The sequence below is a fragment of the Crassostrea angulata genome, chromosome 1, assembly GCF_025612915.1.
Source record: "Crassostrea angulata isolate pt1a10 chromosome 1, ASM2561291v2, whole genome shotgun sequence".
NCBI lineage: Eukaryota > Metazoa > Mollusca > Bivalvia > Ostreida > Ostreidae > Magallana > Magallana angulata.
Genome location: NC_069111.1, coordinates 9,733,365 through 9,996,608, shown reverse-complemented (window position 1 = coordinate 9,996,608; position 263,244 = coordinate 9,733,365). Strand labels below are relative to the sequence as shown.

Here is a 263,244-nt window from a genome sequence, read left to right as displayed (position 1 = left end):
GGTCTGAAATTCAGACATTTTGTTAACTTATTGTTCCTCGCTGACAGGTTTGAATACTTCATGATAGTTGATACGTAAGACTAATAACTCAACTTTTTTTTCTCTTATCAACTAGTTCCAACATATCTACGACTGCACTTATGCATCGTACTCATGGTGCCTCAAGGATCCTGGTTATGTAATGAACTTTTAGTAACTAACACACAAATCATCATCGGACTCACCACTCTCCGCATAGAGATCAAGGCTCAAACTCTCGTCTGAACTATCTTCCTCGATATTATTCCTAATAAAAAGTTGATATATATCCATAATTCTCTTTTACACCTATTTAGTTTCATTTTTCAAACCGAAATTAATAATAATGAAATAACTTACTCTGTCCGAAATTCTTCTAATTTCTTATTGACTGCATGGTGCTGAGTATACTTATTCGGCTCTGGCCATTAAATCAGTTCATTTAGAGTTAAACACTTCTACACTTCACTTTCTACCATACGATCTTCGATATGGTGTAATAGGTTATCGATATTCATGTTGAATAAAATCAAATCCAAAGAGGTGCTCCTGTTTCAACTTATATCCGAGACGTATTTACATCACACTAGCTTTGTATTTATTTACACAACCGATTTTAAGGTTTACATAATACGACTGTTATATATATATATTAGCAAAGTTTAAAAGGTTTCAGACTTTTAATTGTTATATCATTATTAGCAAAGTTTTAAAGGTCATAGGGCTACTCATCGGGTCTTTTAAAGGTCATAGGGCTACTCATCGGGTCTATTTTTAGCTTGCTCATCATCTCATCATTTTAGGGTAGAACAGTTTGCTATACTATATACTACTACTGCTGAAACATTATATAGGCATTATATATACATTCGGTAAACTCGTATTTCCGATTCTAGTGACGAAGCAATACTCATATGACAATGATAAAAAATTGATTTTCTTTTCAAAATGTGAAAGTTAATTAAATGTTAACATCCGTCTTGGTGCTAGGCTGACTCCAAACCCACAAAGGCAACTCTCTTGGAAGGGCGTGTACGTCTACGGGTACGTGTAGAGCTGCTAGTGTGTTTACACGTACATGTACCAATTTCTTATGTTTTGTTGTTTTTTTTAATTTGTTTTTAATAATTTTATTTGAAATTGCATATAAATTGCTCGAGGCAATACCTCCACAGAGGCCCTCTTTGTATACCTTACCTGGGGTACCAGGGCTCCCTGGACCGGTAACTATGTAGCAAAAATATGAAGATACCTTATACATTTATATTTTTACTAAATAAAGGCTTATGTTAAATAAACTGTCCTAGTAAATGAACGTATAAAACAATTCGATTTAACATTTTCAACCTGTTCAGTTTATTCTCACTGTTTATATGAAATAATTCTGTGAATTTGATGAAACCAAATGCACAGTCGACCTCAACTTATCGACTTCTTTATATAAAACAACTTTTGATAGGCACAAAATCTGTATTTACATCCGTATATATTTATGATTCTACACGTTTTGTACACCTTTGTAGAATTACGCGGTATGTAGAAATTATGACGCAATACATATAAAATTAGGGGATTCCCCTAGTTACACGTACTCGTACACATATAATACATTAATATGCTTAATCTCTCTATTTTCTCTCGATTATCAAAATACATGTCAAGTTGAATGAATAATCTACTTTGTAGATTTGACAAGTAATTGTTGTTTTGTTTTATATTTCAGTGTTGGAAACTATAAATTCGAGAAGCGATGACATATTCAGCGACAAGGCAATCGGGTATTTGCATGGTATCGAAAGTAAAAAGATACAAACTGAAACTTTGTTCATTTAAAAAGAAAAAAGCCACCTTCTTTCTTCCTTTGTTTGCCTATGTAAATGAGTGATTAAGACTATAAGATATAGAGAATGGAAGAATTACACCAGATATTCTTATAAATCAACCCAAAATAGGGATCAGCCAACAGTTGATATCACGGGCCGTAACAGATAATAACAAATCAGTCAGCAGTTAATATCAAGGGCCGTAACGGATGATAACAAATTAGTCAGTAGTTAATATCAAGGGCCGTAACGCATGATAACAAATCAGTCAGCAGTTAATATCAAGGGCTGTAACGGATGATAACAAATCAGTCAGCAGTTAATATCAAGGGCCGTAACGGATGATATCAAATCAGTCAGCAGTTAATATCAAGGGCCGTAACGGATGATAACAAATCAGTCAGCAGTTAATATCACGGGCCGTAACGCATGATAACAAATCAGCTCACAGTTAATATCAAAGGCTGTAACGGATGATAACAAATCAGTTCACAGTTAATATCAAGGGCCGTAACGGATGATAACAAATCAGTCAGCAGTTAATATCAAGGGCCGTAACGGATGATAACAAATCAGTCAGCAGTTAATATCAAGGGCCGTAACGGATGATAACAAATCAGTCAGCAGTTAATATCAAGGGCCGTAACGGATGATAACAAATCAGTCAGCAGTTAATATCAAGGGCCGTAACGGATGATAACGAATCAGCCCGCAGTTGATATCACGGGCCGTAACGGATGTGTCTGTAGAGCATTGGGGTGTCACTACAAACAATAATGGACACAACAAAAACGATTATCCCGATCCCAAGGACGGAACCAATTCCTTTCGCTGATTTTCTTTCGTCCTTTGCGCATGTCTTCTTCCTCACTGTAGCAGAAAGTGCCTTTTCGCTAATTTTCAATTTTTTTTCTATTTCGTCGATTCTGCGTTGAAGAACTTGAGGGTCTGTGATAAAGTTCTGATACTTTAACCGGTCACACGGACACTTACAACCTTCAACCAGAAAAAAATCAAACATGACATAAACAAAATGTATGCTGAATGCAATTAGGCAATAAACCCAAAAGCCTCATTATGAATTTGATAATGCTATTTTGAAATATCATTTTTGTGAAAGGATAAAAACTAAGCAAGCTAACAGCTAGAGCTTAAGTGCTTTAAAAAGGTCTTTTAATAAGTCGTCTTTACGACTAATGGACCGACGGTGAAAAATCTTTAAGTTCAAAGGGATTATGAATCCCATCCAATTAAAAAAAAAAAAACGAATTTTTTGCGCGTTGACATCTATGAGATGTTTTCCTATTTGCTACAAAGTGTCCCTAAATTCTTTGCAATGGTTTATTGAGGATTTTGCTTACAATTTTAAAAATATTCAATTTGGGTAAATTACAAAGATGATAAATCGAAACAGAATGTTCTGTAAGTAAAGACATTTACATATTTGTTTCTTATAAAATACAATTGGAGTTTATCTGCTTAAACAAACCCGGACCGACTTTTAAAAATGCAATTCTTTGCTTGTGAGAGAGGACAATGGACACAACCTAGTTGAGTTAGCGAAATACGAAAAAATATTTAGTTTGTTATATTCTCTTACGTTTACAGACCGGCAGATCTCCTGTCCAATCACCACTCTCGTTACAAACTCTCGTTAAATTCCCTTTCACGATACGATGATGTTTCCTGCATGTGTAAGAGACATTATAGGTCTGAAATATGTAGTCCGAAAAATAATTTGGGAATGAAGCTGGTTGTCGAATCGTGGTTCTGTTCTCATGTATAGGTTCTTGGCAGGTAACTTTTAAATAAAAACACAAATACTAGTAAATTCTAAAAATTAATCGATTTGTAGCCTTTAGAGTAACAATCGTAAATGAAAAAAATTTATTTTGAAAGGATGACAGTTCATACAGTGATCTCCCGAAAAAAAGAGTTAAAAACATACATGTTGTTTGATGAAAGGGAAATGTATGGTTCTGTTACATGTATTGTATAATGAGGAAATGTATAAGTTTGAAATCCATGTATACATTACTAACTTAAAACGTAAATTATACGCCAATCTCTCATATGGGTTAAATCCTATTGAATTCTGAAAAGTATTGTTTCATCTAAAAATGACTTCTATATATAATTGAAATCCATGTATAAATAACTAACTTTAAACGTAAAATCTACGCCAATCTCTCATATGGGTTAAATCCTATGAAATTCTGAAAAAATATTTCATTTAGAAATAACTTCTATATATAATTGAATTCTTATGGTCTTAATCTGACATCTTTTCAAATGCCGACCCATGTTACTAAATAGCTAAAAAGTACATGTACACCGAACACTGTTGAGCCACCTTAACATCAGTGGAAGGTACCCGTAATCTTACCATTGCACACTGGGGCTTCCCCAATCCATCGCCCCTCTTGTTGACATTGCAGAGTGAGGTTTCCGTTGGTCAGCACATATCGCTCCGAACAGTTTAATTTTCGAGACTTAAAGAATGCAGTGAAATTATTGTTGACTTCAAAATAATATGATATATTTAAATCCGTCATCAGTTGAGAGATAGGGATTGTGTTGTTGTAGGCTTCATTTATACATCGGTCTGAAATGAGGATAAGTACAGTTACATATCATATTTTTATATGTCATCTTTACTTTTAGGACCAGAGGGAGTCGATCGAGAAAGTAATGGTTAATAGTATATTTAACGTCATTTCATGTTCGGTTAAAGCATTTTGAGAAATTAAATGCATTTCAAATTGCATACTTATGTACGTAGATTTTACCCATCCAAATTAGGTTAACTGCCTTCGGTATATTCATGTCAAAAAAGATGTCGAAGTACATGATTACCTATCGGGCAGTTTACGGCGATTGACGGTCGTTCTAACCAATGAAATGCGTGAAATGGAGACACCCATGAGTGCGGTTGAAAATGAATTAAAAAGTATTTCGTCTAAAGATGTCGAATAATTTCCATATAAAAGTATGCATGAGATAATGAATGACACCCTTTTTCGCCTTATATATCTGTGTAATAGAGATATTTGTACACTGACATTTTTGATGTACATGTACATGTTATCATGTGACACATGTACTAACTAATGCAAGGCATGTCAAAATATATAACTTTGTGTCACCTGAGTACCGGTAATAATTGCTGAATGACTTCCAAAAGGGTGTATTAAAACACAAGATATATTTACTTGCTAGCATTAGATATGGACGGAATACATACTAACGTTACCTAAGTAGTTAACAATGTCCAGATATGCCAACAATTTTCGAAATTATATTTCATACACTTATATTTTGTACCACGAAATAAAAATTTGCTTCAAACCTACCGTTTTTTATTCCTTTTTGGTGGGAGTAAATCGAAATAGATATTCTTAAAATTTTCATGGACAAAAACACTTATATAACTATAAATGTATATGCTCATATGCTGCTATTTATTAAGTATGTCTATTTGCACTAATATACTCTGAAATATATTCTAACTTATATTTTTTGCATTATTTGTTATGTAACACCATGCACAAGTAACGCTTAATAACCCATTTCGGTAAAATTTGCAACACTACAATGTCTTAAAGGAACTGATGAAATATTATTTAGACAAAATTTAAGAATTATATTAACGACCATATTTTGTTAAAGATACATCAAAAGGATCAAAATGAATTTTGGATTAATGATAATAAAAAATATTTCCATGTACGTAGGTACAATTTTGATATAAATAATAGATGATGTTCTCATAGTTTACCCTTGACCTTTTGATATAACCTTGAATTCAATATACATAATACCAAACTTTAGCAGTTAACAATAGTTTCATATTCTTTATGGTAAACTGGTAAATTGCCCAAAGATCAAATGAATTTTTACATAGAGTGAGCATTTCGTCGTACTTAGATGTATTGTAACAACGTATTTATTTGTAGAATATACGTCAAATAAAATCCCCACTTACCAGTGCAATAAAAGCGAACTGAACTGTCTTTCAAGTTCTGACTTGTTGGAATGGTGCATTGTTGTTTTCCATCACACGCCTCTAAAATACTCACTAATTCTGACTCAGTCTGACTGGTCAGGTTCATGATAGAGAGGTAGTACTTGTAACAGTGTAGGGTGACGGTCCCAGTTGAATACGCAATTCTGCTATCCCACAGAACTATAAAGATCATAACAAAAAAGAGAGAAAAAATATATGATTATCATATTGTTTTAATGATTTAATGTATGAGCAATTCGGTTGTATGAATAGTACTTAAAAATACGAACTTGTCTGAATTTTTTAAAAAAAATCATAAATACCCAAGTCTTGATCATCCATCGTGTTGTTTCCATTTCGGCACTTGCAAGCAGGAGCTTCGTCATAAGTTACATGTATACACCCTGAAAATTATTTAAAAACTCGTATAATGGAAATATCGTTAAAAATTTTAAATATATAATATACTAGTATAGAAAATTGGAGAAATGAAAAAAAAACTAATCGTTATATCAATATCATTTGCTAAAAAAAATAAAATTAAAGATGTTGTCAAATAAATCAGGTAATCTCTTTATTTGAACTGGATTTCAGAGATAGATAGATAGATAGATAGATAGATAGATAGATAGATAGATAGATAGATAGATAGATAGATAGATATATATATATATATATATATATATATATATATATATATATATATATATATATATATATATATATAAATCGAATGTTTGAACTAAAACTACTTAAACGCCAGCGGCCACTTAATAATATAACAATTCACAATCGGAACAAAAGTACTAAAAATATTTAAGGGAGCTAGGGTTTGTTATCCTTGTGTATAACACTTTCTAATGATTATTTAGTAATCCGAGTCACTTGGTACAATTTAATTGATATCAAGTTCCAAAGGCGTCTAATTAATCATAACAAATCCAATTGTTCAGTTTACATAGTCTATATGCGATGCAAATATTTCGAAAGTAAAGAAAGAAATATCACTATAAATTAGGTTAAGAGGTTCATATTGATTGATGATTTTGCATATCTTCGTTACATAAATGTATCAGATAACTTGATTGATTTCAAAAGTAACGGTAGTTAAATTGACTACCGTAAACTTCCGCCTCACAGAGTTCCACATAATTGCCATGGTCAGCATTGTTGATACCAGTCCTGTTTACTAAGATGTAAACTTGGAGTCCATGGTGACCCCCAGGGAAAACGATCGTGTTTTGGTAGCTTGGTTTGACGTGTTCGTCATGATACACAGGATTAAGGGCGTTCAGCTCCTCTGGTGAGACCGTCCCATTAGTGATGAAGACGTAATATTTCTCATGGCGAAAGTCTAACCGAATAAACAGTGTTAATAATTGTTTTGTATCAACGATTAGAAAGGACTTTGTGTGGAGAATTCGAATTATGAATACTGTATACCTTCAGAAATTTGAGCAAATAAAAAATATATGATTCAGGTTTAACAAGATCAATTGTCTGATCGATATCATAATATAGATATGACATATCACTTATGATCTAATTCCACAAAAAGTACATATTCAAGCAAAGAATAGGTATTTCCTATCATTTTTTGAACAGGAAATGTCAAGTGCATGCTTGCTACAAAGCCATTTTTAATACAATATGCAAAATAATATGAACAAAAATAAAGGCAAAATAGATAGTAGCAACGATGCGCTCAATATTTCCTACTGATTAATATGAAAAACTGTTTTTGAGTTATGCGGGTATTGGCCAATTAACGTGACGTCATAGAGGCACGGGGAATGAACCATGCTGCGAAACTTTTAGATTTCCATATGTAGTGTATTAAAACTACCACCAAATTATCGGTATTGTGTATTTTTGAATTTGGAAAACAGGGGCATTGATTGAATATATACTCTCAAAGATTGGTATACATACATGAAAACAAGTAGGGAGACCCCTGCCCCTTAACCCATCCCCGAGATATCGCCGAAGGTAATTTGTTTTCTAAAACTTGCAAATCTATGAAAACTTACATTTCTCTCGGAAGATTAAGTTGATTTTGAAAATCGTTGAGAGGGACTTGAAGGTAACATGCCACCAGGCGTTTTGATAACTGTTAATCTCAGTAGTCCCAGCGCAATCTTCACGATAATTTGAATATAATACATTCAAGGCTTTGTCTGCGGTAAGCGTACTTTCATATACCGATGATATGCCAGTGTTGTAACGATGGAGCATGCCAAGATTACACATTTGACCTAGTTTTGAAAAAAAGATGCAATTGATTGACGTTGATGCTTACTCCTGATGTTTCCCAATAAGTGTACATATATTCTAATGTTAAGATGAAATTTTAAGCATAAATGGAAAATAATTGTTCTTTGCAAAATTTCCTGATTGGAAATTAAAGGTTAATGTAGTGATTTTTAGTTGTGTGAAAAACACTTTTGATTTAAGTATTCTTTTCTTCCATAATGCAAAACTTCAAATGGGATTAAAAATGCTCAAATTTTCAGAAAAGTTTGTTTTGGGTTACTAAGAAACATCTTGTAGCCCAATTTTCCGATAAGCATAACCAAATAAAAAAACAACACTGTTTAAAGTAAACAAACTACTCTTTTAGGGAATGCTATAGTTTGTTTGCAACAATTTTGCCTCACTTTGGTTGACCCCTCTGTCAACAAAAAAAACAGTAAATGAAGATTTTTTTTTATTTTAATGATATTATGATAATTTCAACATTCACAAAAACTATATATGTGGGAAGTTAAAATATGCTGTTTGTCGTTATTGGGAAAAAACGATATATCTGTATCTCAAACGACCGTGTAGTGCGCGGCCAGCGCTCTAGGTTCCGTTCGTCATCGAAAGCAAGATTTTTGTCTTGCCTAGATGGCCGAGTGGTTAGCGCGGTGGCCGCTCACTGCTATGAGAATGGGTTCCAGAGGTCGTGAGTTCAAGCCTACAAGTATACTCGATTCCTCGAAACATATTTGCAGAAATAAGCTCGTTTGTTTCACATGTAATTCCAAAAACTTCAAAAATTTAACTTCGTCTTTAACTTTGGCCAATGTAACACATTCCACAGTCATTGGCAATTTATGTAGAACTAATAGACATGATGATGACCTGATTCTTTATTCTCTCTGAGTCAAACAAATTCGTACGCAAGGGCAATAGATTATATGCATTGTCCCCCCAAAAAAACCCACTACAAACAATGCCAAACATCTTGAAATACCAATGCATAGATGTCCATCGATTTTTATGATACAAAGGAAAGATTTTCAATACTCATAACTATTTCTCCATTTTGTCAAAAATGTATGAGTATATTATAACATAATCAAGACAGAAACTATGGGCGACGGTAAGGGTAAAAAAAGACGTTAATTCAAAACGTACAACTCATTTTAAAAAAATATACTAAAATACAAAACAGACCAGTTCATAACACAACCAACTGAATCTTTCGAAAAATTAAAAGACCACAATGCAAAGCAAATGATACTTACAAATTAATTTTCTTCACAATAAAATTGTAAGTAAATCATATTTGCAATAATAAGTAATTATATTTAAGTGTCTTTTCTGTCTCTTTTTTTACTGTTTCACAATTGATTTGATTTCAACTAATTTTAGTCATAATTCATTTTAATGATCTTTAAAAGATATGCATCATATTTAATACCGATATGTTTAAAGGTAGTTGTCCATATTATTTCAATTTCTTGACATTTTTTGTAATTGGAATTTTTTTTTCACATATCTTATAACTTGGGTTTTCCATTGATTAATGTTGAGTCCTGAAATATATATAAAACCATTTTAATTCGAACATTCAGGTCTGAAGAGATTTTTCTGATCCACCGATGATCATCGCACTATCGTTAGCAAGTTTAGACATTTAAAATTCAATTTTTTTCCTATTTGAATTTCCTTGATGCTTTTTTTGGTTTTCAATTTTTCTGATAATATTTTGGCACATAAAAGAAAAATGTATGGGACGATGGGGTCAACATCAACGTTCTAATTTGAAAAATAAAATGGATAGAAACCGGCCTGGGTCGCACATGAATTAATCGTATTAAAAAGGTTTAATCCATTTACAGAATTTAAAATTTTAAAAAATGAGTCTTTTGTTTAAATTTCTAGAAAAGAGAGTCAAACGTTTGTTCAAAGTTTATCTTATTCAGTATTCCTGGTAAATCTTTTAATTCAGTAAAGACCATTATATCATAAACCAGGCGCGAATATCTCCTATTTATCCCCCTTGTATAAATCCTGTTTGATCTGCGCCTATTACCTCAGGTAAAATATGTGAAGTACATCCTGACCATTTTTTATGTATTACATTAAAGCAAAGAGATGGGTCTCCAGTTTCTGAGATAAGATTTACTGTTACTTTTTGTGTATACATGATTGTTAATATATACTAATTGACATATACTATCCCGTAAAATAAAAGCAATAAAAATTGATATATAATACCGTAACATAAAATATTATTCTAAATATTTGTATTACTTTTCTAATACGTTTGAAATTAAGAAATACTTACAGTTTAATTTTCTACCAAAGAAAATCAATAAAATACTAGTATACTCGATTCCTCGAAACATTTTTGCAGAGATAATCCTTTTTTTATGGTTTCACATGTAATTCCAAACACCTTCAAAATTTAACTTCGTATTCAATTAGGCCAATGTAACACATTCCATAATCCTTGGTATTTTGTGTAGAACTAATGGAAGCGATGATGGCTTGATTCTGTATCATCTCTGCTGTCCAACAATTCCATACCTTTGGGCATCAAATTATATGTATTGACCAAAAATAAAACCAAAACAATGCCAAACAGCCTGAAAGACCAAATTATACACGTCTATTGAATTACAAGATCTAAACGAGAGATTTTCATTATGTGTATTTATTTCTCCTTTTTCATGAACAACACATGAATAGATTGTAATATGATAAAGACAGAAACGATGTGACAAATTACTGAAGCATTGGATAAGGTTCACTGCTGAAGAATTATAGATTAGGTTAACTAGTATCTCTGATTTCAGTGACGAAGCGATATTTATATGACAATGATAAAAATTTTAAAAAATGAACCAGTTTGAGGGCTGAGTTGTAGAAGGTTTGCATCAGTCTTTGCCAAAGACTGAATTACAAATCTACAAAAGTGACTAATATGATCAGGACAGAAACGATGTGACAAATTACCGAAGCATTGGATATGGTTCACCGCTGAAGCATTTTAGATTAGGTTAACTAGTATCTCTGATTTCAGTGACGATGCGATATTTATATGACGATGAAAAATTTAATTTCCTTTTTAACATGAACCAGTTTAAGGTGTGGGTTATAGGAGCTTTACATCAGTCCTAGCCATAGTTTGATACACAAATCTACAAAGTGACTCTCTTGGAAAAGTTGCAATGCACAAATCTCTCGACCATCTGGGAAAATGTTGTGTTGATATTCTGTTTAGTAAGTTGGACAAGCAAATATTTCTTCCAATTCTCTATTTTTACTTTTCGATTTTAGAAACTGTGTAAATTCCAGAACCGATGACCTATTTAGAGACAAGGCAGCCGGCATTCAAATAGAATTAACAGAAAAATTAATAAATTCACTTAAACAATTCACCTTGAGATATACATGTACAAGGAAACAGAAGCATGTCAAAAGTTCAATTCAAAAAGTCAATAAACATTAAATTTCTTATTTCATCTTGTTTCCTATAAGGTAATAAAAGTCGCTAATAAAGTCTTTCTTTAGACCATGGATGAATTACTCCAAATGTACCCTTTTACAAACAAATATAACAAATCAGCCTGCAGTCGATGTCAAGGGCCGTAACGGGTGTGCCTATAGAGTATTGGGATGTCACTACAAACAATTATGGACACAACAAAAACGATTATCCCGATCCCAAGGACGGAACCAATTCCTTTTGCTGATTTCCTTTCGTCCTTTGCACATGTCTTCTTCCTCACTGTAGCAGAGAGAGCTTTTTCGTTAATTTTCAATTCTTTTTCCATTTCTTTGATTCTGTTTTGAAGTACTTGAGGGTCTGTGATAAAGTTCTGAGACTTTAACCGCTCACATGGACATTCACAACCTGATACAAAAACAAAAACAAAAAAAACGTGACATCAAATAAGATGTTGACCGTAGTAGAATAAAGTTTGAAGATCAACCCAGTTTAATCCTCGCAATACCAGTTATTTAAGTTTGAGCTTATGAAAAAAAATACTTTCATTTATTAACAATAATTTTGAAATTGTTTTCTCTTACGTTTACAGACAGGTTTATCTTCTGTCCAATCACCACTCTTATTACAAACTCTCGTTAAATTCCCTTCCACGATACGATGATTTTTCCTGCATGTGTAAGTTACACTATAATCAACAAAATAATTGGGGGAGGGATGTGTATGTCGATTCGTCGTACTGTTATCGTGCATAGGATCCTGGCATGTAACTGTAAAAAAGTTTTAGTTTATGTTAGGAAAAACTGTGGTGCCATTTACATTAGAGCAAGAAATCGGATAATCATTTCAATTAATATATATTAATTGTCTTTTTTATATATACGTGATCCATCAAATGATGAATGATACAGAAAATGATGATTTTCCTTTTTGGGGGAAAGTGACACAACTTAAACTCGAATGATGTTTTTCTTTGAAGAAAAAAAGTTTTTATGAAAAAAAAATTTTATACTTGTTTTTTTGATTGAGAGATAAATATATATCCCTTTTAGGATAGTGTTACAATGTATCTTGTTTATAATGTAAAAAGTAAACTGTATGCTATCGCGCGATGATAATTTTAAACATAAATTTGGATTATTTCCCTCCCAGAAATTCTACTGATCGCAATTTTTAAAAACCGTTTTGGTCATAGATAAGCATTGGTCTATTCTATTGATTTGAGCTGTGTTGATCACCTTGAGAACTTTTGGAGAGTTATCTTACTATTGCACACTGGGGCTTCCCCAATCCACCGGCCCTCTCGTTGACACTGCAGAGTGAGGTTTCCGTTGGTCAGTACATGTCGCTCTGAACAGTTTAATTCTCGAGACTTAAGGAATGCAGTGAAATCAATGCAGGCCTCAGTAGGCCGATGATATCGTATACCTGAATCTGTCATGAGTTGAGAGACAAAAATCGTGTTGTTGTATGCTTCATTTACACATCGGTCTGAAATAAAAGATTAATTGGGTTAGTATGAATAAGTTCTTCACTTTGCTACGTCAGCAAGTATATGTGTTGAAACCATAGTAAAATACACGTTCTTGATTTTTGGCATTTGTATTTACCAGTGCAATAAAAGTTGATAGTGTTGTATTTCAATTTCTGACTTGTTGAAAAGGTACATTGTTGTTTTCCGTCACACGCCTCTAAAATACTCTCTAATTCTGACTCAGTCTGACTGGTCAGGTTCATGATAGAGAGGTAGTACTTGTAACAGTGTAGGGTGACGGTCCCATTTCCAAATGCAATTCTGCTGTCCCACAGAACTATAACAATGGTACCAAAAGAAAGCTAAATAAGAAAGTCTTTCATGAATCTGCATTCAAAAATATGAAAATGAAAAACTAGTGAATTTATCTGTGAGTTTTTTGTATGTTTATCAATACCCAGTTCCTGGTTATCAATCGTGGCATCTGAACAGTTACAACCCGGGACATTCTCATTTGTAACACAGCCTAAAATTCATATGAAAACCTTATTAGCAATTCACTCAAAAACACGTAAGCTATTAAAAGATGCTGACAAATGAAATGTCCATTGATAATTGATATATTTTACGGATTGAGTTTTTTAAAACACCAATTCTCTAAGAAACCAAAATTTAATTATTAAGCGTATTTTCTTCACATTCGATAGTTTCATACACTAGTATGATAGGTTAAACATCAATACACAATATACAATTGCTACATGTATGTGGCGTCTTACTAATGCTAAAATAGTTAGATGTCAATTTAAAGCATATTTAAGAAAAAGCTGATTTCAGGATGGCTTGAAATATTAATATAAATGCTAAACAACAAAGAAATAATCTAAAACCTTAGAAATTATAAGAATTTAGTAATGTCTACATTACTAAATTCTTACTTGACAGATTTAAATATTTTTAGATTTTTTGCAATAACATACCGTGATATAACGGTACGTGACATGATACGTTAAAGAAATGGCGTGTTCTTAAAAATTAAGCATTTTTATTATAATTAAGTTTAAAAGAAAAAATATCTGCTGCTTTGGTAAATCAAAGGTAAATATGCATTCCCAATCAAGGATTTACTCCGCTACTCACAAACCCTTGACCAAATAGGTGGAGTTTTACTGGGTTAGAAACTGGTTGGTCTCATCAAAGTTGGCATGATCAAATAAGAAGTGTTGTTTTAAGAATGAATAATGTTAAGGTGTGTTCCTGTTTTGCTAAAGTTTGAAAATAAGGTACAGAACAATAGATGTTCATTCATTCTATTTTTATTTCCTCCCTTAGGGGATTGCATAAAGAATAACATTTTAACACAAAATATAAATACAGCCCATGAGTGACAAAGTTAATAGAAGTTATAGTAAAAAAAAGAGAGAAAGAATATAATTAAATATGTACATTGCAATTGCTGACGAGAACAACTATGTATAAAGGAAATAACCATCCAAAAATCGTGATACATCAAATTTTCTCATGACATACGAGGGTTGTTCGAAAATGATTGAGACATTTATTCTTATTACTTTCGGGAAAAAGATAAACCAATGAGATTTTACCAAAATATACACCAGGTAAGAGTTTATCAATGTGAAATCGTTCTACATCATGACATCATTAAATCATCCCTGGTAAGCTGACAAACTTGCTTTCGTCCAGTGACCCGGAGCAGCTGAAAAACTTATCACAACGTCTTTTTAACTTTTCTGATGGCCTCTTAATTTAAACAGTGTACAAACGTACGGAATAAGAAATATTCATTTTTCATTTTTTTTTAAATATCAAGATACCAACATTTACTTAAAGAATCTCCATTCCTAATTTTTTTAGATAATCGAGTTATTTCTACCCGAAAGTCAAATTCCCGTTAAAAATTTTTACAGTCATCTTGTACATAGTTTACACATGTAAATCTAAATATTTTCAAAATTACTTTTTTCAATTATTTATTGTTGCTTTTTTCAATGTTAATGCCAATGTTCACCAAAATGTTCACCAGAGTTGGTCACTTACAAAAGGAAATGTTTGTGTTGTTTAAATAATTTCCGAACAGCCCTCGTAAAAGGGTTACATCAGAAAAAATATTAATATATCATTTTTTTCTCTGCGTTTTGTTGTTTTGGGGCTACACGTAGGTATTAAAATAGAATCTGATCATGAATTATGATAAAGTCTATAGAAATAAAGTTCATCATCTCACCTGGACAAAGTCCAGTTTCGCACAATTTTTTCTATACTTAATTTTCAAATGTGTGCAAAACTGGAACAAACCATGAAACCGATGTTAATTGTGCATTGATCAATGTTGAGCCGTAGTATAGTTTGCGAGTAGCGAATCAGAAACCCTTGACTTGGGAAAATGAGGTAAAAAAAATTCTCAGTAGTTTTCTTTTGGCACAAAAAGACACACAGCGGGAACATATTTGTGTACTTAACACTTTTTCAAATTGTTGATGTTGTTGATTAAAGTTAGAGCAGTTTTGAAAAAAATGCCAAAGTAACGGTTCTGGGAAAAGTTATCAAACAATAATGGCAATCTTAAAACAACCAAGATTTTCTCAATATATGATAATTTTTAAAATTTTGTACCCAAAGCAACGGATGTCAATTTTTATACGTGTATATAAAGCTGTATTTTAATTGTAGAAGGCATTTTAAGGAGTATGAAATATTATATATCAATCCAACTGGGCTAAACATCATATAAAATTGAGAATGTTCAGCGGTCATCACAACGATGATCATCTACAAATAATTATTTTCAAACCAAGTTTTGATAACTTATGAAAATTTAAAATCGAATTTAACTTTTTAAAGCGGCATGGTCACGATTCTGGTCAATTTTTTTTCCCGATTTTTATGTTTACAGTGCTTCAGTAAGACATCTTTAAAAGGCAACCAACATTTGAGTGTCATTCGCTAAGTTGTAAGCAAGTTACAGAGCTCACAATTTTTCGCTATGTAAACAAAGCTTTTGTTTATATTTTGAACGTTGGAGTGAAAACTCCAGTTTTAGACCTAAACTGAATGTAGTAAACGTTAGAATCTGTTTATCTATGCTTAAAACGAATAAAAATATGGAAAAATCAGCTGAAAAAGAACTTTAGCCGGTAAATTGAACTGATGTAAACAAAAACAGGGCACGAGCCTTGTTTACATGACAAAAAAATGTGAGCCCTCTATCGTGATTTAAACTGTACTAATAACTCTCAAATTTCATATGGTCATTGGAAAGACATTCCAAAAGCATTGTAAATAATAAAAACAGAAAAATAGAATTTGACCAAAGCGTGACCATGCCCCTTTAATAAATCACTTTAGCATATTATATCGCCACTGTCATATTTTTGAAATGAAACTAACAAAATGTCAATGTAACAATCCACCTTGAATTATTCTTAAGAACAGTAATTTATAGCATTATAGATTAATATTAAAGTCTGTCCCAATATATCTTTGCTGCACATTTGGACGATTTTTTTTATAAAAATACACATACATGTGAAAGAAGTGCAAATGAAATTGATGAAAGGGAAAATTCCCAAGATAACTTCATTCACACATTATCATTTTTCCCTCGTTAAAATTCACAGGAACGAAAATAGATTTCCTATGGAGGTTTATAATGGGGAATATTGACATCTTTTCTCCATTCAGAAGTACTCGAGACACCTTCTTCGATGTTATCATCCGGGTGTCTACATCTCCTTGGCAATGAAAAAGTCCCGTAGAATTTTTATTTTTAGCCGTGTATTAATACCCGACAAGCTTGAGGAGGCGTTTCAAAAGGAAAATCTTTGGATCTTTTTTATACTATTGAATTATCACAAGTGAAATCACGTGCTACCGAAGTGACGTCATTCTTTTTCGCTGTTCATGGTGAGAGCAGACAGCAGATCGAGAGGAAGGTAATATTATATTTTACATTATACGCCATTGGAGGCTTGAGTGAAATTTATGGTCTCAAGATTGTTGGATATCTTTAGAGAATATTTGAGTTAATGTGACTGTTGGATGTCGCAGATTTGAACTGGATTGTATTTGGAATATGGCAGGGGCCATTAAATGATATATGAGACATGCCGTGGAACGGCGTTTTGTGTGAAATTGGAATATCTAAGCTGAGTTTTCATTTTAATGCATTTTATATATGATTAAAGAAGAATGTGGATATTGACTACAATGTAGGAAGCGTGAAATTTTATTTTATGCCTGTATATTATCTACTTCGTTTATCCGTATTTATCCGGACGGGAAAGTTCGGGTCGAGCATGAATGCTTACGTCATGATTGTTTATATTTTAGATGGTTCAGCCGGTAGTTTAAAAGAAGAGACACAGTCTGAAGGGGCTTACGTTGCTACCTGTAATCAGGAAGGTTAAGGATGGGCAGTTAGAAAATGTTAAGGAGTTGGCGAGATTCAGTGTCGGGAAGCGCACAGAGGCGCTGCAGTTGAGGGATATCGCCAAGGCAGTGATGGAGATAACGGGAGAACCAATGGATGAGTTGTTGGAGTTAGCAGGTAAACTGTGTACTTGAATAGATTAACATGGGCGATATTTAGTCTTGATCACTTAATCTGGTTTAATTATCGTGATGTAATAGTGGTGTTATCACTATTATGTGTTTATATTGTTACGTGCAAGGTCTGTCTTGTAGGGAAAGATATTCGAGATTATGACGCAGCAAAGTTACTGTTGCACTATTGTGTACTAGCAGCGAATGAAAGGGGACAGCCCAAAGGGCAGGTGTTGCAGGATGATGAAGCGGGTCCGAGTACATCTGGTGCACCTGCAGAGAGACAGAATCAGACTGAAGACAATACTGTGGAGGTACTGTGTCTATTATATTGTATGTGTGTGTGTGTGTGTGTGTGTGGAAAAAAAATTGAGCAAATCCTAAAATTGAGCAAATCCTATTTATATTAGAATGAGGCCACCCCAGTGAAAAGGAGAAAGACGATTGATGACATGGAAAGGAGACTGCTGATGCTCGAGAAGTTGGAGAAGGAGGATGTTTCGAAGGTGAAGGAGAGGGTTAAAGCTTTAGCTGCTCAGCAGGACCCTAGTGAACCTCTGATATCAATAACTCTTGATGAATTAGCTCGCTTAAGTAGAAAGTTGGGGGATAAAGATAGGGAAGTATATGAAGAATTGTATAGGCAGTGTGGTCGTCTGCAAGGGAAAGTGAATATCGCGAATTTATGTCTTACAGTTCTAGGGGGGCAGGGAGCTGATCTGGTGTCAAAAGCAGATAATAAATGTATTAAAGAAGGACAAAACTTGGGGTCTAAATGTGAGGGTGTGAAGATGAGGGGTGAGATGGAACAAGATCAAGGTTCTAAAGGTTCAAATTCTCCATTAGCTGGATTGTACCCTATGTATTCAACGCCTCTTCTAGGTGCCCCTGGTTTTCAGCCTTATCCATTTCATCCATTTTCAAACTTGTACTTATTCAAGGCCGCGGGGTTACAGACCAATGGGAGGTATGGGAAGAAGGAATGCTAGTAGGTTAGCTTGTCATTTTTGTGATTCGACACAACATCTAGTTAAAGATTGTGAGTTGATGAAGGCTGCTAGGAGAAAGTGAATTGAAAATACATATGTATGGAAATTTGTGCATTTAATTGTAAGAATACAATTTTGTAACAGGATTTTGTTCATTTAAGGTTCATTTATGAACTTAATTTTGCTTTGATTGATTTATGCAGCTGGAAGAATTGTAAATGGCTGTAGTGGAAAATACACATATATTTTTTGATGAAGATGGTTATTTTAGTTAAAGTGACACATTAAATGTTTTGATGGAACTGGATTGTTTGTTATATATCATACATGCATAAGAATTCCTGATCTTGCAACCCGAGGACCCTGATGCCTTAGTGGACCAAGTCCACGTGGGTTGTTAAGTGAAGGAGTTCCACTATGATTGTCACCATATGACCTTTAAATGAATTATGATTTTAATTTGTAGGAGGATAATGGAGCGTCAGTGTTGATTAATGATAATCAGGTTACTGCTGAGTTTGACAAGATGGTAGAATTTAATCCCATGGCAATAGTTCCTCGTCAGAAGGGAGAATGGGTGACAATCAGTGGTGGGACTCCTTCACTTGCAACCCACCAAGTTAGTGCAGAATCTGTAATTGAAGGTTCTGATTTTGATATGAACCAGTTGCTGGTATATAGTCCAGATTCATTTATTGCAGGACAGTTGGGTAGAAATGTTTTGGCCTGGGAATATGTGTTAGAGAGGAGTGGAGTGAATGAAGATATGATATTGAGGGTGAGAAAGTGGCTTACAGAGGGAGTGGATGTGACAGAGTTTTTTACTCGTTTTAAAGGGAATTTTCGTGGAAAGTCATTTGATTCTGAGTTGCCCCCAAGTGCTGTATTCCCTAACTCTGCTTTATGTAAAAAGTATCATGCTTTTATTTGTGATGTTTTGTATGAAAAGATCAGGTCAGGTGCTATAAGAGTGCTTGGTAAAGTCGGTGAGTGTGAGATGCCCCATATTGTGATGCCATTGACAATTGAACCAAGTAAACCAAGACTATGTCATGATGACAGATTTTTGAACCTCTGGGTGAAGGATCTTCCCTTTCAGCTGGAGACTTTGAGAGATGTTCATAGGCTTGTAGGGTGTAATGCATTTCTGATAACGACAGATGAAAAATCTGGATACGATCATGTTAGGTTGTCCAATAAGTCTCAGGGATACTTTGGGCTTATTTTTGGTGGTTATGTTATGGTGTATACGGTAATTCCTTTTGGGGTCAAGGCATCGCCTTTTATATACCAGGCCATTGGGATGGTTGTTACGTCATACCTTCGGAGTCGGTCTATAAGTACTGTACAATATATTGATGATAGGTTGGCTATTGCGAATGTCTCTGGTGCTGTGGACCCATATGTAGAAGGTTGTAAGGTCGCATACATATTAGTAGAAGTGTTGACAAGGTTGGGTTATACTTTGGCCTTGGGGAAATGCCCGTTTGTTCCATTGACATGTGTCAAGTTTCTGGGTTTTTTGGTTGATTCCAAAAAACAAGCTTATATTTTGCCAGAGTGCAAGAAGTTGAAATTTGCTGATTTGAGAGAAAGTATTCTTGGTTCAAAAGAACTTACTGTGAAAACTCTTCAGCGATTTGCTGGTAAATGTGTATCAATGGGCCTTGCAGTTCCTGGTTGTAGGCTGTTTTGTAGGGAGGTTAACTTGGCAATTTCTAGAGCTATAAAAAATAGTAAGCATGTGTGTTTGACTGATGAGCTGAGGGAGGAATTAGAACATTGGCGTTTTCTAGATTCTTGGGAAGGTTGTTTTCAGTGGAGAAGTGAGTGTCATCAGCAGGTTATGTTGTCTTCAGATGCATCCTTGTACAAGTACGGGGCAGTGGTAGAGCAGGGTAGGAATAGGTATTAGATTAGTGATTTTTGGGAAGAGAATGATCAAAGACTTATTCATTTAAAGGAGGCAGATGCTGTTTATAAGGTGTTATTGGCTCTTTGAGAGAACATAGCTAATTCTAGAGTACATGTGCTAACAGATAACATGGCTGTACTTAGTGTCTGGCAGAACCAGGGGGGAAAGGACAGGGCATTGAACTGTATTTCAAAATGTATTTTTTCTTTGACTTTGAAGTTGAATTTTGAGTTCAATTTCCAGTTTGTTCCTTCGAAGTTAAATGAGGCTGATGCACCTTTGAGACAGATTAGTTATGCTGACTCAATGTTGGATGGGAAGACTTGGGGTATAGTGGAAAAAGTATTTGGTCCCCACACTGTTGATTTAATGGCAGGTGATTCTAATTCAATGAAGGCCAAGGGGGGTGGGGTATTGCGTCATTTTACACCATGTCCAATGCCATTTACTGCAGGGGTTGATGTGTTCGCACAAAATATTCGAAAGGAGTTGAACCCCTATGTATTTCCTCCATTTGGTATGGTTTTTCCAGTTTTATCATTTTTGAAGGAACAAGAAATTCCTGTCTGTACATACATTCTTCCATATAGACAACCAGTGCCTGTATGGCAGCCTCTCGTTGAGGAGTGTAAGATATCTAGTGTGGTGTTCGGCTGGCAGGGGGAAAAGGGGGTTATTCGGGTCCCTACAAAGAAGGGATATGTTCTTGATAATAAGGGGCTGAAATGGGCATTGATCGCTTACAGGTTGACATTTTCAGAGAATAAACCTGTTTAATCTTTTTCAGGTAGGGAGTGTCGATGTTCAAGTCTTGGATGAGAGGTTAAAGAAGTTAGATGCAAGGAGGTCTTCTTCACTGGATTCAAAGAGGCAGGATTGTTTGAAAAGGGAAATTACTGAATTTCTTGTGAGGATGTCTGGTCGAGAATTGACAAGTTGTACACCTGATGACATTAGGCGATTTTTGGTATGGAAGGATCAGTGCGGTAAAAGTCAAGTTCATAAGATAGACTGTCGTTTTTTAGGAAACAAGGGATTATTTGACTGTAATTGTCCAGTACGTCTTGCTTCTGGTACTGTCTCATTAATGATGAATAGATTAGTGAACATTTTTCATGAAATTGGATGTGAAAGATCGTGGAACATGGCTCTTGGATTAGGGAATCCGGCTGCATCAAGTCAAGTGAAAGATTATTTGAAAATTATACATGAGGAGCAAGCGAGAGCCCATTTGGTACCAAAACAGGCTAAACCCATCATTTTGACCAAGGTTAAGGCTATTGTTGGCTATATAGGGGGGCGATTAAGCATGAGTTCTGTGTCAGTTAGGGAGAGGTATGTCTTATTGAGAGACCAGGCTTGGTTCAAATTGCAGTTTTTTGCTGGAGATAGGGCAGGAGATCTTGCAAATTTGGTGGCTCAAGAAGTTAAGTGGCTTAGAGATTATTCAGGTTTTGTGTTTAATCACACTTTTGGAAAGACTCTTCGAGGAGGTAAAAGGAGGAGTAATATGTTTGTTGTAAAGAGGTGTGATGATAAGGTTATTTGTCCTGTAGTAGGGTTACAAGATTTTGTTTCAGGATGTAAAGACTTGGGAGTTGATCTGTCTTGTGGCTATCTCTTTCGAGTTGTTACAGAGGATGCACGGGTTTTAGATCAGCCTGTTTCCTATTCAGTTGTATATGATAGGTTGCGTGTGTATTTGCGGAAACTTGGTGCTGATGAAGGTGAGACTCCACACAGTTTCCGGGCAGGTTGTGCTGTTGCGTTGGCTATGTCAGGCTCAGTGAGTGAGGTGGGTCAGATAATGAGACATGTTGGTTGGTTTGGGGAAGGGAGTGCTGAGTATTATAGTAGACTTCCAGCCTTGGTGGAATCAGATTTTGTAGCTGGAAGATTGGCAACAAGTGTGAAAGATGCGGGAATGATGGAAGAGAAGTATCGAGAGTGCATGCAGTATGATAGTCTTGATTCGGCCTTTTTAGAGAGTGAGTTGATGAGATAGAGAGCTAAGTGTACATTATGTACATTTACATGTCTGAATATGATTTATGATTTTAATGATTAAAGTTTTGATAACATATAAAGGGTTTGATGTGTTTTATATGCTAATTGAATGTGTTCAATGTTTATATATTCTATGGTGAGTGTTGGGAAGAGGCACTAGATATTGAGATTAAAATTGAGATTTGGATACCTAGATAGAGACTTTTACACCCAATACTTTATAAAGGAACTGAGGTTGAAATGTGATTCCACATGTGATATGGGAATATCACAAGTGAAATCACGTGCTACCGAAGTGACGTCATTCCTTTTCGCTGTTTGATGGGTGGATGTGTATACAGTAGGAGATGGAAGAACAATGCGGTAGGGTTGGGTTGTGAGATTTCCGACCCACCCACCCTTGGGGTTACATTCTCAACTTTGGTTTCTCGATACGAGACTTTTACACCCAATACTTTAAAAACTGTAAACTTTATGAACTGAGGTTGAAATGTGATTCCACATGTGATATGGGAAGAACATCGTCTGAACCAAGAGGTATTTATAAATATCGAATAATGTAAGAAAATATGCGGCAAACATATCTTGGGACAGACAATAACAAAAAAACAAAGATTTTTCAGAATAAACTATCGGGGACATGTTATTTCAGTTCTATGTCTTTTTTTTCTATCGGCAAAGTTAATCATTATATGCATCAAACTGTAGAGTTGTAGTACTATGAGAAAATCCGGGTCTAACATCCAGAAAGTATTCTAGATCTACAGCTCTGCAGCTGTATCTAATTATGTGTTAGAAAAATTGCTTATAAATGTGTAAATAGAAACTGATTTTTTTGAAAACTGATTGCAATCCAAAACCATACCGAATATTTCCACTTCACAAGGTTCAATAACAATATCATTAGAATTGTTGACGAAGAGGTAAATCTGGCGTCCGTAGTAGCCCCCAGGAAAAATTATCGTGTTTTGGAAGCTAGGAGTGGCTTCATTGTCATGATACACAGGATCTAGGCTGCTCAGCTGATTGGGTTCAACCGTATGATTGGTGATGAAGACGTAATATCCCTTATGTCGATGGACTGGCCAACCAAAAATAATAAGAATCGGTTTTCATGAAAGAAAAAAAGAAGATATCAAAATAATGTTATTTTTATAGATTGTGTGATGATTAAAGTCAACTGGATCCATAATTTCAGTGCATAGGAATAGTCTTATGATATATTTATATAAAATATTATACCGATTTTCTGCGTTTTGACTTTTTTAATGAGATACAATTGTCATGTATGTTGCAAGCATAGGTCCAAATCAAACTTAGATGAATGATATTGTAAACAAATGTATATTTCACATTTGAATAGGTCTAAAGTTAGAGTTACCCAACAAAATACGAATGTACTTATCTAAAAAAAAATTCCTAGCTAATACATTTTACAGTGGGACACAAACATGTATAATTCGAGAAGTATATATTTTTTAAAAATATATGGTTTGTCACGTAAAGCAAACCTTTGGACACTTACATAATTCTCTGAAGATTAGGTTGATTTTGAAAATTTTGGAAACAGACTGAAAAGTGACCCGCCACCAGGCATTAGGACGAAACCCAGTAACATTAGACCCAGAACAGTCAGTGGGGTGGTGGGAATACTTTCCATTCAAGGCTTTGTCTGCGGTAAGTTTTGCAAAACTGTAAGTTTCATCATAATGATATACCGATGATAATTTGGTTTCTTCTTTGTATTCCATGCCAAGATTACATATTTGACCTATGGATTAAAAAATATGCAAAATGTCAGCATATACTGTAGTAATCCTCCACCGCCGATTGGGGCAAAGCCTCATTTGCATTTTGATGTAATGCTGCGAGTTAAGCAAGAGCAATTTAGGATTTTAGAACGACGTACGCTTCCCATTAGCACTTACGGTGGTTGTTGAACATGCACAACAATCACTACGGTTTCCTTGGAAGATCCGAATACGCACGCTGCAATTGCGCTTCATTCAAGGAACCCGTAGAATACCCGTACAATTTGACTTGCACGAATGACGTAAGGGGATCTCACGTTTCCCTTTCGTTAGACGTACGTTGACCTTGAAGAGAGTTAAGGTCAAGATCTAGTAAATGATTCCAAAGTATCTTTTTCGTGCCATAACCATTATGACGCCATGCTTGATTTTTAATCTATTCCCTGTACTTAACGGCTTTAAAGGATTTATGTAGGAAATGAAACAGTTTCTTGACATCCTTTATTAATTTATAGGAAAAGTAATCCCGATACCTATATTCAATTAACCATTATTTTAAAAGGGGATCAAGAGCTTGTTTTGGAGAGATTGTAAGCAGTTAAGATATATTTCATTAGTCAAAATTTGACAAAATTGTGGTTACTTATTCCCTTCACATTTTATAGATATTGACACGTAAAAACATGATTTTTCATTGTGTTTACCAAAACATCTAAGCTCAGGTACACCCTATCAACAAAGCTATTGTTATGAAGCATAATTTAAAAAAATTATATCCTTGAAAGCATCTTTTGCCTATTAGATTTTGACCTTTGCGTAAATGTTAAAAAGACGCACCGGTCTGTCTTTGAATCATTTATGAAGTTGTCTAGTTTTATGATTTCTTTGGACAAAAAATCATTTATTCATTGGATTGTTAGATAAGGGTGATGTTTTGTGAAATATTAGTTTCATTTCTCACATTCTGTCCGAGACTAGATTAAAGTATATTGAAGCGTGAAATGACTTTTCCATGTTTCCATGTTCCATGGTTCACAGTGTTTTAAGTCGGAGCTGTTTTTTATCTTCAACATCTAGGATCAGGCGCCAATCCACTAATTTTTCCCCGTAGGGTTGGGGAGTTTTGTAAAATGAAATAACCTACAAATATATACTGTTCATCGAATTGAGTAAATTAAATATTTATATTTTTTTTTAGATTGTACCATATGTCTCATGTAGTATCTGAATATATTTCATTCATTTTTTCTTCAGACTTTGCTATTTAAAAAGATCTTTATCATTCATAACGCAGTTAATAGAATTTTAATTCTTAAAAATCACACTTTTTATTAATTCTGTGGAATAATTTGATATGGTGCGCGTTGCTTTTGCTTGTTTAAAGCGAAAGACAAATTATGAACGTGACAAAAAGTCATGAAACCTAATGTTAACTACATAAGAAGTATAGGTCAAATCGTTCACTCTTTTAAAATAAAAAAGAAACTTTGCCATTGATTAATGTGTAAAAGAAAACATCGTAGATCAGCTAGGTCAGACGCCAACGTGATTTATTACCCTTTTTTAGAATTTCAGAATTATACTTGTATATAATGGCCAGATATTATAATTAACACGTTCATCATATCAGATGTTGATGACAAATAAAAAAAACCCACCTTGAGTTGTATCCATTGTCTTAAAGGACTTTTAAAAGCAAACGCCATTAATGTATTTTGATGTTTTTATTGTCTTCTTTAATAATAAACATGATTCATCGTAGGCGTTGTTTCTTTTACTTTCAACTAGATTTTGACCCGTGCGTGCACGGTTTGACATAGCATATGATATCGGACATTTACGTAATAGATACATCGACACAACGTATATTGTTGGCATTTGCATAACCAAGCTTTAAGCCTGCAATAATGGTATTAATTTCACTACACTCTGCTGAGTTGGAATAATGTAACTGTGTCTGGGGAAAGACCTTCACCACAGTTAAAATGCCACCCATATACCCGTAATGTAGCAGAAAATTGCAGAATCGCCCCAAAACGATTTTGGAGAAAATTAATAAAGTTGCATTAAAAATAACAGTCAAACTGTTCATAACAAACCATTTTGAAGCTATAAATACCTTTCTTCGAAAAGTTTAATTCTTATATTTGATATCAACATTTCTTCAATAACGTTTTTTACACATCATGTTGACATATTTCTCTTAACTGTGCAAAAATTCATCGAATTAAATGCTTTCTGTAGGTTTAAGTAGCTATGTAATATCAGTGTATACTTAGTTTATTCTTTTGAAAACATGACAACCACAAAGATTTGTCATATTTAAAGAAATGAAACTTATACTTTATGTTTTCAATCCTGTATTGAAAAATTATCATTACAATAAGTAAAAAAAAATGGGTAAAAGAAATTCATTTGGCCATTTCATGAAATTATTTCAAAAAGAAAAGTTAATAGATTAATAAAATCAAATAAATAATTCACTGAGCCGGTTGATTTTTAAAATTATTTTCATAAACGGTAGAGCAATCTAAAGGTGTTGTTGTTTTGGGTTTTTTTTTATAAATAAATAATAATGTTTATGATTGAAAAAATCTATAATTGGACTATTGTATTGTTATTAAAGCATTTGTGTTCATTCTAAAATAGACTAAAGGTTAGCTGTAATTAACTGTACATACGCTTAACTAATTCTTACTGTCAGATATACTAAGTACTTTACCAAGTCAAAGTTCTCTCCCTCCCGTTACCTGTACACAATTCCCACCTAGCCAAAAGCAGTCACCTGTGTAAATTTCAGAATTTTGGCTAAGTGGGAAGACGCCAATCGACATACATCAACGAAATAAATGATGGATAAGAAGAATGTCTTCATAAACATGTACAATGCTTCTAAAATATAAAAGTTCAATTCGTAATCATGTATCAAAATTAATCATCGAGTAGATTCAATTATCATAAAAAAATATTAGAAAATATATACTCACATTTAAGTTTCCTAAACACGAGAAACGTAAATAAAAAAGTGATATACTGTAATCCTCGTAACATATTGGTAATTGATGAATCGTTGTTAATATCTAGTTTCCAAAATTTTCGATAACTTCAGGATTTTTTTCCCTTTTTTGTTGTTGTTACTTTGGAAACACAGTATGCAACATTTTTTTACGTTCTTTGGCAATTGTATCAAACAAACTACAAGACCAACTCGCTGATAAAATATCAAAAACCTTTCTGGTGCCGATCATCAAATTAATGACACGAGCAATAAATTTTAACCGTTGTCCAAAACGGTCATTGATTTTTTTTTTGTGATGCCTATAAGAGAATTTTATGTGAATAATTATATATTATAATCCATTCCTGAAAAAGATACCCACACAATGTACAGTATGAATTATATACTGCAACGTGATCAGCATGATTTATCAAACTATGGTGATAGGTTCCACTCGTAGTCTTATCTTTCATTCCAGTGACAAAGATGTATTTATCATCATTGACAAACTGCATGATAAATAATTCAATATCGATGATGCCGATATAAGTCCAGCTTTCAAATGAAACATTGAAATGGTTGAGATGCGCTTGAAAGGAAGAAAACAATATGATATCACACATGGGAGAGTTTTTTTTTCTACTTTGCCCAATTTGTTTATAAGCACATTTTGTCAAAAACTGGTACACACGGTATTTGATTTTCATTCAAGTAGACAATTAACGTCATAAAATGCATATGACGAGGGCAAACTCAGAATCTATTTCAATCATGTACGGTGCAAACCTCATGAAAGTTGACAAAGGTAGGATAGGATACGAAACAAGATAAAAATATAAAATTTAAGTTCTATCTTATCCTATACTGCATCCTGTAGCCAATAAAATTCAAGTATAAGTTTCAAAGTAATTTTGCAAAACAAAAATTAACGTAAAAATGCAACTGCAATGTCAATTTAATTAGTTTTACAGGTTTTACAAGACATTTAAGGGGGATGTGCGGCCATCTTGTACATTTGAGGATAAGAATGTAAACATTTCTGAACTGGCTTGTTTCTGCGAGATTAAAAAGGCATTGTCCTGTTCTCGTATGCATACTTTCAAACAAAATGACATGTATGACTTTGTATTTATTGCAATTATATCTTTTGGAAACAGTTTTGGCCAGTTTTGAACAGAAACAAGCCAGTTCAAGAAATGTTTACATTCTTATCCTCAAATGTACAAGATAAATGCACACCCCCATTAATAATGATTTTTAATGTTTTATATTAACAAAACTGCAGAACTATATGCAGAACTGTTTATTCTTTAACTGATTATAGTTTTACCTCCAGCTAGCATTAAAATGATATTTTGATTGACGAATGAAAAGAACTTCATTGATTGTGATGACAGAAAAATCAGCACTGTTACATGAAAGTAAGGAGTAGTTTTAACTCTCTTTTCCATTAACTTCACGATAATAAAAGAGGCATTCTTCCTCACCATTACTATATACTTTGTTCATCTGTCTAAATACACAGGAACAAAGGAGAATATTTTTAAATGATTAATGCATTTTTACCATGAAATCACTAGAGCCCCGTCCTAACAAAAGAACCCCTGTTCCAGGGTCCATGAAATTCAGCATTTTTGAAGAGGCATTCTTTCTCATCATTACTATATACTTAGTTCATGGGCTCGATACCCAGGAGCAGAGGAGAGTGCAGTAAATGTGAAATAATTTAACAGATTTTGTCTTCAGATTTCAAATAATGTCCATATAAAAATATACATCTGATATTGAATGGTGCTCTTATTTTCCCCAGTTTTCTGGATAATAGTAATCATTTTACATTGACATTTATACCGTACATGTCATCATCTTTGTGTCAACTGAAAACTGGTGATAATTGTTTAAAACTTCCAAAAGGGTGTAATGAACGACAGGATTCTGATATGGAATGGAAAATATACTAACGGTATTTTAAAAGTAGTTCACAATGTTCAGATATACCAACAGTTTCTTAGAATTCATTTTTTTTCCACCTCTATTTTGTAGTTTCCATGGAATGCAGGCCTACCATTTTTAACTGCTTTTTTTCTTTTAGAAAAGAGTAAATAGGAGTAAATTATTTGGAAAAAGAATTTTTATTAAATGGACAAGAATATTTTTCAAGATACTGTGCAACAGTAATTCAAGAAGCGGTGTAAATCAGATGTAGATACTTAAGAATTTAAAAAAACTTAGAGAAAATTTGAAATCCCAAAATTTCTCCAAAATGTATAGCCTCAAAACTTACGACTTTTATAGACTTTATACAACTATCTCCCACGATAGATTAGTGTCCAGACTTTTTTAACATCATTGATAGTTGCTTTTTTAATAAAAATGGATCACGTAAATTAACTTACTAGTTTTACAAAACTATCTTGTTAAAAACCTATCCGATTATGCACACAATTACTCTGAAATGGGTATTAAAAAGATAACTGAGTTCTGATAGACCACATTTATGTAGGTTATGGAAATCAGGTCTTACAACAATCTGATGGGATTCCCATATGTATCAATTGCATCTCATTGTTAGCAGACATATTTTTAATTCATATGAAGCAGAATTTATTCTGAAAATTGTACGTGAAAACACTCGTTGTGGCGATCAACTCACCATGCAGGTATATCGACGACGTATTCTCAATTAACACATCTTATTTTCATACTTACAATATAATACACGTCTTTTTTCAAGATATAAACGAGAGATTTTCATTATTTATATTTAGTTCTCCTTTTTATAAAAAAAAATACATGAATAGATTGTAAAATGATCAGGACAGAAACGATGTGAAAAATTACTGAAGCATTGGTTACGGTTCACTGCTGAAGCATTTTAGATTAGGTTAACTAGCTAGTATCTCTGATTTCAGTGACAAAGCGATATTTTATGTCGATGAAAAATTGAATTTCCTTTAAAACATGAACCAGTTTAAGGTTTGGGTTGTTAGAACTTTACATCAGTCCTGGCCTTAAATTGGTACACAAATCTACAAAAGTGACTCTCTTCGAAAATCTGCAATGCACAAATCTCTTGACCATCTGGGCAAATGTTGTGTTGATATTCTCTTTAGTAAGTTGGACAATCAAATATTTCTTCCAATTCTCTATTTTTACCTTTCGATTTTAGAAACTGTGTAAATTCCAGAACCGATGACATATTTAAAGACAAGGCAGTCGGCATTCGAATAGAATTAACAGAAAAATTATTAAATGCACTTAAACAATTCACCTTGAGATATACAGGTAAACAGAACGCATGTCAATAGTTCAATTCAAAAAGTCAATAAACATTGAATTTTCTTATTTCCTCTTGTTTCCTATAAGGTAATAAAAGTCGCTAATAAAGTCTTTCTTTAGACCATGGATAAATTACTCCAAATGTACCTTTGAACAAACAAATATAACACATCAGCCCGCAGCTGATATCACGGGCCGTAACGGATGTGTCTATAGAGTATTGGGATGTCACTACAAACAATTATGGACACAACAAAAACGATTATCCCGATCCCAAGGACGGATCCAATTCCTTTTGCTGATTTCCTTTCGTCCTTTGCGCATGTCTTCTTCCTCACTGAGGCTGAAAGAGCCTTTTCGTTAATTGTCAATTCTTTTTCCATTTCTTTGATTCTGTTTTGAAGTACTTGAGGGTCTGTGATAAAATTCTGAGACTTTAACCGCTCACATGGACATTCACAACCTGGTACAAAAACAAAAACAAACAAAAAACGTGACATCAAATAAGATGTTGACCATAGTAGAATAAAGTTTGAAGACCAACCCAGTTTAATCCGTGCAATACCAGTTATTCATGTTTAAGCTTATGGGGAAAAAATACTTTCATTTATGTAAAAATAATTTTAAAAATGTTTTCTCTTACGTTTACAGACGGGTTTATCTTCTGTCCAATCACCACTCTTATTACAAACTCTCGTTAAATTCCCTTCCACGATACGATGATTTTTCCTGCATGTGTAAGTTACACTATAATCAACAAAATAATTGGAGAAGGGATGTGTATGTCGAATCGTCGTAATGTTATCATGTATAGGTTCCTGGCATGTAACTGAAAAAAAGTTTTAATTCATGTTATTAAAAACGGTGGTGCCATTTACATTTAAGCAAGAAATCGGATAATCTTTTCAATTAATATATATTAATTGTCTTTTTTGTATATACGTGATCCATCAAATGATGAATGATTCAGAAAATGTTGATTCTCCTTTTGGGGGAAGTGACACAACTTAAACTCGAATGATGTTTTTCCTCGAAGAAAAAAAGTTTTTATGAAAAAAGTTTTTTATACTTGTTTTTCCATTGAGAGATAAATATATATCCCTTTTAGGATAGTGTTACAATGTTTCTTGTTTATAACGTAAAAAGTAAACTGTATGCTATCGCGCGATGATAATTTTAAACATAGATTTGGATTATTTCCCTACCAGAAATTCTACTGATCGAAATTTTTAAAAACCGTTTTGGTCATAGATAAGCATTGGTCTATTCTATTGATTTGAGCTGTGTTCATCACCTTGAAATCATTTGAAGAGTTATCTTACCATTGCACACTGGGGCTTCCCCAATCCACTGGCCCTCTCTTTGGCACTGCAGAGTGAGGTTTCCGTTGGTCAGTACATATCGCTCTGAACAGTTTAATTCTCGAGACTTAAGGAACGCAGTGAAATCAATGCAGGCCTCAGTAGGCCTATGATATCGTATACCTGAATCTGTCATGAGTTGAGAGACAAAAATTGTGTTGTTGTAGGCTTCATTTACACATCGGTCTGAAATAAAAGATTAATTCGGTTAGTATGAATATGTTCTTCAATTTGCTTAGTCAGCAAGTGTAAGTGTTGAAACCATAGATTTTTGGCATATGTATTTACCGGTGCAATAAAAGTTGATTGTGTTGTATTTCAAGTTCTGACTTGTTGGAATGGTACAGTGTTGTTTTCCGTCACACGCCTCTAAAATACTCTCTAATTCTGACTCAGTCTGACTGGTCAGGTTCATGATAGAGAGGTAGTACTTGTAACAGTGTAGGGTGACGGTCCCATTTCCAAATGCAATTCTGCTGTCCCACAGAACTATAAGAATAGTACCAAAAGAAAGCAAAGTAAAACGTCTTTCATAAATCTGCATTCAAAAATATGAAAATGAAAAACTTCTAGTGAATTTATCTGCGAGTTCTTTATATGTTTACAAATACCCAGTTCCTGATTATCAATCGTGGCATCTGAACAGTTACAACCCGGGACATTCTCATTTGTAACACAGCCTAAAATTCATATGAAAACCTTATTAGCAATTCACTCAAAAACACGAAAGCTATTAAAAGATGAAATGTCTATTGATAATTGGTATATTTTACGGATTGAGTTTCTTAAAACACCAATTCTCTAAGAAACCAAATTGAACTATTAAGTGTAATTTCTTCACATTCGATGGTTTCATAAACTAGTACGATAGATTAAACTTCAATACACAATATACAATTGCTACATGTATGTGCCGTCTTACTAAGGCTAAAATGGTTAGATGTCAATTTAAAGTATATTTAGGAAAAAGCAGATTTCAGGATGGCTAGAAATCTAAAGGCTAAACAACAAAGAAATATTCTAAAACCTTAGACATTATAAGAATTTAGTAATGTCTACATTACTAAATTTTTACTAGACAGATTTTAATATGTTTAGATTTTTTGCAATAACATACCGTGATATAACGGTACGTGACATGATAAGTTAAAGAACTGGCGTGTCCGTAAAAATTAAGCATTTTTATCATAATTAAGTTTAAAAGAAAAAAATATCTGTTGCTTTCGTAAATTTAAATCCAAGGTAAATATGCATTCCCAATCGAAGATTTACTCCGCTACTCACACACCCTTGACCGAATAGGTCTGGTTGGTCTCATCAAAGTTGGCATGATCATATAAGAAGTGTTTTTTTAAGAATGAAAAATGTTAGGGTGTGTTCCTGTTTTGCTCAAGTTTGATAATTGGGTACAGAAAAATAGATGTTCATTCATTCTATCTTTATTTCCTCCCTTAGGGGATTGCATGAAGAATAACATTTTTACACAAATTTGATACAGCACATGAGAGACAAAGTTAATTGAAGTTATAGTGAAAAAAAATATATTTAAACATGTACATTGCAAATGCTGGCGAGAACATATTTTATATACAGCAAAGTTGCAGAAATCTAAAAATTGTTAAAAAAAAAATACATGCATGAAAGAAATAACCATCCAAAAATCGTGATGCATCAAATTTTCTCATGACATACGAGGGTTGTTCGAAAATTATTGAGACAAATATTCTGATTATTTTGGGGAAAAAGATAACCAATGAGATTTTACCAAAATATACACCAGGTAAGAGTTTATCAATGTGAAATCGTTCTACATCATGACATTATTAAATCATCCCTGGTAAGCTGACAAACTTGCTTTCGTCCAGTGACCCGGAGCAGCTGAAAAACTTATCGCAACATCTTTTTAACGCTTCTTAATTTAAACAGCGTACAAACGTATGGAATAGGAAATATTTATTTTTCATTTTTTTTTAAATATTAAGATACCAACATTTACATAAACAATCTCCATTTCCAATTTTTGAGAAAATCGAGTTATTTTTACCCGAAAGTCTAATTCCCGTTAAAGATTTCTTACAGTCATTCTGTACATAGTTTACATATGTTGACATCAGTTAGTGTTTAAAATGTATTTGATGTTTAGTCCATTTGTTGTTATTATATAAAACAAAAACAGATAAACTGAAGGAACAGATACCCCGTTCATCGATTAGTTTTTTTGTTGAACAAATGCGTTGTCTGAAAAAAAAGTCTTCTTCCGAGAAACAGGTATTTTCGCTGAGCCTCGTTGACGCAAACAATTCAATTTACCATTGTGGTCAAAGTTCTATGGATTCGTTAATATATTGTTACTATTTCCGTATTTCAACCCGAACACTAGCGAAACTTGATCAAAAGTTAGTCACAATAAATGGCAAAACGAATGTATATTATTTGATTTTCTTTTATCATTAACCGTAGGTCTACCGACATTTAGAAAGTAAATGTTCAAGTTTCTTTAATCTCCGAGTTTATGCATGCGCCGTGTACTCCGAACGCCAACTTGTTTATGTACCTTCGTAAATAAAAAAAAATTTTAAAAATTAATTACATTATTTTCATTTATTTGTTGTTTTTTCTTCAATACTCATACCAATTTTTACCAAAATTCGTAACTTTGAAAAGAAAATGTTCGTGTTGTCTAAATAATTTCCGAACAACCTTCGTAAAATGGTTACATCAGAAAAAATATTTAACATATCATTTTTTTTTCCTTGCGTTTTGTAGCTTAGGAGCTAGGATTCAAAGTAAAATCTTAGCTTGAATAATGATACAGACTATAGCAACCAAGATAATATCTCACCTGGACAAAATCCCATATCACACACATTTTTTTCTATTATACTAGATTTTCAAATGTGTGCAAAACAGGAACAAACAATGAAACCGATGTTGTTTAAGTACTGATCAATGTTAAGCCGTTATAAATTTGAGAATTTGTGAGTAGCGTAGCGGATCAGAATCCCTTGACTTGGGAGGATGAGGTAAAAAAAAATTTTGATTGTTTTCTTTGGGCACAAAAGTAGACATAACAGGGACATATTAGTGTCGCTTAACAATTCTTCAGATTGTTGATTATAAACATTTAGGCAGTTTTGAAAGAATTGAATAAGGAAAGTACTAAGAAAAGTTAACAAACATTAATGTCAATATCAAAATAATCAAGATTTTTTCAAATATATGATAACTTTGAAAACTGTGTCCCTATAGCAAGATATATATGTCAATTTTTATACTGGTATATGTAACCGTATTTTGATATGTACAATGTAGAAGACATTTAAATGGGTATGAAATAATATATATTAATCTACTTGGGCTTAAGATCATAAATTGAGAATGTTCAGCGGTCATCACAACGATGATAATCTACAAATAATGATTTGCGAACGAAGTTTTGATACTCTATGAAAATGTAACTTGTGATAACTTAATTTTTTTTATATATAATTATGCCTATTCTATCGCCAATGTCATATTTCAGAAATGAAACTAACGAAATATTTATTGAACAATCCACATAAATTATTCACAAGTACAGTAAAATCTTATAAATGAAAATAATGCATATCTTTAAATGTGCTGCTGAGTTGTCCGTCTTTTTTTAATTAAAAAAATTGTGTGAGTTGGAATTATCGGGAACATAGCCTTTCAATTCTACGTTTATTTTATTTCTATCCATCGGAATTCGACAATTAATTTTAACCATTACATGCAATCAAGCTGCAGAGTTGTAGCACTATGAAAAAAAATCGGGGTCTGACAATCAGAATGTTTTCAAAGATCTACAGTTCTGCACTTGTATCTAAATCTGTGTTAGGAATTGCAAAAAAAAAAAAAGAATGAATAGAGTCTGTTTTTTTATTAAGACTAATTGCAGTCGAAAACCATACCGAAAATTTCCACCTCACATGGTTCCATAAAAGAGGGTTTAGTATGGTTGACGAAGAGGTAAAGCTGGCGTCCGTAGTAGCCTCCGGGAAAAACTATCGTGTTTTGGAAGCTAGAATTTGCTTCATTGTCATGATACACAGGATCTAGTCCGCTCAACTGATCGTATTTCACCGTGTGATTGGTGATGAAGACGTAATATCCCACATGTCGATAGTCTGACAATCCAAGATAATGAAGAATCAATTTTTATGGAAGAAAGAAAGAAGATATCAAAATAAATTGATTTAAATCAACTCCTACTGTGATTTCACCACATTGAAATGAAATAACATAACAGCGAATATCACCATACAGTTGTTAAAAAATGACTTCCAGTCACCATGCACGTATGAAATGTTTTCTCTATTATACCTGAACAACGGTTATACATGCATTGGCGAATTTTGGGGGTTGCAGGGGGGGGGGGGTGGGGTGTCGGTGGTTGGAAACCCCCTCCCCCCACAGACTTTCTCTGGGACATATAAATTTAAAACTTAAAATGCTTATTAAAGGCAATTTTCCCCATCGATAATCTAAATATAATATTTCTCAAAAATAGATACATAGATATTGCTTATAAAAAAAAAATTTATGTAAAATGTTCTCTTTGGTTTTTTCATACCTGCTATGAGGGTGCATGACGGCATTAAAACATTTCATTTTCTTTTTTCATGCTCGCATGAAAAATAAAAAAGCATTTTATCGTTTAAATGTTTCCAAGAATCGGAAATTCGATTACAAGAATACATGTGCCGGGAAAAGGATTTATAACTTTTCAAAATTGTCCTGATTATGATCCTGCATCTGCAGTAGTGCCAGATCGTGAGGCGTACCCATTTAAGACTACATCAAGTTTCCGGGGACGGTAATTGCTTGCAAATTGTATTACACATGTACTATCTATGTACTGTTAGTGGTAGGTGGAATAAGTTTTTGTTTCTTCCTATTAAGCACAAACGAGCGCTTCATTGCTAGAGACTTGTTATATATGCCTAGAAATTATGCATACCGGTACCAAAAGGCTCATTAACAGGTAAATAATGGTTGACAGGACCTGCTTTATTTGTATACTTGCACTCTGATGTTGAAATTATATTAACGAGAAAAATGTTGGTCGAATTTTACCCACGAAAAATGTTCAAAAGGTCGTTGGGGATTTTTTTTTACAAATAAAAGATTATAAGCTGGTATGGGACACATCCATTATGATGTACATGTACTTTGTATCAAAATAAACAATAAAATCAAGTATTATAATTTTATAAATGTTTTCTTTTCCCAAAATTGTTACTGTAGCGTGATTTTGTAAGTTCGAATCCCGCTTTTTACCTTTCCAAAATAATTTTTTTTGTCAAATATTGTAAAATTTGAAAAATTTAAATCAGTGATAGTGTTTTGTTTAAAGTGTACTGATATCCACATTAATATCGACAGGTGTCCCATACCACCTTAACAAGCACTGGAGTTAACGGGCATTGATATTCATCGATTGGTCGTCCCCCCCCCCCTTTTTAGCTCACCGAGACGAAGTCAGGGGGAGCTTATGCTATACTCCCGGCGTCAGTGTCCGGACCTGGTTAAAGTTTTCGTTGCAGGTCCTGTATTTAAGTTATTACTTGTCCTTTCTTCACCAAACTTGCATGGATGATGCATCTGGACCTACTTATGGACTTGAAAGACTTGGATGCTGAATCTGAATCCTGAATTTCAGATGCTGGAGGAGGTTATGGATTTTGGAGCAGGTTAAAGTTTTTGGGGCAGGTGCCCTTTGATAGCAATATCTAAGTTACTACTAGTCCTAACTTCACAAAACTTGCAAGGACGGTGGGTCTTATGATATTGAAGCACCAGACAGGCTTGAATGCTGAAGCTGAGCCATAGGTTTCGGGTGCTGGAGGAGGATTAGGTTTTTAGAGCTGGTAAAAGTTTTAGATGCATGTGCCCTCTGATGATTATATCTTAGTAACTAGACACGATCTCGTTGCGAGCAACGAGTGGGTCTTCCGTTTGATTATAAATTAATGATAGGGTTGAATTAAAATGTTGACTTTTGGTACAAGTTACTATATTAACTTCCTTTAAAACTAATTTGTGGACCTACACTGCAAAATTAAGATTTCTGGAAAAGGTCATTTTTAAACTACAATATCTCTGCAATGCGTTGTCCGATTTTAAAACGGTTTGTAGTTTTGTATTCAGTACAGAAATGTTAAAGCTTTAAAATTCCAAAAATCGAAATTTTGGAATCACTTCCTGTGACGTCTGGAAGTGACAGACGGTCTGCTTATATTCAAATTTGATAAGTTTAAAACATATTCTAATGGAAAAAATTGTAAGTTTTTTTATTTGGAAAATTTTTAGAACACAATTTTCAAAAAATGCTGTTTGAGTAGATCGGAAGTGAGGGACAATCGTGGTTTTACCTATTCGGCCCTAGGAATTCAAAAATCTATCATTCCTGAAATTTTCAATTTTCTATCTTTAATCATTTTTTAGAAAAAGGGAAGACAAAATCGCTTTTTTACAAAAAGAAAAACGAATATAATCGCCAATCGGAAGTGACGTCATCAACAAAAATGTACGTGATAAAAGACCTTGATATTTTGTATTATTTGTGAAAATCCGTTTAGCATATTCGAGATATTTGAGTTTTAAAACAAAAACAACACGATCTTCCTTGGAAAACGGAAGACCCTAATTACTGGTCCTAACTTCACCAAACTTGCATGGATGGTGCGTCTTATGATACTGATGCACCAGACAGGCATGAATGTTGAATCTGAGCCATAGGTTTCGGATGCTGGAGGAGGTTAAGGTTTTTAGAGCTGGTTGAATTTTAAGAAGCAGGTGCCCTCTGATGATTATATCTTAGTAGCTACGTATACTGGTCCTAACTTCACCAAACTTGCATGGATGATGCGTCTTATGATACTGATACACCAGACAGGCATGGATACTCAATCTGAGCCTTAGGTTTCGGATGCTGGAGGAGGTTAAGGTTTTAAGAGCTGGTTACAGTTTTTGAAACAGGTGCCATCATTATCATTTATAGATAATAGCTTGTATAGTTGATTTGACTATAATGTAAATGGTTTGTAGAGGAAGCTTCAGATGCAGAGTCTGATCTCCATTATCAAGGACGCTTTAAAAAATCTCCTACATCACTCAAACCTGCTTGATAGATGTGTTTGTTGTTAAATAATATAACATGATTCCTATGATATAGTATTGTATGATATGATACACTATTGTTTAATATGATACAATATTATATCAAAAGTTATATTGTAAAAAGAAATATGACACGATATCAATTTTTTTTATATTTTATGATATGATTTTGATTCATGTTATTATTATGTATAGTATTGTTTATTATGATACAATGTTGCATAATATGATATTGTATCATTAAAATATTATTTTATCCCATGACACTGTTACAAATGATTCATATGATACGTATATTATATAATATCGTACATACAATATTGTATAATATGATATTGTATAATATATTGTATACTATGATATATTATTATATCACATTATATTGTATTATTTGATATTGTAATATATAATTTTGTATCATAAGATACAATATGTATACTATGATATTGTATTACATATGTATATACTATTTAACCTTATCACATTATATTGTATCATATGATATGATACAATGTTGTATCAATATATATTGTATTATATGGTACTATACCATACTGTGTATCAAATATGATACAGTATCAAAGAATACAATATCATACTATATTTTACAATATTGTGATGTATTATGTGATATGATATTGTATCATATAATACTATATTGTACCATATGTTATGTATTATGTGATCAAATACAATAATGTAAAATACAATACTATGTCATATCATGACGTGTTACAGCATCATATCTCATCATTATTTATTACGGTTTTTTATTGTATTATATAATGTTTATTGTAAGTATGATATGATGCAATATTGTATTTAATATTATTGTATTGATAAACATTGTATCTTATATTACCGTATGAAATGAACATATGACTATCATACAATATTTAAAAGATGATGTACGATATTGTGTCAAAACAGTATCAATGAATATCCAAGTATAGGACCAAATCCAAATTATTGTTATTATTGTATATACATACAGCTGTACGCATCACAATTAAATAGGTAAAAATTAAAGTTACCCAACATAATACTATTGTAAAAAATAATCTTTGCTAATTTAATTTACAGTAGGACACGTACATGTATAATTCTACAAGCATATTTTGGATACTTACACATTTCTCGGAAGATAAAGTTGATTTTGAAAATTTTGGAAACAGACTTAAAAGTGACTTGCCACCAGGCATAAGGACGAGATGTATCATTAGCAGATCCAGCACAGTCAGTATGGTGGATGGAATAGTTTCCATTCAAGGCTTTGTCTGCGGTAAGTTCTGCATAAGCGTAGTGATATACCGATGATAAATTCGTTTCATTCCTGTTATCCATGCCAAGATTACATATTTGACCTGTGGTTACAAAAAAGCAAAATATTATCATTTACTGTAAGAATCCTCCACCGCCGATTGGCGTAAAGCCTCATTTACAACAGATGCTCGCCAAGCGAAGATAATTTTTCCCGTGGGGCTTTATTTTTAAAAGTTCCCAAAGAGTAAATTACATGTCTGGGCAATATTTCTGATGGGAAAGTTTAACCCGGATATTTTTTTTTAAGAGAAAAAACTATGCGTCGGGAAAGTATTTGCTACTACATCAGTATTTGTTTTATTAATAGTAAGTGATTCCAGAGTATCTTTTTCGACGTCATACTTGATTGTTTAATATTTTTCCCGTACTTTGCAGCTTTAAGAAATTATTTAAGAAATAAACAACAATTAAAAAGTTCACCGGGATATGAACTTGGTTCACTTGGTCAAAACTCCGGCTACTTATTTCCTTCACATTTCATAGAAATTGACACATAAAAACATGATTTTTAATTGTGTTTACCAAAAACTTAGACCCCGGTACACTCTATGAAAAGAAGTTTCATCCCTGTAGCCATCTTTTACTTACTAGATTTTTACCTTAACCCAAATATTAAAAAGACAAACTGATCTGTCTGTGAATCATTTATGAAGTTGTCTAGTTTTATGATTTTTTGTGACAAGAATTCAATTTATCGGAATAGTTAATAGATAAGAGCGAATTTTTGTGATATATTGATTTCATTTCTCACATTCTGTCCTATGCTAGCTTATAGAATATTAAAGCGTGAAACGGTTTTTCTATTCGGTGCACAATGTATGAAGGCGGAGCTGTTTCCATCTTTAATCTCTAGGATCAGGCACGAATCCACCTATATTTTTTTTCAGCGTTGTTGGGGTATATTGTGAAATGAAACAAGATACAAACATACCGTTCATCGAATTGACCAAATTTAATGCACATGTATATATTTTTGGAGATGATATCGAATGTCTCATAATGTGTATGATAACATTTCATTCATTTTAACACAAGACTTTACTATTTAAACAAGAGGCCCATGGGGCCACATCGACCACCTGAGCAACTATAGGCGTTCAAAAGATATTGTGCCATATGGCCCTCGGTAGAATAACAAAAAAATAAATATTGTAAAGTATTCGGTATTGGTAAGGGTAAACTGTTATATAACTTCTAATTCCCTGTATTTTCGTTCTGCCCCCCTCCCCACTTAATAAAGCGATCAAATATATGAGAGCATATAGGTACATTTTAATCCTCAACTACTTACTAGTTATTGTATTTTTTTAAACATAATAGTTATTGTATTTTATCAAAAAAATCCTACATGTATATATGTGAAGAAGAAAATTGCACCTAAATGCGCTCAATTTCTCAAATTAAAAATATTCAACAATTTAATTTGTCTTCTCCATTATAATTAAATGACTATTGTTTACCTCGCATAAACTCGTGACTTTTATAACATAACTCACACTTGATTGATGAATACACTGGAATAAAAAATGTTGTAACGTGACGTTAAAGAGCTATAAAAATCAATGTTACCGTATTGACAGGCACATCACTCTAATTTACTATGGCCCACCCATTATTTTCATTTTTATTCAAAAATAACAATTGCCTACAAACCAGGATAATTTTCCGCTGTAATATTTTCTTAGGAATAGCGATAATTCTTTTATTCCCACAACAGAAATGTGTCAGAACTATCGAAACTGTTTTAACGATGTCGTTTTTATTTACTCACATTTCACATTATTCATTGTTTAAAGAGGGGGCCCCAGAGAGTAGTTATATACAGCATATCATTCTTTAACTGTTTTGTGTACAAGTATTTAACATGCTCTAATTCAAATAGAATTTCTAATGATCAAACAAAATTTCAGGGTCAATCGTAGAATTATAAGCAAGATGAGCTCAAAATTTTGCTAGGTTTGAGTCATATTTTGTTCACATGAGTTTATTACATTCAGCTTAAGATTTTGAACTTGGTATTTCCTATTCGGCATTTAAAATGGAAAAAAATGAATGGCCTCAAATCTGTGTACAAACATAGAATTGTGATCAAATCTCTGTATCTTGCTTATAATTCGAAGCTTAACACTCAAATATGCTAAGTAAATAGAAATTGTAAACAATTAAACACAAGAAACATGCACTATAACAAATAAAGAACACAGTTTATTTTTCAAAATGAATCATATACATGTATATACCTACATATTTCCGTCAGCGATATTAAACTCTATTTAAACTGAATAAACTCGAGAAAATGCCGAGCATCTCAACAAAACATATTGCATTATTCTACCATTACGCAAAAGATGATACCGAATTACCGATAGCCTGAATGAATTGCATTTTAGTTCATTCTTAATACATCAGATGACAGTAAACTGTTTGATTTACCGAAGTCTCTGTTTGATTTGATACGTAAAAATCAGGAAATACAAGCGAGAGTTCCCAGGCTAACGCAAAGCATAAATGAAAACGAAACGAAAATCACAACAAGCTAACACCACCGTCATATGTGAAAACTGTCAACGCATTGAAATATTGAGCCTCAATTTAATTCACAAAATCGGCACCAATGTATTTTACATGTTTCAAAGATTCCCTTCGTACACGAACTGTTGCACAACAAACAAATTCATCAATGTCAGATCGACCCGTTTATCATATTAGTGTCATGGCTGCTTTAAACAAAGAACCTCGTTTTCGAATTATGGAATACGAGTCTTTGTAAAATGGGTAAGCAAACCCGGGCCGGGGCAAAATAAAAGCCGGGGCAGATCGGCAATCGTCAATCCCAATTACGCTTTATTTTGCAGCAATATTTACAGCGAATACAAATATACTGTTCAGTAAATATCTTGAAATTTTAATGAGATTGGCAGATTAATAACTGTCAATCTTTTGTTTTGCCCTGGCCCGGTCATGCCTTCCCATTTTACCAAGACTCATGGATGCAACACGCCTTTTCTTTCTTATTTTTTTCTTAATAACTCAAATTTGAAACAGAATTAGCCCCTAATTTTTGCAATTTATATTTTCCTTCTCATAAAGATAATTTATGCTAAACTACGTTGAAGTTGACTCAGTAGTTCTTGAGAAGAAGGTTTTTTTCTTTAAAACACGAAAACAAAAAGCTAAATTTTTTAAATGTAATAGGCGAATTTTCAAAAAATCGTTTTAAATGTCTTGGAATAATGTCTTGGAATATTACTAAGGAAAATCCGACATTTTAAACGACTTGATCTTACTGTGATTGTTGTTGATGACTGAAGACGTTGAGAGAACAAACAATCAAGTAGTTCGATTTATCGTCTTATCTGATGAAGGCCTACCAAACCTAAGAAGCAGTCATTTATTGTAAACTTTTGCCACATTGGCTTTCAAAATCAAGACCCTGGGAATACTAGTAATTAAAACTTTCATTGCATCATATCAGATGTTGATAACGAATTGAAAAACAACTTGAATTGTAATCATATAAAGCTTTTAAAAAAACAAACGCCATATTTCTATGTTGAGATCGTCTTCTTTGAAAATAAAGACGACTCGTTGCAGGCGTTGTTTCTTTTACTTCTAAATTTTAAGGGGGATGTGGCGCTCTCTATCCGTCAATAACAGATTTTCACCGTAATTTTTCTTTTTTTACACATAAGTTGTATAAACCTTAGTCTAACGGGGGGGGGGGGGGGGGTATTCACATTCATCGACATATATGAAAGAGATATATTATGGATAAAAAACATGTATAATTAGATGTTTTTATAAAATAGAAGTAAAGTTCGTAATCATTTATCAGAGTCAATTAACAAGTTAATTCAATTATTATCAAAAAACATATTTGAAGCGATGAATACTCACAGTTTAATTCCCTAAGCATGAGATTCGTAAATAGAGAAATAAAATGCTGTATTCCCCGTAACATATTGGTAAGATGGATCTTTGTTAATATCTAGTTTCCAAAATTTTCATTTTTTTGGTGTTTTTTTTTTTCTCATTTTGGAAACCCGGTGTACAACAGTTTTCACGTATGATCTTTGGCAATTTGTATAAAACAAGTCCCAAGAACAACTCGCTAATAAAGTATCAAGATCCTCTCTGGAGCCGATCATCAATTAAATGACGCGAGCAATGAATTTAAAGCATTGTCCAAAAGGTACATATGATGCCATATAGGATAAATTATTAATACCCGCACGTTCATTGATTTTTTATGATGCCTGCAAGAGAATTTCATATGATTAATATTTATTCTGTAATCCTGTATTCAAAAAAAAAAAATACCCACACAATGTATAAATTATAGACTGCAACATGACCAAGATGAATTATCGAAGTATGATGATAGGTTCCATTCGTAGTTTTATCTTCCATTCCAGTGACAAAGCTGCATTTATTATCTTTGACAAAATACATGATAAATAATTCAATATAGATGATACCGATATAAGTCAAGCTTTAAAATGAAACATTGAAATAGTTTAAGACATTTAATAATGATTATGAATGTATGATATAAAAAAAAAAAGTGCATAACATTGATGAGTGCTAGTCGGTGCTCTGTGGGTGTGATGAGAAAACGTACCCAGAAGAAAATCTATCCTAGACTTAGGGTACGTTTTCTTCAATAGAAAACGTAACCAGGTACCTTAAAGAAATATACCTAGAATGTTAAATAGATTTTAAAAAATATTATAATACATAAAGATAAAAGAATATGTGAATTTTATAAATGATATTGTATAGATCCCCTAAGGTAATGCTAATATGAATATTTATAGGGACTTTGACATAATTTAAGCTCAAAATTTTAAAACAAGGCACATGTACACCAATTTTGAGTCGAATATTTCATATTTGCTTACACTGTTGTTAAATTGGTAAATTTGTTTATACTCTCTGAGAATAATAATAATTATGAACAAAAAGAAATAATTTACCATGTATGTTATAAGTAGTTTTCTTGAAGTCATAGTTATTTCATTACTCATCACTACATTGTATTTAAGTTTTTTAATTATACCGCAAACTATTCGATCTTTATTTTGGCGTGTTCCCGTTTTGCACAAATTTGATGATGGGGTATATACTATTGCAATTAAGTAATTATCTCACCAAGTCAAATTCACGTTTCGCACACTTTTTTCGGTACCAAAGGTGTACAAAGCGGGAATAAACCTTTATTTTAAACACTTTTGTGTATACCGATTAATTGCCAATTAATTGCCAACTGGTTTAACTCCTCAGTTGATGCTTGTGCATGTGTACACATAATCACATGCATTGTCAAATTAATTAATGTACGTGATTAAGTATACAAAACAATAGCAAAATATGATACATATGATTATTTTATAAATCTAATTTATTGCATCATAGAATAGTTGTTAAAACTATTTCAATTTCTATTTATGAATTATTTAGTCCTGAGTACGTTTACTGATTGGTACATTTTCTGCTGGGAACATTTTCTCCAGCGGTCGCTACATTTTTGTCAATTCGTACTTAAGAATGGAGATACTGTGAAAATTCGATGTCACACTTTGATTTCTTCCCATTTAAAATAGAATTTTTTATTTAAATCTACAAAATGTTGAAACCTCAATTCTTAAACGATCAATTTGGTATATGAATCGATAAACATTTGAACAAGAAATTGACATTGTTTGTGTGTACTTTTAACCTTTCATAAAAGTGAACAGATCTAGATCATATTAATCATGTTTATAAATGCTTGCTATCTATAAATGCATGTTAATTCATATTCTAAAAATAACCGTAGATGGTTTCACTACAAATGCGATAATTTGAATGATTTAAATATTTTTATGAGAAACCATTGATGTTCAAGCTGTTGCAATTGTTTATTAATGAAAATATTAAAGATATGTGTAACCTCGGCAAATACATTTACTATAGTATGAAATTAAGAAATGATATCTGTAATTAACTTTAGATGTTGTTCTTTTGATTCTTATCCCCTTTACTTCTGTCATTTTTCATATTTATATATGTACTAGGGTCTCCTGTGAAATACCCACTTCTGTACTTTACTATGTTTAATTTGTATAATCTGATGAGCTGCAAAGCTTAAAGGAATAAAGAATGAATGAATGTTTCTTAAGAAATTATAATTTAAAGATTGTGTTAACATTTTTGCTGAAAAAATCGGTCGATTATCTAATCGGATAATTTCACTCGGTAATTATGTGATAAGGAAAAAATTTTGAAAAAAAATATGAGTTTAAAAAATAGTTCAATAAACACATCGAAGTTATTTATTTGTTTTAAATACATTAATCTTTTTAAAACAAATATCTAATCGTTTAATTGTTTTAACGATATTGTGTGCAATCAGCCTACGATTTTAAAGTTTTTTCGTGGCACATGTAATTTTATGTTATCCCGTTCTATAGATTTTCGGTTTTTTGCTTAATTAGTTGTTTTGAGTATAGCATTAGTTTATAAGACCATCTGTCTCTCAAATTTCGTTTTATTTAACTTTTGTTCCTATAATTGGATAGTATTGCATAGGAGAGGATATGACAGAATTTATTTGCAGGATATGATGCAGGATATAATATAGGATAGGATAGGACTGTTTTGTAACTTTCACGATAGTAGCACTTTACATCGATCTTTGATATTGGTTGTGATTAAGCTAAATAGCTATATAAGCAGCATTCTAAGTCTACTGCACGAAATACCGCCTGACACATTCTTCATCAACTCAGCCTTTGGTCCATGAAACAATCAGACATGTACGACATTATTTTTTTTACGATTAACTGGCGCTTGAAATGTGTAAAATAACCACGTAGAATAAATAGTTAATTTTGATCATACCTTATACTTTATATCAAACTCTCAATGGATATATTTAAAAACATAAGTTTAAAATAAATTCACTTGAAATAATTTAATTAAGGTAGTGTGAAGATTTAAGTGTCAAATTTTAAATACACAAAAAAGATATATGCATAAAAAAGAGATAAAATTATAAATGATATTCTATTAATTGATTTGTTACCGATGTTTTTTTTTCTTACTATAATTACCCCTCCCTACCAGATTGCTGCTGTCCGTAGTTACTGCCCTTTTAGATTTAGCCCGTTATTTAATTCGTATGCACACACCGTTGCAGTTATGAGACCGTTGCAGTTATGAGACCACATCTTTCAAAAAATAATGATTCAATGCTTATATTTACATTTTTAAACATTTATTTCCTTCCCGCAAATATGATTTGTTTTTAAAAAGCTCTGACTTATTCAACGAGTAATGCGAAATTAACGGAAAAGCCATCGGAACCGCCGAATTATGCTGACAAAAATAGTGCACAGCGTTTTAAATTCTAATAACACAATTTTATTTTTCTCTCTGTGATTTACTGAATTTCCTTTTGGTATACTAAGAAATTAATCAATAGAATTCATTTAACCGTCAAAATATATTTACATCAATGCAATATTAATCAGGTCGTGATCCGGTTTGAAGTCGAGAGGAGAGTCAGTTCATTCTGAAGGAATACTGAATGTATTCATACGCACCAGATTTGGTGATTGGGTCTTCTGTGTTATCCGTAAATATTACTCAAATCAACCAATGTAATTTAATAGAGGGAAAGAAAGTAAATGTAAATATTTACAGAGGGCGTTGTAACAAAACATAGCGGCTATGGTGAAATGTGAGTTCCTGTCAAACTGTATAGTAGCCTAGTAGTAGGCCTAGGATATTAAAGGTATAGAATCAATGATTTTATACATAATGTATGCTGTGTCATTCTTTTAAAGAGAGTTTAGCCTTTCGGGGAATCTAAAAACCAGTACTCTTCACATATGCCAAATGATACAGTATCATTTTGAAGCGCAAATGCATGAAATAGATAATCTACACTTTGATTATCATTTTGTTACAAAACGATTTTCGCAGCAAGTAAATATTCATAGGTTTAGTAACCTATCCAGTCGCCGTTGAAAATACTTTCAAAATTTGACATTAGTGCGAAGAAACAAACATTCAAAATCATCAAGACACTTGACCTTACTAATGTTATTAATGTTATATCCTTATACATGTATATAGCTTTCTCTTTATTACATGTAGTTGTAATTCTTGCTGCGTAGAGCTGTGAAATATAATTTATGTTAATGTGATAACTTGCATGGAACCACTACAACATTTGCGGATCCAGAAAATTTTCTGCCATCGGGTCAGAGGGATATCTATGTATGTATATCTATGGTGAGAGAGGATGGGTAGATAGAATAATGAAAATTTTTATTTATTTGCAATGAAATCACTACAACGTTTAACACACGTTTGAAAAATTGCTGTTAATGGTTCCCATGATTGTAACAAATCCGAAGTATTCCAATTGCGATTTCTGGCAAATGAGGTGGCAAAAATTAGCTAAAAATAGTAGGCTATATTTTCAAGACCGCTTGGTATGACCCATTTAATTGATATTTGGTGAACATAACAATATACCCATATTCAAAAAGGTTTGCAGTGCATACTCATGCGTCTTTCCCCTGCAGATTATTTTTAACAGATTTATGTTCTTATTCACCAGTTCACACGAACTTAAATTATTTATAAATTAAAAACTCAAACTCATATGTAGGATCTGCTTCGCATGCATCTGTGCAACAGACTTCATTTTAATTCAAATTTTTACAACAACAAGTATATTCATTATATCTTCTGGTTCATAATAAACATTCTACAATATAAAAAATAAAACATTAGATACATGTACACAGTAAACGTAAAGGGAAGGGAAGGGGGCTGTTGCACGTAAAGCAGCGAAATCTCGAATGACTTTAATTTCCTAATACCTGGACACAGGTAAACTACCTGTTCCGCACGAGTACACTTAATCCCGGATACTTGTCAATAAACCAATCGAAATCGTTATACTATAAATAACACCGGAAACAATAACAACACGTGTTTCCCTTACCGTTTATTAATATATTAAACGAAGCAGATCTGCTTCTTGTCTGCTACATTACATTGCAAGTCTATACCTAAGGGATGGATTCTTACTGTGGCCTGTACATATATTGGTCACGGTAAGATTATTCTTTCTAGGTGGGAGTTGGGGGTGGGGGGCGGCTGGTTTTTAGAAATCCTCCTTATGTAAATTTGGGTAGGTTGAATTTTCAAGGGGGTATCTACATCCCAATATATCCAACTAATACCCCCTTCAGATATGTGCAATTTTTTAAAAATATGGTTTAAAAAATTATTTTCATAACAAGATTAGTCACAGCTATTAATAGGATAATTTTTCTTTAATGTATGTACTTTACATTTTATACAGATTGTAGAGTACATATGCATACCTCTTATCACCACATTTACTCGAAGTCACGGTACACTAGAATTTTCAAACTCTGTTATAACAAACATATTAACTTTTTACTTAGAAGCTTATGTGTCTGGTTAAATATTATTATTTTTTATGTAGCCTAATATGTTTTTGGTGCGAACACAGGATAGAATTACAAATACCTAAGTACAATTGCATCATTAAGATAAATTAAAAAATTAGGGTGGTTTAACAATTGGATTCCGAAATGTAATTTTAAAAAAAATAAACAAAAAATAAAATGCACTTTTTATGTAATTTCTAAAAAAAAATATTTATATTTTTACCCACAGCTAGCATTACAATGATATTTTGATTGACGAATGAAAAGAGTTAAGTTGATTGTGATGACAGGAATTTTAGCAGCGTTACATGAAAGTAAGGATTAGTTTTAGTTTTCTTTTCTATGAACTTCACGATAATGGAAGATACATTCTTCCTCATCATTACTATGTACTTAGTTCATCTGGCTAAATACACAAGAGCAAAGGAGAATATTTACAAATAATTAATGCATTTTTACCATGTAATCACTAGAGCCCCGTCTTAACAAAAGAACCCCTGACCCAAGGGCCATGAAATTCAGCATTTTGGATGAGGCATTGTTCCTCATCATTACTATATACTTAGTTCACGGGCTAGATACCCAAAAGTAGGGAGAGAGCAGTACATACGAAATAATTTAACAGATTTCGTCTTAAGATGTCGAATAATGTCCATATAAAAATATGCATCTGATATTAAATGGTACTCTTGTTTTCCCCAGTTTTCTCTGTAATAGTAATAATTTTAAATTGACATTTTTACTGTACATGTCATTATGTCACAGATATACTTCCTGATTCTATAGATATCAAATTGAATATCTTTGTGTCAACTGATAACTGGTGATAATTGTTTAATTACTTCCAAAAGGGTGTAATGAAAGACAGGATTTTTATACGAATGGAAAATATACTAACGGTATTTTAAAAGTAGTTCACAATGTTCAGATATACCAACAATTTCTTAAAATTCATTTTTTCACCTGTTTTGTAATTTCCATGAAATGAAACTTTACTGCAGACCTACCATTTTTAACTTTTTTTTTCTTTTAGAGTAGAGTAAATTAATAGGAGTAAATTATTTGAAATAAGCATTTTTATTAAATGGACAAAAATATTTTTCAAGATACTGTGCAACAGTAATTCAAGAAGCGGTGTAAATCAGATGTGGATACTTAAGAATTAAAAGAAACTTAGAGAAAATTTGAAATCCCAAAATTTTACCAAAATCTATAGCCTTAAAACTGACGACTTTTCTACACTTTATACAACCATCTACCACGATAGATTAGTGTCCAGACTTTTGTTTCACATCATTGATAGCTGCTTTTTCAATAAAAAAAAAAAAGGTTTACGTAAATTACTTACTTTGTCATCGGTTAAAAACCAATTGGATTGTGCAAACAATCACTCTGAAGTTGGTGTTAAAAAGATGTTTGCGTTTCTGATAGACAACATCTATGTAGGTTATTGAAATCAGGTCTTCCAACAATCTGATGGAATTCCCATAGGTATTTATTGTTAGCAGACATATTTTTCAATTCATATGAAGCAGAATTTATTCTGAAACTTGGATGTGAAAACACTCGTTGTGGCCATCAACTCACCATACCGGTATATCGACGACGTACTATCAATTAACAATTCTTATTTTCATACTTACAATACAATACAATACAATACACGTCTATCAATTTTCAAGACATAAACGAGAAATTGTCGTTATGTGTATTTATTTCTCCTTTTTATAAAAAAAAATGTACATAGATTGCAATATGATCAGGACAGAAACGATGCGACAAACATTCGAAGCATTGGAAAAGGCTCACTGCTGATGCATTATAGATTAGGTTAACTCGTGTTTCCGATTCGAGTGTCCGAGCGAAATTAATATGACGATGAAAAATTAAATTTCCTTTTAAACATGAACCAGTTTAAGGTTTGGGTTACAGGAGCTTTACATCGGTCATGGCATTAGATAGATCTACAAATCTACAAAAGTGACTCTCTTGGAAAATCTGGGCAAATGTTGTGTTGATATTCTCTTTAGTAGGTTGGACAAGCAAATATTTCTCCCAGTTTTCTTCTTTTTTTACATTGCGATATTAGAAACTGTGTAACTTTCAGAACCGATGACTTATTTAGAGACAAGGCCATCGGGCATTTGAATGGTATTAACGGAAAATAAAAATAAATGCATTTAAACAATTCACTTTGAGATATACAAAAACAGAACGCATGTCTATTGTTCATTTGAAAAGGTCAATAAACATTAAATTTCTTATTTTTTTCTGGTTTCCTCAAAAGTAATTAAAATCACCGATCAAGTCTTTCTGTAGACCATGGATAAATAATTCAAAACATATTAACAAACAAAAATAACAAATCAGCCCGCAGTTGATATCATAGGCCGTAACGGATGAAATCAGCCCGCAATAGATATCAAGGGCCGTAACGGATTATAGCAAATCAGCCTGCAGTCGATATCAAGGGCCGTAACGGATGTGTCTATAGAGCATTGGGATGTCACTACAAACAATAATGGACACAACAAAAACGATTATCCCGATCCCGAGAACGGAACCAATTCCTTTCGCTGATTTTCTTTCGTCTTTTGCGCATGTCTTCTTCCTCACTGTAGCAGAAAGTGCTTTTTTGTTTATTTCCAATTCTTTTTCTATTTCTTTTATTCTGTTATGTAGTTCTTGAGGGTCCGTAATGAAATTCTGAGACTTTAACCGCTCACATGGGCACTTACAACCTGGAACAAAAAACAAAAAGAAACGGAAAACGTGACATCAAATAATGTGTGGACCGTAGTGGAATGAAGTTTCAAGATCAACCCAGTTTGATCCGTGCAATACCAGTTACTGATGTTTAAACTTAAGAAAAACATTACCTTCATTCATAAAAAATGATTTTGAATTTTTTTCTCTTACGTTTACAGACAGGTTTATCTTCTGTCCAATCACCTCTCTTGTTACAAACTCTCGTTAAATTCCCTTTCACGATACGATGATTTTTCCTGCATGTGTAAGTTACACTATAATCAACAAAATAATTGGGGGAGGGATGTGTATGTCGAATCGTCGTACTGTTATCGTGTATAGGTTCCTGGCATGTAACTGGAAAAAAATATTAGTTTATGTTAGTAAAAGCGGTGGTGCCATTCACATTTAAGCAAGAAATCTGATAATCATTCTGATTAATATTTATTTTCTTTTTTTACGTAAGTGATCTAACAGAATTAATGATGAATGATAAAGTAAATGAGGACTTTCCTTTCGGGGAATTAAAATGACACAACTTAAAATACTTATGCTGTTTTTCCTCGGAAATAAAAAAGTATTTTTTATGAAAAAGGGTTTTTAAAATTTTTTGATTGAGAGATACATTTTTTTCTCTTTAAGAATTAGTTTCTTCATGATACGACGTTTAGGATCGTATTATCTTGTTTTGAACGTAAAAAGTAAAATGTATGCTATCGCAAGATAATAGTTCTTAACATAGATATGGAATTTTTCCCTCTCAGAAATTCTACAAATCGCAATCTTTAAAAACCGTTTTGGTCATAAATAAACAGTGGTCAATTTAATTGATTTGAGATAAATATCTTGAGCTGTATTGAGCAATATTTGGAGAGTTTTCTTACTATTGCACACTGGGGCTTCCCCAATCCACTGCCCCTCTCGTTGACACTGCAGAGTGAGGTTTCCTTTGGTCAGTACATGTCGGTCCGAACAGTTTAATTCTCGAGACTTGAACAACGCACTAAACTCTGTCATGACATCGGTATGATACCTTAAACCTGAATCAGTCATCAGTTGAGAGACAGGGATTGTGTTGTTGTAGGCTTCATTTACACAACGGTCTGAAATAAAATGTTAAAGATTAGGTTACTGTAAATATGTTACATGTATTCACTTTGCTCTGTCACCAAGTGTAAGTGTTGAAACCATTCAAGGAAAGGAAAATACACTTTCTTGAATATTTCTTGAGAAGCATAATTATATCTTTATTTCAGAATCTGTTTTTAATTATGTTATTTCTTTTATTTAAGTTATATGTTATTTGTGTTTACCGGTGCAATAAAAGCTGATTGAGCTGTCTTTTAAGTTCTGACTTGTTGGAATGGTACATTGTTGTTTTCCGTCACACGCCTCTAAAATACTCTCTAATTCTGACTCAGTCTGACTGATCAGGTTCATGATAGAGAGGTAGTCCTTGTAACATTGTAGGGTGACGTTCCCATTTCCAAATGCAATTCTGCTGTCCCACAGAACTATAAGAATGGTATCAAAAGAAATCGAGAAAATATATGATTGACTTGGTGTTTTTGTGTTTTTATGTTGGAGCAATTCGGTTGTATGAATAGTATTTAAAAATAGGACCTTGTCTGAATTTTTTACAAAATTTATAAATACCCAAGTTCTGATCATCCATCGTGGTGTTTCCATTTCGGCACTTACAACCAGGAGCTTCTTCATAAGTTACATGTATACACCCTGAAAATTATTTTAAAACTTATACAAAGTGCAAACATAATCAGATATTTTAAGGTCAGACGACACGTTCCTCGAGCATCTTTTTTGTATCTCCTCGTAATAGACAATTCCAATAAAAAATATTTATAACCTTTTTAAAAATGATTTAGATTTTTTATTTTTTGCATTTGTAAACCTATACTCTGTCCCGAGTTTTTGCTTCCACCACTTTTTGCTTGATATTTCAATAAAAGTAAATACCTTTGTGCTCAAACTACGTTCATCCACTAATATGAAAAATGTCCAGATTATCTGTTTTGAAACACCCCCTCTACCGCTTCAGATTTCAATACACATCCAAAAATTGAAAGTCTACCGAGATTTTGCATTGCATCAGCCATTATGAAGCCCGGATGATAACGTTAAAAAATTGCGCGATGTATTCCGGGTGTATTCGGAATGGAGAAATGATGTAAACATTTCCCATTATAAATCTCCGTAAGAAAATTGTTTTCGTTCCTGTGAAATATTATGAGTGAAAAGGGATAATTGTTCAATGAAGATATCTTGGATATACTCAGTATTCCCTTTCATCGATTTCAATTGTATTTCTTTCACAGGTATGTGTATTTTTATTAAAAATCATCAAAAATTGATGGAAGCAATAACTTGGGACAGACTATAGATGGCCGCGTGGTAAGAGTGGTGGCCGCATGGGACTTCGGGTTTGCTAATGGCAAGGTGAGCACGTTTATTTTGGCTGATCAAATACAACCGAGCGTGTTTACTGTTAGAAGTGAACCACCGAACTGTGTCTTCTATAGACAAACTTTATGTTTAAACCTGTGTTTATTTTACTTGTACTGTATATATAGAAGTGAATTATTACAAAATGTAAATAAGTTTCAATCAGGGATGGCAGCCACGTCCAGTGGTCACCATCTTGGCGGATCGCAGAATTTGTTTGTGAACAGAACATGTTGTAAAGAAAACACTTCATTTGTGAATGTGAAAGATAATTCCTCAGTGAAGCCTGAAGAAATTATCAAATTTGTCCATGATAACTGTGGTGTTGGTAGTTTGCTCGCATGTGTCCCAAAATCGGGCAATTTTTATGAAATAACATTAGAAGGGAGAGCCCCCTTACAATACCTCTTAGAGGGGAGAAAAATAGGTCAACAAACATTCGAATGTCATGAGGTGGTACCTAGTTCGATCGTCGTTAGTTTCATGCACCTGCCTGCTTATATCGAAGATGCAGAAATTGAAATGTCTTTACGATCTATGGGGGTTGAACTTTTGTCCCCAATCAATTGGAGATTCTATCATGGTACAACAATTGCAGAGGGTACTCGATACGCAAAAATCAAACTACCTGAAAACATGACATCACTGTCATATACGATGAAATTCCAGAAAGATTATTACAGATGTATTCATAATGGCCAGTTAAAAGTGTGTTCTTTGTGTTACGCAAGTGATCATCTTTTTAGAGTGTGTCCAAAATTCATCTGTTATAAATGTAAGGGCCAGGGTCACTATGCAAGAACATGCAAGTCTGTAGGATATGATGATTGCAGTGAATGGGAACACAATTGTTCGTGTCGCATTAGTCACCCCTGCGAATGTTATTGTTATTTAAATTTTGGACCACGTGGTATTATTTGACCCTTTCAGTTTCGCAGTTAAAATCGTGCCTCGTGTTTGTAGTCTTTTTCATAGAATCTAGGTACTTGTAGTCAAATATCAAACCTAGCTAGAGGTTTATTGATTTTAAACTTTATCTTCATTAATTGGTGGATAAAATGTGTTCTAGAAATAAATTTGACAATAGAAGAAAATAGTTTTTTTTTCTGCTGTTGCAACAACTAACATGATTAGAAGAGACACCCCTAAGAGTTTATTTTCGATCCGCGCCTGACCTAATAGCATCAATAGTGAAACAGACTATTCAATTTTATGCAGAATGTTTCATGAAAATGGCCCGATATACTAAGTTTTTATGCAAAACAGACACTTATTATATTTTTAAAAAACATGATATTTCACACAACAAGCATCAAGCATGGCGTTGATTTTATTAAGCAACCCAGTGTTTATATTTTAACCACTCTTCACGTGGTTGAAAACGAACGATAACTCTGTTCTGAATATCATCGTTTAATTTAAATAAACGCTAGGTAGTGAAATGAAACATACATCTTAGACGATTTTCATGTTTTAACATAAATCAAAGCAGGATATGATATGAAAAAAGACCAGTCCTTACGTATTTTGAGAATATTATCCGAACATTTATACTTCCGCTCGAAATTTCACAGGAACTGAACAATTCTCGGTGAAGTCTCGTGAACTTTCATTCGAGCACCTCTGGATTTATTATATACTTAGCAACGATAAAGAAAACATTCCGAACACATTCGCAGGGGTGTTAGTGAACAGGGTGAAAACGAATCGGGTAACGATGAAAATAATGAATGGGAAGAGAACTCTGAAGAGGTGAAAATAGAGAACGATGACGAAGTACACAAGGACGAAGAGGCAATTGAAGGGGAAACGGAAACACCAGTACAGGTAGATGTTTTAGGAACACAGGCCCCAGTGAAATTAGATCAGGAGAAAACGGAAGAAAAAGAAAACCAAACTCAAAATGAAATTCCGACCGAAGAAAAAGTAACGGAAAATAAAAATTCAGAAATCATTGATAGTGAAATGCGTACAAGTGACAGAGATAAGTAAAGTTCGGAATCAGAACCTGATACAGAAGTGATGATAACCGGAAAAAAGAAGAGAAAGAAAACGAAAGATAAAAGCAAAACCAAGTCGAAAAAGAACAAATAAAATGGAGCGAATGATTACATTTTTCATTTTAGCAATGGTTTTCATAACCTTGTGGAACTGTAACGGTTTGGTGAACATTGATAAAATGAAAATGGTGTTTAGTTTATTTGACGAAAGAAAATATGATATTGTAGCATTGCAAGAAACTCATTGGAAAGATGATTTTATTGATAATTATAAACATTTGTGGAATGGTGTTATTTATCATAATAGTGTAAGTGTGTCATCCAAAGGATAAGCATTTTTAATTAGAAATGATATTAAATCAAATATTGAAATTGTAAATGGATTTGATGGTAGATTTTTGCATGTCAAATACACGGAAAATGACAACAAGTATGATATTATACATGTATATGCGCCTAATGATGTTAGAGAAAGGGAAATGTTTTTAAAAAATATTACAAATGTTATGCCACGTTCTACAGAGTTAATCATTATGGGAGACTTTAATAATACTCTTGCTGAGATAGATAGATGTGGTAAAACAGTACATAAGTATGACCAGAGTTACAAAGCATTGACAGATATGATGACTGAGCATGATGTGGTTGATATATGGAGACAAAGAATGAAAGAAAAAAGGGTTTTCTAGGAAATTTATTAGAGAAGGGATGCTTGTACAAAGTAGAATTGATTTTATTTTGATTGCAAAAATTCTTTGTGTTTATGTGAGAAACATATTTTATGTGGAAACAACAATGAGTAATCACTCTATGATTGTAATGAATTTTAACACAGAAGTCTGTGAAAGAAGTCCAGGTGTTTGGATCCATAACAATTTGTTATTGTACAATGAAATGTATGTTAACAAAGTACAAGAACTTATTGAAAAAGAAAAGAAATGTATATTATTTGAACAATCAATTTTAGTTTGGTGGGATAATTTGAAGTATAAAATTAAAAAACTGTCACAAATATATAGTAAAAATAGAGCTTAAGAAAGAAATAAGGAATATTACAGAATTCAAAACAATTTGCAAAGATTATCACAAAGTATTGCTGATGGTAATTGTATAGACATTAAAAAATATGAAAAACTTAAAACTGATCTCTGTGAATATGAAAATGAAAAATGTACAGGTGCCATACTAAGGTCTAAGGCCCAGTGGGCGAATGAATCAGATTTATTGAATTATTATTGAATTATTATTCAATTATTATTATTATTATTATAATATTATTATTATTATTGAATTATTATTAATTTAGAGAAAAGCAGACAAGAGTCAAACACAGTAAAGGAATTGTTAGATAAAAACGGTGAAGTTAAGAAAAACATTGATTCTATTTTAGATATGCAATACAATTTTTATTCCAATTTGTATTCATGTGTAACTATAGAATGTGAAAGTAAAAATCACTTGTTGTCATTAGTCGATAAAAAACTTAATGAAAGTGATGTTGAAATGTGTGATAAAAATATTGATGTTAAAGAAATAGAGCAAGCTTTAAAAGAAATGGCCAGCAATAAAAGCCCTGGTCCTGATGGATTGACTGTTGAATTTTATAAAAAGTTTTTGCCACAGTTGAAAAATGTATTGTACAAACTTTTTTTAGAAATAGAAGAAAAAGAAACATTGTCAAAAAACTGGAGACCTATTAGTCTCTTGAATGTTGATTACAAAATCATCGCAAAAATTATGTCAAATAGACTGAAGAATGTTTTACCAAACATAATTTCTGATAGTCAGACATGTTGCATTATTGGGAAATATATTGCAGACACGTTAGAAAGTATAAGAGATATAATAGAGATGACTGAAATAGATGAAATGGAAGGTTATATTGAAAAAATTGTTCAAGAAAAAGCTTTTGATAGAGTTAGTCATGAGTATATGTTACAGGTGTTGAAAGTATTTGGTTTTGGAGATTATTTCAGAAAATGGGTAAAAATATTCTATACAGGTATTTATAGCAGTGTTAAAAGTAATGGTCATCTTACAAAATATTTTCCAATCAAAAACTCGATAAGGCAAGGTTGCCCAATATCTGCTTTATTGTATGTATTATGCACAGAACCTTTAAGTTGTGCAATTAAATGTAATGGTTATATTAAAGGTATAGATATTCCTTTGTCTGATAAAACTGCATTGGTTTTTCAACATACAGATGATACGACATTATCGGTTTGTGATAAAAGGTCAATTTTTGAGATATTTAAGATTTTTGAATTGTATGGACGAGCCTCTGGTGCCAAAATAATTGTTCAAAAGTCTGAAATTATGTGTATAGGTTCAGGAAGATTATTGGAAGATGAAAGAAAATTAATTAATGTCACTGAAACAAATGTTACGAAAATCTTTGGAGTTTATTTTGGTAGAAACAAAGAAGAGTGTGCAAATTTAGATTGGAGAAACAAAGTACAAAATATAAAACCAATTCTTAATCTGTGTAGACAAAGACAGTTGACAATACATGGGCGAGCTAGTGTTATAAATACATTGTTTATGTCCAAATTATGGTATTCCATGTCTGTGATTTCTATCCCATTTTGGGCTAGAGATACAATTCAAAAAGAATGTATTGATTTTTTATGGAATTATGGTACACATTTAGTGTCATATAAAGCAATTGTTGGCGAACACAAAAATGGTGGTATCGACTTAAGTTTTTATCCAAGTATTTGTGTCCTACAAAAGAACTAATATGGAAACACACTTTTAGCTATTTTTTATCAACAATTTGTGATTTGAAAGGTGGTGTTGAAGTATTTCTTCTACAGTTGAACAAAAAGGATTAGGTTGAGATGTTTAGTGCCTGGTATGCTGTGAAAGATAATGTTGATTACAATGAAAATAGAAACGATGTGTTTAATTACTGTTTGTTTTTTAATCTTAAAATTGTTAATCAGAACAAAACATTAGTGTGGGTATATTTTATAAAAGCAGGTATTACACATATCAGAGACATTTCATGTGAAATAATACCAGGATTTTTGCCTGTGTCTTGTATAGTAGAACTGATACATGAATATGATTCAGAAATTAAGGTAAAACACATCAAAGATGATTATGCAACATTATTATCAGTTAAACCAGAAGAGTGGAAAAATATTGTTCAAAATTTTGTTCATGTGAGAGAAGCATTGCTTCCAAATTTTTCGATTTGTGTAGAAAATAACTAATATGTGTTTTCTTCATGTACAGTAAATATTTTTTACAAAATGTTAATACAAAAGCTGGTTAACCCTCCAATATCAAACGAATACTGGAAAGGAAAACTGCAAATAGATAATGCGTCTATACTTGATAACAGATGGATAATATTTCGAGGAGTTGGTAAACCTCCAGATGTTGTAGATCTTGATTTTAAGATTTTTCATAATGGTATTTTTACATGTGAAAAACTGTTCAAGATCGGTAAAACAGATTCAAACAAATGTCCATTATGTAAAACAGAATGCGAAGATTTATTTCATATGTTTGTAAAATGTGACGAAGTGCAGGAATTTAAGAAAGATTTTATAATATATCATTTGGAATCGCTATTGAAGGACTGTGAGAATAGTGTATACAATGTTTTAGATATTGATGAAATTTTGATGACGGCATTTCCTAATGTCATGAAAAATGTTAATACATTTTTTGTGATTTTTTTCATATCAATATGTAGATTTACTATTTATAGAAGAAAATATTGTTGCAAAATAATCAAAAAATGGATTTGAAAAGGTTTTGCAAATATTTACTCAGACATTATATTTATTACAACTATCATTACATGTGTATAGTACAAGACAACAGAAAAATGTTTTCAAAAAAGTTTTTGAAGAAAAAATCCACTTTTAAAGGAAACAGAAGGTGTACTATTGTTTATTTTTTTTTAATATTTTATTATAAAGTATTGACATGTAGACTGTGATTGTGATAATTGAAAGTTGATCAATAAGAAGAAAAAAAAAAGAGCGGTGGCCGCACACTGCTAGAACTGTAGGTTCCATGGGTCGTGAGTTCAAACACCATCTCCGGCTGTATATATCAATGTATTAATTTTTATATCAGCAATTCAAGTGTATTTTCAAAAAGATTATATAGGAAATTGCATACTCTAGTATTTTTGCAGAAATTCCTGGTCAGGTATCCTAATTTTTTGCAAGAGAGCTTCTCAAAATAGTAGTAAATCAATAACAAATTCCTGGAAAAAGTTATATAAAATTGAGGAACGTGTCGTCTGACCTTAATACATATTCTAGTATGAAAATTAGAGAAATGATAAAAAAAACCCAGTTATTATATCCATATCATTTGCTTAAAAAACTTTAGTGGAAGATGTCAAATAAAGCAAGTTATCTCTCTATTTAGGGCTTTTCGACTTTCGGTCGAAAAGACCTATTGTTTTCGTTCTGTTTTATTATTATTATTCTTCTCGACAAAGTTTCGTCATGGATTTTCTGAAAACGGAACAAAAAAATAAAAATTTAGTGTTAGATTCTTTTAGCAATTGTTAAGTTCTCCCGTATGTCCCTTTTTGGACTTCCGGCCTATATACTTCCGGTTTATACATGCAAAAAACAAAATATTAAAAGGACCTTTGTACAATGAAGCTCATTGAAGTGGTAAAATTTTACGTTTTAATGGAATGTTCTAAACTTTGTATCGAATGTCAATTGTTACATAAGTCACGCCCATTTCTTTTGAAACGAGAAAAATAGTATTCGTCACAATGTAAACACAAATAAATTTGTTACTAAAAATATTCTTGACTCTTTATTTTGAACAATATCACTGTTTCTGAACATATATGTGGAAAGAAAAAAGTGTGTTTATGTGTGTTTTTGTGTATAATGCACGTGTGTGAAATTCCTGCTTGTGCTGTTTAGAAGAGTGGCGGTTCCGAAAGCATTTTGACGAATACTGTTTTCCTCGTTTCAAACGAAATGGGTGTGTCTTATGTAACAATTGACGTTCGATACAAAGTTTAGAACATTTCATTCGAACGAAAAATTTTACAACTTCAATGCGCTTCATTGTATCTATTTTATTTTTTGATTATAAACAAAGAAATTTGGATTTAGATACTTCATACTATGATATACAAAATTGTGAGCGACAACTTTTTTGTATCTCTTGCTGTTTTTTGAGATATTAGACTTCAAACTATGAAAAAAGGGGCGATGAAAAAACTAAAAATTGAAATAACCACCAAATTTTTTAAATGAGGAAAGGAAAAGGTTAAAACTGTCATAATAATCATATATTTAAAGTTTCGTTTGAAACCATTGAGAACTTCCGGTTTTATAAGTTGATAAAAAATCATCTATGGTTGTTTTAATGTTAAACTGAATTCACGCGTGCCACTTTTTCTCAAACAGTTTTCAAGTAAATATTTCCATATTTAATATTTATATTGAGGGACCTAATTTGCAGACTGGAAAATGTTTTGAGATTTTGAAAGATAAGGGATCTAGAGGGGTCAAAGCTCAAAACAACCCTTTAGCTGTATCTTTTTTATTTTTCATCCGATTTTTAAAATCTTTTCGGTTTTGAGTAAAGAGTACAATTTAAAAATTATGGTCCGTATGGCCATTTTTTTGACTTCTTATAGGAGTATTAAGGGTGTGAATATTGCAACTTTTTAAAAGTTGAAAAAAGTTATTTAGAAAGAGTTATCTCGCTTTGCTCAATGAACGTAGAACATTAATACTCGAGGCATACCACGTTTTGGAATACTTACTTTTTATGATTTTTTGGAAATATTCTTTTAGAAATTAAAAATATATTTACTTTTAAAGTGCTGAAGTTATCTTTTTTTGACATTGCATTATTTATAAGGTTATATTTCTAATAGGCAACTGATTATACCAGGGCGGTGAAGAATTTTTAAATAAAAAATAGATACGATTTTACCTGACATTTACAATCAAAAAAGGGAAAGGGGAAGTCGAAAAGCCCTTACTTTTTGTTGAAGACAAAAAAAGTTCTAGTTGAAATTGGTTTCAGATATACTTTTTTAAAGTTTTTTAAAATCGATAAGACATCAGAATGTTAAAATTTAGACTACTCAAACGCCAGCGGCCACTTAACAGTTCATAATCGGAACGAAAGTACTGGAAATACATACATTGCTTAAGGGAGTTAGAGTTTGTTTTACTTATGCATCACACTTTCCAAGTCAGTAGTTACAAATTAATTGATATCACGCACTTAAGGTGTCTGATTAACCATAAAAAATTCAAATGCATATTAAATGTTCCAAATAACTCGACAGTATGACCAACTTTGTCAAAATTTAGTTTTATATATTACCGTAAACTTCCGCCTCACAGAGTTCCACATAATTGCCATGGTCCTCATCGGTGACAGTCCTGTTTACTAAGATGTAAACTTGGAGTCCTTGATGACCACCAGGGAAAACGATCGTGTTTTGGTAGCTTGGTTTGACGTGTCCGTCATGATACACAGGATTAAGGGTGTTCAGCTCCTCTGGTGACACCGTCTCATTGGTGATGAAGACGTAATATTTTTCATGGCGAGAGTCTAACCGAATTAAAAGTATTTAGAATTGGTTTGAATTAAAGTTAAGAAATTTCATGAACATTGATTTATTTAAATGAAATGAATAGATATTTGCCACGAAAGATGACGAAAATAATAATAAGTGAGGATACCCATGCCCCCAAGATAATAGATAATAGCATTTATATTTATGAAAACTTACATTCCTCTCTGAAGATTAAGTTGATTTTAAATATCATCGAAAGAGATTTGAAGGTAACCTGCCACCAGGCAGTTTGACTCCAGGCCACCGGCTGAGTCCCTGCGCATTGAGGAATGTAATCTGAATATTGTCCATTAAAGGCGTTTTCTGCGATAAGTCGAACGTCACCAGTACCAACATATATCGATGATATGCTGGTGTTGTTTAGATGAGACTTACCCAGATTACACAGCTGTTCACCTAAAGTTGATGAAAAAAAAAACTAGTCATTGACGTTGAAGTCTTTTACTCTTACTAGTGATGTTTCTCTATATGTACACATATAGTCTAATGTTAAGATGATTTTTTTTAAGTATTAATGGAAAAAGGTTGTTCTTTAAAAAAATTACCTAAACAGAAATTAATTACTATGGAGGGTAATCGTGTTCAAAAATCCGGACCTGTAAACTTGTAAATCCGAATATGCAGTCGTGTTGGTGTGTGAGCCTGAGTATGCATGAGTGAAATATTAATCGTATAACCTATAAAACTCGGGGATAAGCACTTCAGAGTTGATCCCGCAGGCCTTCAATCTAATTTTTCCTACAGATGCTTAATTGCAGCTGTAAAATGCTGTTTGTTATTTACCCGTAACCTGCCACTATAATACAGACTTTCCATCTGTAGTCTCTGAATTGTATCTCCGTTTTCTATAATAGCCTGGCTGACAGGTTACAAATCGACAAATGTAAAGTCTACAAGTTTGTCAAATTTTGACAAGACCGTACTAGTATATGGAAACAGTCACGTCAACGATAGAAAAGGCTAGCTGCAGGTAAAGGCATTCCGTAATCGTCGGAATTGGTACGGAATGAATAAAGAAAATATATTAGGTAGGCCCATAATCATATTATCTCTGGATAATAACATTTCTTAAGAAGTATGATTTTTAGGAAAAATAAATTACATGTATTAGCTCGGTGTACATTTTAGCCAGAGAATGTATAAAAGATGCGAGTGAAGAATACTATGGAATCCGGATAGGGCCATGCAGTTCACTATCGCATCATTGCACCATCGACGTTTCAGTCGATAGTGCGATGGTGCGATAGTGCAATTGCGATGATGCGATGGTGCGATGACGATGATGCGATGGTGCGATAGCGCGATGACGATGATGCGATGGCACGACAATGCGATGACGATGGTGCGATGGCACGATAAAGCGATAGCGCAATGACAGGATGATACGATAGCGATGACACTATGATGCGATAGCGTTGATGTGATGCTCTATCGCGTCATCCCTAGTTCTTTATTGCGTCATCGTCATCGTGTCATCGCACCATCGCGCCATCGACTTTATGCGCATGCGCCATTGAAAGGAGAAAACGCGACAGGCAGTGAATATATGACGGATTTTATATGAGAGGTTGATAAACTTGACTCTCTAATAATAATTAGGTATAACAAATTAGCTTTACCCTTTTGCTTACGATATAAATATTTAAATCATAGGTAAATAAACAAAGAAAACAATGCAATTAATGAAAACCACATGATCAAGGCATGGATTGAAACGGAGGGATGATATTTCTCATTCAAATCAATTATGTGACGGTCAGACCGGTTCAAATACCGGCGCCAGATAGCTCAGTTGGTAGCGCACCTGACTAGAGATTCAGGGGCCCGGGTTCGAAACCCGGCCTGGTTCGTCATTATGTCTCCCATCCCGTTACATTTGGTGCTGTGACCTGCCCCTGGAACTGACAGGTTAACTCCTGCCAGGGGAAGAACCTGGGATGATCTTCGAGGGGAAAGATCATTTAAGGAGGGATAAATGTAGTAGTTGGGGCTATATGGACCGTGGATATCGGCCTGGATAGCTCAGTGGTAGAGCTCCTGACTAGAGTTGCAGGGGTCCCGGGTTCGATTCCCGGTCCAGCCATATGTTTTCAATTTATATTCCTCCTTTCCTGTTACAATTAACAAACACATTTGCTTTATATATAGAGCAAAATAAGATTAAATTTCAGTATGCTAGTGAGCTGATAGATTTGGTAAATTGATAAAGAGTGTGTCTTTATTATTTTTAACCAGTCCTTTTTGGTATGACTATCAAGGGAAAAGTGCGTTCTCTATATTCATTGTAATTGTAAGAGTTACCTCCCTTTAAATATTTAATGACTTGTGAACATAATATGAATTATAAAATTGCAAAAGTATTATACTTTTATTTAGATTTAGATGGGAATTATGTACAAGTTAATTACTTAATAGTTATTTTTCTGATGATATATTTGCAGGGTTTATATTTATACACCAACAAATACAAACATCTGCATGTTACTTCGTCCGTATTGAATTTATTTCATCTTAAGTCCTACCCATTAATAATATTTACTAGCATCTCTTCGTCATCAAACGCCATGCTGTGCAATGGCTGCTGGGAATGTAATCCTTTTTATGGAAAGTCGATAGAGCGATGCTACGATAATACGATGACGATGACGCGATAAAGAACTAATAATAACGCGATAGAGCATCGCATCATCGCTATCGCACCATCGTGTCATCGCTATCGCACCATCGCGTTATCGCTATTGTATCATCGCATCATCGCGCTATCGCTTTATCGTGCCATCGCACCATCGTCATCGCATTGTCGCGCCATCGCGTCATCGTCATTGCGCTATCGCACCATCGCATCATCGTCATCGCACTATCGCACCATCGTCATCGCACTTTCGCACCATCTCACTATCGACTCAAACGTCGATGGTGCGATGATGCGATAGTAAACTACGTGGCCCTATCCGGATTCCATAGAATTCTATTGGTTTCAGATACCGGTATCCTTCTAGAACTGGAAAAAATTACATATAATCACACACACACACACACACACACACACACACACACAATATGTCCAAATCAAATCACTGTTCGATTATGGATTAGTATTCAGTGCACGTTTCACTATTCACCGGTCAGCAGAGGATGCTCTCTCCTCCTAGGCACCTGATCCCACCTCTATCTTTTTAGAGCTCCGTGTTGCTCTGCTTTGAATTTGTATTTCGTTTTATGGGTTTTTGAGATGGTTGACGGTTTGTTATTGGCATTTTTTATCGTACTATTTAAGGGGATGGCTTAAACCTTGTATCCCATATTTAGCTCCTCATGTAACATTTAGCTATTTTCACCAGGAAAGCTAAGCATGTGAGTAATCGTGTATTCCCCAATTCATTTTGAGGGTCGACTGGACTCTCCCGGGACCACATTTTCGCCAAATATGAAGGCCCATATATGGGGTACTGGGTTTAGCCAGCATGTTGAAAGATATTCCCATTATAACTGTATTATGCGAAATTTCCTATTTTCATCAGCTTAGCTCTGCCTGTTTATGGTCGTGTAAACCCAATTCCTTTTGAGGGTCGACATGGCTCTCCCGGAGCCCCATTCGTACAAAATATGAAAGCCCAAATATGTGATACAGAATGTTCGCCAGTCCCTTGAATAATATTCCCATTGCTGCAACAGCATGTTAAGATGTATTTCTCACCTTTTCGTCAGGCTAGCTAATTATGTCAAGTGTCAAGTCAATTTAGCAAGTGACAATTTTTAATATATCACTGTTAATTTCAATTAAAAAAGTAAGTTTATGTGGATTCTAAATAAACGTTTACTAGCATGCTAACGGTAATCTGAATAGTGAACTGATCACAGATTCGAAAAGTGAATAATGGAAAGCGAGTATAGTACTCCGATATCTGAATGGAATGTGAGAATTGGTTTGCATGAAAGATTAAATATTTCAAGAACATTTTAAAACTAAAACGGAAAAATAATGATTACATATTGGCTATGAAAAACATATGTACAATAATCAATGAGGTAAGGATGCACCCCCCACCCCAACCCCGAAATATCGGTAATACCGGTACTTCCGTTGATCGAAATTTGTTTCGAATTTTGTTAAGATCTCGTAGAAAGTTCAGAAAACACTTGTGAGTTTCAGTTAAAGTAAAAAAAAACAGATTCGGCGTTAAAGTTAACTGTTAATTAATTTACAGGTCTTATGGATTGGTAGACAATATTTTGTCAATGAATTTAGTTTGATGTATTAGTAATAATCTCTTAAAAATGTGTTACATTGCATATGTATTAGTGGTGATACATATATTAAAGGTATATGAGGCGAATTTGGAGTAAAAAAATTTCACATATCTTGAGTTTGAGTCTTATTGGACATTTCACCAACCATAGGTCCATAAAACATGTTATCTTTCAAACTTTTCTGCACGCCTGATGGATATTAATGTGATCCGCCATTTATAACACCACTGTATGGGCGGCGGAAAGGGTCAAAAAGACGTTTATGCAAAACAAACAGCTAATTTTGACAAATATTTTAAAAATATGAAACAGACTAGCTAAAAACAAAATCAACAACCTATATTGTTAAATTAACAAACACCGATGCAAAAAAAAAGTCAAACAAAGCAAAACCAACAGTCATGCACTAAAAAAACCCAGATTGCGTGCAAAGAGGTATCAGGAAAAATCGTACTCCTGAGAAAATGTAACCCCCCCCCCCCAAAAAAAAAACAAAAAAAAAAAAACGGCATCACAAATTAGAGTGCATTTTCCAGTCGATTTGGGCTAGCTAAGCCTGTTAATGGCCGTGTAAACCCAATTCCTTTAAAGGGTCGACTGGGCTCCATCCCCACCAAATATGAAGGCCCAAATATGTGATAGAGGGTGTTAGCCAGCCCCTTGAAAGATCGATATCCTAAATGCACAGAATATGATGATTGTCATACCTTTGCGCCAGGCTAGCTAATCATGCCAATGTTCAGGTCAGGTCAGAAAGTAATAATTTTTACTATGTTACTTGTTCTTTCGATTAAAAAAGGAAGTTTATATGGAATTTTGAATATAAGTTTATTAGCATGTTTACGGTAATTTGAATGGCGAACCGACCACGGAATTCTATTCGCTATTCGAATAGTAAATAGCGAAAAGCAAATAGAACTTCATCTGAATGTCCTTATCATAGGATTATTTGACACACATTCGTCTATTCAGGCAAACTCATTAAAGATTATATTCACGAGAAGGGAGGGGGTTTAAGCTTATTAAGAGAGCAGCGAGAGCCTTACTGGAATGGAATCCTGTGATATCAAAGATATCTCAGCAAACTAGAAAACAACCATCGTCCAAGTATACGCTCCGACAAACAACGCATGTGAGGATGAGAAGGAAGATTTCTATTCCTCCTTACAGGCAGTTGTTCACATTTTTTTGTTATTTTTTTAAGTCGTTTTATCAAGAATTTACTAGGGGAGGGTTTATAATCTGAAGGTGTAACTACATGTATTTACTTAAATTTTAATTAGTATAAAATGCAACTATACTTCGAGTTCTATGTGTTGCAGTCTATATCCTTGATATTGTATTTATTCATCCATTGTCCATTTTCAATAGCTACGGTAAAAGTATAAAACAGTCATTGCGTCATTATAAGAAAGATTCTAAATTCGTGTGTACTAATATACTATATAACTTTGACCATTCGTTGTTTATTAAATGATTGTAAATTTGATTTAATTGGTCAATCAATGTGATTGTACATTTGTTTTTTAACACTTTTTGTTCAATCCTTAAGTTTGATTTAATTAAACATTTGGAATTCCACACTGGTCAAGACTTGTCTAGAATTTTTGTGAAATGAGAAACGAAACCTGTCCTTATGGTGATGAAAATTTCTAATTATTTTATTTACATATCATACCTTGAATGTTCTTAAGTACGATGTTGGGGCGTGGGGATTTCACCCAGCAAATTTGAAAGAGTTCGTACAAGGTTTTGCATGATATTTTTGAAAGTAAACAATTGTGGTATATGCACATCAATAGTTATTGTATGTTAATTAAGAGTCTCGCCATGACTGTGGTAATTTACGTACAGACATCAAACTAGTAGATCACAAAGTGAAATTGGTTTTAACAGAAAGAATTGAACTGTCATTCAGGTGGAAATTATACCTGAAGGGACTAGAAATACCGTAGAACGTCACCATTGGCTAGCGAAGATAATTTTCCCTATTGGTCTTAGTTTAATTAACTTTCCTGAGCGCAAAGTACATGCACGGTCATGCAATGCTTCCGATGGGAAAGTATAACCCAGGCCCTTTTTGTCATAAGAAAAAAGACTATGCATCGGGAAAGTCTTTGCTACGACATCAATATTTGTTCTGCATGAAGTCGAATTACCGTAATTAATTGTTCAAATGACAAACCGATCTGAATCATTTATGAAGTCTAGTTTTATGATTTTCTTGATGACGAACAAGCCTTTATTTATCGGAATTGTTAATAAATTTTTGTGATGTATTGATTTCATTTTTCCAATTCTGTCTGAGGCTAGCTTATAGGATATTAAAGGGGCATGGTCACATTTTGGTCAAATTTTATTTTTATGTTTTTATCATTTACAATGCTTTATGAATGCATTTCTAATGATCAAATGAAATTTGGGTGCCCGTCCATGAGTTTTAAGCAAGATACAGGGCTCATATTGTTCATCATGTAAACAAGGCTCGTGCCCTATTTTTGTTTACATATGTTCAATATACCAGTAAAATTCTTTTTCAAGATGATTTGTCTATATTCTTATCCATTTTAAGCATAAATAAACAGTTCATAACGATTAACACATTCATTTTAGGTCTAAAACTGGAATTTTCACTTCAACATTCAAAATGTAAACAAAAGCTATGCTTACATAGCGAGGAATTGTAAGCTCTGTAACTCGCTTATATCTGAACAAATGACACTCAAATTTTGGTTGCCTATTAAAAGTGCCTTACTGAAGCATTATAAACATTAAAATCGAAAAAAATAATTTTTGACCAAAATCACGACCATGCCCCTTTAAAGCGTTAAACGACATTTCCATTCGGTACACAATGTTTAGAGGCGGAGCTGTTTCCATCTTCAATCTCTAGAATCAGGCGCGAATCCACCTTATTTTTCGCGTTGTTTTGGGAAATATTGTGAAATAAGAGACAAATATACCGTTCATCTAATTTACCAAATTTGATATACTGTATATATAATTGGAGATGTTATCGTATTGTCGTAATGTGTCGGAAAATATTTTATTCAATTTGAATTTGAATTTGAAAAAAAAACCTTCATTACCCAGTTAATTGAATTTGAATTTTAAAAACTCATAGTTTTTTAAATCGTTATGGAATAATTTCAAATGGTACGCAAAACATTTGCATATCTAAAGTCAATGAATTATGGTTGTGACAATAAGTCAAAAAACCTAATGTTAACTACAGCACAGTTCAAATTGTTCTCACTTAAAAAATAAGAAAAAACGTCACCATTGATTACTGTGTAAAAGAAAACATTGTGGATCAGCTAGTTCAGAAGCCAACATATAATTGTCATAAATATCTTTCCCTATTTCAGAATTTCAGAATTGTATTTTTAATGGCCAGATATTATTGTAATTATTTTTTTAAAACATTCCACATTTTGTATCTCAACGGTTGCCCTTAAAACTGTTTTGTAATCACTAGAAATTGTTTATAATCACTAGAAATGAATAAAAAATGAACAAAAAGAGTTTTCCGTCTGGACATAATCCGTATCCTTTGGAACATCTAGAAAAGAATCGTTTTCAATGTCTTCGAATATCACTACGTGTATTTTTAAAAAAAAAAATCCGACATTTTCAACGACACGATCTTACCGTTATTACAGGTGTTAAAAATGACTAAAGAAGTTGAGGGAACAAACAAGTCATAATTTTTTTTACACATAAGTTGTATAAATCTTAGTCTAACGGGGGAAAAGAGCAATATTCACATTCATCGACACGTATCTATCAACGATATATATTGTGGATAAAAAAGTGTGTATTTTTATAATAACTTGATGCTTATAAAAAATAAAAATAAAATTCGTAATCATGGATCAGAATAAATTAACAAGTAAATTCAATTATCATCAAAAAATATTACTAAAACGATGAATACTTACAGTTTAATTCCCTAAACACGAGAATCGTAAATAGAGTATTAATCTGCTGTAATCCGCGTAACATGTTGGTATTAGATGAATCTTTTTTATATCTAGTTTCCAAAATTTTCAAGATTTTGTTTGTTGTTTTTTTTTTTTCATTTTTGAAACCCGGTATGCAACATTTTTCACGTGTGTATAAAATCCAATATCCAATCCAAATAAAGACCAACTTGATTTAAAGTACATGTATCAAGATCCTATTGGTGCCAATCCTCAAATTAATGACGCGAGCAATAAATTTTAAGCATTGTCCAAAAGGTAGACAGAATAATTATACGTGTTCCATACAGAATTAATTATTGATACCCGCACGTTGATTGATTTTATTAACGATGTCGACAGGAGAATTTCATATGATTAATATGTATTCTCCAATCATGAAAAAAAAATATACCCCATGATGTATAAATTATAGACTTCGACGTGATCAAAATGAATCTATGTGGTGAATACTAGTATGGTGATATGTTTCCATTCTGGTCGTATTCTCCATCCAGTGACAAAGCTAAAAAACAAAAAAAAACAAACAAACAAAACAAACAAACAAAACCAAAAACAAACAAAAAAACAAATGTAATTTCACGCATGATAGCTTTATTTCGCTGCTTCGCCAAATGTGTTTACAAGCACATTTGGTCAAAATCTGGTACACATATGGGATTCCATTCCGGTATAGTAGACAACTGTCATAAAATGCCGTGGGTTGGTTGAGCATGTTAACGTTGAGTCAGGTTTTATATTTCATAGTCATGTACCAAGATCTTTGATCTTGGGTGTGATGGAATGCTCAATAGCTTTATAAGCAGCATTTTGTGTCAACTAAAAATACTGCCTGGCACATTCTTCATTCTTTAACATCTCAGACCCTTGGCCCATGAAACAATCATACATCTTTTTTTTTTACCAGCTATAACTTTCTTTTGAATTGTGTCTTTATACAAAATAAACATTTTATATACGTTTATTAGTTGAGAAATTGTGATTTTAAGATTTTTTTTGGTTGATAAGGTAAATTACTAAAATTGCGCTTGCATGTGTACAGTTTGACGCTCCATCATTTCCCCGGTATAGTGTATTTTAAATTATGCATAAAACCAGTGAAAAGGGTATGATTAGCTCATTCAAATACGAATTTATTGACAGAGCATGAAGAGAAATGTATTAGCATTTAAAAGGTGTTATTTTTGTTAAAAATTTAGTTTTGTAAGCATATATCTATCTATCTATCTATCTATCTATCTATCTATCTATCTATCTATCTATCTATCTATCTATCTATCTATCTATCTATACATGTACACACACACCATTATTATGCCAATATTTTTCAGAAAAAAAAATCAATTTTGATTTTATATCATCCCTGGGCCAAACCACGAGGTAAACATTTTTTTTTCACCCTTTGGTGACTTTTTGGGAGTTGATTTTAATCAACTCTCCTATGCAGTCACTCTGGCAAACCGAAAGTGAAACAGTGTTTGGACCTAAGCACAAATCATCACCGCTGACAAGTCTTAGTTCTTGAATATAATAGAAAAATTCGATGTAATTAATGTATGCTGAAGCATTGTTTTTTCAAGGAAACTTATCTATAAACACTTTGAAAATAGTAGGATTTTATATAATATGAACAATTTAGATATTTATGGAGTCTCATGTATTCCTACGCCAGAGTTTAATATAGTCTCGTTCAACCAAAAGCTCGGCTGTCTCCGTAAATGCTTGTCGGAGATTAACGGAGACAGCTGAGTGTCTGGTTGAACGAGACTGGAGTTCAATATCAATAGTGCTTGGATTCAAACAATTTTTAGAATTGTTTCGATTACTAATACATAGTTTGAAATCTGTCTTTAAACATTACACAACAGGATTCATATGGGGTTTCTCTAAATTCTTGTCTGAAAAGTATAATGAAAATTAAAGTGCGTAATTTAAATACAGACTAGAAACTAATTGCCACGCAAGATAAGTTGATTTTAATATAAATGATAATCGATAAAATCAACTCCCGTCAGTACTTCAGTACTTTGATTACAAAAGTTTTCATACAGTTGAAAGAAAAAGATGTCCCGCCTCGGTCAGAAATATAAAAAAATTGTGGAAAAAGGGGGAAAAAACCCCGCTTTTTTAGCAAATTAATTCCTATATATACTGATCCAATAGTAAAGAGTATTAACTTTCGAGACAAGACCTAGGAAATCGGGTTACTGAATAAATAATTTTTGGTCTTAAAATAATTGATATACTAAAACTATATGCAAGAAATTTCATCAAAATATCTAAGGAAAAAATTATTAGACTCAGACTCGTTAACCGACTCTTGGAATTTGTAAAATAATCACGCAGTATAACTAGTTAATATTGTTCATAACTTACATTTTGATATCAAACTCTCAATGAATAGAAATGTTTTTTTAAAATAACTTTGATATAAATTTGTCAGTATAAGATTAAGATATACGACGTCGTGTTAAATTAGAAATGCACTAAAAAATTAATACTTGTATAAAAACAGAGACATAAATAACATGTCTCTGATAAAAATAAAAGAGATAAAGTCATAAACGATTTTCAATTAATTGATTTGTTCTTGTTGTCGATAATGTTTTGTTTGGGTTTTTTTACACTAACCCCCCCCCCCCCCCCCCCCCCCCCCCCGGTTTGCTGATGTCCGTAGTTACTGCCCTTGTAGATTTATTTACAGAGGGCGTTGTAACAAAACATGGCGGCTATGGTGAAGTGTGAGTTCCTGTCAAAGTGTGTAGTAGCCCTAGTAGTAGGCTTAGGATATTAAAGGTATACAGAATCAATGGTTTTTTACATCAGTATCTTGTGTCACTCTTGTACAGAGAGTTTAGCCTTTCAGGGGTGCTAAAAGACAAGTGCTTTCACGATTACGAAGTGGTACTGTATTATTCAGTGTTATTTTGAAGCGCAAATGCATGAAATTGGTAATCTACGCTTTGATAATTGTTTTTGTTACAAATATAATTTCCGTGGCAATAGAAATTTAATTTTATAGTAAATCTATCTAGTTGCGTTGAAAATATTTTTATTAATGATTTTGACAGGAATGCGAAGTATTTATTAAAGCAATATGAGCTGTATTTTTTAGAATTTTATTTAACTGCAAAAACATGCTAGTATGCTAAGTCTGCATGTAACTTAAACTTTTACGATAAAAGAATTGAAAAAATTATTTATTTTTGTCAGAAGAAAGATTTCTCTTAAAATGAATATATCGCGATTCAATTTTTGTACAGGACAACAATAATTCAATCTTGCTTCATTTAAGGTTTCTTATCGGCTTTTCCCACAAAAATAAGGCTAACAGAAATTAAAATACCATGATATTTTATCATTTTAGTAGAAAATAACATTTCGTTACAAAAATTTTCAGCATAAAAATTGCAGCTCGATCATATTGCTTTAAACAGTTAAATACATCAAGACACTCTTGGCGTTAAAGTTATATCCTAAAGTAAAGCTTTCTTTGTAATGCTTGCTGCATAGAGCTGTGAAGTATAATATGTGTTAATTAATGTGATAACTTGCATGAATCCACCACAAAAAAAAATCATTAGAAAAGTGGGTAGCACAGAGGAAAAATAACAAGAGAATTTTTTTTACACAAGCCCGTGTAAACTGGTGGATCCACCAGAACATGTGTGGATCCAGAAATTTTTTTTTTCAATAGTGTCTGAGGGATATTATTAGTTATCCAGGTTCAATCAAGAGTAACGTACAGGTATTTTATAATAACCGGGGTTGTACTCCGTAAAACCCTGTCAGAGGTTGCATTGAACCTGGATAACAAATTTATTTCTCATGTAAACTAAATAAATCTGTTTCCCATGTCCAATCAAGGGTATTTTACTCATTCAAGATGCACCATTTATGCATTTAATGCATTGTGACATCCACATTGAATGCATTATGACATTATTACCCTTCGCTCAAGTTGGATGTACAGATCGAAATTTACACGTGGCTCATATTAGCCAATCAAATCTCATGTTACAAGCTACATAGAAAATAAATCAAAGTGGGGGGAGGGGGTAGATGGCATAATGACAAATGCATTGTATTTGCTATGAAATCACTACTGGTGTGTGACCAGTTCTCGACACATACTATTTCTCTCCAGTGCATTGTTACATTATTTTACTAACTCATAAATCTATGAAAAATGATTTAAAAATGCACTGGCAATTAGTAGTACTCGGCAAAAACTGGTCGAACGCCAGTACCACATTTAATATACATTTGAAAATTTGTTGCTTATGGTCCCCATGATAGCAAAAAGTCTTAAGTATGCCAAGCGCAATTTTCAAACAAAATGTTTCAATTTCAAGTTTATTGTTGTCTCATACATGTTCATTTTTTTGGGTTAAAAATGCTACTGAGAATTAATTGCAAGCAGCAGAATGTTTAATTCACCTTTTTAATGCATGAAGATTTTAAAATACTTTTCTACTTGTTCTTGCTAGAACAGAAAATGGTAGCTAACACAGGATTGTGGGTATGATTGTGATGAACAAAAATTCATAATTCGTACATAAAAGTGAGTGGTAGTTCTATATCCATCCAGCCTAGGTGTTGTTGTTAATGCTAGCCAGTGCTATAATGCGGCTGCGAGCTGCACTCAATATTATATTTTTGGCAATAAATAATTGTAATTCACTATTTCTGTAAATGTTTATTGTATAGTATAATTAAGTCTCATTTCAGTTCAGAATGTAGCCTTCGTAATAAAAATTCAAATTTGGAATCCTTGTGTACAAAACTAATAAAATATGTTGCAAGTAAAGGCTATGAATTATTAATATATGTCTGCATATTATTATTGATTCTAAGCGTAAACATGTTGGAAATTAGTATGAAAAATTGATATGTTTTGAATGTGTTCATTGTGTTGTAAATATTTTGTTTATAGACTTTCTTGGAAAAATTGTAAAGAGTAGTTTTATTCATGGTTTACGTGTTTTGTGTTTTCTGGTACACAGCATATATATAGGACACATTTGTAAGTGAGGTAAAAGAACATCTTTAGACATACTCGCAAAAGAAATATCTGACCAAACAGAAAATGGATTGCAAAATATGAAGGAATTAAACAGAATGCACAATTTAAAATATACCCTGGTTATATTGTATAAAGGTTTATGGTTTTTTTTTTTTACCTTCTATACTTATAATTTGCCCCGCCCTGAATTCAGCCAGATGCAGTTGTGTAAAAAGAGAGATTATTTGAGAAATTGGAATTTCACCACTCTTAAATTTGCCAGCTGACAATGAGGGTGAAAGGGGCGAAAATAAGCGGGGGTGTAAATTGCCCTGTATACAGTATGCATGATTGATATTTGAATTCATAACTTTTTTTCCTAGAATGAAATAAAGTGTACCAGAACAGGATGTTTTGGTGTTTGATATTGGAATAGTGGTGTTGCTTTTAAAGAGGAAATAGCTATTGCATTTTTGCCCCGGATTTATAGAGATATAAACCTTGATTATTTATATCCATTCTAAATAACCTCTGGGCCCATGGCTAAGTAAATGTAACACATTATAATCTTCAGGAAATATTCACAGATAAAACAATACATATTTTTATTGTGCATGTACCATATGTAAAGTAGACCTGTAATGTAAATGAAAATGCATTATGAAATAATATGTACATGCCGCCAGAAAGTGTTTTTTTAATCATGTTAATAGAAACCTGCCATTTCAACCAGGCAGCTTTATCATTTCAACACTGCAGTCATATTTTTTTTCAGTGCAGTTGGTCAGGACATATTTTATAACGATACTGACCGTGAATGATTTGACAAACTGACAATGATTTAGAATTATCCTTTTGTTAATAGAGATATTGTTTGTATGTGAATTACAGATGGGTGTGGAAAACTTGTCTGGTCAGTATGTCCGAGCTGTCTATCCCTTTGACACTAGCCATCCAAGGGAGATAAGCCTGTCAAAAGGCGACATTGTTAAAGTGGTGAGTGTGATTGACGATAACTGGTACTGTGGGGAGTTCCGGGGAAGGAAGGGGAACTTTCCCTCCAGCTACGTCGAGACGCTGAGTCTGCCTGCCGTAGAAGATGGACAGAAATTGTATGGGGCTATAGAAAACTTTCCTGCTCAGCAAGATGGAGATTTGGAATTCAGAAAAGGTATGATGCTTAAATCGATTATTTCAAAATATGTTGAAAGTTTTTGTTTTTTTATTCTTATACAGAAAAATTGTTTAGGTTATATGCAGCAGATTCTATTTAGTACACCAATACTTATACCGGAATTTGGGAGGTACAAAAATTATTTAGTTAGGATGAACGTAAAACACTTATTTTTTAAGCCTAAAAATGTTGTCCATATCCTGATAAGTTATCTTTGTATTATGGTCATTTAAGGGATGGATTTTTATCAAAGTAAAAGGATCCTTTATTATGGGCAAATTTGAGCTATAGAGCAGGTCAGGAAGATAGGATGAAAGTGCATTTTGATAAAGTGCTTTTACAGTTTTGGTGTATTAAAAACTCTTTCATTGAAATTAATGTACAAAATTGAAAGCCTTGTACTGTATGCTATGCACTTTGACATTTATAGGAGCTGTAATTCTGGGGACCCAGCAGATTGATGCCAACTGGTGGCAGGGACAGATTGGGTCCCATGAAGGGATTTTTCCTGTCACCCATGTCATAGAGTTGGAAATCCCACCCACCCTAAAGGAACGAAGTCGTAGTGTGCGGTCCACTGAGCCCCTGTTTGCTCTAGCTCTGTGTGATTCTGCTGCTCAGCTTGATGAGGAGTTGGGATTTAAGACGGGTGACATTATCACAGTTACCGAAATCTTAGATGCCGATTGGTATTATGGGGAATTAGGAGGCAAAAAGGGAATGTTTCTTTCATCCTGTGTTGAATTAATTCAGGATACTTCACATGATAGTAGCTCATTGCCAGCAGAGTCAAGTGCAAAGCCCAGTTCCAAAATTCAGAAATCATTTTCACTGGACCAGTCTTACTACTCTAGTGTTTGTGATCCACAGCCCAAAGAAGTTTCTAGTTACCAATCAGATTCCCATTATGTTCCTTCTGGCCAATCACAATCCCCAGATCAAAGTGCCAATTTCACGAGTGAAAATACCAAAAGTCTAGACTCCTGTGTCAGTCCCTATGCTATGACCTTGTACCCTTTTGAAGGTCAGTCTGACAATGAACTGTCCTTTGATACCAATGAGATAGTGTACCTTATTCAACACATAGATGACCAGTGGACTGAGGGAGAAATCGATGGCAGAATCGGACTCTTCCCTACCTGTTTTGTCTCCATCATTGTAGACTGTCCATATGCCTTCAACGAATCTGACCTAGTCAACTCAACAGAGGCTAATGCTCCAGAAGAGCATTGTCAGCAGTCAGACAAAGAAGAGGAGAAAAAACATGAAGATCTGGATATTAACGAGAATAGAAACTCACCTACTGTCAATGTGACCTCAGACCTTAAAGAGAAACTTGATAATTCCAGTGCAGTTTCAGGAGAGCATGGGGCAACAAGAGAGGAAGAGGAGTCTGTGTTTGCCCTTGTCTTATATTCCTTTACAGCAGAGTCTGATCAAGACCTCAGTGTGACAGAGGGCGACACAGTTCAGATTATAGAGCATGTTAATGCTGAATGGGTGCGCGCCAGGGATGAAAATACAGGGAAATTTGGACTTGTTCCATCTGCTTTTCTTGACATCATTAGTGGTAGTCCCATTCAGTTAAAAGTGGAGGGTGATAGAAATAGTGAGTATGAAGTGAGCTTGAATGATAGTGAACAGACATACCAACCTCAAGGACATGGAACATCTGTTGACAAAATGAAAGCCAAGATTAATGACAGCAGCAAAAATGGGTCTGATCAACTAGTTAAGCCTGGAGTTTCAGCAAGTGCAAGTGTTACGGAATCAAAAAAAGTAGCACATGAAACAACTAATCACAATTTAAATACAGACAACAAAAAAGAGGCATATCCTCCTCACAGCTTTAATTTTACATTAGAACAAAGATCAGTGCTACCTGTTAAACCTCAATTAAGCCCCAAGCCTATGATCATGCCCAAACCTAGCCTCTCCCCAAAACCTCTCCTTCCAGATAAAATGAAATTGCAACCTGTGAAGGAGGTGTCCGATAACGAGGCCACAATGCTCAAATCCTCTTCAGCACAAGTTCTACACCACAACGAATCCAACAACACACTACAGAAATGTTATTCCAACAGTGAATTGTCAAGTCCAGCAACTCTCAAAACAGAAAACAGAAGAGCAACATTTTCATTCGGTGATGTAGATGCATCAAAATCTTTGAACGACTTGATTTCAGGGGAACTGTCCAAAGCTAAAAGTGATGGGAGACCTAATGTTACTGAACAGAAAAGGGCAAATGTTCCAGCCCAGCCAATTAGACCAGTCCTCCAAAGGGGGCAAATCAGTAGCCAGTCCTTTGATAATTCCTCTGATGTAAACAAAGCTACTGATTCAAAAAGACATTCTGTAAATTTTCCTTTGCATAATCAGACAGCACAGCAATACACAACAAATGATGACTTTATGGGGAATTTTTCAACTGGAAACTCCATCTTCTTTGTGGACCCGGTCCCCTCTGGAAAAAGCCATCCACCCATGAGGAAACCCCCACCCATTCCACAAAGATCATTTGAGCAGACCTCAGAATTTGACCGTAAACCTTCCCTAAGGAAAGCTCCCCCACCCCGTCCCATGGGTCCCAGACTCGCATTGGCCCCTCCCACTGAGCCACTGGTACCTGTGAGGGTGACAGAATCAAAGCATACTGACCAGGTGCCTAGGGTGAGGCCCTCCAGACCAGCGCCCACGCGTCCTGCCCCTACCTCTCCTGCAGTAACTCGTCCAGTTCCCACTCGACCAGCACCGTCCAGACCCCAGGGGCCACCCGCTAGGGTGGCTCCTCCAGAGGAGCTCATTACACTGGATGATGAAGTGAAAGGTAAATCACAATATGTCTCATACAGCACAGCTGCTGTTTGGTTAGCTCTAGATTTCCCTCTGTTTTCCTTATGTTTTTTTGGTCAGGATACTGGTAGCTCTAGATTACTGTTTTCCGTGATGTTTTTGGTTTTGGTAGAATTTTTTTCCCCCCATTTACCTTGATTGTTTTGTTAAGTTACACAGAAACACCTCGTAAAATGACATTATAATTCCCGTGATTCCTTAAAAAGACAAACAGTGAAAACAAAGGGTCACCTGACATGACCCTGATACACCCTGATAATCGTCGGATAGACCCTGATAAAGACTATCTACATGGCCCCAACCACTCAGTATGCATTGCCATGTAATAGATGTATACCAGTATAATTATATATGTACACATACATATACTGGTAGATGTTTTGGGCTGGCATTTTATGATTTTGTAATAAAAGAATACTAAATTGATGAAGATATGGCCAGATTTGTTTATAGATTATTTATTCAGTGTACTATGTACCGTGATCTCAAACAAGGCTCCTTTAGGTCTACAGAGGTGTAGGTGTCTTGCTGGAGATTTATGGTATATGTATATATACCCTCAGCTTGACCAGAATATAATAAGCAAGGTAGAGTGAAATAGTGAACACTTGTTTTTGATCTGTAAATATCTGTATGTGATCTAACTTGGCCCAAATATGAACAGTTCGGGAAACCAGTGGAAGTTAATTTTGAACCATGATTAATAAACATGGATACACCTAAGTTTCTAGGTGAGTTAAAAGTCTACGCACACCTGAACATAGAATATGAAAAGAAGTGAAAGGTGTACAGTTATGAATATACAGCCCATGGTATTTGGAACATTTACTATCATTCAGCGTCAAGTTACCTTCATTCATAAAAACCATGTCAAGATGAACAGCAAAAAATTGCATTTGTATAGAACTGTATTGTGCATAAAATACCTGCGGGAGATTATTTTTTTGGTGAATTATGTTAAAGGGCATTGTGAATAATACAAGTACAAGTATTACCAAATGAGTAGATTTCTTTGAAATATTAGTTTTTACCACTGGGAATTCCCTTCTGTCACTAGCCTGTTTCACTTTGTTGATGTATTGATGAGATTTTGTCTTTTATGGCATTTGGACCCATACCTTCATATTCCTCTACTTCTGTGGTATGTAGAGACCAAGCCTACAGGTATGGGGGTGAGGTGGGAGATATCAATGGAATGTTCTTGAATGACCTTGAAATTAGTGATATTTCAAATGTCAACTTTTTTAATATTAGGGTAAATTTTATCAAAAAAGTAAGTAGCCAATAGAAATTACTCAGTCTTTAAATTGTTTTTAATGAGGAGGAAAAGAAAGATGAGCAGAAAGAATGATGCAGAGCATTTGTATGGTGGGTCTAAATGGAGAAGAGATCCAATTTTTGTTTATTTTAATTCATGGTTATTAATAGGATAGAGATAAGGATGTGCTAAAACTTATCTCTCAGATACTGGTACTTGATTTATAATCTTCAGTGACAAGGAAATACATGTGTTAAAACTATGTATTAATTCTACAAAAACACAGAGCCCAATCTGCTGCTTCTATATTAAAAAAAAAAATGTTGCCGGCGGGTGTTATTTTTGGTAATTAAAGGGTATATCAAGATGATATATCAAGATTAATTATTTAGAGTTTGGTGAGCTTAGTTCTGAATTATCTACAAATGAGAGTAATATACATCCCTGACATTGGTCAGTGTATTGGCAAGAGGGAGACACAGATATGAACACAATTTCTTTATTATTCATTCAATTATATGAATCCTAGCCGCATACCTATTTTTGCCAATCATTTTTAGTTGTGCTGTGGTACATGTGAGCCTACATACATATAAATGTACGTGGACAGTTATACGATGTACATGACATGACTGTCTCCTTTTGTATATACGTATCCTCACAGGTTTATGTAAGTTTAGATCACCAGGTGTTGTGTACCGGTACATGTAAACATCTATACACATGTACATGAATGTAATGTCAGGATGACAGTTCACTATCAATTGTTTCATGTCAAGCTGCCCTCCCTTATTATAGAAAGAAAGGAAATATTGATATAAGTTGTGATATATCTTAAGATTATATAAAATCAGAAAAAGGAAACTTTGTTGATATAAGTGACATCTCACTGATAAATTTAATTTTTATCTGAAATCAGTTAGCTATTACATGTATTTACCTGTAAGTTTGCAATTGCCTAAAGTCCAGTAAACATAATAAATGATCTAGATTTGTTTTTATCTCTCAGTTTGGTTTATTTTGTTAGTTGAATCTCACTCCCTTGTTGTGGCAGACCTAAGAAAGAAAATTAAAGACCTTGAAATGGACATAGAGGTAATCGGATTTAGCTTGTTTAATTTGTGATCTGTATGAATAGATATTTTCGATCACACATCCTTATAAAGAATTATTTCTATTCTTTTTAATAATTTCAGAATTTCGAAAAGTCTCGGTTTGAGCTTGAGAAGAGCCTGGAAGAGGATGACAATGAGGAAACTAAAGAGGACATCCAGTTTTACAAAGAAAACATTAGCGGCCTCAACACAGAGCTGAGTGCTCTAAAGAGTAAGTGGAGCGAGTCAATGTATAGATGCAGATATCTCAAGAAAATTTTCTAGGAATATTATGAGCATCAACTAGTCGTGTGCACTGTAGTTTAGAGCGAGTATCTATGCTCAACTCTTGTACATGCTCTAGAACGTTCAGTTGTGGAATAATTTGTTATTTGTGATGGCTAATTGTTAAAACAACTTTGTGATTCACATCCTTAAATGGTTTCATTGTTCGCTGTGGATAGTATCTCTTATTGTAAATTATATATTACAGTATAGTGTAAACATATTGCATTAAGATATGTGGTAAATCAAATTTACATGTAAATTAACTTGTTAAAAAATAAATAAAGTATCTCTGGTGCAAATATAACACATTATACATTATAAATGCTTAATAAAATGTACATGTGAATTAATGTGTTAAAAAATAAATTGCTGCAAAATATCTCGCGTGTACCCGGTAAATATAATACATTAATTTTGCAGTACAGATGTATTTAAATTCTAATTGTATTAAATTCAAATTTTACAGAGGATCTGATAGAACTGTGTCCTGAAGAGGGAGATATGGAGGCTCAGAAAGAGGCTGAGAGGAAGAGGAAAGAGGAGGAAAAAATTCAACTTGAGGAGGAAAGAAAAAAGAATGAGGAGATGAAGGAAAAGCGAAGGGAAAAGCGAGGACGGGTGATAGAGGAGTTGATTCAGACAGAGAAGGACTTCCAGCAGAGCTTAGGCCTGTGTATAGAGACATTCTTATCTCCCAATGCTGAGAGGGTAAGGACAGAGCTTAGGCCTGTGTATAGAGACATTCTTATCTCCCAATGCTGAGAGGGTAAGGACAGAGCTTAGGCCTGTGTATAGAGACATTCTTATCTCCCAATGCTGAGAGGGTAAGGACAGAGCTTAGGCCTGTGTATAGAGACATTCTTATCTCCCAATGCTGAGAGGGTAAGGACAGAGCTTAGGCCTGTGTATAGAGACATTTTATCTCCTAATGCTGAGAGGGTAAGGACAGAGCTTAGGCCTGTGTATAGAGACATTCTTATCTCCCAATGCTGAGAGGGTAAGGAAATCAGTGGAATGTGATGTCATAAGGTCCTGCATTTTTTTCTCTCTCATATTTTGATTAAATATGGTGTAAAAAGTATCTTGATTTAAAAAGAACTGAAGATAGTAGCTAGGTCCTTTAGAATCATGTCATATTGCAAGAAATCAGAATGTGCCTTCTGCCCAATAAAAGTTCACAGATGAATTAGGATACAAAGCTTAATGTAAGTTTGTATTCTCAATCTACTTATTTAACTGCTAATTTTGTACATTATTTCATGAGTGCAAATCGCTTTGATTAAAAATTTTATCAAGTTAACGAGGCCGGGTCTAATTAGTTCTGCCCTAGATTTTTTATTGAATTTTTTTACCTGAATTTCTACTGATATAATTATTATTTTAAGATTAAAAAATAAGACATTTACCACACCGTTTGTTTAGGGGGTCATCTCAAAGTTTGTTAATCTTTAACATAGGACCCTATGGGATTTCGCTTGAAATGTATCAATTTTGCACATTTTTTTAAACTTCTGCCCTAGGGATTTCTTTTTCTGTTCTACATATTAAAGTTATTGCTAAAAGGCATCAAATGGTCATATAAAAAAAACCTTTTACCTCCTGGTTTGTTCCAGGGGTCTTTTCAAAGTTGATTTTTGTATGCCCAATTTCCCAGATTTGTCAGATAATGGCTATTTTTTATTTGACAAAGGCGGAAAAGGTGATCTTTATAGTATTATTAAAGCCTTCAGACATATTTAAGTCATAAAAAAATATATAACATCACATATTAAGGGTCATTAATATAAAATACATGGTTACTGTCTTGAAATATATGAATTAAGCTATATTTAGGCGGGTTAAGAAAACGTGACAGAGGGTTTGGCCTGCTGAACCCTCTTCACTTTTTCGACCCGAGCCCAAATATAGCTTATACTTCGAGACAGTTATGTTTATTCCACAATATAACATTAATTTTACGCATTAAACGAGCCATTTTCAACAAATTTCGCTGAATATCTGCAGATAAAACTATCACGCCATGGCGTCAAACAAGCAAAAAGATGACGTCACAATACAAATGAAACGCTGCGCGAAAGCGTGCGTACTCGTTCTGTACTCGGCCTCGTTAAGAAAGGACGAGTGCAGTCAGTGCACTTATGGGCCCCAGTAAAAAGTGAAAAAATAAAGATTCAAATTTAGCATAATTTTTTCCCTAACATTATCTATTGATATTTATTCCATAAGAATTAACAAGTTTTAGCACTGAAGTTATTGTATATAAAAAGCACGAAGCTTTACAACATAGTAGGGGTCAGCAGACTTTCATGATTTTGTATAGTAAATCAATTAAGGACGGGCATTCATTTCAAAGCCTTTGTTTTCTGTCAGCCTAACCGAGTACAAACTTGTGGAAAAGACAAAATACACATTATACATTTAGAAAACTCCTGTGAAAGTAAGAAGTTTGTACTACATTAGGCTAGTACCTAAAAAATGAAAACGTATGAAAATTTCGAAGTTTTTCCTATAGCAAGCGAAAGCTATAACCTGCGTGACCCATGTTTGAACCCATGTATGGAATAAATTATTTCAAACAATCACGTGGGTTCTATCCAGGTAAACGTTTGTCAAATGTGCTCACTGTAAAACATTGACAAGTTTTAAATCGCTTTCCATCATCTTTGTATGGTCAGGAATGTTTGTTTGGTCACTATGGTAATATGCAACTTCAAAGCTTTATTCGATTTTTTTTCAGACGTAAAATAATGCATAAAGTATAATTCAGCAAAAGCGCCAATCGATCCACCAACAGAGCAATGTTGATTTAAATGTCTCATCTCTCTGATTTAACGAGGCCGGGTCTAATTTTTTCTGCCCTAGATTTTTGAATGAAATTTTCTACAAGAATTTCTACTGATATAATTATTATTTTAAGATAAAAAAATAAAACATTTACCACACCGTTTGTTTAGGGGGTCATCTCAAAGTTTGTTAACTTTTAACATAGGACCCTATGGGATTTTGCTTGAAATGTATCAATTTTGCACATTTTTTTACATTTTTTTAAAACTTCTGCCCTAGGGATTTCTTTTTCTGTTCTACATATTAAAGTTATTGCTAAAAGGCATCAAATGGTCAAATAAAAAAAACCTTTTACCTCCTTGTTTGTTCCAGGGATCTTATCAAAGTTGTTTTTTTGTATACCCAATTTCCCAGTTTGTCGGATAATGGCTAGTTTTTGTTTGACAAAGGCGGAAATGGTGATCTTTATAGTATTATTAAAACATTCAGACATATTTAAGTAATAAATAAATATATAACATCATATATTAAGGGTCATTAATATAAAATACATGGTTTCTGTTTTGAAATATATGAATTAAGCTATATTTAGGCGGGTTAAGAAAACGTGAGAGGGCTAGGCTTGCTGAACCCTCTTCACGTTTTCGACCCGAGCCCAAATATAGCTTATACTTGGAGACATTTATGTTTATTCCACTATATAAAATCAATTTTACGCATCAAACGAGCTATTTTCAACAAATTTTGCTGAATATCTGCAGTTGAAACTATCACGACATGGCGTCAACAACGCAAAAAGATGACGTCACAATACAAATGAAACGCTGCGCGAAAGCGTGCGTACTCGTTCTGTACTCGGCCTCGTTAAATAGACACAATTCACGTAGGTTTGGTTCAATTTTTCCAGATTTAGATTATTTTTAGGCATTTAAAAATCCTCAAATTTTAAACTGTATGTTACTTTTTGTAAATTTAAGCGTGCATATACCCGGTAAATCACAAGTATCCATCAGTGCTTAATTATTACGAGGAAAAAAGCAATTTGTTGATATTTTCTACATAAAAACGACACTTAAAAAGGGCCCATTCTCTATAGCTTAAGTGCACTTGTTCTTTAACAGCAGTTTAAATGTTTTTTTTGTGTTTGCAAATAAAGTATGGAGTATGACAGTATTAAAAAGCAATATTGCAGTTTCTAAAGTCTTCCTTGCTGAAAAACATTGCTTATACAGTCACATATTTAATAATATACTTTAGATTCCTAATTAAACGCGAGGAATTAATTTCCGCGTATAATCACGAGAGACATATTTCATGGACTATGATATTTTGCTTTTATTTTTCACACAGTTTTAAACTATATAATTTAATAAAAAATTGATGTTCACAATTTTCAATCCTCGCGATTTGATACAAAACAGTGGAGTCATGGAATTAAGTACATTTACTCAATTATGTAAAATAAGGATTTTACAGTAAAAGTAACGGAGTTACAATCCATGACAATACTTCTGTCCAGAAGAAATACTTCTAACCACAAGATTTATGGTATGCACAGAACTTCACACAACAAAGTGTGATTTGATGTGGTTTGCACAGATTAACCCTTGTTCTTCTGTATACAGCATCCCGAGGTGGATGTTGGTGTACTGATGGGGAACATTGAGGATGTGGCCGACATGTCCCAGAGGCTTCTGACTGCCCTGGAGGGTGCGGTGCAGGGCAAAGGGTTCGAGGAGCAGGTCATAGGTATGTACCGTAATAGGTGGTCATTTAAATTAAGTCAATTTCAAAACATTTATAATGCCTATTGTTATGTTGAATGATATTCATGTTAATTTTAAAATCACTGCTGTGGAATATTGATTAAATGTTGTTCTGACATTATAAAACAAAATATTAAGTAAAATAACAGTTAAGCTATTAACAGAATGCAAATGCCTTGATTTGATACATGGTGGCATGAAAAAAAGACACTAGATACTAAATTAATTATGTTACCACATGGTTGTATTGGTATGTTTTGTTCTGATTTGTTGCCCCGTTGTTGTAGGTGTCTGCTTTGTGATTCTGGCAGAGGACATGAAGACGGCCTTCGCTCCGTACTGTCGTAACCACGACCAGGTCATCACACTGCTGGAAAAGGTACACTTTAGTGGCATCAGTATTGTTAAAACAAGCTGGTCAAAAGATGTAGGAGATTGTAGGGGAATAATTGTAGCAGATTATTACAGCATTTTGTAGGAGATTATTACAGCACTTAGTAGATTATTACAGCACATAGTAGATTATTACAGCTTGTAGTAATTTATTACACCACTTAGTAAATTATTACACCACTTATTAGATTATTACACCATGTGGTAGATTATTACAGCACTTAATAGAATATTACATAATGTGGTAGATTATTACAGCATTTAGTAGATTATTACAGCACTTAGTAGATTATTACAGCACGTAGTAGATTATTACAGCACGTAGTAGATTATTACAGCACTTAGTAGATTATCACAGCACTTAGTAGATTATTACAGCACGTAGTAGATTATCACAGCACGCAGTAGATTATTACACCACTTAGTAGAGTATTACACCACTTAATAGATTACATGTATCTTAATATAATGTAATTTTTATTTAAGTATGAGGAGAGTGAAACAGTAATGGTGTACATCAACCGAATGTTGGATCGACTGAGACAGAAGACTGTGGTGTTTGATTTGGGGGCCCTGCTGATTAAACCTGTACAAAGGATCCTCAAATACCCACTCCTGCTCAACGAACTCTTCAAGGTCAGGAATCCAAGGTCACTTGTTTAAAAATTCGAAAGAAATGTGAATATCTAAAGGAACATCTTCACAACAGCAAGGTTTTGTGATTATCGGAACTCCACACAAGTTCACAAAGCCTTGACGTTGTGAAGATCTTAAGAAAAGGGATTTTTAATCTCCTTCAGAAAGCCGCAGTTTTCAGTTGTATGGAGTTCCTCACTGTGGTATAGTTTTGTATGTGGAAAAACTGCAATAGGGTCTACATTAATTTCACCTATTCGTACCAGTTAACTGTCCAGCATCTTGTAGGAGACTCCCGTTAAGTGGCTAAAAGATCTAAAATCTGCAGCTATTGTGAAGTAATGTGAACTTCAAAAATTTTAGGCAAAAAACTAAAAGTAAGTCTTGTGGCAAGTTTTATGCAGATGCCGCTGCAATAGAAGAGAGCAAAATGAATGTACTAATATTGCTTACATTGTTTCTTTTAAGATTTCATGTTGTTCCTCTCTTTTATAGTCAACAGAGGATGATCATCCAGACAAAAAGGAAATCCTGAATGCCATCAACGCGATGACTGAGGTGGCATCAGCCATCAATGAGTATAAACGCAGGAAGGACCTAGGTTAGAAACCTGCAAATTATACTCAACAAATAGAAACTTGCATACATTTATGCATCTATGTATACCATTTGATGTTCCTTTTTTTTTCTTCAGTGTTCAAATACAAGAAAGTGTCCGATGAATCCTTCGGGGACAAACTTGCCAAACTCAGCTTCCACACAATCAAAAAGAAAGGCAGCAGGTTCAAAGGTCGAATTAGCACTAATCTTGGATTGTCACTGGTGAGTCCCAGAAACAATTGCAGTTAAACATGCTTTTAATAAACTCGGTAACACTTACATTGTACAATACAACAATTAAAGTCAAACATATTTTATAACAAATTGTAGTCGTAACAAATCAAAATAGTTTTTTCCTTGTTCTTTGCTACACATATGTTTTAACCTTCTGGTATGTATATTTATAGTCAATGTGAATGTGTTCATAAAAAAAATTGGGGTAGCTGTGAAACATATATTTAGATGATTCAGGGCTCACAAAAAGCTTGATGGTTTATATATTAGATCAAAGATGAGAGTTTTGACCGAGAAGAAAACAAGTTTCGACAGCTAGAGAAGATGGTTAAAGTGTTTGTCAGGAACACTCAGAGCTTCATGGACCAGTTACAGGTATTTTTTGTGTTCCAGGCTCGTCGTTATAGTTACTTCTTTTAAGTACTGTAAGAATGGAGTCCAATTGTTACCAATTTTCTTTATACATGGTAGTTGTTCATAGTAACGTAATTTCAAAGTATAAACCTTAACAGGTAAATGTAATTGTATTAAATTTTTAAGTTTAGATATCGAAATTTATGGGTAAGAGCTACCTATTCAGATGAAAAATTCAAGGATTTTACAGTCATATGAATGTGAAATTGTCATAAGTGTTATGTGTAGGTATATACCAGACTGAGTATAACGAAAATACACTTTGAATTTTCTATAGAAAAGTGTGTTTGAAGCATTACAGCACACCGTGGATGTTTTGTAGGAGTCGGTGACCTGCCATGAGTGTATGGTAGCCGACCTGGCCGACTTTTACGATGACAAGCAGAGTAACGCCGAAATGCAGAAATATCAAGAAGCTCAGGAACTTCTGGACAGGAAGCATTTACCTCTCTTTGTTAGTACAAGAAATGTATTCTTATGTTTAATAATCTTTTATGTTTACTCAGGGAATTTAATTAATGTTCATTTTAATGGATTATACTGTGGAATCATCATTGTTCGGGGACCAATGTTCATAGCTTTTGTGGGTAACCCTTGCCCATGAATTTACTTCCCCATGAACCTATACGCAATCACTTGTTTAGTATATTTATTAAAATTATCCCGATTACACTACCAACAAAATTACGTCCCCATGAGCCAGGAAAATGTTGGCTACTCATGAACATTGACCCCCATGAATAAAAATGATTCCAGAGTATCTTAATATAAAGCAAGTGAAAAGTAATACACTGTATTTTGTATGGTACATTAATACAATCATATTATTACATCTGTGCACATTAATATGTTATTATCATTATTACCTCTGACATATTGATCTGCCATTAATGTGTTGGGACTTTTACAGCAAGAGACGGTGCGAGACATGGTGACCTCCCCTTTGAACACTCTCCTGGCCCTGTTTGAGGCCCCCGGTAAGGTCATACAGAAGAGGTTCGACAAGTTACTAGATTACGACTCCATGCAGAGGAAGGTCACAGACGGAAGGGTGAGGGTCATTACTTGTACCGCATTCTGTTTAATTAAAGTTAAACACATGTAGAATGGCATAAAAGGTCTGTTTTAAATAATTCTTATCAATGAAAAAATCTGTATATAGAAAATGGTTTCAATTTGTGATTTCATAATTCTAACTAGTACTTTATACAGGGTTATTTTCACCCCATGTTATTTTTGCCCTTCTTCACTTGCAAACGGTTTTGCCCCGTCTTGAATTAGCCCAGACATAGTTGTACTTAAGGTACCTCACTACACCTACACTTTTACTTTTTAAGACACAAGGTCACAAGATGGCGATTTAAATGTTTTGTTAAACTGTTTATATCGTTGAGTTAGGTTGTATATCGGCGTATCTCAGTGGTTAAAGTATTGGGCTTCTAAACCGCAGATCATGAGTTCGAATCCGCCTGGAGCTTTTGTTCAATTTAACTGAATTAAATTTTTCAAAATGTAATTTTTCATCCAAAATTGCATATTTTTTGGCCTATTAGACTTAAATACTTCTTATCCATTATGATATCTATCATAATCAAGTAATTTTCTGTGATTTGAGAAAATATTTCACGGTGTAGTGAGCCACCTTAAAGACGGATTATTTGAGACATTGGAATTTGCCCACTGTCAACGAGGGCAAAAGGGGCAAAAATAAAACAGGGCAAATATTTCCCTTTATACGGTAATTATCAATTACAGGGTACATATCTTAATAACTTCAGAAACACCATTTTATATTTTCATGTCGTATTGATCTTCAGTGGGCTATATGACTTGAAACTGAACACTATGTACTTTATAGATGCCAGAGAAGGCCTTACAGTCTGTGAAGAACGATTACGAGGGTCTGAATGCCCAGCTCCTGGACGAGCTTCCCAAGCTGTACAGCTTGTCCCTCCAGCTCCTGCAGGGCTGTATCGCAGCCTTCGTGCAGGCCCAGCGGGAGTACGTCAACCAGAGATCCCTGCAGCTCTCCGATTCTCTGGATGTAAGTAACAGAGAGACGCAGATTTACCTGTACTGGGTTAATCATGCATTGTAGTGGATTCAGTGAATAGAGAGCATTAGTTTTGTTGTTTTGGAATTTTGGAGTATGTATTAAATTTTGATTTACAAACACAGAATGACTAGTTTTAGATCATCTACAGTTAATGTGTAACCATTTCTCAGTGTGTATCTGGTGTTTGAGACAATTTAACAAGTACCGGTACCTGAGCGTTTTATTTTTCTTAAACAGCTTTGATATGATTTTTTTTTAATGTCTGTCTTTTTATTTATCATTTTATTTTCTTTTATTATTAATTATTTGTTCATGTGTACAGGGTATCTACATGTATTTGCAGCAAATCTCACTGAGCTTTTCTTATTTAATATTTTTATGTCCAGTTTCTGTTTAAACTCTTTAATTTTTCCTTAAAACAGCAATACACGGAAAAAATATTAATCTCTCCTTTAAAACCATATAATTTGATTTTTTTTGGCAGAGTTCCAATTCAATTGCAATAAATATATTTAATCTATCCTCAAAGTCCTCAAGTTAGAAATCACGAACCTTATGAATATATTTATGCCCCTCTTCGAAGAAGGGAGGGCACATTGCTTTGCTGCTGTCTGTCAGTCTGTCGGTCGGTCGGTCCACCAACAGTTTCCATTCATTTTTTTTCATAGAGGATGAACATATTAAAATGAAATTTGGTATACAGGTTTATCATGATAATAACTAGGTCAAGTTCCATATTGGGTATGATCGAGCCATTTTCAACAGAGTTATGGCCCTTGGACGTAGAAAAATTCCAGTTATTTGCAGTTTCCGCTCATTTTCTTTGCAGAGGATAAACATATTGAAATGAAATTTGGTATACAGGTTTATCATGATAATATTTAGGTCAAGTTTGATATTTGGTACGATTGAGCCATGTTCGTCAGAGTTATGGCCCTTGGACTTAGAAAAATTCCAGTTATTTGCAGTTTCCGCTCTTTTTCTTCGCAGAGGATGAACATATTGAAATGAAATTTGGTATACATGTATTTTAGGATAATATCTAGGTCAAGTTCGATTTTGGGTACGATTGAGCCATTTTTGACAGAATTATGGCCCTTTGACTTAGAAAAATTCCAAATATTTAGAGTTTACATTCATTTTCTTTGTGGATGTTTCCCAGGGAGGGGGGCATAAGTGTTTCACAAACATCTCTTGTTTGTTATCAAATGCAAAAATTTGCATATTATTTATTTGAAAAATATGTATTGGTATTTTGTGACACATGACTTTTTTAAAGATTTTATTGCACTTAAAGTGTTTGTTGTATACATAAACTCTATAAACTTTGCTAATGATTTTTACATGTGATCTCTTAATATTATTTATTTGCAGTTTTGCTTGTTTTTTCCTATTTTGACTTTTCTGACCTGTGTTGTTGAGCTTTTATACTTAAAGCATTTCATTTCAGAAAGTCACCCAGCATGAAATAGCCACTAAATCTCAATCGCCCAACATTTCCACTGTAAGTCTGTTGTGTCCCGGCCCCTCGCTGACACAGTTACTGATATACATATACACTATTGTCCGCTGTCCGGCATCATCAGTACATGTACAAAGAAAATAGCTTTATGTTCTGTAGATTCCTAATTAAACGCGAGGTATTGATATTAGCATAAAAATCCCGAGAAGCAACTCTCACAGATTTTGAAATCTCGCTTATATTTTCAGAGAATTATAAGATATTAGGATATCTTGTTTGGATACAAAACAGCGGGATCGCGGAATTAAGTACCTGCATAAAATAAGGAATCTACAGTATGCTTTGCATGACACCTTTAGTTTAGATTGACCAATGCTTTTTTTGTTTGCATGTTGCCAGGATTTTAAGCTAGACCGTTGGTAAAGGTGATGTATTAGGTATTGCAAGGATAGAACAGAGATATGTAACTAGATGGTTAACCATGTTATTAAGATATGCAAGGGACTGCATGATATTTGGTGATTTAGGGGTTTTTAAATTAGAGAACATTTACCTGTGATATTTCATGGAATTGATTTTTGTTTTGCTATCTAAAAAAAATGGATATTTATATTAAACTAACTTTTTTCAAAATGACTTGATTTTGCAAATGACTAAAGAAAATAAATTGTTTGCAGGGACAAAATTTTTTTGCGATATCAATCCCAAGTATGAAATTTTAAAAAGTCAAGGCACACATAAACTAGTTTATGACAATGAAGTTCTCGCAAACCTTATGGATTTTTCTGCAAGTTGGTTTATAGTTTCATGTTTTCAGAATTTCAAAAACTAGGCTAGACTGATCCTTTTTTATTGGAAACTTATCCGATAGAAGTGAATAATAAACCATTGAGAATTAACCGAATTAGTAAACAATACAGACTGCTGTGAATTTTCAGGACAGTACTAAACAAGGAGTAATAATTGTGACTGTGTGCTATTTCTAGCTCCCTTCTCTGCTGTCTTCCACGGATAATCTGATTGATGTCTTCAACATCCGCCACGTGGCTGTCGTGGATAAAATGTCCTGGCTCAGCTTCATTCCCAAGGGATTCAATCCCAAAGTGGATGCTCTGAAACAGCCAGACAAGAAAGGGAAGAGGCCATCTCTGGCTGTAAGTGAAATCGAACACATATTGTAACAGTGATTAATGATAAAGGTACACTGAGAACAAAAATTACTCTCCTTATGATAAATACCGGTATCTCTATCATTCTCGTCAAAAATTTTGACCAATAAAATATTTTGAGGTATTGTGCTATTCAATTTACAATTATTTTCTTGGGAAGGGGGGATGATAATCACTAAAACTAAAATTTTCATCAGGAATTTTGCACCATAAAAAAAGGTATGATGGAGTACCAAAGTAAGGGAGGTCATTTTACCTTAAAACTACATATTTGATGGATTAATTAGAAAGGTTATTTGTTCAGAGATGAGTTCATTTATTTGATCTAAATTGTACACATCTTACTTAATGAATAATTGATTTTTTCAATATGTCATATTTCATGTTATATGTCTAAGTTCTAATTTTATGTACATGTATATGTTCTATTTTCACTTTTCATTTTGATATTAGGAGGAGACAAGTAGCTCTCAGAGTCAAAGTCAGAAAGTCTACCTCCAGCAGAAATTTACTCCCGACAAACTGTATAAGGTGACTCAGAGTTACCTAGCAACAGATCTGATGGACCTGTCCCTGAATGCTGGTGACCTTGTGGGGGTCGTACAGGACAAGGACCCCATGGGCAACAAGGACAGGTGGTTTGTGGACAATGGAGGTGAGAAATGACCCTAATGATTGGTATGCAGAAAGTTATGATGGAATGTTTTTCTCAACCATAATGCTGCTTAATGCATTCTGTAAAGGCATTTCTTTGTACTATAGTATTTAAAATATTTTGGTATAATGAGTTGAAATCTTGATTTTTCTCAGCTGCAAAAGGATTTATTCCAAATCGTCTTCTCCAAAAGTCTCAGATTCAGGACACTCCTGCACATGAAGAAACGAATCAGATTTATCCAAACATCTCGGTGCCTACTTCACCTATTTCACCCACAGTGATCGGTATGAGACAAAATGTGCCTTTCGTTGGAAGTCTCGGCTCCCAGGGGTCACCTCCTGGGGGTGAAGGTCAGAGCAGAAGCTCTGTGGATGGAGGTCAGAGCTCAGGTCCAAGGTCACCTCAGGCTGCTACCCTGGTCAGCCGGCAGAGTTTCAGTAAGGAGTTGGACGACTTTTTAGATGAAGACATGACACCTGACTTATCTTCTACAGAGGACAATGTTCAGCATGAATGTGAGGAGGTAGGATGCTGGCAATAACACATACAAGACATCATGGCATTAACACATACAAGACGTCATGGTATTAACACATACAAGACATCATGGCATTAACACAAACAAGACGTCATGGCATTAACACATACAAGCTGTCATGGCATTAACACATAAAAGACGTCATGGCATTAACACATACAAGATGTCATGGCATTAACACATACAAGACGTCGTGGCATTAACACATACAAGACGTCGTGGCATTAACACAAACAAGACGTCGTGGCATTAACACAAACAAGACGTCATGGCATTAACACATACAAGACGTCATGGCATTAACACATACAAGACGTCATGGCATTAACACATACAAGACGTCATGGCATTAACACATACAAGACGTCATGGCATTAACACATAAAAGACGTCATGGCTTTAACACAAACAAGACATCATGGCATTAACACATACAAGACATCTGTTAGAGTTGTTTGTTTTGTTTTGTGGTGTTTGTTGTGTATGTATCTTTTTGTTGGTATTTTTTGTACATTGTATTATTTTTTCGTTATCCAAAGAAGATATGTTTCAATGTACATCATGGCATTAACACAAACAAGACATCATGGCATTAACACATACAGCTGTCATGGCATTAACACATAAAAGACGTCATGGCATTAACACATACAAGACGTCATGGCATTAACACATACAAGACGTCGTGGCATTAACACATACAAGACGTCGTGGCATTAACACAAACAAGACATCGTGGCATTAACACAAACAAGACGTCATGGCAATAACACATACAAGAGGTCATGGCATTAACACATACAAGACGTCATGGCATTAACACATACAAGACGTCATGGCATTAACACATAAAAGACGTCATGGCTTTAACACAAACAAGACGTCATGGCATTAACACATACAAGACGTCATGGCATTAACACATACAAGACGTCATGGCATTAACACATACAAGACGTCGTGGCATTAACACATACACGATGTCATGGCTTTAACACAAACAAGACGTCATGGCATTAACACATACAAGACGTCATGGCATTAACACATACAAGACGTCATGGCAATAACACATACAAGACGTCATGGCATTAACACATACAAGACATCATGGCATTAACACATACAAGACGTCATGGCTTTAACACAAACAAGACATCATGGCATTAACACATACAAGACGTCACGGCTTTAACACATACACGACGTCATGTGTCTGTTTTGTTTGAATCAATTTAGGAGCAAAACTTAATTGCTGATTAATAAAATAATTATGTACATGCATCTATTAATTTTCCTTGTATCTAATTTAAGACTTTCTTTCTAAATCAAGAATTTCATACTAGTTGCCCAATTTCTTTTAAAGTATATAAATAATTTGTGTTCTACAAGTTATTTGTTTTTCTTACAGTTTTACTATGCAGAATACCCTTTCCAGTCCCGGGCAGGAAATGAAGTGAGTTTATTTGAAGGTCAAGTGGTGACAGTTTACGTCAAACACGACCAAGAGGGTAACAATGAGTGGTGGTACGTGGATGCTGATGGGGTCAAAGGTTATGCTCCATCTAATTATCTTCATCCAATGAGCTGATGGGGTGAAAGGCTATGCTCAATCTAATGACCTACCCTAATGGAAAATCCAGAAATGGTAACTGTGACAGGGATTGAAAGAACCCTCCAGAAATCCAAGGAAAAAGATCTGGGATGTGACATTAGAGTTATAATGTCTAAGTTACAATTCACAACGGTTATCCACTGTATTTCACAGGGTTTCTCTTTTATTTACTGGTATGCCATGAGCAGTATTTAGAAATGCTACATATTCATCTGTTAGAGTTGTTTGTTTTGTTTTGTGGTGTTTGTTGTGTATGTATCTTTTTGTTGGTATTCTTTGTACATTGTATTATTTTTTCGTTATCCAAAGAAGATATGTTTCAATGTATATGGTAATCATGGAGATAACCTGCCATGTGAAATTTACCAATATGTTGTTATTATTACTAGGCAAGATATACAAAATTATATAAACTTAATTAGCATTATTTTCAACATTATGTAACAAACAAATTTGTTAACAATAATACATGTACATATATTCAAGTCAAATAATGGCATTATGACGTACATTTTTAACCTGTTTTTTTTTTTTTTAAATGTACATTTAACATTTAAGAAAGTCTTGCTCTTTCTCCTGAATACCTTACCTAAGATGAACACATTAGTTAAGAAACATAACTCTTCATATGCATAATGTCTTAGGGTATTGTTTAGCTTTCATATATAAAAAAAACAAGTAGCATTTTTACATTGTTATATTGGTAATACATTGTAGTGACTATTTATCATTTATATACAGTTTGTACATACATGGCCTATGTTGTGTGTTTTATACTAGGTATACCCTAGTTATCAGCTTGAGATTATGACTTTGTGGAAACCTTCATTTTTTATTCTGACATCAGTGTAGCCCTGATATAATTGTTGACGTTTGGACTGGGCTCCAGTTCTTTGTGGTGCTTTTATTGAACATGCTGTGATATTTGTACTGTGTCTGTGGATTTCTCTTGGAATTGAATATACATGTAAATGTGCATTTAAATATATGTGTACACATATTACCACTTGAATGACTATTCCATTCCAGTGTCCATCCAAAGAAGAAGAAATGTTATAGCCATTTTTTTTTAAATAGAAATTTTGTGAAAAAAGAAATATTTTTCTTCTTTGGTAGTTTTGCATGCTTTTTCTGGTCATTTTCCAGCATATTGGACATTTTTCTTTTACGCATCATGACTTGAGTTTTTACGATTTAGCAATCCTTGTACATTGTAATAACTCATCTACATACTCATACATGAAGTACATTTGCTGTAGCTTTTGCATTTTTTTTTAAATTCTTTGTTTAATTCCCAATAAGATCACGTTCAAATTTCATGGAATGTATGGTCCTTCAGAAATGTATTTATAAATACTTTTTTCAAAGCTAGTTAGCACAATCTGGAATATATTATGATGTTATACTATAAAAGTGGTCTTGTATTTATATGTACATGCATAAACCCTTTTCTCTCTAGATTATTGTTATTAAAACATAAATACCAAATCAAGTTTTTATTAACCACTTGATCACATGCAGAATTCTTGCACTCTTTCTATCAGATGATGGCATATTCTATTCCCATACATGAATCTATTGGCATTTACATGCGGAATGTATAACCTGTTGGTGAAAAAATTAATTAACCCCTTTTAATTTATCTAGACATGTAGAATTTGTTTGTATAGATGTATTAAACAATACGTGCAATATATTGAGGCTCTATATAACAATAGATATTGATCGCTATATAACAATAGATATTGATCGCTATATAACAATAGATATAAATCCCTATATAACAATAGATATCAATTGCTGTATAACAATAGATATCGATCATAGATCCTAGAATACTAAACTATTGTCTTTCACACCAGCTAGAGCATTTATCCTGCCTAATATATAATTTGTTTCTGAGTTTTCTCGCCTTCACATTCCATTTGTTAATGAATGCCTGTATATGAAAATTTATATATTTCTTTTTATAATTTAAAAATTTTCTGGTTGTACGTTATATTTTTATACTCTGTGGTTATGGGTAATTTTGATCTACATTTATAACAATTAGTCAGGATTTATTATTTTTTTTCTTTTGCTTTAATTGGTACAGGTTTTAAGGACTTTTTCACTCTACAACTAAAAATTGAAGTGTAGCGAAAGCTAGATATAAAAGCTGTTTGTTAGAAGGGGTCATGCAATAATACAGATGTCAAGGGGGAAAAAAAGTTTATTGTAAGTAAATTATTACCAATATTAAATTTCTTTGACCTTCTAAGGATTAATAATGCCTACCAGTTTTTTTTCTATTCATTGGAAGTTGGAAGCTTTGATGTTTGCAAATTTTAAGGATGTTTATCTATAGGGTTCTAAGCAGTATTACCAGTGTGTGTATTTAACATGAAATATTATCTAATGTAGGATCAAGTAACATTAATGTGTACAAGTCTACTACTCATCTGCCAAATGTATTCTGTATACTGGTACCTTAATCATCAAAGTTTTGCTCTTGTGGAGGAGAGTTGAAATTGTTCTGCTGATCAAAAAATTAAGCGTTTTGTTTTCAAAAATCATCAATTACAGAAGTTTGTGATTTGAATGTAATTAATATTAAATTAATTAATTTTTGTCAACCAAATACAGGTTTAGTTTGCATTTTTTATAAATTTACATTCAATAAGTGACATGGCCATAGTTATGATGTTGTATTTACATTTCGATATATTTATTGTGTATGTTTTTACATATGATGTACATCTACAGTCAATGCTGAATTTGCCCATTTGTTGATGACATGTATAACTGTTGCTCAGACGGAAAATAATTTAAGTCAATAAAGTTACTCCTCACTCTCTATAGAGCAGATATTTATTACAGGTTAATTTGGTTTTTTGAATTCTTATTTTGTTTATTATGTGATCGATTCTGTTAATTTTGTCCCTGAAAAATACTACCAGGGTATAAACAAGAAAGATAAAGTTATCTCCAGTAAAGACATTCCAAGTGTAATTCTAGAGGTATTGGGCCTCTTTTCATAAACAGCTGTTCAAAGGGAACAGAGTGCCGGTACCTAATAAATGCATTTTTAATCACTTTTCCTTTTCATACGTAGATATCGTCAAACAGATCATATATCCCCATTCCGTGCATCTTTTGACAGTGGGTACATAGCGCTGTAAGCTGATAAATTGACTCCATAGATAAATGGGCGCTGACTTTAATCTCAGAATTCCTCTTTCTGTGCTTCCAGTCACCTATGTTGTGATTTTTGCTCGGTCGGAACAAAGAACCTACAAAGGAACAACAAAATTAATAGTCCTTCTGCTTTTCTTTATGTTGTTTAATGTACCATTACATCATTTATTGAACATTAATGTTTAAAGGTCAAAGTTGCGTGAATTTTGTCACGTCATGCCACCATGTGTGTTTTTTCAAAATTGTACTTCAAGAGCATGTATTGGGATATTTATATTTGTGTATATCGTGTTATCTGCCTGAGTTTTGACAGTTTTGGTTGAGTTTGGGAACCTCATGTTTCTATGACCAGGAATTGACCCTCTATCCTTACAAAAATGGCTGCAGTTTTGAGGTCTACATAAATATCGATTAAATGCCATTGTTTCAATTAGATTGATTAAAGATAAATTATCTGCCAGACACAATGTATCTGATACTTATCAACGCACACAGGGTGTGCCAACAGATATACAGTTCAATTTATGATAAGACAGTTACACAGGTCTTTTACCATTAAGTTCTGTAATACACAGAGACCAAATCTGTCTCTGCATGTATGCTAAAGTTTTCTGTAAAAATTGAAATTCTGATGATGACTTTTCAATTATTTGACACTTTTGTGTGAAAAGTGTTTTGGTAACTGGGTATAAACTTTCACAATTAAATGGATTTTTAACAATGAGAGTTACTTGAAAAAAGATCCAGCCCGATTTGGCTGCAAGAATTAAATGTAGAACATCAGAATAATAATGTGCACGCCCACTGAATAAAGGATTTTTTCGCCAGGAAAAAACTAGCTGCCTTTTACCATTTACATTGTGTACACTTTTAAATGATACTTTTAAGCATCGGTCAATCACTGAAGAGTGATTGCGTAACATGCTGAACAACCCTTTTATTGTTTCGGTACACACTGTGATTTTTGTTCCATTAAGGTCTCCTTTTCTAGAGTGGCTAGGAGTATTTTGCCATTAAGGCAAGCTCTTTGTGTATCTAATGTATACCGATGTTTGTTCAATAGTTAGCTTAAACGTACAACCATTAACAGTAGTTTCGAACAACGTTAAAGGTGGCAGCAGAGTATTTCCTTCTTTAAAATTTTACCCTTGTCATTACGCACCAAATTGTACTGATAACAAAATGATAATTAATGGTTGGCACGGGCCTATACAATGCTAAATAGGCTGGTCTACAGTGTTTTTATCAAGCCCATAAGATTAGTCATTGATTAGTAGTATATCTGATGTTTGAACATTTAATTTACCCCAAAATGGGCCTTAAGGGCAATGTTGACCTCTGCCTCAGCCAAATAAGAATCAATGGTAATAGCATTCCTCCATAAGAACTACGCACAAGGCTGGTCGTTACTTAGGTACTAATCTTTTCACGTTTTAACGTTATTTTAGTGTTATTGCAAGGAATTCTTAATGTCTTTTTCATTGGGGTGTCTGATTTGTTCACCTTTACTGTTTACGAATTTCTTTCTCCCTTTTCATAAGGAGCAGGGTAGTTCGGTGTTTAAGGGTGATAAACTTTTAGAGTCATGCCATCGGAAAAATTCAAAATTGATCTCTATAGATCCCTTTGAATTGATTTCTTCAGACCAGTGGTGATTGGGTTTTTTCTTTAACTTTTTTTTTTATATCTGAAAGTCTGCAGGAGTATAGAACATATCACAAAAACATGCTAGCTCTTTTGCATAAATCTTTTCAAAACCCAGGATCAATAGCTTGTATGGAGCAAAATCACTTCAGCTAATTATATTTAAATAAAACCTATTTGAAATTAATATCTTAAAGTCTGAAAGAATTTACATAAAAGAAATTAAGAGTTCCTGTTTAAAATGCAAAAAAAATAAATGAAAAACCGCCCATAAACATTATAGTTTAAGTTTAGGATTTTATGACAATGTTTTAAGTTTTATGGTGTAAACTTATCATATTTGTTTCTATCAAGTGGCGCACTGATTCAATAGAGAGGAAAGTCTTGCAGTGAATTTCTTAAGTATTTAATCCAACCATATCTTAATTTAAATCCATTAATTCACACAACTGTTTATTGGCGGTAGTAAGAATTTAAAGGTCCCGTGCTTTACTAAGGATTTCAGTGGTATTGTTACACTGCTACACGCTATAAATATTTGCAAACTTCAGAGGTTTTGAATGGAAGCTAAAACAGCGAATCATTTAAGATAAGTAACAGTAAAAATGGCAGAGAGCAATCACCAGGGGTGGTGAATGGAACAGCCGTGTGTAATGTCCCAGCGCTGTGTAGTTACCGGTCAATTTAAATGTGCGGATATCTCTATGAACTGGCAGAAGATGGAGTGAAAAGAAATGTTTCATTTGAAATTTCCTAAATTCAGAGGATATTATACTTGGGAGGAACTAGGGTATGTTTCTTTAATATATTTTCCTTTTATACATGTTGTTTTTTTTCTGATTGTTATTAATAATTATGTTGTATTGATTTGAGTGAAAGAAATTAATACAATCAATTACTATGCATTGATATATCCAGCTTAACTATAACAGGACTTCATAAGTATGAGATATTCCTATTACCGGTAGATGGGACTCTATTTTTTGAAACCTTTGTTTATCCATATACATTTTCCAGCTAATAAAATTATTAAACTGAGTTCAGTTTGATCCTTATCTTGAAGGCAAATGTAATGTTCCAGTAGCTGTCACTAGATTCTCAATCAGTTTGATAATATACAGTAGTTTATTATTATATAGTAATTCTTATTTACGGTACTTATCCTATCTGTGGTATTGAACCTTCATGTCTCTGATTTTTTCAGATGTCTTGCCAGAGCCCTGGGGGTGAGTACATTTCATTACCCCCCTCCTCTTTCATTTGAGATTTTGAGCATCTGTCCTTCATTATTTGATATTATGTATAAATTCAAAAGCAGCCCAAACTTTGACAGAAATTATGAAGAAACTTTGTTAATTTAAACAAATTGAGTAACATTTGAGTTAAGACGTATCATATGGAAAGAGTTTTTAAGCACTATGTTTGACTTAAAATTCCCAGTAAAATGAAGATTTTGTTGTATTGATAAGACTTCAAAAGAAAAATCTCTTTAAAATTGAGTTTTGTCTAATTGATATGTTGAAGTTTATAAAAGATCGAAACCCCACTGTTCAAAAGAGAAAAGACTTTAAGATTAGATCTAAGATTTTGTTTTACTAATGAGTACAGGTACCTGCAGTAAGAAAGAAAAATGCCCATGTTTAAACATGAGTTGCCTGAAGATTTAAGATTTTTAACCCTTGATAATGAGAGGTTTTAATAATGTGATTTTTTAAATCTGCAGAATATTTGAAATTCTTATGACAACACTTTGGTCATGTACCAGTAATTGGGAAAAACATATATACATGCACAATTGCATATATGATTGTACTGTATTTAATATTTAATCTTAATGACATATAATCTAAAAAGAATGAATTTGGAAGAGAGAATATGAACATAACACACTCATTTATATATTGAATTAACAGTAAATTTTCAATTCCTGTACCAAACTGTTAATACATGCACCTAATTCTTACATAGTATGTAATGGTTTGTTAAGCTGAAAACTGTCGATCTTGTCAGATATTGCATGGTCTGAGGTGTGTTAACGCTGAGGAATGAACTGTTGATGTCTGACATAATGGGCAGTTTTTGGCTTTTAGCTTACTTTATACAGAGAAATATTTGCGCCCGTTTTGATTTTGACCCTTTCGCCCATGTTGTCACTGTGGGCAAATTTTAGACAAATTCCAATGACTCTTATTATTTCTCAGTGAAAACAATTTTGTATGGGCGAATTCAAGGTGGGGCAAATCCGTTTGTAGGTGAAGAAGGGCAAAAAAAGCAAGGGGCTAAAATAACCCTGTATACAGTACTTTTAAAACAATTCAAAATACATTTGAAGCCCTATGACCCAGCAGACAATATAATAGAGAGTCTTATGTTAAATTGTCGTATTGAAATTAACAGCAAGTTAAATGTTGTTAGTACAAACAGAAAGACTTGATTTTCACTTGATGTGATTAAAAACAAACAATGGAGATTAAGTCTATTCTTTAATGTCAAGGTGTAAATCTACATCTTAATAACAAGCGGGACAGAATTATTAATTAACCCCATACGCCCAAGAAAGCACTGGACACCTGATCGTAACATAGGGTTGGTAAAAGCGGCATGGAATACACTACACATGCAGTGTAATCCTCAAACACAGCTAGATTTAATCCTATGACTTTATTATTTCATTACAGTTGTGCATGACATTGCACTTAATCTTTTGACAAAGAAGATTAGCTGTCTTGATTTAAATTACTTTCGGTAACAGATGAGAAATATGTTGGTCAGTGCGGGATTAATTAGCGTAGGCAAATCAAAATCCTTAAGATTCTTATTCTTCACATCCATGGCAACTATCAGTGATTGAACTTTAGTCTAAATAGACGACAAATTATTTTAAAATTATTTATAAATATTTAATGTAATATGCCTCAAATAGATGGAAGAATAATGAATATGAGGATGTATAATCTTTAATAGGAACCAAGCTTACCCAGGGTATATAAATTTGTCAAATCTTAATGTAATATTCATGGGTGGAGAAAAAAATAGAGATAAAATTAACATATTAGGTACTTTCTTTCTCAATACAGTTTTATCATAGCTAAGACTTTATCATAGCTAAGACATTTATCAAATCAGATTTCTTTAGGGGTTTTTTTTTCATACCATATAATTTTGTAGAACTGCATGCTGGTAGATGTCATGATATCCCATATTTATTTAAAACTTTCCCTGGGAACTTTGTACAAATATCATATAATGGCAGACATGAATCTCACTAATTATATCTGTTGACTCAGTAAAAGCGGGCTGTATGTCTACCTTCACCCACACCTGATTAATGTGCAGTAATCTGTGTACACAATGCGCAGATTTGGAAATAAATTGCAGGCTCGTGTGAACCTGTGTTGACTCACGGATTAAGACAGGCTAATTGTTGACAGGTGTAGTGTCTGATCCTTACATCAAAGTTGTCTCTATGTACATGTATTCAACAGCTCCCCCTCTCTCTCTCTCTCTCTCTCTCTCTCTCTCTCTCTCTCTCTCTCTTTCTCTTTCTATGTGGCTTTCTCTCTTTCTGGCTCCCTCTCTTCCCCCCTCTCTCTCTCTCTCTCTCTCTCTCTCTCTCTCTCTCAGAGCTTATGTTTCTTTTCTCTCTCTCTTTGAATTATTCATAGATTAAAGGACAGGTTCACTTTTGTTCTCTATTGCAAATGATTTTCTATTGGACTGTTGTTTTCATATAAGCCTGTTGTTTTTTAAACACAATGGCATTGTGTAAAAATGATCCCCATATTTGTGTCAATGTAATTTACTATTCAAAATTTACAGAATCAATGTTATTGTTGAATTTCAGTTAAAATAACACAAGTGCATATTCAATTCTCACTTGAATATGATATTTTGAAATCATTTTTGAGCATTAATTATACAAGGTAAACTGATTCTAGTGAAATCCAGGTTTGTTATTACATGTAATAACTTTGTGTTCCTTTATTATATGTCTGCCATTTCTTTTTTTTTAGTATCCTGTTGACCTATTTAAGAAAAATGTCACAGGCTCCGAAGTTGTTGTTGAGGAGCACGGACTCAGCCTCAAAGTGAGTATTCCCATGGCAACAGGATAGGGACTTCAGCCTCACTCACATTAGCTTTCTGATCCTTTGGATTTATAGGCAGCCAATGGATAGATTTACATTGAATAATTACACTGTATTCTTTTTCTGATAAAGAGTTGATGGGCATTATACTGCAGCTAAAATTTTTATCTGAAACTTTTAACTGTTATTTTATTGAACTGTTTTTGTATTCCCATATTAATGAAAAGTGGCACACCAAAGAGAGAGTCTTTGCAAATCAAGTTCTGATGATATCATTAACCCTTGAGTCTACAGTTGCGAACAAGTACATGTACATTTTGATATGAATTATTATGATTCATATCCACCTGATTTAATCTCAGGAGGCCTATAAGATGGTGGACCACAGACTTTTGGAGAGGGCCCTCCATCGCACCTGTAACCTCCACTCGGGGGACTGGAACATGAATGTGGTCCGCAAATGTCTCTACTATCTCAGCCACTCTGCCATCACGTGAGTACCAAACTCAGCCATCTCAAACTTGCCCAATCTCAAGTTTGCTTATCTCAACCTTACCCAATCTCAACTTCCCCAATCTCAAATTTTTCCTTTCATATTCTCAACCTTGCCCAATCTCAGACTCAACCAATCTTAGACACACCAGATTTCAAACTCTTTATATTCCAAACTCGCCTTGTATCCTGGTTTGTACAGCATACAAATGTTTTACAACACAGCTTGTTCGTCTTATGCCTAAGACTTTCCGTGTTGCTATGCACCAATACAATAAAAAATAGTCTTAATCCTGCACACTATTGTCTAAGGTGTTTTTTTGAAGGAAATTTACAGTGCTTGTGCATGTGTCCATTAGATACTCAGTAGTTATGCTGTGATTGTGTTGTAGGTTTGAGGAGTTGTACAACATCAGGGTGGCCTACCAAGCGTTTGAACAGTTTGATATGAAGGGTCTGCTGATTGACCAGGACATACTACTTAGCAGTATCAAGGTACGTGTACTAATGACTGTTGTAGAACGGGTGGACTAAATTATTGAATTCCACTGTATGAAGTGACCTGATATTCATAGCATATTATAAATGAATCCGAAGAGATTTAACTGTTTACATAAGTAACATCTACCTTTATATGGTGGGCTATTATGGGTATCCATTATTAACTTGATCACTCTTATCCCTGTAACACACTATGTATATATACTCAAATGATAATTCTATCAAGAATATTTATGTCTGCATAATCGTCTCAATAAACTTGCAAACTTTTAAATAACTAATAAAACTAGTCCTGCATGCGTTTGGATGAATCCAAAGTTAGTACTGTATACAGGGAAATATTCGCCCCTGTTTTAATTATTTTTGCCCCTTTCGCCTCCATTGAAGATTGGGTGAATTCCAATGGCTCAAATTATATCTCTTTTAACACAACTTTGTCTGGGCAAATTCATGACGGGATGAAACCCTCTGCAAGTGAAGAAGGGTGAAAATAACACAGGGCAAAAATAACCCTGTATACAGTATTTAGCTGTCTCTCTCACTAGTAAGAATGATGTGATGGATATACTTCAGAGATGAGAGACGTGTTATATGAAATCAAGTTATGTTCATCAGATTATGGGCCTGGAACCGTAGATTTTTTTGCAATGGATGTAATGAATTTTTTAATCCCAACTCTATATTGGTGTCCTTGTCTCAAATCTTGCACATTTATTGACAGAAGAAGCCAATATTGAAAAAGCCACTAATCTTCTTATTTCCTGGATTTCAATATGGGATTTTCTCTTGTTTTATGCAGAAACATGACATTGCTATCATGTTTTGCATGTAAATAGAAAATGTCTTTTGAACTGCAAAAGCTTCGAAGGCAATTGTGGATTTCATTAAACCTTAATTGAAATGTTTCAAGTAAAAAAAAATCTTAAGTAAATTCCCAAGATTGATTTTTCCCTTCTCGCCTTTGCTGTTATCAGTGCTTTTGGAACCTTCCGTACATTTGCACACAATTGTTTAAGAAAACTTAATCTCATATTCATGTTAATTCAGAAACTGTATTCCTTGCAAGGGGGTTTTAAACTAATATGTGAAAGTGATAGAGGTAAACGTGAAGAGTGCATGCTCAATATATGGTCACCTGCCATATTTGTTAGAATTCCTTTCTGGGGGCTCCAAGCACCCCAGGCTTTTGGTTGTTTTGAAGTTGCCCCAATAATGTTATCAGTTGTTTATAATATTCCTATTTAATTAAATTTGTCAGTTTTTCTTGTCTGGCCTCTTTGAGAAGGTCAAACTGCTGTTCGCAGATTATTAGTTCTAATAATTCTCTCAATCTTAATATTTGATCAGATTTTCATACCAGGATGTTATACAATGACGGCTCCATTTTTGCTTTGTCAATATCTATTGACTGGTTGATACTAAAAGAGAAATTCTTCATTTCATTTTCATCTGAGTAGAATTTTTTGTACTTTAAGAGTTATATCTTTTTATGGGCACTTTGAGTGACAGTCGGACACCTAGAACTAATTAAACAAGTTTAAAATTGGACCTGCAGTGAAGTTTCAACAATAAACATTATGTCATCGCAGCAGTTTTCTTTGCATTTCTTTGTTAAGAGTTTTTGTCTGTAGATTTATGGCTGGCAGTGGTGTGTTGTAATTCACACTGCTTATGCGGCATTATAAGATTTTCTGCCGGTGACACTGCATTTAAGGGGAAACTTCATGCGTCTGATCTGCCATTCTTATATTTTGCCATCCATTCATAGATTTTTTGGATGATCAATATGCTTTCATCTTTATATCAGTCATTTTGTATTTCACTCATGGACTGTTAATTTTCACTGAGAGGGAAATCAGAGAGCAAAGAAAATATGACAAAGATTCCACCAAACTGAAGAACTGAATTGCCATCATAAGATGTTCTCACATAAATTGATATTATTCATATTTGAGAAGTTGAGAATCAGTTTATGGCCTGGCTGAGTTAGATCACTCATGGAAACAGAAAAAAGCCATTAAGTTCCAATTGAATTAGTTTGTGAAAAAGAATCTATTGGATAGTCTCGCATAAGTGTTCTCTTAAATCACAATAGCAAAGGTGTACACAGTACACACTGCCGAATGCAAGTGATTGTTGTTGAATTTATTAAGTGTATTTATTTTGTCCTAAACCAATATTTGTTGAGCTTTCTGGGTGAAGTTTATGTGTCTGATGGATATACAGACAAATTTTAGTGCCCCCTTTTCTGTACCTAGGCAAAACACAGCATTTGTTTAAGAATTCTGCCAATTGAAACTCTAGTGAAATGGGGAGTTGAGTTAAGATGTCAACTTTTTTTTTAAAACCAGCATAATACAAATGAAACGCCCATAGATCTCTTCAAGAAATTTAATACAAGGTTTCGCAGACAAGGGTTTTAAGTGTGTAATCTTAAAAATCAAACGAATCATTGTTATATTGTTTAGGAAAATTTGATTTTATTGAATTTTTTTATGAAATGAACAGTTCAAGATTGAAGCAACAATGAATGGGTTGAATATTTCAAATGAGCATAAAAAGATAAGGAAATAGCTATGTATGGTATTTGCTGATGTAGCTTAGTACGTGTATTAACTCTGCTTTGGTTTTAATGTTGTAATATGATAAAGGCTTCACCTCTGTACCATGGCAAAAGGACTGAACTGTTCCTTCAATGGAGAAAGTTTTGACAATTGGTCAGCATATATAAAAGTCATAATTATTCATTAGCTAGGGTTTATGAGGCTTTGAAACTGTGTTGATCAGAGTTTTGACATAGATGTGAAAAAAATTTAATCTGAATTTGAAATGTTTATCAAATATTGATTTGTATTAATGTTCCGAAAGGTATAAACAGCAAAATGGTGATTATTAACCTAAATTGTGACAATAATTTACATGCAGCAGCAACTTAGCTAGCCCTTATAAAAAACCAAAGAGATAATAGCTAAAGAATTACGGTGTATAGAAAGATGTTACAAAGAAGAGATCATGCGATGCCATTAGAGTTCTCAGTACTTGATGCAATAATTGTTACAGACCAGTGAAACTGTCCAATGGCATTCATCCTAGAAACAGTTTAGTACTTGTAGAATTCTCAGTTCTGGAATTTATTGAGACAGGCCAGTGAAACAGTCTAAGGGCATTTGCCCCAGAAACAGTTCATTATACTGTTGGAGTTTTTCAATACTTACATTGATAAAGTAATCTATAATGATGGAGGAATGCTGGGTTGTATTGATGTTTTCTATTGTTTTGTCCCTGAGTTTTAAACCTGTCTCATTGACTGATTGGGACCGAGCTCTCAGGTTTATAGTTATATAGTGATGGAGTGGTCCATTATACAAAGAAATGAGTTGAAAGCCTTCATTACCTCCACAGAGTCATCAGAGCCATTAATCATGAAGATTTCAAAAGAATTTTGAATTAGAGAATGAAAATTTTCATATGTTGTTAATGATAATTTAATGAGCAGAAAAAGAAAAAGAAATCCCTCAATTCACACGTATAGTTCTGAATACCTGTTGATAAATGTACGAGGATCAGAAGTTATGTGTGGCATTTGTTTATGTTTAACCTTGTACAATGGACAGATGATTTATCTAACAGCATGGCATTTTAAAATTAAAATTGATAACTCAAGAAAGGTCACTCTGCATATTTGGAATGTTGATGTCATGTAATCTATAGTAATTAACAAGTAGCAGGAGGTCACTATGATATTCAATTAAATTATCTTAAATCAATAAATTATTCTTTTTCAATAAGGACTTTTATACAGTAAACTTCAAAAGACCATCATTCAGTGGGAAAAATATGCTATTTTAAAAAGTCTTATAGTTTAATTGCTCATTTTGATGATTTTTTTTTATAGTGCATTTAATAACTGGGATCATTTACACCATGGTTGTTCAATATTTTTGAATTTTGTGTGTTATATGTACTCCTCTTTCATTAATTCATATCCTTAAGAAATTATGAAATTAGATATTTTTAAAATTAATAATATACATGAATATAATATTCATGAAAATGAATTAAGCCATAAAATTATGTGGACTCCATATAAGTGAAAATTTATGAGAGTTATGCAGAGTACTGGTAATGATGATAATATAACTATATGCCTACTAGCTTAATTATATTAGGATCAATATATGAGTGTAAATCATGCATTTGATTTTTGGATTGTAGATGTGTGGGCGTTCCATTGCACCAATGAAGCTGATGCACAGGCTGAAACATATGAAGGTCCACTTTGAGGACAAAACTCGCATCCAGCTGTCGGAATACCTGGAACTAATTCTATGGTGTGTGGATGTACATAGCTCTAAAGAACAAGAGAGATAACTCTTGTTCACATATTGTGGGTGTTGTATTGATACCTAAAATACAGAATTTTTGTTTCTGGAGAGGGGAGGGAGGTATTTAAAATGTTTATCTTAACAGTTTTTTATTTATTAATTTGTCTGATATTTTAAATTTATCTGCGACATGTATTAACAATAGTCCACCTAAGAATACCCACTCGCTGCAGTGGAATAGAAAAAAAATAGCAACAAATTTTTTTTCAAGCCAATCATTTTATTTTACCGGAAAGTACCAGAATTGAATTTTATAATTAAATTCATAATCCAAATTTTTAGGATGCTTTTAGGCATAACAATTAAAGGGCTTTTAAGAATAATTATGAATTAATGTGGAGTAAGAAGAAAAAAGAGCTGATATATAAGGAACAGACTTGAAAGAATATTTGGTAAGAAAGAGTTCAGAGTTACCCAGTATGTTAACAAATATCTGCACAATAAGGAATATAGTCAAGGCCGATAAGCTTGCTATTTAACAACAATAATACATGTTGATGTAATCTGTTGGTTTACATCTATTCAGTTAAAGCTGTAGATTTTTATCAATCAAACAATGCTTACCAACAATTGCCCAATGCTTTGTTTTAAACGTTTCTTCTATTGGGGCTCACATCTTTGTTACTGACATTTTCTCACGAAAAATTATGGAGGGAAAACGTCCTCGTAGACTATCAGCAAAGGAACTGCTAAAGTTTCGGTTCTTTAAGAATTTTAAGCTGACATTCCGTGAGAAAGGGAAGATTCCAGAGACTGGGGTGTATGAGATTTCTGATTGTCTGGAGGAACTGCCTCATTTCAGGTGTGGAAGTTACAAGGACTACACCCCCGAGGATGGGACCGCCCCCCAGGGGAAGGAGAATGAACTCTACAAGGTAATCCTGTGCACATTAATGGCAGTATGAAAAAGAATATATCTAAATAATATTAAAATTTCATGCCACTCTTGTTAGATGAAATAAAAAAAAAATTGTGATAAAATTGTGTAAGTTTAGATGAAAAAAAAAAATTAAATCAGGAATATTAATTAGTTAGCTAAAGTTTATGTAGCTACCAATTGTGAAGTAACTATAATTGTGATACCAGTCATTTTGACCATTTTGCTGAATGTCTTTCAATAGTTCATCTACAGGATGGCTGCATGGTCATGCATGGCCATTTTAGATAGTATATCAATCTTCTTGAGAAGATTGCCATGCATATATGTATAAGAATAGTCACATTCAGGAATACCCTAAATGAAATCCACGTCTACTCCTTCAAAAACTAATTTCCGCCAAATAACGTACAGGCCAAATATATTATGTTTACAGTAACGGCTGTATGTATGAATCAAAATGGGATTTTCCTTTATAGCTGGCAGACTTTGAGCAGCTCCTCTCCCACTATGATGCCCGTCTTGCCAAGAAACTCAACGATGAATACCTCAAAGAGGAGTGGGACTTTGGCCAGGAGAACCTGGGGAGTAAGAAGATGTTCAAGGACCCCCCAATCATCTGTGCTGAGGAGAGGATGGAAATGGTGGGTGATCCCCCGATATCTAGATCTCTTAACACTACTCACAATTTAACCCAGGTTCTTGGATTTTAACCTTTAACATTTGTTGGATACTTTAGTGGTACTAAAGATCTCAAGGGGAATAACTCTTAAGTATTTAATTTTTATAAACAACTTGATTTGATATACTTAGTGCAAGTCTAAAGGTAACATTCTAATCTGGATGATGTATTTGATATGAAATGATAGAGGGCACTTTTTTTCCTAATTCATGTGATTAACACAGACATAGCTAGCTAACAAACTTGTAGTTATTTCAGACATTGTATGACTTGTAACATAAATGTATTTCAGGCCGACACCTGTTTTTGTGATGAGTTTGTTGCGTTTTATGAAGAGGTAACTAGTTAGGTGATGATTTTATTAAATTAGGTCACAGCAGTTCTATTTAGATTTAATGCTACCACAATTTTGCTGTTTTTCTTGTATTAAATATTGCTTTATTTAGGCAAGAAGTGGCAATCAACTTTTATTTATTGAATTTTTCAAATAACATACCCAATTACTAACACTTACTTTTGTATTAGAATGTTAACAAAATATCTACCACAGCTACATGTATATACAATGTACAATTAAAAGCACTGATGCTCTTTTTAGAGTAACTACAGCACTTTAATTATGTCATGCATGATGTTACAAATGATATACCATAACTACAATTAATCTTATGAATGAATTTTTATAATCAAAATAGTTCATTTATAAAAATCTCCTTGCATTATCATAATTGTTTTGCGATGGTTTTCTTTCTCTGTGTGAACATTAAGATCAATTTAAGTCTTTAAAGACATCAATCTGTACATTATTTTTATATGGCTAGCATTCAGAGAACTCGAGATCTAACCGTATACTGTTGTTCAGAAGAGGAGGTTTTTTATTACATGATTTACTAGTATATGTGTGAGTACCCCCCCCCCCCCCTTGCCCCCAATACATGTAGATCCATTGATGCCAGATTTAATTTAAGTCTGCCGTGTGTTTGTCTTAATTGTTTGTTTGTTTGTTTGCAGTTATAGGCAAGATTATTTTCTTCAGAATTATGATTGGTGTAAATTTGCAAAAAATTGCTGCTACTAAGTAAGATTGATGATTCATAAATCAGAATGCATTCTTAACTTGTATAGATCCGAAGCTTTTAATCTTGATTAAAGATTTTTAATATGCAGAATATATTAAATTGTATTCCTGGGGTGTTTGCTTGCACCTAATGAATACACGCCATTTTAAACCATGCACCAGAGGTGAAAGAAAGATTAAACTTGTGGAAGAAATTACAAAAACCCATATGAAAACATTGACTTCTTTCAGAGGGTAGCGGGTCATAATAAACATGGAAATCTTTTGACTTACTTCTTAATTTTCAGGTCTGGTTTGCAATCAAACTTGGGGTACATCACAGGGCGAAAAACCATCTTTAAGCAAGTCCTTAAAGGTGGCTTAAAGGTGACTTAAAGGAGCTTAAAGGCTATACAACCTTTAAGCCGCCTTTAAGTCACCTTTAAGCAAGTGCTTATAGGTCCTTAATGTCCAAACTTCTTTAAGCTACCTTTAAGCCACCTTTAAGCCACCTTTAAGCATCTTTAAGTGGCATTTACGCTCTCTTTACACTGCCTTTACATTGTCTTTAAGTGGCCTTTAAGTCAATATTGATCAAGTAAATGCAAAAGCTCTTTTATAGAGATGGGAGGGGGTCATTCGAGTGATAATATAATTTCCAAGGAAGGGGGGGGGGGGGTTTCCAGGCGGTTTTAATCGTCGCTCCATTAAACACAGATCGCTATCATCAGCACCGCTCCGATGGACACAGATTGCCGTTATAAAATTCTTTATAATGTTTTGGGGGGTTCAAAATTATTGTAGGGATGAGCGCAGTCTCTGTATCTTAATATGTGCATAAAACTAATTAAAGTATGTTTGTTTCCTATTATAAATTAATCGGTTAAAAAATATCTCTCTCTCTCTCTCTCTCTCTCTCTCTCTCTCAGTTCATCTGGTAATTAAACAAAATAAAGATAATGAACCAAAAATGCATGATTTAATTTGTTAATCGGTTTAAGGTTTGTATTTTTTTTTTCAATTTTCATTATTTCTAACTCTAGATCTGCTAGATACATGTTAAAGATGAAAAGACTCTCAACTGCCTTTGTTATATCGGGCAGGATATTACTGCTTTGTTTGTCTAGACATAGTTTTGTTCGTTTGTGTATATCTAATTAGAGTCTATTGTTTGTCCAACTTAAGAAAACCCCTGGAACTAACACAGAATATACAAGATATACACAACAGTTGTGTCGTGTGCCCAGGTGCATGTTTGTGTATATTTAATTAAAGTCTATTGTTTGTCCAACTTAAGAAAACCCCTGGAACTAACACAGAATATACAAGATATACACAACAGGTGTGTCGTGTGCCCAGGTGCACGTCAGTGTTTCTAAAGGCGTTGAATCTTAGTATGTACGAGTATACGATAAGTCTAGTGAATAAAAGTTAATTTACATTTGTAATTCATTTTCAAAGTATTATTTCCTAGCTCTGGGTTTCAAATATGTTACGTCTACAAATTAACGATACATGTATGTAAGAGTAAAACCTTGAGGCTAATTAATTAATGTACCGGTGATCATAAATAGGGGTTGATTATTTAAATATATGTATAAGGGTAAATATGTCAAATATACCCGGCCTGGCACATCATACAATTGTATGTACAAGTCATTTGCAATTGCCACATGCAGTAAATACGTCACCGGTAATTGGTAATTTTGTTTGTTATAGAATTGATAGTTTAAAAATCATGTACATACAATTACATGTAAATATTTAAACATGTTGGAACGGCGCCGCGATCATGAAAACCGGGAAATTGCGGGAAATTGAACAAATACCCTAATAGTATCAATGCATTTAATAAAAGAAATGATTTCATTTTCTTTCTTACATTTTTATAGCTATAAATTAGATGAATTACCTATATCTACTCGGTTTAAATTTATTAACTAAGAAAGCCTACTATAGTGAACCTAACGGCTTCCATTTAGGTATAATATATTTTTGTTCACTGAAGACCAAGTTCCGTATTTCATTCTAAATACATGCATGCATGTAATTTATAAATTAGATATAATTGATTGTTACAAACTGAATGGTTTGTCAAAATCTTTTCAAGTAAAAACATTCAATACAGTGATTCAATATCCACTGATATATAGGATATAAAAACACATATAAATATGTAAGTTGCCGTGGCGCAGAGGATGTGTGCTGATGCTAGTAAACTAAGGGTGCCGGGTTCAATTCTCACCGCGGTCGTTTTTTTGGGTTTTTTTTTTTTTCATTTTTCTTTCTAGAATAAAAACCGTTTTAATACCTTAATTTTCTTTCATAAAGTTAATACATTTTGTTGGAAATTAAGCACAATATTGAATTAAATTTTTTTTAATGGCTTAAAGGTGGCTTAAAGGTAGCTTAAAGGTGGCTTAAAGGTGGCTTAAAGAAGTTTGGACATTAAGGACCTATAAGTTGTCCTTAAAGGTGGCTTAAAGGTGGCTTAAAGATAGTCTTTAAGCTGCCTTTAAGCCATCTTTACGCTTTCTTTAAGCCACCTTTAAACAATACATATAGCTTAAAGGTAGCTTAAAGGTGGCTTAAAGATCGTCTTTAAGCTACCTTTAAACACCTTTAAGCTATCTTTAAGGAGGACTTAAAGATGGTCATTCATCCTGTGCATGGTGATTTTATTGTTATCGCATATTAACCATAGATTGCGAGACAGCATTGAGAATATTTCATTGTTTGCATTATTAAATACCTCTTCATTTTATTAAGTGCATGCAGGCATAATTCATTGTATAGACAAGGGCATTTCATATCCATCCAACATTTAAATGCCAGCTTTCAAGTATATTACCAACTTTTTCTTAATATTGACCAATGATTCCCATTAATCTTGATGTCGACAACAAAGCAAATATGTTCTACCTTTCTGCTGGAAGTGTATATTACTTAAAAGATGTGAAGTGCCGGTAGGAACAATGAACCGAGCTATATGAAGGTAAACACAAGATAAAAACACTGCCTGTCAATTTCAACCCTTGATTGGGATCAAACTGCCATTTGATTGGCTCAGATATTGGCAACAAGGCTATGATAAACTCACTCATTTCCCCACAGAAAGTGTTTCATCTCAGGTAGGGCCATCTCCAAGTGATAAAAAAAAATTTGACAGGTATGCAATATTGATATTTTTAATTTCTTTCTTTTATGAGACACTGTTTGACAACATTTTTTCCCCTCTGAAAGGCATTTATGATTAAAGCTGATCAATTCTCCCCTCCTGTGACATCAAGACCGGTGAAAATTTAAATGTATTTCATTACATACCTAAATGGAATAAAGCACACTTTTATTCTGTGTATCTATGTAATGGTATTAACAAGTGGAATTACACCAGTAATTACAAGTCTGGCTAGAAAGAAGGGACTGTGTTTTTTTTAATGACTGTGAAATCTTTTGAATTTAGGCTAGAAAGCAAAGGAAGTTATACAAACATCTGAAAAAGGAGATAGTGACCTCTCAGAAAATGGTTTACCGGGTAAAAGCTGGATTTGTGAGAGACCGGCCTCTGACTGCTCCGGATTTGTCAATGTACCAGAGTAGTCAGAGAGCGGAGGAGAGACCAGAAATGACGACCAAGTCTGCCTACGATAGGATCAACCATCGGATCAACAGCGGCCGATCTAGATGTAAGATTCTCAACCCAAAACTTTGTCTTCTGCTTAAATGACTTTGTGATTTCTCAATAATATAATTAATGTGTAAAAGGAATACAGATTTTATATCATTTAAAATGACTTAGAAAAAACTGTCTTTTTAAGTGAAAGTAGTGGATTTAGTTGATACTCAATCAGACAATCTGTAATAGGATGTACATGAATTTCTGTTTCATCTCAGACGTCCATCATTTCAAAGTATTCTAAATTTTTGGAGTATCACATGTCAAATGTAAATTGAAGGCTTCATGTGATCATGCTAAAGAGCCATTTGTTTTGAATGTACCCCACAGTCTAAGATATAACATTTATTTAATAGCAGAACCGGAGTTATCAAGTGTATATAACTTTGTACATGTACTTCTTTAATTAGTCGCAGCCCATTTTTCTTCATATCAGCATTTTATTTTAGTTTATGTAATGAATTCAAAAATTGTATATGTGAATGCATGAGTCTTACTTGATTACCTAGTTGATATATGAGCCAAAAAAAAAACACCAATAATTTACCCATAATAGTTGTGATTATTGATTGGTTTGATTGGTGTGTTACAGCGGGTCACCAGAGGGAGGAATCCAGTCCCCTGTGTGATACCTCAGACCGCCCCCTGTACATCAAGCCGCCAGATAAAACGGTCATGCCCATTGTATCTGAGGAAGAAATCCAAGAAACCCAACTCAAGAAGGACAACCTTGTGTTTGATATAGAAACTGTGGTATGTGTATAGTAATCATTTCTGGGAAATCAGTTAGTCTTTTAAAATATTTTTTGCCAGTTTTTAAAATACATAACGGCTTTAAAATTCATTTCCGCCTTGTATTTGAGATGTATTGTCACAGGCAATAAAAAATTAAAATAATCAAATTTACTTTTATATGAATATAAAAAATCAATTAATGGTCCAATTATTGTGAAACAAAATTTCCCTGGAAAATGTTTTCAAGGGCAATAACTCTTGAAAGAATAGAAAATTGGAATACCAGTAAACTGTAAAGCTTATATTTATTGGACAGTATATAATTTTCTTTTTTAGGAAAAAAGACATCGCCTTCAAATGGAACAGACGTTAAATTATTACAAACCTGGGTTCACAGAAAAAATGGCTCTGAGGGAAGGTCAGTAATGAATTAAATTTATTTGTGTATTATATATTTTATATGAATGAAACAAAAACAATTATTAAAAAAAAAAGTATATAACATAAAACTTGCACAAATGTAGACTATTGTCCTACCAATAACATTTTTAACTTTTCAGAGGAAGATTCTGGCGCAGTTTTGGAAGATAAACCTAGCTCTCCTCGAAGGAAGACAACAAGTGAAGAAACCATCAACCACCTAGCCTACCCAGAGCCCCAGCCAAGTCAGTGTCACTCCAAAGTCTGTGATGCGAGGTCAGTCTAAACATTGAAAAAATCAGGTTATCAAACAATGCAACAAGAAAATAATTTAAAAAAGAGACAATTTAAATTGTGTAAAATTAAGGTAGCATGAATAACAATGTTCAAGATGAGGGTTATGATATCTGAGCAAAGTGGATCTTGCTCAAAGTTAATAGGTGGGAGTTCTTCAATTCACTGATGATAATTAAGCTAAATTATTTTGATATAGAAATCAAATGTCCATTAATATAAAAATGGATTCCTAAAATTGTTAAGGTAGTAATGAACTAAATTTACATTTGCTGTTGCCAGGTATCGTGGATGGCTTGAAGTGCAGACCAAGAAAGGTGAACATTTTGTCCTGACATCCCCAACATTTGAAAATTCTTACCAAGGTAGACTTCACAAAAAACTACATTTGAGAGCAAAATCTCAAGCAAAGAAAGTCACCTCAGAATTTGCTTATCGCTACACCAAATCTAGTGAATTAAAAAAGAGAAGACAAATTACATCCAGTCGACCCAACACAGCGCCCGCTGTCATGCAGAATCCAATGTTACTGGAGGAGGAAGATGATGATGATGAAGATGATGAAAAGGACTTCCAGTACACTGATTCTTTAACAACCATTGATGCAGGATATGAGTCTTGTGAGGACAAAAGTAAGCCAAGCTCCAAAACCAGTCTGACTCCTTCACAAGCTTGGAGTTGTGAGGAGGACAGTGTTATATCAAAGAGTTCAGGGGATTCCTATCCTTCACCTGAAGCCAGATATGATGAAGTGAATGAGACTTCTAAGAGCTCAGAGGACTGTGATATTGTACTGTTAAAACCATGTGATAGTAAGGGTCAAAAGTCACCAACTAAAACTATCCAAGAATTTCAAGGAAAATCTGGCAATACCTCTCAAGAAAGTGGTAAAATTCTGATGGTGCCAAAAAAGGAGAAAATTTCTGTTGATTCTGCTCCAGTTCCACAAATGCAGCATTCAAAGCCCAAAGTCGTTGCTGTGGGGGGAATTGGAAAGATTTCTCTCCTTGAGAGCATTTCTGAACTCCAGCAGTGGGAAGATGTTGGTGAGGAACAGAAAAACGAGGACTCTGCTCGACCAGAGAGCTTGCCCAATCCAGTTCTACATGAGGACCCTGTGCTTAAAATAATTGACATAGGAGAAGAGAAAACTTTAGAAGACAACCTTCATTTACTTAGTCGAAGGCTGAGTGCAGATGCTGGAACAAACAAAAAAAAGTGCTCAAATGCTAGCATCGAGATGCCAGCATTGACAATTGAAGAAAAGATTGAGAGAGAAAAGCAAGCCCGGATTCGGAAACAGAAGAGATTACAAAGTTCCAGTCTAGTAAAGATGGGAGTAGCTGTGTTTTCCCCACCGCGAGACAGAAAGCCTTCCATAAAATCAACTTCCATAGTGCATTCAACATCCAGACCTTCAGTATCTCATCATCCACACAACAATAAAACTCATCCAGATCCACATCAGCCAACTGGAAGTCAATCCACAAGTGAACACAGCAACATCCAGACTGCATCCACAAGCCGTACACAAGACACATTTCCAACCAAAGAGAAAACCCCCAGATCTCATTCAGGTGTCAAGAAAACATTGGACAAAAACACCAAAAATTCTAGTCTCCAGCAGAGCTGTATACTGTCCATCAGGAACAATGTGACCAGCACTACCGACTTTGAAAAAGAAAACATCCAAGTTCAAGGTCACCAGACCCACTCCCAACAGAACTCAAGGAAAGGGTTAAATGACAACAGTAAACTGAACTGTGATGATAGGAAGGGGTCCATTAGAGGCAGTAAACATGGTAGGGGGAAGTATGACAGACTCCTCAAGAGAATGGAGGGCTGTATATCAGACGTCTTTGCTACTAAACTAGCAGCTGCACGTCCTATAGTAAAATAGCTACTATCCTGTGATTATTTAAGTGCTAATTTCTGCTAGTACATGTACTAATGTGCTGCAATCATGAGATTTCTGTGTATTATTAGTAAATTAAAATAAGTCATGAAACTTACTATTATAATAGTACATCATTTCTTTGTTAAATATAAGTATAATTGACCAAATTCATGCACTAGTATATCTGATATTGCAGAGATAGGACAATATGTGGAAAATAAAATACATGTATGTACACTTTAAATTGGTCTGTGATATGTAAAAGTATGTAAAATAATGTTCATATGTTTGATCCTGTGATAAAACTGTTGCTGGGTTTTGTTGCATGCCAAGACTCAGTTGCTCCTCAAGTTCTGCTGGCTTGATTGTCCTGTGATATTTCTATGTGGTGCTAAATAAACTGACTTAAATAAATGTACAGTTTCTTCACCGTTTGTTTACATGTATTAATTACAGAAAAACCTGTCATTGCAAATTATGGCCATGACTTTGACAATATATTATCAGTGACCATGACATAATGTCAAGGGTTTATGATAATCATAACAACCTTTAACCTTTAACTTTTGAGATAGTGAAGATGCTCCAGCCCACTAATATAATAACGACCTGCTACAACCAATTCATTATGCAGTTTGGGTAATGTGTCATGTTCTTCAAATGAATATTTGTTTACTGCGAAACTCCTTTAACTTTAATCTTAACCCTTCAGTGGGACTGAAGATAGAACACACAAGATCGGTACTTGACGTGAAGAGATCAATGGACTCCATCGTAACTGTTAATTATAAAATGGTGGCTAAAACAAAAAAGGTAGTTGCAGGATTTAAAATGCAATAGATGCTTGAATTGATTACATATTTTTTTCATAAATTGTAGATTGCATTTTATTAAATGAGCATCATTAGGCAGATTATTCTTGACCATGCCTCTTCTTGTCAAGTTTGGAAAATCCTTAGCTTAATACTGGACCTCAATAACACACGCATTTGATTCTGAAAATTTTTATTATAAGCTAGCACTTCACCACATAACTGTAAAGTGATTTAATCAACAATTATCATATAAATTTGGACCGTCACATATAATTATGAAAGATATACAAAATTTAATTGTAAACTACAAAATGCACACAGTTAATCTCAGAACCTTAAACCAATGGTATTCACAGATAAATATAATAAAACCATGCAAATAAAAAAAATAAATCTTGTGTGAGAATGGTTCCTCCATTTAATTAGTACCGGTATTTACTCAAATTAGGTAGTACAACTTAGTACATATTAATTGACTAGCCAGATACAATTCTTCAATTTTGAACATAAAAGCATACTACCTGGTAGTAGGTATTTATATTTGTAATCTATTACATAATATCTGCTTCAAAAATTGTTCAATTTGATCATATTTTGTTCATAAACAAAGTTGGTGAGAATAATTATATAATAAAGAAATCAAATATTACACCTGGAAAAAATATATATGGTGTATACCTAATAATCTGTTCCAAAAAATTACATGAGATTCATAATGTTGACCAGAGTCCAAAGAAATAAACATTTGAGATTCGTGGAATGTCAGAAATATTCATACAAGAATAATATGCATGATATGGTAAAATTGGACATCTTCAAAGTATATTGTTATAAAACCCGCCAAAAAAATTGGAATGTTAGTTCAAACAAATACAACAATAATCATTGTTCTTTAGGTATTATAAGATGGAATGTTCCTGAATTGTTATAAAAAACATATTCATATAAATGAGTACCACAAATTTTCTCTTGAAAAACAATATAACAATTGTAAGAGTAGAAAACATAACTAAATCATTAATATTACAGCACAAATTAATATAGACAATGAACTCAATAAGAAAACAAAAGTAAACTGAGTGGACATTTAAATTGTGTGTATGCAAAAGTGTACATAGAAAACTTTGCATGTAAACTGAGATTCTTGATACAGTACTTAAAAATAAATTTTCATAAATAGCGAATGAAAAGATCTGTATATTAGGAAAAAAATTACCCTTGAAAACAACTGCTTATTTCATCCAATTTTTTCTTGACAGTTGATTACACCACACCACAAAACTAAGACACATGTACTAGTAATTGGAGATTACAGGTACTATTTGGCTAGTGATGCTGTTGTGACCTTCAACTGATGACCTTGAGTTTACGACCTATTTCTATAAAGGCATCCACAGCTCGGTCAACATCGGACTCGGAGTGGGCGGCAGAAAGCTGTACTCGAATACGAGCCTTGCCTGCAAGGATAAAACTTGTTTATAATTGATAGCAAAAGAACTTGAAAATTGTAAATATTCCTCATAATACATATGTCAGAGTATTGTTCAGCATTGTTCTATATGATTTCCAAAATTAAAAAAAACATTATGTAATAAGACCTTTCAAACCTAAATGCCACACAAAGCAAATTAATAAAATGATAGCCTTTTATTTAAAACTCAAATTGCAGAAGAAATGGACTGGATTTTAGAAGAAATATCAAAATTATTGAAATGTACATGTTGTTGATGGAACTCGAATTGAAGTCAAGTAAGTCAAACTTTACAAAGAGTGGGTTAGTCTGGGCAGGATCCTAGCAGTACAAAACAATACTGGTATGTGACGGTGGAAACATTTTGTCAGTGTATTAACTTACCCTTGGGTACTACTGGGTAGCTGAATCCTATCACATAGATCCCCCTCTCTGCAAAATACAACAACAATTCTTAAAATCACAAATGAAAATTGATAAAATTTATACCTGTTTCTCATCTAAAAAACAATTTTTTTTTTTTTTGGGGGGGGGGGGGGGTATTTTTGATTCAGCTGTGTAGAAAAAAGTCATTATCTAAATCCTGGCATATAAGCTCGCATGAGGTAGCTTTCTTGGGAAAATTTAATTGAAATGTGAGTACACTTTAAAATATCTCATGGTCTTCTGGTACAAGCTATTCAACAGTAAATTTCAGTAAGTCTTAAAAAGTTACACTCAGAGTGTTTAAAAAATTGAGGCAATAAGCGGAGAATATAACTACAAAAATGAACTGTGGAGTATAATCAATACGTACCGAGCATTTCATCAGCAAATGTATTGGCAAGTCTGGCATCTCCCAGCATGACTGGACAGATAGGGTGATCAGGGTCCCCCTGTAACCCACAAAAACCACAAAATTAGTTACTGTCTTATGACTGTAACTAAAAAACCAACAAACATAAATCAACAAACATAAATCTTTTCATACTTCAAGTTTTGTAATCTTTAAAAGCTCAATTCTATGTTTAATTTTTCATTTTAACAGCAGACTTCACAAAATATTGCTTCTCAAAAAATTTAAATGTATGTGTATACTGATTAACTTACAGAGAGTTTAAATCCAGCATCCACCATTCGTGAGCGGAATCGTCTGGTGTTATTTAGCACTTTCTGTGGAAGGTCAGTGTTGGAGATGATCAGATCTAGAGCCTGAGAGGAAAACAAATATCACAAAATCAATCGGGATATTGATTCTTCAAGATGATTATCTGCAGCTTTACAATTCTAATGAATGATTGACAAATATTGTAAACCAAGAAATATTGGCATATTTTATTTCCCAAACATAAGAAAAATTTCTCTTACTTTACAGGAACAAATACATGTAACACTTGCTCCAGACAAGCAACACTTAGCTAACTTACTGGCACAAGCAACAACTACTTAACCAGCACAAGCAACGCCTTTCCAAGCAAGCAACACGTTATCTGGGGAAAACACTACTTACTTACAACAACAAGCAACACTTACTTTATTGGCACAAGCAACACTTACTCGACAAAAAAAAGCAACACTAGATTTACTAGCACGAGCAACACTTACTCGACAAGAAAAAGCAACACTAGATTTACTAGCACAAGCAACACTTACTTTACTGGCACAAGCAACACTTCCTTTACCCAAGTTTACTTGCACAACCAACACTTACTTTACTCACACAAGCAACAATTACTTTACTCACACAAGCAACAATTACTTTACTGGCATGAGCAACACTTACTTAACTGGCACAAGCAATACTTACTTTAATCAAGTTTACTAGCACAGCGATTTCTTACTTTACTCACACAAGCAACACTTACTTTACTGGCACAAGCAACACTTACTTTACTGGCACAAGTAACACTTACTTTACTCACACTAGCAACACTTACTTTACTGGCACAAGCAACACTTACTTTACTGACACAAACAACACTTACTTTACTGGCACAAGCAACACTTACTTTACTCACACTAGCAACACTTACTTTACTGGCACAAGCAATACTTACTTTATTGGCACAAACAACACTTACTTTACTGGCACAAGCAACACTTACTTTACTGGCACAAACAACACTTACTTTACTGGCACAAGCAACACTTACTTTACTGGCACAAACAACACTTACTTTACTGGCACAAGCAACACTTACTTTACTGGCACAAACAACACTTACTTTACTCACACAAGCAACACTTACTTTACTGGCACAAGCAACACTTACTTTACTGGCACAAACAACACTTACTTTACTCACACAAGCAACACTTACTTTACTGGCACAAGCAACAACTGGTGGGGGCAGGGCATTTGAGAACAAGTAGGGTCTAGACCTCTGTCGTAGTAATGTGGTCAGCTCCTTGGGGCCTGCTGTGTAACCCCCTAAAACAGCATACATTTACCCATAGATCAGCCTACTATTACAACTCACATATTCTACATAAAACCACAGGTGGGTTTCAATAAAACAGGATAATCATTTCCTACCTGCTGCCCCTCCCAAAGCCTTGCCCAGAGTTGAGTTAACAATGTCAATCTTGTCACTGATTCCAAAATGCTCATCTGTCCCCCTGTATAGAAAGAGAACATCCAACTCAGCTGTAAAGATTTTGAAAATACTAACAAGATGGAAAAAAACAAACAGATTCTCTACATCATAAGCCAAAAAGAAGGATAAAATTGAGATAGTATTTTGACTCATTGAAAATGTTTCTTGTCCTGGCTGAATGCTACTCACCTTCCAGTTGGACCAAAGAACCCTGTACCATGGCATTCATCAATAAAGACCATGGCATTATATTTGTCTGCTAGTTTGCATATATCTCTACAAAAAAAGTATACACTGCACTATCAAAAAACCACTTATTGCTTATATGTGCCTAAACTTATAATACATTTACTATACAATGTGAATTTAAGGAATTTTTGCACATTCAACCACACCCAAAAGTTTGATGGTTGGAATCCTTCCAATATCATATCCAAAGGTTTAAATAGTTAATACATTTATCATATATGATTTAACGACTTTAATTTTGAGATCTCCGAGATGTACTCGATGGCTGACTCACGGCAACGGAGCAACAAATCCGTCCATGCTGAACACTCCGTCGGTGGCTATCAACTTCTTCCCACAATCCTTAGCAGCAATCAACTGTTTCTCAAGATCTACAATAAATTGTACCACATTCATAGGGTTCAAAACAATGACATGTACTCTACCAAATTTTAATATCTAGCAAAAAAGAAAACCACCTCATACAAATGTTTTAATACCCAGTTAGGTATATAAGTATGCCATTAAAATAAAGCTATATACAAGGAAACAGCTTCATAAAGCTATCAGGTACTTGTATATATACAAGAAAACCCTTTAGAACAAGTAACGCAGTGGAAAGGACATCTAATTAAAATAATTCAAAATAAATGTATTTTGAAAATTATGATATATATTTAAAGGCCACAACTTTAATGAAGGCATTTAAGTAAGGCAGTTTGAAAAAGAACTTAAGAATAGCTCAATCTGCAATGTCAACATACATCATCTGAGCTTTAAGTGAGCTTGAAAAAATAAAGAGATGGAGATGCGGAATAAAATATTGGGTAATCAATACATAATTGGACCTTCCAGTGAGCACAGTTGCTGACCTTGCAGATAAAATGCATTTTTAAACAAGTTGTACTGAACTTCAAGTAAAATACAGTGTTTTCTATTTGTTTTCCCTGAGTAAAGTATAGAAAGACGAAAACCGTAAAGCTGTATAAACCATTTTTAGGTAGTGATTACACATATGATCAATTCTAAACATTTTCAAACAGAAAATTAAAGGCCTTTGAACTTGTGTCTTAAAATTGCAGTAACAAAGGGTTGTGTACAAATGATACGAGTACTTTGGATATCAAACTCAGATGAGAAAACAGATCATATTTACATACTTTGTGGCCAAACTTGCCATGCAGTGTTTATTTTGGGGTGGATGTCTTACATATCCCTACATAAAATCAAGCTCCCATTTCCTTTTCCAAGGACTCCAAACTTCATCACAATACTGCTCTTCCATTTGTAAAAGAAAAGCAAATTGCATCCAAAAATCCATACCTGCAGAGAATTGATTGGACCTTAGGTTTTCATATTCACAAAGCCTGAACTAGTTCAGGAGATGCATTGATGTAAAGAATTCAGTTCAACTTCCTGCCTCTTACGAAACATTTTATCTTCCATCAGCAACATGCCCCATTCACATCGATTGTTGCAATAATTATGCCAAACTTTGTTGGCAGTTACTTCTGGAACAAGTCCAGTTAACATTTAGACAGCAACATTCCTAAAAAGTTTCATTTCTTGTAGACAGCCAGAACAGTGATTTAACATGAAGGCTTTGATTTTCTTTTTGTGTTTTTACGGAGTAAGAGCTGAACTCTGCCAGACAGGTTGGGAAGAATTTTGTAAAGGAGATTTGTCTTATGGATGTTACAGAGCTTATTTCACAAATGTCACATACCTGAGAGCTTATAGCACTTGTGCGGAAATTTCATCCACTTTGTTGAAATATGATAGATTTGATCAAGAAGAAATAGAGTTTGTTTTTAATCTGACCAAGTCACACACAATTTGGCAGAATAATGGACAGCATCCAAGCACATGCTACACTGTGAACCAATTCAACCAAACAGTGGAACTAAAAGATTGTGGTAGTTATCATTACTTTGTTTGTAAAACAGTCTTATTCTCAACAAAGGTTGGGTATTATTCCTCCTGCAATCTGAAAATTGAGACAAGACAGGTCACAACAAGTACCACAAAAATCTCAATAGAAACTATGTTACCGCCTAATCTCACAGATACGTCAACAGAAACCATATTTTCATCTACTGCCAGAGAAATGTCAACAGAAACTACATTACCATCTACTGCTACAGAAACCTTAACAGAAACTAGGTTACCATCTACTACCACAGAAATGTCAACAGAATCTGGGTCACCATCTACTACGGAAACAAAAACCTCGCCCCTCACAGTAGTCAACACAACTTTAAACCAGAGCAGTGTGACCACTGTATGCCCCTGTGAACAGGTCTGTTACATAGTGTATGACCCTGATGACCTTGAAATCAGAGTTCAGAGCATCAAGCAGAACCTGACCGTTGACATTGCGACTCTGTCCACGACCTTGAGGAAGCTGACCTGTGCCACTGACCCCCGACCTTCCTCTGCCTACATGGGCTACACTGGAGCAGCCATCATGACCCTGCTCTTGTTGGTGATTGTCATCATTGACTGTGTACCTGGGACACCGAAATAAAAGGGGTTCTTCTCTAATCATTTTGGGGAAATTCGTTCATGTCCGAGCCATTCAGAATTTTGAAAAATACTTCAGTTTAAAGGGGCATAGTCACGATTTTGACAAAATTTTATTTTTCTTTTTTTATTATCTAAAATGCTTTAGGAAAGCAATTCTAATGATCAAATAAAATTTGAGAGTCAGTCAGAGTTATAAGCAAGATACAGGGCTCGCAATTATTTGTCATGTAAACAAGGCTCATGCCCTATTTTTGTTTACATAGGTTCAATATACCGGGAAAAAATCTGTTTCAAGCTGATTTGTCTTATCTTCTTATTTCTTTTAAGCATAAATAAACAGTTCCTAACGTTTGACACATTCATTTTAAGTATAAAACTGAAATTTTTACTTCAATATTTAAAATGTAAACAATAGCTTTGTTGACATAGCAAAGAATTGTAAGCTCTTTAACTTGCTTATAACTCAGCGAATGACACTCAAATTTCGGTTGCCTATAACAAAAACCTTACTAAAGCACTGTAAACATTAAAATCAGAAACATAATTTTTGACCAAAATCGTGACCATGCCCCTTTAAAGTAACAGATAGATGATTATTGGAATTTGGAATATTGATAAACATTAGCTAAAATTCAGTAGAAAAATAAACTTTGAGACCACTATTTTTTTTATACAGCCTTGATCTACGCGAGGGTGTTAAAGAATCATATGGAATCTGGTTTACATGTAATTCCATGAAATCACAAAACTTAGTTATTATGTACATATTTAAATATCTAGGCAACGAAACGTAGACCAAAATCAAATAAAAAAAAAATTCTGAAATTAGTTTGTATTATGTAGATTTACACATTGATGACGTCATGACTAAAAGTTGAATGTCGTGTGAATTTGATCGGAAAGCATTGTAAATATATTCAAAATATAACCAATCTAAGAACTCTAATAAAGTTTTGTGGTGTGATTTATTCAGAATTGAACATAATAATACTGGGAGAGATGTTAGTTTTATCAAACATTCCCTAAAAGGTATGTAAAATTTCCTTTATTTCTCGTCCAGGCTTTTCTCTGTCGTTGTTTACGATATAAAAATACTAGAACAACACTACCCTGTATATATTGAACTTAAAATTTTATACATATCGTTAGTTTGATCAATGCTTAAATTGAAACGTGCTGCTAGAATCCCATGTTGTGTGTTGTTTTCATGCAACATACCGTTTTCCGTGCAAACTTTATAAAAGTTGGGAAGGTTTTACGAGAGTCGGATGAATAACTATTTATTTAAGGAGAACATAGAATTCCAGCCGCAGTTTTGATTAAACTGAGATCTATTGCCTTCACTTGGTATGTTTATTTTATTTTGGAAACTGCGGGTAGTGTTGTTCTATCTCATTTTATGTTAAGGAATATACATAAGCTATTTATAGTTGTCACGTGATAATGCACCAATGTGGCAGTAATGTACATCTATTTTAAAGGATAATATTAAGTTTTTGATCTTATTCAAACTAGTTATTTAATTTCACGATTTTGAATATAACAGTCAAAATAAGACACTAAATTGCTAAATATGCTTCCTTAACACCCCCGCGTAAGGCAAAATATTTATGAGTGAACATTTTGTTATATGTATATAATACACACATTGGTAATAAAATATTGTAAAAATTTATTGAACAGGAAATCTTCTACTTATTTTTATTTAAAATCATAAATGTCATGAAAAATATTTGTACTAACACATGCTGTGGTGGCAGATGAATTAAGTACATAGTTTATGTACATGTATTATGGGGTGGTACACAGATTGGAACTACAGCTCTTTTACGGTATACATAAACCTTGGTCTAATGAATATGCACAGGTCAGTCCTCTCTTATCTACGTGCAGTTGCATGAGACAAAAACAGTAAACTTAAAAGCCTTGTAGTTAATCAAAGTATATTGAACAAAACAGGAAAAGCAAAACCCAAGTTTGATCTTTATAATCCCAATCACGTTAACATTAAACATGTTGTTTACTGCTGATGTGGTTAGAGCATACTGCCTGTAAAATCAAAGCAGTTTTAAATTTACCATTAGAGATTGAATGAAAAGCTTTAAAAACTTTGTGTTTAGGCAGCCACAGGTGGAGGAGCTATGTGGACTCCAAACCATGGATTTAGAGGATGTAGTAAACTATGGACCCCAGGCAGATTTGTTTTCAAACAGCCCTAGCTCTGACATAAGTTTAATATATCTATCACAGTGAGCATGATTATCTCTATTTCCTACCTTCCATATTCCTATGTTGATACCGCAGTCTCTTAGCTTTACAGAGGCGAATTCCGTCAATAATGGAGGCGTGGTTCAGTTCGTCGGATATCACCGCATCCTCCGCTCCTAGTAACACCTCAAACAGACCGGCGTTAGCATCAAAACAGCTTGCGTACAAAATGGAGTCCTCCTTCCCATGAAACTTGGCAATTTTCTCCTCCAGTTCTTTATGTATATCCTGTTATCAATTAAAAGAAATTCCAGTGACAGGAAGTCTATAGGAATCAAAATGCTATTAGAAACAATGTTAATTCCTTTAACCATTGAAGGCAATATTTTTTTTTTTATAAAACAAGGTTACTGAGGTTGATTTCAAAATATATACATTGTTCAAATTGCTTTGATACTCAAATTTTTTAATTTAAAAGTACTTTGTCTGACCATCCAGATATCCTAAAGTGACAAATTCCAATACTATTACAACACAAAGGGACACAACTCTAGCAATCTTTGCAATCCACCATGAATTAGTTGTCCTCTGTGCAGAGAGCAGAGTAGACAAAAAACCTCTTGATTTAGAAATGTGATCTTATACTTTGAAGAGATAAAACTCTCACAGGTAACAAATCACACTGTTAGCAAACATATAGCCAACAATGACATGCAACAAATAAACATAGGAACGGACAGGTGTGAGACTGACATTGGGTCTGTGGTGATCACAACAACCACTGAAGGAAGGAGACAACAGCATGGGAAATGTGTAATTGAGGGTAGCTGCAGGTCTGTAGCCCCTGGGACGAAAAATTTGGATGGACGACCTGGGAACTACAGTGCCTCCCATAGTAAAGAACTGCAATTTAAGGCATTCAAAAAACTTCACTAGTTTAATGCTAAATTGAGGGCAGACAACTGGATGTGTGGTTAAACTGCCACAAAGTTCATCTTAACATAACAAAACACAAATCCAAAAAGCTACATCATATTAATCTGATATTGTCTTTATTAAAAGATGGCGACAGATTACAAGAACATTTAACTGCAGACCCTCAGAGTATTGGATGCTGGATGCGGTAGCACGTTTATGTATACACAAACAAGATGAGAACTGACAATTAGCAGCTTACCATGGTCCCACAGATGAACCTGACAGAACTCAGTCCTGCGCCGTGAGTATCCAGGGCCTTCTTTCCCGCTTCTATCACTTCAGGGTGACTCTACAAAAACCCACCACTCAAATCATAATTCAATTCAATATACATACATATAGATATTCATAATGAAATAATCTAATTCATCAGTATAATTTATAAATCTATCTTTTACCGTGTACTGCAGTTTATATTTTTAATAAAAATTTCAGAAATATGAATTAATTCCTCTGTAAAATTATTTAATATTTTTGCCCAAAGGTTAGAATAACTATTTTGCAAAAGAAATCTTGATGTGCAATTATTATGAAATTAACAATTATTTAGGAAACATCAAGGGGCATAAAAATTATTAATCCCATAGAAATTTATCTTTTTTCTTAATCAAAGACACACAGCACCTACAAGTTATTGGCTGAATACACTTACAGAGAGTCCTAGATAATTGTTGGCACAGAAGTTGAGAATGTCGGTTTTGCTCCCCTGAACGTGAATACTTGGTCCCTGTTTGGATGTGATGATTCTCTCCCCTTTCCATGTCCCCGCCTCTTTAATTCCATCCAGCTCTTTATGCAGGCTTGTTCTGACTTGAGCCATGGAAGCTGTTCCCGCCCTGCCCTGGAGAAGAACTGTCCTCCATACTGGAAAAAGATGATGCTAATTCATTCGATACCTGTACTACCAGATAGTTAACATGGTTAATTAGAGTTTCTAATCCTAACAGTAATGTGTGCAGTGAGTGAGAGAGAGAGAGAGAGAGAGAGAGAGAGAGAGAGAGAGAGAGAGATTTTCATTATTTCCTCCAAATTAGGGCCCTTTTAGGTATCACAGAAAAACAAGCATGATTGGGTCGATACAATTGCAAACTAGATCGAAGATCGACAACAAATAAGAACAGATGATGATGTTTGACAACATTGACTCTATTCAAGACAAAGGTGTATGTTAATAATACCAATACAACATAGGTTAGTATTACTTTCATATCGATGGACATTATATCTAACGGCATGTGACAGCGCTTTGAGGAAATTCGAACTACAATATGTTCCATGCTCTTTTTCGTTGACAAATCGTAATGTTTCCGACTACAAACTTGAACTACTTTAATATCACAACAAATATTCAATCACTACTACTCTTGCCACAGACAACTTACCTTTTAACAATTGCTTTGATCTGATCATCCCGGAGAGAATTTATGTAAACAAATAGGATGTCAAAAAGAGCGATAACTTATTTTCAACATCCTGTAGGCATGGTTAGTCGAGAGTTTCTCTAATTAAGATGTTTCATATTTTAATTTTCTTGAGATCATTTTTATTCATGAAAGATATTTACGTTTTCCTGAAATCATGTTTTATATATCATGGGTTTCGTTTAATGATAGAAATCATAAACTCTTGAATTATATACTTTCTTGCCTTGTAATGGAGATATTTTGATATGAATTACCCCCCCCCCTATTTTGGATTATGATTTTATGATTAATTGATTTAAGGGAATCTATTTGCAAATTAAGAACAGAAATAAGTTTTAAAAAATTATTACATCAATGGACTTTTTACAGTTTTACATGGCATCAGGGACATATATAACATATATGTCCTTGGCAATATCATGATTATTCGGATATATTAATAATATCAACATTTTATAAGTTTCGGATTTTTTAACTCTAAATACGAACAGATTATATGATAGCTCATAATAAATACCCAAACTGAGAATATGCTTTAATATAACATATTCACAAATTCCATGGCCTTTTTCTTAATCGGCATTCAACAGAGATACTATTATAGGAATTACCCCTACCACTATATTTCTGGAATTATGACTTTTTGTAAAAAATAAAAAAATAAAAATAAAAACAGTTGTTAAGCATAAAAATGTCAAAAATGTCAAAAATATTATGTAATATTTTTTAAAATTTATTTATTAATTTTAAAGGGACTTAATTAGATACGATCTTAGCTCAACGTTTGATATTTTAGATTTCCTTTTTAATGTTTAGAATAGTTTTCAAAGGTATTTTTAATGCTTTGTAAAAATTTGAAAGTCAAATATTGAGTTATACGCAAGATACAGAGTTTTAAAGGGGCATGGTCACAATTTTGGTCATTTTTACGATTTTAATGTATACAATTTATTTTATCGATATCAAGCCGGTTTTTTACCAGGTCATTCCACTGTTTATCAACTATTAGAAACGTATCACAGCATTGTTCAAAATATTGATGAAGGTAAATTTTCATGTATGATTTTTTGTGATCTGTCAAAGGCATTTGACAGAGTATGGCATAGCGGCCTATTATTCAAGTTACAAACCTATGGAGTATGTGGAGATCTTCTTAAGTGGTTTTCTAGTTACTTAAGTCAAAGGTCCCAAAAAGTTATGTATAAAGATCTCTTGTCAAGCACATCAGAAATTTCAGCAGGTGTACCCCAGGGATCTGTATTAGGACCTCTTTTATTTTTGATATATGTCAATGATGTGGCGGTTAATATGTTATCATTGTGTAGATTATTTGCTGATGACAGTTCGCTTCAATACTCTTCAAACAACATACTTAACATTGAATATATTTTAAATCATGATTTAAAAATTTTGGAATCGTGGTCCAAAAAGTGGCTTCTTAAATTCAATTCATCAAAAACTAAGATTGTTTTTTTTTACTAAGAAGCATAACTCTGTTTTACCTAAAATATTTTTTGAAGGCGATAGACTAGAGTTTGTCTCGACCCATCGCCATTTAGGACTTTTATTATCGCAAAATCTCAGCTGGTCTGAATACATTGATGGTATTGTAAACTCTGCATACAAAAAATTAGGACTCTTAAAAAAACTTAAGTATAAATTGGGTAGAGAGCATCTCTCTAAATTATACATTTCATTTATTAGACCTACCCTTGAATATGCTTCGATTGTGTGGGATGGCTGTTCTGTGCATGATGCAGACAAACTTGAAAAGGTTCAATTGTGTGCTGCACGAATTGTCACTGGGTTGCCAATTTTTGTACCAAGGGAAGCGCTTTACTTAGAAACAGGGTGGGAAATTTTACAAACCAGACGATACATCGCCAAGATGAAAACTATGTTCAAATTTAACATGGGGAGTCTCCCTGATTATTTATGTGATATTATTCCTAATAAGAGGGAAAATATATCGCGATACAACACACGAAACAAGGATCAGTTTAATGTACCTAAGTGCAGGTTAGATTTACTTAAAAAATCATTTGTACCCAATGCTGTCAATCAATGGAATTCACTAAATATAGAAGCCAGAACAGCCACCTCAATCAATTTGTTTTGCAAACATATGCCTAAAGTTACGAAACCCCCTATTTATTTTTCTTTTGGTAAACGCTGTACCAACATTATTCATACAAAGCTGAGACATAACTGTGTATTAAACTATGATCTTTGTAAACGTAATATTATAAATAATCCGTTGTGTTTATGTGGTAAAACAGAAGATGTGTATCATTTCTTTTTTTCTTGTAAAATATACTCTAGAGCGAGAAACAACATGTTTGATCAATTGTTTATGTTAGATTTAGTCAATATTGATACTGATTTACTTTTATATGGCAACAATAACCTTCCTTTACATATCAACAAAAGCATTTTTGCTTCTGTACAAAAGTTTATAGACGAATCCTTGAGATTTAAATAATATTTCTTTGTGTATATCAATATTATATTCTTTTGTTCTATACTCATATGCATGACAACTATTGTTATATTTAAGGAGAGGAACTTGTAAGTTGTTAGAACTTGTTTCTGATCCTTTTGTTTATTCAATAAAATATGTTCAAAACAATGTATACAATGCTTCAGTAAGGCATTTTTAATTGGCAGCTAAAATTTAAGTGTCATTTGTCGAGTTATAAGCGAGTTACAGACCTTACAATTCTTTGCTATGTAAACAAAGCTTTCGTTTACATTTTGAATGTTTAAGTGAAAATTCCAATTTTAGACCTAAAATGAATGTTTTATACAATATAAACTGTTTATTTATGCTTAAAATGAATAAGATAATATACAAATATGCTTAAAAAAGATTTTTTACTGGTATATTGAACCAATGTAAACAAAAATAGGGCACGAGCCTTGTTTTCATGACAAACAGTTGTGAGCTTTGAATCTTGCGCATAACTCTACGACTTACTCTCAAACTTCACTTGATAATTAGAAATACATTCCTAAACCATTATAAATAATAAAAATAGTAAAATTGAATTTGACCAAAATCGTGACCATGCCCCTTTAAATCTATGTTTTTTAAACAAAGCTCGAACCTTGTTATTGTTTACATATGTGTTGTATTGGTATAAGTTTCAAAGAAATACATTGCTTACCTCTGTAAAAATTTTATTTATGAACACATTGAAAGCAAATCTAAGACTCGAGCTTTGTTTACATAACAATGAATTCTTACCTCTATATCTTTCTTATAACTTGACATCTAGCAATCAAGTTTTGGTCAATCATTCAAAATGCTCAAATAAATAATTAAATTAACCACTTATGATTTTGTAGATAGATCTACATTTTATCAGTGAAAAACATTTCATTTCCCCAATTTATGCATTTTAAATTAGGAAATTTTACATATTACAACTGAATTGAATTGAACATATTTTATTGTGTACGATAGTTGATCCAAAAGTAATGTCACAGATCATATGCGATAAAATCGTGAAATATCCGCGTAAAGTGACAAGAACTTGTGCTTTGAGATATCTACCCAATTCAATTCAGATCTGAAAATTTTAATGCACGATGATAAATATTTCTGAAGATAATCTATTTTGTAGAATGTGAAGCAAGGATAATCGTCGCACGCTAGCGACGTTATTTCTAGATCTTTGGCGTTCTGGTAGAATTTCGTAGTTTATTAGACCTACATGTACTCTATAAAATTTGGCCACGATACTCTCTCTCTCTCTCTCTCTCTCTCTCTTATTTATATGTGGTGTGGGTTTTTTTATTTCGTCAGTCATCAGAATAAAAAAGTGATTCGATAATAAGTTATATGAGTATACATACTGGTAGAAGACTGGGCAGGCAATATCACTGAAATAAAGAAAAGAAATAATGATCATCCGTGTGTTCTATAATTTGGCTCGAAGAGAGCTTAATATTGAGAGAGAGAGAGAGAGAGAGAGAGAGAGAGATCGATCCACTGCACCTGTGGTTTTCCAATGCGATAAAAGACATTAACAGATCAATAACAAGAAAAAAATTAAAGGGTGGGGGGGGGGGGGGGCTTTTCTTAATATCTAATCTATATCATTCTCTTTCAATAAACGTATTGGGTTAAGTTGAGAACCCGTGTTTTTAATCTATCTTTAATCTATGGCAATCAATGGTAATTTTGACAATATAAATCTTGTAACTCAGAAAATCCTTGGGGGAGGGGGGTCCAGCACCCTGACCCCCCTCTAGATCTTCGAATCAGGAAATTACTTATCTTAGACCATTAGAAGTACATGTAAACCCGCTTTTAAATTGTCCATAAACTGACATGTCCATGACGTTTATTAAAGTGACACAAAATTTTCACATTGAGCCTTAACCTGCTCGTTAGTGTCTTTCTATTTTTCGCTCTTTGTAAAACATTCTTCACATTTTCCCGTTTAACAGTCATTTTCAGGTCACGAGTTACTTCATTATCTGTCATTTACCACCCCCCCCCCCCCCCGCCCCTTGCGATGTCGCTATTTATACAATAGTGTTTTGATTTTCTATTAGGTCCAAAAATCAAAAATATTGTAGGGGGAAATTTCAAATGAGGGGGTGGGGGAGCAGTTTTGATTTTAGAATTTATATCAGATAAGAATATATTGTATTTAATAGATACAAGTATATGTAGAATATATCTTAACTAAAGAGTAATTAACGTAGGTAAATCAAGCTTAAAGCAATAGCACCCCAAATAATTTGATTTATACGTGCATCAATATAAATTCTTACGTCCAAACCCAACACACTAATCTCCCCTCCTTTTTCTCAAATTTGAAAAAAAAAAGTTCGTTTTTGTGATGAATTGTCATTTCGCATTATTGCATGAATGTAAGGATGTAAGGTTCAATTTTTCACCGATTAGGAGATAATCCCCACTCACTCCCAATCTAAAATTTAAAAAAGAATTGAATGTGTCAAGATCTGAACAAAAAGAATACGGTATCTCAACAATTGGTCCTTTCGAGTTGCTTTTATGCCCTATTGTAATGTGGATAGAGAGAGAGAATACACATTATATACATATATATATATAATTAATATATGCCTTTCTGGGCGTTAATATAATTCCTTCTGCGTCTTCGACAAAAAGCTTAAGTGCAGTATTGACGTGTCGCCTGACTGTGTCAGCCGACTGCCTCTCACGGCCCAGGTCACTTCAGTCAGATCTCGCTTCGGCACGAGACGTCCTCACGTGCGAAATGCAGCAGCCGCAGCAGCAGTTTTTAGGCGCTATGGCCCACGACACGGGAAATCAACTAACAGGTATCGTTTAATTTTACAGTATTAACAATATTGTCCATAAATATATTTTTGATGGTCAGTGTTGTAAATTTTGGATATTTTTTTACTTTGAATTTTTTTTTAACTTTTTGTGAAAAAATATTATTATTAATTTAATATAAAAAAAAAAATAAATTGAGCTTTAAAAATCAATGTGATTAAAAAGGATTTTAAATTTCATATCCTACAGAATATTTCTTTTTTAAATTCATTAGTTTTAAAAGTAATTAAACCTGACATGTGTTAAGGTCGGAAATGTTAACAATCATTACAAAATTATCTCCATCAAAAACGCCATTCTCTCCTGTACTACCATCTTTCTGCGCAGTTAATTCAAGCTTTCAACGCAGTTCACGCTAATCAGAGGTAGTATTCCCTAAAACATTGGTTGTTTAAATGCCTTTCCGCAAATCAAACGGCCTGACTCGTTATGTAAAGTGGATCGTTATATTCTAATGAATTCATTCAAAATTTAAATAATCGTGGATGCAAAAAGGTGTTCTCGAATGTTCTCAGGTATTTTCATTCAATCATTATTTATTTATTTTTAATGTCCAATTTCTATTTTCTTTTATGTTTATTTAAACTGTAATAGCTGTGAGCACATGCATTCGCTTGGTTACAACTGCATACGTCATGCATGTCTTATCTTTAATTATGATGTCTTTATGTCGGATGCCTGTGGTGCACAATACGTGTACTTCTGTTTCATTCATAAAACCCTAGAGTGCAATATTCTTACGTTATAGTATATGTAATTTCTGATCATTTGAAAGCACATTATCGAATTTTCTGGGATAGATTTAGTTGATATATTCATTTTGATCGAGTTATTCACAGCAAATACGCGAGAAGCTTTCAAAATCACCTTCTTCTGACATTAGTTTATTTTTATTTTTAGATTTAGAACAAATCAATAATACATGTACATACACTTGTTACACCAAAGACCGAGAGAACGGAGTGCACTTACAAGTAGTATGCATCTTGATTTTTATATGAAATTGTAATACTGGTACCAAGGCCAAGACATATTGTGTTTATATAAGTTATAACCCTTTTAAAAACATTTTATATCCTAGGAAAGAAAATGTTCTATGATTCAGACATGCAGTCTGGCTAATCAAATAAAAGCTGTTAGAATAAAATATGAAAACAATGTTTTTATTACAGAAGAATTTCCTGATGTAATAATTACAATATTTACACAGTATAAACGGGGTAAAATAACGGATTTTTATTCATAATACTCTTTGCTTTCACGTCTGACCCAAATTGATGTTATATATAAAAATATATAAAAATACCCCCCTCCAAAAAAGGGGGGAAAACACCAGAGAAAACAAAATCATGGAAATAATTAACCTACATTTGGTAAAGATGGACATTTCAATATGATGGTATAAAAATTATTAAAATAAAAATGAGATAAAGACTTCAAAAATTGAGATTTATGTGTGGAACTATCTTTAAAAATAGTTTTAAAACCAACAAACAATGAAAAAATACATACAATATAAAGTTGACACTTATTTTACGCCATTTTCTTTAGTTTTTAAGTATATTTTAAGTAATAAAAAAGACAAGAAAACTATAATGTGTCTTTTAACCATTGAGTAGCTTTTTATCATTATATTTCCGAACTCTCTCGCGAATTATTTAAAATAATATTCCACTTTCAGCCTTTAGTAGACCCATCTAGGTAATAGAAGATTAAAAGCATTTAGGCACGATTTTCTATCATTTCTTCTCCGTATTATACAAAATAATGCTGGAATTTAGAAGTGCGCCATTTTTGATCGATCTTTTAAGCATGTATTGCCAATGTGATGAGATCCTAGCAGCCTTATCCGCCATTCTTATAGGGATCTCGGGGATTAAGGGCGTTGACACTCTGGCATTCTGTAAATCAAGTCTGGTCACAAAATTTCCAAAAGTAACTGTATACTTGAAATTTGGAAGATACAACACAAAATATCGAATTATAAAAAAAGAGAGTAAGAGAAAAAATATCCTTGGGTAATTATTTTTAACAATAGAACTTGTACAATGCAAATCTACAATTATTAAATAAAATTATGCTGTGTACATCTGAATGGATGGGCATTCTTCTAAATATATAGTTTATATTTGGTAAAGTTTTTTACTTGAATCAGTTTGTTGCGACACACAATATAATTTAAATCGAATTTCGAAAGTGAATAGTAAATATTTAAAGAAAAATAGTTTTAAAATTCTACTGTGCTCTTGATTCATGCCTGAAACATATGTGCTCAAGTTCTATATATTTTTGAGGCCACATCGTTTTCATTAAATACTTTCATGATTGATTTACAAGGTTGGGTAATAATATAATAACATTCTAAAATCGGATGTTATTTGTCAGAAAAACCTAAGGAAGCAGGACGATTAGTGCACATGATTTATTTCGATCATGTTTTCAACACCGAAAAGGAAATATTTTTGTATAAAAAAAAATTACATTGATATCTTCTGTTTAGAGCGACAATATTTATCAAATTTTGAATTTAGATTTATGAGGGGTTGATATCCTCCACACGCGTGGCTTTAAAATGGAATTTGATTAATTGATTGCATTTTTGCACTTACCTGTAGAAACAATCTGCCTTTGTTTTGAGGTAATTTTTGATGCTAAAAGCTGAAATAGTTGTATAACGTCTGCATTTATCTGTATTAGGCAAGTAAATAATTTCTGTAGCAACTCTGAGTTCTGTATGTACATCACAGTACATGTATTAAAAATGTGCTCAATAAACAGTTTCAAAGATGTACAGTTTGTAAAAAATGACAAAATTGTACAATCTCTGTTTCGAATTTTTCAACTCGTATATAATGCACACACAACTACTTTCGATATTTTGATCGTCTGTATAATTTAGTTACACAATCAAATTAAATTAAAATCAAAAAGTTGGCGCAGTTATTTGATGTTTTGGTTTTGCACACCGCCATACTTCTTTCTTTTAGTTTCGTACTTGCTAAAAAAAAAAATCAAATTCAGGTAAGGAAACATTCAAGTTTAAGGGTGAAATTATGAAGCGATATTCAAAATGTATTTATCGATTGATTTCTTTTAACTATATCAGATAGCTGTTCTCGAATGATATTGCACGGAAAACTATCTTTATATATACAAAATGTACTTTTACACCTGTACAAAAAGTCACCTGCTAATAGAAAGAAGTAGATTTTATCATTGACTCACTTCTAAACAAGTGAGAAATATTTCATTATATGTACGCGTTTTTAATGTTGTTTTTTTTTTGTGCTCAAATGAAGTAGGTTAAAAGGTCAAAGAAGAGAACAATAAATGGCTTTCAATCAGGTTTATGTGAGGTGAATATAATACGCCGTATTCGTAGTAATGTGCGACTGCCCCTAACCTATTTTGACTCAATGAGTGCACTACCATAGTATAGTAAAGTGTAATTGGCCTAAAACTACAAACCGACAGCGTAGATAGAGACAAAATCACATATTTCTATAGAGGAATTAGTGAATCACATCGTTTCCGTTTGTACAAGAATGTGTATATATATGTAAAGGTATGTCAAGATTAAACGCTGTTGAATGATCATAAAATAATTAACTATAATAATATAATTATATAGTACCAACAACGTAGTTTAATTTGCCATTGATTTGTCAATATCGAATTCATAAAGTTATGGTGTAAAAACTGTTTGTTTAGAAACTTAAGGAATATAATCTTAACTTTCCATTATTGTGTTAATTTCTTTAATAAATATTTTCATATGTACATTAGTTTAAAATATTATATTGAGTAGATTCAATAGGATTGGACAACAGGCATAGCCTATGTATATCCTCTCCTTGTATAATAGGTACATTAAAAGCAAGATGAGCTGCCATTCCCATGCTGAAATTGTTTAGTGTAAAATTGAAATTTACTTCTAAAATGATAAAAAAAAAAATTAGGATTTATAATCCTCTGTGTTATGTGGGGAAGGCTATTTAGAAGCCCTTAATGAAATTAAATTACATTATTGTCGTCCTGTACAAAAGATGGATTGCTTTCTGATTATTACGAATTTTCTCTTTAGATAAAAATTAAAGATTTATTCTGATCTTATTTATCATGAAAGTGTAAGTAAACATGCAGAATCATCATAATAGAAGATTTTTGAAGCAAAACAACATTCTAAAAAAAGAAAAATTGAGTAGACTTAATCAAATTCTGAGTTGTCCAAAAATCACCTCAACCAGTTAAAAAATACGGTGGTTTTTTTTTTAAATATTTCTTGCCCAATTTACGCTAGAAGCTGAACAGTTGTATATACATAGTAAATTGTTTTCAGTGTTATAAAACTGTGTGGGGTTTTGATTAAATTCGTTGCCAAATTGTCGATGTATAATGTTTGCGATGATGTAATTGCAATTTCATAAAATACTGTTTCGAGGAATTTAAATAAATAAATTGCAAATTTTGATTTACAAATTGCTGCATTCTATAATTCTAACACTGTAACAGAGAAATGAATTTAAATTAATATTTTTTAAAGTAATACCATGAGAATGCTGATAAATGTTTGTTGTAAAATTGTCCAGGATATAAATGGTGGTACAAAGAAAATCTATGTACTTTTTAAATTACTAGAAGCTGGTGGTTTATATTTCGTTATAAATCGGGAAGTTTGTAGTTATAGGGAATGCATATAAGTATTAATGAAATGTGGTACGTCCATTATTTTAAACAATTGGGGTTAAATTGACGAAAAAGTTGGTGATGAAAATTTTGGGTACATTTTTATCATATTTTTGAAGTACATGTAATAAATATAAGTTAAGAATTTTGATTGAAATTAATTATCCGCCTTTGATGTGTGTACCCATGTTGATAGGTTTTGCAGAATTCACATTCTGGTAGCATATAGGACGCATTATAATTTGATATTTATTTAATTGTTATCATGACTGATTTGTTTTTTAACTTATCATAAATGTGTTGGTTTTTTTTTTAAATAAAGCCCTCGTGTCGAATGGCCAAAATTCAAATTGTTTGATCATAATCATTATATTAATATCCAAAAATTAAATATTGTTATGGGAAATAATTTCCTCTTTTAATGATTCAATTTGAGTGCAAAAGTTCATTTTGTTGCCCTCAAACAGGCTGCTAAATATAGATTGGAATACCTATATAATGCCATTTCGTGACGTACGAGTAATTAAAAAAAATCATATAATTTAAAAATTTTTTTTTTTATCTTTTGTCTACATATGAATATCAGCCTACCTCGATTGAAGCATCAACTCATGAATTCAAAATGGAGACCAGCTGAGATTTTTACGATTTTAACTTTCATTTACTTTATTTGAAAGATGAAGTTTTTAACCCAAATTTATCTTTCAATGTGTCCAATTCCATCATATTTATAACCATCGTCTCCCTGTAGAGACAGGCAGATGGGATAACATCCCTCTAAAAGAGAGACGATGTTTATTGTGAAACAAAGGACTCATCTGTGATGAGTTTCATTATATTTTAGAATGTTTGACAATAGAAGAAAATAGGGGGGAAATCGTCATAGGAAATATTATTACAGACCAAATATTTTCAAAGGTCTCTCAACTATTTACTTTATTTGAAGAATTTTATGTTCAAAATTATTTGTTAAGACACAAATTTATAAATTATTTAAAGATTGATTTGTCCAAATATGGTCCAATGATATAAATTGCTCTTCTAAAGGTCATTTGCATGAAATGTTTAAAGCTAATTTTGGCTAATAAATTTCTCGATGATTTACTACATGTATTAAAAATAAGAAAAAACTTAATACAATTTCGCACACCAAACCATCGTCTCCCTGTAGAGACAGGCAGATGGTATAACATCCCTCTAAATAAGAAACGATGTTTACTGTATGACAAAGTACTCCACGGTGATGAAATTCATTATATTTTAGAATGTTCGGCAATAGAAGAAAAGAGGGGGTAAAATCTCAACACCAATTTTTGTCAAAGGTCTCTGGACTACATATGTATCGACTTTATGTACATTTGTTTGCAATAAATGCTTTTTCACCCAAATTTATCTTTCAATGTATCCCATTCCATCATTTTTATAATAGATAGTATTTAATCAACAAAAGTCAAAGAGTTTTGACGCAAGTTCATAAATTATTTAAGGATTAAAAGACCAATATGTCTTAATACTTAATAGTGTATGGTCCAGTGATAAGAATTGCTCTTCTAAAGGTCATTTGTAAAAAACTAATTTTGGCTACGTATCACAAAAATGAACTTGTAAAATTAAGAAAAAAATATCAAACCATCGTTTGCCTCTACAGACAGGCAGATGCATGGTATCGTACTCCTCTAAAGGAGAAACTATGTTTATTGTGTGACAAAGGACTCATCGCTGATCGGACATTTTAGATTGTTTGGCAATAGAAGAAATGCGATGAAAACAACTAAACACGATATATTCTTCAACATTATATTGTTTAAGTTCTCTGAACTCATGACCAATTATAATTCTAAATCTTTGAAAAAGCTATTTTCGATGCAGTCAGTTCCCCTTAGTTGTTTTCCTGATCTGATCCTCCATACACCATGTACCAATTTAAATTACATACATACGAATTCTGTCATACATCAATTTTTACTATTTTGTTTCATGTAAGACTACGTATGTACATTTTATCTCTCTAGATTTTTATTTATGTTTATTCTGTATATACATGTATGTTCCTCTTTTACCAAATAATTTGGTTTGAGTGAATAAACTAAACTTGACAAGTAGTATATAGTAAATACATATATGTATATATTTAAAACTTCAGTCGTAAAAATTAACAAATAAAGATCATGAGAAATTCTATAAGAACATGTACAATACTAATGTAAATATCTATGAAAAAGCTTATTTTTTCTTGTTTGAAGAGTTAGAACATATGAACAGTGTATAGAAATATAAAGTACGATTTACTGTTTAGGACTGACTTGAATCCAAAAATCGAAAAATTTACAAGGCAAAATAAGCTATAGGTTTTCATAAATTAAATTTTTCTAGATCTGCAAAAGCGTGCATGCTGTATTGGGTATACTGAATATTGAAATATCTTAACGTAGTGTAAACTATCATGATAAAATCAAAACCAAACAGGAGAATTTTGTTTGTACATAAAACATTAACAAACCAAATTTTTAACAACACGAAAATCATACCATTTTTCCTAACATTAGAAGTTTCTAAATATTTTTTCTTTCCTTTGTAAAATCATCTTTGCTAACCAGTACAAGGGTCCAATTTGTTATTTTCATGATGAGAATAACGAATCGGATCCTTGGCTATCGAAGGCGCCGAAAAATATGCCTGGCATGAGTTTATAAACTACATGTATATACTTTATATATTTTCCGTCAATTAACATTGCGAACTTTGTAACTTTACGATTATTTCTGACACGGAAATTGCTGCTCAAATTGCCTTGAAAATTGTAAGTTTTTATACGATTAATATATTATTTGTATGATTAAAAGTAAATTCACGAAAATCAAAGTTTTATAAATAAAATTCGAAGTTTATGTACACGAAAACAAATTCAGATATGGTTTGAGTACTAGTAATTTATTTATTACTAAAAAGGTCCGAATTAAATCGTGTTTTGCTAAAATATATTTTCTTTATGACAAAAGAAATTAATGAAAATAAAAGTACCCAGACAAAATTGTTTCGAATTTAAGTGAATTACTGTTTACAGTGCAAATTTTATCGCATAACGCAACTTAAAATATACTACGCAACCGTAAAGTATATACATGTATGATTTTATATATTTTAAAGCATGTTTTTAAGTATAATTTACTGTCGTGTTTCCTGTGTAACCACAGGTGTATTGCTGTGGTAAATACTTTGTACATGTTTCACCCAGGTTTTTTCTCGATGTTGGGAAGTAGGTCTGGTTATTTCTATCACGAATAACCTATAGAATGTATACCCACCCAAGCTATAATGATGTACACGATATTAATTTGATGGATTTTGATTGGGCTGCCCTAAGGTCAATAAACTGAACTTAACCTACATATGGCTGACTTATTCTAATGACATTTATTTCTGTCATACTGTAAACACGATCGCCGTTACAAAACAGTTAAAAAGTCCTCCTATGAAATAGTTTAGAAGCATCAGCAACGCAGGTTTTTTTCTTAGTCAACCTACATTTCAGTCAAACTGAATTTAGCTACGAGTATTGAATGATATACCGGTATTAAACAGTACACCTGACCTTTTTGCACCTAACTCTCAAAAGATGGAGATAACCTCTCTACAATTTCAGATTTGTAGATTAACCTTTCTGTATTAAACATAATAGTATGAAATAAACATTCAATCATTGTCTTCTGTTAACTTTTTGTACTCTGTTACTGCGCACTGTTATGAACAAAATGTACCGTGTTACAATTATTGAAACAGAACACTGTTAATGACCGGAGTGTTATAAATTTGATTATTATTGTAATCACACATAATGAATGTTCTTCACGATAAATCCGAGGCCCGGAAATAAAACATTAGTTCTTAATTAATTGAAAGGCCTTACTCATATCGGTGGGGTTATTTGAGAAAAAACATATAAATAAAATCCAAATATACAATTCTCTGAAACCATGAACATACAATGGTACATGAGGAACAAAAACATAATTGCGTTAAATTGTAATATCAAGGGTCTAAATTATATATTATATTATAATACAACATAGTAATACATGTGTCAATAAGCATAAATACGTAAGAGAAAAATAGTAATAATACAAAAAGTGGTACAAAAAGTGGATGATCATGTAGAATACAAAGTTTTGTATTCAATACGCGAAGAGTAATAGTATATACTAAAATAATTTAGGCTGGACAGCAGACTTGCTCCTGGGTGTTCAAAATAAAAGTGCTGAATTTTTTCAATGTTTTTATGTTTATTCTGTATAATATGAAACATACTTTAAAAACACAATAAAACGATATGGGGTCAATGTACTTTCCTCTGGGAATATATATGGCGGTTTAAACTTTTTGCCCTTTTGCAACGTTCGGCCTAATAAACACAGATTCTTTCATTAATTATTTTCTTGATTTATGCAAGATGAATGATTAAATAATGTTATAAGGTAACAAAATAGCCCTGTTTCACTAACAAGTCAAGTTAACAGCGGCCTTCTCGCACTTTAAAAAGGGCTTTATTTGACATTAGTATTTTTTCTAAGATATAAAATTTAAGATACATTAAATGCTTGGTTTAAATGTCTTAAAAATTCGAATAAGTACTGTTATTTATCGTTTTCAGACTTTTAGTTTGCTGCAAATTCGTCCTCTGAAGATAACTCTAAGATAACATGAAAACAATAATTTTTTTGTCCAAACAAAGACTTTTACTATCGATATCAGTAAAACTTAATTCATGATGTAAATTATGGCATATGTATATAACCTAAATATGAATCAAACATTTAGCAAGAACTATAGCATGACCTACATACATGTATTCGTTTTGTTCACTTGAAATCAAGGTACAGATGTAACCATAATGTACTGAAATTGAGATGGGAAGGACAGAACTTGTACTAGCACACCTGTTGACAAAATACATTACACATACCTAATTACACTCACCTGACTATAGACCGGGGACACCTAGGCAACTAAAAGATGTTTAGAATAACCTCTTTGCATCAAAAACCAGAAAGGTGTAATTAGTACACTGTACTAGGAGAGGTCTAAGTTTTTTAGAACATGTGTCCGATCCTTTGCTATCTAATAGTCAATAAAATATGTTCAACCTACATTGTGAATAATGAACAATAAAGTATCGTCTGTTGTAGTCATTTTGCCTGACTTACTCAAGTGCACAAGAAAAAAAAATAAACTTTGATTAATACTGTTATCAAAAGTAATGCAAGTGCTTTGTAATAAATCTGAGACCCAGGACCTAAACATTGGGTCTTAATTGAGGTGTCCCACTTACCTGTAGGGTTATAACGAGGTCTTGGGGGGGGGGGGGGTATTCAAAATCCAAATATTTTAACATTTCACATTTTGAGCTTAGAATACAACTTTCAGCATAATATGTATGAGATCTTCCATAAACTATCATCTTGATATATGCAGAATGACCCTAAAGAATATAGGCCTTGATAAATGCAGAAAGACCCCCAGTAAATTTAAACCTTGATAAATGTAGAATGACCCCATTGGATTTGACAAGTTGTAACAACAAAAATCTGTATCTCTCCGTCCTATCCTAATATGACCTTTACAGAAAGATAAGTTCTAAATGATGCACGGTTGTATCAAAGTCCAATTTTCATTATCAGAAAATGGTTTTCTAATATCAAATGTTAGAAATCTTGCTATAGAAAAAATATTTGAATTCATTAAAATCTTTTAAGTAATTTTTAGAAATCAAAATGTCGAATATTTGATATCAGAAGTCGTTTTTTGGTATAAAAAAAATGCATAATATTCACGTCAGAAATTCATTATCTTGATTCAGTATAAAACAATATTGTCTTATTCGAAGAATTCAAGATTAACACATTTTACGATGTGAAGATGTAGATAAATTCAATGCAGTCTGTCAAATTTATCTTCCAATCAAAATCAGTACCAGCTTAGTAGTTTCAGAATTTTACTTTGATACAAAAAACGCCATTAAGATAATAATGCATGTAGTTTAAAGGTATGTTTTACTCAGTATTTTAACTTAAGCCTTTCTCACTCCCCTGTGGAGCATAGGCCACAGACAATTCTTCTCCACTTCTCTCTGTCCTTTACTGAGTATACTGTAACATTAAAACTGATGATAACATGTTCTCAGAAGAAAGATTTCTGTAAGTACTAGGAATTTATGCATGTATAGAGAAACGTATAGAGGAGGAGCATTATTCTCTTTCAGTGGCTTTTCCACAACAAAAACGACTTACTACCATTCAATTGTAAATCATTTATATAAAATAACATTTTACCTATTTGTACTTAAAGATAGCTGATCTTGAGGCTACAGTTGAGTTTGATGAGATGTACGTATGTTATATCTACGACACCTCCATATCGTGACGCATTTTTTCGAAATATATACTGTACCAGTTGTTTAGCTACATAGCATTGTAATTTTAATACATATGTTACAGTAAAAGTTAAAAATTTATCTATTTAAACTTATCTATAAACTGTTTAACTGTTATTGTTAGGTTTAAATTGATAAATTTTACACTTTTAATGTAACACATATATGTACAAGAGCTGATTGTAATTCATACATGTCATGTACAAGTTGTTTAGCTATATAGCACTGTAATTTTAATACATACATGTAAAAATTGCTTAGCTATATAACATTGTAATTTTAATACATACACGTGTTCAAGTTGTTTAACTACATAACATTGTAATTTTAATACATACATGTGAAAGTTGATTGTAATTTTAATTCATACATGTACAATTTTTTTAAATTACATAACATTGTAATTCTAATACATACATGTACAAGTTTTAAAGCTTCATTACATTATAATATTAATTCATACATGTACAAGTTGATTTTAATTTTAATACATTCATGTATAATTTGTTTAACTACATAACAAAAACGTTAACTACATAACGTTGTAATTTTAATACAAACATGTACAAGTTGTTTAGCTACATAACATTGCAATTTTGATACATACGTGTAGAGCTGTTTAACTACATAACATAGTAATTTTAATTCATACATGTACAAGTTGAATGTAATTTTAATACATACATGTATAAGTTGTCTAATACATGTACAAACAAATAAAAGTTGTTTAACTACATAACATTGTAATTCTAATACATACATGTACAAGTTTTTAAGCTTCATAACATTATAATATTAATTCATACATGTACAAGTTGATTTTAATTTTAATACATTCATGTATAATTTGTTTAACTACATAACACAAACGTTAACTACATAACGTTGAAATTTTAATACAAACATGTACAAGTTGTTTAGCTACATAACATTGTAATTTTAATACATGTACAAACATCTACAAGTTGTTTAGCTACATAACATTGTAATTTTAATACAAACAGCTATAAGTTGTTTTTCTACATAACATTGTTGTTTTGTATTGTAATTTTAATACATACATGTATAAGTTGTTTAACTACATAACATTGTAATTTTAATACATACATGTATAAATTGTTTAACTACATAACTGACTGATCATAGTGATACAACATCAATCACACAGATAATAAGAATACATAAGTAGAAGTTAACGTTCATTCTGTGGTTTGACAATTTAAGAGAAAAGAAAAAAATATATATCTTTATCAAGATTATTAATTCATGTACAAGTTTAGATATTGTAAAAATTGGTTTTAGATAAGATTGTAGTCGTCATTCAAAATAAGCTGTAAAAATAAAGGCATACCTGACTGATAATTGTAAAGTATTAAACTTTTGTACAAGTGCTAGCTTTGCATACCATATTTTGGACATTCCCGAAAATATTTACGAAATTATACGAAAATTTCAGCGCATATATATTGCTATTTTTATCATAGAAAATGAATGAAAACGAACAAATTAACAAGTGAATAGATAAACATATATACAAAATTACAAATACATGTACTGTTTATAAATGGATAAATAAATGAATAAAAAGTCAGTTGTTTTTCTCTTCATGCTCACTATTAAATTATGTACAGTCCGTTGCATGGTTAAGTGCTGATGTACTCAGCTGAACCTTATTCCTGAGTGTCTATTTTCAGCAACTTAGGAATTATGCAGGGACGTACATGTTTGTACACATAATACGTCCCTGGAATTATGTCAATGCTTATAATAAGATGACGAATCCAGGAATAGCCTCTCGTACAGTTCATCGAGGGAAGCTACCACCATGCACAAAGGATTATAAATGTTACCTCACAAAGCACTGTCATATTGATTTGCTAAGAAACGGTATCAATTCTACGCTTAGACATTTGCACTTTCTAGACAAAGGGAACAAATTTCAACAAATATTTGTTAATGCATCTACACCTATAATTCTTTGCGCCGTTCGTAAACAATGCCGGATGGCAGTAAAAACAAAATTTACAACATGACAACTAGTTGAAATGTTGTAAATTTTTTATTTTCTGCCATCCGGTAAATTTAAAATTTACAATATGACAGTTTTTTGAACACTCAAAATCACGATCTTTTACTTTTTGCAATAATTTTTGGTACCCTAATCTGTTTATGTAATGTTGCATACTAAATTAAATCTGCGATTCTGTTGTATAAGTCTACATGTATTTTTGTTTGGAGCCTGTTTTTGCAATATATCTATTTATTTATTGCTCCATACAGCAATGATGCGCTTTTTTGGAGGGGGGGGGGGGTCGCAATCATGTACACGTCAGACGTTTGGAAATAAATGTTACATATCTCCATTTTATTGCTGAACTGATAACAAACGTTTTAGCCATATCCGGAGTAAAAATAAAAATAAAGTGTTCGAAAAGGAAAATAGTAGTCTCTGTAGATTAGTAGATGAGACTACTCACAGTTCCTCAATGTATTACATTTTGTCATTTTTGCTTGAGCCTGTAAAAATAGTACAATAAAATCAGGGGTGTTAATTTTGTTTAACTAAATAATATAATCCTATCATAATGGGGCTGAATTAGAACCATTATAACAGGAGCTTGGACTTTGGGTAGTTGTGTCAAACAGCAATGTGACGTATGCCTGTCTATTTCATTGCTGCCCACTCAGTTAAAGCTCATTGAAATCAACACGATTTGTCTGGCTTTTGAGCTAAGACTACGCAATCGGTGCATATTTCACTTGAATCCAGCGTAATTTTTAGCATGTTTTGACGCAAGAAATGATAGCTACGTCCCATGGAAAGTCCAAGGCCTTGTTAAAATGGTTCTTATTTTAATGATAAAGAAAAAATTATGTTATAATCTTCAAAATATAAGTTATGAAATAAACCTCGCTACCCGGTTTCATGAAACTACATGCAACAGTAATATCGCAATCGAGGTTCAGCCTTTTGGTTATTTTCATACATCGTCCGTGCGACATTTATTTAATTTCTGAAATTCAACAACCAAAAAAAATCTTCTGGAACCTTCTCTTTTCGTAATGTTTAATTGCATAACAAAAGTTTTTTGTACACAATATGTTATGGAACAATTGATAATACTGAACTATCCGGCATTGAATATAAAACGGCAACCCCCCCCCCCCCTTTCCCATCATGATCACGTGTGTTGATTGTGGCGGATCACGTGTTGCACAATCACAGCCTTCAAAATACTGTGTCTTCTGTCATGTCTGTTCTCTTTTGGATGATGAAGTTTGAATACTTGTGTATATCTAGAACGCCCTGGGGTTTTAATTACAAAATAAAGACTCAAAGACCAAGAAAAAACGCTCACGTGAGCTACTCTGTTTTATTGATCCGCTTAAGTGAAATTGTAGGGAAAAAGCCTGAGATATTCCGAGTAGTTGACATGTGCGGTCAAGGTCGCCCGTGATCATGTCAGACTTGGAACTTGTGTGTGGATAAAAATGGAATTGTACGGCTTGTGATTATGAACGAAACCTAGGTAACAATCAAGGATACTTTCATTTAATTTATATGAATGCATTATAAGAAAGATGCGTAATCTAGCGATTTGGTTGTTAACAGAAAGGCATCGAAATTGTACATTTTTTATTTCATTATATGTACGTAACTAACATCCGCTGACCAGATGACCACAGTGATAACATTTCCGTTTAACTGACATCTGATAAACACATTGTTATCAAGTTATGCAACTGTTAAACGATAGATTTTTATTAGGTTATTGTATTTATTAGTTAACGTAATGGTTATGTAACATTAAAACATGTTATATAACTCAAAAAGTAAGCGGAGTACCCGTGTTATTTCGATACATTTATGAAATAAAAGCTGACGCATATGTTCTAATTATTATGTTTTATAAAGATTTAATTTTACATTTAATTTCGTTTCAATTCATGTAGAACAGTATAACAGAGAATGATTAACACGAATGTTTAACAATGTTAAGATTCATAACATAATTGTCTTAATTATAAAAAATATACTTATGTGTAACATCAAAAGGTTTTTAATTTTTTTTTTACCATGATAAAATTAAATCTCACAAACAATAAAATTTTAAGTAATTAAAGCTAGAGGAAGTCAATATTCTATATGCTGGAATTGAAAATAAAATTTACATAGAAATTGAATTGAACCAAGTGAACTTACACTTCCAACTTACACTTAAGCCCCCCCCCTCCCCCCCATATTTTGGAGTTTGAATTTAATGCATGTATATTAATATAAAGCCCCATGCTTATGTGGAACATTAGATTGATCATTAAATTATTTTTTGTCTTTATTTTAACACCCCCCCCCCAAAAAAAAAAATCTTGCAGATTAATTAAGATCAATAAGGCTAAAAAAAATCATTGTTTTTATAATAACAGGACTTCTAAATAAATTTAAATTTAAAAAATCCCAAAACATTCAGTCTGAATTAAAAAAAAATATGCAATAGACATCCTGTTTTTCTGGCCAAAAAAATATTTTAAAAAAATCTGGGAAGGTACAATTAATGAAATAGGTAAAAAATTCATGATTAAAACAGGTCCTTTTTGTTGTTGTCCATATAGATGTGCCCTTACAATCCATGGCAAATCTCACTGAGAAAATACAGTATACATCTCAATCTCATCTCATACTGCTCAATGTAAATATGTCCATCTGCAAATTTTGTACAATCACTGAGTCTAAGAGATACATGTACATGTACTTATTAGTGCAAAATTGAAATAACTTTGATGTTGATGAAAGGAGGTGTCCACCAATACTGATTCATCATATAGATCATCAAGCAAGTTGTCACTCCCAGAATTTATTCCATCTCAGATAGAATAAATTCTGGAAGTGACAACTTGCTCGAATGAGTAATTCAGTGTGTCAGTTGGGGAGAACACAATATTAAGTTGTTACATGTAGGAGGACACTTGTATATGTATTTGTATTTTTGTAAGATCTGACAATTGGGGAGTTAGACGAAAAATCCTGATTTGATTACATACAGAATCATGTGCAGATATACAGAGTGGGCCAGGGTCCAGATTTCCCTTGGTATATTCAAATTTATTAGATTCACAAACTAAATCTAAAATAAGCTTCTAACTGAGCTTGGCAAACACAATTGTTATTCCCCTCCCCGTCCCAAGGAAAATATGTTCTAGATTAATGAGCAAAGATGGATAACTCAAATTTTTTTTTTTTTTTTTATGAAAAGAATCTATATCAGGTATCCTAAACTATTGACTTGTATGTGTCATCAAGAATATTGTTTGATGTGCCAGACAACCAAATTCTTGTCAAGTCTGATTCAGAAATAACCTCGATCTACTAGACCTAAGCGTAGATGGCTTGAACTTGTCAATTTAAAATTACATACCAGATTTTTAGCTCACAGAGATGAAGTCAAGGGGAGCTTATGCTATACCCTTGGTGTTGGCTTCCAGACCTGGTTAAAGTTTCTGCAGCAGGTCCTGTATCTGAGGTATTACCTGTCCAATATCATCAAACTTGAATAGATGGTGCATCTTAACACTATGTAAGCACCTGATGGGCATGAGTGCTCAATCTGATCCATGATACAATATTTTATTATATACTGATTAATTTTCCCTTCTTGATACTGTCAATTTTATGGAGTGTGATCTGATATTTTGGATCACCACACTGTGGTTTTCCGATTCCGTACTACCACTCTCTGAAACTGATGACATAGTACGTATTAAATAACGTCTGTATTTTAGCGCATTTTAAAAGACTTCGCTTTAAAAATAGCTTTGTTAAGTAAAGGTCATACAGTTGATTTTAAAAAGATAGTTTTATAATTTAGACATGGGTATATGATAAATTTATTATTATGACAGGAACTTGATTCAAAGAGCGAGATCACATCTCAATGCCAGACGCAGATCATCAGATCAAATGAGACGTTTTGCGTCTCGTTTGATCTGATGATCCGTGTCTGGTAACGAGAAGTGATCTGACCCTTTGGATCAAGTTACTATTATTTAAACAATAAAATGCTTTCTTTGGTGATTCATTCAGGATATGAAGGTAGCGACATTGCAGAAAAAATACATAACCCGTGTTAGCTGTTTCTATAGAGCTATGAATTGACTATAATTTTCCGTAAGAAATAGAGGAAATAATACTTGGTAGATGAAAATATGATAATATATATGTACCATATGTTATGATACAATTTTGTGTCATACTATACAATATAACATTAAACATTTATTGCATGACGTTGAGGGAGAAATCATGATTTCTGAGGCCAACGCCCGAGATAAGAAGGTTATTCCCTTAGAAATTGTGATTTTTCTGGGGGAATAAATCTTCATACCTCCTGAACATTAATGCAATAAATTGTTTATAATACCAAACAACAGATGATTTTATAGAATGCATTGGGTTTGAATTGTTTTTCAACTCTTGTAAAGCAAAAACCTAGTTAATGTTTACTGGTTTCTTTCTATATATTTACTTCTCTGATAAAAAGGATTTGAAATGTTGATATAATCCAATATTTTTTTTAGAATTAGTTGTTAGATGACATCGTATTCTAATCCTCGGGATTTTTCTTACGAAAATGGAATGAGAATTAAGGTGGCTTCTGAAGGGGTGGAATATGATGAAAATTAACACAGTGACAGGGAATTATGAAATTTTGTTGCCCTGACACATGATTGTCTGGAACCAATCAGATAAGGAGTTACATAGAATTATTATAATGAAGTATAATAATATAAATTTGATTTGTTATGATATTATATTATGATATTGTAAAAAGTAATACAATATTGTTCATATGACATGTTAAAATGTTGTAATATAAATCATTAACTATTAATTACATACACATTCAATATGATAATAGTGATGCCTCGGTGAACTCGGTAATCTTTCTATGTAATGAGTAATCACCTGCTTGCCATCAATCATATAGTTAGTGAAACAAAAGGAAAAAAACATTGAGTAAAATTGATATTACTTTTTAAATCGTTATCTGGATGTAGTAATTATCTGATGTAGACAATAATGTCTGAAATTAAAAACCTTCAATAGGTGGTGGTATTTCTATCTTGTTAACTGCTTGTGAAAGTAAGACTTCTGTGGAATTAGGAAGTGATGGTATTTTTTCCACAATTCTGATATATTTTTCATCATTATCTTGTTGAAAGCAATAAAGTTTCAATGCATGATGCAACCAAAGCCCAGTCAAGAACTTACTGTTCTAGACTTAAAATGAATGTTTGTCATTATACGCTCATCTCTCATAAAGTGTATGATGGGAATTGTATGAGATGCATTGGTTTGAGGCGTTAGTAGTAGTACATTTCAGTAGGTTAAACACGTGTGGCAGCGTCGTTCATCTCATGGAGACATATCCCGCAATTCTCCGTTGAACTGGTTTTAGGAACTGTTACATTGTATTCTATTCTTGGTGATTCTTTAATCTTTCAACAACTGTAATGGATCAATAAAAGAGCCGGAGTTTCCAGACATTGTCGTACATTCTGTATTGTTTTTACTTTGTACAGGTATTTTTTGTTCTGTCGAAACAGCATGGCCATGAAGGATATTTTCAATTTTTAGAAATATTGATAGTTGTTGGAATTCTTGAAATCAAATTTTGATACATTTACATCCAAGTGGTTCTTTAAGATTATATACAAAATTATTATGTTTCTTCTGTAGGAGAAAAATCTCGTTACAGCTATTAATTATTTTGATATTGAATCAGTAATAGATCAAAAGCAGGTGGAATAAGTGGCTTGAACCAGATCCTTACTCAATGTTAAACTGCTATACACATGATTCTAGTATGACATTTATTTCACTTACTTGTACCAGTACACATAGAATGTGTTAGCTGCAGGTCTGTAGCATCAGGTCTGAAAAAATTTTGAAGTGACAACCCGGGTGCTACAGTTCCGTATGTATTAATAGAAAGTTGCATTTGTGCAAAATCTGTGGGGAAATAAGATTAATCAATCCAAAATTAGCGCAATTTTTTGGGCTCCATAATTTGCAACTTTTTAAACATACAGTACTGTAGCTCCCAGGTCGTCCATCTGGATTTTTTCAGACCAAGAGCTACAGACCTGCAGCTAAGAATGTGTTTGTCGAGTGAGTAATTCCAAAAATTTGTCATGATTTCAAGTACTGAATAATAATTGTTTAATGAAACTAATTGCTTTTTTTTTGTTGTTGTAATTTTCATATTTTCAAACAAAATGTTAAATGCTTGATACCATATTCAGCAAAGCTCAAGTTTCTTTGGATTCCTTAGACTAACTATCCTTGCAGTTGCTTAGTTGCTGAGCAATAATTCTGTTTGAACATTATGTCAGACAAACTTACTACTATCAAAAAGGACTTTTTAGCTCACCTGAGTGGAAGGCTCAAGTGAGCTTTTCTGATCAAGATTTGTCCGTTGTCGTCATTGTTGTTGTAAACTTTTCACATTTTCATCTTTTCCAGAACCACTGGGCCAATTTCAACCAAACTTGGCACAAAGCATCACTTAGTGAAGGGGATTTAATTTTGTTTAACTGAAGGGCCTTTAACTCTTTAACCCTTAGGCTGCTACACGCGACAATTTTGCACCGAAATTTCAGGTCTGCCACTGCTACGCGTGCCATTTTCATTTATCTGAGAGCAAGTAATGTAAGGTTTCCCCAAGCCTCGCTTTGAACAAAAACAGGATGGCTATTATTTGGAATGAAATATGATTGGTCAATTGATGTTTTTGGAAAGTTTTTAGAGTTTTCAAGAGTTTAGAATAAAGGCTATAGAGCGGTAAACTTCTGAGAAATGTTTTGAATCATAGCCAAAATGGCAAACGTAGAATAAAGCATTGTAATTCATGAATTCAGCAGTGGCGGCCATCTTGGCGAAAATTAAAGCAGCAACATAAGGGTTAAAGGGGGGATAAATTAAAATTATTGAAAATTTGTTGGTATTTTTTCAAAAATCTTCTAAAAAATCATTTGGCCAGTAAAGCTCAAACTTGTGTGGAAGCATCATGTAGATCTGCATATTCAAGTTCATTCAAATCATAATCCCAGTGGTAGGATGGGGCCACAATTAAGAGGGGATGTCAAATTTATACATAGAAAGATACATGTATTGAGAAAAATCTTTTAAAATCCTATAGAAAAGTATTCAGCCAAAAAAGCTCAAGTTTGTGTGGAAGCATCATCATGTAGACCTGTAGATTCACGTTTGTTATAGAAAGATTTTTTTAACTCTTTGTGCAAGACCTACTTTACTTATTTGTCAACATATTTTGAATTTGATACTGTAATGCTTTTGTTGCTCAAGTGAGTGATATGGCCCATGGGCCTCTTTTTTTTTTTTTTTTTATAGCCGGGCTCTGCTGAAAGTGGAGTCCAGGGTTGCGTTCAAGATCGTAGTTGCTACGTAGTTGAACAGAAAGCTAGCCTAGCCGCTAGTTAGATATTGTAGCCTATATATTTTATGCTAAGCATCGAATTCAAGATGGCCACCTTAGTTACCACTTTGTAACAAACACAAAATCTATTTATAAAGTGATATTTTATTCCTCCTTTAAGTTATAATGAATCTTAACATGCATATTTCTGCTTGTCCAAATTATGTCAATGTAATAAGTCTTTAGTTGAATATTTCTAACTTCAAATCTGAGACTAGCGGCTAACCTAGTGGTCCGTTCAATAGACCTAGATATCTATGACCTAGCGGCTAGGCTAGCAGCTACAATCTTGAACGCAGCCCTGGCTGTAGGCAGGCAAATCGCCAATGTTGCTATAAAAGTAAACAAAAAACCAAACAGCGTTAAAGTAAAAGCTTCCGCTATACCAAAAAGTTACGCAAAGAGCCACGTTTTGTCAAAAGTGATGACATTTTGTTTCTTTTTATTTTAAGAGAATTGTCTATCTCTTTTAGTTTTCTAGATTTTTTTTTTATTAATAAGGTGTTTTAAAAACAAGACTATGCATTTTGGACACATACAATGCACAAGAATTTCCATGAACTACTTTGCAGCACATTGAAGAAATTTGGATTGGATATATGACACTTGTTGCAAAATTCAAGGCAGCAACTGTTGAACTTTTTTCTACTAGACAGACATATTTTTGTTTATAGCCGCTTACAAAATTTTGTCGCTCTCTGACGCTTTGCCAACATGAAAAGCATGAGAGAGAGAGAGAGATTCAGTCTTTACTACACAATATGCTTAAAGACTCACCAAAAAAGCTTGGCTTTCAGTACTTCAGTACTTTGATTTTTAAATGCAGTGCAATGCAAATTCATACTAGCTCAGTTGTCAATGACAATTCTCTCTTTAATGGGGAAATTAAAGAAAAAAGACAAAAAATTAAATAAGAATTGTTGATCGAACACTGAAATACATAATAATGCAATGTATGTTGGCCAACTCCATAAGAATAAGTTAAGAAAGAAATGTTTTGTACAGGTAAGTGCTATTTGAGGGGGAAGAGTCATTCATTAACAAGTATATATTGAGAACAGGTGATTTTACTAATGGAATACTTAGCACTTGTGTTATGTATTCATTTCATTAGTTATGTAATGAAACAGAAAAAATATAAACGTTATGAAAGACAAGGCATTGAGATCAGTGTGATGAAATCCACAGCCTGGGATTTGATATTGAGCTTTGTTGAGGTGACAGTGTGTTCTCACTCAGAGTGTTGATCCTATATAAGCTGATCGGAGGGTGTCTGTATAAGATTCACAACATTGATTTAGTACTCATAGTACATGTCTCGTGCTGCTAGTTTCAAGTGTGATGGTATTGTGGTCTGTTGTTCTAAGCTTCCTCTTTGAGAGACGTCTCCATTTTCATTCTACATGAAGGCCTGGTTCATTGGTGGATCTTTGCGATTTTAGACCGAAATGGAAATCATACCTGTTTATTGACTTGTTATATACTGTAACATTGGAAAAAATATTTGACATCTTTTATCATCAAGGCATGGATTCTACTCCTGGTAAGTGTCTTTTTTCTGATGTATAATTAGCTTATTGAAGGGACAGAAAGCTGGCCATGCAGGGGTCCAGAATACCTGTTTAGGAATTTACGAATTTACATTACTTGTATTATTGTATATTAAAGTAATGTAACAAAAATTTCCTAGTAACCAGATAATGGTTTTTTAATTGATTCACAAATTACTGCAGGCTGGTTCGTTGTACATGTATGTGTGATAATAGTACATGTATATGCACAGTGCAGCTTCAAATATCCAGGTAATCTAAAAGTAGAATGCTAAACCAAAATTTATTTTATGGCCCGGATCATTAAAGTATCATTTCTGACACATGATTAAAATGTTGTTCAAAGAAAGAAACATGCCATCAACTATGTATATTGGGGGGGGGGGGGGTTATGAGAAAGTGGAAAATATGTTTTGGCTGCAAGTAGCACGTTGTAGAGTTAAAAATTTGGTTTGAATAAAAGTATGGTATTTTTTTTTCTCATAATATATTTTTCAAACCTGTGAATAAAATCTTTGAAAGGGGTCTAATAGAGAGGATAATTCAACAATCATTTAAAAAAAAAGAAATTGAATCAAATTGGCAACATTTAAGAAACATTGCTAAATTTCAAAATTGATCCACAGCCATAAAATTAAACAGATCTCATCTTGAATGGTGGAAAAATTTGAATAGATATTATATAAATAGTGCCTGTTTGGGAGGGTAACAGTTGAAATTGACACCCCGAGAAAACCATTGTAAACCGACGCGAAGCGGAGGTTGACAATGGTTTTTGAGGGGTGTCAATTTCAACTGTTATCCTCCCAAACAGGCACTATTTATTTTGTTATACTGAATGTCTTAATTTTTAAGAAAATTTTACTGTTTTTTATATAGGAATAACGTGAATTCTACAGCGAACCGTACGCGCATAATTTTCGCGCATGTAACATTTTTTAATGTTACCCGTTGCTAACGCTGAGGGTAATAGAAAATATTATTAACTGCGTTTTAACCAATCAGATTTCAGTATTTAACATGAAAGTATAACAAATCAACAATATTAACACTTTCACCCAGAAACTGTGAAGTTTGGTTGTAATATGGTTTTTAGATTGAGTACAATTGAATTCAATTCATTTCTTGTCTGCTTGTGAAGAAATAGGTTGATTTCCAAATTTTTTGCAATTCAGTATGTTGTTAATCAGGATTGTCCAGATTTTGAAAATTAGCAGTGTTTCTAAAAAATTTTCTATTTGATTCTATTTCTCTTTTTACAAATGAATGCTTTATTATAACTTCTTCTTCATCATCCACATCTCTTTAAAAAAAAAATTATCCATAAGTTTGAAAAAAAAATGAAAAAAAGTTGTTTTTTATTTTCAAAAATTATTTTTCATTAAAAAAAATGAAAATGCACTATTAACATGTTACTGGACATGATTTATAAGATATCAATACATGTATAATAAATGCATGCATTTATTCACACCAACTTTCAAACCCTACAGTGCGTTACTTGCAACCAAAACCTATACCGGTATGCCACTTTCTCATAAAAAAAGAAAACAAAACAGAAAAATTTGTTTAAAATGATTAAGGGCATGTATCTTTCTTTGTTTCATTGAACAACGAAATCATATTTTTCAGAAATGATGCTTTAACAATCCATAAAATTAAACTTTGTTGCAGCATTTTACCTTAATGGAGACCTACACATTTATGTATGGCATAAATTATATGAATTGTCAATTCATTTGTGTATATAGTATTTTTATTGCTACCATATCCTTTTAATGATGCTTAAGGTACAAAGTATAGTATCAAGTGTCAAACAGTTATGAGCAGAAACGTCAGTCTTTGACCTTGATGTCATTGTGGGTGACCAGGCGTGGGTCATGTCGTTGATGCCAATGTGGCTGACCAGGCCCTGGTCAGGCCCAATGGAAAGGTATGCTATGACTGTCACAGACAGGTGTCCAATTCAGGTGTGACAAATCTCAATGTAAATCGTGTGAAATTATCCACCCTTTGCAGTGAGGACTGATAATTTGGCTCTCTTCAGGAGAATCAGTGATATGTGTAAAAGGAAAGATTTTTCCTTGTTTTGTGTTTTGAGAATGCAGCTGTAGTCAACAAATTATTCATCAGAGATCAGATTTTATAAGCTACCAGTTTATACCATTATTTCAGAAATAAAAGTTTTCTGAAATTTGTATATTTTTCTATATCATTATACAGAGCTCTCCTCCTGGATGAGATCGGTGTACAGGTATTCTTAATATGGCCACCACCATCCGGCCCTCTAAGGGGGGAGTACTCCATTGAATGTAATTGTACCACACTCAGTATCAGTACTTTTACCACACTCAGTATCAGTACTTGTACCACACTCAGTATCAGTACTTGTACCACACTCAGTATCAGTAATGGAAGGTATGATGTTTTTTTATCAGTCCATCAATCAGTCCGTCAGTCCTGTGTTTTGTCATTGCCACTCCTCTTAAACCACATACTGAATAGAACTTCATTAAAGTATGTTGTTCATGAAGACATACTCTTTTGCAGTTAATTCTTAATTGATTATTTATCAGTGAGTTGTGTCCCTTTTGAACTCTGACGCTAAGCCAGTGGTAGACCCTAGAGCTAAATTTAGCTCAGCAGACTAAGGGTTAATTTCAGCATAAATACTTCTAAACTGATACACTGAATTTAATGAAACTTTGGCATCTTTGAGTTGTCTTTACATGGCAAATACAGCTAGAATAAGAATTCTAGTAGAAATGCAAATACTAAGCATACATGTTTAAACCCGGGGATAAATTCCCTATGAATTGGTTATCAGAATGTAAATTGGGACTTCAACATCATTTTGATGTCATATGTTTGCCGAAAAAATGAAGTGGTACATATAATAAGAGTTCTGGATTTTATATAGCTGCAGGTCTGAAGCTCCCAGTCTGAAAAATTTTGGATGGATGACCTGGGAGCTATAGTGCCTCCCATACTAAAAAACTGCAATTTACGGCGCACAAAAAATTGCGCTAGTTTTGGACTGATTAATCTCATTTCTGAACACATTCTGTACAAATGTTTGATTTCAAAAAATTCCTTGGACATTTTACTACAGATATTGTCACTTAACTTGCATCTGATATTCTTTAAACACCATCACCAGCCCTGTAAAGTGAAGTGGTGCAGTTTGTTTACATGTACAAATGGTGTCTCTGGATCTCAACGTGAATTAATATACTTCATTTTCCGATGTAGGATAGCATGTTTAAGAGATAGTCTGAGGCAAGTAAAGTGACGATATCAGTAGTAAATTGCCTGAACATTTTAATGGTACTAACTGTTTTCCCAGATTTTGGGTGAGAATAAGGTTAATCAGTCCAAAACTAGCGCATTTTTTTTGTGCGCCGTAAATTGCAGTTTTTTACTATGGGAGGCACTGTAGCTCCTAGGTCGTCCATCCAAATTTTTTCAGACTGGAAGCTACAGACCTGCAGCTAGATTATATATAGCTGAGTAGATTGTGGGTCTATTTTATATATACATATGTATGTGTACAATATATATTTAGACCAAAAGAGGTTGCATGAGACTAACCAAGATATAAGTTTGTACAGATTCTATATTCAACAACCTATTTTATGTGTATTAGTACTTTAATTGGTGTCTTTTGTTGTTGCTCAGTCTTCAACATCTTTTTCAATCTGTTTTTATTCTGTTTCAGACTTCAACCTTTTTGACAATATGTTTTTATTATGTTTCAGACTTCAACCTCTTTGACAATCTGTTTTTATTCTGTTTCAGACTTCAACCTCTTTGACAATCTGTTTTTATTCTGTTTCAGACTTCAACCTCTTTTACAATCTGTTTTTATTCTGTTTCAGACTTCAACCTCTTTGACAATCTGTTTCTACCACCAGACCAAGGCAGCCTGATGGAACCCTCCCTGCCTGGACTGGACAAGATTCCAGGGGGCATAGGTCCATACCTGAATCACCACAGGAAGCGGGGGTCCGTAGAGTGAGTACAACTCGGACTTGATTTGATTGACAATGATCTATTTTATCTTCTTTAAAAGATAAATGATCTGTATTGTTTTACATGTACCCTTATCTTACATGTGATATGCACTGGCAAAACAAAAGACATTTTTTATGTTGTTGTAAAGCTTATTTATTAGTCATTTTTACATAGTTTTGTACTATCAAAACTCCAACAATTTAAATGTTTCATATACCAGTCAGTTGAATAGTTAATATTGGACAGTACAAATGAATAGACATCAACTGCTGTATGCTTTGGTAAGCATGGTGTTATTTAAATTCTGCTGAGGGTTTTGAATCCTTAGACCAATGGTTGCCAATGGTCCAAAGGTCTCTGCTATTAAATGGTCAGAAAGTCTTACAAAAACACATTATGGCCAACCCCCCCCCCCCCCCCCCCCCAGTCAATGAATGTATGTAACTCTGTCCTCATGGATTTGTAGATTTCACAGTTGTGTGTATGATTGTTATGTTGTGGACTGTCATGTGTTAGAAAAAAAACACCAAAATCATTTTATGGCAGTCCTGAATGGCAAAATCTCCAGACCATTCATAGGGGAAGCACGTTAAGAATGGTAGATGCCCATTCTATTTTATGAATCGGGTAGTACCTGATATCTTGATGTAAAACAATTTTTATGAGAAATGCAGAGGTACTGACAGTTTCCCCACTCATCCTTGCCCCCTGTTATGCTCTCAGTCAAGATTGTTTGATGTGTAGCAAAGGAGAGTATTATGAATAGAAACTTGATAATTTCCCTCAAATAATTAACTTACAACTATTAATGTGAAATAGAAGGGCATGAAATCAGGGAAGAAAGATGTATTATATTTCTTGCAGGAAGTAGATGATCAATTAATTTATCATGACCATATTCTAGCTAATATGCAAGAGAATGAGAAAGCATAGTACTGTGTATCAGTAAATTACTTAGATTTATCAATTTATACAAGTAACTATGTAGCAGTACATGTATTTATGTGTGACTTGCACAGATATGTATTGAGTAAGAGACAGTTAATGTTATCTATGTTTCAGTATCATTATTCATGTTCAACACAGTTGCTTTTCAATGGAAGGCCATCCTTAAAAAAAAAGTTTGTTTGGAAGTTCTAGACCCAGGAGGGAGGAATGGAATTTTTTTTTTCAAACTTGAAGTCTAACTAATTAAAAAGTGGTAAAAGATAAAAATCTACATATGATAGAAGTTCTTAATTTTTGCTAATAATATTTCATCAACAGGGGTATTAAAATTTTATCAACAAGGGGTATTAAAATTTTATCGGCAGGGGTATTTCAATGAGGTGGGAGGTGATACCAAGCACACAGTCACTTTTTTTTGGCTTAAAGAAGGCTCCATTTTCTAAATTAGACAAATAAAAAATACATAACAATCAACATAATGGTAACTCTCAAGAAATCCTTAGTGAAAAAACAAAAGCCAAATGTGATGAAAGCTTCAGTTTGATGATGAATGTTGATGATACTTGTGGTTTGTTCAGTTCTTATATATGATTGTATTTGTCTCGATTTGCTTAATATGAAGCCGTGTATATACTTACATGTAAATCGCTCTTTTGAAATTAATTTTGTATTTTGTTGGTGGCCATTCAGTTGGGAGACCACCAGCCCAACTATGGACACAAACGAGGACGATTCCTTCATGGATTTCGATCACAGAAAATATAACTCCAAGTATGTAAATTCAAAAAAATTGACATGTATTAGCAAGTAACAGCTTACTAAATCAAACCCAAGTCGTTTGTGGACTCAGCTGACATCACAAGGCAAAATGACGGACTTAGAAATTTAGCCTCCATCATTTTGACGTAATGTATATTACGTGTGTCTACCAATAAGCTTTTATGGCCAGGCATCAAAACACCGAATTTGTAAAATTGCTTTTAATATTCCATTTGAGACAAAAAGACATCAAAACCAATGTATCAATTGATTTTTTTTCAGTGTCTGAAAACCTGTAGCCCTTTTCACAAAAAATCTTACGATCAATTTTTATTGGAAGTGAAAACTTAAGTTTTTGCTTATTTTCACAAAACATCCTATGATAAAGATTCTTGCGTGTAAAATTTGTCCAACTTTGCAATAGCACATACCCTCCTGTAAGTATTTCAAAACTGTAAAAAATCATACGATATAAGATATACTAGAGGAACAGCTACGTCCTGTTTATGGGAATTTGAGTTTATTTATATGTTTCTCCTGAGACCGTTTCTAGGGAAAGGATAAATCGATCGGAAGTAAAATCTTAAACTGAAACCTGTAAAGAATGCGTTCGTGAAAGGCACTTAAGATTTCTCATTAAAATGGTACGCAAATTCTTAAAATTTATTGTAAAAAGGGCTACTGTATTTCAGCCTTGTATTTCTATGTTTGTATATCTCTTTGTCTGTCTGTCAGTTTGTCTGTGTGTATGCCAGAAGCACTGTTTGATACCAAAGATATTTGTTGCTAAGTTTGAATCAAAAGAAATTTTTACAGGATGTTTCATGAAAAGTTCTTAAAGGTGAAAGTGATTATTATTATTAAGACGGGGAAAAATTACACTAACTCTATCCACATATATTTTTTAGATTTATTTATTCTTTGTTTTACCCAATTGAATTAATAAAAAATGGAATATTTTCAATGATTTAGTTTTAAACACTGTTAAAAAAATCGATTTAGAACGAGTGTATAAGTAAAGCAGTAAGTTACAAATTAGAAATACACAGACACTGAGCTACAACCATGGCATTCTGGCATCAGTGTCTGCATGATGTTTGTGACACGAGTATGTCCTTTACGATAATTAGCGCCATTGAGTGGAATCAATAAACTGCCAAACCTCATCAAATTTATGCACTGAACAACTCATACAACTTTCCTTACATGATTCTGACTTGTGCTCAACTATTTTTGTACATTCACGTATAGATCTAGAAAATTTTCGCCGGAGGGGGTCTGAGAGATAATTCTTTTTTTTTTACTGGGCTTTGAGGCCTATTCTCAGTAATTTTACTATGTGAAATTATTAAGTTTGAATTCTTCCAGATCTGTGCATGTTGTATAAGTTTAATTTCAATAATTTTTTTTTACATTTACACAGGGCAAAAAATAGTATGATGGATCCCCAGTCAGGCAATGACAGGTAAGCTGAACATGGAATTTTTATCTTTCTATTTTTTTCTGCTGATTGTAGAAACTTGGGAATTAGAGGTTGCAAATTATTTTTCAAAATGTTTTGGAGTTCTAGTGTCATGAGGATAAGCAAATATGTATATAAATGTAGATATGATTACTTCAATAATCAGCGTGTCCAGTGTGATTTATCCTAAAGTATCCAACATTCATTTTTTATTTCATTTGTCATGGGGTTCACTTCAGTTTAGCATCTTTTGGTTATAGGAGTACAATTTAACAAGGATAAATCTCATTCTAACATTTTCGTAGCAAAATAGTAAGTAAAGCAGGGTGACATTGACTTGTTGTTTTGCCAGTCATTATTGTATACAATAATAAAACACCCATGACCAATTTCATTGACACTCTCAGCTCCAAGGCCATAACCATCTCAAATTAAATTTGATAAGAAATTTATGTTTTGGAAGATACCTGAAATATGTATGGAACTAAACAATATAATACTGATTTTGTAACCAAGTACCATCGTTTTGACCAAGTAATCGAGTTAACTGGTTGAAAATTCCCATCCCTATTTATTATGCATGATACTTTAACTGTGAAAAACATACTAAAGACATTAACTTAATTAACGGCATAAACGTAAGCTTCCGACATTATTATTATCTAAGCTTCGGATATTATGTAAAATTTCCATTATGAAATTTTTCAGCATGTTACTACTGGGTAATTTTCATGTAAGCTACAGACATCATTATTGCCTGATATGTATCGTATTTTCCCGACGATAAGTCGGTATTTTTTTTCTCTGAAGCAGAGCACTCGACTTATCGTCTTGATCGACTTGTCTAAGGCTTGAGGTCAGAAAATTGTGAAAAAAATATTAAAATTCTTGGTTTTAATCATTTTGAGCTGGCTGTGTTATTGAAAATTACGTTGTTGAATTCAATGTTCATCTTTAATTATTATCATTTTCACTCATCTGTTAACACTAGAATACATAATAATAACAGTTATTGAACAATGGTGTATTTTTTTAATCAATTAAAAGTTTTACCGTTCCGTTTTTATAAACACGTTGTCACATGATTCCATATATCACTATAGTGGGAAGATAATATTGCGCAGTAAAATTGAAACCAAACTTAGATGGAAAAAAATATTGCAGTAGGTCCGGGGAATGTTTTAAAGTTTTATTATTTTGTTAGTAAAGAATTGTTAGTGGAAATTATAAATAAGAAATATTTTATGGTCAAAATCAATCTTAAAATACGTAATCGGCAATTATCAACTCTATTGTTTATACGGTAGACTAACCCCGGTTGGGTTAATAATCTTGCTATGGCTGACATCTATACAGCAATTTTACTCACTGTGTACATAAAAAGTACCGTTATAAGAGTGATTATAGTTCATTAATTAATTATTGTCCAATTCTTTGTTTATTGTTAAATAAAAAATTTAGGAAACGTATGTATGTCGTATATCGTCATTATCAAGTCGTACAAATGATCGATCTATTCTAACAGTGTCTCTTTAAATTAATAGTGTGTAACTGTATTACTGGATACAAAGTAAACAAGTTTCATCAAATCATAGTAATTGCTAAGCTTTCTGCACTCGAGATCCCCCTTTGAAGTCCGACACGAGACAGGTGCATGCCTCTGACACCGGAAATTGTTAAACAAACATTGACCACGCGCCGAGTCAACAGGTGGCAGGTTACGTAATGGCGAATACACTGGCGATGGTCAGAGTGGGTGATTATTTTAATGCATGGGAATAAAATATTTCTGTCAAAGTAAGTTTAATTTTGCATAACACGCGATATCGGGAATTGTTTACAATGCAAGTGACTTTGTAGATGTTGTCCGTATTTGAAAATATGATATGCATAAGTATAAAGAGTAATTGTTTAAATGTTATTCATTAATAATAATTGGTAGCAATATCGGGGACATCCTGGCATCATACACTGATAATGTTACTGCAGTTTATACACCATTTTGAAGCGATAAGTTCGACGTGTCATCTGAATCGACGTATCGTAGGATTTTGTTAAAATTTTGGCTAAAAATGAGCAATTCGACGAGTCGTCCGCATCGATGAGTCGTCGGGAAAATACGGTAAGCTTAACATCATTGTCATAAGCTTATATAAGACAGTGCCATGATAGTTCATCTATCATTCTATCAGCCTCAAACATTGGTTTATGTTACCTCCAAACAATAATCGATATTGAAGCTTTATATCACCTGTAAGCTTGAAATATTGTGATATATTATATCACAATTTGAGTTGAAACACATTTGTCTTTTCTTGATTTCAAGCTTAGAGTTTGCCTGCCAATTTTACATGTATAAGCTTTAAAGAAAATGTAATGATCATACCATTATGTCATCAAAAGATCGGTCATATTTAGGGATGGCATGTTTTCAACGGGTTAGCCAGTCAGACGGTCAGTAATCTGTTACAGAAAATGTGAAGAATTTGGAGGTGGTTCGGTTGATGATTGGTTGGGGGGGGGATGATTCTTAATGTCAAGGAAAAGATTTCTTTACATTGGATAAAAGAAAGGCCAAAATATATAGTAAAGCCTCATGTTGCTCACATTTTCTTTGCTCTGTACTGATAAAATAACTCTCTCTGTTTTCAGGCAGAACCACAGCGAGATTGAGAAGAGAAGGAGGGATAAAATGAATGCGTACATCACGGAGTTATCCTCCATGCTGCCCATGTGTAATGCTATGAATCGAAAGCTGGACAAACTAACGGTCCTTCGAATGGCAGTGCAGCATTTAAAGTCTTTAAGAGGTACACAAGAGTTTGGGTCATTTTAGATTTGATAAATCCATATTCCGTTTAGCCACATTCACTACAGTACCCACCCTTTCTCACCCCCACCCACCCAACCTAGTGGCAAAAGTTCAGCCTCTCTGTATAACCTTATTTTCAAACTTCTAGCTCTAGGTAGTGCATGTTTTTTATTTTTTTTTTTGGAGTGCATTGATTTCCTTCTTAATTTTTCAAACTACATAATTTTTGAAGTGTGTGGTTACAAAGGTTATCTATATAAGTTCTAAACTGATTAAAGATGTCAGATCTTCTCATTATAAATCCCTGAAAATAAGTTTTCATTCTTTGCATTTTATCTGCGCAAAAATAGAGGATATTCATGGACTTTTTTTTATTATTTACTAAAAGGACCCATATTTATGTTCTAATTCAAACAATCACAAACGAACATGAAATATTTACTACCTTATTCAATCATAACAACACTGATTATGGGTAAAGACTAGCACATTTATTCAATAAAATACATAATTATCGCGTATTACAATCTCTGTTGTGTTCTCTTGAAATAGAACTTGAAATCTGCAACAAAAAACATCATGTAATGTATATTACTACTTAATAAGATTAACTCATAACACATGCATGTATATATATGCATCAGTGGGTGGATGGGTGGGTGCAGAACGTGTAAACAATTGCAGCACAACGTCTTGAGCTCAAATGACTATAGCATGCAAGTCATGCTGTACATAACCGGTCTAACCAGTATTACTACGCATAAACTACCCTTAATAAACAACTATAAATAGACAACCACGTCTTCGATTAAACCTTGTTATATATTTCAACCTGCATTGAATATATTTAATTAATAAACATTTTTTAAAAAAATGATAGAAAATGAAATTTTGTACAAAGTAGAGTTGTTGTCTTCTGAAACAACTGTTTCTGGTTAATCAAGCTAAGTGTTGGCAACACTTAGGTAAACTGATTTGGATTGATGCACTATTGTAATGTACTACTAATTTTAAAATAATGTTGTCTGTTCCAGAGGGTGCTGCTATGTCCATTCCGGAGGCCAGACCCTCCTTCCTGTCTGATGATGATCTCAAGCATCTCATTCTAGAGGTACTCTCGCTAAACTTAACAGTACATGTACATGGTCATCAACATTCACAAAACATTAGACAGCATCTTATTCTAGAGGTCCTTTCGCTAAATATAACAGTGCAATCCCATGGGTATAAATTGCTAGACAGCATCTTATTCTAAAGGTACTCTGGTTTAAAAGACACCTTAAAAGGGATGCCAGGATACCCATTGTAATTTCTGTTGCTGGTTTCATTATGATATACATGTACCTAACTTATTCATTGTCTGAATAAGAAAAAAAATAATCCTACCTGCCATTGACCATTAATTGATATTCACACCTTTCTAAATCTATTTTTCTCTCCCAAGTTTATATTAAAAAAAAAGGTGTGCATGATTAATAATGTCACAAAAATTTTGTGATAAATATAATAGAAATTGTTTTGTGATCAGCTTATGGATACTCGGCGCTCATGTAATAATCCCCACTGTCATGCAATCTTTGCATGATTTCCAGAATTATAATCAGGGAGGTTCTCATTGAAACAATGAATTGTGGTGTAATATTATGACAATTTCTTGATTAACAACGAGGTGAATAATGAATTATTATAAAATTAAAAAAATACCTAACGCAATCTATGATTAATTATTGTAGCTTTCATTTCCTCAGAATCCTTATTTTAAAAAGCAGTATTTTTGCTGAGTGACACAATTTTCATACCATTTGTACAATACGGTTTGGAAAATTGAAAAACCAATACTGTCTATAATACTGTAATTTTAATTATCAGGTATTCCGAGTTTCATTTCCATTGAATTCTTAGTTCAATAAGTAGTCTTCACTGAACTTTAGCTAACTGGAACAATTATCATACTGCAATTTCATATTATCGCGATTTGATGAAAAACCGTTGATTTGTGAAAATAAAGTACTTGCGTAGAATAAGGAATTTTCAGTATCTGATCTTTAGTGGATCAACTCACCAACCAAATCGACCAGAATTGGTATTGAATAAATATCAATGAAACCAAAGTATTTAAGGTCCTTTGATTCTCTAGCTCAAAGTATTTTTTTCATCATAAAAATGTTATTTATCCTTCAAACTTTATGAATAAAATTAAATAAACAGAAATTTACTGATAGTATCCATGCATTTTACAAAATTATTGCAATTTTGCCAACAATGAATATATTGGAATAAATACACAAGTTGAGATCAAATAGAAAAAAAAAGAGTTGTTTCGCTGTATTGGAGGATCAAACCCATTTCTCTGTGTGTAGTAGTTCTCCGTGAAACCACTAAGCTAAGCAGTTTTTTGAATAACTGCATGTAATATTAACTTATCTGGATAATTTAGTGTTATTGAACATTACTGAGGATTGGAGATTGTTAATTTTTTTTTACTTATTATGTAAATAATCAGTCAATGTTAAAGATAGGATTTTGACAACACTTACAAATGCTTGCATTCTGTTGATGCCTTTTTCGAATTGATCATTTGCTGATCATAATTTTACTGATATGAACATCAATGTTCTGAGTCAATTTTTTTTTTTTTTTGGCTCACCTGAGCTTTTCTGATCACATTTTGTCTGTCGTCTGTCTGTCTGTAAACTTTTCACATTTTCAACATCTTCTCAAGAACTACTGGGCCAATTTCAACCGAACTTGGCACAAATCATCCTTAGGCAAAGGGGATTAAAAGATATGAAAATTAAGGGCCATACCCTTTTTCAAGGGGTGATAATTAGAAATTAATGAAAAATTTCGAGAAATTTTCAAAAATCTTCTTCTCAAGAACCGTTTAGCAAGGAAACTAATCAGCCAGGAAAGCTGAAACTTGTGTGGAAGCATCCTCAGGTAGTGTAGATTCAAATTCATAAAAATCAGAACCCCCGGGGGTAGGATGGGGCCACAATTGGGGGGGGGGGGGGTCGAAGTTTTTCATAGGAATGTATATTAGAGTACCGTATTTTCCCGACGACTTGTCGATGCGGACGACTCGTCGAATTGCTCATTTTTAGCCAAAATTTTAACAAAATCCTACGATACGTCGATTCAGACGACACGTCGAACTTATCGCTTCAAAATGGTGTATAAAACTGCAGTAACTTTATCAGTGTATGATGCCATGATGTCCCCGATATTGCTATCAATTATTATTAATGATTAACATTTAAACAATTACTCTTTATACTTATGCATCATATTTTCAAATACCGACAACATCTACAAAGTCGCTTGCATTGTAAACAATTCCCGATATCGCGTATTATGCAAAACTAAACTTACTTTGACAGAAATAATTTATTCCCATGCATTAAAATAATTATCCACTATGACCATCGCCAGTGTATTCGCCATTACGTAACCAGCCACCTGTTGACTCGGCGCGTGGTCAATGTTTGTTTAGCAATTTCCGGTGTCAGAGGCATGCACCTGTCTCGTGTCGGACTTCAAAGGGGGATCTCAAGTGCAGAAACCTTAGCAATTACTATGATTTGATGAAACTTGTTTACTTTGTATCCAGTAATACAGTTACACGCTATTATTTTACAGAGACACTGTTAGAATAGATCGATCATTTGTACGACTTGATAATGACGATATACGACATACATACGTTTCCTAAATTTTTTATTTAACAATAATCAAAGAATTGGACAATAATTAATTAATGAAGTATAATCACTCTTATAACGGTACTCTTTATGTCCACAGGGAGTGAAATTGCCGTATAGATGTCAGCCTTAGCAAGATTATTAACACAACCGGGATCAGTCTACCGTATAGATAATAGAGTTGATAATTGCCGAATACGTATTTTAAGATTGATTTTGACCATAAAATATTTCTTATTTATACTTTCCACTAACAACTCTTTACTAATAAAATAATAAAACTTTAAAACATTCCCCGGACCTACTGCAATATTTTTTTCCATCCAAGTTTGGTTTCAATTTTACTGCGCAATATTATCTTCCCACTATAGTGATATATGGAATCATGTGACAATGTGTTTATAAAAATGGAACGGTAAAACTTTTAATTGATTAAACACAATGCACCATTGTTCAATAACTGTTATTAATATGTATTCTAGTGTAAACAGATGAGTGAAAATGATAATAATTAAAGATGAACATTGAATTCAACAACGTAATTTTCAATAACACAGCCAGCTCAAGATGATTAAAACCAAGATTTTTAATACTGTTTTTCACAATTTTCTGACCTCAAGCCTTAGACAAGTCAATCAAGACGATAAGTCGAGTGCTTTGCTTCAGAGAAAAAAAATACCGACTTATCGTTGGGAAAATACGGTAAATCTTTAAAAATCTTCTTCTCAGAATCTAATCAGCCAGGAAAGCTGAAACTTGTTTGGAAGCAATATCTGTCAGGTAGTGTAGATTCAAAGTTGTGAAAATAATGACACCCCCTGGAGTAGGGTTGGGCCACAATGAAGTGGGGGGTCAAAGTTTTACTTAGGAATATGTAGAGTAAATCTTTAAAAATCTTCTTCTCAGAAACTAATCAGCCAGATGATTCTTTATAATTGTTAAGACTTTGGCCCCAGGATAATTCTTCTGCCTCACAAGAAGGTTCAGAGTTTGATATATAAGGTTTATATCCCATATTTAAACAATTGTTAAGGATCTTTTTGAGAACTGCAATACTCAACATGTGATATGACTATAAAATCATCCTGTTAGAAAAGGGACTGATGATTATAAACATAAAAATATCCAGGGGGGAAAATATATTTTATATGTACAAGATCTACATGTATAATTGTACATTGTCCAGATAGTTTGTATTATGACTCCATTAAGCTGATTTTATCATACCTATAGTTCCTCAGGTGAGCGATGTGGCCCATGGGCCTCTTGTTTGTTTTTTTCATTTCTTCTTTCAACCCTGCCCCTGTAATGATGACGGTCTCTTCTTTTATTGTAGGCAGCCGAGGGCTTCCTGTTTGTTGTAAGCTGTGACAGAGCCAGGATTCTCTATGTCTCCGAGTCAGTACGCAACATTCTCAACTATACCAGGGTAAATACAACTTGACACATTAGAAGTGGCAAATCATTCGCCATTGGGTTCTAACAGTAACTCTTAAGAATATGTTCAAAGCAACACATCATCCCACTGCATGTGTACACATATATAGAATTTTGGAGTTGTGATAGATTTTTAAAGAAATTTTTTTAATAAAAATGGGATTTCACACTAATTTCAGCGTACTGTTCAAAGCAAAATGTTAAATACAGTTAAATACAATGTACAATTGGGGCATATTTTTATAATTATAATTATTATATTATAATAATTATTTTATAATTATACCCAACTGCATAGTATGTTTGGCAAATAGGTAATTTAACAGAAATGATATTTTGTAAACAGAAAATACTATTACTAGTGAAATGCAGGAGGGTTTATATGTCACAACATCTGAATGAAAATGGTAAAGCTGTAGACTTCCTGTCAAAATTCATACCCTGCAAAATGCAAATGAATTGGTAACCATTTACTGTTACCATTATTTCTCTTTTTGCATATATTCTTAAAGTAGATTTGATATCTTGTTTTGATTGGGCAAAGAGTTAAAGGAAGATTACTCAAATTAGCCCCATTTACGTGTTTAATTTTTTTTTTCTGTATTTATTTGGATAGCTTGATTTGATTGGTCAGAGCCTGCTGGATTACCTCCATCCCCACGACATCAACAAAGTCAAAGAACAGCTGTCTGCCTCTGATGTTTATCCAAGGGAGCGGCTAATTGATGCTAGAAGTAACTCATCTTTCTATATTACACAGAGTTGATAATTTCTGCATGTCTGTCTCACTGCAATTTGGCTATTTAATGTTGAATTTTTCAAATACAGTTTGGTATCCTGAACATTGATTTCTCCAATAGCATGCATATACTGAAGTCCCAACTACAGTACATTCCCTATTTTACACTGTTATTTAAATCTGCTATTCAAATGTTTTGCATCAATCATGAGACAATAAATTATGAACACCAAATTTTTATCATAGTGAGGGCTCCCTAAAGTGATCAGTCTGTCCATATTTCCTTCCATCATTCTGTCCATCTTTCCTGTCCATTTGTTCATTGGAGATCTCTTGTCAGGAGCATGTCTTCTCTCCCCTTGGCCCAATCTGGCTCATACTTAATCCACAGAGTGCCTTTGGATAAAGAATGTGCAGTGACCTTGAACCATGTTTCTAGGTCAATGGTTGAGGTCATAGTAGAATTATATGACAAATCCATGTTAGGAGCATATCTTTTCTCCATTAAATCCAAATTGGCTCATACTTCACCAATTTAATGATGGTTTAGGTCAAGTGTCAAGGTCATATCTGATCAGACAATAATCTTTCTTCTAAAGAGCATATATACTTCCACTTAGCCCTATTCGGCTCATACTTCAAATAAATAGAGCTTTTGGGTAAATGGTATGCAGAGACTTTGAATTAAGTCAATGTGAAGGTCATAGCAGATCTCTTTATAATCAGTTTTAGACTATAGATGAATTCCGATTTGCTTAATATTGCTCACGTTAAACAAAAATGTATGTATGTACAGCAAAACTCGGTTATAACGAAGTCACTGGGACCTAAGAAATTACTTCGCTATATCCGTAATTCGTTATTACCGTATAAGAAAATCATTAAATTTACATAGCTGGGGATCCAAGATTACTTCGCTATATCCGTAAATTCACAATATCCGTGTTCGTACTAAAAGAATTTATCTATAATAAGTTCTATGCCAGATGAAAAATTTCTAACTGACAGGTCAGTGTCTAAGCAAATTCTCTGAAATGTTTTACATCCTATTGTCCATTATTGAAGTGGGGCCCATTAAAATGGTCTTCATCTCAATATTGTCTTTAGTTTCGTTTTGTTAACATTGGTAATAAAAAATGCATGATTTTAAGATATATGCTTATATTAATTCCTGTAGTTTAATAAGGAATGTACAGTATTGTTTCATATGTATGTACCTTGATATCTTGATCAAATCTTGGATATCTCAAAGTTATCTCAAAGTTTAAACCCACTAAGTGTGAGTGACAAGGTTTGTCTGTACATGTGTATGTGTTAATTCTTTGATATCAGTTGTCACAAAACCAAGACTTTAACTGTTCCCATCTGTACCAAACTGGGCAAATAGACCAGTCAGAGGAGTGCGCTCTTTGAAGTGAACAAGGATATACTGTAGAAGCACATGTTTTCGTTGGGGCAAAATTTTATTGTTTTTTTAACCAAATAAAATTCCGTTGGCATTTAATTTCATTTTTTTGTAATTTCTTTGTATTCATTAATGCTTTGGTTGAAAATTTGTCATAGATTTAATTTTGTTGATTTATATACTGCCAACGAAAATAATGAAATTAAATCCTCAACAAATATTTCTGCTTCTACAGTAACAAATCAATAAAAACATTCCAGCTATTGTTGTTTTGTGTTGAAAGGGAAAGTTGTGGGTCAAATAAGTCTTCAAATTATAGAGGTGCCATTTCACAAAAGTAATTGATGTTGACAATCTATTGAAGTGTTACATTTGATTTCATAGAATTATGGGATAAAATAACATTGGTACTTGTAATCTTGATTGGGATATTAGTTCAATAACACTCAACACATTCTCCAGAGTTTTCATGTATTTTCTGATTTCTACCTAAATGATGAAAGGGAGAAACCTATTACATGTAAAGGTTCTTACTGTTGTAATGTAGAGTCAAAGAGGGAATGGAAAATGTTATTTTTTTTCATTACAATATCAGTTTTATCAGTTAAGTATGAATTAATTTTTATTTGACACCTTTAGTGTTGAAACTAGTATGAAATCTGGTCAAAGTTGTCAATTGTGTCTAAAGAATGCAAAATGTCTTCAACTAAAATCATGCAGGCTTTTCTTTGAAAAAAGTCATGTTTGTTCACTTATTAGTGAAAAGGAATCAGATTCAATCTTCTTATTGGAAAATTAGGTGGAGCATGTATCGTATGACTGAACAAATCGTGCATGGGAAGTGTTTAATACTCGGGATCAATGACTCCTTTGTTTGAGAATTCCCTGGCGAGCTTGTGACGAAGTCAGAAATTGACAAATGATAGAAGAGGAATATCATTATGGATGACTTTTCTGTGAAAGTCCTCTTGTCTCCTGAAACCTTAGGAGAATTAAAAGTTAGATACACACTTGGGTTGTATGAGTTTTTACAGTTCAGGTTGTATGTAGGATTTCTCAGACACAGTATATAACTAACTCTGGCTGTTTCTTGTTACATAACTCGATAAATAGCTCAGCACCATTGCTTGAGAATAATGTAGTAAGTCTGGCACTTGGCTCCTAATCCAATTAGACCTCTCTTGAGAAATTTCAAATTCTGGAAGAAACGTGCACTTTTTTCCAGTCAAGTTTGCTGATGTTGTGTAATATATTGGGTCAATGACACAGATTTCTTGTTTCATAACTGACACAGAACTCGTCTTATTAAAACAAACATCGCAAAATTCCGCACTTTATTCACATGAGTGAGTTTAATACACTCAAGTTTTTGCAATCAGATCTAGAGAATTTAATGAAAAGCTAGGTTTTGGTATATTTATAACTTTTGTTGTAAATAAGGATTAAAATGTCATTTAAATCGAGATTGATTTAAATATAATTGGGATTTTTCTAGCAAATAACTTGGATCGTAATAAAAAAAGCATTTTTTGGAATGATCTATTTTCTGCATTAAAGATAAAAATCATTATAAAGCAATAAAGAAGCATACTGCAGAAAAATCCAGTACAGTAATTGAATACAAAATGAGGTGGATTTCTAATGTTAGCCTGTTGTTATTGTAGCAATGATGCCGGTAAAGACGGAGATGATACGACGACCTACTTACCTCTGTTCCGGGGCCAGGCGCTCCTTCTTCTGTCGGATGAAGTCCGGCAGTTCCATGTCATACCTCGGACTCAAATCTGAGAAAGAGATGGACCTGGAACTCTGTAGTCGGAAGAAAAAATCAGGTACTGAAATCAGAGATTCGAATCAGGTACCATAAATCCAAGTGCTGGATAATTTTTTTTATGTAATAATAGATTATTTGAATGTAATCTAATATGATTATAATAATACATGTACATGCCACCACAAAGTCAACAACCTTGCCCACTTCCAAACCAAAACAACAGAAAAGATTGTGATGGCTGGATAATTTTAATGAAATATTCCATCAGTGTTAATTTATAAAATAAAACAATTGATGACTAATCAAAACTTTAAAAAAATCACAGATACTAAAAAAATTATTTAGCTGAGCATCAGAGTACTTAATAACAAAACAGAAGTCTGAGCATCATAGAATTGAATAACAGAAGTCACAGTACACACAAGTCTGACCATTGTAGAATTGAATAACAGAAGTCACAGTACACACAAGTCTGAGCATCGTAGAATTTTGTAACGTTTTACAGTTGTCTATGTACACACATTTTACAGACAGGAAGTCCTTCACTGTGATACACTGTACAGGGTACCTCAAATCCTGGCCGTCCTCCAGCCTGGACATGAAGGAGCAGGATGACTCGGAGGATAACTGTGATTTAAGTTGTTTAGTGGCAGTAGGACAAATCAAAACGTCGTGTGACAAAAAAATTATAGACAGAGACAGCAATATCAATGTCCGTCCAATAGAATACGTGTCGCGGATGAGTATCGATGGCAAGTTTACCTTCGTTGATCAGGGGTAAGTTGCATCTTTTCTGCAGTAATGTGAACAAGAATTTTTTTTTACTTTTAATAGTCCTGAATCCCTTGCTTTTTTTTAATTAAAAGTAGTTGTCGCTTCAGTAACAATGTATAAGACATTAGATATTGCTAAACTGTACACCATCTTTTATTCGCAAAGACTATACATTGTGATTGACAAGTGGCAAACTTATTCACCACTAGTTTTTGAGACCAAGGTATGTATACCAACTCAGCAAGAACAAAAGACATGAAAGGACTGGTTCTAGGTGAATAATATACTGTAAACTGACCTTAATTTGTGAGCAAGACAATTTCCTGCGATTGGCGAGAGCCTCGTCATCTTCAATGTTAATTGCCACGAACTAGTCTTGTTGTGTAACTGTGAGAAGACATATATATCTAATGCTTAGTCATGAAAATTAGTGGTTCATGAACCAGCTTGTCTCCAGTTAATCACAAAATAAAGTTGCTTGGAATAAAACTTGGTTTACAGTTTTTGCATGACAAGCCTCATCAAAATTTTCTTGCATATGAATAAATAATGGTTTATGCTCTGTTTCTAGAGCAGGCTCTTCTTTTGAAGCAATGGCTCCAGCAAATGAAGGCCTAAGTACAACATGCATAATGACAATTACAAGCAAGCTTGTGTTGGTCTTTTTTTGTGGACCACTCTGAAAAAATGCAGTACCTGTTGGTTTTATATTGAAACTAGAATCAAAATAGCCATAAGCTTTGTATACACTAAAAGTTCAGAGTATTCCAGATAAGAACAGCTTTAAAGACTAGAATGTCCACTTTTTCCCTTTCTCAAAACATAAGATTTTTCATGGGAGGTATACCAGTTCTTTCAGAGAAACAATTTTATACTTGTAATAAAAAGATAATCACTATCTGACATAAACTTGGCTTGCTATGGTCTTGCTCAGATATGGATACAAATAGTTCTACTGCAAAATTCTGCCATCAGAAATGATGGAAAGTTAAGATTCATTGTTCGAAACTCCTATTCATCTCTCAATTTAGCAATTTTAAAGATTGAAACCTTATTAATTTTACAGCAATTGATTAAAGAAAAGTATACCCAAATCAGCGAAAATGTTTTTCTTCTGATATGAATAACGTCTGTAATTATAGACAAGAATTATTTTGATTTCAGAGCGACAATTCTGCTAGGATATCTACCTCAAGAGCTGCTAGGGACATCTGTGTATGAATTCTACCATCAAGAGGACATAGCCAGCATGTCAGACATACATCGAAAAGGTAACCCATGACATCTACTTGATTGAAGTTCTTTTAAACTGAATTAAGATTAAGCTTTGACGACATCGTCAGTTACCCATGTGTGATTCACATTGATTCTCTCTATCATCACGTGTGAACTCAAAACTGTGGTTTGCGATGATGCTTTGACATGTAACTACTTTGAACGTCATAAAGCTGCCCAAAAGTTAATTCTAGATTAACATCACGTCAAATTACCAAACCTACGAGGAAGGGTAATAAAATTAAAACAAAATTTTCAAGCAAATGATTTTTGTTCATTTGCATTTATACAAATACAGTATTTTAACTACACATAGTGTACCTCTTTAATAGTGATCTTTCCTGACAATCTCGTTAAGTTTATGATTTATAGTCCATAATGTGCTTCAAACATTTCAAATTTTTAAAGATTTCAGTGTTTTAGTAAAATCAAATTTGAAAAGATCAAATTGAAATATGGATTAGTTTGTTTTTATTAAAACACATTTTTCCTAAACCTATGTGTGTGTGTTATCTTAAGCGTAGAATTAACTTTGGACAGCCTAACCATTAAATATCTTAAAGTTGCTCGTTGATCTTAAAATCTTGTAGATAAATTCAAAATAATGGCAGATACTCCCAAAAAAAGATTATTTATAACTAAGAGTACATAAACATCCAATTTATTTGTAAACCATTCTGAGGTATGATGGAGAATGCACATAAAAGGACATATACCAATAAACAATGAAATTAGAGACTGAATTTGTCCTCACAAAAACAGCAGGTATCATTAAGATTTAATATTTTTTCTAGATGTATTAAAGAATCAAATAACTTTCATACAAACCAATTCTTGAATAAATTTGCATCTTTTGCATATGCTGGTAAAAAGAATAGCTTCAGAGGAATAAAAAACATATATGTTATGGAATAAAAATCACATGTGTTATGGAATAAAAAACACATATATTATGGAATATTAAAAACACATATATTACGGAATAAAAAAAACATGTATTATGGAATAAAAAACATATACATGTATGGCGTTATCTTTGATAAACTTATTTACTGATTAAGAGCTTTAATATCATATAATTTAAAGTAAATGATCCATCTTATGATAAGGGTTTTATGTCAACCTTATCACAAGTGCAAGACAATAATTATTGTGGTATTTTGATCCTTTAAATCTAATTCCTGTCAGTATGCAGAAACATCTTTATTGCTCGGTTAACCACATCTTTCTTGTAGGACACTTAATACCTGCATAGACACTCAATGCATTCGATTATCTTTTGGTTCATTTTTCCCATATATAGTAACGATATTTGCATATGTCTACTGAGCCTTCACATTATATCTTTTTTCTTCTCTCGATTCCATTGACCACAGAGCTCATTAAATGGGGAACATGTAGACTGTCCGCATTAGGCCATTGTATATAATTTTCCTCGGCTGATGGCCAATCAGTTTTGTATAGAACTAGTTAGTACTCTGAAAGACCAAGAATGTCTGTGTTGTTAAGAGTTTATTGAAGAAGGACAGACCGTGACCTTCCTGTATCTGTTATCCAGAGAGCTAGCTGACTGTTTGTGACCTGTGTATGTGGACATTCAGGTGATCCTCAGGTGTACTTTCCCTGACAGATCTAAGGCAGAGGTCAATGACTGCTGCTTTAGGGGTCATAGTGGTTGAGCTAGGTGCCCGTTCCTGAATTGTTGGGGTTCTAACCTAGTCATGTGACTCATGTTTTGGTCCACTGCATTTACTACAATGTTTTGATGTTTATTTCTCATGGTTTTTGGATTTTGGTTTTTGGGTTGTTTTTGTGTTGAAGTATATCTTTCACAGTCTTGGTTGTCTTACTCTCCTCTGTGCTGCCAGATTGTCAGTTTTGCTAGTACTATGATCACAGTTGTCATTAACAATAAAACTTATGCTTCTCAAATTCCTACCTATGATGACTATCAAAACCAAAATATTATAGTTAACTTTTAATTACAAGAATCATAACAGAAGAACAATGCATGTGCAGTTACTGTAATAAAATCATGCAGAATCACAACACCACTATTCTGTTTTATGGTTGTATTCTGCATTTGTTGGACACATCACATATAACAGTACATTGCTTGAGGTGAAAGAATATGATGAGGGAATTATTTACTAGTTTACAGGAGAGAGAAAAAAGGAAAGAAATACATGTAATAAATCAAAAAACAAATAATTTAACACATCTTAATAAGAAATCATATATTATTAAATAATTTTTTGACAATCAAAAATGTAAAAGAAAAACACATGATTTGACCCCTTTGAATTATAACTTAAGGTGGTATGGGACATCTGTCGATATTAATGTGGATTAAAGTACTATATAATTGAAAAACTTTCAACGGTTTAGAATTTTCAAATTTTACAATATTTAACCAAAAAATAGCTTTTAAAAATATTTGAAAAGGTAAAAGTTGTAAAACCCCCAGCGGGATTCGAACTCATGACTTACAGGTTTGTAGTAAACCCTCTAACCCACTGCGCTACGGAGTTAGGTGACCATTTTTGAAAAGAAACTACTTATATAATTACACTTTATTTTATTGTTTATTTCGATAAACAATACGTCACAACATGGAAGTGTCCCATACCACCTTAATTAGGATAATTTGATAAAAATCTGATGGTTGATGCTTAGATTGATTATGTTAACTCAAATGTGAACTAAGATTCTAGTAATGTTTATTCTTAATAGAAAATGCTTTTTAATCTTTCAGTTTTAAAATCCAAAGAAAAGGTGAAAACAAATGTCTACAGATTCAAGATAAAGGACGGTTCCTTTATTCACTTGAGGTCGGAGTGCTTTAGTTTCCGGAATCCATGGACCAAAGAAGTGGAATACATCGTATCAACCAACACTTTTGTCCCGTGAGTGTAAACATGCAAGGCCTTGACTTCTCCTATCTCTATTTCCTTCACAGCCAGCGTAATACTGACCAATATCAGCTACATGACTGGTATATCAGCTGTAGAACTACATCAAACTTCTCGATCAGTGTATTTCTTGTATCCGAAAGATTAGAAGTTTTCAGGCTACTAAGTAAGACATAACATCTTAGATATGAGTTGAGAACTGTCTTCACTAACAGGAATGTTGGTGAGGGCAAGGCCTATATGTTCTCTTTCTTTTGATAAGGTTGTATCAATACTCTCCATGTATCGGTGGCATTCTGATCTGGTTTGATGGTACAGGTAGTACCTTTAGCATTCTATGTAAATAGACTTCTCTCTCCTGTATTGAGAGATAGATCGGCCCTAAGATAATGTGTTCTCAATGTTACAAACCAACCTGCTAAATATGAAAAAGATTAAAAAATCTTCAAATCCAAAAGTTGTCTTTTTGCTGACCCCCCCCCCCCCCCCCCCCAAATTTTTCAATGATAAAGATGGCAGTAAACTTTTTTATTGGATTCATTTTTTTGTGTTTGAGTTATTCCACTAAATTACGCAAAAGAAAGCACTCGAGAAAAATATATGATAAGGTATTAATCCTTAGAACTCATGAAACTTCTTGTGAAGCAATAAAAAGATGTCAAAAGTAATTCTAAACTATTGTTTATATGTATGGAAGAATAATGGTAGTGTTGTTTGGATTGTAGGGAACAAGAGGTCACAAGTTCAGGTCAGAGTGTAGATGCCGGGTCAGAGGTCATGGACAGCAGCAATAACTGGGAGTTTAAAGATGGTAAGGTTTTGAAATACAAAAACTATAAACCAACTTTTCCTCATGTGCTAGAAATATTCACAGGGTTTGCGATAGCTGCAATAATGTAGCCCTCTCCGATTTTTTATATCTGATGTTTACTGGAGAGGGCTACAATTCCACAGGATCTCCGTAATGGTGCAAAATTAAGTTTTTAATGCGGCTGACATCGGTCTGAAAAGATCGATTTTATATTTGTCTTCCTTAAGATAAAATGATTTTTTAATTCAGGTTAAACAAATTAATCGTATATAAATCAAAACCAGATAAAACACATCAGCATGTTTACCAGTCGTCTTTTTTAGCAGCCATGACAGTTCTCGCGTGATTTTATGGGATGTACGCTTGGAGTTTTGATGGGCTTGATAACGTGAATGTCAGTGTAAATAATTGATCTTACCTCGTTATAACACTAAAACATCATTTAAGGAAATGGTATATAATGGAAAATTCATATTTACCGCGTTAATTATGTTTATAATAGGGGAATTCCTATATTCAGTTCAAGATCCGCTCCTGAATTCTCATTGGCTGTCCCATAATAAAACCGGTCAAGGTCAGTAGACATGGCGGACAAATTCAACTTTCGTTGTTGACATACACGAAAAGTAACCGATATATGGACTATACTTGATATTTTTGGATTAATTTATGCCATAGACATCTACAACGTTTGAGTTCAGGTAAGAAATGCAAATGTTATTGTCATTTATAAACGATTTGAGACGAAATCGTTGCGGGAGTGAATCACTCCCGCACTTGCACCATTACGGAGATCCTATGGAGTTGTAGCCCTCTCCACAAAAAAAAAAACAAAAAAAAAAAATCGGGAGAGGGCTACATTATTGCAGCTAGGTTTGCGAGAGCCTCCTTGTCGCAAATATTTCTTGTCATGAATCAGTCTTTGCTGTATGGATGCAATGGTATTTCAAGTGTGAATAAGACTTGATCACGGAAAATAGTTGAACCAGCTTTTCTCTGTTAAATCGCGAATTAAGTATAATCCCGAATGAAAGTTAATTTACAGAATCTAATCAAGAATGAGTCTCGATAGGTACTGAATTTAATAAAAATACAAACTGTGTTGTGTCAGTTCAATATTTATAAACTGCAAAGCAATTATTAATATGCAAAGCAATTTATAAAAAAAAACTTACCGTGAAATTATTTAAATAAAAAGGGGACCAGTTTTGTGGATTGTGTTTACAGGATTCTTGGAATGTAATTTCAGGGATTCATTTCTAATTATATCAATATTATAATGTCTGATTTCTTCGTAATTTTTTACTTTTGATCCACAGATAACCAGTCTACCTCAGGTGAGAAGAAAAAGTCTGAGGCAGGAGCTGTTGCCATGGGGACCAAGCTGGGTGCTGGCAGGATAGGGCGACAGATAGCTGAGGAAATGATAGAAATGCAGAGGTACTTCATGTACTTGGCACTATTGTTACAGTTTTCAAATGGAATTTAACATCCACTTATTTTCAGTTCCATATAATTTTCCAACTTGAAAAAGGTTTTATTCTGGTGAAGAGGTACAGGAAAACACGCTTAGAACGAAGTGCCCGGGACGGGCAGTTGTGCTCTGTTATAAGCATAATTCGTTATAACCATCAAGTTTACAACCTGTAATAAAGTCATGGGGAATGAAAATCACTTTGCTGAAAGCATCAATTCATTATAAGCGTGTACGCAATAACCATGTTTTACTGTTTACAGTGTTTTAGTTATTAATCAAAAGACACTGCATGAGAGAAGGAGGAAGGAGTATTTATCAGGCCATATTTCCTGAACAGTTTACTGATGTGTCCAATAGTTCAGTGATCAAGCTTGAATACAACAAACTTGCTTTATTTAATTTTAGGGGCTTTAACACAACACTGGCAGACAGTACAAACTCTGTCCCTGTTGCTAGCCCAGCAGCCATTCCGGTACGTATGAAAAGATACAGAACATTGTCACAGGTTATAGATCAGTCTGGTAATTAAAAGAGGAGTTCTGATATATTTGATACTAGTGATGTCTTGTTTGGATATTAATTAATGTAGTATTTACTTTAGTTAATTCATTTCATTGATTTTCTCATTCTCAGGGAAAACATTTTGGATTAACAAATGGACTTGCTGTCAAAGTTCCAGGTAATTTTTGCAGGACATTGACCATACATACAAAGTAAAGACACGTACGTTTTATTATTTTCACGTTGTCACACAACTGATTTTTTATTGTAGTTCCTTTATCTGAACCCCCAGTTGCAACAGCAACAGAGGTTGCTGTGTCCAGTGAGGTTGCAGCAACTTTAGCGAGCCAGGTGGCTGTGACGAGAAAGAACGGCTTGACTGTTCCCACTCAGTCTACCTCCACAGGTCAGGCCTCCAGAAAATCTGGAAAATATTTCTCATATTTGATGATAGAACCATTTTAACAAGGCCATGGACTTTCAGTAGGACGTAACTATCTATTTCTTGCGTCAAAACACGTTAAAAATGATGATGCTGGTGTAAGCAAAATATGCACCGCTTGCATAGTCTTAGCACAAAAGCTAGACAAATCTTGTTGATTTCAAAGAGCAATGGCTGAGTGGCCAGCAATGAAATAGACAGTCCTACATCACATTGCTGTTTGGCACATCTACCCAAAGTCCAAGCTCTTGTTAAAATGGTTCTAAAAATAGACCTTGGATGAAAGAATTATTAAAAAAAAAAACCTCATAATGACAGTGTAGACAATTGCAAAGATTTTAAGAAAGATTCCAGATCTCTTGCTCAATATGTTATCGTATGACTGGATTTTTCTGTGGGGTGCTGAAAAATTCAATAGGAAAAAATGTTTGTATATTGGTTTTATTGTCATTGATTAAGATTTCTAAAAAAAAAAATTATCTACCTATTTTATCAATCATTTATTTAATCCACCCAGTAATACTGCATATGAATATAGAAATATTGAATATAGCCAATGGATACAACATGTAAGACAAAGCAGTACTGGTATATTCCACAAGGTCACTCACTATATTTGACAAGGTCACTCACTTTTGTAGCGGGATCAGTAGCCAGTGCTTCAGCCGAGACTAACCTGATCGAGGGTGTCATCGCCGAGCAAGAATCAACGGAGAACGAGACGGGACAGAGTAGCGAGCACGGCAATGACGAAGCGGCCATGTCGATCATCATGAGTCTACTCGAGGCTGACGCAGGTCTCGGAGGACCTATTGACTTTAACGATCTCCCCTGGCCCCTGTAAGGACACAGTGAGATAGGAGGACGCAGTGTCCATCTTCACAGATGTACAGAGATAGAGGGAGGGCGGTCGGGCTTCACCCTGCCGGTGTTGCTGGCATCATATGACTGTGAGATCCTGAGGGAGGCCGGACCTACAAGGCTCAAAGTCTTGGTCCAGGAAGTGGCAATGTGTTCAGGGAAGAGGTGGATTAAACCGTGCCAAGGGTTTACTTTGCAATGGAAGTGTTACACAGAGGTTTTTTATCGTGTTTAGAATTGTTGTTGAGCAGCAAACTACAAGTGAGAGAGAAGATAGGTGTAAAGTGCTAGAGAGAGTGTGTGATTGGTTTAAATGTGGTTGCGAGTATGTTGGACAGCATTAGATTTTTTTGTGAATGCATGAGCAATTTCTGTGATGTGTAGATGCAATGTACCGGTATATTGTTATATTGTCCTTGTGCCTGTTATATATAGATATAAGAAGTGCTAGTAACAAATTCTCACTCCGTTTAAACAGTGCCTCGATTTTATTACAGTGTTCCATTAAGGTATCTGGCTCACCTGTCATACAAGCGGCCTTCAGCTTTATCAAAACATCAAGTAGACTAAAATCAGGAACATATTCCACAAATATCATGTTATTATTTATTTCATTTCATTTTCATTTAAATGTACATCACTCAAGCATTACTATCTCTTTCTTGCATGCAAAAGAGTTTTGTTTTTCCCAAAAAGCCAGATTTTTTATAAGTAATCAGTGTTTATACCTAAAGTAACAACTTTTCGAAATCTATCTGATGTAGTCCCAATATGTCACTTCACAGTCACTGAATTCATCCCCTGTCCCTGTAAATATTAATACCTCATATATGTGAACAGAAATTTTCAATTTGTAGAATAATCTTTGCGGAAAAGAAATGGTTCTCGACTTTTCATCTAAATTTTTATGTCCCTTTACTAGGAAATATTCTTGTCAAAATCATTTTTAGCAAGATTTTTGGAGAATATGTTTTGTATTCCATGTCTAAATTGTACATTATTGATAGATCTGACCATCATTATATTGTAGATCACTTTTGTTTTGAAAGATCATACTTACTAATTGAATTCCTATAATTGAATTCCTAATTAGACACAGTAGTTAAAATCTGAACCTCAAATTGACTGTTGTTATGATAAATTGCCACTGACCTCCTGAAAAAGTTGTCTACACATGTTAAGTAGTGATATTTTTAAACAAAGGAGAATTCTGGGTAATCATTCTTGCTTTTTTGCTTGTTATTCTTTATTTAGATTAAAAAAAAAACAACTAGGGGATGTGTACAGTTCTTAGTCATCATATCTTTTCCACTTGTCAATTACTGCCCAACAGACATTCATCCATCTTTTATTGACTTTATATGTCATTAGTAGACACATTCAAATCGATGAAATCCAAATTTTTGTGTGCAGATTTTCTGTTTTGTTCCTGTTATAAAGGAAAAAGAAATGAAATTCTGTTTGTCGAGATTTGCTCAATGTTTCGTACAAAAATTATCGTGTGCCGGTGATTGTATGAGCACATTTTTTATACTTAAATGATCATCATGGCAGTCATCAATTCGATTTGTACCTTAAAATATGCTGAATTGAAAATACTTGGTGCTTTTTATATTTATTTGTGTGTTTTAACAAAGTAAGTATCAAATAGAAAAAGAGAAAAACCTTAGCCAAAGAAAATCCAACATTTCTTACTTTCAGTTTAAACAAGTTTATAAATGTAATGCTGATGTTCCTTCTTACAAGGCAATATTTGAGCAATTGGTTTGGTTGGGTTTTTTGTTTCACTCCTATTTCAATTTTTTTTATGAAAATGTTTTTAAGATAGTCAAATTTTAACAGAGAGGAAGGAAAGTTTGTTTCTATGGAAACAGATGAATGTTATGATGCTGTAAGTTATATTTGTACATCATGATTTGTAACGTTGCATTGACTGTTATACGTAAATAGATTTTTACAAATGGCAAAGAAACACTAGTCAAGGAATAAACCAATATAATGCTTTTATTAACACAGTTTAAGAGTTCTGAATTTCTTGCTTTATTATCTAGTTTAAACATATCACTTGTTTTCCACTTTCACAGAGACTAAGTACAATAATTTAAAATACAAAGAAGGCCAAGGAGGAGATAACTCTGGTGTTTAGAACAATCATCTTAAGTCTTCCATTACACTGCATTGCAACTCAAAAGTTCTGCATAGATTTTTACCAATCATTTTAAAGATTACATTACTTGTTCTTGAAGCTTACAATTAAAATAAGTTCAGCCAAACCTCATATTCTGTCAATACATGAATTATTTGTAAACAAAAAGCTTTCTTTTTTCTGTAATTCTTAAATTATGAATTAATTTTTTCTTTGAATTGTTTCACAGGAAAAAGATTTTCACTTGAAGTTTTAACGTAAGTGTTCACTAACACCGCAGCTTTAAGACAGCTTTACAATATTTTAGATGAGCACCCTTGGTTTGTGCTTTGTTAAACTCCTCCAAAAGATATAGACGGATGAATTGCATAAATTAAATGCAAGTCAAATCAGATCAGGTCTGTGTATGAAAGTCCTTGATTTTGTGATGTTACATATTTTTATATCTCAGTTTTCTACTGTGGGCTTGTGGGAACAGAAAGCAGGTATCCTTAATAAACAGTACTTTTTAGCTCACCTGAGCTGAAAGCTCAAGTGAGCTATTCTGATCACATTTTGTCTGTCGTCTGTCTGTCCGTCTGTCCGTCTGTCCGTCCGTCCGTCCGTCCGTCCGTAAACTTTTCACATTTTCAACATCTTCTCAAGAACTACTAGGCCAATTTCAACCAAACTTGACACAAATCATCCTTAGGCAAAGGGGATTCAAAGTTGTGAAAATTAAGGGCCACACCCGTTTTCAAGGGGAGATAATTAGAAATTAATGAAAAATTTCGAGAAATTTTCAAAAATCTTCTTCTCAAGAACCAGAAAGCCAGGAAAGCTGAAACTTGTGTGGAAGCATCCTCAGGTAGTGTAGATTCAAAGTTGTGAAATTCATGACCCCCGGGGGTAGGGTGGGGCCACAATGGGGGGTCGAAGTTTTACATAGGAATATATAGAGTAAATCTTTAAAAATCTTCTTCTCAGAAACTAAACAGCCAGGAAAGCTGAAACTTGTGTGGAAGCATCCTCAGGTAGTGTAGATTCAAAGTTGTGAAATTCATGACCCCCGGGGGTAGGGTGGGGCCACAATGGGGGGTCGAAGTTTTACATAGGAATATATAGAGTAAATCTTTAAAAATCTTCTTCTCAGAAACTAAACAGCCAGGAAAGCTGAAACTTGTGTGGAAGCATCCTCAGGTAGTGTAGATTCAAAGTTGTGAAATTCATGACCCCCGGGGGTAGGGTGGGGCCACAATGGGGGGTCGAAGTTTTACATAGGAATATATAGAGTAAATCTTTAAAAATCTTCTTCTCAGAAACTAAACAGCCAGGAAAGCTGAAACTTGTGTGGAAGCATCCTCAGGTAGTGTAGATTCAAAGTTGTGAAATTCATGACCCCCGGGGGTAGGGTGGGGCCACAATGGGGGGTCAAAGTTTTACATAGGAATATATAGAGTAAATCTTTAAAAATCTTCTTCTCAGAGAATAAACAGCCAGGAAAGCTGAAACTTGTGTGGAAGCATCCTCAGGTAGTGTAGATTCAAAGTTGTGAAATTCATGACCCCCGGGGTAGGGTGGGGCCACAATGGGGGGTCGAAGTTTTACATAGGAATATATAGAGTAAATCTTTAAAAATCTTCTTCTCAGAAACTAAACAGCAAGGAAAGCTGAAACTTGTGTGGAAGCATCCTCAGGTAGTGTAGATTCAAAGTTGTGAAATTCATGACCCCCGGGGTAGGGTGGGGCCACAATGGGGGGGGTCGAAGTTTTACATAGGAATATATAGAGTAAATCTTTAAAAATCTTCTTCTCAGAAACTAAACAGCCAGGAAAGCTGAAACTTGTGTGGAAGCATCCTCAGGTAGTGTAGATTCAAAGTTGTGAAATTCATGACCCCCGGGGGTAGGGTGGGGCCACAATGGGGGGTCGAAGTTTTACTTAGGAATATATAGAGTAAATCTTTAAAAATCTTCTTCTCAGAAACTAAACAGCCAGGAAAGCTGAAACTTGTGTGGAAGCATCCTCAGGTAGTGTAGATTCAAAGTTGTGAAAATCATGATCCCTGGGGGTAGGGTGGGGCACAATGGGGGGGGTCGAAGTTTTACATAGGAATATATAGAGTAAATCTTTAAAAATCTTCTTCTCAGAAACTAAACAGCCAGGAAAGTTTAAACTTGTGTGGAAGCATCCTCAGGTAGTGTAGATTCAAAGTTGTGAAAATCATGATCCCTGGGGGTAGTGTGAGGCCACATTGTGGGGGGGGGGTGTTAAAGTTTTACATAGGAATATATAGAGTAAATCTTTGAAAATCTTCTTCTCAGAAACTAATCAGCAAGATGATTCTTTATCATTGTTAAAACTTTGGCTCTAGGACAATTCTTCGGCCTCACAAGAAGGTTCAGAGTTTGATGTAGCTAAATATCCCATATATAAACAATTGTAAAGGATCTTTTTGAGAACTGCAATACTCAACATGTGATAAGACTATAAAATTGAAGCAGGCAGCTATTTTTTCATTAGAATCTTTTTGTATTACTGTATTGAGTTATTGCCCTTGATTTATTGATTCTTGATTATTTTAATTAATGCATCCACTGTTAACCAATTATTGTGATGATTATTTTTATACAATAATAAATATTCAATGTATATAAGTTGTTCTGCATAAGAAGTTTTGGGTAAGGCCGGATTATTTTGTTTATTTTTGATTTCCAATTATTAGATACTATGAATTATTTTAGGTTGGCACATATATAGGGACAGTGTCTATTGCATTTCGATGAGTGACTGTTTTGGGGTTAAACTTGAACAGGTATGGATAGATTGAGTGTGTGAACGTCCTTGCTCTATCTAATCTACGTGTTTTCTAACCTTCGATACAAAGTGTGCGGTTTTTCCTGCCCTGTATTGCATTAATACAAGTGTGCAGTCATATCTGCTTGTATTGGTGGTGGTAGCGGCGGAGCACTAATGAATGGTCATCCATGCTGGTGTTCAGGCCTTTCTAGCGCAAGTGTGAGGCACTCCCTGCTTGCGTTAGGTTGAGCTGTTGGTGCAAGTGTGCGGTCATCCCTGCTTGCGTAAACGTTGGTACCTGTTGAGTTGCGTAGGTGTGCGGTCATCCCTGCCTGCGTAGTCCCTATATATGTGCAGGAGCGGTGATTAAAGTCTGCTCTTGTAAATATTGGCAGCAATCAGGGCTATCCGAGTTCCAAGGGGGGAAAATGGATTTTATTTATACAGGATCTACATGTATTATTGTACATTGTCCAGATTGTTTGTTTTATGACTCCATGTAGCTGACTTTACCATACCTATTGTTCCTCAGGTGAGCGATGTGGCCCATGGGCCTCTTGTTTTTATTGTAAACATAATGGAACCCTTCAAGACAAGTCAAATATATATAGCAAATAATGTAATATAACACTGAGAGGTGATTAAGCTGAAGATGACATGTAATATACATGTAATGTTTAACTATAGATCATATGGTTGTGTTAATTGTATTGAATATATGTATACACTGTTATTAAAATTGACAAAGCTTCTTAATTATTTTTTTGTTCATAAGGTTCAGTGAGACAGTTCAGGGTACCATCTAGAAATAAGAACTTTGCAAATTTGATTATGATCTCTTATCAGTTTACCATAGCAACTACCTAGGAATCTATTTCAAAGGGATATATCGGACAAACGTGAATGTTGAACATGACTTGTTTTAGCTCACCTGTGTTGAATCCCCAGTGAGCATATCTGGTCATGTTTAGCACATGGAGACGAAGTTAGGAGGAGCTAATGCCATACCCTGGGCGTCAGAGTTCAGACCTTGTTAAAGATTTTGTTGCAGGTCCTGTATCTAAGTTATTACTTGTCCTATCTTCACCAAACACAAATTGTGCATATGGACTCACTAACGGACCTGATAGATTTGGATGCTGAATCTGGGCCATAAATTTCAGATGCTAGAGGAGGATAAGGTTTTTGAGCAGGTTAAAATTTTTGGAGCAGAAGCGCTTTGATATGCGTATCTAAGTTATTTGTTCTATCTTCACCAAACTTGCATGGATGATGCATCTTATGATACTAATGCAATTGACAGGCATGAATGCTGAATCTTGGTATTAGGTTTCGGATGCTGGAAGAAGGATGAAAGGTTTTTGGAGCAGATGCACTATGATGACTATATCTCATTTACTACTGGTCCTAACTTCACTAAACCTCCGTAGTTGCAACTTGCATAGTTGACTTGGCTATGTAAATTACAGAAGTAGCTTCAAATACTGAGAGATCTCGATGATCTAGATGCTTAGACAGGTTTAATATTTTAGAACAACTTCAATTGTGTGAAGGTATTTCACTCCTCATGTTTTGATTTCATCGCGCAGATAATCATTATATTTTAAATGAATATTATTTTATTAATTTAATCACCACAAAAAGATTATTAATTCATTATTACACATCATTCATAAAGAAAATCCATTTGAATTCATCAAACATACAAATGTTTTGTCTACAGATTTCAATGGTATACTCCTCAAGAAATTCTTGATACAAGAACATTGAGGAGTAGGATACCTTAAGGTCTTATAGCTGGTGACAAAAAAGAAGTAAATTCTATTCATAAATAGTCGACTCGACGGTTAAAAGGAGGCTTCATATACAGAGCTTGATCTCATATATCTTGTTGCTAGACCAAATGTGTAATTAGTTGGTTTGAATGTTGGAATAGCAATATCATATCTAGATACAATATCATATGATATGATACAATTTTATTTTGCATCATGACATTATAAAGTATCATAATTTATTATATTACACAATGTTATATTCCCTCGTGTCAATTTTCTCTTTACGTTATTTATTTCATTGAAAACCATTTTTTATTTAAATAGAATCATCAAAAGGTAAACCCTTGACGGGGTTTGAAAAGACATGGATAGACAAATTCACTTTTTTTTGGCATAATATTTAGATATTTTTCCAACCTTCTGTTTCTGAGATTTGATAAAAGTAAGTTTTGTTTTCAATGAAATGTATAGGAAAAACGGAAAAAATACATACTTCTAGAACGTGACTGTAGAATCATACGATACTATATAAATAGTGCCTGTTTGGGAGGGTAACAGTTGAAATTGACACCCCGAGAAAACCATTGTCAACCGACGCGAAGCGGAGGTTGACAATGGTTTTCGAAGGATGTCAATTTCAACTGTTATCCTCCCAATCAGGCACTATTTATTTTGTTATACTGAATGTCTTTTTTAAAATTTTTAAGAAAATTTTACTGCTTTTATATAGGAATAACGTGAATTCTACAGCGAACCGTACGCGCATAATTTTCGTGCATGTAACATTTTTTAATATTACCCGTTGCCAAGTGCGTTGCTAACGCTGAGGGTAATAGTAAATATTATTAACTGCGTCTTAACCAATCAGATTTCAGTATTTAACATGAAAGTATAACAAAACATTTTATTATATGATTGATTAATTCCTAGCTCTTTGATCGGCTCATATCTAACTATCTCGAAAATTCACGTGGTCTGCACGTGACCTAGGATAACATTCGATTTTCTCTACATTGAACTAAAAATAGATCGTCCAATGAAACATCGCGTTTCTCAATTTGTTCGGCTATGGCTTCAAACGAAAACGTTGTTTGATATCATTTCTTTATCGATTCGTCGCTGAATCATGTAATAAAATAAATATTGCTTGTTTTTTTTCGATCAAAACGATGATTTAGCTATGCGAGAAGTACAATATTCACCGAGCCGTAGGCGAGGTGAATATTGTACTTCTCGGGTAGCTTAATCATCATATTGACCTAAAAACAGCAATAATTGTAAAGTATTGAATAGCAGTGTATTGAAAAATTCTCTATCATGACTAACAATGCAATATGAATGAATAATTCTTTGAGTATTATGAGGTGATAATTTTGGTCGGAGCGTGATCAAATCCAATAAAGCCAGAAATTACAAAGAATGATTCCTTATTACTTATATTAATATAATTTTCAGTCATTGTACGATTAAGTCCTCGAATATAAATAAGCAAACACCACTGGCGCATAAATTATAATTCATTTGAAGTAATTGGACTGTAATAGTACAAAATCGATCGATAATTTTATCACAGGTAAAGACACTGAAAAATGTAAATACATTTACATATACATGTAATATGATTTTCATACAATTTTGTATAATATGATATTATATGATAATGTGTCATATCACACTACAATATTATTATTATCAAGATCATTAACTTTGATTTTCTTATGATAAAGATTTTCTCATAATGGTGATGCCTCGTCTCCGTGAGTTCTGTAATTTAATTATCTAAATTTGATTAAACAATGAAAAATGACAATAACAAACTGTCAACCATCTCAAAAATCCATATAGCAAAATACATATTCAAAGCGGAGCAAACACGGACCTCTAAAAAGATAGAATTGGGATCAGGTACCTAGGAGGAGTAAGCATCCCTGCCGACTGGTCAAATAAAATGTTTTCTTTGCATTGGTGATTCATGAGGTAAATGAAGGTATTGACATCACAAAAAATACATATACTGCGTTTTCTTAGAAAATACAAGAAGATAAATACCAATTTGTACCAGTTGTATTTACCCGTTGTTCTCTTTAGTATAGAAGCGTGTATATGTTTTTCATTAAAAATTTTGTCAAAAACATCTAGCCAACTTATATACTGTAATAATCTTGAACATGTGATAATGTATATGTTATTGATGGCATTGTCGATATGCCTTATACTTGCATGGGACATTTATCAATATTAATGGGGAATAAAGTACATATGAATAGAATTTTCAAATTACATTCAAATGTAAATCGCGAAAATCACTAAACAAAAATGTATGAAAAAATAGTTAAATAAACAACCATTACAACGTGTAAACAATTACATAATTGTTTTGAAAAAAACCCAATAAAAGTTGAGCCCAGACACAAAGCCAGCCTGATTAAAATGAAACCGTCAGAGGCGACTTTTATTTTGACTGGGCCTAGGAAAAAAATTGTGTTTAGGGTAACACTGATGAAAAAATTAGGCTAGGTAGGTAAGTTTTTTTTAATTATATATTTTTTTCCATGAGGGCACAAATACAAATATAAAATCCTAGGAATGTTTGTTTGTGTCATATTTAAAGACGAGTTTTCATGGAAATGATATGAAAATCACAATCGGATAAAAACAGACATCTAAAAACTGTAGGACCGGGGCATTTTTGTAGGTTAGGTCGGGTTACCCTAAACACACAGTATTTTTAGGTCTTGTCCACGCAACCATCAAAATAAAGGAGCTAGTGGTGGGAAGTTTGATTTTAAGCAGACCGTGGTTATGGGTGGTGGGGGTATTGTAAGTCAACCAAAGCGGTTCTATATATCGCTTAAGACAGTCACGTGGACACCGATCGGCACTGCTACTGATGTAAAAAAGATTTTTAAACATTATATATTCCGATATATTTCTATATGTTGAACTTCGAACCTCTCTCGAGGCATCGGTATAGGTCCGGGGATCAGTGTTTTTAGAATTTTCATTACATAAAAAGTATTGCTGTAAATATATGTACTGGCATCTCTGGTGGCCCTTGAGAAAAAGATTTGAAGATATCTACTCGATTTTCCCCGTTTGGTGATTATCTCCCGTTAAAAAGTGTTTTGTCCATTTTATTTTTAACGATTTAGAATCCTCTCTCCATAAGGATGACCCAGTGGATCAAGAAAAGTTTACAGGTAGACGGGCATATGGACGGACGACGGATAATAGTCACTTGAACATTCGGTTCAGGCGAGCTAAAAAGGGAAGGTCGATAGTGTATGCTCGCCAATTAAACAAAGTTTCTGAAATTGACAAATGGGGAATCCGAGAGGGGATAAATAGGATTTGACCAACTAATAAGAGTAACTGCCCCTTTCTCGAAAAATATTTAAAAAAAAATGACCCAATTCACTAATTAACCCAGTTTATCCTTATGAGATAAAACCTTATTACATGCAACAGGGTTTAAAATATACTATACTCTAGTTTTTCACTTATATAATGAAGCGACTGTTATCAAGTACTATTGTAAGTTGATAATAATAAAACAATGGAGTTTTGTGTCAAAAACATTAAAAATTCTATGTACACGCATTGCTGGAACATCTGTTTTTGGGTTCATAGCTAGTATCTAATATGCAAAATCCTCACCTAATTGCCCAAAAAATCTGCTATTAAAAATATAGCCTCGTAACTCGTAAAGAAAAAAAATCAGGTGGACAATTTTCTGATATCCCTAAAGAAAGCTCTTCATCTCAAGGAGATTGTTATGGTCGATATATATATATATATATATATATAAATGGCCACGCCCATCCAACCCTCTCAATCAATTGAAATTCTTCAGATGTTTCTTCTCCATAACCACATCTCAAACTATTTTTTTTGTATTTTTGTAGTCTCATGTATTCCTACGCCAGAGTTAATATAGTCTCGTTCAACCAGACGCTCTGCTGTCTCCGGAAATCTGCGACAAGCAAAGAGGGGGCTCTCTTGCTTGTCGGATATTAACGGAGACAGCCGAGCGTCTAGTTAAACGAGACTAGAGTTAGATATCAATAGTGCTTGGATCCATACAATTTTTAGAATTGTTTCGATAACTAATACATACTAGTCGTTGAAATCTATCTTTAAATATTACACAACATGATTCATATGGGGTTTCTCGAAATTCTTGTCGGAAAAGTCTAAAAATTCATATTATAAAAAAGTGCGTAATTCAAATACGAACTAGAAACTAACTGCCATGCAAGATAAATTGATTTTAAAATAAATGATAATCGATAAAATCAACTTCCGTCAGTACTTCAGTACTTTTATTCTTATTTTGATGGTTTAAAATTGTTTCTTTGATAAATATCGATGTAGTTGCGTTGGTCTACATGTTGATGTTGCATTCTAGTTAGTTGAAACATTTTCTTTAACTGCTAACTAAAGAGATCCCATATTATGACATATACAAATATTACAGTAGAACAAAGATATGCCAATGGTTTACCATACTTACATGTATATCAAAATAAAATACTCATTTTTTAGGATAGTGTATTATCAATTTAAATCAATGAGCATGCGCACAATTTTAACTAGGCATATCAGTTATTTATTAAGTTAGGATTGCGCGCATCAATTCAGATTGATCACGCATCATTTCAATAACCGGGCGCATTAGTTCAATTGATTATTGCATTCGATTAGCAAAGAAATTGAAACATTCAACAATTAGTTAGATACTAGTAATTCCCGGACTAATGTATTTTAAATTTAATTTCCAATTTTTTGTAATGGAATCGCTGCGCAAAATTGAATCCATTTATCCTGCAAGTATCCTTAAAAAAAAATCAAAGATATAATTTAGGTTTATATTAATTAATTTAGAGCTCTGTGGAACTCGGTTGTATCCTGTATTCCGGATTGCTGTAATTTGACGTTAATTTTAATTACCTGTTCAGATTGCAAGTATGGATCAAAACCTCAAAGAATTTTATTCAGCGCAATATCTACATAAATCCCTACGCACGTGTCAAGAATCAACGTGATTATGTAAGCGTATATTGATCAATGTTAATCATTTGTTGATGGCAATTAATGAAGCATTCATTTCTCTGCGGACTACATTGTGTGTTGCGCTTGAAGTATAAGTTCTTGTTGCCTGAGCGTTTGGGAATATATTGCTTTATGTACGTATAGAATATTATTCATAATATAAGGTTGACGACCGTCTTTTGAATTTTAAAAAGATTAATACCAAACTCCATTAATATAGAGATTTCTGTTGGAGAATTTACTGACAATTATCCAATGTTTTACTAAGTCCCACGCGTTTCATTCATAATAATGTTGTGGACAGAAATGGATTAAATCTGAAATACAGTCAGCCCATCATGGTCTTGTAGGGAATAAGAAATCTGAAATTTCAAAGAAATAAATTCATTAAATCAATGAACAAGATGAGCGACAGTTCCTGTCCTGTGTCTGGGGGATTTGCTTACCCCACCGTCGGCTGATGAAAGGTTCTTATGAATGTTAAAATTTTACAAAGAAATCAGGTGACATAGATTTTTTTGTCATCGAGACAAGGTCATTGTTGCCTTTATTTGGATCGAATTGCGAGCTTTATTTTTGTAAACATTAACTTTATTGCTTGTTTTTAGTTTGATCGCGCAAAAATTCTTTTTGTTGGTTTGATTACTAGGGTAGATATGGCACCCTATTGTATCCCTTTGTATCTAACCAATTTATTGTCGCGAATAAATGGGTTATTTTCGCGATTTGACGCGTTATTTCCGAGACATAACTTACCGTATATCCAGGGGTTTTTTTTTTGCGTGTCACAAAATTTGCGAAAATGCGAAAAATATGTAGAATTTTAAATTTGCGTCAGTCATTTTTTTTTTTTTTTTTTTGCCATTTCAAAAGTTTCTTACATAAAAAAATACAGGATATAATTTCTGCGTATTCAATATTTTGCGATTTGAAAAAGATCGCGACCCCCCCCCCCCCCCTTCCGAAAATTAGTTTGCGAAAATCACCGGATAGACGGTATTGCTATGACATCTTATTTTAGATCGCATTCCATTTGTTCTAGAGGGTGTCAAGAAAGGACAATTGAAATAACAGTGTCTTCGTTTATCATTTTAATCTTGTTCCTGTTTTAAATATCTTTTATATTTGGCGACAGATTTGCATTATTAAGGAATTTAATATGTATTATGAAAGGTTTCGTTTTATTTGAAAACATGTCGAGTTCATTTGCAAAAGTAACTCGCTTACTTGCTTATGTTTCACATTTATTTTTGAAAGTACGCGTTTATTCGTAGAAGTTACAAGAAATATTCGGGTATCATTTGATATATCTTATTGAGCATGTTTCCTATCAATTAAGAAGCAAGCATTGGTCATTAGTCTTTTTATAAAAATCATTTTACATTTTCATACATGCATATCATGTCTTGAAAATTGGAAATTTCTCGTGAAGACTTTTTCGAGGATTAGTTCCTATTAAGAGTGGTAACATAGCTTCAAATTTAACAAGAAACTTTAAGGTATCTATGCTTTTGATTACTCTTTCTCATAAAATGTCGTTTTGACAAGGTTAGGTTACATCTTACTGTTGTGGACAACTTTTGGTATTGTTCAACACCTTAAACGACAAATTATTGCCAAACATGTATTATTAACATAATGTTTTAATTTTTGCTAATTTTTTGCGATCACTTTCACTCACACACACACACACACACACACACACACACAAAATCAATCCGCTAAAATTATACCCAGTATCGTTTGCTACATTTATTAGAAACTTTTTGAATTGTAAAAATTAACACCAAGAGTCAGAATTTTTCTTCAAAACTGTCATTTCCGATTTTTGCATGTTTCAAAGAAGCATATTTTAAAAAAATCTAACTTTTTGGGGAAAAAACTTATGAACACCTTCAAAAATTAGGAACGTTGTGTTAAATTTCCTTCGTCCTTTAATGTCTAGTTTAGTCGACATGATGCACAGGTTAGCGAACACAGTCCATGATTGAACTTCCGTTTATGTTCGAATCCCGAAATGGTTGAATTTTCTCCATAGTTTTTGTTTCCACTGCATAAAAGGTAATACAGGTATATCGAATATTTAAAAAATATTAATGTTGGAATAAATATAATGAAATACTTGTCAATTTGAAGTATATTACCATCTGTATTTTTTTTCGTCGTCTATAGCTATGTCTATATTAAGAACAACTTTTCATGCGTTACGGGTATTAAATGTCACTCTTCCCTTCAGGGAAAAATCCCGTCTTTTCTGCAACACTTCTTTACGTACACGTATTTACACCCATCCAGTAAATTCAAAATTTACAATATGAAAGTAGCATGATTATTATTGAAACTATCAACTACCTATGTTATTGACATATTTCACCACATGCAGCATTCGTCTTCGTAACGATCTGACAACTCATCATGCCAATTAACCAATCTGCGAAAAAAACCTGTATTTGGAGATTTCTCTAGAAGCTAAAATAGCAAATTCAATGTATCACACTAACGAGAAAAGAGAATTCCAAATAATGAACAGATTTATTTGACATCTCTTTGTTGGAGATATTCGCTGATTTATTATGTGTTTATGTAAACATGTAGAACGGACAATGGACGAACCCACGTGACCATTTAATGATCAAGGATGAAGTCATCTGGGGTATAAATCTCCCTACCCACCGTCAGGAGAATCAAGTCGCGGGGAAGCCTGGATCATTGCAGGGACCCAAGACGTTATAGATAGCGGAAGGCCATACTGCATTGGTAAGTTTCATAATTTGGTAGTTCGAATTAATTTTTGTCTATTACCGTTGATGAAAAATCTGGTTGCAAAACTGTTTATTTACTGACATTAAAAGTGTTATTGCCAAAAAAAATAAATATCAAACTGATTTTAAAAAATAATAGAATATTTTTTTTAAAAAAATCAGCACAAAAAATCAACAGATGATCGTTGAATTAAAGTCCTTTTGAGTATTAGCGCTTTAAACTTTTGTTGACTTTAATTTGATTTTTAGATTGTACAGAAATATTACCGATTTACATATGAATTCAAATATTATTTCATTACAGAATAAGCATATTAAATGAATTTGCTTCGCAATCCATCATTAAAGGGCAAACGGTTAAAACATGCAACCTATCTAATTACATATCTGTGTAAATATATGTATACAGAGAACCAATAAAAATAACAATAAAGCTTGGTATGAAAAGAATTGATTAATTATTAGTCAAGTTGTAGCTATACAGTTGTGGCAAATTGCACAGATTCATACTTTTTCGTTACGCTGAGGATAGTTCAGTAAGTTACGTGACGCGTAAAGTTACGCTAATGTCCGTTCAGTAAGTTACGTGACGCGTAAAGTTAAGCTGATGTCCGTTCAGTAAGTTACGTGACGCGTAGTTAAGCTGATGTCCGTTCAGTAAGTTACGTGACGCGTAAAGTTAAGCTGATGTCCGTTCAGTAAGTTACGTGACGCGTAAAGTTACGCTGATGTCCGTTCAGTAAGTTACGTGGCGCGTAATTGAGTAAAAAATACTTCGGTTATATAACTACATGTATCATTATTCCATTAGAGAAAAAAATATACCTACTGAACATAAACCTGAGTTATAAGATATATTTAAAATAAATCTATTTTTAAAAAAAATTACGCGCAAAATTAAAAAACATCGATGAATGAGATGTGTTAAAAATATTAACTAGTACATATCCAATTCTTTTTTCAAAAGTACGATTTCAACGATATGTTAAATGTTACATTATCTGCTAAACCGGTTATATGTAATTTTTCTGCAGTGCATGCTTTCTTAGTATATCTGCTTGAAATTAATTGCACTCAACGTAATTTAACATATATTGGTATTTTTCCTTCTTATTCACTCATGATCTTTTCACCATATGTTGTTACAAGAAAAATATCTAAAATATGTAAAGTTTTCAACACGATTGACGTGTACAAATGCCAAAAGTAACAACGTTTCCAAAATTTCCACAAAAATGAAAATACAATTTTTCAATTTATTAACGTAATAACATTTGTTCATCAGTTGTGGTTGTGTACTCATTAACCGAGATATTAATTAGTAACCATAGAACATGAATTACGGTAGAATTCAGAAACAAAACCCAACTAATTATGATGTCAATAACCTAGTGATAGAAATGCAGAGCTGAACTGAATCAAACCTGAAGATTGGTGATGACAGGATGAAGTTTTAAAGTATGCGTGGAAATGAAGATTGACATCCCAGGGTCAAAACCTCAAAAAAAGCAGTCTATTAATATTTCTTATCTAAAAACAGGTTCTTGCAGGAGATTAATTCATGCTTGTCTAAAGTTGTCATATTTAATTTTTGGTCAACATATTACAAATACGATCTACTAAAATTTCAAATATGATGTATTCGCCATTAGCTATCACTATTGGGGAAAACTGTTAAGGTTTAGAATTCTTATAATATTCCTTTTTTCGATCTACCTTAAAATTTCAAATATGATGTATTCGCCATAAGCTATCACTATTGGGGTAAATTATTAAATTTAAGGTTTAAAATTCTTACTATTCCTTTATCTTTGTACAGATAAATAAGGTTTCAAAAATAGCCATGACCATCAAACCCTCTTATTAGTTTAAGAATAGAATGGCCTCTTCTAAAAGAACTACCTCGATCTGATCTAAACAAATAAATATTTGACGCAAATTCTTTTTCCATTCTTATACATGTCTTGAACTCTTCGGATTTACCTTCCCAATACAATGAATTGGTCACCAATCACTACATGTGGCTTTAAGTTTCTAGTCCCTGGCGTGTAATAAAAGTTCGAAGCTACAATAGATCGTGGATTTCCCGTACCTTAATTGGTAGAGCTATTATGATTTCTCCGAGGAGACAATTTCTGCAAAAACCTCCTTACGGAAGTCTACTGGGTTGCAGATTTAGTATTTGTTGAGCAGACGAGACCTAATGACAGTAATTAGACTGGGCTTATAAATACAGTTATTCAGGGTCCTTCTTTATTGTAAGGTGCTCGTTTCCGGTCACAACAGCCTTTTTCTTTGATTAGTTTAAAGCAAAGGATAATGTTACCGAAAACTTTATAACTTCTTTGTACAATATCAAATTGACAAAACAGAAACCTTGAAAAAAAACTATAATTAGGACTACCAGATATTTTGTCACTGTTTCAAAATTTCTAAACACGATTGTTGAGTAATTTACAGCTTATTGTTGCATTCACCAAATTTGAATCTAAGGTCCAAGTTATATAAGCACCATAAACTTCATAGATTTTCCCTTTATCAAATTGTTTTGGATCTTATTTCTGCTACCAGTGTAATTGACTTACTTCTCAATGAAATTATCTTCCTCAAGAAGAGAAGTTCAGTTATATGAAAAATGACGGTATATGTAGGGTCTGGATTTCATACATCATCCCCGACTTACAAAAATCCCTGCATTGACATTACTTCTTTTTTTGCTCGAAATATCGCAAAATTACATGTATCATCGCTTTGACGGTGAAAACGGAACACCCTCTTAATTTGAACAAGTTGTTCTAGTGAAGGACCAAGTAAAGCTATTTATAAATATGATGCAAAACAAGGTCTACCTGGCCATCTGTTTGTTAAGCAACTTAAATCATCTTTACAAGATTGTTTTGTTGATTAGAAATTATTGCGGTGTTTTAAGGTTATCTTTTTAGTTTTAGATTCTTTTTTTTTTATTTTTTAGATGAAATAATGGCATACGCAAATATTACCCAAGGTAACGAGTGGCAAAACTCATCAACATTTGCCACCAACAGATCTGTGTCTACTTCCGGTTCACAGAGCAAAGACCCCAGCGTGATCGACTACATTAATTACATTTTTCTGCCAACTACGGTATCCATTGGAGTGGCGGGAAATCTTATTACGATTGTCATCATGAAGTCTCGCTTTTTCTCTCTCAAACCCTCGTCATATTTATTGATATGTCTAGCCGTATCGGACATTGTTCTACTTTTGACACAACCTTTCAATAAAGCTTTTTTCATCAAAATAGTCGGGCAAGATGTCAGAGCCCTTCATGACGTCACCTGCAAAATCTACTTCATTATCAGACGCTCTTCGAAAATGACGTCATCGTGGTTTGTAGTCGGTCTTTGCATCGAACGATTTATAGCAGTATGGTTTCCACTGAAAGCGAAGTTGGTTGTTTCGAAGCGAGCACTACTTATTGGAATTCTTGCAGTGTATCTGATCATTTTCGGTTTCACTGGGGCCTGGAGTTATGCTTCTAAAGTTGTATCGGGGAAATGCCAACCTGACGCCTATGACCGGAACAACGCTGCCGCTAGAGAGCGCTTCGGTGCTATGTTGAGGGCAGGGTCCAGTTTGTATTCTATCATACCAATGGTAATTCTGTTGACCTTTACTCCCCTCATCATCTTTAAACTGGTCCACCACAACCAGAAGAGGTTATTTATGACGGGGTCCAACTCTAACAAAGTTAAGGATGACGGTCGCGTCACTGCTATGCTTATTGGTGTTGTCATTGCTTACATCATTTTCGTTTTGCCAATCACGGTTCTTCACAACGCCGCGTACGAATTACAAATCAGCGCATTCGCGAGTAATAACGAAGCTTTTAATCTCTACAAAGAAATATCCCAGCTATTAGAGCAACTGAACTACTCTCTAAATTTTTTTCTGTATGTAATGACGTCATATCGTTTCAGAAGTATCCTTTGGGAATTCATCACTTGTGGACAACACCGTCTCCAAAAATCGTCGTTACGCACAACCAACAGATCGAAATCATCTTCAAGTACACGTAAATCGAATCCATAACGCCCTTCTCTCAAAAAGATTTTACGCAGCTATGGGCAATCATTTTCTCACAATTTATCGTCTGCCATGATGTATATAGTTATACATACATGTATATATGAATATCGTTTATATTGTAAAAATGTTCTTATGAAATAAACACGTCTGCAAACTACAATATCATTGACCTGTCAATCAACAAAGCGTACCACGCTAACCCACTACATGGTCCATATTTACGGTTAACTAATAAAACAAATCATATTTTCATAAACAAGAGGCCCATGGGCCACATCGCTCACCTGAGGAACAATAGGTATGATACTATCAGCTTAATGGAGTCATAATACAAACTATCTGGACAATGTACAATTATGCATGTAGATCCTGTATAAATTAAATCCATTTTCCCCCCTGGGTATTCTTATGTTTATAATCATTAGTCCCTTTTCTAACAGGATGATTTTATAGTCATATCACATGTTGAGTATTGCAGTTCTCAAAAAGATCCTTAACAATTGTTTATAAATGGGATATAAAGTTACATCAAACTCTGAACCTTCTTGTGAGGCCGAAGAATTGTCCTGGAGCCAAAGTCTGAACAATTATAAAGAATCATCTGGCTGATTAGTTTCTGATAAGAAGACTTTGAAAGATTTACTCTATATATTCTTAAGTTAAACTTTAACATCCCCCCATGGTGGTCCCTCCCTACCCCCAGGGATCATGATTTTCACAACTTTGAATCTACACTACCTGAGGATGCTTCCACACAAGTTTCAGCTTTCCTGGCTTTATGGTTCTTGAGAAGATTTTTGAAAAATTCTCAATTTTTTTCATTAATTTCTAATTATCTCCCCTTGAAAAATGGTATGACCCTTAATTTTCACAACTTTGAATCCCCTTTGCCTAAGGATGATTTGTGCCAAGTTTAGTTGAAAATGGCCCAGTAGTTCTTGAGAAGATGTTGAAAATGTGAAAAGTGTACGGACAGACGGACGACAGACAAAATGTGATCAGAAAAGCTCACTTGGGCTTTCAGCTCAGGGGAGCTAAAAATTAAATAACATGTTATTGTGAGTGGCTTTTGGTGGTTCAAATCTACCTTTAATACTGATTGGCACTTTAAATATATTTTCCAACGGAATAAATCGTCGATAAACTTAATGGGCTTTTTTTCATGTAACGCCGAAACACAAGTTTTTCCAAGTACCGTTGGAACACAAAGTGAAAGTCATCTGTGTCTCAAAGGTAATACTAATATTGGTCTATCCAAATAGAACTGATGCCCAGAATTTCATGAATACATTCAATTTTTTTTCAATATATTGCTGTCAATATGCCTTGTTTATAAATATAATGAATTGTGGAAATTAACACCGACAAAAACAATTGATATCGGCAATTGCGGTCGTAATAAACTCATTTAGTGAGGTAACCAATTCCGTCGGGTCTGTACCAAAATTGATTCAAAAGTCGCCATATCGACTCGAAGCACGAAGGTGTTCGATTCATCTACTAATTAGTGTAGCATTATAACATGTCGCGGCGCTAAATGAGGAGATCATTTCTTTGTTGTGAACTGTATCTTTATTTACCTAAGCTTGGCCAGACAATTAATGGTGTCGTGAACGAAATGACAAGTTCAAAATCAGTTGTATTTTTTGGTATGCAAGAAGTTGGACTGGTGTATGGCCCACTCTAGGCACGACACCAACCTATCTACACAAGGGATGGGTTCATGGACTACGGCTATATCGGGGTACTTTCTAAATTGTTCTCTCTAGCTTTGTCTCGTTAACACAGATCAGAATCTGAAACAGTGTTTTAATGAGACCAATATGGCTTTATTACGCCGGTACCAGCATAAGAACACAATACCTCTGTAAGTTCCTAGGAACTGCGATGACATTGGTCAATTATACCACAAGTATTCGACTACAACACATCACAATGTTTTTAGTCACTCTCTTAAATAAGTATAAGTTCATTACACAATGGAAGTGTTTTCAAAATATTCAAGTCTCAATTTTATTCATTTCTCTATTTATTTTATTATTATCTTTGAATTTATGTACTTGCATATCATAGAACCATTTTAACAAGACCTTGGACTTTCGGTTAGACATAGCTATCTATTTCTTGTGTCAAAACAAGTTAAAATGACGCGGTTTCAAGTGAAATATGCACCGATTGCGTTGTCTTAGTTCAAAAGCCAGACAAATCTTGTTGATTTCAAAGAGCCATGGTTGAGTGGCCAGCAATGAAATAGACAGGCCTACGTCACATTGCTGTTTGACACAACTACCCATAGTCCAAGCTCTTGTTAAAATGGTTCTAATAGAGGGTGAGAACATAAATCAATCAATATCCTACGAGATTTAAACAATATAAACACACGATTCAAAATGGAACTGTATGTTTCTTCCACAAATAGAACTTCACTCGTTCTGTCATCTCGACTTCTTATTGTCTTCTCGCGTGAGTTACGTCATCTTGTATTGTGGGCCATAGGCACAGGCCAGGCATTATATCAACTTCAAAGGTTGCCTCGCGTTGATGTGTCGGATAATCTGCGCCTTCGTTCATCTTCTAATAACAGCCCAGACTTGATCCTCTTCCATACAATGATTTCTGGGTAAAACGGGTCATAAACGGGCCCACATACACGCTCTGCGTCATTTAAAGATTTCCAGCCGAGGCTCCGGTGGGGTTGGATTGTTCATTTGCCTTTCCAAGCCCTTGTACTCTTCCACCAGAGAGTTCAGAGAGTCTATACTACTACTAAAGTCGTCCACCTCCATCCCATCTACCGACGTATAGTGATGGATGTGGGCCTACAGTCACAAAAAACAGCTCTAAGAAATATTTCATAACTTGAACTTGATTAGCATGGCGTTTTGTTAAGTAAATTATTTAATTATTTATCCAAGTTTTGTGTACATGTATAAGAATGATTACTTTTGTTTTGATATCCGACGTGAAAATCGGCTTTTGAAACTACTTCAATGAGACATTTTAGTCCATTTATATGATATAGTGTCAGTGATAGAACTGAGGCATATATATATTTGGACTCAGCATACCTTTCTTTTATAGAGCCTATTAAATCGGTCTCTGAGGTCGACAAATGTATTATGTACACAGGTGTTGTTGGCCAGGGTCAGGAGGGAGTAATTCTGTCCCACAGGCGGGACGGAGCACAGTCCAGTCTTCCAACCCTCGTTATTCCAGTGGATAAACTTTAAATTTGGCTTCAGTCTACATTTAAAAAAAAAGATAATTTGTAACTGGTTTGATCCTGATCAAAGATCCTAAACAGTATATTCATCCTGACACAAAGTGTAGAGCTAGAAATCCACGTGCACTGTATTTATCTGTAATTAGTTTGATACTGATCTATGCTACTCGATACTGTATGAATTCTGAAATTCCCGTGTGACTCAAATTCCTAGATGTGCCCCCCTTAATGTTCTGATATGTACTAGTACTTGCACCCACCTTTCGATGTTTCGCCTGACGTCGGAAATCTCTACGTTACCGCGCACCATTAGTGCGCAGGCCAGATAGAGGCTGTGTTTGGGGTCCGCCTTGATGAGCTGATGGTCCCTGGAGAAGGCGTCTGAGAACATCTGGTCCAGTCTATGGGAAAACAAAAAAACCCACAGCTGTACATGTACAGTAAAATGAGCCTATAACGAAATGCCACGGACGGGCGATTTTGCTTCGATATAAGCGAAATTCGTTATATCCGTCAAGTTAAGTCACTGGGAATGAAAATCACTTCGCTGTAAGCGTAAATTTAATAAATATAAGCGTGTTCGCTATAACCGTGTTTTACTGAATAACAGATAAACTGATGCGACCGAAATCTCATGCCATCTTCACAAATCAACTGTTTTGTTGGTTAAAATTAAGTTCTTATACCTTCTGGGAGGAAGGTGGACATCCGAGAGAGAGAACAATGGCGTCTGGCTAGAGACAAGGTAATGAAGTTTGGGAAATGGAACCAGGTTCATTGTTATCTCGTTTAAATCCACATTTAATGACCCTTCAAATCTTGCAGAGCTGTTTGTAAGAAAAATATTAATGTTCAGCAATAAACTTTAATAAACGAAACTATCATCATTTAAACAATAAAAACCTTTCTTTGGTGATTCATTCGGCATATGAAGGTAGCAACATTGCATCTGCGTTAGCGGGTTTTGTAAAAAAAGATTTCTGCAACGCTCGCTACCTTCATAACCCGCACGAATCACCACACGAATCATCAAAGAGAACATTTTATTGTTCATATTTACATCTATCTTTTAACGAGTTAATGAATTGATTTTACAAAGTAAGTAAGAGTAACTTTATTATCATTACTTAAAGGTACACCAGTACATGTGTGTTAGATAAAAGAATTAAACAGCCAAGTCGTCTTTTATGGCAATTTGAGTCTGATAAAAGCATGATTTCCATGCAGTCCGTAATTTTCTTAGGTTGCTGAAGGTTTCGACTCATCGATAAACTTGTTAGAACTGGATCCTGTTTATTTCATTCTGTCAGTTTTTATAAAGCTGTGAAAAACAATCAATTTTCGATATTTTTTAGAGGGACTCATGCTAAGTTGATGTAAAAATATAATCACGAAATCAACTTTATATACCTCACCTTGTCATATTGAGCAGAAGGTTTGCCACAATGTTATTCATGCTGTCAAATGGTTTTTCGTCCGACGCTTTGGACAAACCTCCCTCTCCGTCTATAATAGCGCTTCCAGCCTTGACGCCGCTGGCGTTGTACACCCTCTTTCCTAGTTTGGCCGAGGGCACCGACTGTCCGATCTTGTTAACAATGTCCACTAGAGCCTGGTTTTCGATGGGTAGTACACAGTCAGCCTTCTCCGTCAACTCGTGCATGGCTAACACGCTGTTGTATGGTGACGTCACGACGTCATCTTCCGATGACGGATAAACTGCTGTTACAAATCTGCAAATATATTAATGGGGGAGAAACTTAAACAGGTAATAAACGCAAAAAATCGGTAGCAATGCGTATAAACCCACAAGTGTGCATAATCAAATACATGAATATTAGAATATAACTCGTGTTAGAATTTTGTTTGACGAAATATAACCACATGTACATGTACCTGTAGACATCCGGGTACTCGTCAGCCAAGAGGTTTAAAATGGAAGTACCGACTCCCGACCCAGTTCCTGAAAGAAAATTATATCAAGAACATCTCGAGAAGTCGAATATGCTTTCACAGCTTTTACAGCCTTTGAAGTTAGAACGTTATCAATTAAAATTGGTTAAAAGGGCATGGCCATAATTTAAGCTAAAAAATTCATTGCAATTTTAATGCTTATAATGCTTCACTGAGGTATATTTCTATGCCCAGCCGGAACTGCCATAGATAGCCAGATTTCGATTCATAAGCAAGATACAGAGCTCACAATTCTTTGTATTGTAAACAAGGACCGTGTCATGATTTTGTTTACAATTGCCAGTTTCGTTTTAAACTTTGTACTTTTCGTTCAATAATATACAAAATGTAATCAAAAACATTACCTGAATTTTGTTTATATAACAAAGAATTGTTACCTGTATCTCGATAACTCGACGCCTGATTCTCATTTTGCCTGACGATTGGGGATACCAATTGGGGCATTGTATACATAAAAAATGAGAAATTAAAATTTTAAAAATTTTCAGCTCAAATCATATTGTGACTATGACATTCCTTTAACTCATACATGACATATACTTAGTATATATATGTCAATAAGAAAATAAACTGAATAATGAAACAAAGCTGCATATGCCTTGGTGGTCACAAAGATAAAAATTGTGAATACATTACACATTTACACTAGACAGTTACCAATAAAGCAACGCAAAATACTTTCAGAAAGGAAAATGTACTGGTCATAACTTATTTCCAAAGGTAGTTTTAAAGAAAATAGATTGGTAAGCATGCGCAATATAACTATTTTAGGAGATTCGATCGCTGTTGTTTTATACATCGTGAGGTGTGATTTGGTTGGAGGCGATGTTTGTAACACCGACTGATCGTGACTCGTTGAAATACGAATATACATGTACCAAATGCGTATGAAGAAAATCTACATTTACAGTTTCAAAGATATTAGCAAAAGTTTTTGTTAATGGATCTGATATATACACACACGTGGAAAACGTTTAAGAACCCTCTCTACACTACTTACCGAAGATTTAATATGCACATTTTGTGCAGTGATCTGCCTGCCCTTTGGTATAATCAATCTACATTGGGTGACAATACATTGAATTCTTAGCATTACTTGCCTTTCAGTTAGAAATTAATGGCAAGTTAAGAATTAAGGGACCACTGCATTAAAAAACAAAAATAAGTTATATTTAAGGGCGATGGGGTATATCAGGGACGTATATGCTAGTATATACGTCCCTGGGTATATGTTATATTGATCGATTTTAGCCACTTCTTTGGCGTAGATAAAAATCATCATTGCTTTACAATATAGATTCATTGATAAAAAAAAATAAAAAGACAGGTAAATCTTTAATCTACACTATAAAATTGTGTAATAATTCGTACCATGTAGCAATAGTTTATTGGCGTATATATTACATACGTTGCCATAGCATAAATTTAACAGTAATATACAATAATATAGTAGTGGTTGTTACAGGTGGGAGACAGGTTATATAAATATAAAGTGAAAGGACAAATATCAAACAGACAAACAAAACAGTAATTTTATAAACTCAATTTACGCTTATTCACGTCTGATGGTAAAATTATCCCTCTTATATTGAAACATTTGTACACATATTTCTCAAGTTGTGTGTGTGTTTAATTTGTTTTGTTTTGTTTGGTTTTGGTTTTTTTTTTTGCGTAAGCATAGAGTCATAATTATGTAAATCAATCCATTTTGCCATACTTGATCGTTCATAGAAGTATTTCTTAATATATAATATTCTTAAATCCGTGTGAAAATCACAAACCAAAACAAAACGGTATGGCTAAAAATCTTGATATTTGACATAAAGCATTCGAACTCAAACCCCCCCCCCCCCCAAAAAAAACCCGGCATAATACCGTTATCTGCACCGCGGTGCAGATAATTTTTGACGTTATTTGACGTAACGTCAACTATCGATAAAGATGTCGAATAAGGTATATCTGAGGTATTTGCCTCTTTTCATCGACTTCCTGTTGGTTTTATTCTTAGAGCATCATGGGGAAATAAAATGAATTCACGGGACGGATCTAACCACTTTGTGAGATATTAATATATTCGGATATATTTACATCAACAAATTAGACATTATTATAATAAATGTATTATTTAACACAACTATGAAAAAATAAGAAATAATATCACTGTTGTGCAGGGTGCAGATAACAGGAGACGACACTCAATTTATCATATAAATATGCCTCAAAAAGGGAAGTAAACCCGGGAAAAGGGTTTTCTTTGGGGGGCAAACATCAGAAAATGGGGTATAGAATCTTTGGGGGAACATTCTAAAGGTGAAATAAGAGACATTTGAAAAAGGCTCAAACTAATCTGCACCGCGGTGCAGATAACAGGAGTATATATAGACAGACGACACTCAATTTATCATGATAAATACGCCTCCGAAAGGAAGTATTTCCGGGAAAAGGGTTTTCTTTGGGGGACAAACATCAGAAAATAAGGTTTAGAATATTTTGGGGGAACATTCTAAAGGTGAAATAAGAGACGTCTGAAAAAGGCTCAAACTAATCTGCACCGCGGTGCAGATAACAGGAGTATATATAGAGACGACACTCAATTTATCTTACTAAATATGCCTCCGAAAGACGTATTCCAGAGAGAGAGAGAAAGAGAGAGAGAGAGAGAGAGAGAGAGAGAGAGAGAGATTAACATAAAAGAGCTCCCTCACAAAACACGTGCAAATCGTTCGGTTTATTCCGTATTGATCTGTAGCTGTGGAGATATACAATGATAGAAAACATTTTTTAAGGACAATAGTGTGTACGCTTTGTCTGAGAGAGAGAGAGAGAGAGAGAGAGAGAGAGAGAGAGAGAGAGAGAGAGAGAGAGAGAATTTTGAAAACTGGGTAAGCGGTTTTTTATTTCTTTACAAAACACGTTTAGATTGTGTTCGGTTTATTTCGTTTGGATTTGTGAAGGAATAAAATAAATTGTTGAAATCAAAAGTAAATTAAGCGTTTTAACTACATGTACATAATAATAAATATTAATTTAAACGATATTTTATTATGCCTCACATAAACGGATGGGACAGCAGGCATTAATGAATATGCCAGTGTCCATATCATATGCAAATTTAAAAACATCTAATGGTTATCATTTAGATTTAGTTTGTTTGACATTTCAGGGAATTAAAGCTGCTTGGTCCGATTTTATATCAAATTTTATGCACGCTTTTAAACGATGGTTATGCTTAGTATATGTATAATAATAGACTTTGCAGTATTTTTTACTTGTCAATTATGCCAAATTTCAATAAAGAAAAATACGTACAAAAAACAAAAGGTACCGCGTTATTTCGCCTCATGTTAAATTTCACCCCTGACGACGAGACGGGTATCATGGTTGTATTACGACTTTGACATCGTATTAAATAAAGGTCGAAATAATCAGACAAATTACAAATAAACATGTGTACGTTTTGTTCGCTAATATTTCTGAAGTTTGCTCTCTTTACAATCGATGCATAGCATGCAGTTTGAATACTAGTAACTCCAATCATTCGGGGGACGAAACCAGACGGTTTCCTTTTCTAAAAATTCCCGGGATGCACTTTGGTTTGTTTTTTCGTTTGCCCAAACAGAAATTATTTTTATTTACTTTGAATATTTCTAACTTTGAAAGGAGACTGATTCTGCTCGTGTAAATAGGAGAAAGTCCATAACTTTCTAAGATAAATGGATTGTATGGGAAAAATTTTGATACTGTAATAACAAAAAAATAGGACCAAGCAGATTTAAATATTAAAAAAAAATATGGATAGTGAAAAGCCTTTCATTCCGTGATAACACGAAAATTAGAACAAGCATAATTGTACGAAATAAGCTTCTGTTTTAAGTAAAAAGCAGTTTATTCCGTTAATAAACAATCTTATAATCATACACGTAATAAGCAGAGCTCTGTGTTATGTAATTAAATGGCCTTTCATCCCATCACAACACAAATTTCACGAAATAAGCTGCTATTTCTACTTAAATAACCGGGTTTTTTCTTCTTCCTGTAATAACACAAAAATAAAAATAAGCACAAACAGAATAAGCTGCAATTATTACGGGCCGCCGGAAGGCGGTCCGTTATTTGATACACATTTAAATATTGTTACTGCGTTTCTGCGGGATAGTTCTTTTTTATTAGAATTAATACTATGCTTATTTTTATGAATTTAAAGTCAATTTGCATGTAGAAATATGTTTTATGCCTTTTAGAAAATATCACATATTTTTTTCTTTTACTCGTAAATGAAAAGTAGGTCAAACTTAGTAAATTGTCGTATTTGGCGCGTTTTTATCGAGACTATAATCTATTCGGAACATATCGGAGTTCTTCATTCTTTTCAAAACGGTATGCGGGACATACTAAAAACCTAAAATATTAAAGACCTGAATGTCATTAAATTTTATATGAATGATATTTTTGAATTTCTATGTGCCGTGTCAAATAAAAAGAGTTTGTGTGTGTATTTATTATATTTCCATGTAAAATGTGGTAGAAAATTTCATGAAATGACATTATATCAATTATTTACGCAAGAATATGACAGAAATGAAAATTTGAATTGACTGGAAAATTTGAACTAATAAATTTTTATTTTATTATGAGGTCCCTTGAAATCATGCTAGTACATTAAGTTTTCATTCAATACAATGCAACCAAAATAACCCAAAATGGTTTGAAATACATAATCTCCAAGAGAAAAATGATGAGTTGCACTTTGTATTAGAGTAATGTACAAATCAATGTGTTCTCCATTACTTTATACTATGGCAATGATCATACAATTTCCGTTAAAAATGCTTACAGTAACGAAATCGATTCTTTAAGATAATAGTAAAATGTTAAACTTCAAAACAAGTTGCTGAAAGTATATAAAAATTTACCATAAAAATTAGAAGAACCAACTCTTATTTTCTTCTTTGTGGTGTGTTTTTATGTAAACAACCAATGATTCATACAACAATTATATTTTTTGCGGCCCATTTGACGCTTGCATCAATATGATTTCTTGTACTATTTACTTTTATGCGCATATTCGCTAGCGAAGGGTCGGAAACTCTTGGCTAGCGAAGATGTTTCATTAGGTCACAACACAGTCATACACGGAACCACATCAAATCTAAAGCATACGTCTATACATGTACTTCCGGTTTTATAATTGAACGAAATTGTGTTTTTTTTTTCTCAAGGAAGAGATTTATATACTTTGTAAGCAACTTACACTCAACGTCAACAACGCCAAATAGCGTCATAAATTATCTGCACCGCGGTGCAGATAACGGTATTATGCCAAAAAACCAAAGAAACAAAAAAAAAATTGATTTCAGAAACAATCTTCGGCGGAGTTTTGTATTCAAGCTCGGGGGCATGATATCCGTAACCATGGTAACATGTGTTTAAGGAAAGTTACATCTTTAAATAAGTACTGTAAAAAAAAGAAGTCTGTCCCATGATATTTATGCAGAACATCTGGGAGAGACTATAGCTAAATTATGTAAAATATTTTTTAATTTTTTTTATTTATTATGAAAAAATCAGAGACATAAATAAATGTTATTTATGTCTCTGGAAAAAATATATCATATTTCCATCAGACGGATATTTTCATGTTGTTTTATTTTCCAGAAAACTGCAAAATGTTCCTGGTTGCAATCAGAAAAAATTCGAATTAAAAAAAACGTGTTTGTATATTGCAATGTTGATTGAACCACATCCGATCGAAATTTAGTCTCGTTCAACCAGACGCTCGGCTGTCTCCGTAAATCTCTGCTCGTCGGAGATTTACGTAGACAGCCGAGCGTCTGGTTGAACGAGACTAATCGAAATTAAAAATCAAGCGCTTTTTCGAACTAGATTAACAACTACTTCCGTTGAAAACAAACATGGATACGGATCCTAAATTTCGTCCAGTTTCGGCTATGAGTTTAAGAACGAAAATTCGCGAGGATCACTTGACTTGTCCGATCTGTATGGGTGCCTTTGACAAACCTAAAGCCTTGCCCTGTTTACATTCATTCTGCCAGGGTTGTTTGGAAGATTTCGTCGTTAGTCGAGGATACGAGTCCACTGGTCGGTTTCCATGTCCCGTGTGTCAGAAAGTTACGGTCATTCCCGGCGGGGTAGTCGGTGGATTTCCCGACAACCACGTTCTTGCGAGTCTATTGGACACTGTGGACAAAAGGCCAGCCGTTCCCCCGCGCCCAAAAGGAAGCCCACTTGATGGAACTCTGAGATCAAGTGAGTAGTTCGAATTGCCACTATAAGATGACTCATCGTCATGCTTACAACTTTTCATTAGTCATTGAATTTTCAGTCAAGTTATTCACATTTCTAGACATTGCAGGTAAGCACTATATATTTTTGAAATAATTGTCAACGACATTGCATAAAAGTTTTCTTGCCATGTTTAACCTTGTGATACAAGTGAAAAAAATATGGTCAATACCAACCATGCTACAGTACATTTCATATATATAGCCAGTGGTAAAAGACTAAACTCAAATTTTGGATCCCAATACATACTTATATAAAGATACTATATAAATGTCAACCAGAAGTATATGTTTAATTGACACGAAACAGACAAACAATTGGACAGTACAAATGATAAAATAACATGGAAAACAAAAGGTTAAGGATTATATGGAAGCACAGTGACATAATACACACATTTCTAATTGAATGGCTATTGTTTAGAGGAAGTACCTTCCTTGTCTTTTCGACGATAAAAGAGAACATTTTTTTAGTAAGTCACCTCATATTTAGAGTGATTCTAATTTGTTTTTTAGCCTCTCCTGCTTCAGCTGGTGGTCTGTATCCACAAGCACTGACCACTGCCCCATCTGGTGACATGCCAGATTTTATAGGAAATGTTCGACGTGAAGAGAATTTCCTGCTTAAGGTTGGCCATTTTGGACCAACCATTGCAGACTTCATGAAGCCATACGGACTTGCTGTGGGGAAAAACGGGGAGTATGTGGTGACTGACCGTGCAGGGGATCGAGTGTTACTGTTTGCAAATGCTGGTGAACTAATTGGTCGATTCAGCTGTGATTGTAAAATTAGTGGAGTCACAATGACTAGAGATAATTTAATTCTACTGGCAGTAAATGGAGCGGGATCAGCAATAATGAGACTATACAATATGGACGGACGTGTGCTTCAAACTATAGGAGATTACTACAGATTCGATAAGCCCAGTGGTATAGCCCAGACCTCAAAAAATCAAACTGTTATTTCCAATCTGGAGGGCAATAACATATATGTCTTTACAGACCACAATAAAATGTCAATAAAGTTTGGATGGCATGGGTCAGGAGATAAACATTTTGATGGACCAAATTTTCTTGCAGTGGACAGCAAGGACCAGATTATAGTCAGTGACTCTGGTAATGACTGTATCAAAGTGTTCGACACAGCAGGGAACTTTAAAAGGAAGTTTGGCAATCTATCTTGTCCCATGGGAGTTACAGTTGACAGGCGAGATAACATTATAGTAGCAGATGCCGGGAATTTCAGAGTGCAAATGTTTGATAGTCATGGTAACTACCTACGGTCTTTGGTAAATGATACTGACGAAATAGGATCGGATGTTAAGCCGTTAAATGTTGCTGTTACACCAGCAGGGAATGTTGCTGTGTTACTGAGAGGTACACAGTTTGCTGAGATTAGAGTCTACAAAATTCCATCTTAAATACTGATGCCTTATTGATTTTGTACATTGCGTGTACCCCATGTATCATAACATATCTGTTCACATGTTCTGTTCAATAATAGATGAGTTTTGGCATTAAACATTTACCTCCACATGTAAGGGATATCATTATGTACTGAAAACAGATGTTGATCTGAATAACTGTGGTGAAATGTCATACTTTAATACTGGTAAATTCTCTTTAGAAAGTTCTGACAAATTGAACATAGCGTCACTTGTCTGTGATACCAGAAATGGTATCAAAATTCAATGAACAACATTGTTAAACCATATTTTACAAACCCAATATGTTTGAAATTTTTTTGAGGTTACTGGTATTTTTTCTTTCTTTTTTTAACTCTTTGGATAAAATTAGAGTTGGATGCATAGATTTTCAACTTTCGTGGTCAACCATTGATTTTCAGTATTGCATTAGTTCTTTGCTTTGCTTTTCAGTTTTGATTTTGATGACCTGTAGATCAGTTACTAAATTGTTAAAGTGTGAAAAATCCTTGTCAGATTGTATGTAAACTTTTATTGAATGATATTGAACATTGAAAACGATAATTGAAACATATTTATTTATAGCTAATTATTTACTATTTTTGACTATCAGGAACATGTATCATGTTGTAAGAACTTATTTATCAATCATTAAATTTGAACAACAAATAATATTCAGTGCTGGAAACATCAGGTCCTGTACTCAAGATAATAATTTAATTTGTTAATAACCAATCAAATAAAATGATTCCTGGATGTATTTATATGTATACATGAATGAACATGTTAGATGTTGTTTTATAACGTAAAATGCAAGTATTATTCTTCCCAATAAAATTCTAGCAACCTTCATGTTACTTTATATGCCTTAATCATAGCATTTTAATAGCAGGGATGATAACGCTATTTTATTTTCACTTTTGACATTTTTTACATGATAAAGGGACATTATGGAATGAGTTACTAAAATTATTATGCAATGCGAAAACAAAATATGTTGATATCTGTCCACATATTTACATGTACTACTGACAACTTATGGGCAGTACTCAATACTTAGATTCAGATCTTCAAAATAATCTCTAAATATTTATTAGCTCACCTGAACCGAAGGTTCAAGTGAGCTTTTCTGATCACCCGTTGTCCGTCGTCCGTCCGTCCGTCCGTCCGTCCGTCCGTCTGTCCGTCCGTCTGTAAACTTTTCACATTTTCAACTTCTTCTCAAAAACCACTGGGCCAAATTTAACCAAATTTGGTACAAAGCATTCTTATGGAAAGGGGATTATAAATTGTTAAAATAAAGGGCACAGCCCTTTTCAAAAGGGAGATAATTGCGAAACAGTGAGTATAGGGTGCATGTCTTTAAAAATCTTCTTCTCAAGAACCACTGCACCAGAAATGCCAATATTTACACAAAAGCTTGAATATATAGTGAAGATTCTAAATTGTAAAAATCGTGACCCTCGGACCAAAACTGGGGCCCCAGGCGGGGTTCAAAGTTTAACATAGAAATACATAGGAAAATGTTTAAAAAATCTTCTTCTCAAGAACCACTGCACCAGAAATGCCAATATTTACACAAAAGCTTGTATATATAGTGAATATTCTAAATTGTAAAAATCGTGACCCTCGGACCAAAACTGGGGCCCCAGGCGGGGTTCAAAGTTTAACATATATAGAAATACATAGGAAAATGTTTTAAAAATCTTCTTCTCAAGAACCACTGCACCAGAAATGCCAATATTTACACAAAAGCTTGTATACATAGTAAAAATTCTAAATTGTAAAAATCGTGACCCTCGGACCAAAACTGGGGCCCCAGGCGGGGTTCAAAGTTTAACATAGAAATACATAGGAAAATGTTTAAAAAATCTTCTTCTCAAGAACCACTGCACCAGGAATGCCAATATTTACACAAAAGCTTGTATACAAAGTGAAGATTGTAAATTGTAAAAATTGTGACCCTCGGACCAAAACTGGGGCCCCAGGCGGGGTTCAAAGTTTAACATAGAAATACATAGGAAAATGTTTAAAAAATCTTCTTCTCAAGAACCACTGCACCAGAAATGCCAATATTTACACAAAAGCTTGTATACAAAGTGAAGATTCTAAAATGTAAAAATCGTGACCCTCGGACCAAAACTGGGGCCCAAGGCGGGGTTCAAAGTTTAACATAAAAATACATAGGAAAATGTTTAAAAAATCTTCTTCTCAAGAACCACTGCACCAGAAATGCCAATATTTACACAAAAGCTTGTATGTATAGTGAAGATTCTAAATTGTAAAAATCGTGACCCTCGGACCAAAACTGGGGCCCAAGGCGGGGTTCAAAGTTTAACATATATAGAAATACATAGGAAAATGTTTTTAAAATCTTCTCCTCAAGAACCACTGCACCAGAAATGCCAATATTTACACAAAAGCTTGTATACATAGTGAAAATTCTAAATTGTAAAAATCGTGACCCTCGGACCAAAACTGGGGCCCCAGGCGGGGTTCAAAGTTTAACATAGAAATACATAGGAAAATGTTTAAAAAATCTTCTTCTCAAGAACCACTGCACCAGGAATGCCAATATTTACACAATAGCTTGTATACAAAGTGAAGATTCTAAATTGTAAAAATCGTGACCCTCGGACCAAAACTGGGGCCCCAGGCGGGGTTCAAAGTTTAACATAGAAATACATAGGAAAATGTTTAAAAAATCTTCTTCTCAAGAACCACTGCACCAGGAATGCCAATATTTACACAAAAGCTTGTATACAAAGTGAAGATTCTAAAATGTAAAAATCGTGACCCTCAGACCAAAACTGGGGCCCCAGGCGGGGTTCAAAGTTTAACATAAAAATACATAGGAAAATGTTTAAAAAATCTTCTTCTCAAGAACCACTGCACCAGAAATGCCAATATTTACACAAAAGCTGGTATATATAGTGAAGATTCTAAATTGTAAAAATCGTGACCCTCGGACCAAAACTGGGGCCCCAGGCGGGGTTCAAAGTTAAACATAGAAATACATAGGAAAATGTTTAAAAAATCTTCTTCTCAAGAACCACTGCACCAGAAATGCCAATATTTACACAAAAGCTTGTATACATAGTGAAGATTCTAAATTGTAAAAATCGTGACCCTTGGACCAAAACTGGGGCCCCAGGCGGGGTTCAAAGTTTAACATATATAGAAATACATAGGAAAATGTTTTAAAAATCTTCTTCTCAAGAACCACTGCACCAGAAATGCCAATATTTACACAAAAGCTTGTATACATAGTAAAAATTCTAAATTGTAAAAATCGTGACCCTCGGACCAAAACTGGGGCCCCAGGCGGGGTTCAAAGTTTAACATAGAAATACATAGGAAAATGTTTAAAAAATCTTCTTCTCAAGAACCACTGCACCAGGAATGCCAATATTTACACAAAAGCTTGTATACAAAGTGAAGATTGTAAATTGTAAAAATTGTGACCCTCGGACCAAAACTGGGGCCCCAGGCGGGGTTCAAAGTTTAACATAGAAATACATAGGAAAATGTTTAAAAAATCTTCTTCTCAAGAACCACTGCACCAGAAATGCCAATATTTACAAAAAAGCTTGTATACATAGTGAAGATTCTAAATTGTAAAAATCGTGACCCTTGGACCAAAACTAGGGCCACAGGCGGGGTTCAAAGTTTAACATAGAAATACATAGGAAAATGTTTAAAAAATCTTCTTCTCAAGAACCACTGCACCAGAAATGCCAATATTTACACAAAAGCTTGTATGTATAATGAAGATTCTAAATTGTAAAAATCGTGACCCTCGGACCAAAACTGGGGCCCCAGGCGGGGATCAAAATTTAACATAGAACTACAGATGAAAAATGTTTAAAAATTTTCTTCTCAAGAACCACTTCACCAAAATTGCCAATACATACACAAAAGGTTGTATATATAGTGAAGATTGTAAAAATCGTGACCCCCGAACAAAAGTGGGGCCCCAGGAGGGGTTTAGAATTTAACATATAAAGGAAAATGTTTTAAAATCTTCTCAAGAACCATCGTGCAACTGTTTGGGATATTACTATGCATACATGAATATCCTTAAATAATGTAGATTCAAAAAATTGTAACTCCCGGACAATTGATGGGCACCAAGAGGGGTTCAAAATTTAAACATTTTAAAAAACAAAGGAAAAGTTTAAAAATTTTCTTCTCAAGAACTACAATGTTTTATTTAGTGGAATATCTATGCATGCATCCTTCGCTTATGTAGATTCCTAATTCGTAAAATCGTGACCCCCGGACCAATAATGGGGCCCCAAGATGGGGTCAAAGTTTATTATAGAAATATAAAGGTAACAGGTTAAAAAATCTTCTTCTCGAGAACTACAATGCTTCAATTTGTGAGATTACTATCATGCATACAACCTTGGATAATGAAGGTTCGACAGTTTTAAAATAGTGACCCCTGGGCTAATACTAGGGACCCAAGATGGGTTTAAAGTTAAATGTAGAAGTACCGGTATATATGGAAAATGTTTAAAAATCTTCTTTTCGAGAACTACAATGCATCAATTTGTCAGATAACTACGTAAGCACCCTCAAATAGTGTAGATTCGAAATTATAAAAGCCGTGACCTCAATCTAATACCGGGGCCCCAAGAGGTGTTCAAAGTTTAGCATAGAAATATAGAGGGAAAATGTTGAAAAATCTTTTTCTAGGGAACTATAATGCTTCAGCTTGTGAGATAACTATGCAAGCATCCTTAAATAATGTAGATTCCAAATAATTAAAACTTTAGCACTGGACTAATACTGTGGCCCCAAAAAGGGTTCAAAGTTTAACATAGAAAGATATATTGAAAATGTTTTTAAAAAGTTCTTCTCGAGAACTATAATGCTACAGTTTGTGAGATTACTATGCAAGGATCCTCAAATTGTGTAAACTCTAATGTAGTGGAACCAAAAGTTATCTTTCTTAATGTTCTGTACAGTCTGAGAGTTATTCCTCTTGAAGTGGAACTCTTCTACGTTCAGTTTTTCAGGTTGTGTACGTGCGGTCCCACCGCAGTGCTACACATTTTCATTCCTATGTTACTATTTATGTTGTTCAAGCCAACCATAAACCTCGGACCATTACTGGGTCCCCAGAAAGGGGTTCAATGTTTAAAATAGAAAAAGCATATGCTACGAAATGTAATGTTACAAGGAACTGCTGTTCAGGTGAGCGATGTGGCCCATGGGCCTCTTGTTTAATAAGATATCACAGCTGGATTAAAATGAATGTATGGTATCTATTCATACAGTTTAATAAAGTGGTACCAGGCCTTTAAGCAGTCAGACCACTGTAAACTATTGCACTTCTTTTAGTACACAATAGCAAATTAAGAAGTCTGACTTTAGTGTAAAACACCCAGTATTTGGTATCTGGATGGTATGGTTTTGGTACTTTTTGTCTCCCTATAGGAGTCCCCACATACTAATAGACATGTTTACTTTATATGTAAAAAACAAACCCTAGCTCTCTCCTTACCTCCCCCCATGGAGTGAAGGACAAAGAAGCACTGCAAGCAGTCGCAGAACTCGGCCGCCCGGCGGATGGTCTCTGAGAGCTTCTCTCTGTACTGTGTACCATACATCTTATGGCCAACCGCCCTGTAAACAGGCGAAACAAAAAATAAATAGGTGAACTTGTGGAGAACATCTCTGATATAAGAAAACAAGATTGTTGAATAAATGTGTTTGACAATGACATCTCAACAATTTCTGTCGCAAGAAGTACAGCTTTGGCTGCATAATTATACAAGTTATTTGTTAACAGTTCATTTATGGTATCTACATGTATTAGAACTCCTGTTTGCCATTTTTTAACAGTAAGTGAAGTTGTTGCAGTAACATGAGAATAATCGATGACTTGCCAGTTATTTCCCGAGCCAGAGACATCAGTGATGAGCTGCTGGAAATCAAACACCTCCCTCAGGGGCCCCTTGGTCATTTCACTGACCACTCCCTCCTCCATGTCTACCAGGACGGCCTACAACCGAGGACATATTTCACAGTGATAGGTACCCTATATGTGTATTAGTTTGATGTATGACAGTGATAAGTAACCATAATGTCAGTCAGTTAAATGTACCACAGTGATAGATACCCAATATATTAGTCAATTAAAAGTATCTGTGTAAAAAAAAACACCTTGGTTATCTGTTAGTTAAATGTATCACAGTAATAGGTAATAGAGGTACCCTGTATATTTGTTAGTTAAATGTATTATAGTGATTTGTACCCTGTGTAGCAGGGGTAGGTGTAAATGTAGTCCAGGACACATGTCCCGCAAACTCCCATTTTACTTTTTTGACAATATTTATTAAACTATTTGGTATTTAGAGAATTTTTCTATAGGGTGTGTAAAGTAGCTAGTTTTAAGTATTTCATACAAATTTGGTATCATAAAACATCGTAGTTGGTTTATTATCGCTTAATATCAATTTAATATTCACAGGAATAGGTACTTGTGTAACAGTTAGCTATTGTTATAATTGGTACTATGTATCACAGTTATAGGTACCGTACTTCTGAATCAGTTATTGTTTTCAGTACAATGTGCCATTGGATGGACCTGTGTATCAGCTAATCATAATCATCAGTAAAGTACATGTACTATGAATTAAAGTGATGACCTACATCAGTGTTCACCAATTTTTAATCAATATTACCAATATAATATTTTGTATAATAAACAATCACAATGTTGTGTATTACTAGGGAACTCTAATGTATCACACATCATAACAAAGCATTAAACAGCCCTATGAATATCCCAAACAAATTAATTAGCCAGCTGACCTTGCCTATTTATGATAATAGGCTTTTTCTGTGAGAGCAAATAATCTTACTTACCCTTGCTTTAAGTGACTTTATCTTTCCCTGACCTTGACCAAAAGGAATGTCTGATGCATTTTCATATCTTGAATCAACATTTCGAAAAAAGCTTCCAACAGACTCATCATATATGCCATTCTGTAAAACATAAACATTCCTTGATAATCACATAAATTCTAATACTAGTATTACAATATCATTAACATCCACTAAAGTCTGTCGCAAGTTATTTATGCTGCACATTTGAATTTTTAATTAAAATACACATACCTGTGAAGGAAGTGTAAGTGAAATTGATGAAAGGTAAAATTTCCAAGACAACTTCATTCACACATTATTATTTTTCCCTTGTAAAAATTCACAAGAACGAAAACAGATTTCCTACGGAGATTCATTAAGTGGAAAATGTTTACATCTTTTCTTCATTCGGAAGTCACTCTGATTACTTCGCACAATTTTTCAACATTATCATTCGGGCTTAATTATGGCTGATGCAATGCAAAATCCCTGTAGACTGTCTACTATATTTTAAGCTGCATGTGTATTGAAACCGCCCAAGCTAGAGGGGGCGTTTCAAAAGGGAAATCTTGGGATTTTTTCTTACTATTGAATGAACATCGTCTGAATCTAGAGGCATTTATGAATATTGAATAATTTAAGAAAACATGCAGCAAAAATATCTTGGGACTGACTATAATTCTTTAAGACAGAGGTTGCTGTAATGTGAAGCTCTTTACCCCCCCCCCCCCCAAAAAAAAAATAGCCTAGGTCTGTGCAGTTCATCATCTTGCAGAACTTTGGATTCTTGACAACAACAAAATTACTAATAAGTTCATCCCATTTGTGAGTTTTGAATCTTTTTAAAATTATGCTGCATCAGCTACATGTACAGCCCATGTAGAAGTAATAATGCCAATATTGACATTTGATTTCGCGGCAATACCTTGTTTACTGCTGCATGTTCACGTAATGCTAAATCCCAGAATCTGTACCCTATTTGGTTTCCACACTGCCCGACTACAAAGAAGTAAAACACGGGTTTCATACAACACCCAAAATGTGGTATATGCCCAAACTTTTGGTTATTCTCTTTTTTAGTTTTTAATTGAAAAGCAACGAAAAATAACAACAAAATAATTATGTACAAAAAAGTGGATTTAAAATTTCATGCGTTAAGTTTTTAAGGCGATGCTGTAAACATGAATTACAATAAATTGAATTACTTGCCTTGTACAACTATCGACTGAGTCATTTCGGAATGTTGATGCGGGTTACAATCATCGTAGAACTTACGCATTTTTCATGCCTTGAAATTGTCCTATATTCAAACGCAAACATGACTAAGTTTTTAAAAATATAGTCGTACATAAAATATTCGTACAAAAGTCAATCAAACTAAATTCTGTCCTTCTATAAGAAAAACTATGTCTTATCAGTGTATAAGTGTAAAATTGACTAATTTATTTCTTACAGACAAATACATGTATTTCTTTAATATTATGAAATTACAATTAAATTGGGCTTCTTCTCCACTAAAAAGTTCTAAAAAGATTCAGTTTCTAAGATTAAGCAGAGACATAAATAACATGTTATTTATGTCTCTGGATTAAGGAGCTGGGTGGGCTACCTAAATTTTAACATATGATTTGTTTACATATAAACTATTACTTAGTAAAGAAAAAAATCAAGATATTTTACATTTGAGATTTTGGTATTTTTTATATTTTTATATAGAGTGATCACCCCTGCGAATGTTATTGTCATTTAAGACCACGTGGCTTTATTTGACCCTTTCAGTTTCGCAGTAAAAATCGTGCCTCGTGTTTATACCGAGCGCAGCGAGAGGCGGGCGAAGCCCGCCTCGCGAAGCGAGGATTAATGGTAACACGTATATATAAGAAAATCAGTGAAAAATGAAAGTTGAATCAGGGGTACTAAGGCCCAAAAAAATTTCTTCCAGCCCTGGGCGCCGCCATATTGGCAGCCATTTTGTTTTTTAAAAGTTAGTTCGATCATTGATTGACTGGTACTTATCGATGTTTATTGCCCCTAAACTCGATTAAAATGTTCCAGTGTTTCAATAGAAGGTAATTTTAATTAAAAGAAATAAAAGAGGACACCAGATAAGTTCCAATAGTGCTTTAATCAAGAAACACGACTAGTTCTATGTATGTCTTATCAAATTATCAGATGGAAAATAAAAACATTAACATAAAGGAACTGATCTTTTAGATTCTGAATAAAGTATTCAATTTTATTACCGCGGCATTTATATGAATTAAATCGATAAACAATGAAAGAAGAAATTTAAAAAAAGTTTGGAATAATAAACGTAACTCTCTTCGGCTATTTCCGAAGACAAGACGTGTACGTTTTACGTCTGAAAAATGACGTCATAATGTAGACAGAGCACGCGACGTTTAGTAAACTTTGGCTAATGATTTGAGTATGCAACCATGCAGGCGGACCCTACTGTGTGCGTCTCAAATAAATTTAATTTGTTCTACAAAAATCAAACTGCACAGTGTGAAATCTGCGCTCGGTCCAACGGTCACACCGTTTATATATTAGTCTATTTTAGAGAATCTAGGTACTTGTAGTCAATATAAAACCTAGAGGATTAATGATTTTAAACTTTATCTTCATTAATTGGTGGATAAAATGTGTTCTAGAAATAAATGTGACAATACAAAAAATATTTTTTTCCTGCTGTTGCGACAATTAAAATGCGTAGTAGAGATCCCCTCTAAGAATTAATTTTCGATCCGCGCCTGACCTAGTAAATTAAATAACATCAATAGGGAAACAGACTTTACTATTTTATGCAGAATGTTCCTTGAAAATGGCTCGATATACTAAGTTTTTAGGCAAAACATTCACCCATTATTTTTTTTTTAAAAACATGGTATTGCACACCACAAGCATCAAACATGGCTATGATTTTATTAGGCAACCCAATGTTTATATTATCAACCATTCTACACGTGGTTGAACACGAATGATAACTCTGTTGTGAATATCATCGTTTAATTTAAAAAACCGCTAGATGGTGACATAAGACATACATCTTAAAAGATGTTGATGTTTTAACATAAATCCAAGAAGGATATGATATGACAATCGACCAGTACTTACGTATTTTGAGAATATTATCCGAACACTTATACTTCCGCTCGAAATTTCACAGGAACTGAACAATCTCGGTGAAGTCTCGTGAACGTTCATTCGAGCACCTTTGGAGTTATTACATACTTAGCAACGATAAAGAAAACATTCCGAACACATTCGCAGGGGTGTGTTTACACAAACAAATTTCGCCTCTATACCAGGCGGTACCGTAAAACAACATTTACCATCAAAATAATTCCCTTTATACCGTAGAATAAAAACGGTTTCAAAAAAAAATTAAAGACGTTTTTTTAATTTATTACATTAATTTAAGTAAGTTAGCCAAACGATTCGTGAGAAAAATAATTTTTAACTGAGGTCATCTGAGTCATCTATTGTCAATGGTCTTCATCCGTCGTCGCAAGCCATCCGTTCGCAATTTTAACAGTGTTTGCAAACATTAAATAATATAATTGATAGTAGAAATTGCATTTCAATGAACATTTAATTTCATGGATTTTATGAGAAGAAGATTTTTAAAGATTTACTCAATATATTCCTATGTAAAACGTCGACCCCCCCCCCCCCCCTTGTAGCCCCACCCTACCCCCGAGGGCCATGATTTTCACAGCTTCTACGTCACTACCTGAGGATGCTCCATACAAGTTTCAGCTTTCCTGGCTTTGTGGTTCTTGAGAACAAGATTTTTGAAAATTTCTCAAAATTTTTCATTAATTTCTAATTACCTCCCCTTGAAAAAGGGTGTGGCCCTTAATTTTCACAACTTTGAATCCCCTTTGCCTAAGGAGGATTTTTGCTGAGTTTGGTTGAAATTGGCCCAGTAGTTCTTGAGAAGATGTTGAAAATGTGAAAAGCTTACGGACAGACAGACGGACGACAGACAAAATGTGATTAGAAAAGCTCACTTGAGCTTTCAGCTCAGGTGAGCTAAAAAGACACTTACAGTGCAGTTCAAGCGTAACTTCATTATGTATTTATAATTCACTGTAAATGCTACACATATACCAAATCTGATCACGCAAGATTTTCTTGGTTATTTCGACTTTTGCTTTTCTCAATTCATGTTTCCCTTAATCTACAAATGCGTCAAACAACAAGAGGCCAATAGGCCCTAACGGTCACCTGAGTAGCATATAACCCAAACACAAACTTGTCGAGGAGTCTCATATATGCATATATAATTAGGTTTCATTCTGGAGTAGAAAAATTATAAATTTGTAATGACGACCACCTCCCTGCCTGAAATCTTTCAAAAAGAACTATGAAACCTATAATTTTTGCGAAAAAAATTAAAGATCTGGTCTACAAAATCATGAATTCAGTTTTCCTTTCAGATGTGTGGGAGTAAAGACGATGATTTTTAAATATTATATGCATTAACACCTAAACATCCATTCTGGCCCTCTCCTAGAGTCAAAACCCATAGTTCAGGGGACATGAAAATTAAAATTTTAGTAGAGGACTTCCTGGTAAACATCGTTATGAAGTCAGTTTTTCATTCAGATGTGTGAGAATAGAGAAGTTTTTAAACATTATATGCCTTAACACTATATTGCCCCCCCCCACCCATGCCCTGAATCCCTGACCCAGGGGCCATGAATTTCACAATTTAGATAGAGGAGTTAGTGGACATCATAACCATGTATTCATTTTTTTGCCCACATGCGTGGGAGTAAAGAAGATGTTTTGAGATTTAATACATTTTTACTATATGGCCATATTGGCCCCACCCTAGAGCCTGAACCCCAGACACATGGGTCATGAATTTCACAATTTTGGTAGAGGGCTTCATGGACATTATAAAAGCATTTAGTTTTTAACAAATACCGGTATATATGGGAGTAGAGAAGAAGATTTTCTAAGATTTAATACATTTGTACTATAAGGCCATATTGGCCCCACCCTAGAGCCTGAACCCCTGACCTAGGGGATAAATAAATTTCACAATTTTGGTAAAGTTCCTCATGAAAATCATAATTATGCATTTAATTTTTTACAAATACTAGTATATATGGTAGTAGAGAAGAAGATTTTCTAAGATTTAATACATATTTACTATATATATTGGCCCCACCCTAGAGCCAGAACCCCTGTCCCTAGGGCCATGAATGTGTCCTGGGGTGGTAGAGCCATGAATTTCACAATTTCCTCTTACTATAGAGATGCCTCACACCAAAAATGGTAATAATTAGCCTTGTAGTTTTTAAGAAGAACTTAAAAATGTAAAATTGCTAATGCACGACGGATGGCGACGGACGAAAACGGATAGCAATAGGTCACCTGAGTTTACTTAATAGAGAATGTTAATGTAAACCAACTTTTATTTGCAGTAACTTTATTTCCCGATTTACGCGATGACGAGGTTATCACAAAAATTTCTCGCACGGGATCCAGGAATAAAAGTCAGTTTACAGTATAAGTGACACATGGCAGACACCTTAAGCTGTCATGGGTGACAGTAATGCAACTTTGGTTGCTGAAAAATACAGGAGAGCAATGGAATTAAGAATAGATCCGATATTGATGACCTCTGGTTCACTGTTTAAAAATTTCACACACACAGTATTCATTTCTTTATTTCTTGGAAAAAACAATTACACAACATGTTATATATAACAATACGACAAATCTTTTGTTTGTCAACCTATTCTAGTGTAAACTTAATCTTCTCATAAAACATCAAAAACATAGTCTTAAACTTGAAAAAAAAACCAACACTTGTCAACAAGCACATAAAAGTTAGGCAGTGAAAAATTACGCAGTGAAAAAATGCTTCCTAATGCTGCTGATAAAAAAATACTTGTCAACAAGCAAACAAAACAAAGGCAGAGATAATAATAATATACACTTCTTAATGCTGTTAATAAAAAAACTTTGGTCAATAATTTCTGATAACTTAAAATAAGTCCACATGGATTTTAGAATTCAATAAACGTAAAATAAAACCAAATTCAGCAAAATCCCTGCCCTTTCTAAAATTGAGGAGGAAAATTAAAAGCATCATATATGCTAAAATATGATTTAATCTTTCACTGATAATAAGAAAGCCAATGCATGCAATTTTCACCCACAATGTTAATTGAAAATGATATTAGCTTAAAAGAAGATATCACCCTTTCCCATAGTTCACTCAACACTAAACCAAGCTTGACTTAACATTTTGAAAACAACAACAAAATATATGTGAGCCAATGCTTACTAGTGATACCCCCGCTCTGATGTGAATATGCAAAATAAGCAAAGTCGACATTTAACAGAAAGCTGGCATCCGATTGGTACAGAAAAGAAATATATCCCACAATATGGCATGCCTAAACAAATAGTGTGTTAAAATCTCAAGCATCTGCGATAAATAGCTGCTGAGAAATCTTTGACGAAAATTTGTTTGAAAATTTTGGCAAAAAATAAACAAAGTCGTCATTTAACAGGAAGTTGACGTCTGATTTGTACAGAAATATATCCCACGATATGGCATGCCTATACAAATATTGTGTAAAAATTTCAAGCATCTGCGATACATAGTTGTTGAGAAATCTTTGACGAAAATTTGGTCGAAAAGTTTGGTTAAAAAATAAGCAAAGTCGTCATTTAACAAAAAGTTGGCATCCGATTGGTACAAAAATATATCCCAAAATATTGTATGCCTAAACAAATAGTGCGTTAAAATTTCAAGCATCTGCGATAAATAGTTGCTGAGAATTCTTTGACGGAAATTTGTTTAAAAATTTTGGCAAAAAATAAACAAAGTCGTCATTTAACAGGAAGTTGACGTCTGATTGGTACAAAAATACATCCAACGATATAGCTTGCCTATACAAATTCTGTGTAAAAATTTCAAGCATCTGCGATAAACAGTTGCTGAGAATTCTTTGACGGAAATTTGTTTGAAAATTTTTGCTAAAAATAAACAAAGTCGTCATTTAACAGGAAGTTGATGTCCGATTGGTACAAAAATATATCCCACGATATGGCATGCCTTAACAAACACTGTGTTAAAATTTCAAGCATCTGCGATAAACAGTTGCTGAGAAATCTTTGACGAAAATTTGTTTGAAAATTTTGGTTAAAAAATAAGCAAAGTCGTCAGGAAGTTGATGTCCGATTGGTACAAAAATATATCCCACGATATGGCATGCCTTAACAAACACTGTGTTAAAATTTCAAGCATCTGCGATAAATAGTTGCTGAGATAAATGCGACAGAAATTTTTGTTACGGACGGACAGACAGACGGACGGACAGACAGACAGACACACAAGGGTAAAACAGTATACCCCCTCTCCTTCGGAGCGGGGGTATAAATATGAATAATTCTTATATTTCCTTTTGTAAAAATGCCAATGACCACACTTTCTATATGGTCTTTCCTTAAGTTTATGGGGAAAATATTCTCCACTTTTTCCTCAGTCCTTTAAACATGTCTAAACCATGGTATAAAGGATACTAGTACATGTATTACTTTCTTTTGACATAGTTTATGATAATATCATGATAAAAAAAACATGAAATATATCTTATCCTAAATGAAAAAATGACAAAAAACCCAACTTTAATAGATACAGCTATACATTCTGTGCATATTATTGTAAACTAAACATTTTGATAATTGTCTACAGGAAAAAAAATTTCTCCTTGGCATGTTGGTCATTTTCAAACATCCTCAACACTGAAGTTTATAGGTGTTAATCTGTCAAAAAAAGGGAATATTATATGCATTTGTGAAAGGATGCAGGCAATTGATATACTGTAGACGTACTTTTGTCCGAGTGGTATTAATTTACGCTATGAATGCGGGCACAAATTTTCCGCGGAATTTTTTCCCAGTGTACTTTAAGTGCATTTTGGAATAAAATTTTGAAATTGCATAACATGAATAAGGATATTCGGAAGTTACTACATTATATAACACTTGCACATACGTGAACCTAATGTATATCGTTTTTATCTATGCAAACTGTCAAACGTATTTGTATTGAGAATTCACATAATAAATAATTTAATCTCCTAAAGATTTGAATTTTCTGTAAATTTACTTGCATGAAATTTAAACTTCTCCCAGCTTGAGATAACGGCACATGTCAGATGACAAATAGCCCCAAGCGGGTCTGTCTTTCAATGACCCAATTAACTACACGCTAAGACCCATGTTTTTACTGCAATTTTCAGATCCCTTTGTGCTCTGACTTTTAATTGATAAAACTGATCAACTCATAATTTAAACGACATGTGAACCCATAAATGAACAGTTAAGAACTGTTCACAGTGCACAACCGATAATTATTGTTCACTGTGAACAGTTCTTACAATTTAAGTCCAAAGTTGGACAAATTCTAGGTAATGAAAATCGCTCAGAACTAAATTTAATAATAATTATTCAAATGATTTTTTTTTTCATTCAAAGAATCCGCGTAAGTTTTTACCCGCGGATTGAAATGATATTGTGATTCCGCGGAATTATGACCCCGTGGAAAAAAATACGTCTACAGTATTTAAAAACTTAATTAATTATCTGATCTGCCTTTTGTAATAAAATTTAACATGTTGATACCAGCAACCATTTGTGTTTGTTAAACGCAAATGCCTCTGAATATAACCAAATGTTATGATAACATACCGTTAAATATACTTGATAAAATATGTTTGGATAAAGATGCATTAAAGACAGGCAGATAATATCTGAATCACGGTCTTTGATCATGGCATCTCAGAAAAAGCACTCATAATTGAATACAGATGTTGAATTTGAAGAGCTAACTAGCCTCAATTCAAACATTTACCTAAAGCCAAAATTGGTTATTTGCATACAAACAGAATGACAGATAGGACAAAAATATCATAATCTTCCGAGGTGACTCGAAGAGGAGGGGACAACTCTAGAGTAAGGGAGATAACTGAAAGTGTACGAGAAAAGATGACTTAAAGTAGAATATTTATGACTTAAAGAGGACTGGAAGAGCATTCGAAAGTAAATTATCAAATATGCTATACCCCTCTTTATCTTTGCCTTCAGTGACTCCCACGTCCAATTCCAGAAGAGAACAGTTTCCCAGCAATCCCTTTAGCATGGCACTCCTTCCCGATCTGTCCTCTGCCAGCTGGGGAAATTGAGCTGCCTAGGCCTTCACTACCGTCTCCTATCCTTAATCCAGCAATCCCCCTCCCAACCAATGCTCTGCCCCTCCCAACGTTCTGTGGGTTTTGTTGCTCCCCTACAGAGGCTGTCTGGCCCCTCCCAACTCCAACAGAAGACAGAGAGAAGGCAAACACAGCAGAGGGCTGTTGTTTGGCTGGCTTGGGGTTGGAGATATAGGTCTGTGATATCTTGTTGGGAATTCTCAGCTCTTCCTCCACCTCCTCTTTCTTGGCCTCTTGTTGCTGTGTTACTGAAGGTTTATCTGGATACTTAACATATCTGAAATAGAAAACCGATGCAATGAATGAAGTTATTGAGGAGATAAATACCGAGAGAGAGAGAGAGAGAGAGAGAGAGAGAGAGAGAGAGAGAGAGAGAGAGAGAGAGAGAACCTTCTTTCTCCTGGTGGAAGAGCATACTGAATTTTCATGTACTTCTTCTCTGCATTTGTTAGTCTGTATGAAATCAGAGACATAGCATTTTTAATCGGATGAATTCTGTATTATAAATCAGTAACATGATTATTTTCTCCTTTTCTAAAAAAAAAGTTCAATGTTGAATGAAAACTGCTTATTACCAGGGACAAACTTGATACATTAGGTACAGTAAAACTCATTTAGAGCACGAACACGGATAAAGCAATTTCTCTGATATAGCGAAGTTTTTTTAGTCCCCGGTAAAATTCTTATCAAATCTTTGCAAAATTTTACTGTTATAACGGATTCGGATATAACAAATTAACAGATATAGCCAACTGATCTGAGTCCCATAGAGGTAGATAATAACAAAAATTAACACTATCATAAAGAATTTCTTTACAAATTAAAAAAGTTCGTCCTACCATATAACATAATAGTTTGAATTAATTTTTTTTTATATTAATCAATTCAATTCACAATCAGATTATTTTTATGTTAAGCCTTAATTAGTATAATTTATAGTCTGGTGAAAGAAAACGTGTATAGTGAATTCACTATAGTTATTAGTACGAATTCGTTATACGGATATAACGAATTACAGATATAACGAAGTAAATCAATTTGTCCCCAGGAATTCGCCATAACCGAGTTTTACTGTATATGTACCAGTAAATATATCCCTGAGAAAAATTAAACATTAGTATAATGTATCTCTGAACTTATTAAAAAGACCCTAACATTTAATTTTAACATTGTGGTATCATTTTGTATTGAGCACCCTCTGAATAACATTTTGAAATTTAAATTTTTTTTATAACTGTTTAAAATGCACATATTTTTGTTAAATTATCCTTGTCCTCTGATCAATAAATCAATAAATAGAGGCCTTACCCATCAATGTGGATTCCTTCTATTTTAGCAAAATAGTTTGGGTCTACTCCAATTCGAGGCAGAAGTGGAACTTCTGAAAAAAAAAAAAAATGAAATACATGTATTGATAATTACGTAAAAAGTATAATTTTTTAAACATTATATTGCATTGCATTCGTATTTCATATAAATACTAGCTGAACATAGTACAGTAAAACAGGCTTTTAACGAAGTGCCAGGGAAGGTGATTTTACTTCGTTATAAGCGTAATTCGTTATATCCATCAAGTTTACAACATGTTATAAAGTAATCGGGAATGAATGGCACTTCACTGTAAGCGTCAATTCATTATAAGCCCGTTCGCTATAACCGTGTTTTACTGTATAGATAAGTCACCTTTTTCCCAGTCGTCCTCGGAGTTGACTGTTATCTGGTGATACTCTGGTAAATCCACACACCCCTGAAACAGGGTACCGGTACTACCAGCCTCCTTCTGGATCTCTGGTTCAAAAAATAAAATTTATGATATGTGATTCAATTGTGCAGGCTGTTTCCCCCCAAAATCTCCAGACAAATCAATTAACCAAAGCATCCAATACATACTTCATTTATGCTTTACAAGCTAACATTACCATTCATATAAGAAGAAATTTAGCATCAAAATACATGAAAATCTGACATTTTGATAAGATTTCATACCATAAGAGAGGTCTTGTTCTATTCGCGGTTTGTCTGGGCAGTTTTCTATGTGGTACCTCAGCTCGGGCTTGGGAACCACATGTATTGCATTCAGTGGACAACTAGCAAATTCTGTACAAGGGTGGTTCTACAACACAAATGAGAACAGGATATTTAACTTTAATGTTCACATTTTATAATAATTGATTATGTCATTTAGTCATTCCTATTCTGAATCAAAGATCTTAATAAATAGCCAATATTTGTTTTAAAAAAAACCCATAACATTTGACTATAGTATACATATATGTATTAGGATAGATCGTAAATCATTTCACCTTCATGAATTCTTCCTATTAATTTTTTGGTCTTACAACATATCCCCCATCTATTCTTATACGTATACCAAAAGAAAACGAACACACAAATCTTTGTTTTAGAAAGTAAAAAATCATATATTTTTCTCCATTAAACTACTTGCCCTCCTGCATTTGATGAGGTGGTACGGCATGCGCTTGGCTCGGATCATCTCACACCTGTTGTAGGGACAAGGAATTTCCTGCTCCGGATCTAACACCTTGTACTGTGCCATTGTAATCTTGACCTGATCAAAAAAATATTTCAAAAGACCTCAGAGACCAGCGACCTTCACCTTTGACTTTCAGTAACAGTTAAGCATACTAATTATAAAGAAGTGTTGAGGGAGGGTTACTGTATGATGCCATTAAATCAGCAAATTGAGCTGGGCTTATATATTTCAATAATGTTAAAGATACTTCTTGGATACACCTTGGGCGCATTGGCCGCCTGTACACGATTGGGTTTGTCTCCACAATGGAAATTCGGTTGCGGAAAATAAAAGCAGAATTTCTTCTAACCGTGTATGCCATGCAAACACTATTTATTCAATGTGTCAACTGTACACAACTTACAGTCCCGTGTTTCTCCTCTAGATCTCTTTGACAGATCAGTCCAACTTTTCCCGCAATTTTTGCTTCACTAGACAACTTGTTCGTATAATCTGATGGTTTTTTTTTTTACTTTGCACTAAAATCTGGGAATGATGTAGGAGTTACAGATTTATTAATTATGAAATTAATAAATCTATAAATAAAAGTAATTAATTTATTGATAATTAAATTAATATAATTATGTTTTAATTATTGTACAATTAAACATAAAACTTCGTAATACTAAAGTATATAATAAAATCTTTAATAAACTTAAAAATCTGGTCATGGTCAATTGAATAGAACATGCAGCTATCTTGACCATGGTATAAATTGCCTTAGGGTTGTAATTAAGGTTCTGGCCAAATATATAATGTATCTAGGTATTCAATTGGTTTTTAGTTTTGTCTTCTTTGATTTTATTGGTTGTTGATATTTCCCTCCAAATTCTTGGAGCTGGTTTGTCATATTTCTTTGTCACATCAAAGAGAGTGGAGGTGTTTTCGTAATCTGAAAGCTGACTTTTGAAACGTAACAAACTCTACTTCTTGGTAAGTTAACATTACTAATTCTAATAATTTTGATTAATAGTTATACATTTCATTAACAGTGAATTCTATAAGTTTGCCAAATTAAAACAATAGCTCATGCACAGTAAGAGTGAATGATTTTGTGAGATATCAACTTTTTAATAGATAAGAATAACATTAATATGTTCACTGTTTTTATCCCTTTATATTGTGAACATAAGTACAAGTTTATTAATGTAAACTTTACAATAATTTGTAGTTGCCATACCAGATAGTACACTGTACATACCATAGGGTTATAATACTGAACAAGAGCGCATTCCCATAGAATGGTATGTTTAACTGTGTCTTATGATTTAGAATAATATATTTATGTGTTTCTAGACATTACAGATGAATATCATTGTAACCCTATTTTTAGATACATGAATTAATACATAACGTAATTCATAGATGTGTAATGGATTAATGTAAGGAGTTGTTCCCCTTTAGCGCAACTTGCTCCTATTGTAATATTTTTATGCCGTATATTTATATTGTTGTTATTCATTGTAGGGCTATTCATTTGTTTACCATCTATCTTAATAAATATTGGAGATGCCCAGAACCCGAACAGGCGTTGTTTGATTTCCTCATCATTCAACAAATATACCCTCTGTTACAATGAAACAGAATTGAAAAAAAAAGACGAGTCAGTGTAATATAGCATTTAAAATTAAAATTGATCCGAGCCAAGCGCATGACATGATCCAGTGGGCATGAAAGAGCTTAATTTTTATCTCGGGCGATCAAAAGTAATGCATGCGTGCAAGATATTCACTTGAAGCATCATTACATATACTTGTATATTTATATTTTCAACTGTCTTTGTCTGTGATAACATTACTAATCCATTTTGAACCCTAAAACCCAATAACTTCATAAAACATGAGTGACACGTACAAGATGGGCGCGTCTTACAGCATGATGGGCTGCCAGCACGCCGCGTAGTAATTCTTAGCATGTGCTATATAAAAAAAAATAGTGGTTTAAAAATAATTCTGTTTTAAAGTGTACAAATTGGAAATAATACAGATATAAGTAATAATTTAAGAATTTAATCTTTGAATATTATGAAGTGATTCTGTCGGAGCGTGGTCAAATCTATCATAAATCCCTTCGGACATTTATTGGATTTGACCACGCCCCGACCGAAATTATCACCTCATAATACTCAAAGAATGAATCCTTCTTTTTTAAATATAGTATATTTACCATACGCTATTTAAAGTATGTTGTTTCATTCGTCATATGTAGCACTTTATTAGTTTTATTAGAGCGGGTGTCCTACAGTGATCAGTTTGTCTGTCCGTCCCTACGTCCGCCTGTCCAACCGAGATCGCTTGTACAGAGCATATCTTCTCTCCCCTTGGCCCAATCTGGCTCTTACTTCACCCACAGAGTACCTTTGGGTAAAATGAGGGTGTGCAGTGACCTTGAACCATTTTTTTTTAGGTCTAAGGTTAAGGCCATACAGAATTATATATAAAATCCTTGTCTGGGGCGTATCTTTTCTCCCTTTGGCCCAATTTGTCACATACTTCACTCACAGAATATCTATGGTTAAAGGGTGTGTAGTGACTTTAAATAAAGTTTGTAGATCATGGGTAAAGGTCATATTGGATCACAAAATAAAAATCCTTTTTCAGAGCATATTTACTTTCCACTTAGCCCTTTTTGGCTCATACTTCACATAAACAGAGCTTTTGAGTAATGGGTGTATTGTGACCTTGAACAAATTTTCAAGGTCAAATGTGAAGACTATAAATGAATTATATGAAAAATCCTTGTCCGGAGCATATCTTCTCTCCCTTTCTTCCAACCTGGCTCATACTTCACCCACATGGTGCTGTTGATCAAAAGGTATGTAATGACCTGGAATGGTGTTGTAGGTCAAGTGTCATGGTCATATCGGATCACACAAAAATCCCATTTTTAAGAGCATATATGTACTCTCCACTTAGCCCTATTTGGCTAATACTTTACTTAACAGAGCTTTTTGGTTAATGGAGTGCAGTGACCTTGAACCAAGTCGATGTGAAGTCTTAGCGGATCTTTTTATAATTAGTTTTAGATAGTAAATGCTTAATCTTGGTCAGATTGAACAAACATGCCTGTATGTAAGGGGTAATGAGATAGAATAACAAGTTCTATACCAGCTGGAAAATTTCTAAGATATAGGTCAATGTCAAAGCAAAATTCTCTGAAATTCTTTTCATCCCATTCTCCATTTTTAAGATTTTCACCATCTCAGTGTTGTCTAGTTTATAGTTTTAAGGTCAGACGACACGTTCCTCGAGCATCTTTTTTTTATCTCCTCGTAATAAAGAGTTCTAATAAAAATTATTATTTATAATCATTTTTAAAATGATTTAGAATTTTTATTTATTGCACCTGTAAACGTAGATGGCAGAGTGGTTAGAGCGGTGGCCGCACTCTGCTATAACTCTAAGTTCCATGGGTCGTGAGTTAAAACACCATCCCCGGCTGTATATATCGATATATAAATTTTTATATCAGCAATTCAAGTGTATTTTTAAAACGATTATATAGGAAATTGCATAATCTAGTATTTTACAGAAATTCCTGGTAAGGTATCCTAATTTTTTGCAAGAAAGCTTCTCAAAGTAGTAGTAAATCAATAACAAATTCCCGGAAAAAGTTATGTAAAATGAGGAACGTGTCGTCTGACCTTAAAACCTATTTAATTAAAATTCATTAATGATATCGATTTATTGCATTGTTCCATGATAATCTGCTGTAGAGAAAAATTACAATGATGGATAAACATAAAGGACAAGTAAGCAAATTTTGCATAGTAGACGTTTGTTCTGAAGATTTGAAACAAAAATTAACGATAAATGTGTCTATAGACTATAGACAGTAAAACACAGTTATAGTGAACATGCTTATAATAAGTTTATCCGACAAAATGTTTAGAAATAAATGAAGGTGTTATTTCGCCAGTTTTCCGAGGAAAATGTCATTTGGTACAAAATATCAAATACTTTTGAAAGAAACAGGATACCAATCCACTTCAGTGGTAAATATAATATATATCTGTTGTCGGAAATTGATTCAATCCAACTCCAATATTTTCTTCACAAGAGCAGAAGATATGCATTTGAGTACATATATATATGTATATATTTACATCTACCAAGCATAATTTCCTCTATTTCTTACGGAAACTTATAGTTAATTCATAGCTCTGTAGAAACAGCCAGACTGAAATCTACACGCCCTATTTATCGACTGGTCGAAATCTACAGCGGCTGATAGTGACAGGACTGAAATTGACACGCCCTGTTTATCGATTGGTCTGAACCTACAGCGACCTTAGTAAAATCCCGGACTGCACGAAATAATCATGCCAGTCAGTCTCACAGGAAACGATTTGGCCGTTTCTTTTACCCAACGTACTTTTGTACATTAACAGTAAATTAGTGAATTTTACTAACTTTTCCTAATCAGTTAATTAATTACTTAAAATGCTTTCTTTGATGATTCATGCGGGTTATGAAGGTAGCGATCTTTGCAGGAAATTTTTTTCCTACAATGTCGCTACCTTCATATCCCTAATGAATCACCAAAGAAAGCATTTTATTGTTTAAATAAACCATATTTAATTCGAAACGGAACTATTAGTATATCCGATAAAATTATTACCAACTTTTGTTAACCCATGCAAAATGATAAAATCAGTCATAAACACATCTAATACAATCTTTATTTCAAAATATGACTATATATAATAACTATACAGCGGCTTAGAAGAACAATATAAGTATACATTTTTGTACTGGCACAGAGATCATAACATTAGGCTTTTATTATGTTGTTGTTGTTTTTTTTTTGTCATTAAATTTGATTTGACTAGGTCAACGATATAATTACGGTAGCTGGCCCCCTTGTCTTGTAACGTAATCCAGAGTGGAAATTCTTTTTATTTAATTACTTAAATGTTTACAAACAAAACTGTTTACGAACAAAACATCACATCAAACACTTACTGATTTTTTTTTCAATATACAATATGGTCTTGAGCCTAGTTTAGATAAATGTTCAGAACCAGACACATTTCTACATGCCATCACCATATAAAACTGTTTACATACGTGAGTCGATACTACACCAATATTGCAAAAGAGTATAGAAATATTTAATAAGAGGTCAATTCTGCTAAACTGTAGGAAAATTTGAACGAGAATTTTAAAATGTGCATATCTAGGGTAAACAACCAAGATAAAAGCAAACTGATATTTAGTTATATTACAGAATCTTTAAAACAAATTTAATAATCAACAACATAGATCAAGCTAACCATTGTTTTCTTGGATATAATAACCAATGTACATACACTTCTGAGCGACCATCAAACCTCTTTAAATGCACATGAACGCAGGTTTAAGCAATATTGTTTTTATGTTAAAAATAAACATATATTCACTTCAATTCAAATACTTTTAAAATAAAAAAAGTAATCTATATAAAACCAAGGTAGGGTTTGTACATAGGCAGAAAGAGAAACAAAAAGCTGAAGGTTGCTAACAACAACCACAACAGTTGTCATGACAATATAGTACATGTATTAACAATATCATCTTTCATTACTTGATTTTCAGTTTACAAAATTTTAAAATAAATATTGTTTGAGGTTGGAATATGATTTTGTTTATAAATATTGACAATGATATCGGTATAAGGAAAAAATAACTTCAGACAAAAAAATTTTGCTTTTACAGATCATGTTATAATAACATATAACTGTTCAACTACACTGGTGGCCATTCAACCTCTGTTTGATTTCACTTTCTGATGCAGCAGGTCTTCTCTTTCTTTGGCTAGCATCTCCTTTTTAACCACTTTTTCAGCCTACAAATACCGTATTCAAAATAACGGGGTAAAGAAGAATGCAATATGAAATCTTAATGCACAACTTTTAACAAAGTGAAATAAACTCTATAAACATCAGTTAAAAAGGAACAGATGTAGAACTTGCAAAGCTAGGGTACAACATTGTTCAGAAGATTATTTAAACAACAGTATATCATATTTTTCCTGAACAATAATTCAGTGTAATACATGTATATCATATGTCAATTACAGTATGTAGAATATGCAAGTTACTGCTGTCATTAAGACTTTTACTTTAAATATATATTTGGAGAATTGGAGTGAATAGAGAATTTGTAAAACTAATGTACAATTTTGTATTTAGAAAACATAAAAATGTTTTCAAATATGATTTTGGGAACAACTTGGATATTCCAAAAATTATCTGGAAATTTCATCTACTTTTAAAATCAGGAAACTCTAGAACTACTGAGAAATGAAAAATGTTCATTTTCTTCTCGAAAGCCTTAAAATTCTGCTGCAAAGTATTGTCCCTTACTAAACTCCGTACCTATGGAATTTTTCCTTTACTTTTCTATTCAATGTAGTTTATTTGGTATTGTAAAATTGATATATGATGCATAATATTCAGACTAAAGGTTACCCAAAATGAATACCCTAAAATAGAGGAATGAACGAATGAACATCTTTAACAGTTTGATGTTATTCAAGCCTCCGTGATATATAAGACAAGTTTATGTTATACCTCCTCAGCCGTCAGGGTGTGTCCCTCATCCACCTTGGTCTCCAACAGCTCAATCTGTCGGAGCTTCTTCTCTATCTTTTTCAGATTCTTATCAAAGTCTTCAATCGAGTCCTCTGTTATTCCATTTTCCTTCCCAATACCTGAAGATCACAAACTCATATATAAAGGTCAAGTTCTCTAAACTATTCCATTATGTAAAATATTGCCAATTAAAAACTTGGACAAAGAAAGACACATTTTACATTTATCTTTAAATAGCGATATACATCTACACAATTTTTAAAATTAGTTAAATTCATTAATGACTGCTTTGAACACATATGTCAATTATTGTGAGGAAATGTTAAACTGCTTAATTTGTTTTTCCTCTGACTGAAATGTCACACTTTCATTGGTTCAAACATAGCACATGATTGCCTGATACATTTCTATGTCTGTTTGAAGAGAATTAATATTCCGCAATATGGCCGACATAGGCTGATGCTTCGCCTATTCATTTCGACATTTCATATTACTGGTAATACAGAAATCACATGACATAAGTTCTTAAAATTTTTATTGGAGTAGTAGCCCTTTAAATTTCCTTAAAATTAGAATATTTGCCCTTTAAATATTGACATCACATTGTTGTATCTTGAGCAGAACAAAATGACAGCATCGAGATTTGCGAAAATCTCTGCATAGGAAAGGGAGGGAATGTTTGAAATTGAATAACAACAAAACATTGTAAGTGAACATGAGTGAAGTGAAAATTTTTAAGAGTATTTGAAAGTTGAGATTAATAATTTTAAGAATTTAAATGAGTTAAATTGGATGAGATGTTAGGCAACTTGTATATGACTCTGCGTAGAGCATCACTTTTTGTGAAAAAAAATGTCACTTGATAGTCGTCGGGAAAACAAAGGTTTGTTACTGACTGATTACAGAAATATATCAGGTTGATCAATCTCATAGATGACGAGGAGTTACAAACCTAATGAGTAATAATTCTGTACATGCAGTTATTGTAAACATACATGTACAATGATGCTCCTATATATTCATTGGGCCTTTGCCAATTGTTGTAATTGTGTTTGTGCTTTTGTATTTGTATCAAATGTTTTATATTACAAATACACATATAGAACAGAATAAGGTTATAGTAAATCCTCATTAGGTTGGTATTAGCTATATACTGTACATATAAAATTAAATGAATATCTACCATTGTTCACTTTGGGCACAGCAGGAGGAGGAGATAACAATTTTTCTGAAATAAAAATAATTCAATCATAAACAGAACAAAATTTGAAGACAAGTACTTATTCTACAATATATATCCAATTACTGACTATGAGGAAGATTGCAAATTTATTGTCCCCAGAGACAGCAACTTTTTCAAGAGGCAAATATTGCTGTCAAGGGGCATGGTCAATTATATAGCTACAGTCCATATAGTCTGTAAATATATATTCTATTTTAAACCGAAGAAAACTTTTTGTCAGCGATGCAGATTTTCTTGCTGGTATAAACAAATTAGAGTTATCAGAAGTTGAATTTAATGTAGCAACTTAGCTGACACCAAAGGTGTTCTGAGTTTAACAATTAACAAGAGAAATCGCATACTGCCAGTGAACAGTTTTAAGGACTATTCACCATGGGCAGATAGCACTGAAACTATTTCACGGTTAGATAGAATAGCATTTATCCATTGTAATCACATAAACATATAATATCTTCACAGAGGTATAATAACACTTTATATCCACATCCTTCAGTCTGTTACCTGATTGGCTACGACCTCGACCTCGACCCCGACCTATTCCTGCCATTGATACACTACATGCAAACACTGCGGATGAACGTTGAGTTGACCCTATTGACTGAGACCCATTTGTGGGTGTGATCGTCTTGGGGGGACACTGCTGGGGGAGGGGCACCTTGCTGGGCTCATTGTTCTCTGCTTGATGAGCTGTATACCTGTTATATTAATGTACATAACAATATTGAAATATGACTGAATATACTCACTGACCATTGGTTTTAAAGGATTTTATTTCTCTTAAAGTAGCGAACTAATAACAAAAAATCTAGTGCTTACAAAATTTACCAAGAAAAAAAAAGTTTTTCTTCGCAATTAATATGACTTGGCAAGCAAATGTTCATACGCATGCAGATTCTAAGAATTCAACCTAAAATGCACTTTTAGTTCATAAAACTCATATTCGCAGCAATGATAAGGTGTCATGAATCTAAAATACAACTGAAAAACCGTATTGTTTGAATCACTTAAAACTTTTAGCGTTACAATACATTCCTGAGAACTGTCAAATGGAATGACGTACTGACAATTGACTTTCTACATAGTTATGAAATCAAAGGGGAAGTCTTAACATACCCACATTGAACAGTGCTTTGCAGTTTTTTGCAAATGAAATTGAGATAACAATATCAAAAGGAATCTACCTCCTGTTTCCAGCTGGAATGTGCATCTGTCTAGCAAACTCTTTTTTCTCTGTCTGAGTTGGTCTGAAAGTAAGAAACAACGAATGAAAAGATGTGTAACATTCCGCTGCTGTATCTGTTCAGTGATCTGATTGGATGAGGACACCTTACCCTGGAGTGATCATGTGATCCTGCTTGGCCGTGGGCTGGGAATCCACCCCTATTTTCGGCACAGACAAATACTCTGTAAAAAATTTCATAATAATCTTATTTTATTTTTAATAACAGATTTCCCCATCATAAAATCTTGTTGTTTCAATTGTGCATGCATATTAAAGAAAAACATGATTTAAGGAGGTCTATCCATGGGTCTCCTTTGCATTGGGACGTTCTTTGTTCTTTATGAAATAAACAATACATTTAACTGTCAAATAACTTTAATTTTACACAATTATTTTCACAATCTTAATGTATAAAAGCAAAGTCTAACAGTTTTCATCATACAATTTTAAAGATTTTTAATAGTTGATCTTTTTCTTAAATGTGATGCACTTTCATCTACATTGATACATTGTTTCAAAAGGTAATCAATTAACCCATACCCCTTCAATTCCTCCTATTTTCTGCAATTTAAATTAAAATATTAACGGTATCAAGAATTAATACTCATAAATCTTCTGTTTGATTATGAAAACAATATAAAACACTGACCATCCTCCCAGTTTTCTCCATTAGGGATGATCACTTGTTCATAGATGGGGAGACCTAAATATCCTCCTCTGAACGTTGAAGATTGTTTTCCACTCTCTGTAAATAACATAAGCATTAAATTCATTCTTGTTCTTAAAAGCTATTTGCTGGCCAAAAAAATGTTTATTCTAATACATGTACCGAATACCTTTCTTGCAACCATTTCAATATGACTTTCCCTTATTTAAAAACATATCAATCCCAAAGAGATTATGTTTGTATTTGTACAATTTGGCATCATTTCAACATATAAAACACTTAATTTCTTGCAAATTTTGACATCAAATGGATTGAATTCAACAGCTTTCCAAATACTACCACTAATATCATGATAAACTAGACTGGAACATCAATATAGTTCAACTTTAAACTGTCGCAAAATTTAATACTCATATATGTACAAAATATTGGTTGATATTTCATTTATCTATTCCCTTATTAAATCAGATTTGGGTTTTTTTTCATGACCTACCGGTATATAAATGCAGATGATCCTTAACTATGTTATTTTTTTTTAACAGGTAAAGAAAGAAAATTTAATTATGAACACAACAATTCAAAAACCACTCAACAGATATTCAATTCTTAAATTCAAAGACTTTCAACCAATGTCAACCTCCTGTTTATATCTTAATCAAGGGACAACTCTAAAAGTTCTTAAACTTATCCATCTGAGAAAGGAAAATGACATGTTGGTTCAATCCGTGACTCTATGTCTATTAAATGTACATCAAAAAGAGACATTTCAAAATTCCTTACTATTAGACATCATTGCTTCAACCACAGCCCTGTCTGGGCAACTGTCCATGTGTTCTCTGTAATTTTTCTTTAGCATCACATGTCTAGCATTGAGTGGACAGGTGGCCAGCTCACTTCGTCTGAAGTTCTGCAATGTAATACTGAGGTTATTTTTTGATATACACAAGACAAACATCACCCAACAGAATAAAGAATAAAAATTCAAAACTTGTCACATAAATTTATTTGGCGAATGATGATGATTGACGTTATAACAAGTTAACTGTCTCACTGGCAATTTTTCTGTGAAAGATGATCCCCCTTAAGGGACCGGCATAATTCATAAAAGTTTCTTTTGGTAACTATAAGAGTTACAAAAGAGAGCGGCAAAATAAAATCCAGGTAAAGCCTATTATTATATGAATATATTAAAATTAAATTAGGCTACAAACTTTTCTACAGTCCATAATATGATACTGCATTCTCTTAGCCTGCAAAACATGGGCCTTATTCAAAGGACATTGGATCATCTCGTCCGGATCATGGATTTTGTACTGTGCCATCCTACTATCAGTGGAAATTAAGCTATGTCCATATAGAAAATAAAAACATCATTGATCAACGATATAGATCTAGATTAAATCTGAAAAGATAATTTAAGAAATTGGATCAATTGTGGGCTCATCTATAATATTTCAATGCTGGATAGGTGTACAGTTCTATCTATAAATGAATGCTGGAGAAAAGGTACCCAGGAGAAAATGTAAACTAATTCGTAGGGTATATGCAAACTAACAGTTTTAAATGCGCATTGTAATTGGAGAACTTATTTAAATGATGAGTAATGAAATTACTATGACTTAATTAAGAAAGACTATGTAAAAAGTAGTAGTATTTTGTATTATAATTATGTACAAACATGGTAACTATTAATAATGAAATTCATATATTCCTCTATCTTCATGTATTAAAACATAGCTTTTATAACTATTTCACCTTCTTTGCTAGCTAAGATGCTATTTCACATTTTGGTTATGATTTCTCTACCCCAAGGGTACAATTTCACCAAGGATATGTTTTCTCCGGATACCCAATAAATATATAGTATATTTATGAAAATAATACACGTATTTAGTTTATATAATATAGATCTATAGGGTACATATAGCATTATATTTACATTTTCAGATGTCTTTGTCTGTGATAACATTACAGATCAAGTTTGAAGCCTATAACCCAGTAAATGATGAGTGACACAATATGGGTGTGTCTTATAGCATAACCGAAAAACGGAATTGGCTGCGCAGCATGGTAATACATAGCATGTGCTACATGAAAAAATAGTGGTTTTAATATGATGTTTATAAGAGTAGAAATGGAAAATAATATAAATATAAGCATGATAAGTAATAAGAAATTATTTTTTGAATTAAATGAGGTATAATTTCGGTCGAAACGTGATCAAATTTATCATAAAGCCCTTCTGGCTTTATTGGATTTGACCACGCCCCGACCAAAAGTATCACCTCATAATACTATAAGAATGATTTCTTATTCCAGATTTAGATCTAAAACGGGTTTATTGATTGAAATTCAGAGGCCTGTGATATGTGCAATACACATAAGAAACATATCCTAATCAAATACACAGTATAGACATTGTTAATGCGTAATGGGTGTGGAACACAATGGGTCAAAAGCCCGCGCAAATGTGCATGGTAGATTTCAATCAGTCCTTTAATTTCTGTCGTTTTAAAATCAGTGAAACGCAGCGCTAATTAAAGAGCACTCGATAAGAGCAGAAGAATTAACTGAGTCAAGGATAAAAATATAAATTTTATATTATAATTAAAATCCGAGGCTTACCTTCACAGGTGACTGTCCGACAATGCGTTAAAACTAAAACATGTAAAAGGAAGTCTGGGATAGGATATCGGGGCCTGTTAAACAGAGCGTGACTGTGCGCGCCAAAATTCCCTATACCCGTAACACAACTTTTAGGGCACTCGCTCTGCTGAACACGTCTCGGAACACCTCCAGCGTTTCCTTTACATTCTTATCCCCCCCCCTTTTTCGTGAAGGAAGGACAACTTCGGTGGTCCATCTATAACGAAATATTATCTCGTGAAAACGACTTATTGTCTCGTGTAAACGACTTATTAATTTGTGAAAAACGAGAAATTATCCTGTGAAAAACGATCGGATATTATCTTGTGAAAATGATATATAATCACGAATACCCAGGAGAAGGTTTTACTGCATTTATTTGGAGCTCCACTCTAACACAAGAACCCCTGATCCAGGGGTCATGAAAATCACAGTTTTGGAAGAAATTTTTTTTCTCATTATAACTATGTACCTATACATGTAGTTCATCTGCTTAATATTCAGGATCAAATGAGAAGATTTTTTTAAAGAATCAATGCATTTTCCTTATACAAATTGATTAGAGCCCCGTCCTAACATCAGAACCCTTGATCCAGGGGCCATGAAATTCACAATTTTGGAAGAGGCATGCACTATCATTACTAATTACCTAGTTCATCTGCTTTAAAATATCCAGGAGCAGGGGAGAATATTTTTTAAGAATTATACATTTTCCGTATGTACGTCATGCCTCAAAAACTATTGCTTGTAACTATGAAAGCAAAATATCAAAACATTAATTTTGGACATATGAACTGTAAGAATAAGCATTAATCTCATTTTTGAAAATTTTCTCATTTGAAATTGGACCCAAAATGTCATGGCTGGTCACATTAAATCATCAGATCCCCGTCCTAGCTTCAAAACCCCTGATCCAGGGGCCATGAAATTCCCAGTTTTTGAAGAGACACTCTTCCTCATCAAATGTATGACTTAATTCATCGGATTAATACCCAGATGCAGAGGAGAGGATTTTTCAAGAATTATACATTTTCACTTTATATGATCAATAGTCCCACCTTAAGTAGCACCAGAACCCCTGACTCGGGGGGGGGGGGGGGGTGGATGGGGGTGTGGTGGGGCATTAATTTCACAATTTTGGTAGAGAGCTCAATGCTTACAATCATGCCAACAGTTTGACTGCCTGATGTCCTGAAATACAGGAGAAGCTTTCTTAAAGATATGGCAATAATTTTGATGGTTTGAGGCTCCCCGGGGGGGGGGGGGGGGGCAGGGGCCATGAATTTCATATCATTTACTCCCCTTTATATATCCATACACTTAGATGCTATATGCCAAATGTGGTTGAAACTGCTTCAGTGGTTCCAGAGAAGAAGCTAAAAATATTTAAAAGTTTACGACCGATGAACGACGACGAACAAAAACAGAAATCTATAGGTCATCTGAATGACTCGGGTGACCTAAAAAGAAATAATACAGAAACTTACAGCATTTTTTCTTATCCAAATTCCTTTATGTAACAAATTGGTAAACGTTATAAATCATAGTAAGTATAGTAACTTATAAATTTGTTACAATTGTCAATTGTCAGTATACGAGTATATAAATAACGTGTCGTGAATTTCACATGTTCATTTGCGGCTTCCTTGTTCATCGCAACTTTTTTTATGTAGATTTCCAGAGAAAAGAACTATACATAGATGTGGGGTCACGAATTCAAGGGATCATAAATTTCAAGCTAGGACGATTTTCTAAATATATATACACTATCAAAATTACATACGTTCACAGCTTACCACTTAACGGTACTGGAGCACTACGCACCACAAGATAAAAAAATAAAATAAAAACAATACAAAAACCCAAACAATGACCCCTCATCCTCCCACCCACCCCCACCCCCCAAAAAAAGAAAAGATAACACCATTCTTTGAGCATGCCTTTTGATTCATAGAGTGTACGCTCCATTTTTTGTCAAGGTTCAATTTAGGTAGGATAAAAACAGGAACGATTTCAAAGTTTGGAGCAATATCCTTCTATATAGTTATGACAACGTTTCAGGAAATAAAAGAAATGGACATTAGTTATATGACTGGGCTAATGGTACATTTTGTAAGAGCATAAACGATACACGTTTTAATTAGACTTAATTAAAGTTACTAAGATAGATAAACATGAATATCATAGCATAGTAGTCCTTAACTTATTCAATAGATACACGTATTATCCATCTCGAATTTACAATGGATATGTTGAAGTGATTTGCAAGTCCCAACCACTTATTTTTTTTAAGGATTTTACCCTAGATATCTCGAATACTGGGATATCTCGGGGTTTTAAAACAGTCCCATCAAGTTCGAAATAAAAAGTTTGTTACAGTAGCAAGTTTATTTCGGCAAAATGTTAAAAAATAAATGTAAATGGGAGGAACCATTTAGCCAGTGTTCCGGGGAAAATGTCAATGGGTACAAAATATCAAACACTTTTGAAAGAGACGGGATACTAAACCACTTCAATATTGTAAAAAAAAATAAAAAAAATAATATAATTTCTGTCGTCTTGAATTGATTCTATCCAACTTGAACGAACACTTTCTTCGCAAGAACCAGAGATATGCATTTGAGTACAGGTGTGTTTTAACCATATCTAGTTAGACACGGATCTATTAGTATATTGGATAAAAGCAAAATGATAACATCTGTTCTTTAAAAACACTTTATTTCAAAATATAAGACTAACTAGACTCTTGTTGCAAAAGCAACAAAAAGGTCTTCCGTTTTGATATACATGAATCAATTTAACCGTAGACATTGCTTCTCTTACATAGAGAAAATAGTTAATATGATAAGTATTGTAAATGATATATCCAGACGTTACTTCCATGTAAAACAACGAGATTGAAAAAGAAATCAATTTTTGAAGTACTCTCTGTGACGACCGGAAGTAATGCCGAACTAAACAAACAGGTTATAAAGTTTGGTTGTTAAAAATATGATTTATTTGAATCCTTCCGGTGAAAACCGGAAGTGGCAGTTGACAAAATAAAACCCGCTAAACATATCATCAATCAAATGTCTATCATTCATGAAAGCTTTGTGTTTCATTCACTTACAGTGACAAAAATCTTGCGGGCATCAAATTTGTAAAAGGAAAAGCTACACGATTTGATGGAAGACAAAATGAAACCGGTTAAACATATCTTCAATATAATGTCTATCATTCATGAACGTTTTGCGCTTTGATCACTTATAGATTCTGAGAACTTGTTTGTACAAAATGAGTTTCAAAAAAGCTACCCGAGATATTTGAGATATCTCACCGGAAGTAGAATTTTTTTGTTGATATAACATTGCATTGATAACGTATGTATAGATTTATACTTATATATCTATTCTATGACAAAAGAATTTAATGCGTAAAAATAGTTATTTTTGAAGAGCTTCCGGTGACGACCGGAAGTTACGCCAAACAAAACAGAATAGTGTAAACACATGTACATACATAGGTCTATCATCCCACAAAGTTTTATTGTTCAAGTTGTCACCGTTTTTGAGATCTCATCGAAATAAGGTTTTTTGTCTCGGGACAGGAAACGGACAAACGGAAGTGCTTAATGTAAATTTTATTAGTTATTTTTGTATACTTGCCCTTTGCATTTTATTGTTCATCGAGCACACTACAGATATCAAAGACAAAAAGTTTAACTGATAAACAGCTCGATTTGTTTGAACTCTTCCTGTGTGGACCGGAAGTGACGGAAGACAAAATGAAACCGGTTAAACACATCCTCAATCAAATGTCTATCATCCATGAAAGTTTCGGGCCTTGATCACTTATAGTTTGAAAGATCTCGCGGGTACAAAATGTGTTTTAAAACAGCTACCTGAGATGATTGAGATATCTCACCGGAAGTAGAATTTTTTTGTTGATTTAAAATTGCATAGATAACTTATGTGTAGATTTATACTTATATATGTAATTTGTGGAAAATGAATTTATTACGTGAAATGACTATTTTTGAAGTGCTTCCGGTGACGACCGGAAGTAACGACGAACAAAACAAAATAGTTTAAACACATCTACATACACAGGTCTATTATCATACAAAGTTTCGTTGTTCAAGTCTTTACCATTCTTGAGATCTCGAGGTGACAAGCTTTTTTATTGTGGGACAGGAAACGGACGACCGGAAATGATTTTTGAAAAAAAGAAAAAAACGTCCCTAGCGTTTATCATTTCCTATTATTCCTGAAAATTTCAAGGAAATATATCCAGTCATCTCTGAGAAAATCGGGGAAAAAAATAAGAATAATAATAATAACTAGACTCTTGTTGCTATAGCAACAAAAAGGTCTTCCGTTCCTCATGTATTAATCTGTTAAGTCCATTTCTCTTGTAAACAGAAAATGGATATAACATATACTGAGAAAGAATTCCAAAGAAATAAAAAAAAAAAAAAAAGACAAAATGTCAATTTTTGAGTACTTTCTGTGACGACCGGAAGTTACGCCGGATCATACAGTACATAGTAAACATATATTCATACATTGTTTTGTCTTTCCTCGAGGTTTTGATGTTCAAGTTTTTGTAAGTTATAATATCTCTTTGAAAAAAGGTTTTTAGTCTCGGTACCGGAAACGAACAAACGGAAGTGATTTAAGAAATTAAAAGTAGATATTTTAGTACATTTACCTACAGTACGTTTCTGTTCATCAAATTAAGTAAAATATTAAAACAAATCTAAAGTTAAAAAAAAACTTCTATTCCTTGAACGCTTCAATTGAGAACCGGAAATGACGTACGACCAATTGAAACCCGTTAAACACATGTTCAATCAAATGTTAATTAGCCTATACATATAAATTTTATTTCTTGATCTCTCGCAGTTTCTGAGATCTTGTGAGTACTTTGCTTTTTTAAACAGAAGGCTACCTGAGATATTTGAGATGTCTCACCGGAAGTAGAACTTTATGTTGTTTATTTATAATGTATATATGAACTTTTGTATATCTATAGCTTAAATGTTACTTCCATGCTAATTAACCAAATATTTTTAAAAAATCAAAATTGGGTGTACTTCCTGTGACGACCGGAAGTTACGCCGAGCAAAACAAACTAATGTGAACCCATGTACATACATAGATCTATCATCCCACAATGTTTGGTTGTTCAAATTGTTACCGTTTTTAAGATCTCGTCGAAATAAGGTTTTTTGTCTCGGGACAGGAAACGGACAGACGGAAGTGCGCATTGTAAATTGTATTAAATATTTCTTGTATACTTGCCTTTTGTACATAATTGTTCATTAAAATAACTTAAAATATCAAAAGAAAACAGTTAAACTTATAAACAGCTTGATTTTTTTTAACTCTTCCTGTGTGGACCGGAAGTGACGGAAGACAAAATGAAACCGGTTAAACATATCTTCAATCAAATGTCTATCATTCATAAAAGTTTCATGATTTGATCATTTATAGTTTCTGAGATCTCGCGGGTACAAAAAGTGTTTTAAAAAAGCTACCTGAGATAATTGAGATATCTCACCGGAAGTAGAATTTTTTTGTTGATATAACATCGCATAGATAACTTATGTATAGAATTATAGTTTTATGTTTATTCTATGGAAAAGAAATTCAATGCGTAAAAATAATTATTTTTGAAGTGCTTCCAGTGACGACCGGAAGTTACGACGAACAAAACAAAATAGTTTAAACACATCTACAACTATAGGTCTATCATCGTACAAAGTTTGGTTGTTCAAGTCTTTACCGTTTTTGAGATCTCGAGGTGACAAGCTTTTTCGTTGCGGGACAGGAAACGGACGACCGGAAATGATTTTTGAAAAAATGAAAAAAACGCCTAGAGATATTATCATTCTCTTTCATTCCAGAAAATTTCAAAAAAATCTATCCGGCCATCTCTGAGAAATCTTGTGGACAAAAAAATGAAAAAAAATAATAATAATAATACTAGACACGATCTCGTTGCGAGCAACGAGGAGGTCTTCCGTGCGATTTTTTGAAGGTTATATGACCTTGACTTTGATATTTGACCCTTTATCTCCTTATCGGGGCAACAGAAAAAAAATTGATGGTTGAATTTTGTTAGGAACATCATTCTCAGCTTTTTATTCCATATTGATTTTCAAAATGATGCTTTTTAAAATATTTGTTCTGTTTGAGGTATGTTATCAAAGTTTTGTACTTTTGGCCCCTTTAAACCCATTAAAAACCCCTTAATACGGAACACATGATAAAATAATTATAATATATTGTTAAATTAATGTGAGATGAACATTACTGCTTCCTATACATATAACAAAATATTTTTCCGTAAGGTGCGATGGAAGAAAGACTTTAGAGCCCTTTTGGTCCCTAAATTGATGGGCCAGCCCCTTTTTCTTGGCATCATATGAAAGTTCTTTTGATATTAAACATATTTTGTTCAACAAGTGTTTAGAAATTCTTTGCCGTTTTTGAGCTATCTGGGATATGACGTTTTAGGGGCCGACCCCTAATCTCCTTATTTGGGCCAGATAACGAAAATTTTATGATTGAATATTGTTTAAAACATCATTCTAAACATCTTTTATTCTATATTGCTTTTCAAAATATTTGTCCTTTTTGAGATATATTCGATCAAAGTTTTGGACTTCTGGCCCTTTAAAACCCCTAATTACGTAACGCATAATAAAAATTTTATAACGTATAGTTTTATTAGTGAAAGATGAACATTTTTGCTTCTTAAACATATTACAAAACATTTTTCAGTAAAGTGTTATTGAAAAAAGACCTTAAGGCCTTTTTGGCCCCTAAATTGAAGGGCCAGCCCCTTTTTCTTGGCATCATACGAAAGGCTTTTTGATATTAAACATATTTTGTTCAACAAGTGTTTAGAAATTCTTTGACGTTTTTGAGCTATCTGGGATAGGATATTTTAGGGGTCGACCCCTATTCTCCTTATTGGGGCCAGATAACGAAACTTTTATGATTGAATATTGTTTAAAACATCATTCTAAGCATCTTTTATTCTATATTGCTTTTCAAAATATTTGTCCTTTTTGAGATATATTCGATCGAAGTTTTGGACCTCTGGACCCTTAAAACCCCTAATTACGTAACGCATAATAAAAATTTTATAATGTATAGTTTTATTAGTGAAAGATGAACATTTTTGCTTCTTAAACATATTACAAAATATTTCTCAGTAAAGTGCTATGGAAGAAAGACTTTAGAGCCCTTTTGGCCCATTAATTGAAGGGCCAGCCCCTTTTTCTTGGCATCATACGAAAGTTCTTTTGATATTAAGCATATTTTGTTCAACAAGTGTTTAGAAATTCTTTGCCGTTTTTGAGCTTTCTGGGATAGGACGTTTTAGGGGCCGACCCCTAATCTCCTTATTGGGGCCAGATAACGAAACTTTTATGATTGAATATTGTTTAAAACATCATTCTAAGCATCTTTTATTCTATATTGCTTTTCAAAATATTTGTCCTTTTTGAGATATATTCGATCGAAGTTTTGGACTTTTGGCCCCTTGAAACCCGTAATTACGTAACGCATAATAAAAATTTTATAATGTATAGTTTTATTAGTGAAAGATGAACATTTTTGCTTCTTAAACATATTACAAAACATTTCTCAGTAAAGTGCTATGGAAGAAAGACTTTAGAGCCTTTTTGGCCCCTAATTTGAGGGACCAGCCCCTTTTTCTTGTTATCAAACGAAAGATCTTGTAAATATAAATTTTATTTGCTCTATATGTTATGGTAAAATATTTTCAGGAAAGGAGATAAAGAACGAAAACCATTAAAAATTAAGTCGTTTTTTCAAACTCGATTTTCGGGTCCAGGCGAGCTTCGACGCCTTTGACGCCAGACAACCATATATGCCTTTAAACACATTTCCAATCTTTTGTCTACAATCCCTGAAAATTTAAATTCAATATCTTTTTTCGTTTAGGAGGAGATAGCAGGACAAAATGACACTCTAAAAATCACTAAAACGTCAATATCTCCCGAACGGAAATGACGTCATTAAAATAAAAAATTTTATATAAGGTTTTTATCAATATCTACAAGATGTGCAATTTTCACGAAAATCGGTCAAGTCGTTTTCAAGAAATCGCTTGTACAAAAATGCGTAAGAAAAAAAAAATAATAAAAGGGAAAAAGAAACAAAGCAATAACAATAAGGTCTTCCGTTGGAAACGGAAGACCTTAACTAGACACTTGTTGCAAAAGCAACAAAAAGGTCTTCCGTTTTGATATACATGTATCAATTTAACTGTAAGACATTGCTTCTCTGACATAGAAAAAGAAGTGGATATGATAATTATTGTGAATGATATATCCAGACGTTACTTACATGTAAAACAACGAGAATGAAAAAGAAATCAATTTTTGAAGTACTTTCTGTGACGACCGGAAGCAACGCCGATCTAAACAAAAACGTTAACCATTTGTACAATCGTAAGTTAATTCTTCCTCAGAGTTTGGTTGTTTACGTCTCTGCCAAATCTAAGATCTCTTTGAAACAATAGTTTTTGTCTCGGGACCGGAAACAGACAAACGGAAGTGATTAATAAAAACAAAAGCTGGTATTTCACGTACATTTGCTTAGCGTACATCACTGTTTATCAGGCTAGATGAAACACCCAATAAAATCAGTTAAACTTGTTAAAAACATGATTTGTTTGAACCCTTCCGGTAAGAACCGGTTCTTAAAGTCGACAGAATTAAACCCATTAAACACATCCCCAATCAAATTTCTATTAATCATGAGAGCTTCGTGTCTGAATCACTTACAGTGACAAAAATCTCGCGGACATCAAATTTGTAAAGATGAAAGTTACACAGATATATTTGAGATATCTCACCGGAAGTAAAATTTATTTGCTAATTTAACATTATATAGATGACATATGTAAGATTATATACTGATATTTTCTTTTTATGTAAAATGAATAATATTTGAAAAAAAACCAAATTTTTGAAGTGCTTCCGGTGACGACCAGAAGTTACGCCGAACAATACAATATAGTGTAAACACATGTACATACATACTTCTATCATCCCACAAAGTTTGATTATTCAAGTCGTCACCGTTTTGAAGATCTCTAGGAATCAAGGTTTTTTGTTTCGGGACAGGAAACGGACAAACGGAAGTGTTTGATGAAAATGAAAGTTAGTATTTCTTAACCATTACACAACAGGACTTTATTGGCTATCAATTTCTCTTACATTGTCAAACAAAAACAGTTAAACTCTTAACCAACTTGAATTGTTTGAATTCTTCGGGTGTGGACCGGAAGTGACGGTTGACAAAATGAGAGCGGTTAAACACATCTTCTATCAAATGTCTACCAGCCATGTAAGCTTTGTGTCTTGGTCACTTACAGTTTATGAGATCTCGCTGTAATAATAGTTGTTTTAAAAAGAGTACCTGAGATATTTGAGATATCTCACCGGAAGTAATTTTTTTTGTTTATTAATCATCGGATAGATGACATATGAAAGCGCTTATACTTATATTTCAATTTTGTTTTAAAGAAATAAAATGCGTAAAAACATAATTTTTGTAGTGCTTCCGGTGACGACCGGAAGTTACAACGAACAAAACAAAATAGTTTAAACACATCTACAACTATAGGTCTATCATCCCTCAAAGTTTGGAGGTTCAAGTCTTTATCGTTTCTGAGATCTCATTGTCCATAGCTTTTTGTCGCGGGACAGGAAACGGTCGACAGGAAGTGAATTTTGAAAAAATGAAAAAAAAACGCCTGGAGATATTATCATTTTCTATCAGTCCTAAAAATTTCAAGAAAATCCATCAATGCATCTCTGAAAAATCGGGTTAAACATTTTAAAAACTTGATTTGTTTGAACTCTTCCTGTGTGGACCGGAAGTGACGGTCGAGAAAATAAAAACGATTAAACACATCTTCTATCAAATGTCTATCAACCCTGTAAGTTTCGTGTCTTGATCACTTACAGTTTCTGAGATCTCGGGGTTCAAACATTTATTTTAAAAAAGGCTTCATGAGATATTTGATATATCTCACCGGAAGTAGAATTTTTATGTTTATTAATCATCGGATAGATGACATATGTAAGCATTTATACTTATATTTCAATTCTCCGAGAAATATATTAAATGCGTAAAAGCATAATTTTTGAAGAGCTTCCGTTGACGACTGGAAGTTACGACGAACAAAACAAAATAGTTTAAACACATCTACAACTATAGGTCTATCATCCCTCAAAGTTTGGAGGTTCAAGTCTCTATCGTTTCTGAGATCTCATTGTCCATAGCTTTTTGTCGCGGGACAGGAAACGGACGACAGGAAGTGAATTTTGAAAAAATGAAAATTACGCCTAGAGATATTATCATTTTCTATCAGTCCTGAAAATTTCAAGAGAATCTATCAAGCCATCTCTGAGAAATCGTGTGGACAAAAAACGGACAAAAAAAATAATAATAATAAGAAACACTAGACTCTTGTTGCAAAAGCAACAAAAAGGTCTTCCGTTTTGATATAGAAGTATCAATTTAACTGTAAGACATTGCTTCTCTCACATAAATAAAAAATGGATACGAAAATTATTGTGAATGATAAAAATATCAAAATTGGGTGTACTTCCTGTGACGACCGGAAGTTACGCCGGATAAAACAAAATAGTGTTAACACATGTACATACATAGGTCTATCATCCCACAAAGTTTGGTTGTTCAAGTCGTTACTGTTTTTGAGATCTCGTCGAAATCAGGTTTTTGGTCTCTGGACAGGAAACGGGCAAACGGAAGTGTTCAATGTAAATTGTATTCAATATTTCTTGTATACTTGCCTTTTGTACATTATTTTTCATTTATCTAACTAAAATATATCAAAGGAAAACAGTTAAACTGATAGACAGCTCTTTTTTTTAACTCTTCCGGTATGGACCGGAAGTGACGGAAGACAAAATGAAACCGGTTAAACACATCTTCAATCAAATGTCTATCATCTATAAAAGTTTCGTGTCTTGATCGCTTATAGTTTCTGAGATATCGCGGGTACAAAATGTGTTTTTAAAAAGCTACCTGAGATAA

At 33.5% G+C, this 263,244-nt stretch overlaps 11 protein-coding genes, 1 long non-coding RNA gene, 1 other non-coding gene and 1 pseudogene across 17 annotated transcripts; 7 read left to right on the top strand and 7 right to left on the bottom strand.

Annotated features, from left to right (window-relative positions):
* Window positions 1-1,260: 1,260 nt before the first annotated feature.
* LOC128162855 (uncharacterized) lies at window positions 1,261-10,557 on the bottom strand. The gene is made up of 8 exons (XM_052826273.1): window positions 10,406-10,557; window positions 7,878-8,102; window positions 6,968-7,201; window positions 6,171-6,251; window positions 5,827-6,027; window positions 4,228-4,446; window positions 3,442-3,642; window positions 1,261-2,837 (listed from the first exon to the last, which is right to left on the bottom strand). Exons 1-8 carry the CDS (start codon window positions 10,464-10,466, stop codon window positions 2,563-2,565), a joined length of 1,497 nt encoding a protein of 498 aa, XP_052682233.1. The 5' UTR covers window positions 10,467-10,557; the 3' UTR covers window positions 1,261-2,562.
* A 285-nt stretch (window positions 10,558-10,842) lies between these two features.
* LOC128169236 (uncharacterized) lies at window positions 10,843-27,454 on the bottom strand. Its single transcript, XM_052835427.1, has 8 exons — window positions 27,256-27,454; window positions 24,043-24,288; window positions 23,383-23,598; window positions 13,501-13,569; window positions 13,180-13,380; window positions 12,836-13,060; window positions 12,154-12,339; window positions 10,843-11,977 (listed from the first exon to the last, which is right to left on the bottom strand). The coding sequence occupies exons 1-8, from the start codon at window positions 27,317-27,319 to the stop codon at window positions 11,703-11,705; spliced, it is 1,482 nt and encodes a 493-aa protein (XP_052691387.1). The 5' UTR covers window positions 27,320-27,454; the 3' UTR covers window positions 10,843-11,702.
* LOC128169328 (uncharacterized) lies at window positions 17,261-20,410 on the top strand (annotated as a pseudogene).
* Window positions 27,455-28,783: 1,329 nt separating the features above from the next.
* Window positions 28,784-44,501, bottom strand: LOC128167883 (uncharacterized). The gene is made up of 8 exons (XM_052833836.1): window positions 44,270-44,501; window positions 40,180-40,413; window positions 35,839-36,054; window positions 32,518-32,586; window positions 32,195-32,395; window positions 31,868-32,092; window positions 31,189-31,374; window positions 28,784-31,008 (listed from the first exon to the last, which is right to left on the bottom strand). The coding sequence occupies exons 1-8, from the start codon at window positions 44,331-44,333 to the stop codon at window positions 30,734-30,736; spliced, it is 1,470 nt and encodes a 489-aa protein (XP_052689796.1). The 5' UTR covers window positions 44,334-44,501; the 3' UTR covers window positions 28,784-30,733.
* Window positions 44,502-51,544: 7,043 nt separating this feature from the next.
* On the bottom strand, window positions 51,545-71,976 carry LOC128167874 (uncharacterized). The gene is made up of 8 exons (XM_052833823.1): window positions 71,850-71,976; window positions 63,814-64,053; window positions 63,402-63,632; window positions 54,253-54,333; window positions 53,910-54,110; window positions 53,481-53,699; window positions 52,768-52,953; window positions 51,545-52,589 (listed from the first exon to the last, which is right to left on the bottom strand). The coding sequence occupies exons 1-8, from the start codon at window positions 71,911-71,913 to the stop codon at window positions 52,315-52,317; spliced, it is 1,497 nt and encodes a 498-aa protein (XP_052689783.1). The 5' UTR covers window positions 71,914-71,976; the 3' UTR covers window positions 51,545-52,314.
* On the top strand, window positions 65,668-65,740 carry Trnas-aga (transfer RNA serine (anticodon AGA)). Its single transcript has one exon. It is a non-coding gene; the product is annotated as a tRNA-Ser (tRNA).
* Window positions 71,977-74,613: 2,637 nt separating the features above from the next.
* LOC128177239 (dynamin-binding protein-like) lies at window positions 74,614-122,080 on the top strand. Its single transcript, XM_052843875.1, has 32 exons — window positions 74,614-74,667; window positions 77,788-78,067; window positions 78,501-80,897; window positions 83,209-83,276; window positions 83,378-83,507; window positions 84,030-84,271; window positions 87,973-88,096; window positions 88,401-88,492; window positions 88,993-89,142; window positions 89,638-89,743; window positions 89,837-89,964; window positions 90,247-90,351; window positions 90,713-90,844; window positions 91,301-91,441; window positions 92,249-92,434; window positions 94,895-95,062; window positions 95,531-95,732; window positions 95,888-96,258; window positions 97,685-97,859; window positions 103,442-103,499; window positions 103,914-103,935; window positions 106,723-106,797; window positions 107,160-107,290; window positions 107,682-107,784; window positions 112,006-112,121; window positions 112,978-113,050; window positions 113,532-113,696; window positions 118,255-118,477; window positions 119,060-119,220; window positions 119,539-119,620; window positions 119,763-119,898; window positions 120,199-122,080. Exons 1-32 carry the CDS (start codon window positions 74,614-74,616, stop codon window positions 121,814-121,816), a joined length of 8,214 nt encoding a protein of 2,737 aa, XP_052699835.1. The 3' UTR covers window positions 121,817-122,080.
* Window positions 122,081-122,801: 721 nt separating this feature from the next.
* On the bottom strand, window positions 122,802-134,096 carry LOC128163599 (2-amino-3-ketobutyrate coenzyme A ligase, mitochondrial-like). The gene is made up of 12 exons (XM_052827229.1): window positions 133,998-134,096; window positions 133,268-133,479; window positions 132,815-132,904; window positions 131,706-131,925; window positions 127,199-127,295; window positions 126,865-126,951; window positions 126,615-126,697; window positions 126,400-126,509; window positions 125,189-125,290; window positions 124,896-124,974; window positions 124,484-124,531; window positions 122,802-124,085 (listed from the first exon to the last, which is right to left on the bottom strand). Exons 1-12 carry the CDS (start codon window positions 134,023-134,025, stop codon window positions 123,976-123,978), a joined length of 1,266 nt encoding a protein of 421 aa, XP_052683189.1. The 5' UTR covers window positions 134,026-134,096; the 3' UTR covers window positions 122,802-123,975.
* A 19,756-nt stretch (window positions 134,097-153,852) lies between these two features.
* On the top strand, window positions 153,853-195,318 carry LOC128176367 (protein cycle-like). 4 transcript variants are annotated; one of them, XM_052842655.1, is made up of 18 exons: window positions 153,853-154,020; window positions 165,413-165,548; window positions 167,187-167,267; window positions 168,679-168,720; window positions 171,370-171,527; window positions 172,564-172,640; window positions 176,567-176,659; window positions 177,284-177,401; window positions 180,476-180,643; window positions 181,116-181,362; window positions 182,524-182,630; window positions 185,390-185,540; window positions 186,272-186,357; window positions 187,677-187,797; window positions 188,240-188,306; window positions 188,468-188,513; window positions 188,607-188,741; window positions 189,419-195,318. In XM_052842655.1, the coding sequence occupies exons 2-18, from the start codon at window positions 165,463-165,465 to the stop codon at window positions 189,619-189,621; spliced, it is 1,986 nt and encodes a 661-aa protein (XP_052698615.1). In that variant the 5' UTR covers window positions 153,853-154,020; window positions 165,413-165,462; the 3' UTR covers window positions 189,622-195,318. The 4 variants fall into 4 exon arrangements, with proteins under 4 accessions (XP_052698615.1, XP_052698624.1, XP_052698597.1 ...); XM_052842637.1 differs by lacking the exon at window positions 153,853-154,020 and adding an exon at window positions 158,525-161,527; XM_052842647.1 differs by lacking the exon at window positions 153,853-154,020 and adding an exon at window positions 163,052-163,952.
* Window positions 195,319-204,014: 8,696 nt separating this feature from the next.
* LOC128191136 (lysophosphatidic acid receptor 6-like) lies at window positions 204,015-208,382 on the top strand. Of its 2 annotated transcripts, XM_052863211.1 has the most exons (3): window positions 204,015-204,149; window positions 207,126-207,790; window positions 208,114-208,382. In XM_052863211.1, the coding sequence occupies exons 2-3, from the start codon at window positions 207,134-207,136 to the stop codon at window positions 208,210-208,212; spliced, it is 756 nt and encodes a 251-aa protein (XP_052719171.1). In that variant the 5' UTR covers window positions 204,015-204,149; window positions 207,126-207,133; the 3' UTR covers window positions 208,213-208,382. The 2 variants fall into 2 exon arrangements, with proteins under 2 accessions (XP_052719171.1, XP_052719167.1); XM_052863207.1 differs by having other exon boundaries at window positions 207,126-208,382.
* Window positions 208,383-209,988: 1,606 nt separating this feature from the next.
* LOC128188311 (tubulin epsilon chain-like) lies at window positions 209,989-229,323 on the bottom strand. Its single transcript, XM_052859287.1, has 11 exons — window positions 229,234-229,323; window positions 228,950-229,023; window positions 228,025-228,144; window positions 227,043-227,158; window positions 226,658-226,779; window positions 213,342-213,408; window positions 212,861-213,178; window positions 212,132-212,272; window positions 211,706-211,846; window positions 211,291-211,465; window positions 209,989-211,041 (listed from the first exon to the last, which is right to left on the bottom strand). The coding sequence occupies exons 1-11, from the start codon at window positions 229,301-229,303 to the stop codon at window positions 210,883-210,885; spliced, it is 1,503 nt and encodes a 500-aa protein (XP_052715247.1). The 5' UTR covers window positions 229,304-229,323; the 3' UTR covers window positions 209,989-210,882.
* Window positions 219,287-221,997, top strand: LOC128188318 (tripartite motif-containing protein 3-like). The gene is made up of 2 exons (XM_052859300.1): window positions 219,287-219,686; window positions 220,238-221,997. Exons 1-2 carry the CDS (start codon window positions 219,332-219,334, stop codon window positions 221,140-221,142), a joined length of 1,260 nt encoding a protein of 419 aa, XP_052715260.1. The 5' UTR covers window positions 219,287-219,331; the 3' UTR covers window positions 221,143-221,997.
* A 4,372-nt stretch (window positions 229,324-233,695) lies between the features above and the next one.
* Window positions 233,696-252,305, bottom strand: LOC128182281 (uncharacterized). The gene is made up of 16 exons (XM_052850871.1): window positions 252,134-252,305; window positions 250,720-250,852; window positions 250,289-250,415; window positions 249,491-249,586; window positions 248,951-249,023; window positions 248,801-248,863; window positions 248,121-248,314; window positions 247,560-247,604; window positions 246,356-246,495; window positions 239,716-239,838; window positions 239,256-239,382; window positions 238,953-239,057; window positions 238,578-238,650; window positions 237,660-237,722; window positions 237,123-237,546; window positions 233,696-235,821 (listed from the first exon to the last, which is right to left on the bottom strand). The coding sequence occupies exons 2-15, from the start codon at window positions 250,828-250,830 to the stop codon at window positions 237,141-237,143; spliced, it is 1,746 nt and encodes a 581-aa protein (XP_052706831.1). The 5' UTR covers window positions 250,831-250,852; window positions 252,134-252,305; the 3' UTR covers window positions 233,696-235,821; window positions 237,123-237,140.
* LOC128182291 (uncharacterized) lies at window positions 240,442-241,429 on the top strand. Its single transcript, XR_008243402.1, has 3 exons — window positions 240,442-240,735; window positions 240,974-241,046; window positions 241,270-241,429. It is a non-coding gene; the product is annotated as an uncharacterized LOC128182291 (long non-coding RNA).
* Window positions 252,306-263,244: the final 10,939 nt, after the last annotated feature.

Bases quoted from the DNA above. Each gene is read 5' to 3' on its own strand.
- LOC128162855 (XM_052826273.1), bottom strand. From the start codon at position 10,466: ATGTTTCGAGGAATCGAGTATACTAGTATTTTATTGATTTTCTTTGGT. The intron at 7,202-7,877 runs GTAAGTTTTCAT...TTATTCGGTTAG, and splicing joins CTTAATCTTCCGAGAGAAAT to ACTTTCGCCATGAGAAATAT. The intron at 6,252-6,967 runs GTAGTCAATTTA...AATAATTTTCAG, and splicing joins CTGTGAGGCGGAAGTTTACG to GGTGTATACATGTAACTTAT.
- LOC128169236 (XM_052835427.1), bottom strand. From the start codon at position 27,319: ATGTTACGAGGATTACAGTATATCACTTTTTTATTTACGTTTCTCGTG. The intron at 24,289-27,255 runs GTGAGTATATAT...TTTAATCCATAG, and splicing joins CGTGTTTAGGAAACTTAAAT to GTCAAATATGTAATCTTGGC. The intron at 13,381-13,500 runs GTATTGATAAAC...CCATTGTTATAG, and splicing joins GATTGATAACCAGGAACTGG to TTCTGTGGGACAGCAGAATT.
- LOC128167883 (XM_052833836.1), bottom strand. From the start codon at position 44,333: ATGTTACGGGGAATACAGCATTTTATTTCTCTATTTACGAATCTCATG. The intron at 40,414-44,269 runs GTGAGTATTCAT...TTGTAACCACAG, and splicing joins CATGCTTAGGGAATTAAACT to GTCAAATATGTAATCTTGGC. The intron at 32,587-35,838 runs GTATGGTTTTCG...TATGAATTTTAG, and splicing joins ATGTGAGGTGGAAATTTTCG to GCTGTGTTACAAATGAGAAT.
- LOC128167874 (XM_052833823.1), bottom strand. From the start codon at position 71,913: ATGTTACGCGGATTACAGCAGATTAATACTCTATTTACGATTCTCGTG. The intron at 64,054-71,849 runs GTAAGTATTCAT...CATCAACTTTAG, and splicing joins CGTGTTTAGGGAATTAAACT to GTGAACAGCTGTGTAATCTG. The intron at 54,334-63,401 runs GTAATATATAAA...AATAATTTTCAG, and splicing joins CTGTGAGGCGGAAGTTTACG to GGTGTATACATGTAACTTAT.
- LOC128177239 (XM_052843875.1), top strand. From the start codon at position 74,614: ATGGCGGCTATGGTGAAGTGTGAGTTCCTGTCAAAGTGTGTAGTAGCC. The intron at 88,493-88,992 runs GTACACTTTAGT...TTTTTATTTAAG, and splicing joins TCATCACACTGCTGGAAAAG to TATGAGGAGAGTGAAACAGT. The intron at 90,352-90,712 runs GTATTTTTTGTG...GATGTTTTGTAG, and splicing joins GCTTCATGGACCAGTTACAG to GAGTCGGTGACCTGCCATGA.
- LOC128163599 (XM_052827229.1), bottom strand. From the start codon at position 134,025: ATGATCAGATCAAAGCAATTGTTAAAAG. The intron at 127,296-131,705 runs GTAGGAAATAGA...AATTTATTGTAG, and splicing joins TCAACATAGGAATATGGAAG to ATCTTGAGAAACAGTTGATT. The intron at 125,291-126,399 runs GTAAGTGTTGCT...TTTTCCTCTCAG, and splicing joins TTGTTGCTTGTGCCAGTAAA to GCTCTAGATCTGATCATCTC.
- LOC128176367 (XM_052842637.1), top strand. The intron at 167,268-168,678 runs GTATGTAAATTC...ACATTTACACAG, and splicing joins CACAGAAAATATAACTCCAA to GGCAAAAAATAGTATGATGG. The intron at 187,798-188,239 runs GTACTTCATGTA...ATTTAATTTTAG, and splicing joins GAAATGATAGAAATGCAGAG to GGGCTTTAACACAACACTGG.
- LOC128191136 (XM_052863207.1), top strand. From the start codon at position 207,134: ATGGCATACGCAAATATTACCCAAGGTAACGAGTGGCAAAACTCATCA.
- LOC128188318 (XM_052859300.1), top strand. From the start codon at position 219,332: ATGGATACGGATCCTAAATTTCGTCCAGTTTCGGCTATGAGTTTAAGA. The intron at 219,687-220,237 runs GTGAGTAGTTCG...TTTGTTTTTTAG, and splicing joins TGATGGAACTCTGAGATCAA to CCTCTCCTGCTTCAGCTGGT.
- LOC128188311 (XM_052859287.1), bottom strand. From the start codon at position 229,303: ATGCGTAAGTTCTACGATGATTGTAACCCGCATCAACATTCCGAAATG. The intron at 226,780-227,042 runs GCAAGTCATCGA...GCCTGTTTACAG, and splicing joins TCTGGCTCGGGAAATAACTG to GGCGGTTGGCCATAAGATGT. The intron at 212,273-212,860 runs GTGAGGTATATA...TCTTACAAACAG, and splicing joins CTTCTGCTCAATATGACAAG to CTCTGCAAGATTTGAAGGGT.
- LOC128182281 (XM_052850871.1), bottom strand. From the start codon at position 250,830: ATGGCACAGTACAAAATCCATGATCCGGACGAGATGATCCAATGTCCT. The intron at 248,864-248,950 runs GTAAGGTGTCCT...TCTTACTTTCAG, and splicing joins GATCACATGATCACTCCAGG to ACCAACTCAGACAGAGAAAA. The intron at 247,605-248,120 runs GTAACAGACTGA...TTTTTATTTCAG, and splicing joins TCGAGGTCGTAGCCAATCAG to AAAAATTGTTATCTCCTCCT.